General features: G+C 41.5%; 2 protein-coding genes across 2 annotated transcripts; both read right to left on the bottom strand.

Moving 5' to 3' along the window:
• Positions 1 to 22355: 22355 nt before the first annotated feature.
• Positions 22356 to 31554, bottom strand: SCML1 (Scm polycomb group protein like 1; the record flags this gene model as incomplete). The annotated part of the gene is made up of 7 exons (XM_079765969.1): positions 22356 to 22555; positions 23878 to 24029; positions 25316 to 25826; positions 26228 to 26332; positions 29310 to 29381; positions 29861 to 29938; positions 31525 to 31554. 7 exons carry the CDS (start codon positions 31552 to 31554, stop codon positions 22421 to 22423), a joined length of 1083 nt encoding a protein of 360 aa, XP_079622095.1. The 3' UTR covers positions 22356 to 22420.
• A 6252-nt stretch (positions 31555 to 37806) lies between these two features.
• Positions 37807 to 202349, bottom strand: NHS (NHS actin remodeling regulator; the record flags this gene model as incomplete). Its single annotated transcript, XM_079765653.1, has 10 exons — positions 37807 to 39745; positions 45262 to 45388; positions 45672 to 48650; positions 51665 to 51796; positions 54412 to 54604; positions 56593 to 56655; positions 81316 to 81449; positions 87086 to 87238; positions 201644 to 201791; positions 201978 to 202349. 10 exons carry the CDS (start codon positions 202347 to 202349, stop codon positions 39136 to 39138), a joined length of 4911 nt encoding a protein of 1636 aa, XP_079621779.1. The 3' UTR covers positions 37807 to 39135.
• Positions 202350 to 234321: the final 31972 nt, after the last annotated feature.

The following is a 234321-nucleotide window of genomic DNA, read 5'->3' as shown; positions in this document are numbered from 1 at the left end:
TCCCCACCCACCCCAGCTGACCCCATTCATGGGCCTTGCCATTTATCTCTGGGAGCTTCTGGGGAGAGGCTGTTGTGGTAGGGACCAGCTTTAGCATTGGGCTACTTGCCCATTGAGATCTGTGAAGGCTACACCCAGAGTATTGCATTGGGGTCAGGGTTGTGATACTGGGGCAGTGTCATCCTCTGCCTGCTCCCCTTCCCAGCCTTCACTGGAAATGAGTCCACTTGGCTACATGCAGGCCAGGGAATCAGGAGAAGGGCAAAGTCTTGCTGTGGCCAGAGTGAGCCTGGAGTTCCATGATGGTTCAATGCCTTACTTCTACTCCAGTCAGAAGTTTGCAACCTTTCACACAAACAAATAAGAACCAGCAGCCTGGAACCATGGTGCTTGGTCTGAGGCACATGATCCCCACAAGGCTCACAGAGTGGGCCACTGGCAAACTCTCAGGCCCCATCATTTTTTGACTTGAGACAGGCAGCTGTGGTGACCTTTATGTCCCCACCCCTCACAACTGTCTCCAGCTAACCCACTTACAGTCTTCTGCCATACAAGATTTCCATCAAGCTTTGTCTCATTACCTAATAATTTCCCATCTCTACACACACACACACACACACACACACACACACACACACACACACACACACACAATGTTTGGGCCAACTAACCTAAAGAACAGAGTTGTTTAAAAAAAGAGGATTAGTCCCCAGGGATGTTGATATTTGCTCAGACTTGTCAAGATGGCTTCAGCTGGCTTCAATTCAGAAATGATAAAAAATTGGAACAAGTTACAAAGATCCATATTTGGGGGTGCTGATCTTGCTGATAAAGTAAAAACTAATTGATTTAGAGGAAAAAGGAAATATTTAGAGAGGACACAGTTAATGTCCTAACCAAGGAAGTCCTTGACAGTGAGTTGAAAATTCTAAAGTGTGGTAAAAAATTTGTTTATATTTGAAGGCAAAACTCTCATACTTTAAGCATGAAAAAGTATGTTCTCAATGGTGAAAACTCCAAACAAAAGGAAGGAAGGAAGAAAGGAAGGAAGGAAGGAAGGAAGGAAGGAAGGAAGGAAGGAAGGAAGGAAGGAAAGAGAGAGAAAGGTAGCCAGCTACTGACAGAGCATGTCAATATAATAATGAATAATAAAAAATAACATAATTACTTTTAAAAAAATAAGAAAAGATTTAGAGTCCATTTTACAAGTGAGGAAGTTGAGGCTCAGAAGAGTTTTCTGCTTTCAGTTTTTAAGCATCAGCAACTCAAAAAGTATGTACTTTGTGATGATTCTTAAATATTGGGTTTGAAGCCCAATGAACCCACAGGAATTTGGATTCTTTGGGGGCAAAAACCAGTATAAATTAGTGAAGAGTCTGAACTACAGATATTTTTCAATTATTTTCAAGACCATCTCAGTTAACTGGAACGCCCAGAGCACTTGGCACAATGATAAAGGGAGATTTTGAGCTGAAGGGTGAGGATGCCAAGCCTCTAAAAGCCACACTCAAAAGCTGCTAAGCTGAAAACTTGAACAGCAGGGAAAAAAGCATTAGAGGTCATTCTGGCCAACTTTGCTCCTCATTAAATAAAAAAGGCAATTTTCCAGAGCAGCTCACTATCACCAGGTCAAATAACTGACCTCCCACATCAACAAAACAAAATAGGGAGTATTTGAGGTCCTTAGGGTGCCACTTTAATAAATTGGTATTTTATTTTAATTAACATATTGGTTGATTTTATAGCAAGTAGTATATATGAGTGCTTGAAATAACTAGTTCCAAAATATTGCAAACAATTCATCTGCAACTATTATTAAACCAGAGGATTTCTAAGTAAAGTGAGATCTTAACTATGCCCTGCTGAAATTATGAACAAGTTCAAGGTAAAGGAAATGAACCATTGAGGTTTACTATATATTCCCAACTTGTAGGTTATTTTCTACCCAACTATAATCTACATATACATTCAAATAAAAATATAGGCTCACTCTGCTGATAAAGATGATAAAAGATATTATTCTCCTTCCACTAAATATTTCTTAAATATAAGGTTTATTAGTTATTAGTAAGAATGTAATGAACCCTTTACATTGATAGCACCATGCTGTCAGTCCCAAATAGAATTAGAAAATTCGCTTTTACTTATAATTGCTTCAAATAAGGAACTCAAAGAGTTTCTTTTTCAATGCAGAAATTTTCATTAGCACAGATTTCAAGCCATATTAAGAAACACTGCAGTGAACAGACAAAATTCTTTGAAAGCAGGGACTGAATCTTAATTCTTTATCTCAAAGTTTCTACACCTCCACATTATTGACATTTGGGACTGAATGATTCTCTGTTGAAGGGTACTGTCCTATGCACTGTCAGATGTTTAGCAGCATCTCTGGCCAGTAACACCCTTACCCCTGCCTGATTGTGAACAAAAATATCTCCAGACCTTGCCAACAGTCCCCTGGAGGGCAAAATCACCTCTGGTTAAGAACCACTGCTTTATCTCTAGGATCTCTCTTATACTTGGCCCACAGCAGGAGCTCAAAATTCCTTGAAGAATGAATTTATCAAATAATCAGGGAGAGATCTGTAGCTGTGGGCTTCAGTGCCCCTGACATATTTTCTGGTTTAGTACCATGAGTCTGATATGAGCAGGAAAATATTATTTACAACCTCCATTCATTGATCCAAATGGCCATCACTCATCTAGCATGTAACAGGGATCTCTAGAAGCTTCTCCCTAGTAAACGGGGTTCAGCTGGTCAACACTTCACAGAAAGGGTGGATACTCAGCCAGTTCTGAAGGGATGCATGATTATTGTACCAACACCATGAAACTGGAAGAACCTATTATTCAAAACTCACCCTTTGATGACCATTTGTCAGTCTTATTTCTTAGGGTGGCATAACCCAGGAATTTACAAACATTGCCAGGAAGTTGGGTGTATTTTTCCCCCTCATGTTTTACCTAAATCCTCTTGCTGTAATCAAGTCCAGTTTTTTGCTTGTCCTTAATGGAAAAATAGGCCAAGTATCATCCTTTTAGTAGTTCCCTATTTTAAACACCAGATCTTTCCGCAGCCTCCTTCCCTAGGACTGAAGTCCCATCTCTTCTCATGCCCTCTGAGCTACTACTTTATAATCCTCTTGTCATCTTGGTTGATATTTCTCCAATTTCTCCATTTACTTTGTAGAGTCAAGAACCCCAGGTAGGTGATGATAATGTTCTAAAATTGATTGTGGTGATGGTTGTACAACTCTGTGAATATACTAAAAAACATTTGAATTGTACACTTTACATGGGTGAATTGTATATGTGAATTATATCTCAATAAAGCTGTTACCTTTGTAAAAATAATAAAAGAACCCCAGATAGAAATTGAGAACTGATTGTGGGTTCCAGCAAAGCCTGCTGGAACTAGTTACTTCCCATCTTTCATCAGTTATATATCTGTTAGTATATCCCCACTTCCCATTGTGTCCCACCATCTTTGATTAGTTCTATGCCTTTAATACTACTGCATCCTCACTTCCCTTTGGACACCACCTCTCTGACTTTGCCAGGTTTCTCTTTATGGTCCAAACTTTGCTTGGAATATAATGCCCAGTGTCTAATTTCTTAGAATCTGGAATTTATTCCTCTCAGTGGTTTGCCCTGAACAGGCCTTCCTAGGCCTTCAGTTTGGTCCTCACCATTTCTCTACTAGGGTTAAACTATATTTGGCCATAGGTAGGCCTCTTAATTCAAACAAAATCACATGAACAACCAGTGTATAAAAAAGTCGCAGAACAGCAACTGCTCTGGTCTGACTTCCCACTTGTCCTACAGGGCTTGTACCCATGGTTGTCCATAGTTAATGCACAATGGTGGCACCACACATGCCCTAGCAATGCAGCTTTTGCTGTTCCACTCAACACCTTCTCCATCAGGACTCTGATATCAGGGTGGCATGCCTTTTACTATTTCATCTTACATCTTATCCAGGTGTAGAAGAGGCATTCAGGACAAATATTATCTAATAACCTCTGAACTCAGAATTAGGTGAGCAGTTTCCCAAACATCATTCCCTCCTCCAGAATGAGAGCTGTGTCCCAGGGTAAAGAAACAGTCAGGGATCCAAGTACTATCCTCACTAAACACTCAGCTCCTGATTACAGGATGTCAGCAGGTATCAGTCCTCAAGGTGGCCACAATGGCAGTGGAGACTATTGAAATGCTCTGGGGAATTCAGTCTTCCTGGAAGCAAGTGTTAACAGTTTGTTGTTGTGGTTAAGAAATGATATTTTTAATGCAGCTTTATGATTTCAAGTATACTAATGGAAACCAGGTAATAAGGTAGGTCTTGTCTGGCAGAAATCCTTGGCTAAATGGTGGTAACAAAGGGAAAACCTGTAAAGAGGATATCAACTGTTTATAAGTGAATGGGTGCTCCAAAGGTACTTGAGACTGGATATTTTCTTTGTGTGGCTGGTGAATGTGACTTGGCAGGCAGTGGGAGAACCAAGGTAATTCTTTAAGCTCTAAGACCTTTTATTGCAATTGTTTTCAATGGGATGTTTTCAAAATGCATTAAGCATCTCAGCAGAGAAAACCTTTCCTTGAGTCTGTCATTACTATGGCATTAGTGGCTGCCCTGGGCTGGAATGACATGATGTCCTACAAGCCGTCAAGGGAAGTGGGGGCTGTTTGTCTCTAGCTGGTGTTGGCTCTCCTGTCCCCAGTGCCCACTCCACACTGGTGCTTCTCTTCTTTTTCATTAAAAAAATCTTCCAATTGTGTCCCTTCCCAGTTTCCATAACAGCAGGTCATGACTGGACAGCCATCGCTGGCCAACTCGCTCTCATCCAAAACCTAACCCAGAGCATTAAATGGCACCCACTCCCCTGGCAAGTGCCTCCTCACTAACCTGCAAGGCTCAGCTCCAGTGCCACCTCTGGAAAGATCCTCCACAGCTCATTTCCTCCACAGGCTTCTCTGTGTCCCATTGCAGGGGAGTGATGCTGCTAGGAAAGGCTTCTCCCATCTTATTGAGTGAGTCTCCAGAGCTTTGGCTGTAAGCTCCCTGAGACAGGCCCCTGCAGAAGTGATTGCTATGTCCTCAGCTTTTGGCCCACAGTGCAGAGTAACTGGGAAAGCGACAACAATTGCTTATTGAATTGAAGCACAGATTGTTTTCTTTATTTTCATACTAGTAGCCCGTTTGCACGAAGATTCGTGCAATAGACCTTCATTCACCTGGCTGCCTGCACCAGTTTTCTGCCAGCACCAGGGACCCAGGCCTTGGCTGTGGCCACCGCCTTCTGCCTTTTTCAGGGTCGGGGCTTGGCCCCGGGCGGTGGCCTTGGGCTCCCTCACCCAGCGTCCCTGCTACCGATCACAGGAGCCGACCCCCAGTGGTTTCCTGCGATCGGTGCAGGCTCCCCGCTGGTGCCCAAGGCCCGGAAAGCCTCGGCCCCTGGGACCCCCGGGAGCGGCGGGAGGGGCCGGACACGCCCCCAGCCTCCTGCCGGCCCAATCGTGGGCATAGCGGAGGTGCGGTCAATTTGCATGTTTCTCTATTATTATTTTCATATAGCACCTCTTGGCTATACTGGCCCCTGCCCTGGACTCAGCCACTGTCAGGCCCTTCTGCCTTGGATCTCTTCCGGATGCTCAAGGGTGATTTGTGTAAGAACCAGATGGACAGGACAATGTTTTTGTTTATTTCAACAATATTTATATTATTTTGTGTTGTTAATTCTCACCTGAGGATATATTTTTTTCATTGCTTGAAGGAAAGAGGGAGGAAGGGAGGGAGGAAGGGAGGGAGGAAGGGAGGGAGGGAGGGAGGGAGGGAGGGAGGGAGGGAGGGAGGGAGGAAGGGAGGAAAACAGTGATACAAAAGAGACACATCGACTGGTTGCCTCCTGCACGCACCCTGACTGGGGGGCAATGAGTGAACCCACAGCCCAGGCACATGCCCTTGACCTGGAATCAAATCTGAGACCCTTTGGTGCATGGGCTGATGCTCTAACCACTGAGCTCACAGACCAGGGCAGGACAGTGTTTTAGACATTTCACTTACAGCCCACCTGTCCTATTTATTTACTTCTTAGAACCTTTCTGTGTTGCTATCATGAAGGTCAAAATTCAGCAAAGCCCATTTGCAAATTTCTAAATTAATGAAGTTTTAATTAATGTTTTACGGCAGCTCCTTTCTTTCTTCCTCCCTATTTTTTTTTTTTTTGAAAACTCCCAGAAGTGCTACTTCTGTTTAATTTTACAAGTGACAATCCTTATCCAGGGAGCAATGGTTGCCTCTCAGGCTTTATCTTCCTGACCCCTTGGAGGTGAGGGGTGCTGTCCCCTCTCTCCCTCTTTAGCTCTCCTGGCTCATCTCTCTGCATTCTTGTCTCTCTCATCACCTCTTCCTTTTGTACCTCTGTCTCTTTCTCTCTCCATAGCAGACATTGCCTCAGGCCCACAGTTCTCATTCCATGTGCTCTACCACGGTGATCTCATCAGCTGTCCTAGTTGTTTCCAACATCTTTATTATGTTTATTCCTCTCTATCTCCAGCCCTGATTCTGTCCCCTTCCTCTTTCTCTTCAAACTCAAGGTCCAACCTGCCATCTTCACTGGGTGGTCCGGTTAGGTACTTCAGACTCATAATCCCTAAAACTGAACTCAGCATCACCGTTCCTTACCTCTGCCCTAGATCCAGCCATCTGGTACATTCTCTACTCCACCTTCTAGGTTTCCCAAGCAAGAAGTGTAGAACTGGCTTCTCTCTCACTTTCCCCTCCCATATCCCCTGTCTTGCTGACTTTGCCTCCTTGATATTCCTGAAATCCATCATTCCTGTCCTCCACACTTACTGTTCTTGACCCAACTCATATTATCCCCTGCCTAGACTTTTAAAATGACCTACAAACTGGGTAGGCACCATGCCTTTATTTTAACACCCTGTCCCCCCAAATCTGCATTTTATACTTGCACCAGAATAATTTTGATAAAAGCCAAGTCTTACCATGTCATTCGGCTGCATAAAAGATTTTGGTGTCAGCATATCCCATATGCTGCAAAGGCCTTCCAGGTCAGGCCTCTGAGATCAGGCCCCAGATCACCCTGTGACTGTAACCCTGTTTTACCCCCACATGTAAGCTCTAGGAATACAGAAGGTTCATAGTTTCCAACACAAGCCTTTGTAGTTCCACCCTTGAGTGCTCCTCCTCACCTTCTTACTCTGGGTAATCCTTTATGAATTAGCTCAAAACAACACCTGCTCCAAAAAGCTCTTCATGACTGTCCCAGCATAAGCTAAAAGCCATCTCCTGCCCTCCAATGATTGCGAATGGATATTTGTATTATCCAACATTCAACTGGAAGAATGTTTCTATTCACCCCACTCTACCATCAAGTCCTATAGGGCCATGGTCAAAGCCATTGTATTTCACATGCCTAGCACAGTGGTTGGCATTTACAGGGCCCTCAATAAATGTGTGTGGACTAAATTGAGCCCACCAGGAAAGTACAAGTATGCCCCTCTTAGCCAGACCAGTACAGCACATGGAAATCCAGACACACAAACAGAAAAACTGGAGTTTATAATTCATTTTGCAAAAACAGATATACTGATTGGTTCTTTTAAGTCATATGGTTCACTATACTTCAAAACAAGATGGATTCTTCAAAAGTGGTTTCTACATTCATATAAATACTAGTGGCCTGATGCACGAAATTCATGCACGGGGGTGTGTGTCCCTCAGCCCGGTCTGCACCCTCTCCAATCTGGGACCCCTTGGAGGATGTCTGACTGACGACTAAACCGGCAGTCGGACATCCCTCTCACAATCCAGGACTGCTGGCTCCTACCGCTCACCTGCCTGCCTGCCTGATTGCCCCTAACCACTCTGCCTGCCGGCCTGATTACCCCCAACTGTGCCCCCCTTGTGGCCTGATCACCCCTGAATGCCCCCTCTGCCGACCTGCTCAGCCCCAACTGCCTCCCCCCGCCCCTGCTGGCCTGCTTGCCCCCAACTACCCCCCCCGCCAGCCTTCTCACACCCAACTGCCCCCACTTGCTGGCCTTATCGCCCCCAACTGCCCCCCCCCATGCTGACCTGCTCGCCCACAACTGCCCCCTCTGCCGGCCTGCTTGCACCCAACTGCCGCCCCCTGCCAACCTGCTCTCCCCCAACTGCCCTCCCCTACTGCTTGATCACCCCCAACTGCCCCCCCCCATGCCGCCTGCTCGCCCACAACTGCCCCCCCCCTGCTGGCCTGCTTGCACCCAACTGCCGCCCCCTGCCAACCTGCTCTCCCCCAACTGCCCCCCCCGCCAGCCTGATCACTCCCAACTGCCCTCCCCTACTGCTTGATCACTCCCAACTGCCCCTCACACCGGCCTTCTCACCCCCAACTGCCCCCCCTTACCAGCCTTATTGCTGCCAATTGCCCCCCCTCTGCCAGCCTGCTCACCCTCAACTGCCCCCCCACTGGCTTGCTTGCCCCTAACTGCCCCTCCTGCCAGCCTGTTTGCCCCCAACTGCACCCCCTGCTAGCCTAATCACCCCCAACTTCTCCCCCCCCCCCCGCTGGCCTGATCACTTCCAACTGCCCTGCCTGTTGCCTGATTGCCCCCAACTGCCCCCCTGCCGGCCTTCTCACCGCCAACTGCCCTCCCCTCCTGGCCTGATAGCCCCTAACCGCCTCTGCCTCAGCCCCGCTACTATGGCTTTGTCCAGAAGGATGTCTGGAAGGTCTCCCGGTCTAATTAGCATATTACTCTTTTATTAGTATAGATTTGCCAGCTCTGGTGCTGCCAGGAATGGGAGGGGTGAGAGTGTGGTGACAACAGGCTAGGAAGACAGCACTAGGGACAGGTTGAACACAGGTAGGATTGTGCATGTATCCCTTTGATATGGCTTTCTATTCTTTTATGATATCCAGGACACACAGATTCACCCAGCCATTTCCATATGACCAACCAGGACTCTCTGGGGTACGATGTCTCAGGCTTTCTGAATGGGCAGAGCTGACTTATGTCTTTATAGGTCCTCACCACTCAAAAGATAATGGTTCACCTACTCTGCATAGCAAATCAAAATAGTGAAAATAGTCAACACTAAAAAATTCTAGTGAGCATTTGAGTTTTTCTATTATGATTACACTAATGACCGGGTGCACGAAATTCGTGCACATTAAAAAGGGATTAATTAGAGGAAATAATTTAATATTACTATTTGCCCTTTCTCTATAATAGAAATGTCAGAGGTGAAAGAAAATTAGTAAAATGTATATGAAAACCTTCCTCCTGTCAGAGTCTGGGGCACACCTCGGGACCCAGAGTCAAGTCCCTACCCACCCACATGCACCTCAAAATTGTGTGAGATCCAGACCCAGCCTGCCTCCATCCCCCATTGGGCTAGATCCAGACCTGACCAGTCCCACCCTTGTCAAACCCTGCCAGGCAGGGAGCGTAGCCTCAGGTCCCCTGGCCTGGCACCAGGTCCCCTGGGCCTGAGGTCCTCCAGCCCAAACCAGGGCAGGGGCTGTGCCTTGAATTCCTCCATCAAGCCCCCCTGGTGGGGGCATGTTCTGAGGTCCCCCGTCAAGCCCCACCAGGTGGGGGTGCACAGCCTCAGGTCCCCAGCCCAGCACCAGGAGGTGGGTGCAGCCTCAGGTCCCCCGTCAAGCCCTGCTGAGCAGGGGCACAGCCTGAGTTCCCCCGACCCAGCACTGGGGGTGCACCTTGAGGTCTCCCATCAAGCCCCGCTGGGTGGGGGGCACAGCCTGAGGTCCCCTGTCAAGCCCAGCCAGGCAGGGGGGCACAGCCTCAGGACCCCTGGCCTGGTGCTGGGGCAGGGGGTGTGGCCTGAGGTCCCCCATCAAGACCCGCTGGGTCGGGCGGTGTGGCTTGAAGTCTCCTGTTAAGCCCCACCTGGTGGGGGGCATGGCCTGAGGTCCCCCGGCCTGGCACTGGGGTAGAGGGAGCAGCCTGAAGTCCCCTAGCCCAGCACCAGGACGGGAAGCACACCTTGAGGTCCCCTGTCAAGCCCTGTTGGGTGAGGGTTGCAACCTAAGGTCCCCTGTCCAGCCCCACGGGGGCAGGGGAGGGCGTAACCTCAGGTCCCTGCTGATTGCTCCTTAAGGCTCCTTAAGGGAACTTGGCCTCAGCTGTGGGAGCAGCCATCTTAGTGATGGAGTGATGGTCAATTAGCATATTCCCTCTTTATTAGATAGGATACTTAGAACATAAAGCAAGCAATAGTCAAAATCTCATCAGTGGTATTCAAAGAAAATATTTTTGCATGTACTTCCTCAAAGTTTGTGGATTTATTTATAACTTACATGTGTGGATTATAAATACATAGATGATAAAATATGTGTAAAAATCAAAATTTTAAAAGAATGAAACAAATATAAAGAGGTTCAATATTTTCTTTTGGTGCCTCAATTCATCATCTTATATACCCCACTGGGTTATAATGAAACAAGGATATTCTAACTCTTTCAACCAATAGAATGAACCTTTAAATTCTCTTATAGATCCAGGTATCCTTCTGTCTTGAAGGGTGGAAAATACCTAATCACAACACATTTTTTTTTGTCAGAACTAGGAACAGAGTGTGTCACTGCACCTAAGTGGCTAGGGAACCTGGGTAGAAGTTAGGGAGTTGTTGGCTTTGGAGCTACAGAGTCTGGATCACTTCATACCTCCACTCCTGTCTAGCTGTGCAACTTTGGGCATCACTTAACCTCTTTTCCCCATTTCTTCATCTGTTAAATTGGAGTAATAAAGTATCTGAGTTAGCACATTTGAGGTAATAAGGATAGAGTGCTCAATAAATTAGTTTGCATTATGCTTTGTTTACAAATAGTAATAGAGAACAAGGCTAACAAAAATCATGGAAACTTATGATTTTTACAAAGCTTTTAATTTCACCTAGCATATTTTCATAGTCCATTTTGTTCCACAAAAGTGGGTTTCTAGCCAGGCACTTTCATGCCTTCCTCCAGACTACTGACTAATAGTTGCAGCAATGTAAATGTCATCTCATGTTCCTTTCTTTTGGCCTGAGAGAAGGGTTCATCACTTGCCCATCAGCAAGAAAATGGACTAGGTAGAAAAGGAGAAAGAGACAGACTGGGATTCAAAAGTCCTCAAAGGCAAGATTGGCCATGGACTCAAAGTGGTGCCTGTTCTTAAACTTCACTCTGCTTTGGATTACCCATCTATGGGACCATGACTTAGCTGCCTTTCTCATCAGGACTGATGACATAATGCACATGTCAGGGACACCATTTCCTTCCTTTCCTGCAGTGGGTAGGTTCCAAGGGTAGGTATGGGGCTCTCAGGGGGAACCAGAGACAGGCATAGCCAGAGGCCATTGCTCAGAAAATAGCCCATTGAAGGTCATGCCCCAGGGGCAACTCTGCAGTGACCTCATGTGGATGTACAGCACCAGAAGCCTGCAACTTGGTGAGCAGGGCAAGTGGGCTTTCCTCACAGATAAACATATAGACCTGAATTCCTTTCATCAAATCCATCTTTTAAATATCTGATGTCTGAGAGCAGATAAGCCTTTATTTGAATTAGAAATATAAATTCACTATTCCAGAAAGAGCAGCAGTTTCTTCTTTCAATGACAGAGCTTTCTTAAGTACCCTTCAAACATGATCTAGAATGTGAGCAACCTCTCAGGAACACTACTGCTAGATAAATCAGGGCAAACTGTATTTGAAATAAGTACAGAAAAAGGTTTGTGAGGTTAGCACAGGAAAGGAATCCTTTGTTCATCCTTCTTAAGAGCTGCTAACCTCTCCACCCTATACCCAATCCCCCTGAGCTGGGGGGACAGAGCCCTCTACTGGCAGCCACAGGGACAACCTCAGGGCATCCCCGCACATAATGGTCCTGACTCTGGTGTCTGACTGGAGACTTTGGTCTCTGTTGAAAGCTAGACTGTGAGCATTATACATCTTAGGAAAGATCAAGATTGAAAATCCCCAAGGACTCATGTTTTCAGAAAGGATCTTCCCTGCCCTTTAGTAACAGAAAACTGTGTTCCAGCAAAGTCTGCAAGAGAGGCTCAGGGCCCAGGTCTTTCCAGCTTCCCTCACAGGATAAGATACAAGCTGGGGGGACGCTACATACTGCAGTGCATGCTGCTGAAGCCACAACCTCAGTTTGGAGGGTTCAAGAAAAATTGAGCAGGAAAAGATTGGTTGGGTTCTTGGAGTTGAACAGAGGGAAAGACAGAAGGTTGGGTCCCCAAGTGATCTGGAGGAGGAGTGGCAAGCGGGCTGGGGAGCACAGACTCCAGCCGCTGACCCCGAGGGAGGGCAGGCAAGGGGCCCAGCTGTGTTACCACTAGCAGTGGTCACTCTTCTAGACGCCTGTTCTCCACCTGGGCTGCACCTGGAATCATCGGGGAAGCTGCAAGAACTCCTGGTACTCAGGATGGGCCCCCAAAGACTCCCATGTCACTGGACACTGGATGGGGGTGGGGGTTGGAGGGGGCACGGTGCTGATTTGAAAAGTTTCAGAGGATTCTCATGGGCATCAGACTGAGGTGCACTGCTCTATATGCCATGTGGGGTCGGTCACAGGATGGTCACACTTCATTCTTATATCACCTGAGCAGGTTCATGTTACTGAGCTGGTTTATGTGCAGCAGAAGTGAGCAGGCAGAGCCCAAGGTGCAGGCACAAAAAGCGTGTGAAGTGACTTTAATGCAACCTTTGGCACTGCCATTCACCACCCACCAGACACAGGATGGGCACAACCGTCTCACAGAACAACATGGACCCTTACTGCATGTTGCACACTCTAATGGTTCATGTTCAATTCCATTAAATGTACCGAAACCCAGGGGCTGGATTTCACAAGGCACTGCTAATCACCAGTGCCCAAATAAAATTCTGGGGCCTGCAGAACCCAGGAGTGAAGCCCTGCACTTGACTAACACCTGTGTTCTTGCTGCTCCCACACATCCAGAAACCACAATGAACTTTTTGGCTCAATGCCTTAGAATACTTCTCAGGAGAGGGGCCGAGAACGCAGGAGCAAGTTTGAGGAACACGTTTTCTTTTTAAGACAGGGAAAGCCCAGAAGAGGTAGCATCCTAGGAGTTGTTGAGACTGGATCCATGGGATCATTATCACCCAGAGAGATGTGCTTGCATGTATGTGTCTCTGTGAGTGTGTGTGTGTGTGTGTGTGTGTGTGTGTGTGTGTGTGTGTATGGGAGAAGAGAGAGAGAGAGAGAGAGAGAGAGAGAGAGAGAGAGACAGACAGACAGACAGACTGAGGGGAACATGAGGCTACGATGGTGGCCAGAACAGGAAGTAAATGAGTAAATAAAAGCAACCACCTCCCCATTGTTAGATGACTTAAATGAATAGGTGGCCTCAGAGAGGTACGTCTGACTCTGATGGTGGCTACTCTGTCTGCTGGGTCAAGTCTGGGCCTATGGAGTCAAGGGACCCAGGAGGGCAGATGGCCCAAGTCTGGGGACAGGTGGCAATGAGTGTGCCCCAGGCTGACACCTCCTCCCAACCTGTTGGGCGATGATGGCTGCCAGGTGCAGAACTGGGGACCTCTCCTAATTTACCTTCTTTGTAGTGGTGGCGTGAGTCCCATGTCGATTCCTGACTGTGGTCCCTGGCTGCTGGGAGCCTGGATTGAGTGGGGGGACCCGTCTCCACCCTATCACTGTTCACATCTGATGGAGTGTTCGCAGGGCACAAGACCTACCTCGCTGGACCAAGAACTTTCTGCTCCTGATCATGGGGCACAGGGGGTCTTCAGCCTGGAATCCAGGTTGCAGGTGGCCCAGGCTTCTGGTTGCTTCCCCGTGTTCGTACCCTGACATTTTAATATTGTGAAAGCAAATGAGAAAGACAGTCATCAATGGGCTCTGCCAGAGAGTTCATGTAACCCCCTGCAAAAAGTTGGGCTTCCTGGATCTCAGGCAATCTTTAAAATAGCTGCTTCTACCACTTGAAAGAGAAAGATGGTTGCACTAGACTTTACTGGCTTTAATTTATCCAACAACCTGGGCAACCCTCAGTGGGTCACCTACACTTCTGAGAACATCCCAGAAAAAGGTAAAATGAAATCTCTAGAGTCACCTCCAAGGGAAAAACTTGAATGGGAGGAGATGGAGGGCACTGTGCAGAAGGATAAGGGGTGCTATTTGCAGAGAGCTCTCATCCCCCCCACCACCACCCCCAGCAGCTGCCGGAATGATCTGTCCAGGATGAGGGTCTGCTGTGTGGACACTCCAACCTCATTTATAATTCTTTCATTGCTTCCCACAGCCTTTGAGGGCCCGTCCAAAGCTGACAAGCCCTTCCTGTTCCAGGCCTTGTTCTGCTCTCCAAGTTCATGAGTGCCCAACCCTCATCCCGTGTTTCAAGCACTCTCAATACTTTGTGGTTTCCCAAATGCCTCAAGGGCACACAGCCTGGCAGGGACTTGGAATGCAGGGAATCTCTTGTCCTCGAAGTGTGGCCACAAGTACTTCAGTGGTCAGTGGAGCATGGAGTAGTGCCAGGATGAAGGACTTGAACCTGAACCAAGGTGGACTTGAGGGAATGCTCATAGGCAGAGCCAAGATTCTCCTTAGAAATCTGGGATTAGCCCTAACACATGGATAAATAAAGGGTCACTCAAGATCCAAAGTCAGCTCTTAACACTGGCAGGACAAAGGTCAAATTAGGCCTGCAAGCATTTTATTTTTATTACTAGAGGCCAGTGCATGAAAATTTGTGCACTCAGGGGGCTGGTCCCCTCAGCCCAGCCTCCACCCTCTCACAGTCCGGGAGCCCTCAGGGGATGTCCAACTGATGGCTTAGGTGGGGAGCGGGCCTAAGCCACAGTCTGGCATCCCTTCAGGGAGGCGACCAGGTGGGCCAATCAGGGGACACTGCTGGTTGGGGAGCAGCCAACCCTTCCCCCACATCACCCCTCCACCACCATTGGTCGCCGCAGGGCCCCTCCCCCCCATCACCATCCCCTTCCTCTGCCCGCTGGCATGCACCTTGGCTGGCGTGGCACTGCCTGCTTGCCGGTTCCACCCCACCCCCCACTGGTTGTTCCACTGTTCAGTCATTTGCATATTATGCTTTTATTATATAGGATTATTATTATTTTGGATTATGTTGTCATATACTTAAGCCTACATTTTAAAATTTGAAGATTTTACATTGAAATCTGCATTTCTTTCCTGGCCAGGTAGCTCACTTTGTTAAAGCATCATCCCCAAATGCCAAAGTTGTGGGTTCGATCCCCAGTAAGGGCACATACAAGAAGCAACCAATAAATGCATAGATAAGTGGAATAACAAGTTGATGTTAATCTTTCTGTTCCTCTTTCTCTCAAAAATCAATCAATAAATTTATTTCTTAATCGACATTATTACTTACTTCTGAAAAAGGGAAGATCCATAACATATGATTCAAAATCTTACAGGGCAACATATGCAAGGATTATTACCTTCTTTAGGAGAAACAGATGGGCTTCAGCCAGATACAGCCCTCACCAGTCACCTGTGCACACCTGTGCACTACAATCAGCCAGATTCTCAGTTTAGCCAACAACTTGGCCCAACCCCAAAGCATGTCTGAAATCATTTTTGCTTAAAAATAATGTTTAAATCATTTTTGCTTGAAAATAATGATTGTGGTAGAATCAATGTGACATAGTCACCAAATCTTCCATCTCCTCTTCCTCTTCTTGGGATAACCACTCTACATAACTATTTTTTACTTAAGCAGAGCCATATGACTAGTTATACCAGTGGTCTGAGTATAAGTGCCACAGGTCACCTCTGGGCTGAGGCAACAAAATGAGTTTTGGAGGCCATGTATTACATGGGCAAGGCCACACAAAAGCAGCAGCAGCTATGGAGAATCAGATTTTACCTGCGAGAAAAGCAAAGGCTATGGTTTGTTTGTTATGCAGCATAGCATAGTTTATCCTGACCAATACAAGCACAATGACCAAAACCACATCCTAGTCAGGCAGTTTACTTATTACATAATCATAAAGCTTAAGTCCTTCACATAATTGTCATAAGTGTATACATTTAGCAGGTAATACAAATATTTTACAATGTCTGGAGTGGAACTCAGTGCTGATTGCCATCATTCCCCACAATGGCCTGAGCTTCTCTACAGTAGCCTGATAGAGGGAGGCTCATATGTCAATGATTAACTCAGGCATTTAAGGGAGGGATTCTATCAAGGTACTGTTTTCCAACCAGAGTCATTTCTTATGTACCTGCACTTTTTCTAACAGAAGCATTGCTGTTGATTTTGCCAGCACCCAAGTAACTTTGTAACATATTGATACCTAAATTAATAAGCAAGATGCAATATTAGAAACAAGTAACCCTCACTCAATGATTATTTCTAAACTAGAGGCCTGGTGCACGGATTTGTGCATATTGAAAGGAAATTAATTAGAAGGTAGCCAGTGGAGTGGGATTGGGCAAGACTGGCTGGACACACCCTGGAGCCAACCTCCTGTGGTCCCTCCCTGTCTGGCTGCACCTGGGGCAGCACCACAGCTCAAAGGGCATCTGTGAAGTGAGCAGGGTCTCTCTGACAGGTGGTACCTAGACCTGGTCTGCAGGGATCGGGCCAAAACTGGAAGTCTGACATACTCCAAGGGGTCCCGGAGTGCAAGAGGTACTCTGCGAAGTTGCTATTGTTTGGCAGCTCCTGTGTTGAGCATCTGTCCCCTGATGGTCAGTGTGCCTCATACCTACAGGCTGGTCATCCAGTTGGCCTGTCGGCTGGCCACTTAGCCATATATATATATATATATATATATATATATATATATATATATATATAGTGACTCACATGCTGATTATACATTACAAATATATTTCCATATAGACATGAGATCTATACTCCTATATAAGAAAAGCAAACAAAAACAAAATATTTTTAAATAATAAAAGGTAAACAAGAAAAAGAAGAAATAAACCTTCATGTATATTCAGAACTTCCCCGTAAAGATTATGCAGGAACGCCTATGCTTCCTGGGAGTTGGCCTCATTCAGTCATACACAAGCCCTTGAAAGACAAGTGAAAACAAGACCCAGGCACTCCATCAGAGAGAAGATCTAAAAATAACCACCAGAGCAGGTTGCACATGTCAAATATTTCATGAACCAAGAAGGAACTTCGCAAATTTTCCTTTTCAAGGAAGAGACTTCACTCCTTCAAAATTTCACTGGGACTTTGTGCACAGATTTTCACAGTTCAGCCTTGAGAGATCAGGACTTTAAACAAACAACAACAACAACAAAAAACACACACAAACAAACAAGAGATAACAAGCATTTCCTAAGGCAACAGACATATTTTGTGGTTGTTGTCAGTGGAGGGAGGGCACCAAGAGAATGGTTTGGCAGTGAGATTGAGAAAACAGAATAATAACCAGGCAGAACTTATTGTCTTTAATTAAAAACAGGACAGACAGACACAATTGCTTTAGTTACAAATTGCTGTATAACAACAAACATTTGTTATCTCACATTTTCTGTGGGTTGGGAACTTAGGGGTGACTTATCAGGTTTCCTCTCTCTCAAGGCCTTTTGTGAGGTTGCAGGCAAGCTGTCAGGTGGGGCTGTGATCTCAACTGAAGGCTCGATGGGTGGTGGAATGGAAATTCACTCCCCAGTTTACCACAAAGTTGTTGGCTGCCCTGAGACCTCACATATGAGACCTTTCCAGGGCTGCCATGTGATGTGGCAGCTGCCTTCCTGAGAGGGTGTCTAAGACAGAAGCCACAGTCTTTCCAATCTGATCTCAGAATTGACATCTCCTCACTTCTCCTGTATTCTGTTCATTAGAAGGTAGCAAGTCCATCCCAAACTCAGTAGAAGGGGCTTAAATACACATGGTGTGGGTACCAGGGAACAGGGATCATGGGGATGGTTTCATATATTTCTAATGGGGTTTGTGAGTTTATTGAGATGAGAGAAAGGCCTGAGTATAGAAAAGGCCTGAGTAAAGATGACTTGGCTGGTATGAAGTGTGGGCCAAGACATAGCAAGAAATTAGATTAGCCAGGTATGGGAGAATCATATAATCCTGAGGACCACAATTTTGAATATGTATTTAATCAACATAAAAATTTATTTTAGATTCATGGTGTATAATATCCTGGGGAAGATAGAAATTATTGACCATGAACACAGGTAACTGATGTTTATAAAATGATGTAGCAAGAGATGATGTCAAAAGGGATTGGCAAAATCAGCTGTGTGATAGAGAAGGAAGCAACATAACCTGATAACTGTGTGTCAAGGTGTAGTGTGTGTGTGTGTGTGTGTGTGTGTGTGTTGAGAGAGAGAGAGGCAGGGAGAGAGATTTGATACCTACTTTATGCTGCATGTTGAGATGTTAAAAGAGATTCCAGTAAATATCATCCCTCTTTCCCCTGTTGAGAAATAAAATGTTGAAAAATGTTGAGAAATAAAAGAATGAAGATAGAGGCTACAATAACATCTTCCTCTTACTAGAGCTAAGTTGGAAGACACAGCTCAGTGTGACAGGCCAATGAGTCTGCAGGTAGATTCCAGTGTTAATTGGACTCATCTACCTAGAAATACCACTCTTCCAGCAGTCTTTCTCCCAAGAGGAAAATGACAGAGCTGATAGAATAATAGCCAGTTATTCCTCCCAAAAATCACTGATTAGAAAACTCCCCCACTTCCCCAGAGAGAAAGTGAATGAAATGGGGACAGAGGCCAATAATAAGGAAAAAGTAATGACATGTCCTGGCCGTTTTGATCAGTGCTTAGAGCGTCAGCCCCTGTACTAAAGGGTCTTGGTTCCATTTCCAGTCAAGAGCACATACCTCAGTTGCAGATTCCTGGCCCCGATCAGAGAATGCGTAGGAGGCAACCAATTGATGTATCTTTCTCATATCAATGTTTCTCTCTCTCTCTCTTTCTCTGTCTGTCTATCTCTCTCTTCCTTCCCTCAATACTGATGGCTGTCATATTCCACAGAAAGTTGGCAGGGACTAAGTCTGCACAACTAGTGAACTGCTAGTAACTCCAGAATCTATGCTGACATTTATCTGAAGACTGAAACTCTTCCTTAATATCAAGTCACACAGCTGCCTTCCTGAGTTTCAGTATGATGGGGTGAGCTGTGAACAGGATGTGATAAGGGGAGCAGCATGGATCCAGGGGCGGGAAAAGCAGGAATAAAGTAACACACACCTTCATCTCTGGCCCTGTCCATCTGCTTCCTTAGCCAAATCTCCCTGACTTCTCACACCGCTAGAGGAATGGGTGATCCTCAACCCTGAGAGCTAAAGCAATGGGACCAGTTAGATGACAGAAACTGGCCTATGGGGTGCGTGTGTCTAAGCCCAGATCTCTTGGCTACATCTTTCTATCTCAGACCTCTTTGCAACATACCCGGAAAGACTCTGATGCTCTAGCACCCAGGAGATGCTCTAAAAAGAGAGAAAGTGGCCAGGGTGGCTCAGGAGGCACCTCTTGTGTGTGAGGAGTGTGGGCAAGCTTGAAATGAGTCTGCACTCACTGGGGAGAGGTGCTTTCAAGGTTCAATTCCATCAAGCTGCAGGACAAGAGGGCATCAGGAGGGAGTGGAAGAATACTGTCCACCACGCATTGTTTCCCTCCCCTAAAGCCCGTCATTCCCGATCAGCCTCAGAGGACTTAGGGATACAATCAAGTCCCAGCATCACACAGTAGAAACAGCCCCCAAAATGTAAATGCACTTCATTTCCTCAGCCAAGTGTGAGTACAATCCCTTCTGCTGCTTGAAAAAGCAGCGCTTTTCCTCCCAATTACATTCTTTCCAGTTGTGATGTTGAATTTTTAATTTCTAATATTACAGAAGGGCATGGCTTTTTCATGCTTACAGAGGCGGCCAGGTTTAAAAGTCTGGGAAATCCTTCTCTGAAACATGTCCTATAAGAAACTCCAACCATCAGAAATCACACAGATGAAAGCAAATGCTCGATGTGCCCAGAGGGCTTCAGAGCTCAAGCTGCTCAATTCTATTGGCTACAGAGTGTCCAAGATGGACTGGGAGGCAAAACTAGAGGAAATATTATTTTAAAAGCCTGGCAAGTTCACAGGAGGCTAACATAAATGCTATTCTCGGAACTAATAATTTACAAACCAGACAGTGAAGAACAAGTGGTTCTGAATCACCCAAGTCTCAGACAGCAAGTGGCTGCCCTATTCCAGTCTCTGGAGCACCACCCCTGGAGCCTATTATGACCATGTGGCCTCCAGTGAATTATAGAACAGGCTGCTGAGAAGCATCGACAGAAGTTTCTGGGTTCCCAGGCACCTAGCAGCAGCTCCTGGGGCGGTTGGGCTGAGTCAAGATACTGGAGACGAAACACCACAACCCTGAGCCTCTAAGGCCTTCCGATCGTGTAAGCTGGGAGAGCTAAAGACAGAGAGGCAGTGCAGCTTCTGTCCCCCACTGGTAAAGGAGCAGTCAGAATCACCAGCTAGATGAACTCAGGTAAGGCAATATCTGGGGGCACTGGCATTTTCTAGCATGCTGGCTTCATCAATAACATTCATTGCAAGTAACCAAAACTTTGAGCACAGATAAAGCTCACTGATTTAACTTCTGACTGTTCCCTGTTCTCATTTCAGGCCCCTGCAAGAGACCAGCCCTTTGCCCCTATGAATCTGTTCACCCATAGAATGAGGCCAAGTGTTAAACTCAAGTATTTGGACATATAAAACCACAAACTTACTAGAGTGCTTCTTTTTCAATATACTCAATTCATACATAAATGTAATGAGCTGAAAGCAAATCAAAACTAAGGCTCTGACATCAGTTTTTGCAGCTATTTAACTTTATTATATTTTAAAAGTGAGAACTGTTTTCTGAATAAAAATGTTAAATAAAAAAATAATAAAAGTGAGAACTGTAAAAACATAGTATTTGTATAAACACCCAAGGACTGTTCAACTGGACACAGCATCTTCACTCAAACAATTTGAGAGATTAAAAGTATAAATTAAAATCTTGTCCTATAACACAAAAGGAATAACAAAGATAAAACCACTGTTTAGATCACATATGCCCAATAAATCATTGAATTTGTTTATAAATGTAAAGGACACTTGGTTTTCTATAAAGGAAATGTACATGCTGGCCCCTGGCAAACGTTTATTGTACTTACAGCAAATGACTAATACAGTTAGCACCAATTCTTACAGCTTATAAATATTACAACAAATGTAATACAATATAAAAATGTAATAAATAACAAAATAATAATAACATAATAGCATGTCTTACTTGAAAGTTCTAATTTGTAAAATAAAGTCCAAAATGACAAATCCAACCTAGTGTACCTTACAAAGTTTAATGGTATAAATGGCTAAGAAAGCAAATGAACTAGATATACTACACAGGACAGAAAACTTTCCTTGGAAACCTTGAAGAGTGAGCTGAGAGGTACTTGTGATGGCAAATGAAGTGCATATTCATTATAGAAAACATCTCACTATATATAGAAGTGGAAAATGCCATTTTAAATTCAAAAAGATTCACTTGTGTGCACACTTCATATATAGAATAAAATATAAATATAAAACAGTATCCATATGAATATGCATTTTTAAAATTTGGACACAGGCAACTTCAGAGAGAAATGTGAGTTATAAATGGCTAGTTAAATATCTAAGATTAAGCAAAATATTTTAAAGTTTTAAAATAACAGTTAAATTTAATGGAGAAGAATAAAACAATACTTCACCCAAACTACCTTGTAGTATAAGAACTATTGCATAAAACAGTCATTCTATCTTATAATTTATCAAAAAACATGGTAAGAACACTTTATGAAATCCTGTAAGGGTACTTTTTTGTTTAAATATAAACAAATACAATATACAGAGAAATAGTAACAAAAGGGAAATAATTTACATGGCTATTCCCTTTCATATAGAACACGAACAGAACACTGCTATAACAGACACAAAATATTTGAGAAAGAGATGATATCTACAGGTGCATCTTTGAAGTCTCTTCTAAGAAGAACTTCTCATAGATTTTATTAGAGAACTTATCAATCCCTGATACTTCCTCTTTGGGATTTAGCTGTTTTGGCTCTATATAGAAACATTAACTGAAACCAAAGGTGTTTCTCATATGAAGAATATTTTTAACTATACAATAACAATAAAAAGAACCAACTATTAATTTGAATACACTAATAGTAATGTGTTAAACGATTTCTAAAGAAATAGAATGAACTGCAATATAGTTCTGCAATTCTGTATGTAACAAAATTTTAGAGGAACCTTCTACAACACAAAAATTTCTAAGGGCAATGGAATGATTTTACATCAATATGGTATTGGTCTTCCAGAATTAAATCTAATGTAAATCTACATAAACTTTGTTTCAAACTTTAATGCCTTTTTCTGTTTTAAGCTTTTCGATGTAGTGGCACAACTTCAGAGCTGTTCCTAGCTTAATTCCCATATACTTTATCATAACTTCACTCTGGAGCAGTAGCAGAGCTATCCCATCAATGTCCTACAGAAAAAAGGAAATCAGAATAACTAATAATGCTTTCATATTTTATCAGGAAAGTAATCCTATCTAATAAAGAGAGAATATGCAAATTGACCATCACACGGTCACAAAGATGGTGGCACCCATAGCCACAAGATGGCATCACCCAGTCCCCTCAGCCCCGCCAGAGTCCCCCAGTCCTTTCAGCCCCACTGGGTGGGAGGCAGCAGATGCATGGTGCAGCCGGACCTGCCCTCAGCCCCCCAGCTGCCCAGGGCCGGCCCGAGGTGTGGGCAAGCCTTGGATGTCAGCTGCCCAGCCACCTAGGGCCAGCCTGAGGCACAGGCAAGCCTCAGATGTCAGCTGCCCAGCCAACGCCCAAGGTGTAAGCAAGCCTCGGATGCCGGCTGCCCAGCTGCCCAGGGCAGGCCTGAGGTGCAGGCAAGCCTCCGATGGTGGCTGCCCAGCCACCCAAGGCCACCCGAGGCTCAGGTAACCAGGGCTGGCCAAGGCTTGTGCGGCCAACAGTGGCAACAGCAGAGGTGTGATGGGGGCATCACCTTTCCCTGATCGCTGAGTCGCCTCCCACCCCTGAGGGCTCCCAGACTGTGAGAGGGGGAAGGCTAGGCTGAGGGACCCCCTGCCCTCCAATGCATGAATTTTCATGCACCAGGCCTCTAGTTTCTTTATATAGAAGAATATGTAACATCAATTAGAGGGCAGCTCATTGCAGTTGTATATTCTCTGAACATGCATCTGCTTTATGAAAACTATTAAAGATATAATTTGTATAGCTGAAGCATCATTTGATCCCTTACAAATTTACTTCAAATTTTAAGAATAATTATATCTAACCCAATATCCTAAAAATGTCCTAAGTGTCAAACTACCTAATTTTAAATACTGTATGTTGAATAAAATACTGCATAGCTATGACAAAAAGAATAAAAGCTATGAAGGGCAGAAATAAATTTCAGATGATCATTAACATTTTAAGAAAGACTGGGAATATGAGTATGGCAGCATCAATGCAAACTGTAAATGGGCATCATAACAAGGAGGACACCCTTGTTTGGTGTTGTAGCTATCATTACAAAGGAGAAGATACCTGAGAGTGACCATGCTGAATCATCTTGAGAACTTAAAGACTTGTAATATTTTAGGTACTCAGGTATCCATTTAAAATACAGATCCAACTTCTACCACTTAAGGATCTAACTTTGAGCACAGTAACCTTTCTCACACATGCAGTTCCCTTACAATCCACACTAATCAGTATCAAATTGAAGAGCCTGCACAGAGGTCATTCAGAGGCAGGAAAACTGGATCAAAAGATACATTACGTGTTGCCTGAAGGTGTCAGCAATGGGGATGAATGTCTCACGATCTATATGCTGTAGAAACAGGATCACTTCCTCTACTGTCCAAGTTGCAGGGTCATCAGGGAAGTCTTGTTTTAGTGCATACGGGGCAGTTCCAACTGATGAAACTGCAGCTTCAATGGGGAGAAAAGGACAAATCATACTTGAGTTGATCATTACCCTGAAAGAAGAGATGTTAGGTAGGGAGTAATGGCCTTACTCCTGGAACCATCTGTTAGGTACCCTGGCAAGGACCCAAGACTCCAAGTACAAAATCCAGTGAAAGCTTAGATAAAGATGATGTGAGGATGGGTACCCATGAGCATCCCATCTGACTGCCTATGAACAATAACAGCAGCTTCCGAAGTTACTGTAAAGCTCCAAAACTCATAAAACAGACTGAGCAATCTGAGGTCTCTTTGGCCACAGGCAAATGTAGCAAAATATCTATTACTTGGGTTAAATAAGTTAATTTAAGCTAACCTATTATTATCTAAGTATTTCAATGAATTTATCTCTTATTGATCTATCTAGATTAGGTTTATTTTACTAGCTAAATACAATGGAAATCCCCCAAATTAAGCTTTATAATTTCTTAAAGTTATTCACTTTAATAAATGAATTTCAAAAACCCCATTATCTTTGAGAACCAAATTAGTTCTTTACTGAATCCCTCCTATATATTCACTATAGATATTTTAAGCATTATTTTACTCTTTAAATTCTGCCTCTCAAGGCTTATCTGAATTTTGAAGAAAGCAAGATGATTTCATTCTTAGCTAGGTCAGAAGTAACTTCAACACTATATTCAGTACTTCTTTTGAGTTTAACTACACTGCAATAGCTATTTTGATTGAAGGTTTATATGCTGAAAAATAACAAAGACATGAAACAACTGCAGTGCTCATACCTCAGTAAGTTTTAGCTGTGATGTTCACTAAGTCATGGTGAAATTTCTCTGTGTCTACACATATTCATTTTCTCAACCAGAACACTCAAATCTCTATAGTGTGTTGATAACAAAAGTGGGTTTTGTAATTCTCTAGGAAGATTTGTTTCTCTAACCAAAGACCATCAATACAATTTTGATCTTTCTTATGTGTGAATTAGCCAAAGATGTATCTTTTCTTTCCTATCATCCTGGCTCTGGCCATTTCAAGAGCATTCTGAATATTTACCCTGGAAAAAGGTAAAGAAAAACAAAAGATAAAAATACTCACAATGGGATCATTATGAGTATTAGTGAAGAGGCATATCAGTTGATTAGTGGTGTCTGATACATAAAAGACACTTAATAAATGTTAGTCATCTAAACCAGCCCTTAAATAGGAAATGAACAGCTTCCACTAGCTTGCACCAAGTATGTTGAGGAATATAGGCTAAATAGTGCTACTTGTAATATGTGTCTTTTCACACTCACGGGCGATGCAGGAAGATGAGAAGTTACGGCCCAGGCTATTCTTTTCCAGCAAAGTTGGGTAAGCCATCATCTCAGAGTTGTATGCCACACTGGATTTACCTTGCTCCAGCACAGCAGCAGGTACTGATGTGGAAGCTTGGGCAGCTGAGAAGACACAGGTGGAGCTGTGTCCTTGATTGTCAAAGGAGGCTATGAAAGGGGAGCGCTCCATTCGCTCATCGGAAATGTAATGTATTGAATCTTCCTGTGTGTAGGGAGGGAATGTTGGACTCTGGCTAAGGCGCATCTCTTGATCCTCGTTATCATGGATCAGGGAATCCTGTGATGGGTAATATGTTCCTACAATGTTGCTCTGAGAATCATTTCTGGGCCTTTTTACTGGTGTAGTTGGGCTATAACTTTCTGTATAAGAGAATGAAGCGGGAAGACTCATTTCCTTCTTCTTTTTCTGCAGTTTGACCTTTCTAGAAAGCAGGTAAGTATAATGTTTGTATGCATATCCAAGTGGCTTCTGAAATGACACAAACCCAGCATAATAAACCAATTGTGATTGAGCAAAAAGTAAATAAAACAAGTAGTAAAGACATTAATGTTTATTATCCATTCAACATTGCATTCTATTATTAAAAATAATGTTCTATTTGATCATATGAGTTTTATTCCTCTTCAACCCCACCTTTTAATTGCAGTTTGTACATTCTGGTTACAAACATAAAAATACCCATTGTTCATACATTTCTTAAACCTAAACTTCAGCATTCTTCATAGAAGTTCAGTCTTCTCCCAACTGTTGCTACAAGTATGGATCATCCTTGCAATCTCACAGACTTATTAGTTCTCTCTCATTTCTGACAGGCAATTTCAGCAACCATAAGTTTATTATGGTTGCGAAAATATTTTTATGACACTTACGCGATTTTGCCAGATTAATTTTGTACGAAAACGGTAAATTTTTGAAACCTTTCCATGAATGGTTTTAAACTTCTTATCCAGGTTTTGAATAGCATCTTGGATGATCTATAATAATACAATTTATTAGTAGGTTCTATGTTAAAAGAAAAGTTAACATATAAGAAAATACTATTAAGCCAAAGTTTGACTGCTACAATAAAAGAAAGTTCACAAGCCACCAGAAATGTCTTGCTTTCCAATTGATGCCTAGTTGTTGGTGACATAGTTCCCAGCTGGCTGACATAAGGAGTGCCAACCTCCTATGCAACTACTTCATGTCATATAGGCATTTTCAGAAGCATCAATTCTGAAGTAAATGTAGCACAATTCCTATAACCCATCACATTTACGATCTACTCATTTTACATCAAGGAAGGTACTATTTTAGGAAAGAAATGTTCAATTCTGCTGAAAAGTCAAAGACCCTCTTTCCATATGATGATGTGAACTAATAGGCAGTGAGCATTCTAGTCTGGAAAGAACAGTGAGCCAAATATATCAGATGTGACTTTTGCCTTCAAAGCATTTTTAAATCATGCAATCAACAATTAATGACATACAGTTAATGATCTGTGAATACACATCCCTATCTGCCAAGCAAGTATGTCACAAACAGAACCTGAGAAATTTTGAATACACAGAAATTTCATTCAGGCAAAAAGTACACTTTCATTCAGGCAAAAAATACACTTAAAAAGGCCAGAGCCATTTCCTCATTCACTCATTCCAATAAACATTTATTGAGGGCCTACCACCTGTCAGAACTACTTTGCTAGATGCTAGAAACATGGTCATTAAGAAAAAACAAACAAACAACTCCTGTCCTAAGGAACTTCCGTTTTAGCTGGAGAGAGAGAGAAAAGTAAAGAGATGCTTTCAACAGAGAAACTGAGTAGCAGCCTGGAGAAGAGGTTCTCAAAGTGTGGACCGTGGACTAGCAAGCATCAATACTCTCTTACTGGAAATACAAATTGCCCTACTCCACACCTAACAACTCAGAGTGGGGGCAGCAATGTGTGTTCGCACAAGCCCCCAGGTCACTCTGTTTCTGATCAAGTGTGAGACCCATTGATTGACCTATAGCACTAGGTAAGCAGTGCAGGCTCTAGGGGAAACAAGGTTGAATCTAAATATGAGTTCTGACACTTATTAGCTCTGTGACCTTGGTGAAGTTACTTCACTTCTCTGTGCTTCACTTTCCTCATGTATAGAATCGGGATAAAAATATCTCTGAGTTCTCTTGAAAAAATAAGGTTCTATGGTATTATGTTCATACTAACATAATAATGCTACCTGATGATTGGTCCAATGACGCTCAATCATCTATTCATATTAATATTACTATTATGATTATTATGGCACAGGCAAGAACAGGAGGCTAAGTGTACACAGAAGAGCAAGACCTAACCCATGTTGGTAGAGATGCATAGAAGGGCATACAGAGCAGAAAGAATAGTGTATTAAAAAATACCCAGAGAGAAAACAGGAAGTCAGATGTTTAGATAGTGAACATAACTGACATTCAAAGAGCTGGGTTATTACAGGAAGGAGAAAGGAAGGATGATAGCAAAAGAGGGATAGAAGGCTAAACAAAGTCATTTTGTAAACTGTGGGAGAAGATGCTGAGTGATAGACAGAGGCTGAAGATACAAGAGAGAGAGGGATGGCCCACTAAGGCAGGAGTCTGAACACAGGGAAAGAGGGTCAGAGGAAACCAGCAGAGGTGTTAGCCTTATAGAGGAAGACACCAGAAGAGGAATGGATCCCAGCAAAGTTTGTTGGTTGTGGGGAGAGGAATTAGAACTTGGAAGGGATTTCTGCTCCATGCCCTCCATTTTCTCCATTAAACAAGAGGCAAATATTGGGGTGCCTGGAGCTTTGGGGGGATGGAAGAAGGAGCTGACTAGAGAGCTGCTGAAGTATCACTAGGCAGTGGACAGGGCTGGGGGTTTTACTGAAGAGGATGCTGGGAAAGGATAAAAAAGAAAAGCTGGAAGTGCTGCACCATGTGGTCTAGACTGGGAAGGGAAGGAGTTGAAGAAAGGAGAGAGCTGGCCCACTAGGCGAAATAGAGTGGATCCCTATGGCCCATTCCAGGCCTGTGACTGTGACCTGAGCATCTCTTGTCCTGGATGCTACATCCCACCACATCCTGCACAATTGCTCAGAAGGCCCTGGCAGAGCACTGTCCACCTAGGTCAATGGTTGGCAAACTCATTAGTCAACAGAGCCAAATATCAACAGTACAACGATTGAAATTTCTTTTGAGAGCCAAATTTTTTAAACTTAAACTTCTTCTAATGCTGCATGTGGCTCACGAGCTGCAGTTTGCTGACCACTGACCTAGGTCATCATGGATACTTATGTAAGGAATGCCAGGGATAGCTCTGCTCAAAATCAAAACCTATGTCCCCTATAAGCATTCCACTTCTGTTCTCAATAATAAAAATAACACTCACATAAATATTCTTTACTTTTCAAAGTATGTTAACTCATTTTATTAAAGACACTTGGTATGTTAAGAAACATTTATTTTTTATAAATGTATATTACCTCTAGGGTATACAGCTCACAAAATCCTTGATAATTACATATATTTATCAATCTCTAAAAACATGCTAATTTTTACAAAATCCCCTCAAAACTATGTAAGATATACTCTTGTAAAATAAGTAGGCTGCCGTTTAGTTTGCATTGAAATGCATTTAGACATATTTTAAACTTTATCCAAATCAGCCCATTTCCTTAGAAAGAGCATGTTGGAGAAATTAAATATTGAATAATCTAGAATCTAGATGAGACATAACTACATTTGATCAATTAAGGGCTTTTTTGAAAAAGCTATAAAATCTACATATTGGTATTTCAAAATTTTCACCTACAGATGCTATTTGAACTAGAAATTGTTAAAAATGATAACAATGGGATGATAGTCACAATTTAATACAGTAAAATTTCAACTAATTATATACTTTATACGAGATAAAGAAAACTTCAGCTTAATACTTTAAAAAACTACATTTGACAGACAGAACTCGTGTACCTTGCAACGATTCAGGATATCCACAATTGTTTTTTGTTGCTCTTCATAGGATGTGTTAGACTGAACACCTTGCTGCTAAGATTTTAAATGTTAAGTATTAATTATTTATTTCTGTAAGAGCCAAACTGAATATAAAAGATAAAAAACACTTTATTTAATTAAATTGTTTTTACTTTTCACCAACTATTTAGAATTTCAGAAGTCTTAATATAAAGCAGAATTGAAATAAAAGAAAAACACACATTAATATAATAGAAATGATTACTACTAATTAAGAGAGGGAATAAGGAAATAATTTATTATATCAGAAGGACCTACATTTAGAGTTTTCTACTGAAAATCAGTATTGCTATCAATTTCCTACTATATAAGAAAAAGAAGGAAGTAAAATTGTTAAATGCTCATTGTCTAATGACAGGAGGCAGACAAATTTAGGAGTGAGTAGTATTTTCTTAAGTGTGGTTTGGAGGTTGTCTGCAGTATATGAAAAATTTAAATATTTGTCTTTAAAATGGTTGTGTTATATTTGGCAAACGGCAATTATTACTTACATTGGCATATCCAGCCTTTGATTGATATGCATAAAGAATGCCATTATCATCATCACAAGTAGTTATTCGAGTTTTTACCTAAGGAAGATTTATTAATAAATTAAAAGTAAACATGAAAGATGGAAATGATAGTCACATTTGAGGGCTTCAATTCCATTTTCAAGAAAAATTGAGGGCTTCAATTCCATTTTCAAGAAACTCCAAAATCCTATCTGTGGTATTAAAGGACCTTTGACCATTGTAAGTAAATGTTATGACTACAAGAAAATATGTACTTGCAAAACTGTTTTCTCATTAACCCAACTACACTTAAGACATTATTTCTATCAAGCTCAGCCTCTTGTGTACCTCAGGGTAGAAAGACTAGTCTTCTAGTAATTTGGCACCAGAACTACTATAACAGCAAATATTTCTAACCACAAAGAACCATGTTACATGGCTTTTGATTTTTAAACCATCCAACAGTGCCACTCTGTGGACAAAATAGTAAACACTTAAGTACCTATTTCTTTTTAAAAAACTTTTTATTAAATCCTTATTTTCCTGATTAAAAATGATTTGTTTTATTCGACAGCACATAAGTTAATTATTGCTAGTAAAACATCTTCAATTCTAGGTATTTCTACATAATTTTTAGCAAGGTTTTTTTCTTTCCAGAAGCACTTTTTAATTTAATTATTGTTTCAATTACAGTTTATATTTAATATCACTTTGTATTAGTTTCAAGTATACAGTATAGTGATTAGACAATCACATACTTTAGAAAGTATTCAGCCTGATATTTGTAATACCCACCTGACACTACACATAGTTATTGTAATATTGACTGTATTTCCTATGACTAGTTAGTAAGTACCAATTTGTACTTCTGAATCTCTTCACCTTTTTCTTGATAAATTAATATCTAAAGCACCTTAAAATGTTTTTGGAATTTTTAAAATAAATAGATAACCATTAAATTTCATTTAATAACTTTATTCTAAGAATGAACTATAGGAATAATTTTAAAATAAGCATACTTTAAAGCTATGCATGCCTGTTTCAAAAGATATAACCAAAATAATATGGAATTATTATAGATTAGTACGTATAAAAACATAGCATCTTACCCTGTATTGTGCCTTATGCTTTCCCAAGTGCTTTCACATAATTATGTCAGAAAAAAAATGGAGTCTTTGTAGGCAGTTAACATTATCTCCAAAGATAAAAAGTGTTAGGACTGATATAAGTTAAAAAATTGCCTCTCCCACTTAGGTGGCAGTAATAGCTACACCCTTATGTAATTAATGTGTTTTCTGTTAAGCCAAATTATATATAGCTTAAAATATATTTTTATTCAACTTCAGGGATCAAGAAACATACAACGTGACAGAATGTACAAGACCATAAACATTCTAAAAAACCATTTGGCAGATTCTCATAAAGTTATAATTACATCAACCATATGACCAAGCAATTCAATTCCTGAGCATTTACCCAAAAGAAATGTTAGTATCTGTTCACAAAAAAACTTGTACATGAATGTTCACAGCAGCTTTTAGATCACTATCAAGAACTAAATAAACACTTATGATCTCTGCTTGAAATTAAATTCAATTTAGAAAAGAAATAGAGCACAATGAAAAGAACAAGGACACATTTTTTTTTCAATTTGAAATACAAACCACATCAACTTCACTGGAGCAGCTAGACATCGTTGTGGAATAGGAGCAACTTCACTTCTCTGAGTTGAGCCTAATTATTTTTAAACTTGCTGGAGGGTTTATTTGTGAAACTGCTTGGTCACCTAGGACTGATAAGCCTTCTACTCCTGAAAAACAATGCATAAAAATGTTACTTTACATACTACGTTAATAAACTTAGTATGAATATGTTCTCACAAGCCAACTCAAATTGGAGTCCTGGTTGATTTTCAGAGTTTTCTTGTTCATGATTTAGAATAAACCTTTAAAGCTTGAAGGACTATATTGCCCATGCATAGGAATAAGAATCAAGATCAAACACAATTCCAAATTGTAAAGTGAATGCTTCACAATTTATAGGTTACAGATTAAATGCTGGAAACAAGGCAACATGATTCCTAAGATTCCTTACTGCTTTTGTAAAGAAACTCCAGCAGGCTTTAAATATGAGTCAAGAGTCTGTTCCAGCTTGGGTCTCCACCAGGGTGTGGGCTGGGCAGACCACCTGAGATAGCACCTTCTCATCTGACAGGTGAAAACTGGCTGAGATTATCTCTAAGGTCACTTCAGCTCTAAGATTATGATTGCTTCCATAGTTAAATTTCATATTAAACCTAAATAAATGTATATAAAATATCAGCTAAAGATCTTTCAGAATTATGTAGGCTTGGTTCTGGTTCTGGGTCATTTAACTCTGCAAATAGGAAAAAACATGGAGTGTAATGCAATCATATTATATCTTGTAATAAGGATTCGAACCCTGGCTGGCATCATGGCACTAGAAGGGGGACATACATGAGAGTGCTAATTCTATTTATCCACCCAGAGCCAGACCAGTAATAACAGAATGAAGGAAGAATTAAGTGTCAAGTTAGATAAATGTAGGCTAATACTGTGTGAAATGTGCAGTTATAAAATATATCCAATTTCAGCTGTAACTTCAACCAAATTTTATTATTTTATACTATGTGTAATTTTCCTGATAAGAGTAATAACAAGCTATGAACAACTAAACTGCGATGTTTTGGACAAAGAAAGATTACATAGCAACGAAAAGAAATTAACTATTGCTATGCACAAGGACAAATCTCACAACCATAACATTGAGTAAAGGCCAGAAAATAGTACCAACTTCATGGAGTTATGATTATTAAATGCTTGGAACAATGACTAGCATAGCAAAGGCACCCGCTATTGGCTACTATTATTTTATTATTTGGGTATTCACAGCATCCTCCCAACTATTCATCATGAAGCACATGTGCAACATGCAACAAATCCTCAGGGTCATAACATATAAATCTGATTTACTTTGCATCTGGACACTGCAGATATAGCAACCATTTCTTAATTTCGTAAAGAAATTTGAAGTACTAGAGCACAGGAAAAATAACTGGGCTTTAAGAAATACTGAAACCCAAGACCAAATTGCAAATTTTGCTATTTTGCTTTTGGCAGGTATTTAATCTCTCTGTCTTAATTTCTTAACCTGAAAAGTTGGAATAATATCTACTCCACAGGGCTGTGAAGACCAAATGACACAGTTAAACAATCAACATCATGTCTGGTCCATAGCAGGTACAGCATAAACTTCGTTTTCCTTTTACTTCTTCCCACAAGGTAAATAAAGTTTGCACAAGATTTTCTTAGAGCTCAACCATGATTAGATTTTGCAAAATCAGTTAATATAATCCATTAAATTCAAAATCCTGCAAAATGAGTTTACTTAAAAAATGAAGCTCATCCATATTTTACAATAGAAAAAAAATCTAAATTCTTGACAACGTAAGACCAAAAAGCCACCCAGTTTTTATGACGTTTTTTAGACATTAGAGACATTTCAAAGGCATTTTTCAAAAGTCACTTGAAGATTCTGCTCCCAAGGTACAAGGCATTCACTTGCCATCAACTTTTCACAATGGTGAGGGATGAAAGTGGCCTTTCACTGGAAAACAAAAAGGAATACATAGCAAAACAGGGCAGATTACAACAGCCAGGCCACTCCAAAAACTTTTTAAAACAAAACTATGTCACCCTGGCAGGCATTGCTCAGTGGTTGAAGGTCGACCTGCGCAACAGAGAGTCCAGGTTTTGATTCCCAGTCAAGGGCATGTACTACCCCACCAGGGGTGGGGTGAGTGCAGGATGCAACCAGTGGATGTGTCTCTGTCACACCAATGTTTCTCTTTCTCAAAAAAAGGAAAAAAATATCCTAGGGCAAGGATTTAAAAAACACACACAAACTGTGTCAATACACTGAACAATCACGATTTATAAATATGAAACCAGTTTAAAACTCTAGTCTGAATTCCAGGAGAGCTAGGTAGGGAAGGAGGGAAACGATCCCCAACAAACGAAGTACTCAAAAGACCTTTCTTTCTCCTCATTTACGTATTTACAATAAAAGAGCGAGGCTGCACTATCTTTGATCAAACACAGCTACCATCAAAGCTTCAAAAACACTGTCTTGATATGCCAAGGAAGAAAAAGAATGAAAAAAAAAAAGATAAACTCGTCCTCGAAGGTCAGCACCAAATATTCAAAAAGTGGCCAAATCGCAAAAGCTCACATGCCCCGGCATTCCGGGAAGGCAATGGGAACCAGTGGGAAGCAGCCCGAATTAACCAGACACACTCCACATTAGCACTGCTGAAATTAAAATGTATACTTGTTCTTCCAGAAAAGCAAATTCTTCCTCTTCCCTCACACAAATCCTCCCACTTCACACCTGACCCCTCTCCGGAGTTCCTCGGGCATTAAAATCACTCAACTGCTTTCTCGCCCACACCCAAGACAAGAAAATTCAAGGAGAGGGTAAATATCGCTGGATAAACCTTTTCTGGTGACAAATTCTGTAACACCAGCCTCCGGAAGACACAGGAACCGACTAGCTGTGGCCCGTCCCTCGTGGCTTCAATGGCGAAGACCCTTTGGAGCCACTCGAAGTCGTGTAGAAGCAGAGCAGGGCCACGTGACATCCAGCAACGGTCAAGGCGAAAGCCAGACGTTAGAGAGCAGGACGTTGCTAGAGAGACCTCCCAGGAAAAGGCCTTTACTGCCCACTGCGCAGTGGCTGGTGGGATTGGAATCCTGCACTGACCGCAGGTGTGAACCTCTATTGCTGAGAGAAGCTTCTGGAGCTGTGCAGGAGATGCTCGCGCATGCGCACGGGATGGATTGTGGGGGCAGCTCTCGGGGATGTGGCACTTAGGCCCGTGTCCTCCCCACTGTCACTGATTGGTTCTTTAAAGCTTTCTTTGAAACATAATTCCTCTCCGACCCCTCCTTGTAAGAGGTCCACGTTGACGGGATCCTAAGTGTGCTCATTAGTATTGGAATTTGAGGGGGAGAGAGACGGGGCCTTAGCGATCAATCTTAGTAATTGTGGTTTGGTACAAGTACTGACCCTGGAGCCAGATTTTCTGGGTTGGAACCTCAGCCCCAACATTAGTTACTCTATGGCTTTGGGCAAGTCAGTCAACGCTCTATGCTTTAGTTTCCCTATCTATAAAATGGGCACAATGTGGGGAGAACATGAGTTGGAGTAAGCAAAGCACTTAGAACACTATCTGGTACATGAATTTGCTATGTAATAAAGGTTACATGACATTATTTAGTGGCATATTGTCTTATATATATCGAGGCTGCCCATCTTGGGAAGGAGTAACAGTGTGGAACAGTCTGAGTACTTATTAGAAGTAAAGCCAGAAATTTTTTCCTAACTCAGAGAGGGGCTACAGAAAAGTATATCCAACATTGGAAATGTGTTATTTCTCCTCTCAAATACAAAGCAAGATTAGAGCTCATTGTAGAGACGGTATTTATTATTATTATTATTATTATTATTATTATTATTTTGCTCATATTTTTGCCATAGTAGTCTCCCCTCCTTATGTCCAGTTCTCTATAAAATGCTTGTGTTTGTGAAACCCCAAGAACGCAATTATATAACAACTATAAAGCCAATGCTCGAAAACACGCAGCTCCGCCCACCTGCACGCACCTCACAGCGCTCACAGCCCTGCCCAACTGCACTGGTCTTTGGTGGTTAAGGCATTAGGGCCACAGGCCTTTTATAATATAGAAGAAGAGAAAAACCGGTTTAATTGCAGTCACGTTTATTTGCAGTTTCAATACACACTTTCTAGGTAATCAAACTTTCCTGGTACATTTTTTTAAAGGGGTTCACAATGAAACTGTCACCATTTTTACTAAAAATAAATACAAGACTTAAAGTGTTGCACAGCTCTAAAATATACAAAGGCTTGAATGTAAACGTTGAAAACATCTTACAAAAGAAACAATTTTTTGCAACAATTTAAAAAGTTCATATTTACAAATATTACAAAAATACAAAATGGATGCAAGTCCATAAACCATTGTCTTTTCGGCCAGCATGAATTGGTTCTAGTACCAAAATAGTGACACATCATAGTTTTAAATCTTTGTCATGATCTAGTTTTCTAAATCAGCCACCACTGCAGCAACTGTACTCACTCACTGACCTTTGGCAAGAGCAAACAGTGTGTTTTATTTGCTATAACTAGTCCATGTCCTCTACTTAGCCAAAACATTAAAAAAAAATCAAAAAGTAAGGAAAAAATTTCCCCCACACAACATAGACATGTTGTATAAACATAAAAGCACAAAAAATTAGCATCAGTGCAAACAACAGAAGAAAACCTGGGAGTGATGTTTTTTTGAAATACCTAATGTGTGTACCCTGCTTCAAGATGGCAGTGATGTTGAAGACAGCCTCTAAATCTTGGTCTTATATACTATGTAATAAAGCCATGTAGAATATTCCAGATTACTAAGGAATTCATTGCTTCCCCCCCCCAAGTTTGTTACTCAATAGTATTTTCCACAGTAAATTTAAAATCCATCTTTATTTGGGTTTTTTAAAATCTATGAAATATAAAATAGAGAACCTCTACTATAGATTTTTAGAGTAAACAAAATAAGTAAAACTATATTATAAGGGTTAGTTCTATGATCGTTACATATAGAAGGTATCTTATTGCCTCACAATTCAAGTCAATATGTATTTTAAGATATACATGGTACCATTACTTAAATTAATGTCAATAATAAAAAGGTGACATTTATTAAAGCCAATTCATGTTTTCTATTCAAGATTTAGAATCACTTTTAAAGCCCACAGACCTTTCTTTACACTTAAAAACCCCCTAACTACACAAAGCCATACTGCAAACGAACTGCTTTTATGAAAATTACAAAAGATAGCCTATTGTGACTGGAAATGACTGTTTCTTACCACATTTGTCTAAAAACTTTATTTTTTAAAATTTTGCCAAGTGTACTTTTCAAAGCATGAGAAAAAGATATTCATGTTCCCATGTGGTGTCAAACCATGTTGGTTTTCTTAAGTCATGGGTTCCAATGAGAAATGATGGTACATTTTTTTCAAACCGCAAACATATTTCTTTTAATAAAAAGTATAACATTTCATAAATGTTCAAATGTACCCTTTACCAGGTAGCTTATCTATCCCAGCCCAAGAGCGTGCGTGTGCACGCACGTGAACATGCACACACACAAACACACACATTCTCCCTCCTCTACCCCACCACCCCCTGTACCCATTTTACATACAAGGATGACAAGAAATTAAGGAACACAATTTGATAGGTGAAAACAAATAGTAGAAGCCAGACTTGTTCTTTTTTTCCAAACAAACAAACAAACAGAAAAACCCAACAGCAATCAGATTCTCTAATTCTCAATCTGTAACATCTTAGAGAGTATTTATTTTTAAATACAGCATCTTCTTAGACCAGGTTTCTCCCTTCATATTGCATGAATGAAATCAAAACCACACCCTCTTTTTCACACATCCTACTTTCCCAAATACCACTTGCATAAGCTTAAAGCCAGCCGCATATCAATTTCTTGGTAACTCTGGTATGTTCTATTATTCTAATTGCATTCTATTCTTTTATAGGCCATATCCCTCCTTAGTTCTCTCCACTTGCTTGCTACCTTTTCCCATTCAAAACATATTCTAAATACATAACTACTTATATTTCTGACATTTCAAACATTAACATCAGTTCTTGTTAAAATCAGAGGTGTAAAAACTATTTGCAGATTTCAACTTGTAACTACATTTTTTTTTCAATTTTAAGACAAGAAAATTCAAGTAATTTCAAGTAATTCAGCTTGTTTCCCTGCCTTCATTTTATCAGAGCACTTGCTCTGACATTTCCTTTCCCACCCACCACCCCTCCCCCTTTGCCATCAAGCAGATATAGTAAAATCAGACAAAAACTCAGGTGTATGTAGCATTGTGAACCAGAGCTGTCCCCCATTCCCAGCTTAACAGTGAATATAAATAATGCATATACACATACCTATTTCCCAACTACATTGTTCACAGTGTCATTTCTGTTAATTTTTAGGTAGCACAAATCTCATCAGCACAGAGAAGATTCACTGAAAACTCATTGCAGGTATTTCTGATAAATCAACAACTCTGTAGCATGCTTATGTTTTATTTTTGTTAAAGAACCTGGAGCTAATTTCTAGACTGTTTAAGGAGTTTTAAAATTATAGTCATTAGATTATGACTTTTTATGTCTCCGGGAGCCTAATATAAAACATAACCTAAAATTAACTAGTTTTCCCTGCTCATTCTCTTTAAAGCAATTCATTGAAACATTAAAGTTTAAAGGACACTGTAAAATGCTGTTGTTCAGGGCTTTGTATTGAGAATGATGATTTCTCTCATTGATTAAAAAATCAAAAGCATGCTTTTCATTCTGTCCAAATTACCATATGGCAAATCATAGCCACGTGATTATTACTATTAGCTTGTTTGGTGCTGCAATTTGTCACAAAAATAGTTAGGTCTGAATTCCTTATTTTAAATTAATCACATTTCAGTATATGACCTCAAGATTTCCTTTATTTCACCAGTTTAAAATTCATATATGAGGTTTATCACTCAGAAATCATATTGGTGGACATTTAAATATGGTAATTAATATGAAAATGGTATTCACAGAATACAATTATTACACTTTATCTGTTGTGTTCTATAAACAGTTGGTGTGCAGTAGATAATTGGCCACATGTCCACTCGTCATCGATAAATCTATTTACACATTTTTATCAAAAATATGGTATTTACATGTGTGTAGTTCTTTCTTCTAAATTTTACTTTAGTTCATTTTAATGTAAAAAAATACCAAACCTCCAGAGTAATTTCATCTTCTTAAGAATTATGACAGTGAGGATTTTCTTTTCTGAATAGGCAGCTCTGGGAAAAAATTTTTCTAGGTTTCATGAAAAGCAGACATTTTAAAATTCTATGTTATCAAAAGGAATGGCATTGGGTAAATCAAACTAAGCTAAAGAAAAATATGAAAGACAGTGCAGCTACTTAAAACATGGAAAATAATCAAGAAAGACCAAACCACCTTCTGTTTCCCCAGCAAATATTTAGGAATTCATTGGTAGTAAGTGATGGTACCCCATGACATGCTGACTTTTCCCTAGCCTTCTGTTCTGTTCCCCCATCCTCATAGACTAAGGGTTTTGGCCTTTGATAGCTAGCCTGACACAGGCCACCTATGTTGAGCTCTGGGAGGATCGGTCGTCATGCGGGCTCCCATCAGAATTTTCTGTCTCCCCCTCAGAGATGGCTTGCATGGGCGCATTGTACAGCCTGCAGCGGACACTGTAGCGGCTGCTGCTGGCCACAGGAGGGGCCCGAGAACGTCCAACCCTTGCTGATGCTGAGGTGGCAAAGTTCTTCGAGGCAAACCCTTCTGCATTAACTCGTGGGGAGCATGGAGAGAGTGGGGACAATGCTTCGGCCCCAAGTGCCCCCTGATGGGCTTCATGGGTGCTTTGGGGAGATTCAGCTGTGAGCTCCCCAGGAGGTTTAGGCAGGATGGGACTCTTCAGAATCTCAGTAGCAGACATGCGATAACTGGAATCCGAACGACTGCCTTTCTTGAGGAGTAACAGCTTAAACTCTTCATTGGACGTGTTGGACTTTTTAGCATTTCGGTAGATAAGGCCAGGAGACCTCTGGCTGTTGGGGGTGGTCACATTGCTGTTGGGTGAAGTGACGGAACCAGTGCTGCTACTGCTACTGCTGCCAAGGGAAGCTCTTGATTTGCTTCGAACAGACATGTCCCCAGAATCTTTTCTTCCAAGTACTTTCCTTTTAGACCTTTTAAGAAAAGGAAGAATCTCAGTCCAGTTACATTTTTATGAAATGGAAAGCGTTAAGTCATGTTCACACATCTCCTTAAAGAGCATTTTGGTGCACGCTATCTGATCAGATACTACTTATTAGGGCTGTGGAGATGAGGCGTAGAATACAGTCCTTACCCTTGTAGCACTTACAGCTGGAGGGAAATTATCTGATAACCATTGGACACAAATTAGATTTTGGAAATGACCATTTCAAATAATGACTAATGCGGAGGCTAGAGGTTCCAGAGGAGGACTTATTGGGATGTTTTAGTATAAGAAAATACTGCTGTCTGACTCCTGGTTAGAATGTAGACAGTGAAGAAGTGTAGCTTTCTTTTATTAAATCTCTCTCTCCAATATGGATAAAATGCTTTGATGTTTGATATTCCAATGAATACTAGAAGAGCAAAGTAGATGGAACTGTGGATGAGACAGGATTAGCTATAGGTTGCTGTTTTACAGGCTTGGGTGATGGATATGTGTGTCTGTGTGTGTGTGTGTGTGGGGGGGAGGTCTTGTGTGAATTATACTATTTGATCTGCTTTTTAAATTAAAAAAATTCTTATATGACTTTTTAAATAAGTTAATCCATTTTGGGCTGCAAATAACATTATCCATAACTGCTTGGGACCATCAACAATGTATTAATCAGTAAACCAACTTTCTATAAGTAGCTGAAAACTTAGACCACATTTGGATATCTTAAAGCTTTGTACACTGTAAGTTATCAAGAAAACAAAACCATTCTTAAGAAGATACAAATAAATGGGTGCATATTCCGTGCTAATAGATAGGAAGAATTAACTTATTTAAAATGTCCTCACCCAGCCAGCATGGTTCAGTGGTTGAGTGTCAACCTATCAACCAGGATGTCATGGTTCCATTCCCAGTCAGGACACATGTCCAGGTTGCAGTTTCAATCCCCATGTGGGGAGTGCAGGAGACAGCCAATAAATGATTCTCTCTCATCATTGATGTTTCTTTCTCTCTCTCCCTCTCCCGTCCTCTCTGAAATCAATAAAATATTTTTTAAATGTCCTTACCCTGGCCAGTGTTTCTAAGTGGTTAGAGCATTGGCCCCGTGCACAGAAGGGTTGCCAGTTTGATTCCCGGTTATGGGCAAGTATGTGGGTTGCAGGTTCCATTGCAAGCCCAGGTCAGGGTGCGTGTGGGAGGCAACTAATTGATCTCTCTCTCTCTCTCTCTCTCTCTCCCTCCCTCTCTTTCTCTTTCTCTCTCTCTCCTCTTCCTCCACACTCTCTGAAAAAAAAATCAATGGGAAAAATATCCTCAGGTGAGGATTAACAACAACAAAAGTTGTCCATACTACCCAAAGCAATCTATAGGTTCAATGCAATCCGTATCAAAATACCAGTGGCATTTTTCACAGAACTAGAACAAATAATCCAAAATTTTATATGGAATCACAAAAGACCCCCAAATAGAAACAGCAGTCGTGAAAAAGAAGAACTAAGTTGGAGGTATCACACTATCTAATAGCAAGCTATTCTACAACTCTATAGTAATCAAAACAGCATGGTACTGGCATAAACAGAAACAGAACAATGGAACATAATAGAGAGCCCAGAAACAAACCCACACCTAAATGGTCAATTAATCTATGACAGAGGAGATAAGACCAAACAATGGGGTAAAGGCAGTCTTTTCAATAAACGGTGTTGGGAAAACTGGACAGATACATGCAAAAAATGAAACTAGACTACTTTTTTACACCATCCTATCTTATAAAAGAGTAATATGCAAATTCACCATCACTCCGCTACACCACAAACCATGCCCACAAAGCCATGCCCACAAGCCAATCAGAGCGAGTATGCAAATTAACCCAACCAAGATGGCTACTGCCACGGAGAAAGCAAGAGGGAGGCTTGGGTTTCCCAGGCGATGGAGGAAGCCAAGCTTTCCACACACCCTGGCCGGCCTAGGCCTCCACTCAAGGCTACAAAGTTTCAATTATAGAAGATACATAAATCCCCTGCTGCCATGGAGTGAGCAGGAGGCTTGGCTCCGCTCCAGGCTACAAAGTTTCAATTGTAGAAGATAAATAAACCCCAGATACCAGGGCCTCCACTTGGGTCGCCAGGGGGTGTGGCCGGCCTGCAAACCACCACAGGCCCCTCACCCAGGCCTCCTCATGCCCCAAGGGAACCCCACCCTGATCTGGGACACCCTTCAGGGCAAACCAGCCGGTCCCCACCCATGCACCAGGCCTCCATCCTATCTAATAAAAGAGTAATATGCAGACTGACCATCACTCCAAACACAATATGGCTTCCCCCATGTGGACACAAGATGGCCACCACAAGATGGCCAGCAGGGGAGGGCAGTTGGGAGGGACCAGGCCTGCAAGGGAGGGCAGTTGGGGGTGATCAAGCCTGCAGGGGAGGGCAGTTAGGGGTGACCAGGCCGGTAGAGGAGGGAAGTTGGAGGCAAACAGGCTGGCAGGGGAGCAGTTAGACATCAATCAGGCTGGCAGGGGAGTGGTGAGGGGGGATCAGGCTGGTAGGCAGAAGCGGTTAGGGGAAATCAGGAAGGCAGGCAGGCAAACAGTTGGGAGCCAGCAGTCCTGGATTGTGAGAGGGATGTCTGACTTCCCGTTTAGGCTCGATCCTGGTGGGATTGTACCTAAACGGGCAGTCGGACATCCCTCGAGGGGTCCCAGATTGGAGAGGGTGCAGGCTGGGCTGAGGGACACCCCCCCTCCGTTCACGAATTTTGTGCACCGGGCCTCTAGTATACAAGAATAAACTCAAAATGGATTAAAGACTTAAAATATGAGACCCCCAAACCATTAAAACTCCTAAAAGAAAACATAAACAGCAAACTCCCTGACATTGCTCTTCAAAGGAAACCATCAACAAAACAGACACCCTACCGAATGGGAGAAGATATTCACCAATGATATATCTGATAAGGGGTTAATATGCAAAATTTACAAAGAACTCATACAACTTAATACCAAAACAATAAACAACCCAATTTAAAAAAAATGGGCAGAGGACTTGAATATACATTCATCCAAGGAGGACATAAAGATGGCCAATAGACTTATGAAAAGATGCTCAACGTCACTAATCATCAGAGAAATGCAAATTAAAACCACAATGAGATATTGCCTCATACGTGTCAGAATGACCACCATCAATAAATCAATAAACAAGTGTTGGTGAGGATGCAGAAAAAAGGGAACCCTCATGCACTGCAAATTGGAATTGTGGGATTCGTGCAGCCACTATGGAAAACAGTGTGGAGGTTCCTCAGAGAATTAAAAATAGAACTACCTTATGACCCAGCAATTCCACTTCTGGGTATTTATCTGAAGAAATCCAAAGCATGAATTTGACAAGATATACATATCCCTATGTTCATTGCAATGTTATTGACAATAGCCAAGATATGGAACTAACCCAAATGCCCATCAATAGACAAGTGTATAAAAAAGCTATGGTACATATATACAATAGAAAATTACTCAGCCATAAAAAAGAATGAAACATTATCAGTTGCGACAACATGGATAGACCTATAGGATATTATTCTAAGTGATATTAGTCAGACACAGAAAGACAAATGCCATATGAATTCACTTATATGTGGAATCTAAAGAACAAAATAAATGAACAAACAAAACAGAAACAGACACAGATACAGAAAACAAACTGATTATTTCAATATGTAAGGGAGATTGGGGAGGTGAGTGAAAAAGGTGAAATGATTAAGAAGTACAGACTCACAGTTAGAAAATAGTCATGGGAATGTAAATTATAAATACTGTAATAACTCTGTATGGTGCTAGGTGGCTACTAGACTTATCAGAGGATCACTTCATAAGTTACGTAAATGTCTAACCACTATGCTGCACTCCTGAAACTAATATAATATTGAATGTTAACTGTAATTGAAAAAAAAATAGCCTGGCTGTTGTGGCTCTGTGGTTGAGCGTCAACCTATGAACCAGGAGATCAAGATTTGATTCCCGGTCAGGGCACATGCCTGGGTTTCAGGCTTGATCCCCAGTGAGGGGTGTGCAGGAGACAGCCAATCAATGATTCTCTTTCATCATTGATGCTTATATCTCTCTCTCCCTTCCTCTCTGAAATAAATAAAAATATATTTTAAAAGAAAGAAAAAAATATAAAATACACAAGTTAGAATATAATATGCATTTATTATACATGGGAAAAATATAAAGGAATAGACTCCAAATTTAATGGCAGTTATCGTAGAATGACTGGATTTCTATTTTCTGTGTTAAATATTTCAAGTTTGAATTGTGTTGCATTTGCAAGAAGAACAATAAAAGATTCAAAAAATACTTTCCCTTAAAAAAACCCACAAAATTGTTCTGGTCACTGTGCTGCACATGCATACATACATATATACATACGTACTAAACAAATGCAAATCTAGATTTAAAAACTTAGTAAGTCTACCAAACCTAGATACCCATCATTATATTATTTATCTTGATTAGTAAACCAGTGTACATTCAATGAATCTTCAGCATGACTCAGCTCATTGATAAGTATTCTAAAAATCCATAGGGTAGAGAAAATGTCAGCTTTGCAATTAGAGACCAGCCTTATTTGGGTTCACTGAAACCTTTGTGGTTATCTTGTGTATGCCAGTGTCCAGTTATGAAAGGAGTAGGCACACTATGATTGGGTAGCTCAGTCTGATATCGGTTCAGTTTCCAAGGGTTAGTTCCTGTTCTGTTCTTCAGTCACAAGTTGTAAGTATTCTTGCCTATGGGCACTGACCACAAGGATGCAGGGGAAGGATGAGAGAATGTGAAAGGGCAGCATGGACACAACACTGTCCTAAAAAGCAGCCTAGAGGACATCCCCTGTTCAGGGGATATGGAGCATTAATTTTAGAGAAGGCCAGTGTTATTAAAGAAATTTAAGTTTTAGGAAGAGAGGGAAAAGGGGGGCAGTGGTTAGTTGTTCTGAGCTATGATATGGGTAGGTTTTAATACACTGTCGTCTCAAATTTGGGGCTCTGTTTAGTGAATCAACTTACATTTATTTGTTTATATAGGATTACAGCTTTGAGCATGTTTTTTAGAAAAGATATTACTTAAAACCAGAGATTGCACTAGAGTTTGAGCTTTCACTCTAAGTTACTTAACCACAAATAGTTTTCAAATAAAAACTTGTTCCAGAATGTCTTTCCTAGGGGAAAAACAAAACAAAAAAAAAAACAAAAAAAAACAAAAAACACACATTTCCACAGCAGTTCTTATTGAAGTCTCTCATTTGAGGTCAGTCTAACTATATATAAAGACTCATATTTCCCAACTTAAATACAAGTCTATCAATTTGATTTGGGAAAATATTTCTTTGCTGTATTTTGTGGGTTTTTTTTTGTTGTTGTTGTTAAATGTTCTACAACTACACAAGGCTTTCCCATTATTTGCATTTGATGAGAAGCACCATAAGAAGCAAAACCTTTCATATTTTGTCTCACCTGTGAATGACTGCAAATAAATCCTCAGTTGTTCGAGGTTTGTTTGGAGATACAAACACACCTTCCACTTCAGTCTGAGAGTCTTCACTAAGTGGTGAAATCATGGAGTCATCATTTGGTGACGATTCTTAAATGAAGAACAAAAGCATCTTTAGGAGGAAGTTACCGCATACTGCTGTGCTTCACTGACTCAAGGAACAAATAACCTTACTGACATTTTAAAAATGAGAGCTATATCTGTCACTCCTTAATCCATCAATAGTAAAAGATTTTATCTCAATTGTCTTAATTAGGGAAAAGAAATAATGGAGGGATCCCAACACACAGGGCTGTACCACATTATGGGGAATGTAAGAAAGAAAAAAATTCAGAAAGTACCATGAGACCCCTTTTCAAAGGGACAAACTGACCTTTCAATGAAACCTCATCCATACTTCCTTGGGTCTCCTCTGCTCCGCTGTTATCAGAGGCACTTTTGGCTGAAATACCTGAAGCAATATTTTCCTGCTCTGAACATTTTTCAGGGCATGAATTTACAGTTGATAGCTCTGCTTCATAGCTGATATTCCCAGGCACTTTGTCATGGTAGCGGCTCATCCCAAGTTGATGCTTAAGTTGATTGCTTATGTCTGTAGCTCTAGTTGGTGAATTTGATTGAGATGTGAGCACATCCATGGACTCAGGATATACAACTTCCTCCTGCTCTACAGAGGATGCCTTCAGGACCTGTGCAAGGATTCCATCTGGACCAGCTCCATATTGTAGTATTTTACCATCCAAGTCATTTGAGCAGGCAGCAGAGACCCTTTGAAATCCTTCTTTGGGAAAGTCACAGTTTTTACTTGGTGTGTTTTCTGGAATAGGCTCACTCTCCATATGTATTTGGTCTTTTGTGGCACTTGAATCTAGAAGATTGCTACCAGCTGAGGTTACTTTTTCTGGATCACAATTATTCTTTACATCAAAAGCACGTTTTTTTCCTAACTGTAGTTTATCTGATCCCATCTCAACTGCAGAGGAGTCTAAAAAGGACAATATGGTGTCTTCAGTGGAGTATTGACGTGATATTGATTTCTTAGCTATATGTGGTCTAATCTTACCTGGAGATAGGGCAGCCATTGTGAGAGTGCTTTGCTCTAAGTAGGGGTGTTCCATATTATTGCCTTCTTTTTGCTTAATTTCTTCAGACTTACTGATGGACCTAAGGTTAACAGATCTCAGGACTGTTGGTGTAATTGCAAGGGACGGTGGAGGATTCGACCTCAGTGTTTCCTCTACTGTGTTCTGCTTATTATGACTAAAAACATGCAATGGGTTACGGTGGTGAAATGGTTTATTCAAGACATGAAGAGCACTTAGGTCAAGATGGGTAGGAGGTATAATTGGAAGTTCAAGGTCTTTACTTAGTGATAGAGCTCCATCTTTTAAAGAAGGTTGCTGTAGTGAGGATTTCCTTTCTGGGACTTTCGGTTTTCTTTTGCTACCTCCAGGAGACAATGGACCAGAAAAGAAAGCTGTAGGGAAAGAGGATGTTGGTGTTTCAGACTGGCTTGAGTAGCCACTTGATGGAGATGCCAAGCCAGCCAGCTTTTCTGGTGAAGCCAGTTTAAACTCATTGTCAACAGAAGGAAGAGATGGAGTGGTGGCTCTTGATTCTGACTGGGATGTTTGGGATTCAGAGCTCTCTGGAGATTTAATGCATTCAATAACTGTGGTACCCGTAGCAGTGCTTGAATTAGATAAAGATCTGTAGGGATCATTTGTTTTCAAGTCATTTAGAAGCCAGAGGTCTGCATAGTGAGTTGATTCAGCACCTTCATCTTTGAATGGTGGAATATCTGAAGTGTCTAACTGAGGTTCTTTACTAACATGTTCATCCTGGTTAATCCAGGAAGGTTCCTGCTTGGTGGAAATATTGGTATTTTCCATTTGAGAAGGCGTGTTGGAGAAATCAAGAGGCAACTTCATTTCCCTGGAACTGTGAGGCAGGAGCTGGCCACTGCTAATCTTTGGTTCTTTCTTCTCAGAAATGTCTGCATTTCCATCAGATTTCCTCAATGATGAGCTCCTTTTAGGTGGGGTTGGCTTTGCCTTTGGTTTCCTGAAGGAGATACTTGGTCTCTCCTGCCTCCTGTGATCTAAGTAGTCCTGCCAGGCACAGTCTGGAAGAGTAGGAGGACCTCCAATGCCCTGGCTATTCTCTGGGCTCAGGGCTGCATAGTGGCAGACATAATTCTTACTACCTTTGAGACCACAGTCAAAGTGCATGGAGGTGTAGTACCCCTCTGTGTCCACTGAAAAGTGAGAGCTAGTGTCAGCTTTGTCTGATGGAGACTTTTCCAGAAAGCTGTCATATGTGGCCATGCTTGTGAAGCTTGGACAGCCCAAGCTATCTGCCTTGGGGCGCTCAGGACTAAAATCATGGTGGCAGGAGGCATCATGATGGTGGTGCAGGTAATTCCACTCACTGTCACTTGTGTTGCTATTATTGGGGTCATCCAGGAGATCTGCCACAGTGGAGGTAAAGGAGTTAGCCCGATGGCCTCTCACTTTATCCAAGTGGTCATTGTACTGCTCTGTCACGAAGACACTGGTATCCTCATTAGCATGAGGAGCCGTGTTTAGTGACAACTCTGAATCACAGTGTGAAGAGCCAGTGAGGGGAGGAGAAGCTGCAGGAGGGATTGTCTCTGAAGTCTGTGAGGGGCATGTAGAGCTGCTCCCACTCCAGTTGCCACTGGATGACTGGTGGTCGTCTTTCTGGTCCATGTGGCTGCTGAGGAGGACACCAGCCGTGGAGATGCAGTGGATGGGGCTCCCAAAGGTGTCTGAGTTGGAGGAGATGTCACAACTTCCAGAGTCAGCAGCCATTCGGGACAGACGTGACCTCCCTCTCTCACTTAACTTGTGCTGGGGGCTGTGAAGATGTTGAGAACAGGCCAGATCCAAAGCAGGCTGGTGTTCCTGGGCACTTGGGCTGCTGGGGGCCTCGCTGCAATCATTAGGGATTCTTTCTTGGTCACCCACAAAAGGCTCTTCCTCTTCATATGCGGAGGGTTTAAGACCAACTTTGGGATCACCATCTCCGCCTCTATTGCCCTCTCGGGGAAGGCTCCGAGATCTTGTGCGGCTACTCACTGCAGTTGTAAACATGGCATCACCTTTGTCTGCCAACGCAGAAATGTTGCCAGCTGAATGTGAAAGGGAAGCTGCAATACTTTGACCCCTTTGAGCTCTGATTCTCCTTCTGGATGGAGCAGCAATCAAAATATCCTCAGTTTGGCACTCGGAGTCCCTGGTTCCAGACCTCCTATTGACAGTGTTGGAAGGGTCTGGATTTGTGTGCACAATCACATTTCTTTCTCTGGCCACGGGCGATTCATCCGAATCTAGGGCACATGGAAAGTTAGTGAGATATTTTATACAACAGCATACTAAAAGACATTCTGAGAGACACCCACAAATGTGGGTGCTGGCATGTGCATTTTGGAGCTTTTTCCTTCAGAAAAAAAATCATCATAAAAAATTAGGAGGCCTGGTCATACGTATGGATCAGTTGGTTGGAGCATCATCCCATGCACTGAAAGATTGCTGGTTCAATTGCCGCTCAGGGCACTTACTTAAATTGTAGGTTCAATTCCCAGTGAGGGGGAGTATGGGAGGCAACCATTGATATTTCTCTCCTACATGAATTTTTTTTTCTTACTCCCTCCCCCTCTCTCTAAAATCAGTAAAACATATCCTTGGGTGAGGATTAAAATAAAAATAGAAAGTTAAAATGCTTTGGGGACTCTCCTTCTGTCTCTGCCAAAGGAAGGGTCTATATCTTTAGATATAGATGTAGATGATTAGATAGATATAGATTATAGATATAGATATAGATATAGATATAGATATAGTATAGATATAGTATAGATATATACATACTATATAATGTATATAGTATATATTTTTCTAAGGTAAGATATACTTTTAGATCTTTTGTTAATTCTCTTTCTTCAATATCAAATTACTTTGTCCCAATAAGTGACTACTGTTTTTTCAAACTGAAGTCCATTTTATCTTCTTGGGCACTATTCATTTTTTTATTTTGTAATATAAACATAATGAAATAAAAATAATAGAATTCACTATAAGAAATAAAAGACTTATTTACAAAAGATGATATAATAAGCCTCTATAATAAAAGCCTAATATGCTAAGTGTCCAACCGTTTGTTCGACCAGTTGCTATGATGTGCACTGACCACCAGGAGGCAGATGCTCCAATGGTATGGTAGCTTGCTGCTGGGATCTGGCCAATTGGGACTGGGAGAGATGGGCTGGACATGCCCTGGAGCCCTCCTGTGGTCCCTCCCAGGCCCTGATCGTGTACCGGTGGGGTCCCTTGGTCTGGCCTGTGCCCTCTCGCAATCTGGAACCCCTCAGGGGATGTCCGCAGGCCAGGCCGCGGGACTCCACCGGTGCATGAATCTGTGCACCAGGCCTCTAATAATAAACATATAAAAAAAATCCTAAACACATAGAACAGAAAACAATTGGAAAAATGTCATCATTATTCAATATTTAATTGAGTATCCTTGAAATTTACCTTTTTAATTATCCTATCTAATAAAAGAGAAACATGCAAATTGACCATATCTCTGCTATGCCCACAAGCCACACCCACCAGCCAATCAGGAGCGAGTATGCAAATCACCCCAACCAAAATGGTGGTTAATTTGCATATCCAGGCATAGAGCGAAGACTGAAGACAGTGTAGAAGGAAGCCAAGCACTGCAGAAGGGTGTGAAGCTGTGGAGAAGCAAGCATGCGGGGTGGCAGAGATGGCAGGAAAGCAGGCAGGGCAGCGGAGAAGAGAGGGAAGCAGGCGGGGTGGCAGAGAAGGGAGGGAAGCAGGGGGGCAGCGGAGAAGGGAGGGAAGCAGGCGGGGCTGCAGAGATGGGAAGGAAGCAGGCGGGGTGGCGGAGACTGCCGCAGGAAGCCCTATTCTTGCAGGAATCTTCCTGCAACGGGCCTCTAGTTAATGTCCTAAAAGTATCTCTTCAAATAAAGGTATATTTTTAAAATGAATCTTCATTGAACCTTGTTACTTTATTTATAACTAGAGGTCTGGTGCATGAAATTCGTGCACGGGGGGGTGTCCCTCAGCCTAGCCTGTACCCTCTCCAATCTGGGACCCCTCTCACAATCCAGGACTGCTGGCTCCCAACTGCTCGCCTGCCTGCCTTCTTGATTGCCCATAACCGCTTCTGCCTGCCAGCCTGATCACCCCCTAACCACTCCCCTCCCAGCCTGATTGATGTCTAACTGCTCCCCTGCCAGCCTGATTGCCCCTAACTGCTCTCCCCTGCAGGCCTGGTCACCCCTAACTGCCCTCCCCTGCAGGCCTGGTCCCTCCCAACTGCCCACCCCTGTGGGCCTGGTCCCCCCAACTTCTCTCCCCTGCAGGCCTGGGTCCCTCCCAACTGCCCTTCCCTGCCGGCCTGGTCACCCCTAACTGTCCTCCCTTGCTGGCCATCTTGTGGTGGCCATCTTGTGTCCACATGGGGGCAGCCATCTTGTGTGTTGGAATGATGGTCAATTTGCATATTACTCTTTTATTAGAAAAGATAGAGGCCTGGTGCATGGGTGGAGGCCGGCTGGTTTGCCCTGGGTCAGGGTGGGGGTTCCCTTGGGGCATGGGGTGGCCTGTGTGAGGGGCCTGTGGTGGTTTGCAGGCCAGCCACGCCCCCCGGCAACCCAAGCAGAGGCCTTGGTATCTGGGATTTATTTATCTTTATAATTGAAACTTTGTAGCCTTGAGTGGAGGCCAGGGCCAGCCAAGAAGCTTGACTTCCTCCATCGCCAGGGAAACCCCAGCCTCCTGCTTGCTCCGTGGCCGCAGCTATCTTGGTTGGGTTAATTCGCATACTCGCTCCTGATTGGCTTGTGGGCGTAGCAGAGGTACGGTCAATTTGCATGTTTCTCTTTTATTAGTGTAGATTTCTACCTTAATAAAGATTTAAAAAGTAGCAAAACTTACTGAAATATAATTTCAACCATAAGACCTGCATGTATATGCCTAAATCTATAAGGTCAAACCTTCTCAGTCAAAAACAGAGACTTAAAATGCCATACCACCTGGCTTGCTGAGCAAAGGACAAATATACCGTACTTTCCGGCATATAAGACGACTGGGCATATAAGATTTTCCTGGGTTAAAAAGTTGTTTTATACGCCGGAAAATACGGTATATTGAAGAAAATCTTATACGCCCAGTCGTCTTATACACCGGAAAGTACGGTATATCTTTTCAAAACCTCTACAAGTTACAGGGTTGACTTTTTCAAAGGAAGCTGGTTAAAAGTTAGGTGGTTTCTGCACCCAACAGAATATTAACCATTAATAGTTTTATACCACACCTATTTCTTGTTGGACTCTTCTGGGGATACCAGAGATGGTTTTCCTCCTCCTCAGTTTTCGTCTCCGCTGTAGTACAGATTGTGAATGAACAAGAGAGCAGCGTATACTAGCTTCTCTGTCAAAACCAACTCCTGCAACCCACAAATAAATCTCATTAGCCTTTTGAAATTGCAAACACATTTTCATTTGCTTGAAACACAGTGATATTTATTGAAGTAAAAGAAGAATTTGAATTAAGCTGTAAACAAATATAAGGGAGCCCTTATTCAGCTCTTATTTTAATTATGCTGCAGTACATTAAGCTTTACTTCTGAATGCAGCTCTCCACAACAGCTTGAACTGTCAAAATTAACAATAAAAGAAGGAAAATAAAAAGCAAGAGGAGATAAAAATAACATCAAAGAATAACCCTCACATAGAAATGATGCCTTAAGAACTTAAACCTTTAGCTACTACTATTTACTGGTCTCTTTCTGGGCTCTCTGAAGCTGATATCTATACATAGTAGATCCAGAGCCAAGATGTTAACCCAAGTTATTTCAGCTAATATATCCTGACCCATCTCTTCATTAAATGCATCTTTGATTTTTCCCCTGTACCTACTATTCCCACCCCCAAAATACACACATGCTGGGAGGAAACAACAGCCTAAAGATTTGTTTTTTAAATCATCATGTACCAGTATATCAACATATGTGTAACTCCATCTATTGAAAAAAATCCGCATTATTAACTGGTACACCTAGTAACTGTCTACTTCTACTGACTAAAATGGACACCCTTTGGTTTAGCATCAGTGTCTTATCACTATATAATAAAAATACAAGGCAGTCCCCAGTTCTGATCAACTGTAAATAAATCTGGACTTCCCAATCTTTACACAATGTGTCTGTTTGCTTTAGTAAATACAGGGGGCAGACCATGATACCTATTAGTTTCTCTCTCCATAACTACATTATTGACACAGTATATGCATTCCTATGCAATCTAGAACACTGAGGAAGGAGTTAAATGCACCATGGATTTTTCAGAGTGAGCTTTGCCTCAGGAAGCCATGATAACAAAAGTGCTTTGGAATCTGATTGTCTCATAATTTATCCTAATTATTGAATATGGGGAAGGATGGCATGTTAAAACTTCTGGAGCTATATAATGAAGCAGCTTGAGTTTTGCTTAGCATCACAGTGACAACAGTTTCTAGAACTCACTTTGAAAAATCTGTATGAGATATCACATGATTAATAATTACAATATTATTGGAGAATTTGTACTAATGGAATTTTTATTTCTTAATTCCAAACAAAAATTCAAATCCTTTATTCTAATCATAATAATTATAGAACACATAGCACACAGACACTTTTTCTTATATAGGCATAATCAACAACTTGCTCATTAAAGCTCTTGGAATCAACAGATAATCTAGGCTTTAGTCTGAGCATAAAGATCTTTCCCTTTCCTGAATCACAAGACCCATAATCAAAGAACTAAATTTGAAAACAAGATTTTACTTACAGTGCTATGAAGAAAGCAGGTGCTGCTAATAATCAGATGTCCCCAGAACTGAAAGTTAGTTTATGAGGATGCCAAAGTGATCCATTTGACAGCTGAACTCCCCTAATCCATCTCATTTAGATCATGGGGATCAGATAAGGTACACGTTCTGAGAATAATTTCTTCTATAAGTTGAATAGGTCATGAAGAAAATGAACCACCAGCTCACAGCCAGCTGACCAACTAGAACTCCTTTTTTTCCAAGAAGGAAATAACTATGCCAGATACAAGGTTATCATTTGATCCCCACTTTATGTGAGAGAAATTTGAGTGGGGTTAATAATAGCTATGACCAAATTGCATTTCACATAACATGCAATCTGTAGTCATTTGGTATAAGGATGAAAAATCAGTCATAATATGGCCATTTTGAAATTTTCAATATATAAATAAGTTAAAATATAACTATTAGAGAAGCGTCAAGAAAGCCCAATAAACAGATCATTTAATTTCCATCTTTGAAAGTTAGAATATTTTATAACATTATTTTACTTACAAAGATTACCAGATCCAATTCTGGAATTCACAATTGCTGCCAATAAACTTTTCCAGAAAAGCCTGGACAGGCTTGCGTTCAACCTAGACTAATATTCACACTCTCAATACACAGGAGGAGGAAAGCAGAGTGCACAGAAGACAGGCTTTCTGGCTTTAGAGTAGAATTCAGCTTTCATCTATGAATCCATATATTTTTAGGTCAAAAAATCTCTAAAATCGCTTTAGAATTCTAAACAATCTTTAAACAAGCCTAGTTTCATCCAAGGAAGCATGCAAACAGATTTTATACTTGGTCTACAGGATCATTACTTGCAGTTTTAGGAACCCAGGGTTTGCTGGTTTTTTGTTTTTTTTTCTTGCTGTGCCATGCATCATTATCATATGATTAATCACTGCTGCTTTCTCCATTATTTCAGTCAGCTATGGCCAAAGAGCTATTTGGTGAATTTTTGTTTCCAAAAAGAAACTGTCCATCATTTACATAACAAGTGGCCCAGTGAAACATATGCAAATTGATGTTCAAAGCCTGACAAAAGCATATTGAACATCTTCTGAGTTGTATTCTGATAAAAAGGTATTACTTGGTCACAAAGCAGTATTCTTAATTAGTACCCCCAGCAGCACAGGTTTTGAACATATTTTCTACACAGAATATTCTGACCCAACTGCCCCTAAGAAAAGAACAGAACAATACCAGTGACATTGATGGGAATAATGCAAGAAGAAATCACTTGAGCATCTTGTTTCATCTTCTCCTCTGGCGTTGGGAGAGGTAGTGCTTTGCTCCAGTTGGTCTGCTTGTCCAGTGTGGAGGGGATATTGTGTACTGGGTTTTTCGGCCTCTGTCCTAACATGGCATCTGTATCTTCATCCTCCGGGGGATGGGACTGCAAATGTAGTACATTGTGACTCAACCATCAACGTTTATATATAACACACATATAAGGAATTTCACAGTTTAGTTAAGAAAGATTTGGTCAGAAATAAGCTTTTAGGTCTAAGGAAGAATTCCTATAAATAGTAAACACAACTAATTGACAGTTATAATTTTAATAATAAAGTGACACAAGAGGAAAAAAGTAAGTTAAATAAACATGCTTTTCAGGTCAAATGGAATTTGACCAGAAATCCCCAAACTTCAATCTAAAGAATAATGTCTCTAATGCAGTAAGAGGTAGATCCACTTTCTCGATATCTATCTTGCCATAAATTCCTATTGAAAGTCTTGAGAGCTCTAGATGCCTAGGGTCAAAGGGAGGAGATGATTTGGATGCCTATTAAACATTTTTGAAAATGTGCCAGAAAACCTGGAATCAGGAGACATTCCAGAACACATCATCTGAAGGACAAACCAACCTAATCTGAGAGACCGGATTAAAACACAAGGAGTTATTTTACTCCAGGACTATGAAGTTTGTGAATAACCTTTAAAAAATACTATATGCACATGGAAAAGCAAAAGTGAAGAATCTCCCCCCAGACTATAGTGAAAAATATAAATGGTGTTGGGGGAATTTAAATGAATTTCTTTTTCAAATCTGGAAGAGTAAAACAGTCCTTATTTATTATCTTTCAGCTTTATAGTGCTAAGCTTTTCTTCCAGCTGTGTAGTTAGAGGCCTTGACTTACATAGGAATTTTAAAAATTCTCCATTCAAAGCTTTTTAGATATTAATATTGTCTGACTTTGGTTTCAGGTTTGGGTTCCTAGCCCAGATTATTAAAAAGGCTCCATCCCAATTTTGATTTCAGATTATTAAAAGACTTAGTTTCCACTACTGAACTTCATTTTATTTCTTTTCATAATTTGGAGGAAGGCAGGTTTTGTAGAAAAAAATAATTTTTCCTTTTGTTCCAGTTTGATTTTAATAATATTCTATCCTAAAGTCAGGACCATTAAAATTTTTTCTCATCTTCATATTTGGACGCATTATGCCCTGTTGACTCAGAGGATTTCACATATTGCCAAATGAACTGTTCTTAAGTCCCCTTAAAGAGAAGATTCTAGAGCCAGTTGTTTAAATTAACCCCCAACATTTGCTTACCTTGTCATAGGTATCTTCAATGCCCCCTAATACACTCAACAGGATATGATCCCCCCTTTGAGAAAAATTTGTTTGCCATGAATGTTTTAGTAAAAACATTGCAACCTTCTTTCTCTCTTCAGCTTTTGTGCAGACTCCCAGGAAAGCGAATAGCTCAAATAAAGTTGGAGCACAAAAGACTGTTTCCTAGGTAACTTCCAAAAAGAAAAAAAAAAGTTTGGTGCATGCAAAAAGAGAGACAGAGAGAGCACAAGAGCTGGAGAGAAACCCCCATGACCAATGGCCACATTTTGTAGGTGAATCCTTCCTTGAATAACAATGGGCTAGGAAACAAAGAAAGAATAGTGACCTGACTACAGGCTCTGACCAGCAGACAAAAGCACTTTTCATTTAATGGTAACAGGGACAATTAACTGCTAGAGAATCCTTTTGTCCTGTTGTCTTTTTTATTTTATTTGAGATGAACCTTTACAATTTTGATAAATATAAGACGAACCTTTATAGTTTTGATAAATATAAGGCAAGTGGAATTTCTTTCCTCCGAACTACAAAGTCCAGGAGTAGTGTTAGGTGATGCTCTTGTTGAACAGAGCCTTATTTGCAACTTAGGGGTGTGTATGTGTAGGGGGAAGTAAATGGGAAGAAAAGCCAATGAATGGCATGGCTGTCTAAATTATATTTTAATTCAAGTTAGGAAAATACCCATTCTTTAAATTGATTTAAAATAATATCTGTGTTAATTAGAAACAACAGTTTGCCATAAAGAGAAAAAAGTGAAAGTGTCTGGAGAGAGTGAAGTAGGGTGCAATGGAATGTTTTCAGAACCAGTACCTTTCTACTCCATGGGGTCATGTGGCAACACTCAGTGGGGGAGGGCGAACGGGTGCTGTTAAACTATGAACATGAAATGCAAAAAAAGAAAAAAATTAAAACATGCACACAACACATTGTATACCCTGGTTAAGACAAATCTATGATATTAATGAATGAATGTAATGGGATGACATTTTCCTTTCTTCCTTTTTCCTTCCTTCCTTCCTTCCTTCCTTCCTTCCTTCCTTCCTTCCTTCCTTCCTTCCTTCCTTCCTTCCTTCATCTTTATTTTATGAGAAGTAGCATAAATAGTGGTTAAGAGCACAGACTCTGGAGCTAGACCGAGTTCAAATCCTGGCTCTACCACTTATTTGCTATGTAACTGGGACAATTACTCAACTCTTCTAAGGTCAGTTTCCTCATCTGTAGGGTATAAAAATAATAGATTCTACCCTCCAGGGCTGTTTTGAGGATTAAATGAGTAAATATCATAATAGACTTAGGAAAGTCCTGGCACATAATAAGCTCTATATGTTAGCATCAGCTACTACTATCACTATTATTATTATTATTATCCTTACTTTGTAGCTGTAAAGATCTGTGAAATTGTTTTTGCAAATTGTAACTTTCTATCTTTCAGATACCAATCCCATTTGCTAATTGGGAAAAGAATGAATTATTTTCTTTCCTCGGAGTGAGTTTATTTTCCTATGAACTACTTGGAAGAAAATTTCCTGTATAAAAAGCCCTCCTCTGGGCTGTTCAGAAATTGTCTCTTCCTCATATTCATTGACTGTATTTGATGACAGGGCCAATTTTATGGGCATGTGACCTGTGCAGTCACACAGGACCCCGCACTGAGAAGGACTTCACACTTGTCACTGTCTTGAAATTGTTAGTTTTTGAGTAAGGGGCCTGCATTTTCATTTTGCACTGGGACCCACAAATTATGTAGCCGGTCGTCTTTGGAGACTAATCTGGTAACCAGAATCCACTTTTCAGTATCTACTAAGACGTTAGAACTCTTTTAAAATTCTAAACCATGTCAGCATTGGATTCAATTAGGCTTCTATTACAGCATCTTCCATGTAGCATGGCTTTAATGTAACATGAATTATCCCTGGTGTGTCTTTTTTCATTTATTAAGTTAAAAATTCCTAGAGGTAGAAGCTATATTTCATTTTCCTTTTAGTCTTTCATGATGCCAACAAAATGCCTCCTCATTGTAAGAGCTCTAACAAACTATTTGTAAACTTGAATGATACCAGCTCTGTGCTTTTTAACAGTGATGGGAAACCAAAATAAAGTAAGGGTCATGCCGAAACCGGTTTGGCTCAGTGGATAGAGCGTCGGTCTGCAGACTCAAGGGTCCCAGGTTCGATTCCGGTCAAGGGCATGTACCTTGGTTGCGGGCACATCCCCAGTGGGGAGTGTGCAAGAGGCAGCTGATCGATGTTTCTAACTCTCTATCCCTCTCTCTTCCTCTCTGTAAAAAATCAATAAAAATATATATATATATATATATATATATATATATATATATATATATATATATATAAAGTAAGGGTCATACTCAAGATCTCAGGAGGAAGCAGGTGCCACAGATTCCAAGAGAACTTACCATCTTAGTGCAAATAGGTGAAAAGAAACAGAGGAAACCACAAGCAACTCTTGGTTCCATTGGTGGCATGGTACTGACATATGCTGGTTCTAGTTATTCTTAAGCCATTGGCATGTATGCATTGTTGTTCATTAATTTTTAAGCATAACAAATTTCATCTCCTCAGGCATAGTTAACTGTGATCTATATATTATTTAAGACAAATGATTTTGTAGGGTCTATGGCTTCCCCACTGAAAGTGATCATTTTGATAGATATGGCATATGTGGCCTGAGTTCAGACACTTAACCTGGCTCTCTCATAAGAAGCTGTCACAGATAGTGATGTGCAGGTCTCAAGTAAGACACTGGGGTATACAAAATAGAGAGAAAACTCATGGAAGGAAGAAAAAAGGAGCCTGACACCAAAACCTACATGGTAAAGGAATTTGTTTCCAAAAAACCCAAAGGCTTTGGTGTCTCATGAAAGAATTTCAAAAAGTCAAACAGCAGGAAACTGCAAAGCAGAAAACATATTAATGATATTAATATATTAACTTTGGTAACTTGTCTTAAATCTCCGAAGTCACTTATCCTGTTGAATTTTTTTTTTCAGGAGTGAGAGATGAGGAATGATTTTTTATCTGTTTGAGAAACCCCCAATCCCATTAAACAAGCATGAGGTAACACCTGGAAATGACTAAGGATAGTAAGTCCAGAGAGAGACTGCTCAGACTATTCAGTTTGGGTCATCAATATTAAGTCAAGGTCTCCGTGGGTTACACCCCACAGAATATTCCTTTTCAACTAATCATTCTCTTGATAGTGACTCCAACCTCCAGCTTGTGAGGGATGAAATTAGGTACTCTTGAGCTTGTCTGTGAAAGGATTATGTTCTTTGGTTCTACCACCTAGACACAAGCACTTGAATCCCTGCAGATGGTCAGTTGATTCAAAGTATTTTGATTTATAATATTCAAATAGGCTATGGTTTTATTTCTGCCATGAATTAGTAACTGCCTTAGTATAGTGTTTTAAAGCATCATCTTTCCTAGGTGTTTGGTCAAAGGAGGTAAAATTGTTCTGATTAGAATTTTATGTGATGAATGCAATAATCAGTTCATAGAATTTTTTTCTAAATTATCTATGAAATAAAACTGCCAAATAACTGATACCTCAGGGCATCTCTGCATGGCTCAGTATGCCACTCCTTAATGGGTGCAGATGGATCAGGTTAGGAAAAGCTGCATGCTGATCATACTTGTATGCACTAAATTATTTTTAAAGGCTCCTTTTAAATGAATCTTATTGCTTATTCTGGGTAAGACTTTTAAGGGCAGGAACCATTTCTTGTTCATAACTGTATTTCTACTGCCTCCATAGTGCTCAGTAAATATTTGTTGTACTGCTAGCACCCCCATGTTCCTGGCATACACAAGCAAAACAATACTCTCTAAAGGAATAATATCAAATTGTGTCCACATATGATTGTTCAGCACAGCATTGTCAAAGTGAAAGATAATAAGGTTAAGGAGGAGACAAGACAGCATGAGCAAGAAACATACCAAACAACAGATTATAGAAGCAGACCCATAGGGACTCCTGCTTTTGGAATTACTACTCCATGCAGGAGTAGCAGTGAACTACCTTGACTTCCCCAGAATAAGTGTGTGGAAAGATTGTTAGACCATTCATTCATTCATTCATTCAAGAGCATTTCTTTGATGAGGGTAAAAATCAGCCCCAGTGGAACAAATAAATTAAAAATAATATCTCCCTCATGAACAATTTCAAAAGTACAGAAAAAAATAATATCTCCCTCATGAACAATTTCAAAAGTACAGAAAAAAAGTCTAAATAATTATGCAATGAGCATGCATATACTAATTATGCAGTGAGTCTAAATAATTAAATTCACTGCATAATTATTTGGACTTTTTTTCTGTACTTTTGAAATTGCTCATAATGAGATGTTGGAGAAAAAAATTTCTCCTTCCTTTTCCAGGCTCCCATTCTGACCTTCCTAACACTGATTATGAGAGGCCTCAGACTAAGTTGCACCATTTTAGAATCAGCCACTACCAGTTATGCCCATCTTGTCCCTGACAAAAGATGCTTCTTTGATGCTTCCATCCTATTCTTGTCCCTGCTGGCCTATCAGTTATACTCTCAAATCCTTTCCCTAGCTTCTCATAAATCTGTTTCAACAAAAGCTAGTTATAGTTATGGTGGGTGTTCAAAACAAGAAATAATAGACATTATACTCAAAAGCAGTCAAAGGCATTTCTTTGGTGAATAACAACATTTTCTAAACCCCAATATTTTAGTGTTGTGTATAAGAAAAGTTCATTTCTTCACTTTTGTGGCTATTTCTTCAAAGATCTCAAGATTTTCCCAGTCCTTTCTCTTACTGCCAAAAGAAAAAACCATCCCTCCACATTTTACTTTATTTTTGGTTTTATTTTATATACTGATGGGGTTTATTTTGTTTCAGAACTTTCCAAAAGACATCTGTTAAAATGTTGTGGGTATTCCAGCAGGAAATGTTTTGAAAAATTGGCTTTGGCTTGTGATCTAACTGATACCACATGGCACTTATAGCAGTTGACTTTCAGAACTGATTTATTACTATCATGCTGTTTTAAACATGAAAATTATTTACTAGAGAATGGATATTGTGCAAGAAAGCCCACTGCATGGGAGAACATATTTGCCAATGTTATCTCCGATGAGGGTTTAATCTCCAAATTTTACAGGGAACTTATACAACTTAACAAAAGGAAGATAAACAATCCAATAAAAAAATGGGAAAAGGACATATATAGACACTTTTCGAAAGAGGACATAGAAAAGGCAAAGAGATATATGAAAACATGCTCAAAGTCACTAATCATCTGAGAAATGCAAATCAAAACAATAATGAGGTACCATCTCACACCTGTCAGAATGGCTATCATCAACAAATCAACAAAGGACAAGTGCTGGCAAGGATGTGAAGAAAAAGAAATCCTCGTGCACTGCTGGTGGGAATGCAGATTGGTGCAGCCACTGTGTAAAATATTATGGAGTTTCCTCAAAAAATTGAACTCCCATTTGACCCAGTGATCACACTTCTAGGAATATATCCAAAGAAATCAGAAACACCAATCAGAAAGGATATATGCACCCCTATGTTCACAGCAGCATAATTTACAATAGCTAAGATTTGGAAACAGTCTAAGTGCCTGTCAGCAGATGAGTGGATTAAAAAACTGTGGTACATCTATACAGTGCTGTAAAAAAGAAGGAACTCTTTGCAACAGCATGGATGGACCTGGAAAACATCATGCTAAGCGAAATAAGCCAGTCGGAGAAAGATAAATATCACATGATCTCACTATTTGTGGAATATTATGACCAACAAAACTGATGAACAAAAATAGAGCCAGGGGAGAAAAATAGTATTTTAGAATATAATAGAAGTAATCCTGTTATTTGCAGATTTTAAATATTTCCTACAACTTTTGTGATATCATACTATGTTAGTACAGTTTTGGTAATGTTATTGTACTTAAAATCCTTTTTTTCTTGGAATATTAATGCTTATTGCATGTAATATTATATTTCAGATCATTTATCTTGAATAATTGGTATTTACTGCATGTAACATTATTATATTTAAAATCATTTTTCTTGAAAAAAAGTTCCCATTTAAAAAAAAAGAGAGAATGGATGTTGTGGTACATTTGAATCCTCTCTAATAAAATGGTAATATGCAAATTAACCATCACTCTGCTACATAAGCCACGCCCACCAGCCAATCAGGGCGAGTGTGCAAATCAACCATCCAAGATGGCTACAGCCACAGAGAGCAAGGTTTCCTAGGTAACAGAGGAAGCCAAGTTTTCCATATCTGTTGCAGGCCTAAGCCTCCACTCAAGCTACAAAGTTTCAATAATAGAAGGTAAACAAATTCAAACAAATGGCGGCAGAATGGAGCTTGAGAGAGCAGGCCAGGGTTGCCAGCGGCAACAGGGGAAGAAAAGCTTTCCACACACCCTGGCCGGGCTCACCCGCTTAAGGCTAGAAAGTTTTAATTGTAGAAGGTGAATTAACTGCCACAGAAATGGCTGCCACCCCGGAGGGAACAGCAGGCTTGGCTCCGCTCCAGGCTACAAAGTTTCAATTGTAGAAGGAAAATAAATTCCAGATACCAGGGCCTCCTCTTGGGTCGCCAGGGTGAGTGGCTGGCCTGCAAACCACCACAGGCCCCTCGCTCAGGCCGCCCCACACCCCAAGGGAACCCCCACCTGATCCAGGACACCCTTCAGGGAAAACCAGCTGGCCCCCACCCATGTACCAGGCCTCTATCCTATCCAATAAAAGAGTAATATGCAGATTGATCATCACTGCAACACACAATATAGCTGCCCCCATGTAGTCAAAGATCCTGTCCCCATGTGGACACAAGATGGCCACCACAAGATGGCCAACAGGAGAGGGCAGTTGGGAGGCACCCGGCCTGCAAGGGAGGGCAGTTATGAGGGACCAGGCCTGCAAGGGAGGGCAGTTGAGAGGGACCAGGCTTGCAAGGGAGGGCAGTTGGAGGTGATCAACCCTGCAGGAGAGGGCAGTTAGGGGTGACCAGGCTGGCAGAGGAGGGAAGTTGGGGGCAAACAGGCTGGCAGGGGGGCAGTTAAGCAACAACCAGGCTGGCAGCGGAGTGGTTAGAGGGTGATCAGGCTGGCAGGCAGAAGCGGTTAGGGGCAATCAGGAAGGCAGGCAGGCAAGCAGTTGGGAGCCAGCAGTCCTGGATTGTGAAAGGGATGTCCAACTGCCCATTTAGGCCCGATCCTGGGCAGTTGGACATCCCTCCAGGAGTCCCAGATTGGAGAGGTTACAGGCTGGGCTGAGGGACAACCCCTGCCGTGCACGAATTTCGTGCACCGGGCTTCTAGTACAAGTATAAAACATTAGTTTGAAGATGACCAATGCAAGGCACACTGGGTTCCTGGTGAGGTGATTTAGGATCTTATTCTCATTCTATCCTGCGACTTGTTTGTCCATAGACCAAGTCCCCATATTTCTGCACATATTATGACCCATATGTGAGACGGAAGGTCCTTGTTTGACTCATAGTTTCTTCCCTGGAGTGTTTGTATGAGTTGTACATAAATATGAAGTACTTTGATCTTTCTGTAGGCTTAAAGGAGTCTGGCAATACCTTCTTCACTTATCACTGTTGCTGTTGCAATTGCACAGCACTTTTATTCCCTTGAAACTTCCCAAAGTCTCCTACTAGCTGGCACTGTACTCTTATCTTCCAAACATGCTTTATAATATTTTTAACTCATATTGTGATTCTCCCCTTCCTTTCTCCTCAACTCTAACATTACCAAAGTGAGCAACTTGCAGGGGGAGGGGGGGCGGACTTTGAGGTAAATAAAAGTTCATGGCATATCCTATGCTTTCTATGTCCCAAGTCTTTCTTCCATTTCCTGGTTTATGCTTTGACAGTCAGGGCCTTCATGCTTATCCAAAGAGCCCGAATTTAGCAATTCCCAAGTGCTCAAACCCTTCACACTGCATTCCCAGCCAGCTTAGAAAGCTAGAAAGAAGCCCATAGATGCACTCACATTAACGTGCTGAGAATTACAAGTGATAAACCCAAATGAATAAATCTCTGAAGTTGAATTCTAGACAATGGTTGTAGGCTAGGAGGGAGCTATTTGGGAATAGATGTGTACTGGGTTCTTCTTATAACCACATTATACATTAACTAGAGGCCTAGTGCACAAAATTCGTGCACGAGGTGGGGGGTTGACCCTTAGCCCAGCCTGCACCCTCTCCAAATTGAGACCCCCCCGAGGGATGTCTGACTAACCGTTTAGGCCCGATCCCACCGGGATTTGGCCTAAACGGGCAGTCGGACATCCCTCTCACAGTCCAGGACTGCTGGCTCCCAACTGCTCGCCTGCCTGCCTTCCTGATTGCCCCTAACCACTTCTGCCTGCCAGCCTGATCACCCCCTAACCACTCTCCTGCCAGCCTGATTGATGCCTAACTGCTCCCCTGCCAGCCCGATTGTCCCTAACTGCCCTCCCCTGCAGGCCTGGTCACCCCTAACTGCCCTCCATTGCAGACCTGGTCCCCCCCCAACTGCTCTCTCCTGCAGGCCTGGGTACCTCCCAACTGCCCTTCCCTGCAGGCCTGGTCACCCCCAATTTCCTTCATCTGCTGGCCTGGTCACCCCTAACTGCCCTCCCCTATAGGCTTGATCACCCCCAACTGCCCTCCCTTGCAGGCCTGATCCCTCCCAACTGCCCTCCTCTGCTGGCCATCTTGTGGTGGCCATCTTGTGTCCACATGGGGGCAGGATTTTTGACCACATGGGGGCAGCCATCTTGCATGTTGGAGTGATGGTCAATCGGCATATTATTCTTTTATTAGATAAGATAGAGGCCTGGTGCATGGGTGAGGGCCAGCTGGTTTGCCCTGAAGGGTGTCCTGGATCAGGGTGGGGGTTCCCTTGGGGCGTGGGGCAGCCTGGGCGAGGGGCCTGTGGTGGTTTGCAGGCCGGCCATGCCCCCTGGAGACCCAAGCAGAGGCCCTTTTATATGGGATTTATTTATCTGCTACAATTGAAACTTTGTAGCCTGGAGCGGAGCCAAGCTTTCTGCTCGCTCAATGGTGGCAGCCATTTCTGTTGGGATTTATGTATCTTCTATAATTGAAACATTGTCGCCTTAAACGGAGGCCTGGGCCAGCCAGGGTGTGCGGGTGTGCAGAAAGCTTGGCTTCCTCCATCACTGGGGAAACCCAAGCCTCCCTTCTGATCTCTGTGGCCGTAGCCATCTTGGTTGGGTTTATTTGCATATTCACTCCAGATTGGCTGGTGGGAGTGGTTGGTGAGTGTAGCGGAGGTATGGTCAATTTGCATATTACTCTTTTATTAGATAGGATGTCAATTTAAAACATGAAAATGCATAACTAATCAGACTGGTGAAAATGACCTTATTATTGATAAGTCTGCTTTTCCAAAGCACACCTTTATTTCTCTTCCCTAACAGATATTGCTACCATAAATTCCTCAAATCTCCAGGGAAGTACTTTGAAAACAAAACAAAACAAACAAACACACACACACACACACACACAAAAAAAATAACAACCAACAATAACACACATACAAAATACAGCCATAGTAGGGGATTTTAACACCCATTGACATCAATAGATAGATTTTCCAGACAGAAAACCAACAAGGAAACAGCAGCCTTAAATGACACAGATCACATAGATTGAATTGATACCTTCAGAGCATTTCACCTCAAAGCAGCAGAATATACATTCTTTTCAAGTGTACATGTAACATATTTGGGATAGACCACATATTTGGACACAGAATGAGTCTCAATACATTTAGGAAGACTGAAATCACATCAAGCATCTTCTCTGACCATAATAGTATGAAACTAGAAATTAATAACAAGAAATAAATGAAAAACTCACAAAGACATGGACACTAAATAACATGTTACTAAACTATGAATGGGTTAACAATGATATCAAGGAAGAAATAAAAAGATACCTTGAAACAAATGAAAATAAGAACATAACAACCAAAAAAAAAATCTATGGGAAACAACCAAAGCAGTACTAAGAGGGAAATTCATAGCATTGTACACCTATCTCAAGAAACAAACAAACAAAAATCTCAAATAAACAATCTGACATTACCCTTAAAGGAACTAGAAAAAGAACAACAACAAAAAACCCAAAGTGAGTAGAACAAAGGAAATAATAAAACTAAGAGCAGAAATAAAATAAAGGCTAAAAAAAAGGAAAAAAATAAAATAAAATTGAGTCTAAAAAACAATGGAAAAGATCAATGAAACCAAGAGCCAAATAAAACAAACACAAAAGAGTAAGCTCTCCTTCATTTTATTTTTTTAAATATTTTTATTGATTTCAGAAAGGAAGGGAGAGAGAGAAACATCAATGATGACTGAGAATCATCGATCAGCTGCTTTCTGCATGCCCCATACTGGGGATTGAGCCCACAACCCAGGCATGTGCCTTTGACCAGAATCGAACCCAGGACCCTTCAGTCCACAGGCCGATGCACTATCCACTGAGCCAAACCAACTAGGGCAGCGCTCCTTCATTATAGAATCTTTCTATAATAGATGATAGATGTTTTGAGTATAAGATCAACCCCCTAGTGAGCAGACCTTGAAGGGCAATGGCATTGGTGCAGTTTTCATTCAAAGGGAGGCTTTCTGAAATACAGTGTGTTAACTGCAAAGAATATTTCTTTCCTTTTGATCTCAGCTGGAACTGAACAAAAATTATTAGGGTGGTGGAATGCAAAATGATTTTATGTATTTTAAAGTCCAGGAATACTTTGTTTAATAGGCTTCTATTAATGAAGCAACTTAAATGTGCAGAGCATAACAAAACTGTATTTTGAAGCATGTATGGAAAGTAGTTCCTGCATGAATGGAAAAGAGTGCTCCAAGGAGGCTAGAACACTTCCTGCTGCCACTCAGTTGTTTATTCACAGGAATTGCTCTGGACTGTCAAGAACACAAAACAAGGTCCACTGGACCATGATCACTGTGATGTTGATGCCAGCAAGTAGCTTATTCATCCCCTGTGGCCAGCTTTGCTAATTAGTGGGGTCACTACCAAGGGCTACTTAGTGTCAATCCTCAAAGGTTGCTAGCACCAAATAGAATCCACAAATGGGGAAAAGGCAGGCCAGGCTTTGAAGTGCAGGGAAGGGAAGGAGACTTTGAACTGCTACAAACAGCACAAATACACTCACCCAAATCGTAGGAGCTGGCAGCATGAGTCCCAGAACATCCCAGAGATTCAGGGAGAGTTCCTCCCTCACCCTCTGTTTTGCCCTCAGCTAGGGGATCCAAGGGTGTGTGGAAACTGAAGAGATGTTGCACATTTAGTCTCACTCTAAGTGACACTTTTCCTTCACAACTCAGGTCAGATGTGGCAAAAGCCCAGTGGGGTCATACTTGACCTTATCACATCAAATAATAAAAAAAGATAATATCTTCTCATACACAAGCCATGCACATTCTGTTTTAACTTTTACCCTGTTTCCTTTTTCCCCCCTGTTTGGAATCAACACTTTTTGAGTATGGCTCTGTGAATGTTATGGAATAGACTCATGTAATCCTACTACAATCAGGATTCAGAACATTGCCATTACCCACACTATCCCTTTATAGTCAAAGTCTCCTCCCATTCCTAGCCCCTGGGACCCACTAATCTCTTCTCCATCACTACAGTTTTGTCTTTTTGAAAGTGTCATATAAACGGAATCATACCTTTTGAGACTGGCTTCTTTCATTCAGCATAATGCCTTTCAGATCCATCCTAGTTGTTGTGTGTATCAGTAATTTGTTCTTTTTTACTGTGAGTAGTATTTCATTGCCTGCTTATAATTTGAACAATGAATTACTAGTAAATGTCTCAGGCATGCAGGAGAATGTCAACCTGAGAATATTCTGTAATAATGTGTACAGAGAAGTAATTTTATTGGCTGTTCCACAGCCAGGCTAATGTTTCAAAAAGAAAGAATTCCAAAACTAAAATCTACAACAAAAATTTTTCTTTATTTCTCAGAATATTTCATATAAACCAGACTCATTGTCTAATACTTTAGGTAACTATTGTGCTGGCTATTAAGATGCCTGACAGCTCTAAATCTGTTCTTGCATATTCTACATTTTTATGCTGGAACTCTGCAAACATCATTTCTTCCTCGCCAGCTACATTCTGTTAGCTTCTTCCCTAGGAGTGTCAGCTGTTTTCTGTAGTTACTATCTTTGTGTCACCTCAGTTTTCCATTTATCATGTCAATATTATAATAACTCCTTTTAGAATTATTTCTGTTAAAATAACTAGTGTGGTTTCTATTTTCCTGACTGGACCCTGATTGATAAAATATGTGCTATCAGGCTTTCACCCCTGGTTAGCTTGTATCAGAGGCATCTAAAGTACTTGTTCCTTCTGGTTTCTTAGACCAATAAGGAAAATATAAAGCAGTGTGATGTTCTGTAAGGTGTCAAGACAATAATGATCTTTGCAGCTTATGATAGAGAGCAGGAGTGCTGACATAGTCTCAAAAGCAAAGTGTTTCTGGTGACCCTTGAAAATGGTTTTAGAGGGGAAAAGTATTTGCTGGGTTCAATAGCTATATCATTGCACATGCTAGGTGCTGTGCTGATTTGCTCCAAAAATACCACATTGAAACAGCAGCTACAATGTAAGTCACATGTTATTTACAGCCAGTCTCCAAGATCCATCTACCTTCTGCAAAGACTAGACAGGTAAGTTAAATGGACAGTGTGACAGACATCACCATGCCTGCAATCTTATGTTTTAAACTAATGTCACATTCTTCTCTCCCTACTATACTAAGAAAAAGCCTCTAGAAATTGAGGAAATTACCCCTATACATGCATGGCCTGGTATTTTCATAAAGCAAGGCTCTTTCTGATCATGTTACTTCTGTGCCCTTCAATAATTTCCTATGCCCATGGAATAAATTCAAGTTTTTTAGTCTGGCATTCAAAACCCTTCAAGATCTGGTCTATTAAAGCATTGCAGCCAAAACAAAGTATCTGAATTCATGTATAAGCACTGTACTTTCTCCTGCCTCTGTGTGATTTCTCTCTTGGTTTCCTCAGCCTTTAATCCTTTTCTTCCCAGCATTCACATCAAAAGTCTACCCCATCCTTCAAGGCCTTCCCAAATGCTACCTTTACCATGAAGTTTGATCCTAAAATACAACCCCATTCTAACACCACACACCTTATAGTCAGTACCATATAATTTCCTTAGATGACAGAGATTATGTCTCACTCATTTTTATATTCCTTTAGTACTTATTGATAGTAGCTGCCCAATTGTTGTTGGTCTTTTGTTTTGTTTTTCAAAACAAAGAAATAAATAAGAGGCCACAATGGGATAGGGGGCATTCCAAATGGAGATACTGTTTTAAGAGTGCAGGATAGTTTTTTGGAATATATTCCTAGAAGTGGAATCACTGGGTCAAATGGGAGCTCCATTTTTAGTTTTTTGAGGAAACTCCATACTGTTCTCCACAGTGGCTGCACTAGTCTGCATTCCCACCAGCAGTGCACCAGGGTTCCTTTTTCTCCGCAACCTCACCAGCACTTGTCATTTGCTGATTTGTTGATGATAGCCATTCCGACAGGTGTGAGATAGTACCGCATTGTTGTTTTGTTTTGCATCTCTCGGATGATTAGTGCCTTTGAGCATGTTTTCATATGTCTCTTGGCCTTATGTATGTCCACTTTTGAAAAGTATCTATTTGGGTCAGTTGCCTATTTTTTATTGGGTTGTTTAACTTCCTTTTATTAAGTTGTATGAGTTCCCAAGAAACTAGAAACACGAATCAGAAAGGATATATGCACTCCTATGTTCATAGCAGCACAATTCACCATAGCTAAGATTTGGAAACAGCCTAAGTTCCCATCAGCAGATGAGTGGATTAAAAAACTGTGGTACATCCACACAATGGAATACTACGCTGCAGTAAAAAAGAAGGAGTTCTTACCATTTGCAACGACATGGATGGAGCTGGAGAGCATTATGCTAAGTGAAATAAGCCAGGCAGAGAATGATAAATATCACATGATCTCATTCATTTATGGAATATAATGAACAACATAAACCGATGAACAAAAACAGATCCAGAGACAGAGAAACATTGATCAGAACGTCAAACCTCAGGGAAGGTAGGAGAGGGTGGGGGTAAGGGGAGAGATCAACCAAAGGACTTGTATGCATGCATATAAGCACAACCAATGGACACAGACAACAGGGGGGTAAGGACACGAATGGGGGGGGGTTGGGGTGTAATAGGGGAATAAGGACAAATATGTAATACCATAATCAATAAAGAATTTTTTTAAAAAAGGAGTGCAGGATATTTTCTAGATGAGTACATATAGTTTGGTTTGACTGAGGTCTAATGTCTGTGCAAAGTATTTGCGGGAAATCCATCAGGAAAGATAAGTTAGGACCAGATTGTACAGAGGCAAGAGAGTAGGCCTAAGTATTTGAACATTTCTTTAGCAGAATGAAGCAATTGAAGGCATAGGATTACAGAAGAATTTGTATGTCAAAGGTTCTCCTACCAAGAATTTTTGTTAACTGGTTTAAGGGAGAAAATTAGATGTGACAAAAGGAAACACCTAAGCTTAAGCAAGAGAGACTGGATGGACACAACCATTTTAAGACAGATCATAAATCAACAGAATACTTCTGAGAGAGGTTGCAAAACCATAAAGATAGTTTATAAAAGCAAAACAAGACCTGTCTAGGACAGTGTGGTGTGTATAATTATTTTTTAGTAAAGGAAAGGCTTCGTCAGTATTTCTCAGTCACAGTTCTTATAAACCAATAGAATATCAAACATCTCTAAATGTGGACCCATGGAGAAAGGGGAAGGGAGGAGCTGAGTAAGACTAAGATAGAGCTGGTGATGGGAGAGAGAGTGAGGCAGTGAGGTCTTTATCTTAGGGTAGGTTAAATACTATCAAAATACCCTTTCTGCCAGCTCTTGTCTTTAATCCTCTTTTCTGACTCAGAAGTCCATTCTCACTCTTTTGATTCTTCTGTATACTAGTTCAGTTTTTCTAAGAAGCTGCTTTCTCTTAAGACCATTTTTTTCTTCTATATATAAAGTGGAAAAGTAAACATAGTCATTGTTTATAGCTCTGGAATATGACCAAGAAGGTCTGGGTCTTAGTTTGGATGATTTCCTCCATTGACTTACCAAGAAGGTTGTTGGAATGTCCCTTGTCCTCTAAATGCACCTCCTTGGTAAGAAGAAAAGTATGATTTGACAGACTTTTCTTTTAAAATCCATAGATGCTACAGTGGTATGTTAGAAAACCATTATCGGGATATAAAATAACAAGGAATCCCTAATATTCTTTCCCAGCTAATTTTATCAAGTCAGACAAGGAATATAATTGTGGACACAATACATTGTAATGAGTTAACTGTCAATCCTGATGATAAGGATTTAGGCCTCGGTGTTCCTCTGTAACCTGATCAACTGTTGGGATAGGGCTCAATCTTATGTAAAACATCTTCCTCTTATACCACTAGACATTCTACCCCTCGATCACTTATAAGGCTTGGAGAGGGACACTTGGTGAGACTGATAGAGTCTCTTAACACAAATGAGGAAAGATGACATTGTGCCTATACATCTAGCAGAGACTTCGATTTCAAGAGCCCTCATGAACCTGACTGCAGGCTCAATACAGCAATAAATGTTTCGGCTCAGAGTGTTGTAATCTATTGGAAATGCCTGCATTAGGCTTGCACAGGAGAATAGCAGGTGAATGTCCCAAGTATTTGCAGATTCAGGCCTGGACCAGGAACCTGACTGATGAAAACAGATGAGCTAAACATTCCATTCAGGAAGGGATGAAGGTGAACTGCTATGACAAACTGACTCCACACTCTGAAATGGGAATCTATGCCATGATGATGTTACTAGGGACCATGTAAACTTCTAATCATCTTATATTCTCTGTGGTCTTCTAAATTTTGCTATTTAAAGTAATGATCAACTAAGCGTTTCCTGATTGAACTTATACTTTATTGAAGCCAAATATCTATCATAGGTATTATGGTATAAGCCTCAATCCAGGAACTGTGAAATATTCATACCTAAATGTGTGTGTGTATATTTTGAATAATGGTATACTTTTAGAGAAGTTGCAAAAATAGTAGAGTCCCTATATACTCCTTATTTAGCTTGTCCTAATGTTACCATCTTACACAACCATAGTACATTTATTGAAACCAGGAAATGAACATTGATGTTATTAACTAATCTATTAACTTTATTTGGGGTTTTCTAGGTTTCCCACTCATGTCCTTTTCTTAGTGCCAGATTCAATCCAGAATCCCACATTGCCTTTAGGTGTCCAATCTCCTTAGTCTCCTTCAATTTGATATTGTCCCTCAATCTTTGCCTTTCATGTCCTTGACACTTTTGAAGAGTACTGACCCATTATTTTCCAGAATGTCCCTCAGTTTGGGGTTGTCTAATGTTTTCTTATGATCAGATTGAGGTTACACGTTTTTGGCAAGAATCCCACATAAGTGTCATATCAATTCATCATATTATGAGGTATATATATAGGCATGCCCTACTACTGGTGATGTTAACTTTGATGGTGTCTGCCAAGTTTTTGCAGCAGCTCCCAAGTTACTATTTTCTCTCTAAAATCAAGTTATCTTGTGGGGAGAAACTTTGAGACTTATGCAAATATCCTGTTTCTTAAAGTAATTTCACCCAACTAATTTTAGCATTCATTGATGATTACTGCCTGGAAAAATTGTTACTGTCATATTTGAGTAATGCTGATTTTTAAAATTTCCATCAATACTTCTATATTTCTTCATTAGATCTCTTCTGTAAGGAAGAGCTACTCCATCCCCATGTATTTATTTACATATCCCAATTTACTTAATACCAGTATACATTCACATATATTTATTTTATTTTCTGTGTTATAATCTATTACTATTATTTTATTGCACAAAGTGTCCCAGGTTTGGCCATTGGGATCCCTCCATGTTGGCTCTTATGTCCTTTTGACATACCCCTATTATTTTCTGAGCACTTGCTGCTTTCTGGCATCTCAAGAGAGTCTAGGATTATCTTATATTTTCCTTTTCACCATATAAACAATTTCTCCAAGGAACCTGGTTTCTTTTATTAGAGAACTAGAGGCCCGGTGCACAAAATTCGTGCATGGGGGTGTGTGTCCCTCAGCCCAGCCTGCACCCTCTCCAATCTGGGATCCCTTGAGGGATGTCTGACTGCCCGTTTAGGCCCAATCCAGGTAGGATCAGGCCTAAATGAGCAGTCGGACATCCCTCTCACAATCCAGGACTGCTGGCTCCCAACTGTTCGCCTGCCTGCCTTCCTGATTGCCCCTAACCGCTTCTGCCTGCCAGCCTGATCACCCCCTAACCACTCCCCTGCCAGCCTGATTGATGCCTAACTACTCCCCTGCCAGCCTGTTTGATCCTAACTGCCCTCCCCTGCAGGCCTGGTCAACCCTAACTGTCCTCCCGTGCAGGCCTGGTCCCCCCCAACTGCTTTCCTCTGCAGGCCTGGGTCCCCCCCAACTGCCCTCCCCTGCAGACCCGGTCGCCCCTAACTTCCCTCCTCTGCCGGCCTGGTCACCCCTAACTGCCCTCCCCTGCAGGCTTGATTGCCCCCAACTGCCCTCCCCTGCTGGCCATCTTGTGGTAGCCATCTTGTGTCCACATGGGGGCAGCCATCTTTGTCCACATGGGGGCAGCCATCTTGTGTTGGAGTGATGGTCAATTTGCATATTATTCTTTTATTAGATAGGATAGAGGCCTGGTGCATGTGTGGGGGCTGGTTGGTTTGCCCTGAACGGTGTCCTGGGTCAGGGTGGGGGTTCCCTTGGGGCGTGGGGCAGCCTGGGCGAGGGGCCTGTGGTGGTTTTCAGGCTGGCCATGCCCCCCGGAGACCCAAGTGGAGGCCCTGGTATCTGGTATTTATTTATATTCTATAATTAAAACTTTGTAGCCTTGAGTGGAGCCAAGCCTCCTGCTCGCGCAGTGGCTGCAGCCATTTTTGTTGGGATTTATTTATCTTCTATAATTGAAACTTTGTAGCCTTGAGCAGAGGTCTGGGCCGGCCAGGGCAGGCGGGAAGCTTGGCTTCCTCCATTGCCAGGGAAACCCAAGCCTCCTGCTCACTCTGTGGCCGCAGCCATGTTAGTTGGGTTAATTTGCATACCCACTCCTGATTGGCTGGTGGGCGTGGCTTGTGGGTGTAGTGGAGGTACAGTCAATTTGCATATTACTCTTTTATTAGATAGGATAGTATTTAGAAACAAAATCTGGGTACTAGATGTCCTCAGTGTTGCCAGAGTGTCACCATCAGAATGGCTGCTTAGATAATATGCTTGGGGACTTTATCATGGCTGTTTGAACAGGAAAGCTAGGCACCTTAAAAGCCTCCTACATTTCCACCTCTGCAACATGGTTTATGCCTCAGTGTTGCATGTCCTTGGGTGTTTTTTACTTCACATGTCTGAGTAGAAAAGATTAGAATTATGGAGGTACTTAACTTATCTTTCCCAAGAGATTTAAAGATTGTGGCCCTAGCTGGTTTGGCTCAATGGATAGAGCATGAGCATGAGGACTGAAGGGTCCCAGGTTCAATTCAGGTCAAGGGCACATGCCCGGGTTGTAGGCTCGATCCCCAGTAGGGGGCGTGCAGGAGGCAGCTAATCAATGATTCTCTCATCATTGATGTTTCTATCTCTCCCTCCCTCTCCCTTCCTCTCTGAAATAAATAAAAATATATCTTTAAAAAAAGAAAAAAGATTGTGTTCAGTATCCTGAAGGTTTTGACAAATGATTATGCTGGAAGCCATGGTCACCTCCCAATAGAGGACCAAAGCATTAGTTGTCTGGTTACATTGGTTTCCTACCTTCCTGTGTAGACCACTGCTAATCTCTTAGAAACACAGAATCTAGAGGTGTTGGCACAACCTGAGGTGGCACTACAGACCTTTCAGTGAGCCAGAGCACCTTCTTTACCAAAGTCAGCTTAGTTTAGACCTCACTGAATTAGGCTGTTACCATTCTAATGTCTGTCTAAGTCTATTCATTCATATATCTGCCTGTGACTGACATTCTCTGACTCATTCCTTGCTTGCTGACTTACTTGCTTGGGAAGAAAGATGTGTGCACACTTCTTCATGAAGGGAATGGCTACAGAACACCACTGCAAAGGAAAAGAAAGGAGTGGGGAACAGAAAAGTACCCAGGTGGGATGGTCCAAGTATAAATGAATGAGGAATTCTGTATGAAGTATTATTCTGGCTTTGAGATCAAGTGATGTAATATAGGAATTGTATAAAAGGGAAATTATTTGATACTTACTTATTTGGATTACTCAGAGGCTCTTTGACTTGAATATTTAAAGTTCCTTAAGTTGTGGCTGTTTCCTCTTTTGGAGTTATGTCTTGCTGTTTTAGTTAAAATTATATTCATCAACCCATCAATAAATATTTGTGTTAAAACACAACAAAAATATTATTTCCTAAGTTACTTAGGTTAGCTAATTTCTTCCCTACCACATTCATTGCTGTAATTATAAAGGCTTTAAAAATATTTTAATGTCTGGAGTTCTAGTTGCCCTTTGTAGATTTACTTTTTCAGTGTTTTTCTTGGCTATTCTTTATGTTTGTTTTGCCATAAAACCTTTTGTATCAGTGGGTCTAACTCCATTTTTAAAAAAAGCTTTTTGGTAAATTTATGGGGATTGTGTTAAATTTATAAATTAACTTAGAGAGAACTGACTTGCTTATAATGCTGAATCATTAATCATTCTATCCAAGAACAGAGGACATCCTCCCATTTGAGAAAATATAATTTTGTGTCTTTTAAGAATGCTTTAAAGGTTTTGTTTTTTTACAGATAGGTTTTATACATTTCTGGTAAATTAATTCCTAAGTATTTAATCTTCTTTGTTATTGCTGTAAATGGAGTTTTCTCTACCACTAGGTCTTTTAATTGTCTATCATTTGTATAAATGAAGGGTATTGCTTTTTGTGTTTATAGCCTATTAACTTGCTGAATTCTTTTGTTTGAGTCAGTTTTATCATTGATTCTCTAGGATTTTTCTGATATAGTATCATATCATCTGCAACTAGATATAGGTTTACCTCTTCTTTACCAATTCTTATGTAATTGATTTATTTTGTCTAGTTGCATTGATTAACATAATGCTAATTAGTAGCAGAGATAGTGAGCATCCTTGCCTTGTTCCAGATTTTAGTGAAAATGCCTGTTTCCCCATTAAGTAAGAAATGGGAAAGTTCTACTTCATTTTCTTTTTTAAATTAAATCTTTGTTGTTGAAAGCATTACATACTGTATGTCCCCTTTTTACCCCCATGGGCCCCTTCTGGCCTGCCCCTGACCCTCACCCCAGGCCTTCACCACCTATTGTCTGCCACGGTTTATGCATTATGCATACAAGTTTTTTGGTTGATTTCCAATCCATTCACCCACCCTCACTCTGAAATTCCACAGTCTGTTCTGTGCTTCTGTGTATCTGGATCTATTTTGTTCATTAGATTCCACATATGAATGAGATCATGTGACACTTGTCTTTCTCTGACTGGCTTATTTCACTTAGCATAATACTGTCCAGGTCTCTCCATGCTGTCTCAAAGGGCAAGATATCCTTCTTTTTACTGCTGCATAGTATTCCATGGTATAAATGTACCACGCTTTTTTAATGCTCTGAAATAATTTATAGAGCATTGGGATTATCTGGACTTTGAAGTACTCCTCTGGGAATCCATCTGAGCCTGAAATCACCTCCTTTGCCATCCTTGATGAGGGAGGACTACAAGATGGGCTTTAATTAGAAGGCACCCCTTTAATTTTCAACTGAGAGAAGGTTTTAAGCTAAATTGGATGGTCAGTTTCCTGTGAATTCCTCTTGGAGAACTTTTGATAGAAATCAAATGTCAAGAAACTAAGTTCCCCCTCTTTCCATTTATAGGAGCTATGAGGCTACTTTAGAGCCATCACCAAATGTCACTAGACAAATGACACTGTGTCCCTTGAAAAATTTAAATAACCCAAGGCACCCTTATGATTTTACTATAGTGCCCTGGAGTACCTCATCATACAGTTAGGGAACTACGGTATATGGTGTATAGCCTTTCAACCTTTTTCCTCTGCATGTGTGCATACATACTCACATATATAGTCATAGATATTTTTGAGTTCATACTATACACTGTTGAAAAATCCCTGATGATAAAACATATTTCATGTCATTATAGTCTTCCATAATACATTTTTGTATTGTATATTTACCTATGCATATATCAGAATTAATTAAAGTAAGTCTCTACTGGTGAACTTTTAGGATATTTGTAATTATTTTCCTTATTGTAGACAGTATTTTGATGAACACCCTAGTGATTAAATGTTTGCATCACTCTTGTTATTGCCTTGGGATAAATTCCTAGACATAGAATTGCTGGATCAAAAGATATGAATCTATAATAGTGTTGATAAGTATTAGGAAATTGCCCTGTAGAAAGATGAGACAACTTTTACTTCCTCCAGTCTTATATATGAGTATACATTATAGGCTTTTCATTTTATGGCAAGAGTTTTATTGTGATTATGAATATAGATTCAGATATTCATGTATTTTAGGCACTGTGCTGATACTTTCACACCCATACACACAATTTAAACATACTTACATAATATTGTATTAAGCCTTCTTAACAACCTGGTAAAACTGGAGTTATTATCCCCATTTTGCAGATAAAGAAACTTGGACTCAGAAAGATATAATAAAATCTTCCAAATCACATAATCAAAAAGTTGTAGAGCTAGGATTTAAACCTAGTTAGACCTACAATATTATTACCATACTAGAAGCCCGGTGCACGAAATTCGTGCACGGCAGGGGATTGTCCCTCAGCCCAGCCTGTACCCTCTCCAATCTGGGACTGCTGGAGGGATGTCCGACTGCCCGTTTAGGCCTGATCCCACCAGGATCAGGCCTAAACGGGCAGTCGGACATCCCTCTCACAATCCAGGACTGCTGGCTCCCAACTGCTTGCCTGCCTGCCTTCCTGATTGCCCCTAACTGCTTCTGCCTGCCAGCCTGATCACCCCCTAACCACTCTGCTGCCAGCCTGGTTGATGCTTAACTACTCCCTTGCCAGCCTGTTTGCCCCCAACTTCCCTCCTCTGCCAGCCTGGTCACCCCTAACTGCCCTCTCCTGCAGGGTTGATCACCTCCAACTGCTCTCCATTGCAAGCCTGGTCCCTCTCAACTGCCCTCCCTTGCAGGCCTGGTCCCTCTCAACTGCCCTCCCTTGCAGGCCTGGTCCCTCTCAACTGCCCTCCCTTGCAGGCCGGGTGCCTCCCAACTGCCCTCTCCTGCTGGCCATCTTGTGGTGGCCATCTTGTGTCCACATGGGGGCAGCTATATTGTGTGTTGCAGTGATGATCAATCTGTATATTACTCTTTTATGAGATAGGATAGAGGCCTGGTACACAGGTGGGGGCCAGCTGGTTTGCCCTGAAGGGGGTCACAGATAAGGGTGGGGGTTCCCTTGGGGTGTGGGGCGGCCTGAGCGAGGGGCCTGTGGTGGTTTGCAGGCCGGCCACGCCCCCTGGCAACCCAAGGGGAGGCCCTGGTATTTGGAATTTATTTTCCTTCTACAATTGAAACTTTGTAGCCTGGAGCGGAGCCAAGCCTGGGGCTCCGGCAGCCATTTCTGTGGCAGTTAATTCACCTTCTACAGTTGAAACTTTGTAGCCTTAAGCGGGTGAGCCCGGCCAGGGTGTGCGGAAAGCTTTGCTTCCCCTGTTGCCGCCGGCAACCGTGGCCTGCTCTCTCAAGCTCCATTCTGCCGCCATTTGTTTGAATTTGTTTACCTTCTATAATTGAAACTTTGTAGCTTGAGTGGAGGCTTAGGCCTGCAACTGCTATGGAAAGCTTGGCTTCCTCTGTTACCTGGGAAACCTTGCTCATTGTGGCTGTAGCCATCTTGGATTGGGGTTAATTTGCATACTCGCCCTGATTGGCTGGTGGGCGTGGCTTGGCTGGTGGGCGTGGCTTATGTAGCAGAGTGATGGTTAATTTGCATATTACCATTTTATTAGAGAGGATCAGTGATACGTCAGAGACTTGATTGGCTAATAAAACAATGATGATGTCTACTACATATTGAGTGCTTATTATGTATCAGGTACTGTTGATATGTATAAACACATTCATGTTCCAAACTTATGAGGTATTATTTACATTATCCCTGAGACACTGAAATGATTCACTTGTCCAGGGTCACACAGCTAGTAAATGGTAGAGCTGGTATTCAAGTCCAGGGCAGAGATGTGGAATATTGTGTATCATAATCTCATTATGAATGCTTTTTTTAAAGGAGGAAAAATGGCTAACCTAAAGTCTTATAGTTGAAAGGAGAGTTGCTGTCTAAGAAAAGGTCTATCAAGCAATTTGTTATCTAAGAAAATGTGTATCTAGCAACTTGGCTGCAAATTTCTTGTCCTTATACCTGCAGCTTTTTTTATTACAGTAATATACAGTCCTATAAGACAATTGCATAGAACCATGTTCTATTCTGAGTCAGCTCCAAGTATGAGGGATATAACATGAATGGAAAAATCTTCCAATGATCCTGGTAACTCAAACTCAATTGAACAAATGAAACACTTTAAATTTCCCCAACTTACTTAAATACTAAGTATTATAATTTGAGATGGGTAAATTTTCTGGAGTTTACATAAGTATGATCTACAGGCTTATTGATATGTGTTGGGTAAATACCCTCATTGCTATTCATTATTTTAAGCCTTTTCCTGTAGTCTTACTTTGGTATTTAGACATTATTAAAAATTATGCAGAATATGACTAAGGGTAATATTTTTAGGTCATTTCTATAAATGCTCAACATTCCTCTCTCCCCTCCCCCCCCAGAAAATCAACTTAATGAGCCACAAAACATATATAATGAATGGGGAAAATATTTTTAGCATTTTATGCAGAAAATGCCTCATTAAAAGCAAATACTTCAGCAAGCAGAGCTGAGCTTAATATGAGCTTTTGTTGAGTAGGGGCTTTTATGACAAATCACTAGCATGTGTAACTGCTCTATAAAAAGACCTAGAGAACGCTAAGAGGCTCTTACCTTCTTTTCTTACTCCTGGGCTGCATTGCAGCAATGGAGTGAGGGTGACATGACACTCAGTAGACATTCAATGAGTCTGAAGGACATGAAGCTTATTGTCCAGCCACAAGTAGGAAATATGTCTATGAACTGTCCAATATCACTCTGTTTTATCTGGACATGTCATATCATGCAGACTCATTCAGATGTAGTCTGTTTTTCTGGGTGTTTGGCATCATCTGACCCAAATAATTTGCATCTATTTTGCATATTGAAAAAGCCATAAGTGTGCAGGGTTTATAGTCATACACATAAATTTAATTCAAATAAAAATCTCACTGTGTAACCACACTCTTGTAACTTCTTTAGACTTTGGGCCCTAAACTAAAATGACAAGAGAGCCGGGGTCCAGCCATTCGGGCAGGCAGAATGGGCTGATTTGGTCACAGAAACCATAACCCCTCATGGCAATGATGCCCTATTCAGAGACACAAAGTTGTCCCTACTGAGGCCCCAGAAGGCACATCTGGGCCGATGGTTTGTGCAGTGGTGCTGATAGTCTGCAGGAGAATGCAGATGTTCTGAGCTGTGCTCAGCTTCATCTGTGATCTATACTTGGGGGTTGGGCTAAGTTACAGCCACAGCCACTGAGGCAAGGCTGAACTCACCATTGGTGAGTTCATCACCATTGGTGATGACATCACTCTGGTAATTGGCTACTCTGAATAACTAGCCTCCTTTATAGAATGGGGAAGCATGAAATGATGAAATGAACTGTGCACAAATGAAAAGTTAACACATCATTTAAGTTCTCTCCCAGCTCATCCCATTGAGTCAGCCAAACTCTCACTTGACTAGGAATAACAGTGGTGGTTATAGTAGTTAATGTTTATTGAGGTCTTACTCTGTGCCAGGCACTGTGCTAAGTTATTTTCATGCCTTGTCTCATTTAACCCTCAAACACTATAATCTAGGTATATTTAATATCCTCATGTTACAGACAAGGGAACTGAAGGCAATGAAGGTAAGTAACCTGCCCTAAATCTTTCAGTTTATGTGCAGAAGAAGGACTTGAAGTAAAATTTCCCTCTGATTTTTAGATTCCTTAACTGTTACTGCTTCACTGCATTATATAACCAGGTAACTGAAAAAATATATATCTGTATCCATCCCCACTCTATGCAAAAAAAAAGAGGCATTATTTTCAGGAATGAAAAGGGGGGAAATTAAGTTGTTTTCAAATGCACATGATTCACTCTCTCAGGCAGCCCAGTCTCCTTCGCTAGGAGGGAAACTAATTCCTAAAACCTACTCCTGCTTCCTGATGAGCAAGGACAGGGCTGCCAGCTGGCCACAAAGCTCACCGTTAAGAAGTGACGTTCCTTAACTTCGCGCCTCCTCTGGCTGTGAGCTGGGGGGTAGGCTGGCAGTGGAGGAGCAGCTACAGAAAGGGGCACAGCAGCTCTCTGCTCCCGGCGATCATTCCGGCTCCGATGTTCTAGGGGCAGAAAAAGCAGTAATTCATAAACATAACTTGGCATTTTCAATGTCTCTTGTCTTGATGGGAGATTGAGCAAAGGGCTGGAGAAAGGTGAGTTGCTAAGTTAGCTCATTTGTATACCAAATACGATTTTCAGAATGGTTCCAAACTAAACTTTCACTTCATAATAATATGAAGTTATAAACTTACATTTCAATGGATCCACTCATAATCTTCATACAAGATGGCTCAATCTTGAGTTTGGAAAAAGCAGCATATTTCTAAATGTGCCTCATTTCAAAACAACATGAGTAAAAAATACCCAGAACAATGGTGGAAGATGTGGTGGCACAGACATGCCAGAGCCACCCAGGGAGTGCAGGGATAAATGCTCACAGCCATCCCAAAGGTGCTGGACCAGCTTATATAGGCTCAGGGGTGCTGAGTGCTGCATGTTCAGGAATTTTACAAGCTAGTTTTTAAACTGTTGGTAGCTTGAAATAGGTCATAGTGTGAGAATTTACATCACAGACATTGGTGAGAACTATGTATCAGGGCTTGTGTTGTTGTTGTTATTTACTTTATTACTTTTGTTTGTTTAGAGAGCCTGTGACCAGCACACAATTTCAGTCATCTGAGCCCTGTCACCCATAACACTCAGAGGGCTTTGAAACCCTGGGCTCCTAGGGAAAGTAAAGAACTCTCAATGACAACAGTTGTCTGATTTCGGAATAAAGCTACCACTGGGAAAAGCGAAGAAATTTCCCTATGTGGGATGAAGTGGTGCTGACTTCATAGCAAGAATCATTGAGACGCTAAGAGAACCATTTAGCTTCTTGGGTGTTTAAAAAAGCCCCAAAGCATGCCCAGCCCAACACCCTGGCCGCACCAAATGCCATTCCACCTGCCAAAAACTAGCCTATACTCGTGCCCAGGACCTGAAATCTCATGACTACATCATGACGAAGACACAAATTGGTACAGCATATTTCTTAATCATCCCTTCTATTATTTAAAATCACCATTCTCAGCACATCAATAATTATAACTATGATGCCCAATATTTACTGAGCAATTGCCCTATGTCAAAGACACTTTGCTAAAGCTCTTATATGCATCTAAACAGTAGGTACTGACACACTCCTCTTCTGCAGATGCCTAAACAGGCTCAGGGAGGCTAAGTCACTGCTGAGCAACAATGGTACACACTTGGCCCAAGGACTCTGCTCTTTACCACTATTTGACCTATAGGCACTGTAAGGCCCTAACATACTTTCTCACTCATCAGAGCAAGACTGCTTAGGTTTGATAGTATTAGATTATAATTATATTTTATCACATTCTAATTCTTTGAATATTGATAATAGAATATAGAATATTTGACAGCTCATAAGACACAACTCATTTTTTTTACCCATGTTAGGAAACAGAACTAACTACACTGATCCTCTCAGGTGACATCAGAAGTAAGCCCTTTCTCCAAAGGCCTGATAATGCCCAGTGCCCATTTCATCTCTATCACTGTATTAATAGAAATCAAGATATCATTATATGCCTGCCTCTATCTCTAGGGGAAAGCAGAGACTACATTTTATTTAGGTTGAGATGTAGTGTGGTCGAAATAAATGTTTGTTGAGTGACTGAAAGGAAGAATGAATTAATGCTTTGGTCAAAGTCTAGTCGTTTAGTATTAGAGTGTACTCCATATCCCTATCTTTTTCACCAATTGGTAGGACCTTCTCTAAGTTCTGTTGCCTGTTTCCACCAGCTTCGTTAATGCCAGCCCCATTTCCTCTTTTCTGTAGTCAGTGTGCTACACTAAATGTACCCCTGCACTCTCAAGCTTTCAGATTTCTTCCCATGTCTGATTCGGCTATCTGTGGGTTTCTCTGCCAAAATACCGACTTTGTTTATGGCAGGAAAACATGGTAGAATTCCTCATCTTCCTTTTCTTGGGATTCTTTAGTCAAATGTTGACTCCAGTTAGCAAACAGAAAAAGTATTCATCACCATGTAGGTAGTCTTTGCTAAACTGCCTTCACAGCCAATGTTTATCAGGAAACAGAACTAACTACATTTTTTAGATAAATGTCTTCTTTGTTAAAGTGCCTACCTCTAATACCACCCTCATTTTTCTCTACAAGAAAATAGTGGGCTTTTTACTAAATAAGCAGTGCAAGGAAAAGCTTTGGCAGTCTTAAATTCATAACGAAGAATAGAATACAGGTGTCAATGGTTAGGAAAAGGTGGAAGGAAGGGAGGAGTCCAGAGGGAGACATCAACTCAGTTTCCTATTCAATTGCTTCCCTCCTACACTTTCTTAAATAGATCTCTTTCATTTACCCTAGGCAGGAAATAAGCAGGCTAGATTAATTGCTCCCTGATAATGCTCTTCTCTGGTGGTGGGGTGGGGAGAACATTTGTCTACTAGAGCCTTTTGTTATTATTATTCATAAGTCATTTTTTATTCAATTTTTCCAGATTCAACCAGATAACTTTAAGCTGTTCATAGCTATCACATTTCACTGTGTTGTCAGGTTAGATCTAGTAATCTCTCCCTATCTTACAAACATAAACAATGGCATCACTTAAAGCCATTATTGTCTCTGAGTATAAAGAATTGCTAAGAAATGGAGGAAAAAGAGGAATCAGATTCTAAATCATTTGAAATCCATTAAGGTGCTACTTCTTCCGGGCAGCCTTCCCTGAAGCTCCATGGCATAATTATTGCTTTTTCTCTGAGCCTCATATCACAGTGTTGAAATTACCTGGTTACTTATCTTCCTCACTAGATCAGGAATTCTTTGTGGGCAGGGACAATAACATTATTGCAGTCTGAATCAGAGGTTTATCACAATGTTGGACCATCAATAGATATTGTTGAAAGGTTTGCTATTGAACAGATCTTGAATGCAGCCAATTTATAGGTTCTGATCTCAATACCCCAGCTCCCTCCTTATAGCTTCAGTATCCTCTCCCGCTGGTGAAAGCCAGGATATTTCAGCTGTCCAAATAGATAACCTACAGGAAAACTCACTGCAGCATTTGCTTAGCAAGGCCATTGTCTGATAGGTCAGAATTAGTCACGGCCACCAGATGGCAGAAGTACTATTCTGTTGATCGCACTGCTAAGCCGCTGTGTTTCTTGGACAAGGTTAAAAAAAAAAAAAGTCACTTTCTAATTTTAATTCTACACTGCATGTTTTTAATTCTATGATGCCTATAATTCCTGTTTATGGCTCTCTGCAGTGCTATTAAAATCACCACACCCAAGATTTGCTATCGAGACAACCACAAAGCCAGCCAGTCTGTGGAGGCAAGATGCAGCTCCAGGGTCTTCCTTCCAAACCCCACGAGCCCCCACATCCCTCTCTCAGCCCTTAGGAGGAAGTTCACAGAAAACTGATATTGGCACTTGCTGTTTCTCAGTTATGCCATTAAGCCCAAACATGACAACACAGTGAAATATGATACCTATGAACAGCTTAAAGTTATCTGGTTGAATCTGGAAAAATTGAATAAAAAATGACTTATGAATAATAATAATAAAAGGATAAAAATAATTATGGCTAAAGGGCTAACGTTACTCAAGCTCTCTAATGATGGAATCAAAGAAAGTATTTAGTGAGAATGATCACATTTCCCTGTCATCATTCTGTGCCCTCAATGCTCAACCAGTTTTCTGCAGAATTTCATTCAGTTGCACAAACATTCATTTGAGGACCTATTATATGTCACATTCATGCTAAATGCTTGGAATAAAAAAAATTTAATAAGATAGCCTTGCCCTTGAGTTGCTCATGGATTAATGGTGGAAGATAGGTCTATAGGTTTTTAGTTATAATATAAGCTTATAAGTGACATGATGCACAGGATATTATGGGAAGGGTTTCTAATCCAAGCTGCAAAGGAATGGCGAGAGTGTTAGGGAAGATGTCCAGAAGGTGGCTTGCACTAAAAATTTGGTAAATAATGCCTTTTAAGCCATGTATAATATCAAAGGAATAATAAAAATGCCAGAGATACTTCTTTCTAGAGGATACTGATAATCATTCTTCATTGTAAGCATCATAGTGTCCATTACTAATAACCAAGGGGAATTTTGAGAAACAATTGTGTTAGGGATATCAGTAGGTTAACTCTTTTATTAAAGGGGAAAATGACTAGGAATTGGAGAAAAGGGAGAAGTCATACATATGTGGAAAAAATAAGCTGAAACCAACATTTGCCAATTTATTTCCCCATATTGATAGTGACTTTAAAATATTTTACTTGAATAGTAATACTTTTGCAAGATACAGTTTCTTAAAGAAGCATAAAGAATTTGGAACAAAGACATTGAATGTACAGGCACTATCTTCTCCATAGCAAAAATCTAAAGGCCATAAAAGCTGACATGCCAACTCCTGATACCCAAGTTAGGGGACTCTAAGAGAATGATGCCAGTTTGTAATCTCCTTGTCCTAATTAGAATGGTTTTAAGACACTGAAAAGTAACCAGTGTAAGAAAGGGCTGTATCTTCTACCTTGACTGCTATGTGCCTAACTCCAGCTTTCTCAGGACTGTGAGAGAAACCAAAATAGAAATATTTAGTTATTTCCCTAGAACAGTGGTCGGCAAACTCATTAGTCAACAGAGCCAAATGTCAACAGTACAACGATTGAAATTTCTTTTGAGAGCCAAATTTTTTAAACTTAAACTTCTAACGCCACTTCTTCAAAATAGACTCGCCCAGGCCGTGGTATTTTGTGGAAGAGCCACACTCAAGGGGCCAAAGAGCTGCATGTGGCTCATTAGCCGCAGTTTGCCAACCACGGCCCTAGAACACGGTATATAGTTAAGAGGGAAAGAGCTCTGGCTGGAGGTCTGGAGGCCCAGGTCTGGTCCTGGCACTATACCTAACCTGCTATATGTGACCCTGAGCAAGTTTCCTGACATCTCTAGGCCTCCACGTGCTCCACTGTAGAATGGACCAGATCACTGGTTCTCAACAGGAACAGAAGAGCTCTATGGGAGAGGTCTGGTTGTTTGATGACTGGACAGGAGCCAAGGATGACAGCCATCCTACAATGTACAGGATAGTTCCAAACAATGAAATAAGTCACAAATATCCCTCCAGAACTTCTTGTAAAGGGAAAGTCTATATCCTATTTCTGAATCAAACCTAAATCCCTTTTAGTTATAATCCAAGGGTGTTTTTTGGCTCATGTTTCATGTACTCTGAATGCACCAGTTTTTATGGTGTGTCCTCTTACCCTTCAACCCCTTCATTTCCTGATATTTTTTATTTCAGAATGACTTGTGATTGTTTTTACTTAATTCAAAGCTACCTTGATAGGCGCAAACACTGCTTCATTATGTGTTCTAGTGTAGTCATGCCCAGGCATTTGCATATTGCAAGTATTATTATCACAATAAATATTTTTCCTTTTAAATTCTGTTTATTATCATATTTAGACCATAATGCTACTTTTAATTATGTGTATAGGTAGTTTATATTATCTATGACTTCATTTCAGGTTAGAAAAGGGAGTGTTTCAAAGTACTTGCTATAACAAAAGGAAGTGTTGTGAGTAATGGGAGAGAGAACAACTGAATGGGACATTCTCTGAGTTCTCTCCTTGAAAAGCCCTCCAAGCCTGGGATTAATCACCTCTGCGCAGGGCTTGCAGGCTCTGCCGGGCATGGCGGTGCAGTTCCTCCACGCAGGGTGGCCTCGTGGCCGGGAGGAAGATGTTTCTCTGCTGGTGCCACGGTGCACGGTAGTACACGCTCAGCTTACTCTCAATGTCCAGGTTGGAGACGGCTGCAAGACAAAAAGGAAAATGAGGCATTATATGTCAGTAGCTTTAAACTGTGCATTTGGCAGACAATGGGGTGGGGAGAGGGCAGGGGCGGAGTCCAGGTAGAGTGGAAGTCCCGATTCTGCATTCACATTGGGAACTCACTCAAGACTGAAGAAAGGTTTGAAGTTTACAATACAGAGAGGAACAACCTTTGCCCCCATCCAAGGGATGGGAAACCCCTGAACACCAACCAGCTAACTTTCTATCCACACCTTCACTTTGTACTGTGATCAACCTGGACAAGGCCCTGGCCAGCCATGCTTAGGGGTGGGGGTGGGGGGTCCTGCCTTCCAAGAAAGCAGAGAAAAGACTCAGGGATGAGTCCAAAAGGTTGCCCCATCTCCAGTCTTCTGGCTGCAGGGCTGCAGAACTATATATAGTTCTACACACCTGCCCCTGATGCCCACCTGAATTTCCCCTTGCTTGCCTTGCTTTCTGTCTCCTGTGATCCTTGGCCCCCGAACCTCACTATTTAACCTTATCCTGCCTTTGATCTGCCAACCTCATTGCCTGTCATGTTTCAAAGCATTACTCAAGTCTCCCTAGTTTCGCCCAGGGTCTCCGCGAACACAAGCATTAAATATCCCATTACATGGGTATGGGTGTTAAGAGAGGGAAACCACAGACAGTGCTGGTAAGGAGAGGAGCACAGTCCTTGCAACTCATCTAAGAGATCAGGGATGGAGGCCTCCTTCACCAGAGCACAGCAATTAACCCATTATGTCTTCTTCATGTACACACTGAGTCTAGGATGGCAATCACACATGACTTGAAGGCAAATTCTTATGGAAGAAGCTGCTCCTAAGAGGGAGGATTCTGAAGAGGAAATTCTTGCACAAAGGAACTCCTGAACACCTGGGCAGCCTGCCAGTCTCAAGAATGGTGAGCACTATCCCAGTCTGCCTTACCCTCCAGACATACTTTCCAGACTAGACCCCTGTCCTGGGCTCATCAGCTCCTCCCAGTCTCATTGTGTCTTTCCGCTTCTTTTCCTTTTTTTCCTGGTATGTGATTTGGGGGCATTCTGCCCAAATGCGTATTCCTGTGCCCCAAATGGATTTTTGGTTTTTCTCTGATCCTTTTCTTTTTGAGGTTAAGTCTACCATTTCACTTTGTCTGAGAAGCCATACCTAGAACAAGATACTCTACAGATAGAACAGAAAAGTAAATGAAAAAGAAGGAAGAACACTTTTGTAGAAAGGGAATAGAAAGAAAACTGGGGGAAATGCAGCCTTTTGATAATGTATCTTCCTCCAACTACTGTATTTATGGCAATTATTTTTGGGTTTTGCTTTTGTGTTCTAATGCAGTCATCAGTAGTGTGTTTTTCTAGAATAATGCATCATACCCACAAAGAGTACCAATAGAAACAAAGACCTATTTCCAAAGATGCTAAAGAAACACCACATTGACAGGTTCAAAGGGCAATGCCATGCCCCCGAAACAGTGCTGGGGAAATGTTCTCTATAACTGTGCCATTCAATGTGGTACATTGGCTACTAAGTACTTTAAAATTTTTAATTAAAAAAATTAAATTAATTTAAATAGCCATAGGTGGCTATTGTATTAGCCAACCATAATAATAAATAGTCAGTTATATTCTCTCACCTTCAGCTACAGAACAGATTACTCCCTTTGACCTAGATTTATCTTTTCTTTGTGTTTAATCTCCAAGAATTCAAGCCCAAGGGTTAGAGATCCCAGGATTATCTTCCTGGGTAGGAGATAGTATTTTAGGAAAACGTTTTATGGAGCCAAGAATAAAAACAGCAATTTTTTTTCCTTGAGCTACTCTAAAACTTCAATCTTTTCCTTGGAAACTATAAGTGTTTGGGGAACCAGTCAAGAGTAACTAGGTCCTGGGGATAAGAAAATCTAGGAGGAATTGCTGAGGGAGAAGTTAGCCTCTTCAGGCCTCAGATGAGGTATGGGAGGCCTTGGGATAGAAAGAGTGGGCCATATGTGGATCAGATCTTCCCTTTTCTCAAGTGTAAAGTAAAGGAGAGTGCTAAAAACAGAGGCTTTATTTAGCCATCATCAGAGGGACACTCAGATTCAGTGACCAGGATTGACTAAAAAGTTAGCTTCTCTCTGGATGTAGAGGTCAACTCCCACCCAACAGAGGTGGTTGTGAATTAATGTGTTAGTTGCGGCTGGGAGAAGGGACAGAACAGAAAGCTTGCCTGAGGGAAAGACAAGGCAAGAAGTTCAGTGGGCAGTCCCCAAAATAGAGGGTTTTCCAAGTACTTCCTCTCCCAGATCCATTCCTTTAGGAAAGGAGGAATCAGGATTCAGAGCTGGGCCCACGTGACTTGGGAGTAGACCAGAAAACTCTTACAGCCCCTCATTCTCTCAGAACTGGGTCAAGTGGCTGTGGCTCCTCAATCTTTGTGTGGTAAGAGCTGAGCTCCTGCTATTTATCTCAATATTGATTTAAAGAGAAGACTCATCAGAAGTAATTGTCAAAAACACAGAATCCTGGGCTCCAGCCTAGACTTCCTAAACCAGTTTCCAACAGAGAGGCCTAGTAATCTGTGTATTTGAAAAGTGCCCCTGGATTATTTTTTATCAACAGGCAGTTTGAGAAACACAAAATGTTATCTTATGATTCCTTGGGATCTTTTGGGAGTGAAGTGAGATGGGCCACATGGGGGAAAGAAAGAAACTGTTGAAAATGGAAACATCCATCCATTCATGGAATGTTTTCTAAATAGCTATTATATCCCAGGCACAGTACTAGGTGCTGGGATATAGCACAGAACAAAACTTGGAGTGCACATTCTCTGGTTCTGTGTGAAAATGGTTTAGGTATGATTCTACCTGGAAGCAACAGGCTGGAAGATGTCACCTCTGGCAGATTCCTCCTGTTTCAGTATTATACAATTCTCTGGGGATTGCTTAAGCCCACTAGATTCTAAAGGCCATAAACACCAAAAAGATTATAGTCCCCTCCACCTCCACCTTTTTGCAGTAGGGAATCTCAAATTAAAGGATAAATTATCATACTGTAAAATAAATGTAATGAAGTTCACAATATTCTCTTTTCTTATTAAATATCAGGTTATTTGAAAAAAGCAGTTTTTCTGTGACCCTGCTTTTTTGATGCCCTAAACACATTCTTACTGTGCCTACTGGGCAGGCCAGCTCTGAGTTTCTGGGCTGCTAAACTGCCTGCTGCTCAGGACTGTGGATTTGCAGATGCAAAGATTTAATATGTGAGTTCCAGAGTGGACACAAGCCAAGTCATAGTTCCTGGGAAGAACCAGCTCTCACAATACAGCCTTCAGGGCTAGGAATCCTCACCTCTTTCCTGGTATTTATCTTTATCTGTTGAGAAGCAATAACGGATTTCTGCCATGCATTAACGGGTGAGCATTTCACTCATCAGTGGCTACAATAATGTTTATCTCTTAGGGAAGGGAAGGAAAACTCTGTAATCACTTTGCTTTCAGTTTTGTCCTTTGGCTATAGAGCATTAACTAGTATTATGTGTCCACCAGAGGCAAACAGACAGACACTAATAATAGAACTCTTCCAGGGAAAACTATCTCATTTTCCTTCTTTAAAATATCTATTCCTTTTCCTACATAACAGTCCAGCAAAAGTTGAATCCAATCATTCATAAGCTCACTGTATCACTGCCATTGCAAGCCTGTTGCATATCTTCAGGTTCACCCTGTCCCCTTTTCTCCCTGTTTAACAATTTCACCACAGCTAAGCCATGCAATATAGCTGGCTTAGTATTATCAGTAATGTTTGTTCTCATAAATATGATACAAAGAGAACCAAGAAGATTTCTCCTCTGCTTATTTGGATACATCCAAGGATCCCTCTGTGGTAGGCAGAATCCTAGGATAGCCACCAAGATTCCTTCCCTCTCGTGTACATATACTGTATAGTCCCCTCCTCTTGAGTTTAGGTAGAACCAGTGAATTATGTTGCATTACCTGGCAAAAGGGATTTTAAGATCCCTACTCAGTTTACTTCCAATTAATCAAAAGGGATATAAGTATCCTGAATGTATCTGGCCTAATCAGGTGAGCCCTTAAAATAGGGGTGGGAAACATTTTTTTTTTCTGCCAAGGGCCATTTGGACATTTATAACATCATTCCCTTAATATAATTCACTGAACATAAATTTATGTTGCCATGAAAAAAGCTTCTAGATTTATTGAATTTCGAGTCCCATCTGCAGTTGCCTTGGCAGGACCAGACCAAATGATTTTGTGGCCTTATACAGCCCATGAGCCTGACGTTTCCTGCCCATGCCTTAAAAAGAGACAACAAGCAGAAGAGACACTCTCCTGCTGGCCTTGAAGAACAAACTTCCACAATGTAGAGAAGGCCACATGGCAAGTAATGGTCGGTCACCTCTGAGAGCTAAGAGTCTCAGTCCTTTAACCTCAATGAACTGAATTATGGCAACAACCAATGAACTTGGAAGAGACCCTCAGGCCTCAGATGAGAAATCAGCCCAAGCCAAAACCTTGATTGCAGATCACTGGGATCCAGAGCGGAAGACCCAGTTAACCTGTGCCCAGAATACTGACCCACAGAAATTGCGAGATCATAAATGGGTGTTGTTTTAAGCTGCTAAATATGTGGTAATTTGGTATGTGACAATAGAAAACTAAGACACCTTCCCACTATTTTATCTATTTTCCTATAGCCAGTCACTTGCCTTACCTAGTTGTCCTTCTGTCCTCCCTTTGTTACTGCCCTCCAAGAAAGGGACAGATAATGGTATGGGTTACAATATGAAATAGGGCTATGTGTCTTTTGTATCTCTTACAGCAGGAAAAAAGTTTATGTGTAAGTATCATTTCTCCTGTCTAAGACTATAGGCTCTTGCAAAGAGCTCCAGCCATATGCTAAGCTCTAAGCCAAGTCCATTATATTCAAGACATTGTCACATAATGCAAGGATTAAAATATTGCTCCCATTTTACAAATAAGGAAACAGAAACTCAGAAAAAGTAAGTAAATTTCCAAAGTCACACACCTGGCAAGTGGAAGATCTGGGATTAAAAACTATCTCTGGCTTCCAAGCAAGTAGCTTTCTAAAACCAATCTATATATATAAAAGCCCAGCGACTGTTATGGCAGAACAACCAGAACGACCAGTCGCTATGATGCACACTGACCACCAGGGGGTAGACGCTCAAGGCAGGAGCTTCCCCCTGATGGTCAGTGCACTCCCACAGTGGGAGCACCGCTCAGCCAGAAGCCAGGCTCACAGCTGGTGAGCGCAGCATCAGTGGCAGGAGCCTCTCCAGCCTCTGTGGCAGTGCTAAGGAGCTGCGAGCCAAGCAGTAAGGAGCGAGCAGGCAGGCGGTTAGGAGTGAACAAGCAGGCGGTAAAGAGCGAGCAGGCAGGTGGTTAGGAGAGATGGGTACTGGATTGTGATAGGGTGCTGGTCAGGCTGAGGGACACCCCCCCCTTGCACGAATTTTGTGCATTGGGCCTCTAGTATTGAAATAAGTTTGCCTAAGATAAGGCTGATTGGGGAGTGGGGTGGAGTGGGATGTCTGCCATATAAAAGTATTTAGTGCTTCTCAAAATCAAAAGAAAAGATTCAGAACTGGTACTTTTTGTGTCACCCATAGTATTAGGTGTAACCAAGAACTCAGTGAATCTTTCAAAAAGTGCCCAGCAGACTTGTCATATCATAGAAACACAAACAGCACCACAAACACCAAACTGCTAAAAGAGAATGACATTGTAGGAAATGTCTACAGAGAAGTGAAGTCTTTATAGACTGGACTTAATTCATTTCCCCTGTCGAGCTCTGGGGATAATGGAATTGTCTAGACCTTGATTCACAGTGATGTATTGAAAGCATGGGTCACTGGGTTCATCTGAAATGAGCTGACGTGGAAGTTGAGGAAAACTAATGGCTGCCACTCTCTTAGAAAGGCCAGATCCTTTTTTAAGGGCAGGAGGAGACTTGAGTTTAGGAACTGTTAGGAAGGGGTAAAATTCAGGGGCAGATATAATCTTGCCCCAAGCCTCTCAAGACCCCAGTCTCTCCCTGCCCTGCTAGGTTTGGTACTTGTTTAACATTGCCTTTCCTGGCTTCATGAGCCTCTCACTCCCTTAAACCTTTATTAGCCCTGGGAGAAGTACAAAATTGTTTATTTTGGCCTCTCTTCCCAGAAAGCTTCTCTACCTCAAGTCTCCACCCCTGCCACTGGCTCTCTACCCATGCTACATTGTCTTCCTTCTCCCAGCCTCTCAGGACTTTAAAAGGGGGAAGTTGACAGCTGAAATCAAAGTTTGAATGATACCTATGGTGAAAATTTCAGAAAAAAGGGCGCAAAGTTACTCAGAAATGGAATTTCTACCCCTTCAAGAAAGAGAAGATATTTTTATTTTTTATTGATTTTTAGAGAGAGGAAGGGAGAGAGAAACACTGATGTGAGAGAGAAAGATGTTCTTCTGCCTCCTGCATGCACTCCAACCAGGGATCGAACCTGCAACCTGGGTATGGATCCTGACCAAGATAGAACCCACCACCCTTTGGTGTACAGGATGACGCTCCAATCAACTGAGACACCTGCCAGGGCAGGAGGGAAGATATATTTTAGAATGTTCTTGGAGTTTTTACAGGATTAACTACCCACATACACCTTGCTAACCTTCTTGCCCTTCAACCTATCACACCCACCCCCCACATCACACAACACTCTTGCCAGGAACACACTCCTCCACAAACCATCCACTCTGATGCTCTGTGACAGAAAGCAGCAGGGAGTGTGTTAGCACATTAACATATTAATGAGCATCTGAAATAGTCAGTGTTACAGATATGTCACAGGTTTGTTCCCTGGATCCCTGCTATGCATAAGATAATCCTCAGAAGTTACCAGCTTGGTAAGCAAAATGAAAATCTAGTTAGGGTCTCTGTTGCTGCTGTATGAGTTCTCAGATTTGTTAGGGAACTAGGGAGGGAATTTCACCAAGTGAAACCATTTATTCCCGCCTCTCTTCCTTTGTTGGCAACCAGCCCCTTGCTCACTCTGCTTGGCAGTGTGGAGGAGAAAAGGCTTTGCTGTGGGAAGTCATCCATTGTCAAAAACTACCATGAAAATGCAACAAGGAACTCGGAAGGCTGATGAACCTTGAGCTTTAGCAAGGGCTAAAGCTATGCACCAATTGTTCTGTCGAGATAGTGGTGGCTTGAAGCAATTTCCTGACCTAATAGTCTCAAAGTAAATCTTTACTAATATTTACTGACCTTTGAGATAGTCTGTCTGCTACCAGATTGCCGTGCCTAACTGAGGGCAAGATGTGTATCTAAAATTGAATAAAAGCTAACTGGTCCAGGGCTTCAGGGAGCTTCTTCTCTAGAGGTAAGTTTCCACCTGGCTCATCCATGATTCCTAAATTCATATTTCTTGTCTAGTGTTTTCATTTGTGCATCGACCCCTTCTTCAGATCATGAACCTTAGCCATGCTGTATGCGGCTTCACAATCTGCCACCTGTGGAGCAGCCCAATGCCATAGCCAGGTTCCCAGTCTGTCCCTACTGCTGGATTTCCTAGTCTATAGAACCATAATACTGACTTGTCCACCACTATTGATATAGCATCCAATGTGGACCCCTCAGTATCAGAAAAATCTAAGCTTCCTGACAAGTTTCAGTGTCCTGAAGTTACCATAGGCAGCTGTCAGTCCTTACTGGCAACTTTAGGGGGTGGGCTGCAGTTGGGCTGTGCAGAGGACTCCAGCACACCAGGATCCAGAGGTGTCCTGTGGACTCCAACTGGCTCCCTCAGATGTGCGGGATGTGCAGGCACTGTGTCCAGCATGGGAGGAGGGGTGGCACCAGCAACTCCAGGCTTCCTGATGGGGGTCCTGCAGCCTCCCTCTCTGTGACTGTAGACCAGCAGGGAGCCTCAGGGAGACTCTCCTACTGGCCAAGATGGTGCAAGGGGCGGTTCTTACACCGAGCATGCCAAAAGCTAGAAGATGATTGGACAGTGCCCAAGCCCACTAAAAGCTAGAAAGATGATTGGATGGGAAAAAACCCTCCTCTTGCTATCTCTATAAGGACAGCAGCAGCTTTGAGCAGGAAGGGGAGATGGTCTTTGAGACAGGAGTCCACCATTCTCCTAGGTGGTGGCACCTGAATAATACCTCTTTCTTTTTGCACCAGCACCTATCTCACAAGTTTGGCTTTCCTTACAGCAGGCAGCCAAACCTGCATTTTTTGGTTACACTGAAACATGACAGCACCCAGAGAATGAAACATGTCCGTATATTTATTTATTTTTCCCATAGAAATATTTATCCATCTTCTAAAACAAAATACCAGGAGTACTGCTTAATTATTACTGTTACTGTTGTTTTATTGTCCAACATTCTGTGGAAAGACCACTAGAAACCTGGGTTATACTTGCTGTTCTTTGCCCTTGTGCTTGTTACCAAACATTTCCAGTATTCCAGTCCCCATCTTTATAAATGAGGATTTGGACCTTCTGTTCTCTGAGTCCTGAGTCCTGTTGTGTTCTGTTTATGATTCTTATTTCTACTAGTCACCAAAATTAAGTGAGGTTACATCATCCATTCTGAAAGACTTTGTATTCAAGCTATGGCAGGATGCAGTTGGGGAATGACCCTGAGCTCTGGGATGGAAAGCTGGGGATTCATCACAGCAGCAGTGGATCTAGAATGAGTTAATGAACTCTTTGGGCCTCTGTACCCTCCTCTGTAAAGTTGGAATCGTGGAACCTTTATAGAACAGTTCTGAGGATCCAATGAAATGATCAAGTCCTTGCCATGTTACTGCTTACTAAATGTTAGTTCCCTTTCTTGGACTGGAAACAAAAGAAGACCAAGAGGCCAGGATTGGGGTCCAAGTTCAAAAGAGGAAAGTCTGGAGCTCTCCAAGTTTCTTTTTCTTTTTTCTTTATTTTACTGTCTTCTTGATAAGTGATATATAAACAAAGATGAGGCCACTAGAGATCACTCTGGTGGTGGTGGTAGGGGGGCGCGTGTCTGACAATCTGAAAACTGAAAAGAAGGCTGCCCACTACCAGAGAGCCTGTGACTTCTCTGACAGTTTGGATATCCTCAGTCTCTGATGTTGTTGACTTGGGCAGCATTCAGTGTAATGACTTGGAGATCCTAATTCTCTGAGTCACTGTCAGAGCTGCAGAACTATAAACTCCTTGGAAGCAGTTTATAATTTACTTGTTTATCTTCAGGCCATTCTGCTGCCATGTTATACACCATGCACTTCATCCAGAATGTAAGCAAGTAGCCATCTGTCACAGTTCATCTATTGTTTTAAGAAAATTCCTTTTAAGCAGCTAGCAGAGTCATTGAATTCTACCACTGGAAGGTACCCCAGAAATTATAGAGTTGTGTGCTTTTTTTAGTGGATTGTTAAATCCATTCAGCAGGTAATGACTAGTATTTTTAAAATAATTAAATAGAAGAAAATAGAAAAATAGCAAAGTGCACTACATGAAGTAAGTGTTGTTTTATGAAGTTATTGTTTCTGTTACATGTGTGTACATGTGTATATGTATGTGTGTATATGCAGGGTTGAAATATAAAATGTGTTTCTTGTTCTGATAGCAGTCAGCACATTGAAAACTACTGTTTAGGCCACTATTCTCATGTATTGATGAGGAAATTGAAGTTCAAAGATTTGACCCAAGATTATAGAGCTGATATTTGGCAGAGGCAGAAATAAAACTCAGGTCTCCTGACCCTGGGTCTATGCACTTCCCTTGGCAACTTCTTCCTCCCATGCCAATAGTCAGCTTGGCTGCTGCGCCCTTCATCTCTCTCAGTAATGATTTGCTACCTATTACATCTATCAGTTTGTCCTCCCACCGAAAAAAATCCCACACTTTCTCACCTGTTCTCTAAGGAACCAGCCATTTTTATTTTAGGATTCCAGAAGCATGTCATCCCAGGGAGTAAAGAACAATTTATCTAGGGATGCTGATGTCACCACCAATTAGCAGACCTCATATTGAGTAGCACTAGTTTAAAAAATGAGAGATCAAGGCTATAAGATAGGTATTTGATTGAACAGTCATAAATTAGTGCTAGTCAGCTGGTTTGTTCTACAAAAACTACATTGATAACTCAATCTAATAATTAGATCAACCATGAAGTTAACTTTACCAGAGGGGCCATAATGATAGTGATAAAGTGCTTGCTTTCTAGCAACTTGGACTGAAAATGACCAGCCCATCATCAAATCCTAACACATTTGTTCCAATTTTCAAGGTGTTCATGCCTAAGTTTAAATCAGAGTGGGAGGAATAGGAGCTTGGCTCAACCTTTGCTTTATTAGCCCCACGCCCCTTAAAGAGACACTGGCAGTTTTAAAAGTTTGCAAGTTAAAGTATAAAAAAAGAATACTGAGCAGAAATAAGGAATTTGATCTTTTAGGAGAGCTAAATGGATAGTTAAGAAATACTTCCAAGATTAAGAAAAGGTTGAATGTCACAAATGTTTTCATTATTTGCAAAGAACCAGATGAGGTTGGTTACAGGGATAACCATGAGTATCATCCTTTAGTACTCTTAGTTCTTTGGAAGAAGGAAATAGAGAGGAAAGATGACACACTGCCCACAAAGATTAATATGCTTTTAAGTCCCTTCCATCCTGCTCAAACTACAGATGTGATGTCATGAACATGGTCACCTTTGACATTCAAGGGAAGAAAGTGGAGCTGAAGTGGGAAAGGCAGTTTAGAAAAAGCAAGTGAAATCACCTTTTTATTCAGGAGACACTGCACATACCCACTGGGTGTAAGAGGAAAGGGTTCTACTTTCAATATGGTGCACAGAACCTCTCTGGTCCTCCTGGATAGATGTCTTTGTCTTAGTTAAATTGTGAAGCAGTAAGGTAATTAGCACGTGACACCCAATTATATATACTAATAAATATTTTCTCTTAGGTAGAGGTTAGTATTTTAAAATTTACTTACATATTATCAGCAACAATGAAAAATTTAAAAATAGTTACAAAAGATCCCACATACCACCTCCACTGCACTTACTTAGAATTATTACTTGCTAATTAGTATTTTCATAGGTGGAAGAGAAGTGATGCCCTTTATTGGGACAACAAAGAAACTATAAATACATGAGCCTGCAAGCCAAAAGGAATTCTTTTCTGAGGATCTTTCCACAACAAAACCTAGACATTTATTATGAGTTCTGTGCTCTCTTATAAAAGATACAGCATAAGCTATATGAGTGGGGGATACTTAACACACAATACACTGAATCTGGAGTCAGAAAAGATGTGTTATCTTCTGACTCAATTAGCCTGAGTCTAGCTGAGTCTGCAGTGATACCTAGGGAGGTCCTCTTTCCATGGTCAATGCCTCAGTGCCTCTATATGCCTATGGAAGACAGGCTCAGAGAATGAAAATAATAGTTTGGGTTTTCCTAAGACAGGCATTGAGACAACGGTTCAGGTAGGTACAAGTAGTTTATTTGGGAGGTAATGCTAGAAAGCTACCAATAAGAGGTCCGAGGAAGTAAAAAGGGGAATGGAAGGAAACCAATAAAGGGTGTGTTTAAGAGCATGCTATCATGGTGGGTAAATGGGGCTGGATTGCACCAGAAGCCAGTGTAGAACACACACCTTAGAAGCAAGAAAGTTGGGATATTTATCTACCACTTCCTGTCAGTCATTGGCTGAGGGCTACCTAGGCACCAGAGCAATATTTTCCTGGTAGTTCTAAAAAATAAGCTCCTGGCCAGAGAAAGCCCTCGGGAAAAGAATGCAAGTTCTGGGAGATGTAAGTCCAGCTTCCATGCACCGAAGTGATAAGGATGAGGGAATATGTGCAGGGAACCAATAGTCTTAGGGGTTTTAGGAATGTACCCTTCACAGCACACAAGCATGTGCATTTCAAATTTGGGATATCTTGATTGTGCAGATGGCTAATTTTAAAAGTTTAATGCCAAAGTGGCTTAAAATGACTTTGTTGTCAAAATATCCCAGTGTGGTAGTGATGAACCCTGGTCAGCTAGCTCTGGATCCTGGTTGGAATACTAGCTGAGAAGGTCATGGCCTGGAGGACTGGCTGAGGGGAGGCTGCCTTTACAGGAACATGGTACAGGCACCCTGGCTATTCCCAGGGTCCTGACTCCTGTGTGGCATTTAACAGGTCACTGGACCTCCACTGCCCCATTTAGGTGGATCTAGTTTATAAATAATCAAAATCCATCTACAGTTTCTACATTTTTAATTTACACTTTATTTGAGAAAAACCTAAATGCCTTTTTGCCCTTCATGCTCATATGCCCCATGTGTTGCAATATTTAGAAAACTAGAAGTTCCTTCCATTCCCTCCTTGTCTCTTGGGAACTCAGCCACTGGCCTTTAGAGAAGCTGGACTGGGTTTGTTGAGTAACATCACAGAAAAGTCCATGTGGTGATAGAGATTTTGATCTCCAGAAGACTTGAAAACTCAAGCTTGGAGGTCTTGGCATTTATCCAGAGATAAAACACATATGTTGGCACCTGCAGGGAAAAGGGAAATGAACAAGCCATTTTTTAATCCAGAGCCTATGATGGAAACTCCATAAGTAATGGCAGAATCTACTGAAGGCTATGGGCCCTGAGAAGTTATGAGAAGCCTCTCTGGGGGAATCTCTCTACCAAGACTTTGACTGAATGAACCACACACAGGGATCAGACCACTTCAGATGTGAATGAGCCCAAATACCAAAACACTAGGTTGAAACATATGAAATTGATATTTTTGTAGGTCAAAATAGTTGGTTATTGTGGATTTCATATGGTTCAACCTTATAGCTCTTAAATAAGCAAGTGATGATCCAAAAACTCAATAATCTTTCAAAATGGATAAATGATACCCTATTTTCCTCTCCCAACTTCAAGACATATCTGTCAAGTTTCTCTTTTCAGTTTGATTTGCTAAGGAGGCAGGCACAGGCAAGAGGAGAAGAGGGGGGGGAAAGATATGTATACAGGCAACTAGTCTAGAGGGTCTCATTAGAGAACAAGGGCCTCAGGCCCCAGTGCTGGCCAACATGGTTCAGGGGCTTACCAACAGATCTCTGAGTATACTGGAGTCCCTGTCTAATTATACTTGGGTCTGGGAAATAGAATATGTCATCTCTCATTAAGTTCAAGTTACTATGCAGATGTACTTTAAAGAGAAAGAGACGTCATCAGTGCCCTGATGGGTTTATAACCTAGTAGCCAAATAAGACAGATTAGAATTATCCCAGGTGGGATCAAGTGTGCACCCTGAGAGAATCTCTGTGCCAAAGATTCAAGAGAAATGCTCTCTGCTTCAGCAAGGAGTACAAGGAAGAGGTAACCTTGAAGTAGTGGTAATGGGATGGGAGTGAAAGATAGAATTAGCAGGGAGGTTGGAAAATGCTAGAAGAGAGCCATATGAAATTTTCATTTTGAGGTAAGAAAGATTTGAATACTTGTAATTTTCTACAAGGCAACCCAATATGAAGGTTGAAAAGTCTCAGTGTGGGTCCCAGAAGGACCATTGCAGATAGATCAGAAGTTGTGTGAAGCAGAGGTAGGCAGGTTAGAGGCTACCAAGGAGAAATACAATACCACTTAGCATGTGCATGAACCAGGCACTGGGTTAGGCTCTTGATAGAGGTAATCTCATTTGGGTCCCACAATAAACCAAGGAAGCACATTTGATTATCTTCAATTTACTGAATAGGCACAGAGAGGTTAAGAAACTTGCCCAATTGCTCAAAGATTATAAATGCTAGAGCTAAGACTTGAAGTGAGTACATCTGATCTCAAAGCCTTTCACCACTTTCTGCTTTGCTACCCCACTTTCTAACTTACATAAGAGCAGATGTCCATTTGGGAAGACATGGTCATTCTGGAAAGGAAGGCTGAAATCTTTCACTGGAGAGCCCTGGTGGAGGAACCTGCTACATAATGGAGAATGTCTTAGTTGCCCCTCAAAGCAGAGCTCAAGACAAGTTGTTTGAGAATAGAGACGGGCTTTCTTGTGTATCTTTTGCATCCTTTAGCGAAGCAACAGTCTGAGACCACTGACCTATATGTTATAGAAGTTCAAGTAAGTGGGTTGAATGGATGTGGCTAAACTATATAAATGGTTCAAGCTATGCATCTTGTGGCCATTTCTATCTCTTTTTTAGTCTATTTCCTGTCTTCTCCTGATCTCTTTTTTTCTCCCAGATAAATTCTACTCAATACTCAGTTTAAACTGTACCTCTTCCATAAAGTCCTTCAAGATCCCCAGGGCCCAATAGTTTAATTCATTCATTAAGCAATGAGTGATTAAGGACCTCCCACATGCCTGGCACTGTGCTAGGCACTGGAATATAGTACAATGGTGGACATGACAGACACAATCCTTGCCCTGTGGAACTTATATCCAGGTAGGAACAAGGCCAGGAAACAACCTGATTCATAAGGAAGAATATAATCAGGTAGGAATAAACACTCTGGGGGATGGACATGAGAGAGAGCAAGGCTAGTGGGAGGCATGGCATGGAGTAAATGACAGTGGAGATCTAATGACCAGGAAGGCATGAGATTCTCAACTAGGCCTCAAAGGAAGAGAGAGAGGGTCCCTATCCATATGGAGCTGACCTCTAATGGAATGACCTCTTCCTCAAGTTCAGTGTGGCATTCTGGCTTAGCTGGTTATTAAAGTGATTTCCTCTTCTTCCTATGCAGACAGCCGAATGACATTTGCCAGCCTCCCTTGCAGTTGGATATGGCCATGTATTTATGTTTAGTAGTAGAATGTGAGCAGAAGTGATATGCACCACTTCTAGCACAGCCCTCCCACACATTCTCCTCCATGTTCTTTTCATTATTATTATTATTATTATTCTTGGCCAAGAACTCTAAGCCTTTATTTCATTTTTTAAATATTTTTTATTGTTTAAAATATTATATATATTAGTACATATATCTCCTTTTTTCCCCATTGACCTTCCTCCAGCCTCCCCTACCTCCTGTCACATACCCTTATCCCACCCCTCCGCCAGTGTCTTGTGTGCATTGGTGTGCTTATATGCATGCATACAAGTCCTTTGGTTGATCTATTTCTCCTTCATGTTCTTGATACCTTAGGAGGAATATTCTGAAGACAGTAGATTCATGAGATAGAAGGAACTTAGATCATTGAACTTCAGCTAGGAGAAAAGCTACCCACCAATGAAGAAAATCCCATTTGGACATTATGCAAGTTAGGAATAAACCTGATTGTTATTTAGTCACTTAGATATTGGACGTTATTTGCTGTAGCAGCTCACATTACACTGACTCACTAAAGTTACTGTATCATTGCCATGGCTACTCATTTGGTCCCTTCTGGGCCTCTGACATGGTTCCTAATGTATTACTGTTTACCTCTGTACTTTCAGTACTTTTCCTTCCTGTGGGTCCCATCCCCTCAACTCAGATGGCCACACTGCAATCAGAGGGTTGCTCTTCTTAGGAGAGTGCTTTGAAATGTTATCTGTTCACCAAAGTGGGATTATACTTTCATTGCTATATCCTGTCAATGGATGCTTTTATGGCCCTTGAAGTTATTTGTATTTTTAGGTAGGGGAATGTTTAATGCTTCATCTTTTTTCTTTTAGTTTGTTTTAAAGACATGTTTTCTAGTCTACCACAAATAGAATCCTTATGTCAATCCTTCCCAAAATTATGATCATTTCTGAATTGGTGGGGATAGGGTCAATATGACAGTACTATCCATACATTGCTGTAGTTGCTTATTTCCCTGTCAGGCTGTATGCTTTTCAGGACAAAGAGTATTTCTTTTGTATATATCAGCATCAAGCACAGAATCAGGTACACAGTAGGTACTCAGTAAACGTTTGTTGAATTAATGAATAAGGTTATTTAATGTTGTTAAATATGCTGGCATGCTTTGGAAATAATCTGCAAACGATTTTGTTCTTCAGAAAACATCTCTAAAGCCAGCCCCTCAATTTACAGTCAGCATTAACAAAAGCTTTCCCTTGAAAACCAGATGCATGGAAATCAGGCTGAATTACAAGTCGCTTCAGGGCATCCACAGAAATGAGGATTGTGTGGAGGGCACACTAAATAGGGCTCTGCTTTCCTGCTGCTCTAAGTGCTGGCTTTTCCTCCTCCTTTGCTCTTTCTTTCAAAACTAACTCCAAATTATCTCTAGAAGTCTACAAGCAGAGTCATTCTGCCTTGACACATACCTCTGTAAGTCATCTACTCAGTGGAAGCTGCAAGCACCCAGTTAGCCAAAACACTGTGTTCAATTTCTTTTCAGGGCCAATCCTCAGGCAGTGCATGGGTGCTAGGGAGTGACTGCAGCTAGCCTATGCTGAGATGCCTTCTCAGTGCCCTCAGACCAAATTGGCCAACCCCACACGGTTATTACCTTCACAGTGTCCTTCTGCTCCATATATCAACTTTCCTTGAGGGTCACAGTGCAGAGCTTCAACAATCAGAGACACCAAAGCCAGAACAATTTGGCAAAAGAGCAAGATCAGGAAAGGAATGGTCTCAACCTGGGAATGACTTTCAGCCAATGTGTTCTCTCTCTCTCTCTCTCTCTCTCTCTCTCTCTCTCTCTTTACTTTCTTTTAAAGGCTGTCTAAACAATAGTTTTGGTGAGCACATTTATTTGCCTTTATCCACCCAGGTAAAGGTTTGCCCTTCCTAGAATAAAATCCACCTGGGACAAGTGATACACAAAGGTGGCTAGATTCCCATCTCTCTAGCCATTGTGTTAGCTTACCACTGTGCCCTCCAAGGTCTTTTTTAAATTTTGGGTACTGGCTGAAGCCCATTGCAGGAATACCAGTTTCCTCTGTGATAGGGCTTTCGGCAAATCCACAGAGAGCAAGATCGGCTAGGGCTATCTAAGCAAACTGCCTTTTCAGGGGTAACAAACTAGAAATTCTCTCCTTCTGGGGTGAATTCAAGCCAGGGTCTGAACTCTGGGACTACCGGGGCCTTTTTTGTAACAAGTATGGATTTAGGGCTTTGGAGTGGGATAGATTCCAAAAAAGTGCATCTCAAGAATTAAGAAAATCCCTGTTGAATATTCAATTGGTAGTGAAAACTCAGATTGTTAGACTTTTCCTTTGCCTGCTACTACCCTAGACTGAACTTTCTCAATCACTGTCTTTCTCCACTTCCTTTTTTCTGTTCCCTAAACACTCCTTTCCCTGTAGTCCTTGGTGAGAGCCTGGCCTTCTAACAGACCATGACTAGCCTGCCTTTTTTAGATATATTACATTTTCCAGCCTGTAAAGAAACTCCTGTTATTGGTAGTTTTCTACATTTGGTATATGGGGCAAAAGTAATAGCTCTCATGACCATGACAAGAATGAAATCCTTGAGTATCCAGAAAAATCAGACTAAGAAACTGGACTGACTAGTCATGCTCTGTTCTTCATTCTTTGTCCATTAAAAAACAAAAACAAACAGTGACACTGCTCATTCAATAAATATTAATCAGGCACCTTCCATGGTCCTCCATTGTATAATGTTAACCTTTGTTCCTTCAACTTATTCTGCCCTGCTTCTCCCATACCTTCATCTGCTGAGGGTAATAGTGATATCAACATGTTTCTATCTTTCTCTGAATATTCATTATTCAACAAATAATTACTGAGCATCTACTGAATTCTATCCTGCCTGAGGCACTGAGACACATATGAGATCTCTGTCCTCCTGGAGCTTGCTGGCTAGTAGGGGAGACAGATGACAAATAAGCATACAGAAATGTCAGGTGATATAAGTTCTGTGAGAAAGTAAGCAAGTGGATAAAGGGGATAAAGAGTGGTAGGGGCACTATTTTAGAGAGGATGGTATAGCAGATAAGCTTAGTTCCTTGACAGCATCCCCTTAGAATTCACCTACACATTCCAAAGGGAAGTCCCCATTAATCTCTGACACTATGCCCAGGAGTGATTTTTTGTTGTTGTTGCCGGCAATGGGAGAAGGCTTGGCCCACAAGCAGGGCAAGCAAGAAGTATTAGTGAATCCATACCCCTGAGAGCAGCCCTCACCAATGACAGATACTTTCTTCTGAGGGCACCAGAAGTGTGGTCTTCACCTCTTCCAGAGTTCCTCAGCAGGACTGAGCTCCAACCGACTGCATGGTGACTACTTGATAGCACATGTTTATTAGATACATTCCCTTCTCTATCTCTCCTCCTATACCCCTGCAAGTGATACTGGACTTACCACTCATATAAACCACTTGTACTCCAATCCTTGTTTCAAGGTCTACTTCTGGGGAAACCTAAACTAAGATAGGTAGTTAGGGAAAGCTTCTCTGCCAAGGTGACATTTAAGCAGATATTTGGTCCCATGAAGGGGGCAGCTAAGTGAAACTGTGCAGTAAAAATATTCCAAGTAGAGAGAACGAAAAAAAACAACCCAAAGGCTCCTGGGTGGGATCATGTTTGAGTATTTGAGGAACAACAAAGCCAGAGTATAGGAACAGAATGGGTAAGGGAAAGGGTGTTAGAATATATCATTTTTACTTTCCTCATTTTATAGATACAATATTTCCTTTAATCCTTTCTTTCACTATTTCTTCCAGTTGGTTCACTTCTCATTTCTCTGATGGCTCATTTTCTGAGTTCTACCATTTATTTGCATTTTTTAATTTCACTCTTTAAATGTGTCTACCACTGATTGGTGCAGGGGTTCTGTGAGACTGTGCACAGTCCTGCTTAGGAAGGCAGCCTCAGGGGAAAAGCAGCAGGCTCTCTTTAGTAGCACCCCACCCCCAAATTTTTAAGAGATAGGAGACTTTTCATTTTCTCATTTCTATCATCATCTTCATCAATGACACCTCCTGAGAGCCCATTATGTGCCAAACTTTGTGCCATTGGCTTAGCCTTCATCATCTCTGACCCTCATACCAGCTCTAAAAACTAAACAGTAACTACAGCCCAGCCCAGGAAGGCAACTTTCCTCCTTTTTAACCCTCCTGTGGCAGATGAAGCCCTCTGACTCACCCCCAGCAGTGACTGCTGAGGCCACAGTGCCTTCACCATGCATTCTGGGCCCTGCCGAGGTAGCTACTTTGATCCAGAATGGGAGATTCCAGATCACAAAGGACGTGGAGTTCTCTTTAGGCAGCTGGCGTGAGCATAGTGCAGATGCCTCATGGAGCAGGACTGCTTTGCTGCCTCCTGAGAGGTTCATCATCAAAACTTCCAGCTCTGACCCATATCGTACCTTTCTCCATTTGTGCTTTTGGCTAGAGCTACTGGGTAACTGACGGCGAAGTCTATTAGTGATTTGTTCTGCTCGCAGTTCCTTCTGGAGGAGTTGGCATCTAAAAATTAGTTTAGCTGTAAGTGAGCTCTGAGGTGATAACTATTAAGGCCTAAAAGGCAGACCAGGGAGACTCAGTTCTATTGGCAGAACTGGTCTATGGTCTGTGTGGGTGGTCTTCAGTAAGTCCCTTAGTGTCTCTGGGGCTTAGGTTTTTCTCAGGCAGTCAGTAATAACAAATAGTTATTAGGATTCACTTTTACTCATTTCTAAATGTTCTTCTTAGTGTTTACCCAATGTCCATGTGCATATCTACATTTTCCCTCTTCCTCTGCAGTTAGATTAGGGCCAAATGACAGAGTATTGGCTACTAGCCAGTGGAATGTGGGCAGAAGTAATGTATACCACTTTGATGTTTGGTCCTTATAAAATCTCCCAAGATATTTGCTTCTCTTTTCCTCTACTGCTTGGTGACTATGTGTTCTAGACTCACATCACACTTTATGTGAGGAAGAAATAGAACTTTTATTGTATTAAGGCACTAAGCTCCGTTGATTTGTCATCATAGCATAGCATAGCCTATACTGACTAATACAGTTTTTCTTTATTCTGCCTATTCATTCATTTATTCATTCATACTTTTAGGTGTCATTCATTCACTTGGTATTAATTGGCTACTACATGGCTATATACTAGTACTTTAGCAGAAATAAACCTTGAATTTTCCCCTGGAGGTGCTGGATGTCTAGGCGACGAGGCAGATATGGGAGCAGAGGCAATAAAAATAAAGTGTGACAAGTGTGTACCAGGTGCATAATATTATGTTGTGTGCAGAGAAATAAATATTCAAAGGCCTTTACCTTGAGAAAGCTTCAAGCACTAGACTCTTCCTAGTTTTATTCTTTATCAGACTACTTTCGTCTAGGTAATGCTCACCCCTGCATACTGCACCCATTCTAAAAGAATCACATTTAACACTACTCTCTCCTTTCTACTAGCACGGCGCTTCAAATCAATTTTTCTGAAGTATCATTTCTACAGGTCATGCTCCTGTTTGAAAGTCATCTAGGGGTTTTTCATTGCCTACAAAAGGTTCAAGCTCTTCATTTGGCATTGATCTAGTTGTGAGCTGTTTTTCACACATTATTTTCCACTTCTCCTTCACCTACAGTTTCCCCCACAACCAGATTGGCATAACCTATGTCCAAAAATGTACACCATTGGAGATCCCACTCCCATGTCTTTTCTCACACCATTCTTTCCCTAGCACTCCCCTTCTTGTCTGCTTAAGTCCATTCTCTTCAGTATTAATACATTCAACAATTTAGATAAAACGAACAATTCATTGGGGGGGGGGGAAACCTAGCAAGGGACACAGAAGAAATAGAAAATATGAATTTTCCCATATCTCTTAAAGAAATAAAATTTTTAATCAAAACCCTTTCCACAAAGAAAATTCCAGGCCCAGGTAGCTTTACTAGCAAATACCATAAAACGTTTTAGGAAGAAATAATAACAATTTACATAAATTCTTTCATAAAAGTAAAGGAGAGAACATTTGCCAGCTCATTGTAGGAAGCCTGTATAACTTTAATACCAAAATTTGATGAAAGACACCTCTGAAAAATCTCTAGCTAACATCGTATTTAATGGTGAAACATTAACTGCTTTCCCCTAAGATTGGAAAGAAAGCAAAACATCTACTCTCACCAGTATAATAAGATATAAGTATAAGAAAGGAAGTAGTAAATACTATCATTATCAGACAATATGATTGTGTAGGTTAAAAACCCTATGAAATCTACAAAAACTGCTAAAAAGAGTGAGTTTAGAAAAGTCACTAGATATAAGGTAAATATATAAAAACAATTGTATTTAATTATTCATATATTAACGTACTAGTAGAAAAATTGGAAAATGAAATAAGAAATAATACCATTTACAATGTCATAAAAATATCAAATACATAGGAATGAATCTAACAAAAGAAGTGAGAGTCACTAAAAACCGCAAAACATTGCTAAAATAAATTAAAGGCCTATATGATCCAAAGCTATAATATATGCAAGGATTGGAAGACAAAACACTGCTAAAGATATCCATTCTTCCAAAATTAATCTATAAATTAAAATCAGTGGCCAATAAAAATCGCAGCATTTTTTAAAGAAAGTGATAAGCTGTTTCTAAAATGTATATGAAAATGCATAGGTGCTAAAATAGCTAAAACAATCTTGAAAGAGAAGAACAAATTTGGAGGATTTATACTGCCTTATTTCAAGACTTACTATAAATCTGTGGAGGTTAAGACAGTGTGGTTTTGGCACAAGAGGACATATAGATCAATGAATCAGAACAAAGTGTCCAGAAATACTCACACACTTACAATTGATTTTTTGAAAAAGGCATTAAATCAATTCAACTCAGGAAAAGAAAAACTTTTTTGCTTATTTATTTGTTTGTTTGTTTCCCAAATGGTTCTGAAACAACTGAATACTACATATGGGAGGAAAGTAAGTTTTGACCCCTACCTCATTCCTTACCCCCACATAAGAAGTAATTACTGAAGGGTCATAGACCTAAATATAAAAGTTAGAACAATAAAGGCTCTAGAAGAAAATGCATGTAAATTTTTTCATGAACTTTAGGGAATCAGATTTCTCTGGCAAGGCTCAAAAGGGACTAACCAAAAAATAAAATAGTGATGAATGGACTTGGTTAAAATTTAAAATGTTCTGTTTATCAAAAAAAGCATCATTAAAAATAAATTGGCAAGGCACAGACTGGGAATAAATACTTGCAATTCATATATCTGATAAAGAATTTTCATTCAGAGTATATAAACTGCTCCTACAAAACAATAATAAAAAGAACCCAGTTAAAAATAAGGAAAAGACTTAACTAGACATTTCACAAGAGAAGCTATATGAATGTCTGATAAGCACATGACAAGGTATTCAACATTATTTGTCATCAGAGAAGTTCAAATTAAAACCACAATGAGATACCATTTTATAGCCACTGGAATGACTGCTGTTGTACCAGAGTTTGGGGAAATGCAGAGCACCAAGAACTGTAAAACATTGCTGGTGGGAGTGTAAAATGGTACAACAGTTTTGGAAGAATCTCTGCCAGTTTCTTATGAAACTAAACATACACTTACCCTATGACTATTTCACTCCTTGATATTTACCCAAGAGAAATGAAAACATAAATCCACAAAAAGACTTGTACAAAAATATTCGTAGCAGCTTTATTCATAATAACCTCAAACTGGAACCAGCCTAACTAAAAGGATAAACAAACTGTGGTATATTCTTACAATGGATTAGTGTTCTGCAATAAAAAGGAATGAACTACTGATACATATAATAGCATAGGTAAATTTCAAAAAATATTTTGCTGAATGAAAGAAGCCAGACATTTACTTAAAATCATACTGTATGATTCAATTTATCTGAAGCTCTTGAACAGACAAATCTAATCTATGTGATAGAAATCAGAACAATGGCTGCCAAAGGGGGTAGGAGATTGGAAATGGGTACTAAAAATGTTGGGGTGATGGAAAAGTACCATACAGGAATACCTCATTTTATTGTACTCCACTATATTGCACTTCACAGATATTTCAGTTTTTACAAATTAAAGGTAAGGCCCTGCACCAGCAAAAAGATTATGACTCATTAAAGGCTCATTGATGGTTAGCATTTTCAGCAATAAAGTATTTTTAAATTAAGGTATGCATTATTTTAAAGACATAATGCTATTGCACACTTAATAGACTGCAGTATAGTATAAACATAACATATATATACATACACTGGGAAATAAAAAAAAATTGTGTCACTTGCTTTATTGAGGTGGTCTGGAACAGAACCCACAATATCTCTGAGGTATGTCTATGTGTTTATTATTTCAAGAGGAGTTAACAAAAGTATATGTAAGAGCTCAATGAACTAAACACTTAAAACCTGTATAGAATTTAATTGTATTAATTGTAAGTGTTATTTCAATAAAAAACATTATCCCTTCTTGCTCCCCCCAAAAAACATGCCAGGTGCTATTGTATTGTATTGTTACACATATTTATTATTTTCATATGTGGTTTTTCATTTTAAACTTTCTTAGATCCCTTACCAGGACCTGCACAATACTTGAGACAGCATATTTGGTGAATGAATGAATGAGTAATAATCTGCCAGTATAAAAGGTAAAAGAAAGGTAAAGAAAAAAATGAGAATATGATATCACACACATTTCCACTGTTTCTATTTTCCTAGAAGTCAACACCATTGCAAACATAGGTCCTTATGTCCCAACACAAAACAACAATCCAATATCTAAGAAATCTTGCTTTTATTTACAATAAAAGAGGAGGCAAGGAAGTAAGAGAAAGCTTTTGTCTCCTATATCTTTAGGTAAAACCACATAATTATTACTCTATTTCTTAACTCTAGTGAGATAGACATCTGATGAATCACCTTTTCATTCTTGAAACCCTGCTTATATCTTTCATCACTTTTATCCTCCTAGAATAATAGCAGAGAAACAGTACTTGATTGGTCTGCATTATCAGACGCTATTGGAAAGGTCTAGATAAGAGTGCTGAACCACCTATTAGTATTCTGCATGCAAACCCTTCTCTATAACCCAGAGTCATCCGTATCCTGGCAACCTTCAAAATTTCATTCTCATTGAATTGCTAGATCTTTATCAAAATATAATTATAGCCTTAATTTGAAAGATAAATTTTGATTGCCAGTGCCATACCCAAAGGAAGAAATAATCAGGTGGGAGAGCACTTAGGTTCAATTGTTAACCATATAATCAATGTCATGAATCACCCATCCCCTAAAAGAATAACTTTGGGGGAAGTTGTGCAGGGTAGAGCAAAGAAGGCAAAAAAAAAAAAATCATTGAGGCATCAGACTTACTTATGACTCTGTTACATAATATTTGCTCATTTTCTCATATTATTGCTTAAGTATTTGTCATCTCTTCCCAACTGAAAGAGTTTAAGGAAGTTCCATGTTGTGCATCCTGCTTCTAATGTGTGCTACAGTGGCCCAAGCTGTAATATGAAGTAATCTGGTGTACAAGCCCTCTATCTTGGGTCAGGTTCTCTGGAAGTAGACTTTGAGGCAGACATTGGTGTGTGGGAAGCTTAGTAGGAAATGCTCATCTCCTATGGAGGAATTAAGCATGACTGGGCAGAGAGAAAAGTTGGGCTGTGATACAGTCACAACAATGGCTTGGCCACTCCCATGGGGGATTTCTGGAGCTGGGAAGGCCCTGCAGAATCCTAATTTGAGGCAAGGTGACAGGTCATTAGATTTGTGCTGACCTGGGAAGGGGTATGACCTTAGGCAAGGTAGCTCTCTTCAGCCAAAGACAATTCCCAAAGAAGGACTTGGCTGTGAGCTGTCAGCCACCAGTGCCCTGATCTGACAAATGAGTACTTAGGGAATGAGTGCTTCAGTCATGATGAGGAAGGGGAATGTGGGTGGTACATCAAAGTAGCCACTGTACCTCCATTGGCTGTAGTGATTCAAAGGCTTGAGGAAGATGTTCTGAAATGGAACCCTGACAATTGAACTTACTAACCTATTTCTGCAGGAGAGCTGCTCTACCTTCTGAGGCAGTCAGGGGCTTCTGTTCTGTTCTGCATGCTAAGTCACCTCAGAATGTGTGACTTGCTAAGAAAGCATAGATGGAGATCTACTTGATATGCTCCCGACTTTTCAGAAATTATTCTTAGTTTATGTTTGAGGGTGAGTACTGATACCTTTTTTAAAAAATTAATATCTTTGAGATACAGTATAAGAGAAGCAAGAAAGCAGACGTCACACGCTTCAGTTCTCTTTCCTTTGGGGCAGTCACATCTACAGCATTGATACTTTCAGGGGCATAAATGATCTGTTAGTTAGTCTGTGGATGGAGGAAGAACCAAGCATATATAACAGCCTCTCTCCATTGGAGTAAAAATAATGGACTTTATTTGACCTACATTTTAATGTACAGTTAACTTCTGAGGCCTTTGGGAATCCTCAGATTTGTAAATACAGAAGCTTCTGACTTTACCACTGTGGCAGTCTGTTTCCAGGCCTCCTAGTATTCACACCCTTGGTTTATTCCCTGCCCTGGAGTTTGGCCTGGATGTGTGACTTGCCTCATTCTGTTGGTAAAACAAGTCAGAGGCCCGGTCTTGAGAAATCCTGGAAGTTTCTGCCTTTGTGCTCTTGGGAACACTACCGAGGTAGGTAAGAAGTTCAGTTACCCTACTGAGCAGACTATGTGGAGGGACCTCATGAACAGGCTGCTTGGAAAGGGAGAAGTGCTGACACTATAAGTGAAAGAAGCACGCCCAGCCCAGAGTCCCAAGTGAGCCTCACTCCCAGGTGACATACCAACTGACTAACCACCAGCAAGATTAGCGGACCTGCCCAGTGAGCCTATCCCAGACTGCAGAATTTTAAATCAATAGATTGATTGCTGTTTGTGTCAGTAAGTTTTGGGGTGGTTTCTTATGTAACAATAGATAGACAAAACAACCCAAACTAGCAAGTTACTCAAGGGTCAAGTGACTGTGCTTGTCTTGCCCCACCCCCAACAAATCAACTACCTTTTAACCTTGCACAGAAGAGTCCTTCATTGGATGCCTGATTTTCACTAAATAACACACATTTTTATTATTTTACAATAGTTGCTGCCTACCCAGTGATAAGCAGAGCAAATTTTTAAAAAAGAGAAACAAAAAAAGCCTTACTGGGATGTCAGAACTGGAGGTTGGGATTGGGCTCCTTTCCTAGGCTAAGTAGCTCAATTCTGTGTAGCAATTTCATATGCTTGGGGCTCAAATTCATGCCTCAGCAGATTTACAAATGACTCCCTATCAGACCTTCAAGGTCAATCACTAGGAGAGGAAATTCAGAATATTATTAAATCCTCAGTATCAGGGTCTGCATCAATTGGACAAACCAGAGAGGGCTGGACACAGAGTCCACCAGATCAGAGATGTAGTGTAGTAAAATAATCCAGGGCTGAATTCTGGAGCCAGATTGCCTGGGATCAAATCCCAGATCTGTCACTTGTTAGCTGTCAAACCTTGGGCAAGTTACTTACCTTCACTGTGCCTCAGCATCCTCATCTACAAAGTAAGGATAATAATAGTCCCTGCCTCCTATGGTTATTGTGAGAATTGAATGAGTTCATACATGTATAGGGCATAGACCAATGCCTGGCTATTCTGAGCCTGAGTATAAGTAAAACTTGGAAAAAAACTCACATGGATTTTAAATAATATGAATAGCTGTTTTTAGTGATTATACAAGATTAAAGGCTATCCAGTGACTGTATATCAGCTTTCCGAAAGTATATTCTATACAACTGTTTTCATAAGAGAATAGTGAACAGAACATGGTAGAAGGAACACTGAACTAAAAAAAAAAAAAAAAAAAAAGGAGATCTAGGTTCTAATACCAGACCCGCCATAAACTAGCTGTGTCATATTGGGCAAGTGATCTATAACATGGGGATAATGACAATGACCTTGCCTAAAGAAGCTAGACCAGATGGTTCTTCTAGGACCGTGGTCGGCAAACTGCGGTTCACGAGCCACATGCGGCTCTTTGGCCCCTTGAGTGTGGCTCTTCCACAAAATACCTTGGCCTGGGCGAGTCTATTTTGAATAAGTGGCATTAGAAGACGTTTATATTTGGCTCTGTTGACTAATGAGTTTGCCGACCACTGTTCTAGGAGCCTTTTTATGTTTCAATACTTCTCTCCAAATCCCTGTTCAGACAGGAAAGGGCAGATGGAGTTACCACCATTTTTAAGATGGAGATTTATATTTGGCCACATGACTTGTCCAGAGCCAAATCCAAATCCCAAAGTGGAGCTAAAAAGAGGGTCTTCAATAACAGAGAGCTTATTGCCATGGTACAGACTACATTTCCCAGCCTCCCTTGCAGTTAGATGTAGCCAAGGGTTGAGTTTTGGCTAATGGAATGTGGGTGGGGATAAGGCATGCTACTTCTAATCCTCTATGCTCTCTCTTTCCCTTTCTGCTGGCTAGATGCAGAGGAACCCAGGAGGGACTCTGAGGCCTGAGGGGATGGATGGTAGAACCACAATAGGGCATGAGACTGAAGTCCTTGTCACGTCATCACAAGCCACACGTTGATTAGACTTCATGTGATAAGAAATAAACTGCATTCTGTTAAACTGCTGAGATTCGAGGCTTATTTGTTACATTATTTAGTTTCTTTTGGACAATACACTCAGTGTAAGTCTCTAGTTAATTGCTGATTCAGGTTCTGAGCTTCAAGAGGAAGCAGGCCTTTTCTACTTAAGAGCAAGGGATCACTGACGTCTTATTTGCTACAGGCAGAGCCAAATCAATGACATCTTTATAAATCTGAATCCCTGCTCAGGGTCTTCCCATCTACTTTCCTAAGTGGGCCAAAGAGTTAGCCACTGTTGCACTGGGCTTTTTTGCTACATTGAATCATCAGTAATCTTTTTTAAAAAATATATATTTTTATTGATTTCAGAGAGAAAGGGAACGCAGAGAGAGAGAAAGAAACATCAATGATGGCAGAGAATCACTGATCGGCTGCCTCCTGCATGCCCTCCACTGGGGACCGAGCCCGCAACCCGGACATGTGCCCTTGACCAGAATCGAACCCGGGACTCTTCAGTCCGCAGGCTGACGCTCTATCCATTGAGCCAAACCAGCGAGGGCCATCAGTAATCTTAATGATCAGTAATCCCCAAACACAAAGATTGGGGACATTTTAAAGATAAGCCAGCAACTATTCTCAAGTCTCTACTGGAAGACTAGGGGAATGATGGATTCTTCAGAGGTGCTGTTTCTTGGTATCTTCCTTCCCCCAAATCAAGCTATCTATCTTAATATTTGCTTGGTGATTATATTTATGACTTACAGTAAATAAATGTAACATTTAAAAATCAAAGTTCACTTTGAAAGGGATGGAAGAATCACCTGGTAAGTTCCATCTTGAATAGAGAACTGAAGCTAAGGATTCACACCTTCCCTCATAAATTCCCATGTTCTTTAGTCTGTTTCCTTCACTGTAGAAAAATTAGGCATTTGCAATTTCAGCAGTTACTAAAACATTTTTGCAAAAAAAAAAAAATTCCATAGTTCAACCAAATCAAGAACTTTTTGTTTTGGCTTTGCCACCTTCGCCACCAAGAAAAAAGGTGAACATAAGGGAAATAAAGGTGTTGGAAAATAAATAACAGGAGAAGCCCAGCAGGTTCTCAGAGGGATTCAGGACCCACAGGAAAAACCTGAGCATCTACTGCAATCACTGAAAAATCTCCATTCCACGTGGTACCTTCCCCATCAGCTAGGGGCTTCCCCCTTCAGGCAGACTGGATACCACTTGCTTATCAGGAAGAGGTTCCTCACCCAACCGTCCAGGGGTTTCCATTTAGAAAGGAAAGAGTAGCACCCTAGCTACTATCTGCACCCAGGAAGACAGCATGACTTAAGTGCCACCCTAGACCCTTTGGTCTCTCTGTATTCTGGGCCAAACTCCTTTGGAGGGAGGGGCCTGCTGGCCCCTGAAGCACAGAGGAGGAATCCCCATATATGGCTGGGTGGAACTCAGAGGGAATATAAAGCTACAGATGTCCATGGCTGGGGGCAGGGAAGGGGTCCCTGTTGGGGATCCCATCCCCCAATGTTGCAGCCCAGTTGTTTGGGCCTCACTATGAATGGATGAGCTACTGCCCTTCTCACACAGAGGAGCACCTCAGCATCCCCGCGCTGCCCTGAGACTGAACTATTCTGAAGGATGTGTGGACCTGGTCTCAGATTGTGGGGTGGGGGTGGGGGGCAAATTTGGCTCACACTGACACAGCTGGGTAAGGAGACCCCATCCTTGTAATAGTAGGGTCAAGCTAAGCTGCATCTCCAGCCGCAGGGCTATTTTTAGATGCTGTTATCTTTGCCTTGCTCACAAGCAGCTGTGAAAAACAAACTGGTGACCAGGAGGCACAAAACTGCAAAATAAAAATCTCATAAAACAAGAGCTCCCAAACTCAAGAGGAAACCATAGTATGGCTAAAATACTGTGCACCATCATGGTGGGGCCTGCTTAACCTTTTCCGGAGGGGGTGCCAGGTGGGGTTTCACTCTTTTACTGCCCACACATTCCTGGCATGGCATGTCCTGGGCAAGTCCAGCTTTGGTCCACCGGCCAAGGCAGAGTTAGTCAGCCAGGCAGGCCCACTTACACCCACAGATGGTGACCCAGGTGGACAGATGTGCCAAGGGAACAGGCTGGATGGGGTTAACACTGCCACAAAAGGAAAAGCTCCGGCTCTCTTGTCTCTCTTCAGTCTCATCCTAACAGTCCACTTGCCTTACAGCATCACAGACAGCTCCATGACAGCGAAAACCCTGCACAGGCAAAATGTCACCTAACACCAAGCGCCAGGGCAAGGAAACAGGATGGGACACCAGGCAAGATCCCTGACTTCTCCCCAGCCCTCAGAGCTCCCAAAAGGCTGAGCTTCAGGACTCACTTCCAATCGCAGCGCCCTCAAGTCCCCGTGTCCTCTGCAGAAAGCCCACCACTAGACACTGCAGCCCCGGCAGCCCCCTCCTAGCAGCTGGTAAGGGCCTGGGCAGCTAAATGGAAAAGTACCGCCCCGCCCCAGAATCCGGGATGGGGGTTGGGGAGGAGGCGGCAAACTTCAAAGCTGCAGCTGCAATATGCGTTTTTATAAAAAGACCCCTGAAAGCCAGAGCTGCTCCCCTCACCCCTTGAAGCTATGCTCAGTCCACCTTGACCACCCACTCACCCTCATTCAGCTCTGTCAAGGGTACCAGGCTCTAAGACCTCAGCCTGAGGGATTTCCTCTCAAGCTAGCACGCTCTGGGGCTGCGGCTCTTGCCTCCTTAGTCTCCCAAGTTCACCCACCTCCCAGAGGTGTGAAAAATTAGTTTAAATTGATGTCACCTGCCCACACCCCCTCCCCCCAAGCTGGTCCCATCTCACACACACCCGCGTGGCCTGGGCTGTGAGTCGCAGAGCATCCCGGGGGGTTGCGGTGGGGCGCCGCGCCGAGGCTAGCCTCTCCCGGCGCTCGCTCAGGCTCAGGCTCAGGCTCGGCCCTGGGAAGCCCGCCCGCGCCTCGTTCCCCCGGTGCAGAAATCCTACCGCCCGTGCGCCCTGGGCGCGCCGCGGGGCCCCGTGCTGGCTCCCCGGGAATGCGGCCGTCAGGTGAGGTAGGCATGCGGGCCGGCTCCGTAGCAAAGCAGCAGCTGGCTGGGGCGCTGGGCTTGGGATCTGCTTCTTCTCCCTCTCCCCGCAAAGGAGAGGCCTCTCAGGGGCTTTCCAGCGCTTTGTTGCGTTAGGACTGCATTCCCCCTTTCTTTTCCCTTTTATCTTAGTTTCTTCTTCACAAGCAAAAAGAGAGATTCAGGAGTCCATGCCCAGCTCCAGCCTAACTCGGTCCACAGGCTGAGAGAGAATTATGAATGGATGCTGCCTTCTGATGAGGAAGTCGACTGGGGAGGTCTCTGCGCACGGCGCGCTCCATCAAAGCTGGGGCATTGGCCCCTCCACTGCTTCAATGCTGCAGGCTGAGACACCTAATTGACCACTGGGAAATCAGGTGCTGGGAGACCTGGGCGGGACGTAGCCCCAGGGCCACGCTGGGATCCAGCGCCTTGCTGGTGTAGACAGCTTCGATTTACAGCCCAGTGAATGGAGGGGACTGCGGCAGCCAAACCTGCCGGGCAGCCAGCACGGTTGCACCGATGCTCTGCAGACAGCCGCCTGGCTCCGCGAACATCTCCCGGCTCTACCGGGCTAAAGGAAACCTGCTAAAAATAATCCGTCCCCTGCCGCCAGCCGCAGTGAGCTGCAGGACTCAGCCCCTAGCCCCAAACTCGGTGGCGCGCGCGGGAGCCGGACACAGCGCGGGCCCTGGGCTCTTAGACAAGCCGTGGGCTGCAGAGGATCCCGGATCCGGATTTCTGGTACCTGTGCGTTTCCTTCTCGGGTAGCGCGACTGTTGGTGCTGCGCGTTACCCATGCCCAGAGTGGTGGCGGGCTGGGCACATCACCAACAGGCTGGACCCACCGCGGCTGCTCAGCACCGCACCCCCGTGGCTCCCTTCTCACCTCCCTTTTCTCGGGTCTCTAGCCAACAGCAGAGGAATCAGAGACACAGACCATGCCAACTCCTCCAGCCCAGGCAAGAGGGAGGACAGAGACTGGCGTGGGGAATGTGTCCGTGTGTAACAGGAACAGAGCGACCATAAAATTGTAACATTGCGTCCCTTCCCCCTATTCATCCCAGGACCTGAAACCTCCCACCCTACACACAACTCACCCTGCCCTGGCTTAAAACACTGCAAAGACAATGCCTTCCCTGCGATGTAGTCATCTCCAGAGAAGGGTGATTTACTAAACCAGCTCTGAGGTTGAACCAGGGGTAAAAACCATGGCAGTGTGTGCCCATGCCTTATGCAGGCAGGTTCTATATATAACAGACACATGTAGAAGACAGAAAACCATATAGGGCCATTTAAAACACACCACTTATGGGATAAATCCTAATACATAACAAGGAGGAAAGTCAGTGAATGAAATTAGCAAAAGATGCTTTGTGGGACACAGTTTTTGGTAATTTGTATTGATGCCTTGGAAACCCATTTAGGGAAAATTTGGCTATTTTTTGACCAGGCCACCTATTTTCAAAAAGTGAGGTCTATGCCCTGGGCAGATTTGCATGAGCGGGCAGTACTGTGTCCATGGGCCTCATGACTCCTCCATAATTCACAAATTATGGTGAAACACTGGACTCACCAAGGTCACAGGAAATCACAGGGTTTGCACAAGCACTGGTAAAGAACACTTCCTAACTGACATTACTATGAATTATTATTGTGGTCACATGAAATATCACACTGAACTCAAGTTGGCTGCTCTCCTCTGACTCCACCCAGGCCACCCTCCTGGGAGGGCTGCCAGCCACTAGTGAAGATGGAGAATCTGGCTGGAGTCCCCCTGGAAGACAGAGTATGGCTAGGACAGAAAGGATAGGGCAGGAGGGGTAGCATGATCACTCCTCCAGTGAGGATAAGAATAGATATATAAATCCCCAAATTTCACGGGGTCTAAGGTAAAAGAGGCCACCAGAGAGAAAGAGTGATGAGTCACAGAAGCAAGAGACCAGGAGGGAAGGAGGACTCCATCTCAGAAACCAGGACACAAAAGGGTTTCGATAAGGCAGCATGATCAAGAATTCCAAATGTCAGAGAGGTTAGTGGAAGTAGTTCTGCCTACCAAGGGCAGACCTGGGCCCCTTGTGCTTCAGGAAGGCCTGATGGAGTGGACATTGGTGAGAAGTGTAGAATGGGTGTTAAGGCCAGTTGGAGCTTCTAAAAATGAAGGGGAGACTTTCCCTTAGCTTTGTTCATCCAAGGACCATGAGCACAGCAACATCTAGGAGCTTGTTTGAGGTGTATATGCTCAGGCCCCAACCAGACAGGCTGAATCAGACTCAGGGTGAAGCCTGACCATCTCTTTGTTAACAAGCTCCCAGACTGACTTCACTTGGGGCACTGGAAGCACTACCATGTGTGGACTCAAAGACCTCAGGCCTTGAAATGAAAATTTATTTTCGGGTGAGCAAAATGGCTGCTCTCTACAGCAATCCCTGGCAAGATCATGGGAAGCTAGTGGCCAAGTCACTAATCACACAACTCAATGAGATGAACTGTGTTGCTCTGGGTTTTCAGGGCTGCTTTATCAGGGGAGAGCTTTGGCAAGGAGACCTGCAGAACTCCATAAAGCAATTAAAATGGCCATGTCTTCCCCATTTGCATTGATTTTTATAATAATAAAGTTGCTGTTAACAGTGATGATGAAAATAATGACGTAACTAGATAGTTTACATTTGAATCAGGTTTTAGCAATCCCATGGTATAGAGCAGTGGTTGGCAAACTGCAGCTCGAGAGCCGCGGTTTGCCGCTCTGTTGACTAACGAGTTTGCTGACCACTGGGATAGGGGCTTAATCACAAGGAACAACAACAGCCTGTAATTATTGGAATCGAGAGTCTAGTCAACAGAGTGGCAAACCACGGCTCGCGAGCCGCATGTGGCTCGCGAGCCACAGTTTGCCGACCACTGGTATAGAGGAAGAAAACCTGGGCTTTGGTCCTAGAAAGACCTGAGTTTGAATCCTAGGTCCTCCATCTTTTAGCAGCATGATCTTGGAAAAATGATTTAACTTCTCTGAACCTTGGTTTCCTCATTTGTAAAATGCAAACAGGAATGCATAATTTATGGGATTGTTAGGAAGAATAAATAAAATAATACATATAAAGCACCATGATGGTACTTGGCATACAATAAAAGCCCAGTGAAGGCAGTATCTTCCTATGTTTGAGGTCTTCACACATATACTCATATTGTAGTTTTTCTGGGGTCCCTATCCCCTGTACAGCGGTTTGAGTACCTGACACTTTCTATAGCTTGATGAGTCAAACAAAAGCACTTACTGAGCATCTCTTATATGCATCTCTTCATTTCTCCTTCAACCAGTCTCCATTGCAGTTCTGTCCAGCCATGAAACTGAGTGCTAGCCAATAGAATGTGAGCAAAGGAATGTGCCTCCAGGCCTGGCCCATAAAAACTCCTACACAATTCTACACACTCCCTTCTCTGCCCTGCTGGCTGAACATAGAAGCTCCATGGAGGGTGGGGCATTGGAACCCCAAGATGGAAGGAATCTGGGTACCCAAATGACTGTATGCTGATCTGCACTAGACTGAAATGTACATGAGAAATAAGCCTCTGGGATGTTGGGGGTTTTATTACCAGAATTAGCCTACCTTGAACAATTCACTTTCCTGTCTCTCTAATCAGATGATACAAAACACAATTTAATGCTTTGCTGATTAACTTAGGGTCTTTATTAAGAAGGCTTATTATTGGTCTCTATGGTAACACATTTCAAAGACTCCTCTTTTAAATTTCCAAGCTCTTTTCTTGATATTTAGTTCTCCACTGTCATTCCTCTCTCACCCTCCTTCTAACTCTTCCCCATAGTATACAGTAGGCTGAGGAAAACAGACACCATGGCTGGGTAATATCTGTCCATTAAAAAAGTTGCTAATGGTCTGAGCAAAATGCTAAGCCATAAAGTGCATGGGCTTGTTGACAACTATCTGTGGCTTTGGGAAGCTCTTTTTACTTACTTTCAGGCTTAGAGCTATGTTCAGATTGCTGAAGTTACTGAGAACTCAGCATCTCTGAAAAGAGTTGGGCATTTTGGTATTATCTAGCTTACAAATTTTCAAAGCTTTAATTCTTCAACTAGTCATCTTGGGAGAATCCATATATATAAAACCCTAATACACAAATAGACCAAATGGCGGAACAACCGAACAACCAAACAACAAGTGCTATGACATGCACTGACCACCAGGGGGCGTGTGCAGAACATGGCGGGCATTGGCCATGGGGGATGGTGGAGCAGGTGAGCGGGGCGCCAGACCAAGGCGGGGTGCCAGTCATTGTCATGCGGGCAAGCCTCTGGTGGTTACAGAAAATTCTTTGCATTCCGCAGTCCCACCCGGTGCTTGTACCTGCTGCTAGCACCAGCCCCGCTCACACCCACTGCCGGCACCCAGCACCAGTCCTGATTGCTCAGTGCCTTCAGCGGGTGCAAGCAACAACTGCTGGCCCCAGTCACCTCTGAGGGCTTCTTCACCTCCTCCTGTTCCTGAGGGGTGATTGGGGCAACAGCCACCACTTGCACCCCCTGCTGGCAGTGGCCTCAATCGCTCTGCACCATCAGCTGGTATGAGCGGAGCTGGCACAGTCAGTGTGTGGGAGCGGTGGTGGCGGGATCAGGGCTGCTGGCAGACAGGGGACCAGGGGCTGCGGCGGGAGGGGCCAGGTGGGGGCGCGGAGGGTAGAACATGACCTGCCCCTGTGCCCACCATAGCCTTGCGGCCCACAGTTCCTTTCAAGATGCACGAATTAATGCATTGGGCCCCTAGTCCATAATAAAGTTCTGGTTCTGTCCCTTGACATTCATGGGCTACTAAACTTTTGAAATACTGTCACTGCCTGATTTTCTATCAAAGATTATACTAGTTATATGCTCATCATATGTTTTAAACTCACCTTTTCTGCTTAATTATTTTGTTGATACCAACAGATCTAGTTGACCCCTATCTTATAGATGGAAGAACTGATGCAAAAATGCTAAATAGTTTTATTCCTGTTACAGAGATGGTATATTAACTTTACTATATCTCAAGGATACTTACTGAGAAAACCCAACTGTGTTTTAGACCTGGTCTTTGAATTATTCTGAGAGGTGGAGATGTGGTCCTTTCTAGCATGAGGTGGAAAGCATGAGAGGAGTTGGTGGGGTGGATCAAGGGGAGAGAGACTGGAGGAGGTTGACAAAGTCCAAATACCATGACAGTCTGATTTTACTTGTTTATTGAAAAAAACAAGATGATCATATTTAAATTATCCTCTTGGTCTATCCTATATAATAAAGAGCTAATATGCTAATTAGATTGGACAGTGGAACGACTTTCCAGAACCACCTTCCAGAACTACCAGTGGGTGGGGGGCAGGGCCCTGAGGCAGCCAGGGCCACGAGGGCTGAGCCCCTTGCACAGATTTTGTGCATCGGGCCTCTAGTTCATCTATAAGACAAGAAGGGTGGAGATATGTACGGTTTCTTCTAGGTTTCTGATTCTGTAAATCTATTGCTCTTTGAATGTAGAACCATAAACACCTTCTGAAATGATTTCTTATCATCAGTACTTACTTCTTCTTTCCATTTCTGCTCATCATCCAAAACTAATCACTCTACACATGAACTTCAGTATCTGCAAGGGCAATATGTTCTGTGATCTGCCCCAGACTGACCTTGCTGGTGACCTTGGGGATTCCAATTCCAGCTTTTCTCTACCCCATAAACACCTTCCTTATGTTTATCTAGGATGGCTTCCCTGCTTTCGTCTCTTTGGCTTCAATAATAAAAACTCAGTTTCGCCTCCAAAGTATATTTCTGTGGAGCAAGTTGGATATCCCCTCCATAGCTATGAATGTGGCTGAGTAAAATATCTCCTCTATCCTAGCAGCAGCACATTACTGTTGCTGCTGCCCCACCACTGCTTATAAGAGACCTCATGACTTCCAGAAGAAATCACTGCTATAAAATGGCTCACTCGTTCATAAGTAACTATGTGTTTATTTATATATATTTTTATAGCATAACAAATGTAAATTAATTTCAGGGCTCAACTACCCAAGCTAGTATCTCTATGGCTGCCTGTATAAAATTTCTCTCTCAAAATTCTCTAAACCATCTGGCATAAACTACTGTATTGTGACCTGTTAAAATAAGTAACAGCTGTGATAATCCCTCTCTATTTATGGCAAGCTATAAAGCTTTGCATATACTGGCAATGCATATAAAATAATAAATAAAACCATTATCATTCTGTGCTGTCTTGGTGGGAATTATGATGATTTAGCCAAAATGAAGCCCTATGGAATGCATCAAAGAAGCAGAGGTTTTGCCCAATCTGGCCCCCTCTGACCCCAAAGACCAACCTCACTATTTAGAGCCCTGGGATATGTTTGAAAACCTTAACTGGTAAATGTATCCTTTCTGAGAGAACACCTTTCCCATACATTGCTGCTCAACTTCTATTATTTCAAAGCTCTCTTTTCTGATGATGTGTTTTCAAAATTCCCAAGTATACCCAGACCATAAAGAAAAACCAGCTATACACAACTAAAAATGTGAAATAATTTGTCACACCAAAACTAAGATTTGTCTTGGAATTTTTAACTGTAAGCTTATGTTTGAGAACACTGCCAAGATCCCCAGTTGAAAATTTCTATATCAAAGTCATCTCTCAAAGATATTCAATGCATAGACAAAGAAAAGCTGGTATCTGGCAGAAAAAGGGACTGGGCAGCTTTGATTCTGAGTAGAAGAGATTTACTAGGCCCACTGTATATGAATTTCAAAAAATTAAGGGGATGGGGAAGGAAGCTATAATGAAATGGCTCTTTACTATGTGTTGGGCATTACACCATAATTTCATTTAATCCTCACAACAGCACTGTGCGTTAAGTATTCTTATTCTTCCTGGTTTATGGTTGAGAAAACAGATGGTTAGAAAGGCTGAGTAACTTGCTAAAGGCCGCCCAGCTAACAAGTTGGGAGATAGAGTTTGAACTCAGGTCAGTCTGATTCTAAGATTCATGGTCTTCCACCTCACCACACTACCTTTTGGACAGCTGTTCACAATCTTGTTCTAATATAACCCACATCCATTTTAATTTATATATTAAATTTTTGCAAACAAGGGTGATTTGTCATTGTGGTAGATTTCAAAAATAGCTATAGTACTTTTCAGCTCTTCCCATCAAGACTGTGACTTGATTTGGCCAATAGAATGTGGTAGAAGTAGCAATGTGCATGTTCTGAGCCTGTACCTCAAGCAGCCTTGCACCTTCTACTTTTGCTGACCTTGGTACCTACTCATGTTTAATGCCACTTTCCAAACAAGGCTGGGATAGCCTTTTGGATAATGAGACACATGTGACCCCGTTGCCCATCTCAATCTGACCCATAGCCTGCTGACCACCAGATGTGTGAATGAGGACACCCTAGGTTTTCTATCCCCAGCTGAATGATTACAGAAACATAAGCCCTGCAGAGCACAACCGAGCTAGCCCAGATGAGAAGAACTACCCACTAAATTTTACGCCACTAAATACTGGGGTGATTCATACACAGAAAAGGCTGAACTGATCAAGTTCTTTAAAATAAATTTCTAGCCATATATCAAAAAAGACACTAATGGTTGAGAATTGTTAGTTTAAACATAGATATCATAAACTAAAGCCTTCTTAAAAATAAAACCTTTTCAATGGCTCAAAATATTGTGATAGTTGAAAGTATTCTCATCATCTCAATTATGCCCCATGAACGTACTAGTTCAGAGAGGCTTCATATACATAGCCTTCAGTCCCAGAAGACCATCTCCCTTCCTCCAATCCTGGGCTTCTCAGGCTGATGTTGGGTCACGTGGTTTAGGGAAGGAATCACCAAGGTAAGTGGCCCAGAACCACCCTCAAGAGACAATCAGGGGATGGAAGGAAGAGAAGAGATGATGTGTTTAAGACTACAAATGCCAACACATAACCCTAGAAACCCCTCAAGGAAATAGAGGAGTAATGCCATGGAACAGGAACTGCAATGTGCTAGAATGTGGTGTCAGTTTTATAATATTCAACAACAATGGTCATGGCTGTCTTCTTAAGAAGATAGAGCATCCAAGACACAGGTGAGAAGATGAAAAGAAATGGACACCTTCTCCTTCCCACACACTTAGGAAACTTATAGATGAAGAAAGGGAGAAAATAGTTACAAACTAAATTAGAGCCAAATGAACTATCTAAGAAAGGAAAAATTGATCATTATAACTAAACTAGAGGGCCGGTTCATGAAATTTGTGCACTGGGTGGGTGTCCCTCAGCCCAGCCTGCCCCCTCTCACAGTCTGGGAGCCCTCAGGGGATGTCCTACTGATGGCTTAGGCCCGCTCCCCATGCGGCTCAGAGCACGCCCCCCTGGGCAGGTATGTGGGTCCACTGGGGGCCTTGGTCCCAGGGCAGGTGGCACAGCATGCCTGCCCGTGAACCCCTGGTGGGAGTGGCCTCAGAGCTGGCTGCCCCCAGCCCTGGTGTGTGGTGTGTCCACTGGGGCTGGGGATGTGCTCTGAGCTGGTCGTGATGTCCTGGCTTAATTTGCATATTTCTCTCATTATATAGGATATCTCCAGCAGTAGTTCTCAACCTTGGATGTACATTGTTGCAATTTTAACATAGTGAAATCAGCTCCTGCAGTCTTAATCACAACATTGCTAACTTTATTTAATAGGAAAAAATGTTCCGCATTTGGAGTTCCCACCAATTTTGACAAAAGCCATTTCTTTGGAAGAAAATACTGTTGAGTAAACATAGTAGCAGATTCTTTGGCTATCTTAGCATGTGGATGCTTGGGCTCCCCCCCCCCCTTTTCTTATTTTGTTAGTAAATCTTGGAACCTTTGAACTTTGAATAATTTATTTTTCTTTCTCTCAGTGCCCTCTAGTTATACAAACACACACAAAAAATAATTATAGAGACAGTATTTACATCTATATAGGTATGGCCTTTTCATTTGGTATTTATAGTGGTAAGTGAATGAATTAATTTAGTTCATTTTACTTCTTGGGGAAAAGTATATGTAATGAAATGGGTTCCCTTTTAGTTGACTCTGGCAAGGTTTTATAAGGAGCATATAAAGGAGAAGGAGAGCGAAAGAAACCTTCTTTGTAGTTCTGAGAAAATATGTTGGTCAAATCCTAAGCAATTTTTCTACATTTGTGGTTAAACACATACTAATTACATTCCAGAAAAGGGGATGTTTTACTGAGAAACTTTATAAGTTAAAGAAAATCCTTCTCTATACCATTGTTAGCCCTTATTTCCAATTCAGGCTCTGAACTTGTTTCCCAACAGCTTTCCAAGTCTAAGAATGTGACCAGGATACTGGATTTAGGCTCTAAGCTGGGACCTCCATCAGTTGTTTTCCAGGTAGAATCAAAAATGAAATTTTCAGATCAGAGTCAACATAAAAATACTATTGAGTGCCAATTGGGAAGAGAGTGTTGTTTTTTTTTTAAATTAGTCTTTATTGTTCAGGTTATTATAATTGTTCCTCTTTTTACTCCCCATATCTCCCCTCCACCCGGTTCCTACCCCACCCCATGCCCTTACCCCCCCCATTGTCCTCGTCCATAGGTTTTCGATTTTTGTCCAGTCTTATCCCGCACCCCCCACACCCCCTTCCCCCTGAGAATTGTCATTCCACTCCCTTTCTATGCCCCTGATTCTATTATATTCACCAGTTAATTCTGTTCATGATATTTTTTATTTACTCGATTTTTAGATTCACTTGTTGATAGATATGTATTTGTTGTCACTTTGTTGTTCATAATTTTTATCTTTACCTTTTTCTTCTTCTTCATCTTCTTAAAGAATACCCTTCAGCATTTCATATAATACTGGTTTGGCGGTGATGAACTCCTTTAGCTTGTTCTTATTTGTGAATCTCTATATCTGACCTTCAATTCTAAATGGTAGCTTTGCTGGGTAGAGTAATCTTGGTTGTAGGTTCTTGCTGTTCATCACTTTGAATATTTCTTGCCACTCCCTTCTGGACTGCATAGTTTCTGTTGAGAAATCAGCTGACAGTCGTATGGGTACTCCCTTGTAGGTAACTAACTGTTTTTCTCTTGCTGCTTTTAATATTCTCTCTTTGTCTTTTGCCCTTGGTATTTTAGTTATGATGTGTCTTGGTGTGGTCCTCTTTGCATTCCTTTTGTTTGGGGTTCTCTGTGCTTCCTGGGCTTGTAAGTCTATTTCTTTCACCAGGTAGGGGAAGTTTTCTGTCATTATTTTTTCAAATAGATTTTCAATATTTTGCTCTCTCTCTTCTTCTGGCACCCCCATAATTTGGATGTTGGTACGCTTGAAGTTGTCCCAGAGGCTCCTTACACTATCTTCATATTTTTTGATTCTTTTTGCTTTTTGCTTTTCTAGTTGGGTGGTTTTTGCTTCTTTGTATTTCAAATCTTTGACTTGATTCTTTGGATCCTCTAGTCTGCTGTTGGATCTCTGTATATTATTCTTTATTTCAGTCAGTGTATGCTTAATTTCTAATTGGTCCTTTTTCATATCCTTGAGTGTCTCACTAAATTTCTTGGAGGTTTCTAGAAGATTCTTGAGTAACCTTATAACCGTGGTTTTGAACTCTATATTCAGTAGTTTGCTTTCCTCCATTTCTTTCATTTGTGACATGTTTCTTTTTCTCCACATTTTGGCTGCTTCCCTATGTTGATAGAGTGGCTTTGTGTGCTACGTGTCCTATAGGGCCCAGTGGCTCAGCCTCCCCAGTCACCTGAGGTGGATGCTCTTGGTGCACCCCTTTGTGGGCTGTGTGCACAGTCTTGTTGTAGTTAAGCCTTGATTGCTGTTGCTATCACTGGGCGGAATTGACTTCCAGACCAATTGGCTGTGAGGACCAGTTGTGTCTACAATGAGAGAACTGCTGTGCTGGAAACACCCTATGGGGCAGGACTTGCTTCAGTGGGGCTTTGGTGCTCACTGAGTCTGCCCCCTGAGTGTTTCTCTTATGGATCTGAAGAGTTGTAATCTGGTATGGTCTGACTTTGACTACTGAGTGCACTGGCTCTTGGATCTCCAAGGAGATGCAAAGTCAACCCCTGCCTGAGGAGCTACAGAGAGATCTGCAGATTCCTCCTCTTTGTTTGGGGTTTGGAGGTGCCCAGATGAGGCACAGCTGTGAAGCAATGCAGGCTGCTGATGAGCCTTAGGCCTTCTTTTCGAAGCTCTGGGGTACTTTGACCCAGCTGCAGTTTGTTAGGTTAGGTAGCAAAAGGCCAGGCCATTCTTATGCAAACGCCTCTGTGCACAGCTAGGGTGGGGTTGTAAATTGGGTGGGGCGTGGTCTCAGGGAATCACAGCATGGTGCAAACAGCAATGGTTTCCCATTGGCCTTGGCCCGGATAGGTCCCTGGGTCTTTGTGTCCTGTGGCCCATTGCAGGAACAATGAATGCTGTGACCACCTCTGAGAGAAAGCCACCCTCATGTTCTGGCCCAATGCCAGACAGTCCAGTTTCTCCCCGTATGAGTCTGGGTCCCCAGAGTCTCACCCTGTACTGGAATTCAGAGCAGCTGGGAGTTTGCATCTCCCTCCTGATTGAAAAAGACCACAGCATACCCAGTTGCCAGCCCGTTTCTGTGCGCATCTCTGTACCTTTGCTCTTCTGCATCTCTGCACCTCCTACCAGTCTAAATGTGCTTTTCTCTTTCCTTCTTGTTGTAGAACTTCCACTCAGCAAGCCTTCCCGTGGTTCTGGATGACATCCATGTTTTCTTTTAGTTGTAGTTTTGATGTGGTTGTGCAAGACAGCAATTTCAGGTGTTTACCTATGCCGCCATCTTGGTTCCTCTTCTCAGAGAGATGGCTTTTTGTTTAAGGACTAGAGGCCCAGTGCACGAATTCATGCATTGGTGGGGTCCCTGGGGATGGCCTTCAGAGATTGGGCCCCAGCTCATGCCCCCAGCCTTGCAGCCACGCAGCCCCGCCTGGCACCCCGCCTTAGCCAGGTGCTGCCCCCTCACCTGCTCCACCATCCCACCTGTGGGGTGATCAATCAGACCAGATCCCCCACCCAACTCCCTCAGCACTTGGGAGCCAGGCAGCAGCCCCTCCCCCTGCCGCCGCTGGTCACCATCTGTGGGGCGATCGGTGGGGCGATCAGGACCCTGCTCAAACCGCCTTGGGATGGCGCCGCCCGCTCACCTGCTCCACCATCCTGCCGCAGTCCCACTCTCATTGGGGCCCTATGGGGCAACAGCACCTCCACTGCCACCCACTGCCAGTGCTGCTTTGCCAATGCCTGCCATGTTCCACACTTCCCCCTGGTGGTCGGTGCATGTCATAGCAAGTGGTCAAATTCCCAGTCTCCTGGTTGAACTCCCGGTCAAAGGACGACCAAAGGGGACAATTTTCATATTAGGCTTTTATTATACAGGATAGGGTCAAATTGAATAACAGAAAGAGAAATGACTAGATGGTGAGAATCAATGATCCCTATGATGTACTATATTAGAGAAGCCAGGTAGAGAAGTCTGCCCTTCTTGCCAGAAGTCCTTTATCTATGTTTTACCACATGGAGAAGAATTAAGGCATAGTTTGCCCTGTTCTTGAAGGGTTTTGGTTTCAAGTAATTCATTTCAAAAAGAATAAAGGGGAAGCAGTGGGAAGTTTACAAAGAATAATTTTGTAATAAGTTTTAAAAGTTACTTTGCACCTAGGGGAGCTCTTTTACTCATAAATATTTCTTAATCAATTTGATTTTAAAATTTGATTTTTTTTTAAATGGAGAGATAACAGATGGCTCAGGTGTTCATTTGTCTCAGAGAGGGAACAGTTTTAGAATCATAGAGATGCAAATACCAGTAGCATTTATAAGAATGAATTTTTCTGGCTTCCTGGGAAAGGTAGCCTGATGATGGTGCCCATAGAACCCTGAGAGATATGAGGGAAGGACCAATATGAGGTTCTCCTGCCCACTCCAGTGATTCTGGGATGTTACTCCATGTCTGTGGCTTTAGTCTTCCTTCCCCCTACCTCAGGTTGTGGGCAGTAACCCATATTAAACTGAAGCTGTAAGATGTGGGAGTTTGATAAAGTCTGTCTCCAGCCTCACAATATTCCTAAATTCATTTGTAAGTTTTTCTTTTTAATTCAAAGCCAGATTTTCCCATGGAAAAAAGTTACAAATGGCATTTAGAATTCCAGGTTTGTCCATTAAGGTTTAATTCCTCCACAATATTGCCAGGGAAATATGCATTTGCAATGCACAAGAGTGGTAGCAAATAAACGTTAATATAACTCAAGAAAATGGTTTTAAAAATTAATCTTAAATGCCAGTTCCGAATGAAATATAAGAAAAAGTAGAGAAAGAGTAGTGGGCTGATAAAGACATTGGAATCTACAACTAGAGGATTAATAACACTGGTTCTTTATTATGCCCAAGATTACTGGAAAAATTCACTCATTTCTCCAAAAATAGTATTTTTAGTGTCTTAATTCCACTAGGAAATATTATAGTAGACTTAGTCCCTAGTCCCTAGCCCCTAGAATCACAGACTAGAAAGACACTGTACATGGTTTTTGGAGGGACTTATGCCTACTCCCGAAATACACTGTGTTGTGCCTGAGGGTTCAGGAAGCCACAGGATAGACATGGACCACTAATTGTACTCAATAATTGTTGAAGGATATTATTTTATGTTAAATAATGTATAGAATAGTGTTAATTTTATAGGAATGTTATGATTAAAAAGAAATCTTAAGATCTATGGAAGGCTGTTGGGGACCATACCCAACTCTACGCCTCTCTGTCTCTACCATTTGGCTCAGATCCCCTTAGGGGTACTAATCCATCCTCTGCTCTTAGAAGAACCACTGAAATATAGGCATGCACAACATATAGGCTATGGAAAGGGAGATGGCTAAATCATCCTGGGCCATTTCAGGAAAGATTTCTCAAGGAAGGTGATACGTAAGCCAAAGTTTCCAAACTGACTAGGAGTTGGCCAGAGGAAACAGATCATAAAAGATTGTAGAAAGAAAACAGTATACATAGGTCTGGAGGTGTGTGAGAGAGCTTGGTGGGATGAACAAATGTAAGCAATTTTGCATGACTGAAACTACCAGCTAGTGCAGGGAATTTCAGAGACATGTGAATTATCATCTCAGAGGGCACAGAAGGATGTTGAGTCCAAGAATTCTCTATTGTAGCCAACAGGTGGTGCTGTTGGCCCAGGGAAGCTTGGTGACTATCCAGAGCACCTGGCTTTGGGAAATTTTGGAAAGCAGATGGTGGCATGAGGATGGCCAAGTATAGAAGGGAGACATTTAAAAATTGGTTTTTGTAACTCCAGGAAAAGCTATAATCATATCTGCTACTTGTTACTTTGCTCTGAAACTTTGAATAAGATGAAGCATAATCCCTGCAAACACCTTCACCAGGATGTGAAGTTAAGAAATTAGAGGACAAAATATCCTCTTTGTCACCACTGAAAAACACTCTCTCTTCACTCTGAACTGCCAACACATTCAAGCAAAGGTGTGGGAAATTCTGCATTGTAACTTAACCTTCCACAACCCCCAGCACTTGTTAACCATCACCTTTTATGATCCCAGAAGACATTTATAACCCTTCCCTAGGAAATGAATATTTGAACAATATGTCATTGATAAACAATGCTGGGTAATAAATATATCAGTCACAGGCAGTCAAGTTAATTAGCAAAAAGTAAAATCATTATAGGAATTGAAAGAGAAAGTAAAAGGCCTTGCCTACCCCTCTCAAGCCAAAGGACACTATTGATTCTCTCCCTTGTCTCTCTTCTTAGCTCACAGTGTTATGTTTTGGTGGGAGCCATCTCTGTGGATTGGATTTTGTTCCTTCAAATCAAAACTTAGTTTCCTTCTACTTTGGGTGACCAAACCTGAGATTGAAGCATAGGCCATAGCAAATCTTTTAAACCTGTATACCCTAAAAATGCCACCCACATGTTTAGTTTGGGGTCATTATTTTCAAACCCTTGCAAGCGAAATAACCTGGTGGTAAAAAGCCCAGGTTTGGAAATCAGACAGAATTGGATCCAAGTCCTGACTCTCCAACATTCAAGCTGTAATCTTAGGCAAGTTACATAAATACTCTAAAGCCTGATTTTCTTCGTCTACTGAACGAGCATAATAATTGTGCAGTATCAACTATGACAGAGAAATTAGCTAGTCCTGCTGAGCACATAATAAGGGGTCATTAAATGACGTTCAATGTTAACATCCTGGTTTTTCCCTAAACACAGGGCCCAAATCTCCTCATCTCCAATGCCAATGGACAAGCCCTTCTCAAACACATTATATTGATTATGTATGATGCAAAAGTACTTAGCTTTCTATTTTAACTCTCGAAGTTTAGAAGAAATAAGTTTCATTACTTCTTTTTAAAAAATATATAATTTAACAATGAATTTTTATTGCTAATCTTTCTATAATTCTATTCTGCAACAGCATGTTTTTTTAAATTCTTTATTGTTTAAAGTATTACATAAGTCTCCTTCCCTCGGCCCGCCCCCCCCACCGTTAACCTCTCCCTGTTTCTTTCCAGAACCTCCTTTCCTTTGTGACCTGAATGAAACCAATGGAGGATAAACAGGTTGGAAGAAAAAACATACCCTGAGTGAATATTTTTTGAAGTTGCTAAAATAAGATGTTGAAAACAAAGACCCAAGAGAAATGCTAACATAAGCTACTGGTTTTATATTTACACCTTCACTCAAATAGCCACCCACTACTGAAATTATAAACAAGTGTATAAAATGTTTACTGGGAAATGGAGTAAGGTTAAAAATATCTTTTGATACTTGGCTGAGTCTGCTTTCCTTTGCCAGAGGTGAACTGATATTAACCAACCAAAGTATGCCAAGACATGAGAGATGAGGGTCAGCCTCAGAAAAAGTAGAGTAAGATTAGAGGGACAGGGGTTTTAATTACCTGTGACTGATAGTACCATTTCCCCATGAAAGACCCTGATGATTTTGCTCACACACTTCCAACACCAAATCCTGATGCTACTGCTGCTGCTGATGATAATGTGTGATGATGTTGGCAATGCCAGTGATAATGATAATAACAACAGTAAATATTCAGCTTTATCATGTGCCAGGAACTGTGCTATACACTTTATTTTCATCACATCACAACAAGCTTATGAGATTTTGCAGAAGAAACAGCAGCTTAGAGAGGTTTAACCCCAGAATATTTCTCCTGGCTAACAAATTCCTACCAGTCCATCAAAGTCTAGCTCAAATTTCACCTCCTTGAGTAACTTTCCCTTTCCCTCTTCACCCCTTCATCCCCCATTCACTCTTTCTTTGATCATTTTGAAGCCTGTGGTGTGTGTGTTTTTTTTTGTTTGTTTGTTTTTGTTTTTGTTTTTTTAGTAGACACACTTGGAGACATAGCCATACACCAGTTTGGTTTGGTTTCTTTCACGGAGTACTAGCTGTGTCTCTGGATGTGGCTTCAATACCTTAAAAGTTTTGCCCCAAATATAGGGCAGGATGTAGGGATATTCTGTATGTACAGAATCTTATCCAGGCCTAGACATCTATTAAATTGTGCTGAATTGGATTTTTGCCTTTTACCAAGTTTTACATTTCATAGTTATTTTCTGCTGGATACTTTAGACCAAGGGCTGAGAAATGTCACTGTCCTACAGAGCTCCATCCACAAGAATGTTGTGGAACAAGAAAGGAATTCATTTTTTTATCATCCAACTCAAAAGTTTCCCTTCTTACATAAATCAAAGGTATATCTTATCTCCCAGTTATTTCTTCTGAGTCCATCAGTGGCTAGGCCTGTCACCCTCCTGTAGAAGGAGAGTAGACAAAGAGAATCAGAATGCAATTTGGTGGCAAAGAACATTTTTTCCCGGCAGAAAATGGAGTGACTTTTAGCTTATCTGCTGTCACCTTGTTAATGTGATCATTGTTCTTCAAAATAAAATCTCCTCTTTTTACCCATGATGTCTTTGGTGTAAAAAAACAACAACAAGTAAATGACAAGAGGAGAGGGGCAGAAGGGGAAAAATAAAAGGCCAATTAATCAAGAGAAGCCACAAATCAACTTCTTTCCAAGGAAAAGCACTCGGTATACTAGTACAATTATCTTAATTTTCTCAGGCGGCCATTTTCCTTGCTTTCCAAGGTAGGCATGGAAAGTACTAGAAACCCATGGCACCTGTCATTACTCCTGGTATTCAGAGCAGGAACTGAAGGTCTGTGTTGGTTGGAATGGGTAATTTATCACTCATTTAAGCTAAGGGCTCTGTGGTTGTTGATGTGTGCCCCTGGCCTGTTCTCAAGCACATTGTTATTTGCAAATTAATCATCCAACTCCAACTTGCTGGTGAAGGTTTCCAGGGTTAAAAATTTAGATGGAAGAGGGATCCTAGTTGTTAATAGCCAAATGCAATCTATGGCAAGTATAACACAAAAACAAGGCAGTTGGCGAAGAGTGAGTTATTCTATTTTGAAGAATAATAAAAATTTCCTCTTTGCTTCATTGTAGGGTAGGGCAAGAAAGGAATAAAGAAAACATTCCTGGGAGGCCTCAGTTATTCAAAGTTGAGGAAACATTTGTATTTTTACCTTTATTGGAGTTTGACATTTGGCATGGGTGGGCTTCAGAGAAGACTAGAAGATTCTTCCTTGAATACAATCAAGTAACTTGCACCTGAATTTACATACAGAGGGATTGTGCAGGATAGAGCGAATGTGGACAGCAGATTATAATTGCTGATAACTTCCTGCAGTCTTACCCTTTCCTAATCGTACCATCTCCTCTACCTCCCCACCCCAGACTGAGAGAAGGCAAGAATAAACCCAAAGCAAATAGGCTTTAATTTTCTGCAAAATTTTGGCTATATAAGATATTTCCCTTGGTTTTAGAGACCAGGTACTTTTTTTTTACTTCAGTTTTGAAAATCATCAGAGTGAGCTCATTATATTGTGTTCTAAAAAATAAGACAAAACCAAAAAATCCCCATAAACAATAACACAACTAAAACTTGATACACCTTAACCTATATACCCTAACAGAGTTGGTTCAAAAATCACCTCCTCCATGGGTCCCAGTTGACTAGCTGAGCCACCCCATGAGGGAGAGTTGGCTCCTCCTTCCTGTGTATGGGCTCTGAGGTATCTAGCTTTCGGGTGCTTATGGGTCAGTATCCTCCTGACTCAGAACTCAGTGACAGAACTGTATTTTTGTCATGTTTGATACACAAAGCCCAGCACCAAGATGCGACTCCAAAAAGTTTAGCTCCCCCAATGCTCAGTTCCCTACAGAATGAGAAGCAACTCAGTTGGGCAGCCAAGAAAGGGGCCAGGTCTGGGACAGAGCAGCTCAAATATTCTGTTCCATAAGAGACAGAGACTAAGAAACTTTGGAGGAATTTCTCAATGGCAAGATTTTGTGTGTTGTGCCGAGTTTTTCCTGGCTCACTTCAGCATGCTCAATCCAGTGTAACATTTGGCTGCATGCCTTCCCCTAGGCACAATGTTGGTATTTTCATGTCCCATCTGCCAGTGCCTCTGGAGGACATTAGTATAAGTGGGTTGATCCAGAAAGGACACCCACTGTCCTGGCCTTCTGCCTAAACCATGCAAATGGAGAGCAGCTTCACAGCCACAAAGCCTTTGCCTATGCCAAAGGCGTATTATTTTAAATATGATTATCAGCCATAGCTACTATAGATTGAGCAGCTACTAGGTACGCTATGCTAAGTCCTGTGCCAGCATTCTTTCATTTTTTTCTAATTTAAAGACTACACAGGGAAGATATTATCATCTTCATTTGAGAAATTAAGAAGTTGCAATCCTGGAACTTTCCCCAAGTCATACAACTGATAAGTGGTAGAGTAAGAATTCAAACCCATATCTGACAGATACCAAAGTCCATTTTCTTTATACCATGCTGCCTCTTTAAAACCTACCTAGAGGATGAAACTTATAATAAACCGACATATAAAACCAATGCAAATTACCAAGGCTAAATTTAACTCTGAGTTAAATTTATAGTTCTCACTTATCTTACTTACTTATTTATTTAAGAAAGAGAGAAAGGAGAGAGAGAGAGAGAGAGAGAGAGAGAGAGAGAGAGAGAGAGAGAGAGAGACATTGATTTGAGAAACATCATTCAGCTGCCTCCTGCACCTCTGCTACCAGGATCAAGCCTGCAACCCAGGCATGTGCCCCGACCTGGAATTGAACTGGCACCTTTTGGTGCATGGGAGGACATTCAACCAACTGATTGACACCTGCCAGGGTCTCATATTTATTTTTTAAACTAAGCATTCAAATTAAGAAATAGAAAAAAGTTAAAATATCAAGTAAATGAATATAAAATCAGATAAGTTAAAAATGGAAAACACTAATAAAATGGACAGAACAGATGTTGCCATAAGATGATGGCAGCCTATACTTTGCTCTTCCTGAATATGGAGTTCCCAGGAATGAACTAAGGAACCTGAGCTGACATTCATACTAATATGAATTTTTTCTTTCTAGGAAATATGAATATCCAGAGATCTGGACATAAATAATGGCAGTAGCTGTTGGGTCCCCTGGCCCCTGACTATGGGCTGGCGTAAGGGTCTGTCTGGGCCCTGAGAGCTTGCCCGATCAGCTTAAGTGATTCTCACTCCTGCCCAAGCCACCAAGACATCCTTATAGGCTGGATGCAACAAGGGCCTGAAGCTTGAGTCCCATGTTCCATTTTTCCTGGAGACCACACTATCCCTTTGATGTCTGTCTACTCAGCTATAGTCTATTAGCTTTAAGATCTAACATTGTCAGCACACGTGGCTGTGCCTGTCCCCTGGTTGGGGAGATTGAGCAGGGGTTTAGGAGGAAAGAAAGCACAGTTTTATTTTCCCCTGAATTATTCCAATGCTTATAAGGCAATAATATAAAAACAATTGTTCAATGGCTTTAAATCTTATAAATAAACTCCCTTTTAGACTCCAGTTTGAAAGATGGTGAAGATCAGAGTAACTACATTGTTTATGTAGTAAACACACACCCCAAACTATAACATTTTACAATAAAATCTGGTATAATAAAATTTGTGTTGAGGCAAAAAGCAATCATTTTCTCCTCAGCTTTTATTGTGCTGAATGCAATATCTGCCAACTCTTATTTGGAGGCATCTTTGATTAAGGGCCTGGTATCTCCACTTATGTGCTGTCCAGAGTTGGCATGGGGTGCCATGACCTTCTGGAACTAATGCCAGAAGATGGCCAAACTCATAAAGTTCCAGCAGCTCCAACAAGTTTGAGCCCTCTGTCTGTAGCCCTGCAAGCTTCCCTGTCTTCTTGAAATTCTTGCCAGCCACCCCCATGCCTTGGATCTCCACTCTCTGAGGTAAACTGAGTCAAGCTATTCTAATAGCCTTCTCTCCATTTTTCTCCTTGAGCTTAGAATGGAAACTTCTGGAAGGCACCTGGAGAGAACTCATTTCCTTGGTCTCCATCCCATTACTTAGTCCTTCTGGCCTTATGAATACTTCCTGGCTGTTGGACACTCTCCCCTGAATCCATTGAAACTTATGAAAATATGTGGACTTACATCCTTAATTGTCTCACTCAGTTCCTTGAGGAAGTTGGGGTTAGAGTGGGAGTGGAATTCTTACTTACCGAAGTCAGTGATTTTCAATCCTGGATGCACATTTGAATCCACCCTGGGAGCCTTTTATAAAATGCACTGATGCCTGGGTTCATCCCCAGAGATTCTGAGTTAATTAGTCTGAAATGTGGCCTGCACATCAAATAATGCTTATTCATCATAAGTATATATGATACTAGGAATTTGGATTTGAACAGCTTCACCCCCAAATTCAGAAACCGTAATGCCCTGTTTGAAGAAACTGACAGAGATTCAGGGGTACCCACCAGAAGCTGCCTGGTCCACAAGCATGATTCATTCCCTTCCTAAAGGATTTTAGATAACAAAGCAGGCACAAATCAGTGCCTCCCCATCACCACACCTGGAAAAGCAACTCAGAGGGTGTGTGCTGAGATGGCAGGGCAGAATACTTTCATGCAGCAGGGCTGCACACAACCATATTGGGAGTGGTTAGGCTAACACGTGGCTCTTGGAGCGTGGCCATGCCATGCATCAGTCTCCACAGACACGATGGAGGCAAATGTACAATAAGGTGGTTTAACTGGGGCAAAGAGAGAAGCGATTTCAACACTCACACTGCTCAACCCTGCATGCTCCTCATGACTAGGGGAGGAGGGAAGAGTCCATAGAAAAAAATATAAGAAAGGCACTGTCTCTGACATTTAGGAGTCTGAGTTAAAATGGAAGGACTACGCTAGTGCAGGACAAATACCACAAAGAGTTCAATACTTTTCAAACAGCATTCCATTGTGTGGCCAACATTCCCTGATAAAGGAATATCATGAAGTAAGGTTTAAAGGACTAAAGAAGTCAAGACAGACTACCAAATGGTTTGAGACTACTTAAGATGGAACAGAAACAAAATATTGGGAAACTTGGGTCTAGGCACTTCCAATTCAGGGCTGTTTTGAGGCATAGAGAGATAAAGAAATCTCTCTGTGTACTCTCAGGGTAAGGGTAGAATATTGAAGAGTTCCAAGAAGACAGGAGTGGGTGGGGCGGGGGGGGGGGGGGCGGGCGCGAGAGAAGAAAGAGACAAGCCGGCGGGACATAGTGCAATTGGAGGCAGGATGCATGCAGGCCTGAGCCTACTGCGACCTCTTCGCAGCAGCCCTGGGGAATCCTACCCTGGAAACCTCTTGGAAGACATCCAAATGTCAGAGTGGAAGAAGATGAGGGAGAAAGTCTTGTCCTCTGTGTCTTAAGTAGTCCAACACTTCAGAAGGAGCAAAGCTGCAAACATGGCCAGCCCGTATAAAGAACCCAAAGTCCTTAAAGCTTAGTAGCCACTGACCCCAATTGTCAAGGTCAACCCTGAGGGTCAGGCAGAGTCTCCTTTGTCCATGTCTGTGTTCCTGTGCAAGGGTTCACATTTTTTCAAAAAACATACTCAGTACCTCCAGAATAGGAAGCAACTGCAGCTCATGTCCCTCTCCATTATGCCTGGCTTACCCCCCCCAACTCCCCTCCCCCTCTGTTTTGCCAGGAAATGCTGCAAACCCCAAATACCTGCATTCTTGGGCATGCAGCAGGCGAGAGGCATGCTTGGATTCCAGCTCTGCTTCTTAAGGACAGGCCTTTTCTTTTATCCAAAGCCCTCTTTGGAGTCCCAGAGAGCTGAAAGCTGATCTGCTTAAGTCAGCAGGCAGAGCGAGGGGGGGCGGGAGGGTGAGAGAGGGCAACCTTCAGCAAGGATGGTGGCAGATTTTCACACAACATCTGTTCTGCCTCTGGGACTCCCCCATGGAGGGGGAGATGGTTTCACCCAAGTGCTGGGCCAGTGGCTAATCCCTCTGGGGTTCACTTGAATGGCAAATCAGGACTCTGGGGCAGCTCCGGACACACCCTGTCTCCAGAGGAGGCGCTTAGTACTTTACTTTTCCAGCCCTAGAGGAGTTTAGAATGCAGTTACAGCCTTACTGCTCCAAGTGCAATAGGCCAGGGGTCAGCCATCACCTGGGACCTTGTTAGAAATGCAGACACTCAGGCCCCACCAGCTTAAGAAGCACTGCCAAGTGCCACGTGGCTATGGAAATCATTAGCATGATGCCAGAGTAGGCAACTGGACAAATATTAAAACCCAGGGAGCCACAGCAGCCCAGCCCCTATGTCAATTGTCCAGTAATAAGAAGGAATACATCCCATTCCATCACCCATGGCTATCCCACATTGCCACACATTCTTCTCACCAGGCTGGGGCTGGTTCACTTGGCTATGTAATTTTAGGTAGGTGTGAGGGTGAGCTGTTCAACGGGTCTGCATATATTTGCACACACACTGAAAGGATGCAAGGGGATACAGCTGGAGTTTTTCTTTGCAGGCTAAAGATCAATTTCTGATAATTATCTACCCTCAACACACATACCACCTGTATCAACATGTCAGATTCTGGCGATGCCAATAACAACAGTAATAGTGCATGGCAAGAATCTTTAAGCCCTTTCACAAACATCAGCTATCCTGAAGCCTACCTAGATCATCTTCTTGGCAAGAAATGGAGAATTTAGGGACTTCTACAGCTTTGCTCTAATAGCCTTTATGTCATCAAGGCATATGCCATCATGGCATATGCTTCACTTCCCACCTGAACCCAGCAACTGAATCCATATGCAAAAGCTGGATGGGTAGAGAGAAAGAAGGAAGATAAAGTAATGGAAAGTTGGAAAAGAGTTTTTGTTTTGTTGTCTAGAGAAAACATTAAAATAGCTAATAGTGTGGTAGATGGATTTGCTTTCTTCTGAGAGTTGCCAGGTATCTACAGATGGCATCAGTTTCCTGCATTGGATGTTTCTACTCCTTAATCATGTGGAGCAAGACCCAGAGTATGTGACTTCATTTCTGAAGAATAACTGAATGGTGCTGAGTTTCTGGGATGCATTAAGCTAGCCCAAATCAACAGAAAGTCTGGCTAGAACCTTGGGGAAGTGACCCAGACAGAATATTCAGCCTTCCAAGCATCTGTTAATGGCATCATTGGATGGCATGGCCATTGCCTAAATACTGTAAATTGCAGTGCTCCTGCCTAACATTTCCCTCTCAGTAGCAGAGGGTCAGGGCCCTGCATGAGGGAGGAAATCAAAGGGGTGGAGAGAAGGTAGAGGGAAAGCCAGCCAGGGATGAAGATAGGGGAGAGAGAAAGCAAAGAGGGTGGCCCAGAGCTTTACTGGGATTTGTGTGGCCTCTTACAAGCAATCATGGTGGGCTTTTGAGTAGAAAACCAAGCTAAAACTCTTCTTCAGATCCCTAGTTTTGCCTCAAATAATCACTCATAAAAAGGCTCTCATGAATGGGAGGAAATTATGCCATTGTTTTATTTTCTATGGGAAGTTGTAAGAGTTTTTAAAAGGTTAATCTCCTTCTCAGTCCTGTTTTTTCCCTTCCAGTGACCCCAAGCTGAAAAGGAAAAATATTTGCACTTGGTGTTTAAAAACCATAGTGAATTAGCTTTTGTTGTTCATGGCAAAGTCACTATTTAGCTGCCCAGAATCAAACCAGATGTCAGGGAAGAAAGAAGACCCCAAGTCCTGTGAACTTTCCTTTCACCTTTGCAGAAGAGCCAAAGGGAAGGCCGGGATGAGAAAACAAAATGGAGGGAGTTTGATGATAAACAAACCTGACATGAGATTTTGATGCAACTGCTGGCTAGCTCTTTGTAGGGTGCTGTCTATGGGAAGCTCTGGGACCCTAGATGCACAATACCTCTTGACTTCCTGAGTTTCTTCTGTGGATACTAGACCAACAGCACTAATCCCATAGAAGACAAAAACCAAGGTGGAAAAAAAAAGCACACACCAAGGTGAGCAATGGAGAAGAATGCAAAAGAGAATTAAAAGACAGAAAAGGAAAAACAAAAAAGTTCAGCAGGACTTACTGGCACACTAAATCTATCAAAGAAGGCAAAAAAGCGGGGGAAGGAGAAAGAAACCCTAAAAGAAACAGAGTATATTTTCTTTCTGCAGACTTCTGGGAGAGTATGAGGAGTAGATTCTTATTCAGTCTTGTTTTCCTTTTAGCACACCATCCACCACAACTCTCGTAGGTTAAATTAGGAAGAAAAAAAAGTTCCCACGGGCCTAGTCTATTTCTCACTGTTTTCTAAATCTACAGTATGAGAAAGCAGGAAGTCCTTTCCACAGTGAGATGCTTTTTTATCCACTCAACCAACATGTACTAAGCCCCTGTTCTGGTAAAATATTGGGTGATATCAGAAGGCTTTGGGTACTATTCCTGCCCAGGAGAAGTTTACAGCCTATGGGGGAAGATAGGCATGTTTACAACAACAACAATAATAGTGATAGGTACCAGTTTTCAAAGTACAATGATGTGAAAAAAATTAATGATGTGCCAGTGACTGTGCTTTCTACACAGAATCTTATTTAGTCTTTACGATAATGCTATGCAATAAGTTTCGTTATTCTCTGTTTATAGATGAGGAAACTGAGGCCAAGACAGTTTGAGGAACTTGACTAAGATCACACAGCTATCAAGCTAGCAGTAGTTGGCCTGGCTGGGTAGCTCAATTGGTTAGAGCAAGCATGTCAAACTCAAAGGCTAACATGGGCCAGATAAACAAGGTTTAAGTTTATGTGGGCTGCAAAAAAAAAAAAATACAAAAGCTTCAATTTTCATAGAAATGTAGGTTTATTTCTATAGAGACATGCTGAATACAAAGGGCTGAAATAAATGAGTAATCGTTACTTAGTATTTGTTGTTGGCCACATGTGGCCCATGGGCCACAAATTTGACATGCTTGGGTTAGAGCGTCATCCTGATATGCCAAGGTTTCAGGTTCAATCCCCAGTCAGGGCACATACAAGAAGCAACCAATGAATGCATAAATAAGTAGAATGACAAATATCTCTCTCTCTCTCTCTCTCTCTCTCTCTCTCTCTCTCATCAATAAATTTTAAAAAAATTAAAGCTAGCAGGACACCAACAGCATCCACTACCAACTCCAACCTGCTAGGCTGAAGTGGAGTCAGCCTCAGTATTTTTGAAGCTTTGTTCTCCACTGAAGTTTTAATGTCTGCACTCCTTTGCTGACTTAATCTGAGTTTACCTTTTACAGAAGGGTCTTGGAGAAGAGTTTAACCTGTAGGAAGGCTTTCAGAATCCTATATGGTCCTTTCAGTGACCGGGGCCACTAAGCTAGCACACCTGGTTACCAATGCATCTGCTGGGGTTATCATTTGCAAGCTAAATTGTGTCATGAGTTGGCCCAAAGTCAGAGTCCCAGAACCCTTCTCATGAGTTTCATCCATATTCACTCATATGCTCCAAATAAGTGACTCAGGGCATCTTGCAGTCCATACCCTGTTTTTCTCCCTTGACAAATCAAGATGCAGGCCACTGAACTTCCTTTGGCCCATTCTCAGTGACTCCTAAATAGGTCAAATCACTTTGGAGACTGGCCAAAAGATAATTTTGTATTCACCACTGACCTGTTTTAGTCCTCTGGCATTTCAGGAAAAAATTGAGTGAACACCTTTTCTCCTTGTTTGTCTAAGTCCCTATCTCCTGGAGCAAAATTTGCAGCCCAGGCCACTGATTTATTCAGAGATACTGATAATTGCCAGTGGATTGCTACCCAAGCTTACTTGCAGTCCACATGCTGGATTCCTGTACATATATGTACATGTATGGAAAATTAAAGGCCTAGTAGGCCCAAGCTTGGGATTGGCTTGCCCCATAGCTGTTCCAGCCCCGCCAGGCTTAATGCCAGGGTCTATTGAAGCACTCCTTACCACATGGTCAAGAAATGGGGAGCATCAATGATAAAGTACACCCCAGATCCCCATCTGTCAGCTGCTTTACATCAGGAGATGAGCCAAGTACAATTTATATAGTATTCCATCCCCCCATGGATCCCACAGTTGCTCACTTTCTGTTCTCATGAAGGAAGTGCCACCATTTTGGTTTCTTATATTGGAGCAGAGACCCAGGGAAGGAAACGAAAAAGGGAGCAAGATGTAAAAAGTGCTGAGTAAAAGGAACAATATGCTTTACTTTTGTGGTTCATTCAAATCCAAGAGGAAGCACAATACTTCCAATTAGTCAAAGTCTGGAGCTAGAAAAATAAAAGACGCAGGCCTGGCTCAACTGTCTCCCCAGTAGTTGCTCTGTGGCAATGCCTTTATTTAATTGTAAGATGTCAATCCCCTTCTCCATCTCACCCCCAATTTCATTGTTTGTTTTGTGTTGAGTCATTTAATTGTTGTTTTTTCTTTTCCCTTCATATACTGAGAAGTATTTATAGATGACTCTGCTTGGCAATCTGGCCCTGCCATAAGAACAGAAGTTGTGATACTGAATAGGGTTCTCCTCACTCTTCCTACTAAATCTGAAACCATCATGTAATGGAAGTTTCTCATGGTAATCCTATCTAATAAAAGAGTAATATGCAAATTGACCATCACTCCAACACACAAGATGGCTGCCCCCATGTGGACACAAGATGGCCGCCACAAGATGGCCAGCAGGGGAGGGCAGTTGGGAGGGATCAGGCCAGCAGGGGAGGGCAGTTGGGGGTGATCAAGCCAGCAGGGGAGGGCAGTTAGGGGTGACCAGGCCGGCAGAGGAGGGAAGTTGGGGGCAACTGGGCCTGCGGGGAAGGGCAGTTGGGGGGGCACCAGGCCTGCAGGGGAGGACAGTTAGGGGTGACCAGGCCTGCAGGGGAGGGCAGTTAGGGGCAATCAGGCTGGCAGGGGAGCAGTTAGGCATCAATCAGGCTGGCAGGGGAGTGGTTAGGGGGTGATCAGGCTGACAGGCAGAAGCGGTTAGGGGCAATCAGGAAGGCAGGCAGGCGAGCAGTTGGGAGCCAGCAGTCCTGGATTGTGAGAGGGCAGTTGGACATCCCTCGAGGGGTCCCAGATTGGAGAGGGTGCAGTCTGGGCTGAGGGACACAACCCCCCATGCACGAATTTCATGCACTGGGCCTCTAGTAATATAATAACTAGAAAATTAATATTCTATTAATTTAGAAGAGGTTTATTAAGGACCTACTATGTGTTTTAAATGTTCTTTATGTGCTATTGCAGTTAATTCTCACAATTCCGTGAGGTAGATAGTAGTATTGCATCCATTTTACAGATCAAGATACTAATGTGCATAGAGGTTAAATAACTTGCCTAAGGCATTGGAGGTGGTAAATGGTACAGCCTGGGCTCCTAACCACTATGTTAGATTACCCCCAAAATATAGATGGGGTAACTCATTATCATGTCTCAAGAAGCACAGACTCAACATCTTTCATCACTCATATCCCAATCCCAAGTCAATAATAAGGCAAGACCAGGATTGAAATCCTAGCTACCCACATAAAATGTCTGTCATTTACTTTGCTGTTTCAGGAGGAACATTCATGTGTGTGTGTGTGTGTGTGTGTGTGTGTGTGTGTGTGTGTGTGTATGAGAGAGGAGGGGGCAGGCTGTTTCCATGGGTATGTGCATGCATATGCATGAATGAGTAACTGCATACACTCTTTTATGCAATGCTCTTCCTTGATTCTGGATAAGGAATTCCCATCTATATATATAAAAGCCTAAGCAACCGTTTGACCATTCAACTGTTTGACTGGTAGCTATGATGTACACAGACCACCAGGGGGCAGATGCTCAATGCACAGGCATGGAAATATGGAACAGACTGATTAATCTCAGAGGGAAGGGGGAAGGGGGGAGGGCGGGAAGAGATTAACCAAAGATCTTATGTGCGTACTAGAGGCCCAGTGCACAGATTCATGCACCAGTGGGGTCCCTTGGCCTAGCCTGCAGGGATCGGGCCGAAACTAGAAGTCCAACATCCCCCGAGGAGTCCAGGATTGCGAGAGGGTGCAGGCCAGGATGAGGGACCCCACTGGTGCATGAATCCATGCACTGGGCCTCTAGTTCATAATAAAATTAAAAACAAGATCCTAACCTCTCCACCTTGCATGACTCCCCACTGCTATTTCCACAAACTAAGATTGAAAAGGCACTAACACACCCTTCTGGCAAGGTTGAGAACCCTTACCCTGGGCCTGAGCTGCCCCTCAGTATCAGAACCTTCTACTTGGCAGGTACTCCAGTTTTGGCAAGAACAATTACCAAGTACTGGATCACCACAGGGAGTCCAAAGATAAATTCATAAAAATACAGATGTTTTGGAAGAAGGAACCAGAGTTTGTTGAGCCTCAAGTAGTGTCCCCAAGTTCCAAAGCAGAGGCTTCTTGCCCTTCTAGATGGCACTCTCTCTTTCTCCAACCCCCTTGCCTTACTGATACAAAATACCTTATTTTGATCCAATTACCAAAGTGAAAATGCCTGATAATGGTTAAGTGTTAGCCTTTCCCAAGGTATTTCTATTTTAATGGCAATTTGAGGCCTACTGCTGAAAGGATAAACCTGGAATGGTGGAACTAGAGGTATCAGTCAGCAGGTGGAAGACAATTTGGGCATGGGAGATGATAAAACATTGGGTTTTCTATAGTTCTAGAACTAGCTAACACTTCATTAATGATTTCTTGAGGATCTTAGTAAAACTATATTGTACCCAGAAGATGGAAAGAACATTAAAATGGTCTTAAGAACAAGACCATTCAGGGACAGAGAGACAGCAATACATAATCTCCAAGGTCCCTAATAGTCCCAATACTTTGATTCAACTTTTTCAAAGATAGTGATTGCCTTTGTGGAAGAAGAAGAACCCTATGTGCAATCCTGGGAGCTTATAACATTCTAGACCTTGACTTACTTGGTCATTCATTTCTTAGTAATTTATTGATCTGTATGATTAGAGCACTTTTCTGTATGTATGTTAAACATCACTCAAGGTTAAAAAATCAAATATTAATTATTGTTTTTAAATCTGCTCCACTAGGCACAGGAGAGGATAAAATATAATTTTCAGACATTGCTTATTGTTTCTGGTAAATAATAGTAGATTTAATTTGGGATAGGCAATTTGGGGTCAGTTGTTTGGCTTGAATAGCATGATGGCTTGTTTTTAATTTACTTTGAATGCCTTTATTTACTTAGAATGCACACAGCATGTCAGTCCCCACCACTCCTTATTATACTATACTGGTTCTGTCCCACATTTAAGTTATATGCCTGACCCTGATGGGACTTGAGTTTGAGGACTATAATCTAAGTGATGACTCTAAAGGTGACTTGAGCTAGTGTGCAATAGAGACCCAGCTCAATGCATTGATAGTGATGGCCAAGAGTGTAGCTAGAGAGGGGCAGGGATAGGGTGAGGAAGAAGTTCATGGAGGGTGGGAATGAGCCAGTTTGCGTGCTGTGTTCCCAAGGGCCCTCTGAGAGGAAAGGTTAGCAGACAGACTGACGGGCCAGGATTTATGATGAGGGCACCACTGTCTAGGGAATATTAATGTGACCTTATGAGAAGGCCTGTGAGACAACTCTCCAGTTAAGAAGTCACTTTTTGCCATTCCTGTTACTTCCAAAACCTGAATTTCCTGCCAGTCAGGACTCATACCTGCATCCAGTCATTCACATGGGTCTCTGGGTGGATACTATAAAGACCTTTCAGAAGACCCAGCAACCTAGCCCCCACCTTAATCAGGAGTAAGCTACACCTCCTAGCTACACCTCAGTTCCATTATCCCTGCCCTTCCTTACCCAGGCATATGCACAAGAAAGGTGGGGAAAAAGCCTAGGCTCATAGTCCAGCCTGACTCCACTAACCACAAGGAATGGTGGGAAATGTGATCTGGTAGTATGCCTAGGAAAAAGAGGAGAACATGGACACTGGTGAGAAGTATCTGTCTCTGCCTCACGTTAACGCCCATCTTCCTGCATGGAGAGCCAACAACACTCGGCATGGGGCATAAAAGAGGCCACTGAGATGTCCTTATCTGCCCTGGCATCGAAACTCACATGGAGCTCTCCAATGTGCCTTGCCTCTACCTCTGATGCTCCAGTTTCCTGGACTTCTCACACTTGCTTGAATCCATAACCCAAAGTGTGAGGTCAGCTGGACTACAATACTATCATGTCCTACATCTGCCAGAATCTTTGTTTTGGGTCCTGCTACCTATGCCACCACTGCTACTGAGTGGAATCACAGCCCATCTCTTGTTATAGTTTGTTCACCTGGTGAACAAGCTGGAGACTATGAACTTAGGCCTACCCCTGAGCAGAGATGGAAGTGTCCAACCCTGAAGTAAGATGACAGCTGCCTGAGATTTTAAAATATGATTTTGTTTGGAGGTCCTGACTCCTGCCTTTGTTGGAGGAGGTAACTTTGCTTCAGGATCACCACAGACAGTTGGTAGCCTGTCTTCATAATAGACAGACCTATTTCCTCTCTTAAGCCACTCAGAAATGTTTGTCTAAACACTCATTCATAAGCACATGTTGCCATCTCAGGAGCCCTCAATTGGGGATGGATAATTGTGCACTGGAACCTGCTTGCCAATGGCTTCAAAACCAAACTACACTCTCTCCTTGTGTCTCTAAGACTTTGACATTTCTCCTTCCCTCAATATATAAAATTTGGGAAGCAAGAGGAGGGGTTGCATTAGGCCTGTGGAATAGGACCTCCTAACACCTACACTGGACTCGTAGGAATTCAGATGTGCTCTGTCACATGGTCAAAGTTTGAAATAGAAACAAAGCAGGAGGTTTGTGTATGTTTTTAATTAAAGCTGAACAGCTGCAGCCCACCCAGCCTCCACAGGGCCTTGCACAAAAGAACAAAAGCTACTTGGGGTGGTGAACACACAATACAGAAGATGTATTATAGAATTGTACACCTGCAACCTACATAATTTTATTAAGCAATGTCTCCCTAATAAATTCAATGAAAAAGTAAGTAAATAAATAAATTAATAAATAACAACAGCCAAAAAAAAAAAAAAAAGAACAAAAGCTATTCTCTCTCAGGTATTGATGGCTATCATACCAGCTCCTTCTGCCAATTTTGGAAGAGTGCACTCACTTCACCCTGATGGCTGAGACAACTTAGATTCAGAAAACATTAAAACTCAAAGTGCTCTTCAGTCCAATCCCTTCATTTTTTAGATGAGGAAAAGGAGTCCTGGACCACACAACTAAAGAATGGCAGAGCTTGCACATACATCCAGACTTGCATACAGACTCCAGCAGCACCCTCCTCATCAGTAATGTTCAGGGCATAAGCCATCACTTGGGGCCTCATTTCATAGAGCTGCAAAGAAAAAAATAAAGGAAGTAGCAAGATGATGTGACAGGAAGGGGGAGATCTCTGAGGATAAAAGCCAATGGGTAAGAAGCAGAATGGAGACTATGAGAAGTCAAGATTGGGGAAGACCAGTTTGGAGAGGCAGAAATTACTCTTCAGCATCTTAAAAAGGAGATGGGTAAGGAAGCAAAAAAAAAAAGTCACATAAAATCAAGTGGTTGAGGTTCAGAAATCTGATCTGACCTGTGTTTTCTTGTATCTTTCCTATGTGTTCTAACATCTGATTGCCTACTCAAAATGCCCTCTTCTTTTCTCTTGGCCTAGTCACATATTCACCTGTCTCCTGCACATCCCCTATTTGCAATGCCATGTCCACCTCAGATTCACCATTCTGGACCATTTTAGCCTCCTATGCATACCTGCTCCTCCTCAAGGTTTCCTGTCTCAGAGGAGGGTACTCCCACCGCTGCCACCACTGCCCAAGCCAGAAACCCAGGAATGCCTTGAATTACACCCTCTGTCTCAATCTCCATGTCCAGTCCATTTCCAGGTGCCATAACTTCTACCTTCCAAGAAGCTCCAAAACTGGCTGCTTCCTTTGACCACTTCAAACCCTCCTTCTAATCAGACCTTCATTTGGTGCTTGGGTTGGGGCAGTTTTTCCACAGGGCAGCCAGTGTTCTTCCTAAAACATACATCAGCTCATTTCTCTCCTCTGCTTACAATCTTTCTCATGGCTCCCATTGCTCACAGGCTAAAATCCTGACTCTGAACACAGTAAATGAGGCTCTTCATAAACCACCCTTTGCCTCCTTCTCTGAACAGGCTACTCTCTCACCTCAGAGCCAGATAAAACCTTACGATGTCCCTTTGCCTGGAATGTTCTCTTTCTGGATTTCTATGTAGCTGGTTTCTTTTTGTCATGCAGGCTTCAGCTTGCACGTAATGAAATTACCTGTTCCCTAGAGGCCTTCCTAACCACTAATGAGATCTTCCTGACCTGGCTTTTTTTTTTAAATCACATTGACCTGTTTGAATTTTTTTCACAGAATGTTATCTCCATCTGACATTTTCTCATGTCTGTTGATCGGTTCCCCACTTGACTGGAACCTCCTCGAGAGCTGGGTCATTTTTTGTCTTGTGTACCATTTATCCCAGAATCTAGAACCAGGTTCTGCTCTGGAATCAGCTCAATAAATGTTTGGCAAATGAATCCATGAAAGAGTAAAACATCAAGATCTGTTCTGTTCATAAACAAAGTGATCTGGCGCTAACTGCTACCTATATATTTGTTCTTGAATGTTTTTACTAATGGACTTGGGACATTAATTAATTGAGCTCCAGCTCTTCAAAAACTCATGGTGGCTAATAAAATAAAACCTGAAAATGGAAACTGTTCTTGTTTCTAATACTGATTTGTATTTTGACTCTTGACAAAGCTAAAGTCAGTTTACTTCCTTAAGTTTCCTATTTCTAATCAGGGAATTAAAAGCATTCCAGCCTGTCTCACTTGCTCATGAATGATCCTAAGGATATTGCTCATGCCTGATAAACAAAATCACATTGTCATTCATTCCCTTAATCATTCAGTCAACAACATGTATGTGCGAGGCAATGGGCAGAATGCTGGGGATAAAATAGTGAGCCACGTTGAAATGGCCTCTGCCCTCTAAGACATATGGTCTAGAGGGGAAGCTTTCTGATGAAGAGCTAGACATTACTAGGCAGTGAAGTAAGAAGTCTGATGAAGACACATGGATGGTGATAAGACATAGGGTATTAGGCATTAGAAGTGAGCAACCCAGACATGGCTGTAGGTTAGAGAAGTTCTCTCAGTGAAAAAATGAAGCTAAATACTGAAGTTCTTGGTAATTTATATGGATTTCTGCACCCTCTCCTCCCTCCTCTGGAGAAGCCACTTACTGAAATATCAGTTTTCACAACATGAAACTCTCCATGGTTGCATCTGCCCCAGATAAAAGGCTGACTCAAACAAGAATATCATAGTAACCATGTGGCTTAATTGGACATGGTGATCAGAGAGCCACATGGCTCACTGGTTACACATTTTCACAACCTACTGTTAAACTCCAGCAATGTGTTCTGCATGTTCCATGACCCCTTGCAATTTGTAGAATGTATATAAGGAGAGTATTGGTTTTCTGCTACATTTATACAAATATTAGTTAGGGTAGGCTAACTGGTGTAACAATCCCCAAATCTCACTGGCTTTATACAAGAAAGTTTAATTTCTTGCTGATGTCATACCCAAGGCAATTCAGCTGAGATGCTCTGCTCCATGCAGTTGTTCAGGGAACTAAATTCATACTATATTGTAGTCCAATCATCTCCCAGAGGCCCAGGGTCCTCCACCCAATTTTCTGCACCTATCTAACAAGCAAAGGAAGAGAGAGCGTGTGGAAGACTAGAAGGAAAGATTTCAAGGCCAGAGCTGAAAGAGGATTCCATTACTTCTGTTCACATCTAATTGGTCAGAACTCAGTCACAGGGTTCCACCTGACCATAAGGAATGCTGGGAAATGTAGTCTGTATACCTGGGAAGAAAAGAAAATGGGATTGGGTAAACACTTAGTATTGCCTCTGCCACAAGGGCACTAAACAGTGAGATATAATACAGAATGGGTCAATGTAGTGGAAATAAATTGGTGAAATTATGTAAACTCAACAAATCATGAGCTAAATCTTAAATAACTGACTCTATTTTTCAATTGATGAGTTAATCCTGCTTGAAATTTAGTCAGCATTTTCTCTTCCCGGTAACAGTCAGAAACAGTTATTAATTGATGAAAACAATTTCTCCATCTAATGTACAGGATGTAACTCTGAAAATGTTCAAGTATATAAAATTAGTAGAAGAAATTAATGCTTGGCCATATTCTCAAGAGTATACCTGACTCTATATCTAATCATTTACTCAAGGGATATTTATTAAATATGTCAAGTCAAATTTAATTCTGCACATTACATGTCTATATTCCAAAGTGAACACATAGAAAGCCATAATTTTTCTTGCCCTTTGAAAAAACCCCAGTATGAATAAACACACTTAAGTATGCAGAGCTCTCTAAAGATATTTATTTGTACTTAGAGAAATAAAAGTTTACAGAGGCCTTGCAATTTTCTGATGAAAGTTGCTCTCTAAGCACAAAGCAATATTTGATTTGTCTGAGCAAAACGATGGAGCAAGGTGAAAGACTGGAGATGTTGGGAAGAAGCCAAGAATTAATGATGTGGATTTGGCTGTAACTGTGCCCAAGAATTTTTCATATTGGCGGCATTGTGCTAACTTCAAAAGTAATAGTTATTAAATATACTGAGTACTTATATATCATTGACTCCTAAACAAAGCCAAAAAACAGATAGTTCCAAGGTCAAGAAATGTGTCAGCACCACACTGTTACAGATCACAAATCCAGACCACCCTCAGTATGGTTATTTGGATATGTAATGAAATAATTGACAAAAGACATTCTGAGGGCCGTGACTCAAATATGTCAGCAGATCTGAATGTCTAAAGTTCATGGAGCTTGGTAGCAAAAAGGCCTGCACACATTTTTCACATTAGGGAACAGATGGAAGCTGTAATTCCCGCTATAGCTGAAGGATGCCTTGCACCCAACAGCAGCAGATAATAAGCTCATTTAGGGAGAAATTTGCCATTTTCATCCAAGAGCTCAGTGAACTTCTGCTGAACCACTCATCCAACTGTGGACAGCACGCTTCCTGGAGGGCAGGAAGAGAGACTGCACCTGTTTCAAAACCCTTAAGGGTCTAGAGTCATTTCAGTTTCCCCTTAGGCCTCAAATCTTACATCAGAGCCAGCGACAGGGCCATGCATCACCCTCGCAGAATTCTGGGGAAATCAATTCCTAACCTTGGTTTCCTATTATAAATAAGTAATGCTGAATGCTTTTATGGTTTTGCATGAGGTACAGGTGGTTAGATACTAGGTTAGGTGACACACCTCATTTTTATTTGTTCCAAAATATGTTTTCTCTAAATTCTCAAGCTTTAAATTAGTCTCCGAGGTGTCATTCAATGGGAAACCTGAAGGAAGGGGGGAAATATATTCAACTATTTTGGATTTGGAAAATATGCTGTTGGCTGAAAAATACATTTTCCACATATTTGATCACTCAACAGTAGTTAAGCACCGAAACTTCAAATATGTTCTAATCTGATAAAAGTTGTGATCATATAAAATTGTTTTTTTTTATATTCCAGTGCTGTAGATGATAAAACATGCCACCAACACATGCAGTTGACACATGTGTTGTAAGACGCTAGTGTAGACATTGACTGCAGAAGGAAGCACAGATCAGCATGGTTGTGACAGGGCAGCTACTGTGCAGACACAGACCCCAATCCACAATCCAGCCTGGCCAACAAGCCTGAGAATTGCATGGGTTGTTTCATCCCTGGATTTTCAACTGCTTCCTCAGTAGCATCCTACTATCTTTCATGGCAGTCCCAGGAAGTCACCAGCAGACTCCATTTCACGAAGGACTTCGTGGCAATGCTTGCTAATCGGAGTTCTCTAATAACTCTCCCCATCACACTTAGTTATTTTTTTTAAAATTAAGTTGTAGGAGCAGAGGAATGAGCTAAATGATACTTAGTAATCTTTGTATCCTAGGGCTGCAAGTTCCAGAATGGTAGATACTAGCCACATGTGGCTATTGAGCATCTATAATAATAAAAGCATAATATTCAAATAGACCGAACTACCGAACATCTGAACGACCGTCTGGACGACCGTCTGGACAACCACACTATGACACGCCCTGGCACCAAGCCAGCCAAGGCAGGTACGATTCCATTGGTGAGGGGGCCTCACCATTGCCCCACAATTGATCACTCCACAAAGGGAGGCCCAGGCCATCCTCTGCCAGGTGATTAATGGGGGAGCTCCACAATCCATCGCCCCAAAGAGGGAGGCCCAGGCCACCTGCCAGCGACACTGTGGTGGGTGTGTGGGGTTGGCCAGTGATAGCCCTGCAGAGGGAGGCCCAAGCCAGCCAAGTGAATGCACCCCACGCCTGTCGCTGGCAGAGGGAGGTGACCAGTGCGGGGGGGGGGGGGGGGGGCGGAGGGGGGAGGGCAGTGCCGCACAGATGGCAAGCAGCGTCAGCAGTGGGGGCGGGGCCAGCTGCTGGCAGCTGGGACAGTGGTTGGCAAACCGCAGCTCATGAGCCACATGAGGCTCTTTGGCCCCTTGAGTGTGGCTCTTCCACAAAATACCACGGCCTGGGCGAGTCTATTTTGAAGAAGTGGCGTTAGAAGAAGTTTAAGTTTAAAAAATTTGGCTCTCAAAAAAAATTTCAATTGTTGTACTGTTGATATTTGGCTCTGTTGACTAATGTGTTTGCCAACCACTGAGCTGGGGGAAGAAAAGCCCCAGAAAGGCCCTGATTGCCCGCCAGGCCTAGGGACCCTACCTGAGGGGTCCTGGATTGTGAGAGGGCACAGGCCTGGCTAAGAGACGCCCTCCCCCCAATGCCCCCACCCCCGTACCAGGACTCTAGTTTGAAATAAAACTGGAAGTACTGAGAAATGGAATTTTAAAACTTTATTTTATTTTAATTAGTTAAGTTTAAATTTAAAAGCTGCTGTTAAATTTAATTATTGGAAAAGTTTTAAATACATTTGGAAGAACTTAGATATGTGACTCTACCTTTTCAACTGTAAATTTTGTGAAATCTAGACACAGATCAAATATTTCTGAAGAAAATTTAGCATTTGAATTTAGATGTGCTATAAGTATACAATGAACACCTGATTTTGAAAACTTAGTACAAAAAATATGAAACAATAATTTTAAAGTATTGGTTACATTCTGAAATGGTAATAGTTTGGATACATCAGGCTAAAATACAGTGTTCAAATTAATATCACTTTTTATTACTTATTAAATTTGAGTACAGCATATCTTGAAGATATTATAGGTTTAATTCCAGATAACTACAATACAGCAAATATTGTAATAAAGCGAATTACACAAAATTTTGTTTCCCAGTGCATATGAATATTATGCTTACACTATATTGTAGTCTATTAAGTATGCAATAGCATTGTGTCTAAAAAAACAATGTACATAACTTAATCAAAAAGTCTTTATTGCTACAAAATTCTAACCATTATCTGTGCCTGTGAGAAAAGTGGCGACAATCGCCTTGATTGATGTAAGGTTGCCACAAAACTTCCAGTTGTAAAAACTGCAATAAAGTGAAGTTCAATAAAACCAGGTATGCCTGTACATTTGTGGCTAACACTGTATTTCTATGGGACAGTGCTACTAGAGTAAAAAGAGCCTCACACAGACAGGTATCATCTACCTGCTTCCCAAGTTCTTGCCACAGATGCATATACATAGAGTTCCCCCTCCAATGTATAAAATAACAAATGGCAACTCAACACCTAGTACCAAGATCTTAGAAGAGGTGGCATCACCCAGCCACTGAGGATTGTGTCAAAAGTGACAGTGTCATTGTCTTGACTTGTCATTTGAATAACTGTGGACAAATGAATCCCTTTTTCTGTCCTACAGCAGTAGATGCTAACCTCTCTTTACCTCCAACAAATGGATACCATTCACTCAGTTCAATTATTGAGCTCTCCTTAGTGTCAGGCCAATTGCTAGGTGTCATAGCAGGGCCCAGAGACAAATGAGATATCACTCCTGGGCTCAAAGGGTTTGCTGTCTAGCACATACTTAACTAGTTTCCTAGTTAGTTAATTATTTCAGACTGAAATAAATGCTGAAATGGAGTTCACAATAAAGGGCTCCAGAAGTATAGTGTAAAGAGTGATGACTTCTGCCTTTGGTGGTAAGGGTAAGGTTTCCATGCATTGACATGTAAGATAAACCATGATAGATAAGGAGTATTTTATCAGTGGAGAAGGGGGAGGAAGCATTGCAGATGATGGAAACAGCCTGTGGCAAGAAAAGGATGTAGGTATGTGCCTGGTGTTTCAGGAATGGTAAAGGAGGCAAAAGAAGGGAAGTCCCGACAGATGAAGTTGGAAAAGTTCGAAGAGACCAGATGATGAAGAACCAGGAATGCCAGATGAATCAGTTGGAACCAGTGTGGTTTTAGAAGACAGGAGTGACAGGCTCATGGAGACCATGACAAAATGTCAAAAGCCTGCCCTGAGATGAGGGAAGACAAATGCCAAAGAGGGGGCATATGAAAAAGGAGTTGTAGAGGAATGAATATTAGGCTATGGGGCCAATAAGAGAAGAGAAGATCGAGCTAATGGTTTTGTCCTTAAGCACAATTAGAGAACACAGGAGGAAGAGTGGATTTGATATGATATGGTGTATTTAAAAAAAATAGCACTGCAAATTCTTTGGAAGAAAGCCTGGATTACCATAAGACCCTGATAACAGACCCACAGGCCCATAGACCCCTTGTATGCCTAATGCTGTACTTGGCTGTTACTAAAAACCTTTATCACACAAAGATGGGAAATTACCAAGGGGGGAAAATCTTCATTTTGGGATTTCCTGAGTTCATTTTCAAACATGAGATAACATGAGTGTAGATTGTTGACACTTAATACATAAAACATTGGAAATGAAACAAACACATATTAAGCATGGGTTCTGGAGTCCTAACAATACACCTATAATCAGTTAAAAGTCAAAGTTGTATGCTTAGAAAATGTAACCTGCTGTGATGAAAGGATTTTGTAATTTTTGAGGGGTCAAAATTATCAGAAGGTTTGCTTGTACAAGTGGAACAGACACCAATCTCTCCAACACCCCCTCCCCCACAGCAACAAGAGCTCAGGTTTCAAAAGCAAACTTTTTGCCTAGCCCTCAGGCTGAGGTTCTGTGGTTTCAGATTGGTTTTGGCTTCAAGAAAAGGCAAGTCTTTCCTTCTGCTCTCTGAACTAATTCCAGCATTTAAGGCTGAGCCTTGTGGCCCCTTGTCTGCTGACCATGTGGGGAGCTTCAAAGTCTTTTAGATGTGATTATTTGTTCTGTCAACAGCTCTGTGCCTCTGAAAAGGGAGGGCCACTACTTACAGCTATCACTCATCTGCTCTCTCTCCATATCATTTCTTAACAATGCAAACCTTCTTCTGGAGAATGCTCAGCATTTTCACACCACCTCCCCACCTCAATTGATACAAAGTGATACCAGGCACCTCTTTTAATCTCACAAGAATAAACCAAACACTATATTTCTGATCCCATTCCCAAAAAGAAGTGTATATTGAGTAAAATGGAAGGTTTACTAGCAGATTAACCATAAACCCATTAATTCATTCCATTTCCCAGGAGCTGATGGATCTGAAGCTTCTTTATATTTTATCCATTATTTTTAGTTGTCTTCAATAGACTCATTGGTCAGAATGATCCAGTCAACCATTATCCAAAGTGCAAGTCCTTAGAGCTTAACTGCACTCTTCAGTATTCATCCGGGTGCCACAGTCAATTGACATTTCTTTAAAAGTCCATCTCAAGAGGAACCAAGTGAAGTGAATGTACTGTGAAGGGGAAGGGTTGTTCTCTTATAGGAAATTATGAAAAAAGAAGTAGAGGTGTGCTGAAAACATAAAACTGGGTTGAAGTCATACACCAGGGATTGTGTTTTCCCTATTGCTGCCATTAGATGTTCCTTCATAAACTCAGTTTCTCAAGCTCTAAAAAGAGGGCCCAAAATGCTGCTTTCATCACAGGCAAAGTCAGAAGGAAAAAGCTCTTGTTCAAAACATTATGACAGTCAGAACAAGTAGAAGGTCTAAAGGAAATGAAGCCAGGCTCCACAAATAAACCAAATTTGGAGGAGTTATTACTTTTAGTAAAAATAGCCATTCAGATCTTGAACCTGGAACTTAGAAGCACTGGAATACCACAGTAAAAATGGATGGTGAGACCACCCCCACCCCCAACACACACACACACACACACACACACACACACACACACACACACACTTCCCTCTTAGCACGAGTACTTTTTTGTGCAATCATTATTGCATCATTACTATGAAATGTGTGGAAGAGTGGTTACTTTTGAAAAATAATCAATCTATACAGCTTACCTATTATGCACAGGCAGCTGAGAGTATATAATCTAGTTTGGGAGATAAGACATGCACATAGGGGGAAAAATGATTGGAAGGCTGTGTTTGAGGGTAACCAAGGGAGTGGTACAGACAGTTAAAGCTATAATTGAAGGAGAGATCATTTCCAGCTGTGGGAGCCAGGGCTGGCCTGGAGAAAAGAGCAGAATTTGGATGGGTAGAGAAGAGGAGGAAGGTACATAAAGCATGGGAAGCAATGGCCCAGGAATGGGAAGATTCTAAGTATTTCCAGGGTACAATGGAGAATAGCACAGTAATCTGGGCATAAAGTAATATGGATCTATTTTCTCATCTGTAAAATAGGGCTAATAATGATCTTCCTCATTTGATTGCTGTGAGGATTAAATGTGTTAATGTGTAGAAAGTGTTTTGCATGCAGTCTTGCACAGAAAGAACACCCAACAAATTTCTGGGCAGTAGGGCAGTGGCAACTAAAAGGAGAAAAGAAGACTGGGAAAGATGTTTCCAAGGGACCCATCAGGATCCCATTGTACTTGGAGAAGAAAACAGTGAACACCAAAGGTGGGTCTGAAATTCGGGGTCTGGGAAGTAGGAACATGGAGGGATGACTGGCAGAACCTGGGAGAAGGGGTAGGAGAGAACATGCTTCAAAGTTGTGGTGTTTAACGTGCCAGAAGGCAGTGTTTGTGTATTTCAACAAGATGAACAATCATGTTTTCACAATAATAAAAAGCACCTAAAAATTCATGGGGAATTTTAAAAAAAGTAAGTGAAGGAAAGGAGGGCATTTATAATTTTTATATATTTATTGTTGGGAAGATGATATTATAGCATTAAATAAAAATTTGAAAAATTAAAAAAAATCATGGGGAAATACACAAAGTAAATTTGGTGTCTGAAATCATCTGAGTCCAATTCCTGCTATTTGTTCCAGTTAGGCGATGCTGGGTCCTTTGGAAAAACTGTGCTGTCTGTTTGAAAATTTGCATATTAAAATGCCAGGCAGAAACAATCCTAGAAGAAACTGTTGTTGAATCTCATTGACCAACCATGCATGTATGCTTTCCCAAAAGTTAGATTCTAGTTTACTTCAAATGCACAGTATCTAAACAGCAACTGAGATTTACATTTGCTTTCCTGACAGTTCTCTAACTGGCTGTGTCTGAGAACACACAAATCTAGCAAGGTCCACAGTGTGGATGGCTGGATAGTCTGGATTTAAAGACCCTGACTTTCACTCCCAATAAGACACACTCTGCATATTTAGAAGGGAACAAAGAGAGGACTCTCTGCTGGTAAAAACAATAGCTCCTAACTTAACCACCTGATAAAGGCTCTCTCAACTCTTCTTCTAAGAATTTGGCTCTAGTTTGCATAAAATATGGGAAGTTTGAGAGTTTTGCCCTACAATCTTCCCTAAATTCCCAATGAATGGGAATTTAAAATTGCTAAGCCAATTTTATTGTGAAAAATCCAGGCAAGTTTCCATTAGGTAAAAAGAAAAACTTTTAAATATGTGTTTTTCCTGTTGACAGTTCTTCTTCTGTATTAGAAACAAACAGGACATCAAGTACTTTGTTTTAGCAATGGGAGGGCTAAAAGCTGGAGGCTATCTAAAATCAGTTTGCCCACTGATTCTAGGTCCTTATGAGCCTCACTGCAGGCATAGACTTGGGCCTGAATGCAAGAGAGGTGCCTCTAGAACAAGGGAAAGGAAAACGGAGGGTGGGAAGGAATCTAATGAATCGTGTGAGTTCTCCCTGCCTTCTATTGTGTCCCTCATATAAATGGAAGTCTGGAATTAGTTCTTAAATCTGACAATGTGCCTAATGACAGGATATAGTTTGAGATCAAATAACCAACCAAAACAAGGGGTCTGTTTCACCTCAGCCACTCAGCATTTTGCTTTTATCTCCCCTATTTGTTTCATGATAACTTTCAAAGGAGTTGACTGATGCTGATCAAATGTGGGGCATGGCTAAAGGGTTTCAAGATACATCTTAAGCTCAATTTGTGGTTCCGCCAGCCATCCTGAAACAAAACAGTAGCCCGTAAAAGTTTCTAAACGGGCATATCTGCTGTAATCTTTAGCAGACTTCACCGAAGTTCATACATGAGTAGTGGTTACAGATCTATGTGATTACACAGAGTGAAGTTTGCAGATCACAGACCCAGGAAGGTATCTAAATTCACTGCATACAATGACTTCTCACAGCCTGGCCAGAGGCAAGTGTTATCTCTGCCCAGACAAGGGGGAATAAAAGCCTTAATAAAGAGGGACAAAGTTACATTACTTTGGCTATATCCTGTGAATGATTCATGAGAGCAACAGTTCAATAGATGTAGAATCCAACCCAGTAAAACAAGTAAAGCTCCAGTAGCTAAATTTCTGTAGTTGAAACAGGCTCTTCAAGAAGCAATACAGCCACAAATTGACAAATTTGTATGTCAGAGGAGAAATTGTTCAGTCTAACATATTGGAATGAAGTCTCAATCATGGTGGCTCCAAAAGATGGCTTGGAGCAGTGGTTCTCAACCTTTCTAATGCCGCGACCCTTTAATACAGTTCATGTTGTGGTGACACCCAGCCATAAAATTATTTTCCTTGCTGCTTCATAACTGTAATTTTGCTACTGTTATGAATCATAATGTAAATATCTGTGTTTTCCGATGGTCTTAGGTGACTCTGCTAGCAGTCGAGAACCCACAGGTTGAGAACCGCTGTTGTAGAGCCTAAGACCATCGGAAAACACAGATATTGACATTACGATTCATAACAGTAGCAAAATTACAGTTATGAAGTAGCAAGGAAAATAATTTTATGTTTGGGGGTCACCACAACATGAGGAACTGTATTAAAGGGTCGCAGCATTAGAAAGGTTAAGAACCACTGGCTTGGAGGAATGTTAAACTCTCCAAATCTCCATCAGACTCCTACCAAAACCCAGCGAAATGAAAAATAATAATTCTGCTTCTATAAACCCATTTAAGTATCCTTTTGAATGAGAACAAATATGTAGCTATACATTTTCATTAGTCGTCGTACTTGTTTTGTTTCACTCTGTGATCAGTCCTTGGCAGTGGATGACATCACTCATGTAGGAAGTAAAGAATTGTGTTTTGATAGTATTCCTGTAATAATTTATTTTATTTTTGTTCTTTCTCCTTGTCCTATTTTTATAGACATACAATATGCAATTCTGTTAAAAGCAATGAACTTCCTATGCAATATAGCATCCAGAGAAGCCCACTTCCAGCCAGGCTTTAAGTCCTTCTTAGGTAGAAACTCGGCAGCCACCATGGGACCTGGATTATTTGATTGTATAATGAATAAGGAAAGTCAATAGAATATAACAGATCATTAACAACTCAAAAAGAACTGATAGAGAGAAGTTGTTATGCCCAAAAGGGCTGGAATAACATGTTGATAGATTTCCAACTATGTTCTGGAGAAAGTACCTCAAAAGTCTCCTGTCCAGAGCTGAGCATCCCATTTTCACCCAAGGCTGCTACAACTTAGCTAAGAATATCCACTTCCACCAGGTCCACTGAGCTGGAATCCTCAGAATCATCCTCATCTCATCCCTGTCTTCCAAATCCAATAACCAATTGCTGTTGATCCTATCTTGTTATGGCTCTCAACTCCATCCATTCCTTTCTTTCCATTGCCTCAGCTACTGCCAGAGGTCAATGGTCCCCATTAATTTTCATGTTAACTGTTGCCTCCTCACTGGTTTTCCGGACACTGGTCTATTTCTCCCCTCTGGTCACATGGCTCTAGAAGGCATCTTTCTTCAAATCAAACCCCACCATCAATCACAATGCTAAAATAAATTTTACTGACTTTCTGTTGCTTACAGAATTAAATCTACTTTCTGGCATGGCATGCATTCAAAGCACTTCCGAATATAACACCAGCATAGAGTCCCCACTTAATCTATTGTACCACCTCCCCAACAACAACCACCCAAACTCTATGCTCCAAACACTTTGTACCTGTAATTCTGCTTTCTGATATTTTATCCCTTTTAGCTTCCCACTTACTGCATGGTCTGCCTAAAGGGCCCTATGTCCTGGTGAACTTCTACTCATCTTTCAAGAGCCAGATCAAATATCACTTTCTTCAAACTTCCCTGATACCCCCATGTCAAAGCAATGATTTCCTCCTCTGGCCTCCCACAGCTTTTTATAAACACTTGCATTTTAGCATTGGCTCAAGCTTTTCCATAAGGTAATTGCTTGTTTGGATATCTGTCTCTCTCACAGTCTAACTCAATTTGGTGTTAAATAAATCAATGATGGGGTGACTCACTGAAATAATTTCATTTCCTGGAGCCTTGGCACAGCCCAGAAACTCAGTGATGATATTCATAATACTTAATAACTGCATGGCATGGGCAATGACTAATCCAATAGATTCCTGGCTGGGCTGGTGCATCCCAACTGAACCTTGGCCATAGCCCAACGGTCAGGGTTTCAGCGAAGGGTGCTCCATATCTGATTCAGTCTTTAAAAACTGCTCAGGTTTCAAGCTGATTAGGTCAGTTAGGGCCCAAGACTTTGGGTACTGTTTGTTAAATCCTTTAGGATCCAAGAAATTTCCCTGAGTGTAGACAGCAGAGTTTTTTAAAGTTACTATCATAATTATTTTTAGAAAGTCTGGAGCCAAGAAGGTGAACAGTAGCTAATTGTGAGATTATTCTGTAGTGACAAGAGCTTCAACACACACACACACACACACACGCACACACACACACACACACACTTACATTTTAAAAAAAGTCTTTTCATTGTCTCTGCAGTCACAGTATAACTGCACAAAGCAGGCTTTCATTTGTGTCTCCCTCTCTCTGGGAAGCCAGTCCAGAGAGTAAAAGATATCTTAATGTTCTCTTTCAAGGCTGCTGAGATGTAGAAACAAAGATTGGTAGGATGCTACAATATCAGCCTTTCTTTTACTCCCCTCCTGCCCTTTCTCTTACATTCTACTTGCCTTAAAAAAAAACATGATTTTTAAGCAGCTTGTGTTTTACTTAGCTACCTGGAAACGTGTTCAAAGTAAGCACAGTGGGAAGAAATTCAACTCTGAAGAGAAAGACTGAATGATTATGGGGGCTTGCAGCCCATGTTCATGGATTTAAGTTTAATCCAACAGTGAACATTTGAAAGCTATAGCTATGGTCACCTTTTTGTAGTGAAATTTAAGAACTTAGAATAACCTAGACCAAGTTAGGAAAAGAGGTCTTAACGCCATGTTCAGGGTAGGAAAGTTATAGACTGGGCAGTCCACTACAGAAGACATTAGCTACATGTGGCTATTTATAGTTAAATTTTAATTAATTAAATACAATTTAAAATTCAGTTCCTTAGTCACACTAACCACACTTCAAGTGCTCAATAGCCACATATTACTAGGAGCTACCCTATTGAATAGCAGAAAGTTATATTGGATGGTGTTATCAGTGATTTGACTTTGTTTGATGGATGGTGGTGTGGCAAGGTCATGCTAGAAAACAGAAAATTCCTTATGGGGGAGTAACAGAAAATCCTGGAACATTTCTCATTCCCCCTGTTTCCCTGATTTTCTATGTATTTTTCTATCCCCTATTCTCCTCTTTGTAGTCTTTGTGGATGAGAGAATGTGATCATGACATACACCAAGATGGAATCTCTTTAAGGGCAGGCGGTTGGGGCCCTTTGGTTCACTGTACCCTTCACAGCAACCACACTGTTTAAGAATAGGTGCTTAATAGTAATTGCTAGATGGATGAGTGATTCCAATGTGGTGGGGTGTCTCCACTTCCCTCTATGAAGCAGGAAACTAAAACATCTTCCACTTCCTGTTTAGTCATTGAGAACCTGCTATATGTATCTATCAAGCAAGGATCACTAGGGACACTCTTAAACAGCCTCAACCCTCAACTCCCTAAGGCTGGACAAAATCCTGCCTTCATTATGACACTCAGAGGGAAAGCTTTCCACAAGGGTTAAAAAACTTGACTCTCTGGGTCTACCACTTACCAGTATGAGCTGTGTGGCCCTGGGGGAAGTCATTTAACATGTTTTGTGCCTCAGTTGCCTCATATTTAAAATGGGGATAATAAATAATAGTCCCTACCTAATAGGGTGGTTGTTTAGATGTTAATAAATGTAAAGCACTTGGAGCAATTCTACGCTTATAAGTGCTCAATAAATGTTAGTATTGAACTCCTACTGTCAAGCCCATCCTGCTAACTGAGGAGTCTCAGTATGAACTGTTACCAATGAGTACACAAAAAGCAGCAGAGCTGACTATACTGAATAAAATGAAATTCTGAAAAACTGTTCCAGTCATCTGAAGCATGTATGTTAGCAGGCTTCTAGGAGTGTGAGTTATTTGAGAGATTTAAAAGCAGAATGAACCACTCCATAAACAGGAAACATAAAACTTATAAAAACTGAGAGTGGAAATCCTTTTCAGCCTTTCCAACTAATCACTTTTGTTCAAGGAAAATAAATCAACAGGGTCGTTTTTAATGGAAATGGATTCTGAATATCTTCCGAGGACAGAGAAATGAATTACTGCAAACTGAGATGTGAAGGGCTAGACCAGCATGGGTTCTGAAACTTGACAGTTAGAAAACATATCACATCAGCCCCATCAAGTTCAGAGAGCATGCCCACCTTCACGTGACTCTAAGGGTTACCAGGGGCTTTTGTTGGTTCAAAAAACATTCTGACTCCCAAAACTACCATAGGCCACCATTGGTGTGAGTCTATTCAGAAGAAAACTGGTTAGAAACCACCACTGGACAGCAGGCCAGCTTCAGGCATTCCCCCTCTGTGGTGGTCCTTACAGGACTCCACGTGCTGTCCAGAGGCTCATCTCTGGCCCCCCAACGGCAACTCAGGTGCAAACAGACAAGAGGCACATCAAATAATACAGGATCCATCTTGGTTTAGAAGTTGCCTGGAGCTAGTATCTCTTATAAGCAACTATAGTTTCCAGGGGCATCAGAAGGGACATGCCAGTACCAAGAGTCCCACATTCAGGGAAGCCCAAAGCTATAGTGTCCTACCAGGTATTCGGATTCATTTACAATCCTGATGCACTAGAAGCAATCTACCAATCAGGTCACTTTTACTATAAGCAATATTGTCTGGTAACACAGGTGACATTCAATCTCCACCAGGTTTCCAGGGCAACAGAGCTAGAAAACTAACACAAGAACAGATTTCCACAAAGAAGGGGAAAGAGTTAAGTTAGTCTTTTACCCATTGTGATGAACTTTTCTTTTGAAATATATTTTTATTGATTTCAGAGGAAGGGAGAGGGAGAGAGAGATAGAAACATCGATGATGAGAGAGAATTACCGATTTGCTGCCTCCTGCACACCTTACACTGGGGATTGAGCTTGTAATCTGGGCATGTGCCCTGGCCAGGAATCGAACCATGACTTTCTGGTTCTTAGGTCGATGCTCAACCACTGAGCCACACTGACTGGGCAGTGATGAACTTTTCCATAGAAGGGGACTTGCCAGTCCCTGCTAACAATGCAGGGACAAGATGGAATGCAGAAAAACTGGACCCCAAGCCAGGCCTAAGGGCAAAGGATGACCAACGGATATCCTAAGAGAGATGGGGTTTCCTTGACAATGAATGATTAGGATTGGGATTAGGGCTAGTCCTGTGAGGGAAACACCATGAGACAAAGGTCTTTAGGACTTCCATACTATAGGACCCGAGATGGCTGACCCATGGTACGAAAGTATCATGATTCACACCCCAGAGAAAACATTATGAACCTCAAAAAAAGAAGAGGAAATCAAAGTTACCCCAGCTACTCACTGACCTGCAGTTAAGGGACTTAACTAAGTTCCCTGACTTACCATTTGCTTGAAGTATGCACTTCCTTAACCTGTGGCACAGCACCTTATCATTTTGTTCCATGTAAGCAAGCTGCTTTCTCTCTCACTCAAGAAAGCAAATCAAAATGAGATGAAAATGAACTATAGCCTGAAATCCACACTAATTTTTATATTTAAAAGTAAATTTTTCCCAAATGCCTGTCATTAATAACAAAGTACTTGAGACTTACAACTTGAGCTTACAATGGACACACTGATGTGTTAGGACTTGTGTCTGAGAACCAATGCCCCATTATATCAGCATAGGAGCATAGAGAATATCCCCTGTGTTGCCTTCAAAGCTCACCTCAAAATAGAACCAAATATGCTTTCATCTTTCTCAAGTCAAACTGGGGGACATCAGGCACCTCCTGCCCCAACATGCATGGCTCTTGAGTATTTTATTGGGGTCAAGCTACAGTTCTGAGATACCCAAGATGAACCCGTTCCGGCATTTCTTTACCTGAGTTGGTCATTTATCTACTGTAAAGGATCCCACATCTTTAGGATGCATTTCATATTATCATATGACCTTAGGCAAAGAATAACCAGGATCAGTTGGTACTTGGCTTAACTCAAGCTTAGAGAAAGCATACATTTCTTCAAGCTTGAGGAGAAAGCATTTATTTACCCAACAATCAATTATCAAACACTTATTTGAAATGCTGGTGAGGGTGGCTTCTAAGAGTCATCATGGAGTTTCTGGCTTCAAGGAATGCATGACCTTATTTATTCAAATACCTGATGATTCCCTTTCCCCCACTTCTACCTCCCTTTCTTCCACTGAGAAGTCACAGAAATTCTTTATTGCTACAGGCATAGCTTGCCTACTCTGGAAAGGGTCACTCTTATATAAAGTTGATTTTTAAAATAGCATTTCCTAAAATGTGTTTCTTGGAACCCAAGACAGATGCATTATTAGAGTTCTATAGTCAAATGAATTTGGGAACTACTTCATATTTACTGTCTTTTAGAGAGTCACATTGTACTTCAGGATATTAAAGGCTCTGATAGGTTCTGCAATAAACACTTTTCAAAAAACTCATCCAATTTTCTCATACCTTCTTGACCACAGATATGTGGATGTGTGACCTAATAATGGCCTACCAATATCCTGAGGAACCCACAGATACACTTAACTAAAACAATGTACCCATCACATGTCTTTCACTTGATATAAATATCCCATATTTGGAGATATATTTATGAACATATATTTGTATATACATAAAATGTGTTATCTTACATTTGTAGACTATTGTTAACTTGACCAATATCTTTTAACTCGATTATTAAAATAATATTAACAATACTAGAGGCCCAGCGCACATGAAATCATGCACAAGTAGCTTGCTTCTGCTTGCCTCAGCTGGCCGCCCCGCCCATCACCACTCATAGCTCTCCATTGCTAGTAGCTCATGCCCCACCCGCCCGCCACAAGAGCTGCCGCTTGTTTGGATGTGATGGCATTACGGCGTGATGGCCACGGGCCTTTTATATAAGAGATTTCATTATCAGGTCACAAATATTGTCTAAGTGACATTCTTAAGGTCCTGGAGTAGGATGCTGTGGGGTAGAGATAATAGGTGATTGAAGAGGCAAATTCATGGCCCTCAAGGAGTCTACAGTTTTCTCTGAGATGTGATTGAAATCAAGCCATTTTTTTTCCTCTTGGGTCATGGGTCCCAGGGGTTTGAGAAAAGAAATTTCTACTATCTTATTAAAATGTGTCCCTCTCACTCTCACTCTAGTTTTGGGTGCCAATCAGAGTTAGAACTAAAGAAGCTTAATGACTTGGCCATGAAAGAAGTAACATTAGGATGGTGTTGAGCCATGGTGTGAAGTCACAGAAATATCTTTTAGCATTTATAAATATATTTTATTATGTTCTTTGTTTGAGCCATTAATAATGGGAATTTGAATGACTGAATAAATGTCTAACTGTATAGTAGGTTTGGCAGACATTCATGAGAAGCTATGGACTCTGGAAAGAGAAAAAAAAGAAAGCAAATTCCTTTTGTTCTATTTTCTGAGCTCTGAAATATCTTGGAGAGAAGTTTGAAATGGTTACAAGTATCAATTCAGTGTCCCCAAATGAAGCCAGCATGTTTTGTCTGAGACTATTCTGGCACTTTGCCAACATATTTCTTGTATCCTGCTCTTCAGAAAGAAAGAAAATATTTTATCTTGATTTAAACCCCCAAGTCTGCAATCACTGTTGCTAAATTCCTCAGAAAAGAAATGTAAGTATATGTGCAAATGTATGTAAGAATGGAAATTAAAAGTTTAATCAGTTTGTCATGTTAACAGTAGCTGGGTTGTTGCCAAATAGCCTTATGTTCTAAACCCCACCACCACCACCAAAACACAGAAGAGACCACACTTAAAGAAATGTAAAGAGTTTTCTGTTTGAACTTTTTTATTTCCTTAAACACTATTCGCAGAGAAAGGTAAAAGCTGACATGCTTAGCAAGCAGCAGGGAACTTATAGCATCCATGCTAGGCCACTCCATATCACTTTCATGCAAGCCCATAGATACCTCACCAGGACATCTCTAATCTATAGCAAATACACTACCTTTCTCTAATAATGTCTCACCACACAGAGTCTACTTTGTTAAAGTGTACTGGGCCATCTCCAGTTGAGCAATTTGCCTTTTCTTCCACAGAGGCCTACCTGAACCCAGTTTCTAATGAATGACAGGAGGCATCTTTAGTTACCACCCAGTGGAAGAAAGCTGTGCTCTTCATCCCTTCTCTCTCTTACCAATTCTCAGTATTTAGATTGCTTTCCTGGGAAGACTCTAAAATGATTTCGAGATTACCCCTTAGTGCATCAAGGAACACCTTATGAATCACATAGGTTTCATTCTCTAGGTGTGTGTGTGATCAGTTACTTAGGAATCCTAGCTTTCATTATTCAGAAGGGGGAATTGTGTTTGCTCTCCTAGCCAATAGCTATTAACTCCCCAGGGGACTTGGTTTCTGGTCCTGCTTCCTACCTGTCTTGCAGGGGTACCTCACATTTGCAATTTAACTTCCAATTTATATGAGAACCAATGGAAAGCAACTCTCAAATTTAAATAACAGCAGTTGGATATTTGATTTGTGTTTTTAAATAAGCTTTGTTACTTTAAACAGTGACTTAACGCCTCGGAGTTTAAATCTCCTTTTATGTTAAAGAAGCTGATCTCTCTCACAGTGCTAAAAAGAGTTTTTGGCTTGTTGCTCTTTTCCCAGAATATGAGGGTGAGGTCAGTTGAAGCACCAGTTAACAGCAAACTCTTTAAAAAAGCAAGAACTTGTGATCCTCCCAGGCTGAAATATTTCTGTGTTATCATTTGCAGACTATGCTCCTTAAACCACTTAAAAATCTGAGATTGCTAGTGTGCAAATTCAATGAGTTTTTAAGCAAGATTTACTAAGACACTATAGAAACATCTTTTAAAGTTCTAGACATAATGTTCTCCTTCCTCATCCAATAATTATGTAATTTTAGGACAACTGCTCTTTTCCATCATCAAATCCATTTATCTTAATTTAAGATGTATAAGCTACCCATTGTAAACAATTCTGCCATGCTTGGGATCTTTTAGTATTTTCCTTCTCTGTTTATTCTTTATTTTGATAGGGAACTAAAGTTCGTTTTCTGGCCTGTAATTGTCAATATTGTGCTTTTCACCTGCCCCCCACCCCATGAAAGACAAATGCTCTGGAGAGTCATGTCTCCACTTAACAACCTTCCCACTTCTCCATGATTTTTCAAAACCTAATTGGCAAGAGACAGGGGGCCTATTGCTCTACTTCACCAAGCTATTCATCCATCAGATCTGTTGAGTCTACAAGTTTGGGTTTTCCAAGGAGCTTGAAAAATTCTATACCCTTCCTCTCTTCCTAGGCCTGCCACCACCTCCCAAGGTTTTACCACCTCTTAATTAGTTACAACACTAGATCCCACAATGGTATCCCAGGTGTTTCCACAAGAATTTATCATTGACCTACTTTCTCTCTAGTTTCTTCACACTTCCCTGTATCCTCAAATCAGACTGACAAATTGCTTGTTTTAGAGTCCCTCTATTTGTTTCTCGAGGTTTGATCTTGGCATTTATTATTTGATGACTGGTACTTTACCTTGGGGTCCATCATGCCAGATAATATACCTGTCTAGAACACAAGGTATCAAGATTAAAGAGACACTTTTGGCCTCCATCCCCAAAGGTTTTGATTCTTATTTTTTTATTATAATAAAAAACTTGTAAGCTCCTACTCATACTCTCGGGTGTTTTTTTTCTCTCTCTCTCTCTCCCTCTTTTATCCCCTACCTCCTTTCCTTCCTTTCTCCTCCCCTCTCCATTCACTCATTTCACTCTTTCTAAATTCCACCTCTCCATGAATAGAGTCTGACAATACCAGACAGCTGAGATCTACTGGAAAATACTAAAAATAATTGCCTTTTGTTATTAAAGTCAGGATTGGGGTTGCTGCTCCCTCCCAGGAATTTGTAGTTTCCTGCAGGGATTCAGAGGTCTGTACCCCAGTGCTTTTTTTAAGAACACGAGGGCTATTTCAATAAACATGCCACTAAATTGATGGTGTTGTCTTAAATTAATGTGTATTGTCTCTTGTCCCATTTAGCTCTGACCGCTGCTTTCCTGGAATTTGCCATTGGAATATTTTACACACTGATCTTTTCCTGCTGTGCTCCACACCCTCTTTGACATTCAAGTTCCTTTTGAGATTCCAAGGGGATCAAGAGCCCTAACTCGCTCTTTGTCTCAGCTTCCTTACCCACTAGGGACCAGCTGCATCATTTATGTTTTCTAGTGCAATCTCTTTTAGTCAAGGTCTTGGGAAACCTAATTCAAGAGTCATTCTCCTTAGGACTCTGGTATAAACAGACTGTCGTTTTGCCGAGGAGCCTTTATTTTATGAAAGTACAACATTAACTAAACAAGTGTCTTAGTACTAGGTGCCCAGTTCAGAAAATGAGATGCCCCTGGATTTAAAATATTACAAGCATTATTTACTGGGCTTGATTTTCTATGTCTAGAACACAGGTTATCAGGATTTAAGAGACACTCTTGGCCTCCATCCCCAGAGGTTTGGATTCTTAGTGTGGCATGGGGCCCGAGAGCTGGCATTTTAACAGGAGCCCAGTGTGCTTCTTTTTTTAAAAAAAAATTTTTATTGATTTTTTACAGAGTGGAAGAGAGAGGGATAGAGAGTTAGAAACATCAGTGAGAGAGAAACATTGATCAGCTGCCTCTTGCACACCCCCTACTGGGGATGTGCCCACAACCAAGGTACATGCCCTTGACCGGAATCGAACCTGGGACCCTTCAGTCTGCAGGCCGACGTTCCATCCACTGAGCTAAACCAGTTAGGGCCCAGTGTGCTTCTTTGGGCCACATTTGGAGAATCCCTGATCAAGGACGATGATTGTAGAGGTTTATACCAGGCACCTACTCCCTGCATCATCTGGTGGTTTTGACTTTAACAAGCAACGGATTGCATTAGAGCAATGATTTTCAACTTATATGCTGTGTGAGAGGCACACTGGCATGCCACAACAATTTTTAAATATGCAATACCTGACTATTTAGTAAGTGGCATTGACCTCTTTTCCCTTAAAGTGTCAAATAAAAAAGTGACAAGCCAACACAACAATAGCCATCCAATGTGAATGAATCAAAATTATACCTATTTTTTTGTCAGATTGGTAAAAAATATAGTATATTTTTTTGTGTGCTGCAGAATTTTAGTAATTAGTTTATATGTGCCACAAGATGAAAAACGTCGAAAATTGCTGGTTTAGAGTCATCAACCAACCCCTGGTCCATTTGAATAATCTAACTGAAACAATCACCTAATAGCCCTCAATTTGACAAAGGGAGAAAAAATTAACACTGTTATTCATTTCTCAGGTGTGTTTGCTGTTTAACGTGAATGGTAAGGTATCAATATCGGTTCATTCATTTCAACAAATGTATCACGATAATATAAGGTATTCATTATAGGGGAAACTGGGTGTGGGGTATATGGGAGCTCTCCATACTATCTTCACAATTTTTCTAAGTCTAAAAATCTTCCAAAAAATAGGCTATATTTCTGTCCATGAGTTCACCAAAAGATGTGTACATAGCAACACTATTCATATTATCCCAAACTGGATAGTAGCAAAACATCCATCAATAATAAAATGTATTAATCAATTGTGATATGTTCAAAAATTGAAATACTACACAGAAATTAAGAACAAATAAATTTGAACTATATTCAACAATAAAGGTGATACAGAGGAAAATAAATCATACACAAAAGAAAGCATACTGTATGATTCTATTTGTGTATAATTCAAAAAACAGCTCAAACTAATCCATGCTGATAAAAGTTAGGATAAGGGTTATGCTTGGGGTCAGAGTAGAGGTGAAGTGGCTCCTCTGGGACTGGTGGTACTCTGTTTGGGTTAGGAATTGGGTACTTGGGTGTGTTTACTGGAAACTCATTGAGTTTTTGTATTTTTCTGTATGTATGTTATACCATTTTACAAAAGCAACCCATGTTTTCTTTGAGGGGAAGAACATATAAAAAGTCAGCTTAGTAGAGTTACATACACAAACTCTGAAACTGGATGGCCTTGGTTCAAATTCCAGGTATACCACGTATAAGCTGCATGAGTGTGGGTAAATCAGTAAGTCTTTCTTACCTCTACATCCTCATCTGTTAAGTAGGAATAATAATGGCACCTATATCATGGGATTGTTGTGAGTATCAAGTAAGTTATTATCTGTACAACACTTAGAATAGCGTAAGGCCCAGAGGAAGTACCATATAAGTGTTTGCTAACTAAAATTTTTCTTGGGGGAGGGGGAGAGATGCACTTAAAAAAGCCTTTTAACGATCACCACTCTAAAGGAGATTTAAAAAAGAGTTAAGGAAATAAAGTAGTTGAACTTATTTCCTAAGCAGAGTTCTTGATTATGAGGGAAAATAATGTCTTGGCACTGGGCCATTTAATTCTGTTCTTCTTGACTGGGAATCTGGACTTCCAACAGGCTCCTGGGCACTGGTCCAGAGGCTTGACAACAAGCCACATTTGGGACTGCCAGAAACTGCCACAAAAAAAAGTCCACCCCAGAGAGCCTGTGGGAATTGCTGGGGCGGGAGAGCACGATCCAGTTAGGAACTACACCAGGCCCTGCGCCAGGCTGAAGGCCCCTGATGCTACCTGCTGGGTAGGGCAGGCCCTACACCCTTGCCAGACTTGCCCTTCCATCACAGGTCTCCTCCAAAAAGAGCTGACTGGGACAGGGCTGCATTCGCAAATAGGAAAAGAAATAAAGAGAGAAATCAGCCTGTGCACATTTCAGCACCTACTCTCAGTCAAGTTTGTTCTTCCCTGAACATTCCTAGTGAATGAGGAGCTCGAGGAGCCTCTCCTTTGACAGCCCACCTCCAGAGTCTGCCACAATCAGGTGCTCACAGTGGGGCTCCACCTGCTCTTCCTCTCCCAGTTACTTTCTGACACAGCTGGGTCCTCAATCAAAGCACATTTCCCTCTCATCTAATCCTTTGCTTTAGTAAGTTGAACTCACTCTCTAAAGCCTGTGCCTGAACAAAATAAACCCAAATGAGGACAATTTTTATCTCTTATTATGAGTGTAAGTGAATCTACTCTAACTTGGTACCTCTCCTGGAGTATCCCACTAGGTTTTAACTAGTTTCTTTGCCTGCTATCTTTTTTGCTCTTTCTCCAGCTCTCTTCCAAATGAGTATACTCCCTACACCTCCCCGCCCCCCGCTTTTTTTAGACAAATGGTCTCAAGTTCTTGAAGCCATATGTGGCAGACTGGCTAGTTTAACACAAAACCATTTGCCTTTACATCTTTAGCACACAGACACCCCAGCCTCCCCTGCATGTTTGTGGGTTCATATGACAGTTCTGGTCAGAATATGGGTGGCCCCACAAAACTTCCCATGCTATCCTTCATGCTTTTTTTTTGCCTCTTCTGCTAGCTGGATATAGTAGATCAGGAGGCAGAGGACTAGTAGGTCCCAGGGGACAGTGAAGCCAAAAATGGAAGGAGTTTGGGTCTTGGAATGTCTGCATGAACACAGCCCCCTTGGAATGTGACATGAGCAAGAAATAAACCTTGATTAATTAGTACAACAGTTAGCATACCCTGACTAATACACCAAGTTCCAGACTCCTGAATTCTTTCTACAAGTCTGGACACTCCAGTCCTCTCTCAGTGGTTCCCTGTGTGGACATCATTGACCTTTCTGTGTAGTAGGCCATACGGCATCAAAATCATATGTCCTTATTCTCAACCTCTAATTTTGGTTCATGTTTCAACTTTTCAACTGATTTCCTGCCTATTGATCAAAATGTACTTGTTGAAAGTGAACTACAATTTTTATTTTTTTAAAAATAATTTTATTGACTTCAGTGAGGAAGGGAGAGGGAAAGAGAGATAGAAACAAAAACGATAAGAGAGAATCATTGATCAGCTGCCTCCTGCACATCCCACATTGGGGATCGATCGAGCCTGCAACCCAGGCATGTGCCCTGACCGGGAATCGAACCATGACCTCCTGGTTCATAGATCAATGCTCAACCACTGAGCCATGCCAGCCAGACAGTGAACTGCAATTTTTAGAAATGGTGCCCATAATTTCCTTAACTGAGTCTTCAGGCCATATGCTATGCGTGTCCATGTGTGCATGTTTGGAATATTTGAACTAATCCCATTGGGTACAGTGTAGACATATACAAGCAAAGAGATTGGAAGCTGCCATGTCCCTCCAAGCTGGACAAGTTATCCCAAGCCATCCTTCCCATTCTAAGGCGGAACAATTACAAGTGCATTACAAAGAACAAGCTATCCAGAATCTTGGCTTTGTCTATTCCCTGACTTGCATCCATAATGACAAGAAACAGGCAGTTTTGTGATAAACAGAGACTGACACAGACCTATAGACTGAGAAACTGAGTTGATTTATTATATTTGACTGTGTGAGATTTGGGGCTGCCAGATTTCAATATATAGTGGTAAGTACAATAAATCTTCAGTATTTTGGGGACTTGGGGAGGAGGGTAGTAGGTGAGTAAATTATGTGTAATTCAAGCTCACCTCAGGGCTCTGAACATCCTTTAGTCAGTTTTAACTTGGCGGGAAATTGTAGCTCTCAGAGCTACATAAAATTCAATTTTCCATTATTAAAGAACTAACACAAGTAACTGTTTGACTCATGTTAGCATTTACTCTTTGGAATAGATGATGAGTAAATATTTACCCACTGGCATAGCTGTTGAGTAATTGCCCATTAAGAAAGTTAAATGTTAATCACTTTTTTTCTAGGGATTGAATGATTTCAACACAATCTTATGACTAATCCTTAAGGTCTAAAGGCAATTTAAAAAGCCTACATTCTTGGTTTCTTTCAATCTTGGCCATAAAGGAAAGGCACACTCTTAGGAATGTCTCAAATTAGACATAAAACCAGTTTTCACTCCCTTAGCACTCAAAGCCAACTTGATTGCTTTTTAATTATTCTTCACCCAACAAAACATTGACAGGTTAAGTATTAACATGATTGGAGAGGGGAGTATTGGACAGGCATTTAGCAGGAATATGAGGAATATCAAAACTAAGAGGAAAAATAAAACATGGGCATAGAAGATGAAATCTAGATGTCATGACATTGGCTGTCCTACATCAAAGAGAATTGTGAATGATAAATACCATTAAAGTAAAAATCCTAAGCTACACTTCACCAAGAACATTAAATTTAGATTGACTCAGAGGGGGTATCCCAGCAGCATATGGCCAGCAAAGAGTGAGTGGGGAAAGTCTCTAGACTGGAAGGCTCATAGGAAGAATCCTTGCTTGGTACCCCCTTTCCTCTAGGATCAAAGAATGAACTTCTAGGTGGACTATCTCCATCCAAGTCAGTCTTCATTCCCTTGAGAAGTGGCCAAAACACCTGCAGAAATTCTCTGTACACTCCATGCCAGCAGGAAAATATTCAGGAGCTTGGTGGGTATATTGGATGCTGTTAATGCTTAACCCAGATCCCTTAACTGGGCTGGAATTCCCTTCCCCAGCTGCTATGAGTGTTGGCTGTTAAGGGCAGCTCACAGTTCATCCTTTCTCTGGAGAATTGCCTTTGGTCAATGGGAGATACCTAGCCCAGAAGGTGATGTCCCCTTCCCAAGAGGCAGTCCATAACTAATGACTGATTGATACAGTGATACAAAAGGCTAGCACTTGCTTTAAGGTGAGATAAACTCTGTGGTGCAATATCTGCTCATATGAGAAGAGGCTGAAGCCAATGTCTAGCTAAGACCATAAACATGCTGAGATCTATTCCCCTTGACCTATTTTGCTTCCCTTACTCCCCTTCTCCTGAGAGCACTCCATCAGTGAAACAGGCACACAATCAATGTCTCAGTTTCTGCTCCTATTCTGTTTTCTTTCTGAACCTGAACAAAGGACAGACATTTGGTATCTCTTCACTGTCTCCAGTTTGCCTGAGAATTTGTTGGCAGAGGTTGCCCATGTGGACAAGTGTGGTAGCTTGATCCCAAGAAGAATGGAGGTGGAGTAACCCACCTCACTCCTTCCAATCAGTGACTGAGTTACATTTGGAGGAGAAGCCTGAGAGTATAAGATTGCCTGGTACCTTTTTCCAGCCTCCAATGATCATGCCCTCCCCTCATCAGCCACTCACCATCCAATGCATAACCAAATGAAGACTCCCCTTCTTCCCCTGGATTTTCTTTAACCAGTCACTATCTGCCTCTGAGAAACGTATTTGAGTTAGTGACTTTCTTCCTCCCTTCGATACTGGTATGAATATTGTTGTTTTTGACTATAAGTATGCTTGCATTGCATGATGTATAGGAAAGGAGCATGGACTTATATGGTTTGTGAACTTGAACAAGTTCTTCAACTATTCTGAGCATGTATTTCTGCATCTGTAAAATGGCATTAATAAAGCCTCCCTCAAAGAGTGTTGTGAGGATTAAATAATATAAAAACTAGGTGTTCACTGATACCCTACCTAGTACACAATAGAAACCAAGTGGTAGACTATCTGGTATACAGTATGTTCTCCTTACTGGGAATGTTGTAAAAAGATACACAAGATATAACAAAACTGAAAAATAAAATTATATTCTTAACACAGAGAGATACATCGGTATTCTGCCTCAACTCAGTTTCCACATCCAGTCATCCATCCATCCACCCACCCATCCATCTATAAAAAAAACCTTAGTCTTCTTTGTGAGCCATGCACTGGAGATATAGAAGTAAATTAGATACAGATTCCATGTAAGAAGCTCACAGATGATTGCTGATGAAAGCTGCATGCCTCTTCCCCTGGGAATCCAGGAACATCTGGATAGAAGAAGAAGCAGGAGACTTGGGGATCAGTTCCACACTGAGAAGTCATTTATTTTAGAAGTCCTTCCTGTGTGGATTCTTACACTCCCATCCAATGAAATAACCAGGTATCCCTTGGCATTTGATGGGAAATTCTCTCCATTTAGTTGTTATTGCAGCCTGGGAGAGGTTACCAAATCATTAAATTCCAAGAAATTGTAACTGCTCATTTTGACCTCCCTGTGTGACCTGAGAGCTCCTGCTTACCTTAGGACAAAGTGAATGGCTGCTCCCAAACCAGTTCTCTCCCAGTGAACCCACTGCAATCCATTGGGATTCTTAATCCACTTAGAATATTAATTTAAATAGCAGGAATCACTTTGATAAGTGCCTACTAAGGCCATGTATTTTTAGGTGCTTGACATATTAATTTCAAATGGTCCCAACAACTCTGGAAGGTGGGTGCTGTTTCCTCATTTTATAGCTGAGGAAACTTAAGATCAATGACTTGCCCAGGGTTACAAATGGAGTAAGATAATTGACTTGAATCCATGTCCTACTTCAAAGACTGTGCTCATTATAACCTTTGTGTTATGGTCTTTTAATAATTATGTCTTGTCTTGGCCGACAGCGGTTGCCCTCTCCAATAAGAATTGTTTGAGTTGTCTTGTACCCATGGTGTGGGGATGTGGGTTTATGATATCTAAATCCAGCCTACCACCAGGAATGCTCAGGACCTACTCAAGAAGGCAAATAATCCTTTCCACTAATATTTACAGGGTAAAATAAGATTGGTGTTAGAGTAATAAATTTGACAGTAAAATAGTAGTCAAGTTTTCAGGCAAATTTAAATTGGCTAGTTGAAACAAGCGAATATTCTAGAAAAATTAATTGTACTGGACAAAAAGGTGTTCCTAAAGTGTTAACTAAAATTTTTATTGGTAGTTCATCTCATGATAAAATTGTGCACCATGTAATGAACCTAAAACAGTAATATTATAGTGCAAAAAATTAAAATTTAAAAGCCATCAAGACTACATTATAAAATTTTCAAAAGCCTCCTAACATTTAAATCAAAAAAAGGGGAGGGGGATAGTAGAAGAATATTATGTAAGGAAAAATATCCTGTAAGTAAATTACATCTAGAAAATTAATACTTTAGAAAATTAATTGTAAGGCTAAAAGTAAGACACCCATGAAAAACACAAGGTGTCAAAACAAGCCAGAGGAAAATCATTTGTGCAAAAAATGAAATAGGATCCCAAGTCAAATTTATAGAAAATATTCCTTTATTAACTTTTGGTCGAGAATATGTTTGTATATTTTCAGAAAACAACTCCGAGACCATGTGGATTCTAGCAACAGAGAGGAATCGACAGGACTACTCCAGCCATGAAGACAGAAGAGAAGCAGTCCAGAGATGGAAGACGCTGACGTCGCCTTGCCATACTAGACAGTTAGCAGCTGTGCGTCACTGCAGGTTGCCCAGGACCAAACCAGAGAGAGTCGGACCTGCATTACCACCATTTGTCCACCATCCAGAACTGAAATGTCAGTGCTGACATGTACACATAAGGAACTGTTGGACATTGAAATCGGGTCTCAAAAGAACTGTTGGCCCAGAAAGAAACTCACTACAGACTGATTCATTTGCCTGTCAGTATAACCATTATTGCTTGTCTCATTTTCGGTTCTTATAAGTGTATTTCTAATAGCACATGATCTCATTCATCTAGGGGAAATAATGAACAACATAGACTGATGAACAAGAACAGACCCAGAAACAAGGAGGCATAGTTCAGACTGTCGGGCCTCAGAGGGAGGTTGGGGAGGGTGAGAGTAAAGGGGAGAGATCAACCAAAGGACTTGTGTGCATGCATATGAGCCTAACCAGTGGTTATGGACAACAGGGGGGTGGGGGCATGCATGGGGAGGGGTGTGGGATGGGAATGGGGGGATGAGGACAAATATGTAATACCTTAATCAATAATAAATAAATAAATAATTATGTCTTGTATTATGTATGTTGTTTATCTCTGCCACTTATTTGTTGAATGATCTTGGTCAAAATGTTCCAGTATGATTATATTTGGGGTGTGGGTAGTTTAGGGTCTTATGGAGAATTTCTAACTTACCCCAGAATATGATAGAACTTTACAATGAAACTCCCACATACACCTCACACATGCGCAATACCCATCTAAGGCCCATCTGCCCCATTCACATCCCCATCCACTATCCACTTCCACCCTCCCATATTGGCAATGCCAAAAATTAAACCTTACAGGTCTGGCTCCAAGACCCCTCATCGTACTGGTCCCTTCTTTTTTCCTAGCACTGGGCTTCCCAAGGCCCCTTAAATGATCATTCTTATGTATATTTCTCTTCTAAAAAATAAAAAAAAATTGTTATCAAAATGAACAAATTTGATGGAATAGTCAGATTGACTGTAGAGATCATTTTAAGGTATATCCTTAGACTTCCAAAGCCCACCAAAGTTCCAAGGTGCCATCACAAAGCTACCTGGGCGATTATTGAGATGATGTTAGAGAGAAACAGAATCCAAAGCACTTTTGCTTCAGAAAAAAATAAGTATATAACCCAATACCTGACCTGACAATTGGAGGATAAAGTTGTTCCTTTTCCTCCTCTTAATTCCTTTTCCTTCTCTCAATGGAACATTCTATAACACCCAGGGGTAAGTTTCTACTAATCTTCAGGCCTCTCTAAAAGCCAGTGCCTATACAAACATTAAGTATAAAACAATATCCTATAAACAAAGTTCTGAATCTCAGGACCTAAATGATTCAAACATTGTTTTCATTCATGGCCTACAAAGAAAATAACGTGAATTATGCCAATGGTTCCAACACTTTTAGAAAGTTTTATATTAGAATACAAAAGGCATAGAAGATCACCTTTGAGGAATTTATGATATGGTTTACTGTGTGGAATTTGCCCAAAGGAAATGATAGAGATTCACAGAAATATAGTGATACATAAATGTATGACTGCACAAAGTTACACACACACACACACACACACACACACACACACACACACACACACACAACTGGCTGTTCACCCTATTTCAGATTCACAGAGTCATAGTGTGATTCAAACACAGATAAACACAAGTCTACCCAGAGACAATGAGAGTCCGGAGCCTTAGCTTTGGTTTTAAGCCAACCAATCCAGAAAAAGGCAACCTGAGGGAAATGTTGGAGTTTGCTGGACAAAAGTCTTAAGACTGGAATATGTTACATATCTGGATCAGCCAGTAATGAGTAATTTCTTTAATTGGAGCTGTCTCTCTGTTTCTAAGTCTCCTTCCAGCTCTAACATTCTATGGTCCTATGAAGACCCACTTAAAAAACAACCCACAAGGGCAATTTCATACAGTATGGATTTGTGAAGCAAGCAACATAATCAGGGCTCACACATTAGTTGGCACACCTCACCCAATTTAATCAATAAGTTATCACACACAAGAATGTGAGGAGGATCCAAGATGGCGGCATAGATAAACATCTGGACTGCTGCCGCCCACAACAATTTCCAAAACTACAACTAAAAGACAGAACGTCTATCACCCAGAACCACGGGACAGCTGGCTGAGCGGAACCTCTACAACTAGACCGAAAGATATGGGAGCAATCAGGGTGCAAAAGCTGAAAAACTGAGGTACAGGGGAGTGCGCATGCGATACGAACTGGCGGCAGAGCCTAGCTGGAGGCAGGCATTGCTTTCTTCAATCTGAAGAGAGACAAGCCCTCAATCTCTCTGAAATCCAGTTTCTGGGGAGAGACTGGGCTGTCTGCCAGCAGGTCGGAGAGTGAAGGTGGCAGCTCACTGCCAGCCATTGCTGTTGGCCACGCCCTAGCCTAGTGACGCCCTGAGACTCCGCCCCGCACAATCTACAAACACACCCAAGCTCCTAGCAGTGGCTTTTGCATATGAATGGCCTTCTCTATTGCAGTTTAAACTAGTAAACTTGCAACCCGGTACAGACAGCTCCAAGGCCTCCAAACTCCAAGCAGGGAGGAGAGGACGGCAGTTCTCGCTATAGCTCCTGCAGGGTAGCCTCAGACAGCAGCTGAACTAGCCAATGCACCTAGTGGTCAGTGTGAGACACCAGATTTCAACTCCTCACATCCATAAGTGACACATTCGAGAGGCGGACTCAGTGAGCACCAAAGCCCCACTCAAACAAGCCCTGTACCACAAGCGTGTCTCCAGCGCAGCAGCGCTTCCATTATAGACACAGCAGGTCCTCACAGCCAATTGGCCTGGAGGTCAATTCCTCCCAGTGTACCAACAGCAATCAAGGCTTTTAACTTCACCAAGACTTTCCACTCAGCCCACAAAGGGGTATACCAAGAGCGACCACCTAGTGTGATTGGGGAAGCTGAGCTACCGGCCCCTATAGGTCACTGACCACACAAAGCCACTCAATCAACACAGGGAGGCAGCCAAAATGCAGAAACACCGAAGTATGTCACAAATAGGAGAGATGGAGGAAAGTAAACTACTGGATGACACAGTGTTCAGAACCACATTTATAAGGTTACTCAAGAATCTTCCCAAAACCACTGAGAAACTTGAAGAGACCTTCAAGGACCTTAATGAGAATACCAAAAAAATGGAAAAGGACCAGTCAGAAATTATGCATACACTGTCTGAAATAAAGAATATACAGAAACTCAACTGTAGACCACCGTACCCGAAGAGTCAAACCAAAGATCTGGAATATGAGGAAGCAAAAAACACCCAACCAGAGAGGCGGAAAGAAAGAAGAATCCAAAAGTGTGAGCATAGCGTAAGGAGCCTCTGGGATGACTTTAAGCGTACCAACATCTGAATTTTTGGGGTGCCAGAAGAAGAGAGAGAGCACGATACTGAAAACCTATTTGAAGAAATAATGACAGAAAACTTCCCCCACCTGGTGAATGAAATAGACTTACAAGTCCAGGAAGTGCACAGAACCCCATACAAGAGGAATCCAAAGAGGACCACACCAAGACACATCATAATTAAAATGCCAAGGGCAAACGACAAAGAGAGAATCTTGAAAGCAGCAAGAGAAAAACAGTTAGTTACCTACAAAGGAGTACTCATACGACTGTCAGCTGATTTCTCAACAGAAACTATGCAGGCCAGACGGGAGTGGCAAGAAATATGCAAAGTGATGAATAGCAAGAACCTACAACCAAGATTACTCTACCCAGCAAAGCTATCATTCAGAATTGAAGGTCAGATGAAGAGCTTCACAGACAAGAAAAAGCTAAAGGAGTTCATCACCACCAAACCAGGATTACATGAAATGCTGAAGGGTATTCTTTAAGAAAAGGAAGAAGAAAAAAAAAGGTAAAGGTAAAAATTATGAACAACAAAAAGACATCAAATACATACCTACCAACAAGTGAATCTAAAAATCAAGTGAATAAAAAATCTGAAGAACAGAATGGACTGGTGAATCCAATAGAATCAGGGACACAGAAAGGGAGGGGATGGACAATTATCAGGGGGAAGGGGGTCTGAGGGGTGCAGGAAGAGATTGGACAAAAATCTTACACCTATGGATGAAGACAGTGGCGGGGGGTAAGGGCATGGGGGGGAATCAGGTGGAGGGGAGCTATGGGGGGAAGGGGAAAGAGGAACACCTGTAATAATCTGAACAATAAAGATTTATTTTTTAAAAAGAAGTACAAATTGGTAGTTACAGATGAGGATGTAAAGTACAGCATAGGGAATATAGTCAATAATATTGTAACAACTATGTAAGGTCAGATGGGTACTAGATTTATCAGGTGATCACTTAGTAAGTTATATAAATGTCTAACCAGTATGCTGTACACTTAAAATTAATGTAATATTGAATGTCAACTGTAATTTTAAAATTTTTTATAAAGAAAAATAACAGTAAAAAAATAATAAAATAAGTTATCACAAAACCAAGTGACTTTGACATAGGCATGAGGCAGAGAAGTATCTATTCTATTTGGCAGATATGAAGTATTCCTTCTTCATAGGAAATACTATGGGAATAGTGAAGACAGACGTTTCCCTACCCATTGTAAGGACTTGACACAATCTGCAAGTATACAGTAGTTTCTGAACATCCTGGTTTGGCAAGTCAACTTTGGGTTTCCTTCTGGGAGTGTAAAACTTATTGTGTTAACACCTCTTGGCCACCAGAGAGCTCCATGCATCAGCCAGAGGCACCTACTGGCTCAATAAGCACAAATTTTTTTTAAAAAAATGCAGGTTGCCCTTCAGTCCCTGCAGCCTGGAGCACAGGTTCTATTAGAAATTTTATACCAGCAAAATTCACTCATCTGCCCCATCAACAGTAACTCTGGCCTTGTCACCCTGCTTTTAGGATGTGGGACTTGGTGTATTCAAGACAGAAGATAAACAGGGGTACCAGGTTCCCATATTGGTCAAATGATTTCCCAGCTGTGGAATAGAAAAACCTGAGCCCTCAAACTTACTTGTTTTATTGGTGGTTATCCACACTAATGGCTACATGTAATACAGTATTCAAGAACCTTTTTTTATATGTTTTATTTGGTGGTAATTTTCTTTTTCTGCTCATAAAAATAATACATGCTAATCATGGAAAAGTTTGGAAAATACAAACTAGTATAATGAAGAAAATGGCAACAATCCATCATTCCACATCCAGAGAAAATCACTGATAAATTTGGACATATTTCCTTCCAATCTCCTTTTTGGGGGGCTAGGGGAAGAATGTGTGGATATTCTTATATAGTTGGAGTCAATATATTCTGATTTGGGGGATAATTTTTCTAACCTGATATTTTCTCTTAATTTTGTAACTGTTTTTCCATGTCATTCCATGTGCAATGCAAAGACAATTTGGAGAATTCAGAGCAGCATAGAAGAAAATAAAAGCCCCAAGTTTTTGTAGTACCCAGAGATAATAATTTTCACATTTTCATGTTTTACCTTCCATCCAGTTTTCTAAGCATGATATTGATTTACTTATACAAAACTTGAACCATGTTATATAGTTGTCTTATAGATTGACTTTTTACAGGGACATTATATCATGGTCATTTCCCTCATATCATCAAATATCTTTCAAAAACTTAATTATTAACATCTAGGTAACATTAAAATATCTGAATGAAGCTTAGTTCATTTAATGAATTATCTATTGTTGACCATTTGTGCTGATGCCAATACTTTTTATTTCAAATAACACCAGGATGAACAACTTTATACTAATTATACCCTATGCTCATATCATTCATTATCCACTTAGCATAAATGTTTACATTTTAAAATTCGTTGCCCATTTCTTCACATCAACAGTAAAGAATTTTTAAAAGAAAAAATAAATAAATAAAAGGAAAAATATTTGCCTATTTGATACACACAGTTATTTCTTGCTGAATATTTAAAACTTTGTGTATTGGGCATTTTTATTTCTTCATTTGTGAATTGTTTGAGAACCTAATAAGTATCCAGCACTGTACTATATGTTTAAAAACAATTACAACTAAGGCTTCCAAAGAATCTTGAAAGATAAATACCACAATCTCCATTTTACAGATGAGGAAGCTGAGGCATAGAGATCTTAAGTATATTCTCAAGGTCACACAGCAAGTAAGTGACAAAGTTTGGCTTCAAATTCATATCCATGATCCCTAATTTCATGCTCTGCCTATGATACTACATTGACTCTGACATATTTTTAAATGTATTTTTATAGAGGAGATAAGATTAAAGAACTACTTTGCTATCCATATAAGAAATGTGAGACTGCCTATTAATATTTACTTAAACCTTTGAAAGTAGATAGGGAGTGAATGAGAGAACCTTGGAGACCTTTTCACAACCACAGAATCAAACTGCCTCATTTTTATAGACCTTAACGAGTTAAATGACTTGCTAGATATGGCAGTTCTACCAAAAGATGGGAGAAAGAGAGCAAGAAAATACAACTAGCACAAGAATCCGACAAGCTCTTTCATGTCTCTATGTCTTTGCACAATGGGTTTCCTGTTTGGATTTCTCTTCTCCCTCTACCTGGTGACTCAGCTAAAATGTCAGATCCTCTACAAAACCTCCTATCACTTTTCAAGGCAGAATTAAATGTCTTTGAATTCTGTATGCATCTGTACTTGTTGTAAAATGAACACTTTTTATATTATGTGGCAGAGATGTCTAATTGCCCAACAATTTTTTAATCCCTTCCATAGGGATCATAGGGACTGAATTGAGGATGGAAAGTGTTTGGGCAGCCAAACTGTATTTCCAGGCACATCCCTACCCCACCCCTTGCATCTAGGTGTGGCCATGTGACTTTTTTTGGTAGTCACCAAAAGTGGACATGATCTTCTACCATCCCTCCTTGCTTACTGCTTGTGAACTCTGTCATTTGAGAATATGATACTTGGAGCAAGACAATCATATTGCAACCATGAGGGCAACAAGCCTAAGGACAAAAAGCCAATATAACGAGGATGGCAAAGCAAAAGAATAGGAAAAGCCTGGTGTAAAAGATATTGCTAAGCTACTGAACTGGCCCTAGAGTTTACCTTCAGACATTATCTTTTGTAAGATAATTAAATATCTTTATCACTTAAGCCATATTAATTGGGTATTCTGGTCCTTGCAGTCAAAAGTATACTATAGCTCTTTTTGATTACTTGCCTTTGTCTTTCACTAGACTATTAACTTTCAAGGGCATCCTTTGTATTTAATTCATGTCTGTGTCCTTGTTCCTCAGGCCTACACACAGTCCTAGAAGAGCTCAATAAATATTCCCTGAATCAAATTCACCAACAATGTTCAATTTTGGTAAAAGATAGAGCTATGACCAATAATTTTTGATTACCACTGACCAGTTCCTATAAGAACCTATTTACTTAAAACCAATCTCTCCCAACAATGCCTCCATGAAGCTTTCTGCCATTCACACAGTCTAGTACAGAATTTGTTAAGCAAGGGTTCATTTACTGCTTGTTAATTAGTCAGGTACTGATTGCACCACATGACTTATTTTTACATTATTTTCACAATTGCACAATTAGCATTTTAAAAGGTTTTCTAGGAGGCTGGCCCATGTAAGTTTATCTTGAAAAATGTCACACAAGGAAAAGAATAATTAACAAATCAGTTTCCAAGCAGACTTAGTGGACCATTGGCTTCAGCCAGAAAGGCAATGCACGGAAGACTCGCTTTTAGTATGTGGCTAAAGAACTAATTTTTGCTGGTCTTAAACCTTGAGGTTCTAGCCCCCACCCCGAAGCAGCAGACCTGGTGAAGAAGGGAGGGAACACATTGTGCTCAGAGGGGTTACATGATTTTTATACTGCTCGGTTCAACTAACTGAGGCAGCTAACTGACTCCAACTAATTGGATGTTACCAGTTTGGTAATTTGTTTTTGGAAGAAGCTAAAGAATTACCTGAGAGGCATTTCATCTTTGTTATTACATGAAGAAATGTGGATTCTCTAATATAGATTTGTAGTTGCTGCATAAATTAATTAATCAATAAGTTAATATATGTCAATGCATTTGTATATTGCCATAGAAAGTCCAACTTACTATATCAACTCTGACTTGGGTATTAGAAAATCAAATTTTAAGGCCCCCTCCCCTCATAATTCAATAATAAACAGTATAACTCTAGGCAAGTCACTTAGGAAATTAAGATAAAAATCTTGATATTATTTCCTACCCTGTCAACTTCAGAGAGCTTAGAAAAGAGACTGTGTAGATCCTATAGCATAGCAAAGAGATTTACTTCAGAACTACTCTGCCATCTTGGCCATTGAACAGTGGTATCCATGCTTCTCACTGATGTTTCAGCCAGTTGGTTTATGGCATCACAGCCCAGCTGTGCCTAAGTCCCAAGTCCTGGTATAAAGGCAAGGTTGATTAGAGGGGTGGGCTGAGAGAGTCATGGATTCAAGTACTACCAGGAGTCAAGCGACATTAGGGGTACTCTCAGATATCAAGGGTTGAGTTTGCTCATAGAAGTGACCAGGGGGTCTTGTGGCGAAAATTGGGAACTTGATCTCTACCCACAAGCAACTGACAAGGTATCCTGCCACCCTGTCAACTCTATGTGGGTTCAGCCACATTTTCTCTCAAGCATCTATCTTATTACAGTATTATTAAATGCTCTTGTGGTGGCTTAAATGTTATTATTTTCCTTAATAAGTGTTCAAGCCACTTTTACACATATGCTTTGGTTCTCTTTGGTTCTAAGTCCCATGAGAGCAGCAGTTTGTCTTCTAATTCACTTGTAGCTGTGCTCAGTTTGCACACTCAGAGCTCTACACACGGTGAAGAAAGCCTACGGCATAGAATGGACAGATATGCCTAACATTCACCCAACAATGTGACCATGTAACCTACTATTACATCTCTGATTCCCCTCAAAATAGCTATGTAGGGTAGAAATAACCTCATTTTCTTAAGTAGATAAGATACCTTGGGCACAGAGAGGTTAAGTAGCTTGTTCTAGGCCACACATGGCAGAACCAGGATAAGGAGACAAGTTCTCTGACTCCTTCACTGGACTTTTTAAATCACCTGATAACAAATACCGTTGGTTTTTAAGAGAGACAAAAAAAGCATCTCCAGTCTGGTCTTGCCTTTTTGTCAATGGCTTAGAGGTTCTTCTCATTTCTTCTTTCTGCATACATACAAACAAACAGATATACTTTTATGGTTTTCATAGTGCAATAGTAAAAATAAATAAAATAGCTTCCCCCCCACACTTCATTTAAAAAAGAAAATTAAAACCCCAATTAATTTTTCTATCAGCTCATCTAGTATGAGACTGTGATTCCCTCTTCTTTCTATTTAAGTCAGTCTGCACTAGTCTTTGGGCCATAAATCCCCCACCGTATTACCAGGAAGTAGAACCTCCTCTGGGTGATAGCACCCATATTAAGTCACTAGGATCTTGAAAGGGAAGGAATATACTTTATCTGTCAGGCCCCTCCTTAGAGCAAAAGGTACATTCCAATTCCCCCCACCTTCTACTCAAGAAATTTTAGTGTTTTTTAGAAGCCATGAAGAAATCAAACCATGCAGGATCCCACTAGAGAAAACCAAATAGAGGGCCAAGCTTCTTCACTTACATAGGCCCTATCCTGAGTGAAAATGCTGCTTATTGAGACATCACCATAACCTTAAAGATCTATGAATCTAGAAAACATTCAAAGGTTTAAAACATACACTGATTTATAGAAATGGTGCATATTGCTGACAACCACAGCTAAAATTGGTATAGCCAGAATATACATCAGACATTATACTAAATCTTCACAACAACCTTGTGAGATAAGTACTAATATTGTCCCCATTTTATAGATGAAGAAACTAAAGCATGGAGAAGTTAAGTGTCCTGATCAAGAACACACAGCTGAGCAATAAATAATGTTTAACTTCGGGGAATAGCTGGATAGGGGCTACTTTTCCACTTTTTAAAAATTGCATACATTGTGCTTTATCATTATTATTTTTTACACAAGCATATAACTGTTATATGTTTTTAATTTAAAATATGTAGCCAAACTGTAAAGTGAGCCTAATTCAGATTAAATGAAAAAAATAGTAAGTTCTTATATTAGTGACAAATATAAAATATAATTTAAAAAAGCAGTTTTCCATCTTTAAATGTTGAAGCCAGGTAAACCAAATACCATGCAGGAAGGTATCCTAGGGCAGTTGCCTGTTTATTGGTGAAGACGTATTTGAAAGTAAGGACCCTAAGTGACTGGGAAGCTTAAAATGCTGAATTTTCAGAAGCACTTTAAGCATTTTCTCAGTACTCTCAGCGTTACTCTTTTCCTGGTTCTTGATAAATCAATACCTCCAATTCTACACTAGTAGCCTCCAGTCTAATAAGGTTTGTTCACATTACAAGATCAGAGCAGCTGAATAAAATTCATGAATTATTTCCAAACTCAATGTTTGCCTTTGGTGCCACCTCCTTTTGCAAAACAGAGCTTTGTGTGGCAGCCACTTTATGTACACCAAAGACCAGTGAGAGGCCCACAAAGGCATCTCTCAAGAGAAAAGGAGGAAATGACACCCAGATCCTCTGCCCAAGAGGAGAAGCAGCCACATGGAGCAGCCCGTGAGCTGCCTACCCCACACTGCACACTTATTTCCTCCCTCCCTGGAGGAGGGTAGCCTCTCCTTTGTCCTCCCTCCTCAAAGCCTGGCTGGGGTGAAAGTCGAAACCCAGAGGAAGTGCAACAGTTTCAGGATGCAATTACTCAGGAAGGACAGACTTCCTTTGAGTCCCTGATTTTCAAATCAGAGCATCTAGAAAACTCGACTGCCCCACCTTTCCTTACTGCCCATCATCCCCTCAAAAGGAAAGCTTCTTGTCTTCTTACACAGACACAGAACAGCCTGTCTCAGCGACTGACTTATCCATTTTGATCAGGGCCTACTCTGTGCCAACTTCTAACTCTCTCAGAAAACAAAGAGAGAGAAAGAAGAATCAGGGACACCTGGTGGTTGCCATATCCACCTGCATAATTGGATCAATAACTTCCATTTGGAAATGGCCTTAATATACTTTTACCTGAATATTGTTCTGAAAAGTCAGTGAGAGTCAACTTACAACTCACTAAATAGCAGAGAATCCAAGTCAAATCCAACAAAGGAAACTATACAGGGAAATCCTACAATAATTTGTGGCCACCTCTGGCCTGAACACGAAGAGGGGCAGGCTGGGGCAGTGCAAAGATGAACTTTCCCTCATTTCTTTTTGGAGTCCCATATGTGCTGGAAGTTCCTCCTCCAACTGCCAGTTCAACTCTAGGCCCACAAAATGCATTTGTGTAATTCCTTTGCCGGAAATAATTTGTCTGGGTGGCCATGCCTGGCAGACATTGCTGTGCTGAATGAGTTTGGCTCAAAATTAACTGTCCCAGATCATTCCATTGAACACATGATGCCTCATTTAGGGAGAAGGGGAAAGGGAGTGATTTGTGTAAACACCTGGAAGTCAGGCAGCTCTTTACATCCTCAACTGCTCCATCAATTACCTGCTGAATAAATGGATGAATGGATTTGGAGGCATTTACATGTTCAACAATAAATTTGTGATATCTTTTCCACAGCATTCCTGATATTCACCACCACTGACATAATTTACTGTCTACCTCTCTTCCCTAGAATATAAGCTCTATGCAGTGATGGACCTTATCTAATTAGCAACCTGCCATATCTTCTCCAAAACATAGAATCATGTAGTATGTACCCAATTAATATTTCTTAAATATTACTCATGGCTAAATTAGCTGTGGAATATCATTGGAGAACAGTTCTCTGCATGGCATGAATAAACAGCCTAGGTTCAATTTCAAAGGCTATAAAATGTTCAGATGTTATCTAGAGCAATTAAACCCTGATCTATGATAGGAAGACTAGTGACTCAATTAATAGTTTGGCATGTGGTCCTAGTGGGAGTCAAGGCATGGTCTTGATGCCAAGATGATCCTGACCAAGTTACCTTAGGCTCACAACTATAGCCCTTCTTAACCTGGCAGCTATCACTAGTGTACATATATGTGAATGGGTGTGTGTGTCTGCCTGTGGGCACACACTTTTATGACGGGTTTATTTGTAGAAGAGGAAACTTAGGTATGCAGAGACTGACTTTACCTAAGCCATGCAGTGAAAAAATTGCAGAAGCAGGATTCACCTTTGAACCCTTAACTACCACTGTATTCATTTAGCAACACCATCTAGACAGTGGAAAAACAGACAGTGTACCCAGGAGGTTTCTCTGTGCAGAGTCCGATTGTGTCCTGGCAGGCTCAGGGAGAATGCCATCTTTTTCTATGTCTGGGTGGTGCTAGCACAAAAAGGTCTCTCTCTTCCTCTCAAAGCCACCAGAAAAGCAATTCTTATCAACCCCCACCCCCCCCCCACTATTGGACATCCAATCTCACTTTTAGGCTAGCATAGAGTCAAGAGGGAATATTGCTATACAACCATGTTTTGGTTTTTTTTTAATTCAATCCTCTGTGGTATTCCAGCCTTTCTTGTAAAAGAACTACATCAATTCTTAGTCATCCCTCCTAAGTAACAGGGCACAAAAAAGCCACAGAATTTTCTAAAATCTCCTTTTGGCCAGCATTTCAACTTCACTTCATATCAAATCTTCTTCCCAGAAACACCCAAGCAGCAAAATAAATAGCTGATTTTTTATTTCTTCATCACATTTCCCCCATGGTGGGTCTAAAAAATGGGTATTAGCCAAAAGAACAGGCAATGGAAGAGAAAAAGGGAAGCATGTAAGGGAAGTGAATGAAAACAAGGCCTAAATATCAACCCCTGAAAACCCAACCAAATTATTGACATGTGCTGGCCTGACTGGCCCAGCTCAGCAGTCCCATGAAGAAAGAGAGTGGGGGAGGGGGCCCTTGGCAACTTTCAGCAGAGCAAACACAACTTCCTCTCTCTGTAATTCTGGAACCCCCTTTTTTTCTATTTTGGGAGGGAGATTAACGTCACTAAATAATAGAAGACCTACATTCTTGAAAATTTAATGACTGTCCTACATCAAGCAGCTGTCAAATTTATTTGCTTGTTTTCCTAACAAAGTGTTTCATCCCAAACGTTCACAAGAAATCTTGCCTTCATCAGTCTCAAGTCACCAAGAGAGGGGAAGGTGAGAGGCAACCCAAGAAAGCAGGAAATCCCAATTGCCTAATTAACCCATTAATTCCGAAAACCAGATCACCCTGTCTTTCCCCGAAGCAATTCCACAGAAATCACAAAGGAGAGGATAAACCAGACAATCTCTCATTTTTTAAAAATTATTAGTCAATTCCAACAAAATTCAAATGTGTGTCTTTGACTTGTACTCCTTCCTTCAGTTCGCTTCATGGCCAGAACACCCTCCAAGGTGGCCTTGTTTGCTTCTCTCCCCACCTCCAGTCTCTCTTCACATCTCTGGGTTGCCTTTCTATGTCAGCCTTTTGGTGTAAGTGCCTATTCCTTCCCCCAACACCGGCTTTCCACTTTCCTTCCCAATCATTGACTTTGCCCAATTCTCTTTGCATGCTTTCACTCCTCTCTGGGGAATAATATTGTCTGAATAATAACACTGGATATTAAAATTTCCCCTGCTCTCTATCTCCCTGGTAACCTCATCTAAAGTTTCACCTTTAAGACCATTCCTTTGTTCCAGTATTGTCTGCATGGTCCCAGTAGGCAAGAGAAGGTGAAACTCGTATTTCTCCACTGTGCATGTGAGCCACCCCATGCCCTTGAAACTAATGATTAAGCTTCATTTTTAATTACAGGAAAATTTAAATAGGCATGCTCTCCAATTTCCTCCCTGCCCTTTCTGCCCCAGTGGTCGTGGCTCTGGCAAAGTTGGTCATTAAAGTTCAACTGGACTTCAAACAGGGAGGTAGATCCTGACATGCATGCATCATTCATTGAACATTTACTTCTGTTAGCCAGGCTCCAGATATGAGTAACAAATTTAATGTGGGCAAACAATTTCAACTGGAGAGAAGACAGACATTTGTTTCCTGTCCTTAGTGACTATTAATAGCATTAGCTTCTCCTTGGAGACTGATTTGGAAAATGAGGAGGGAGAGGGAGGTTATCTGGTGGGGGCAGCCCATTATAGAATCAAGCTCTACCACCTTCCCCCTGCAGGAGGCAGAAAAGCTACTGACAACCAGAGTTAAAAGTGCAACCAGCCCCTCCCCCCACCTCCCACTGCTGATGCCCCTTGCTTAGTTTGATTTCTTTAGTCTATAGTATTTGTCACTTTCTAACATACATATATTTTAATAGTATATATTCTTTACATTTATTGTTTATGGTGTATCTCCTCCCACTAGAATGCCATCACCATGAGGTGCAGGGATCTGTCTGCTTTGCTCAGTAATATAATGCCAGCACCCAGAATAGTATGTGGTACACAGTAACTGCTGAATAAATATTTGTTTAATGAATTAAGAAAATTAGCAGCCAAATAAATGTTAGCTTCGAGAACTTAAAAGAGAATCGTACAATTTATAGCATAAAAATTGTTCCAATAAATGGAATCCTAGTATAGCTATATATTATATTATTTTCCCATCTTTTATTCCAGCACTAAGACAGAGTGGGGAGGAGGAGTAGGATAGGAAATACAACTGTGTAAATACTTTTAGGATCTTGTCCTGTTTTGGTTCCAAAAAGCAGGCCCTGAAGGGGTAATTTGGGTGCAAGGGGTGATTTTAGAAAGCACAGCAAGAGTATGCTTGTGGGGGAGGGGAGGATGAGACAGGGAAGGGAAGGAAGCCAATGTAAGTCGCTGAGAGCCATCAGAGCTGGATCTTGCTGGGGACCCTCTGAGAGAGTGTAGAAGACATTCAGGATTGTCCCATGAGAGATCAAGGAGGGGTGTGGGGTATTCTTCCTCCAAATCATCCACTTCTTGGTTGAGATTGTGGGGTATGTTGGGGTAGTGGGGTGTGTTGGGGAGGTTGTGGAGTACACTCCTACAGTCCAGAGAAAGTCCTCAGAAGGAGAGAGAGGTTGTAGGTGTGTAGCAGATTGTTTGCCTAGCTACAGGTGACCTCAGGGTGGGCCTAGGGGATAGGGGCGGAGCACCCACAAGGTCTGTGACAGTTCTCCACTCTGTTTCCTTCTGAACCCGATATACCTACATGAAGAGGGGTAATTGGTTTCGCTCTTTCTTAGTTGTCACATCAGTCTGTCTCTCATTAGCCTGGTTGTCTGATATTTAGATTTTTTTCTCTCCTCATCAATGAAAGTAATTGAAGTATCTTCTTTGGGGGAAAACAGCGAGAGGGAGACAAGTGAATTCTATGGTGCTTGAAAAAGGAGAAACAGCTTCCAAATCAAAATAGCACCAAGACAAAAAAAAGGAAAAATGCTTGCAGAAAGTTCCACTTTTTCTCATTCATTGTTAACTCTCTAAAATAAAGCACTCTATAAATATGAAGCACTGGGATGTTTGCAGAATATCAACCTACTCAAATTTAAAACATGACACACATTCCTGAGAAGCTAACTGTAAATTGTGTCATGTACTGCGAATTATTTTTTTACTTGTAAAATGCAAGATTTCCTGGCCAAGACAATCGGATCAGGGGAAATGTTTCTTGCCTAGAAATGGCAATAAAGGTTTAAAAGGAATTTGAATTTCACCAGGCTTACAGCTCTGAATTTGATTTCCTCCAATTGAACTTTTGGCTGAGATACTTTACTGAATGAATTATTTGATTTGTGACTAGCATACACCTTCTTATCCACTGGCAATCACGGACACACACACACGTTCTCCACATATTCTCTCTCTCTCTCTCTCTCTCTCTCTCTCTCTCTCTCTCTCTCACACACACACACACACACACACACACACACACACACACACACACAGTGGGGGTGAGATGGAAACGTTATGTCTGGGCTCCAATAATGTTCTTAAAACACCATCTCCAACATTGTCAAAAATGGAAACAGTATAGTGAGAAAATAGCTAACACCTATTGAACACTTACCATGTGCCAGGCAAGTTGTAAGTAGGTTTTTCTTTTTTGGCAGAGATACAATTTACTCATGAAATATATTGGACAGACAGAGCTAAGAACTGGCTATACTACCAGTTTTGATTATTCCATAACACCAATTGATTTTCTGTTGTATGTCAGAAAGCATTTCAGCCTGACTTCTAGTTGCTAACATCTGTTACTAAATATGAAACTATATTATATTTACCCTCTGAGCATTTCAACCTGTAGGAACTCATTTAATCCACATATCCTATGCAATGAGTTACTCTTCTAGTCCCAAGTTACAGAGGAGGAAACTAAGACACAGAGAAGTTAAATAACGTGCCCAAGGTCATTCAACCTATAAGTGGCAGAGCCAGAATTTGAACCCAACCTATGCTCTTAACTATCAACCAATAGAATGCTGGGATGTAGCCTTGATGAGGTATGTAACCTTTCTGGGCCTATGTGTGTGGGAGCATTCTTCATAGTTATTGGGTATATACACTTCTCTGATTATTTCCAACAACTGGAAAATGACAAAAATCTTTAACATGGGATATTAAATGTTGGCAAAATTAAAAAGCATCATTAATCATAGTATCATTCAATAGAGCTGTTATAACCTCAACTTTGTATTCCTTCAACAGCATTTATGAAGTGCATATTGTATATTTAGCAGACATATTATGTCATTTCTAGGCTAAAAATGGTATCTCATTCATTTTTAAAAATCTTTTGTGAATAGCACAATAGCACTTAATTTGTGCTCTAACAAGTTTGTTAAATGAATGAAGAGCTGAAAGTTATATCAGGACATGTATATTACATTAAATTGCAGAACTGTAATACTGCAAGAGTCTTAGAAATACTTGCATTTAACCCTCCACTCCCACCCCTTTTTAGAGATGATGACATGGAAAGAGTTTAATGTTGTAGAGAAGCTGGAGGAAGAGAGAGAAGCTAGGATAAGGAAAATGTAGATAGGTTTCTAACTCCACCTGAGTGAATTCCTGCATTTCTACATTATGGTATTTGAAGCCAACTTTCAGCATGTCAGCTAATAAACCAGGAACACCTTCCAATGTCAAATGTGAGTGATTTCTGAGGTGTTGGCAATTTGGGGGCGACTTTGTATTATATGAAAAATTGAGGTTAGAATTATATTTAATTCACTTTAGACCAAATTTTGAAATTTGGGTAACCAACAGCATATAGATGTTTTAATCTAAGCCTGTTTAAGATATTCATCATATTTCATTGCCTGATTTAGTCACATAATGTAAGAGGTATTTAATCTAATCAAAATGAAGAAGATTCAACTTAAAATTTAAATAGTGGAGTGTCAGTAACCTTAGGAACATGAAGCATGGAGGTTCCAGATTGCTGGCATCTCCAGAGGTCATCTTCATTTCTTTGTGTATCTATCACAACCTTTTCTCAAGTTAGGTCCATGAGAAATTTAATGGATCCATCATAATAATCTAGGCTCTTATCATTCATGAGTTCTGATTATGATTCACAAAAACTTATAAAACTACTTACTGAGACACTGGAAACACTGATGGACCTTGGGAATTTGAGGTTTATGGCTAAGGGAAGAAACACAGGCAAATGCTCAACAGCTATAAGGAATATTCATGTCAGTTTCATTTGTTCTTCCCACTGGCATGGTAATTAGGATAAGGATGAAAGCCAGAGAAGAATGTCGGGTCCAAAACCCCAATCTTGGGCAACTAAGGTCTACCAGATAACCTCTCTTTCTTTCCTTGTTTGTTCTCCTATCTGTAAGCTGGGAGGAGAATGAATATAGTATTTGTTTTCTTTGAAGATTTCCTTCTGATGATAGATTCTGGGAATGCATCAAGGCTGGATAAGTGCCCATCCCTCAACCTTAAGATGATGTAAATTGAACAGACCTGGATGGGGTCCATCAAGTCGCCTTTCCCCATCATTGCTCCTTGTGAAAGGGAAAATAATCGTGTGTTTATCCTCACTGCTGACAGTGTGCAGATGTGTTTTCTTAATGGCGCTTTTGACACGTTTATTTATCCTCTTTGGCACTTGGAGCCTCTGCTTTTCACATCTTTTCCAGCTGTACAGGGCAAGTCTGTTGGTAACCTTTTATTTGTTCAAACTGATTCTCTTACCCTGGATTGTTTGTTTTGTTTTTTAGGTAATTTAAACCGCACAAGTAGCCCTTGGGAGAAGGGTTATTCAATCAAGGGAAAGTTGTTTAGAACACCACCCATGCGATCTTCCCATAGTTCACCCTTTGGCCAAGACAAAGGTGGGGGGAAAAGAAAAAATGAGATTTGCCTTATACCAACCTTTCTGAGAAAAATCCAAGGAATGTCTGAAAGGTGAAAAAAGACCAAAATCTATCCACCTCCTTATCTTTGTCAGAGAATGTCTCTAGTAATATAAATGAGAAATTAACTTCCAATGGTGAAAAGTTAAGTTCTTAAATGCACACTTAATTAGCATATTGGTTCACATTCTGTAATATTAAATTATTTGAGGGTGAATATATACATGATTGACTATGCTATGGGACTTGGATTCAACTATTTCAGGTGGCTGAGAATAGCAAGGGAGCAGCATTTAGGTATTCTATAAGTGCTATTTAGGGAATAGAATTTCCCGGATATTCTGAACAATAAGAGAACTACTGAACATCTAATATCCTTCTACCTTTCATTCTGTATCTTTCCAGAAGGCCAAGAAAACCAATTGTAACAGACACCATCTTTTCTTTGTGTGCAAAATGGATCTGTGTCTTCTTTGCATTGAAATTTTAATGAGGTCACAACTCTCTGGAATGAGACAGGCCCGTGCTCAGATCTGTAGCACAAGATGGCAGACAATAGTATACAAATAAAACTTGCAGCCAGGGAAGTAAGGCAACGTGATCCCAAGCCATAGCCTGTCATGTCTCCAAATATCACATTCCATACATTCCAGATACACCAGCCATTCATGTATCAACCACTATTTATTGCACACCTACCATGAGCCTGTGTGAAGTGCTGGGGATACAATAGCAAACAATATGGACATGACTGTTGCTTTTAAAGAGCTTCTAGTTTGGTGGGGGGAAGTAGAGAGAAAGCAAGGACATAAAACAAATGAAAATACTTCTCAGTTGTGAGATCAATGAAGGATAAAAAAAGGGTGTTGAGATATAGAAAATGGGGATAGAGAGGGTACTGAAGTATGAGCAGAACTTTGAAGGATGGAGGATGGAGATAAGAGCAGAGGGAAGTGCATGTATGAATGCTCTGACATAAGAAAGAGCTTGCATGTTTTTAAAAACTGGTGACAGGTCGGTGTGGCATGGGAATACTGGGCCTGTTTTAATCTAAGCCTTTTTAAGATATCATATTCCATTGCCTGATTTAGTCACATAATGTAAAAGGTATTTAACCTAATCAAAATGAAGAAGATTCAACTTAAAATTTAAATAGTGGAGTGTCAGTAACCTTAGGAATATGAAGCATGGAGGTTCCAGATTGCTGGCCTCTCCAGAGGTCATCTTCATTTCCAATGAAGGGGGAATATGAAACCGGAGAAATTGACAGAGTTTGCCAGGTCATACATGTGTGGATTTCATTCTAAGTGCAGTGAAAGAGAATGAAGAGTTCTTAGAGGGACATATCATTGTGTGGCCCATGAGTTAAAGGATTATTTTGATGGTTGTGTGAAGAATGGACTATAGCAATTAATAGTGGATATAGGAAGTCCAGAGAGGATGTGATTGCTGTGGACCAGACAAGAGGAGATGGTGACCTGGTCTTGGGCAGTGGTTCTAGAGATGGAACAAAGGAGGATATTAGTGAATTCTCTTCTGCCCTTGTTGTCACTGTCTCTTCTCATGTCGGGTGGGTGCCATATGTTAAAAAAGATCCTCATGTCTAGGTCCTAAGAACTGGGGCTATTCTGTGCCTTAGTTCCCCATCTGTTAAAAGATAATGAAATAGTGCCTACCTCACAGGGTTGTTTGAAGATTTGCTTAGAAAAGTGCCCATCTCGTAGTGATAAAAAGTTGGCAATTATTATTGTGGCTCAGATAATAGTAATTAATATTTCCTGATCACTTACTATGTGCCACATGCTTGATATATAACACCTCACTTAAGTTTTTATTCTAATAAATAGTGATAATACATATAGTAAAACATCTGGGCTCTTCATTGCACAAGTACAACATTTCATCCAGCTTCCATGGAGGGTGAAGGCTTTCTCTGGGACTGCTTTCTAGATGGACAGCTTGCCCAGATGACAATCTCAGATTGGATGGGTTGAGAAATGGACAGTTCTCTCTGATAAGTCCAGCAACAAGTCAATGGTTTTCATGTAAGTTGACCAAAATGCTAGGAAGGTAGGATCCCGTCTCCTTGACCTTTGTAACTACATGACAGTGCAATAGAGATGCATGGAAATGCTTAATTTATTTACTATCTTGGAGGGGAAATTATCTGAGGCTTATGCTGGTACATCTTCAATATATTTTAGAGTTAGATAGTAAGACTGGGGAAAGGGGTACTTACAACTATATCTGGAAAGACAAGAAGGGGAAATTAAGGAAAGAAAAGTATTTTATTAAAAATAGCTTTATTCAACAAAGGCCACATCATCTTGAAGGGGAGAGCTGCTGTGACCGGGAGCCCAGCCTCAGGTCCACCCAGGGTGTCCTCAGACCAGACACCACCCGGGACCCTACAGCCATACCAGCCAGGGACCTGCTGCCTTGGCTGTGAACCCATGAACACCGAGACTCCATCCCTTCTGGCTGTGGGCTCCTAAAAAGTTTTTCCGGGGGGAGACAAAATGGCGACCGAATAGGCAGACTTGTCCCGTGCCTTCTCATGGAGAAGATAGAGGAAACAACTAAATCGAATAACATCCACCTGGAATTGGTGAATTAAACACAGCTGGTGAGACAATCTGTGGCCAGAAAGGACAGAGGATGCCTAGAGAACAGTAGGATCGGGGATTTGGGCTGGATAGAGAGACTCCTGACTACTGGGATGAGAGTATCAGAAGGAAACTGCCCTGCACTAAGTCCGCATCCCTTGGAGACACGCATAACACTCGACTGTGGAAGGGGGTCTACAGGGCTGCTGACAGCCAGGGAATCTATATCTTAGTCCACAGCCATAGGAGGCTGCACACAGAAAAAAAGCCTGAAGACCCTCACTGGCTGTGCAGTGCTGGGGAAGAGAAACGCGCAGCGGAGCAGTTGCTCTGCCTTTATATTTTCCTTGCTTTTACTCGCTAAACCCAGTACATAATTACAAACACTCACTGATGCCGCAATGCAGGTGGAGGTGCAGTTTTGTGGAGCCTGGGGAGGAGCAAGGGAGAGGCGACCAAGAATCCAGCACTGGGACATTCCAGTCCCTCTAACCCTAAATAGCCATTTTTATCCTGAAAAGCCAGCCCCCCCACCCCCACCCCGCCCCAGCAGCACCTGCAGGGAATTTAAATACCCCCAGGGAGTCCTCGGGGACTGGGATGAGGGGCCGTTTGTTCCCGGAAACTAATACACAACACCCTCAAGTAGTGCCCATGTCAGAAATAGACGCTTGTGTAAATACAACTGAAACCTGGCAGACAAACAAAGTGGGCAGATTGGTCTCACCTGCCTAAAACAAAGGCTGTAGAGACAGACACAGAGGAGTGGTGGATCGCTGGGAACTTCAACACAGTGCTGACTACCTAACAGAAAACAGAGAAGTGGAAGACAGAACAGTAGAAGGGGTCTTAAACCAGCCCCCATGGGACATTAAAACCCAGCTGAAGTGAATGACAATTCACTACTTCACTTTTTAATTTTTTATCTTCTACTTAAGAAATTTTTTTCTTTTTTCTTTATTTTATTTTATTACTAGAGACCCAGTGCATGATTGAATCATGCACGTCTAGGGTCCCCTACATGCTTTCGCTTTTCACGGTGGAGCTGGGTGCCTGTCTGCTGGTGCGCCAAGCCTTTCAGAAGCCTCCGGCTAGCTTCTGAAAGGCCTGGTGCCAGAGCAGACAGTCACCCAGCTCCCCCACTTTTGATGGTCCGCGGCGGCTGAGGGGGGCTACCCTGCTGTTGAGAGGTGCAGCTGGCCGGCAGGGACGTACAGCCCTGCCCCGTCTCCTCTGGTACATCTGCCACCGGCTGTTTCTGGTTGAGCTTCCGGATCATTAAACCACAGAGAGCTTCCAGAGGTGACGTCACAGCAGCACCCCCAGGACCACCTCGGCGTGCGGCGACGGCGGGCGTGGCCCCCTGGCGGGTGGGAGCGGGTCTGTTAAGGCCAAGCTTTCTCTGACCAGGGGGCTCCGCGGCCTCCCAGCTGGTGTGAGGACAGCGGCATGTTCCGCAGGCCCGTCCCTGTGCCAGCAGCCAGCAGCCACCGGAGTCCGGGACGTTCCGGGCCCGGTACCTGAGCAGTCGGTGTGTGAATTAACGCACCCGGTTCTCACCCGCCTGTCCCGGGGACGTTGGGTTTCTGTTCCGGCTCCTGTGGGCGCTGCCTGGAGCATCCGTGTTCCGGCTCCCGTGGGCACTGCCTGGAGCATCTGTGTTCCGGCTCCCGTGGGCGCTGCCTGGAGCATCCGTGTTCCGGCTCCCGTGGGCGCTGCCTGGAGCATCTGTGTTCCGACTCCCGTGGGCGCTGCCTGGAGCATCCGTGTTCCGGCTCCCGTGGGCGCTGCCTGGAGCGGCCTTGTGCACGCTTTGGTGACGCACGTTTGCAGTTCTGTTCCGAGGGTTGACTTCCTGGCTCTTGGGGCGACTAACTTTGTGGACCGGCCGACGCTGGCTCAGCGGGTCTGTTAAGGCCATGCTTCCTCTGACCAGGGGGCTCCGCGGCCTCCCAGCTGGTGTGAGGACAGCGGCATGTTCTGCAGGCCCGTCCCTGTGCCAGCAGCCAGCACCCTGCCATTGAGAGGCACCGCTGGGTGTCCGCGGCAGGCCCCCTCAGCGGCCGTGGATCTGGCCGTTGAGAGGCACAGGGGGCGGGAGTCCCGCCCCCTGCGCCTCTCAACAGCAGGGTAGCCCCCGTCAGTGGCAGCAGATCCGTGCCTCTCAATGGCGGGATAGGCCACCCCGAGTCCCGCCCCCAGCCTCCCGCCACCCAATCGTGGGCGTAGCGGAGTGATGGTAATTTACATGGTACTCTATTATTAGATAGGATTATTACTAGAGGTCCAGTGGAGTCCCTTGGCCAGGCCTGCAGGGATCGGGCTGAAACTGGCTCTCTAACATCCCCCAAGGGGTCCTGAATTGCTAGAGGGTGCAGGCCAGGCTGAGGGACCCCACCAGTGCACCATCGGGGATGGGGAGGGACTACTGGAGGACTCCAGGGTGTGTCCAGCCCATCTCACCCAGTCCCTATCAGCCGGACCCCAGCCACAAGGTAACCTACCAGTCAGAGTGTCTCCCCCCTGGTGGTCAGTGCAAGTCATAGCGACTGGTCGAACAGTCAAATGAATGGTCGGACACTTAGCATATTAGGCTTTTATTATATAGGCTTTTTTAAAAACCTTTTCTTTGGATTAGTGTTCTTCATTCTATTTTTCATTTTATTATTTTTTATCATTATTTTACTTTATCTTATTTTTTTGCCAATGTTTTCTTCCTCAATTATCCCTTTATCATCCTGTTTCTCTTCTTCTGTTCCTGCTTTAGTTTCTCTCCTTTCTTTTTACCCCTTATTAAAAATTGATCTTCTTTATCTGCTTTATTGACACATTACTATTATAGTAGTATCTCTTGGCTTACTCATATATCTAATTTCTTCTCCCCTTCTCCAAGTCCATGACACTTCTCTTTTTCTTTGCTAGCCAATTTTTTTATGCTTTTGTTTTTCCTCTCCTCTCTTGTTCTCTTCTTCTCCCAATTGCTTAATCAGTTTCACTCACTAAACTCAAGGCTATTTGCTCTCTACTCTATTCTCCTTTTCCAAAAATAGATGACTATGTAGATACATAGATAGATAGATAGATAGATAGATAGATAGATAGATAGATAGACAGATAAAAGAAAGGGGAATTTTTTGTCTTTTTATTTTATTGATTATTTTGTTTTTTACTTTTCTCCTTATCCACTCATTCTCTTTCTACCTCCCCTATACTGAACCATGGACATTCCCCATTCATTCAATTCCTTTACCTTACTTTCTGGAAATAAACTGGTTAGTTTGTTTTGTGGAGTTTTCTCCCCATATATGTATACTTTCCCCCTTCTTTTTACTTCTTTTTCTTTTCTCTCTTACCTTTATTCCTTTTCTCAATATCATCTTTGCTCTCTTTTCTCTGGTGGTCACTTTTATTGGGGTTATTGGTGTCATGAATACATTCATGTTTTATGTCGTCTGTGTTGTGTCTTGTTGAGTTGTATTTTGTGCCTTTTGGTCAACGTGGTAGAGAGTGAGCCACATAACCAGACACCTTGAGAGGAGTAAAAATGGGGAGACAAAGAAGTAGCCCCGATTTGAAAGAAAAGGAGGAATCACCAGAAAAGGTACTTGTTTGTTGCCATTTTTATTCCTTATGCCTGTGTTCTTCTTCCCTTCCTATTTCTTCTTTTTACAGCAGTCCCTTTAGCATTTGTTGCATTGATAGCTTGGTGGTAATAAACTCCCTTAGCCCTTTTTTGTCTGTGAAACTCCTGATTTTACCTTCTATTTTGAATGATAGCCTTGCTGGGTATAGTATTCTTGGATTCAGTCCCTTGCTTTGTTTGACTTTGTATATTTCATTCCATTCCCTTCTGGCCTGATGTGTTTCTGTTGAGAAATCAGTTGATATCTGATATCTTTCTGTCTCACTCTGGCAGCCTTTAAGATTCTTACTTTGTCATTGGTGTTTGCCAATTTAATTATGATGTGTCTTGGTGTCAGTCTTTTTGGGTTCATCTTGTTTGGGACTCTGTGTGCTTCTTGAACTTGTGTGAGTTTTTTTCTTTCCAATATCAGGGAAGTTTTCTGTCATTATTTGGTCAAATAGGTTTTCTATTCCTTGCCCAGTTTCCTCTCCTTCTGGGACCCTTATTATGCAGATGTTGTTTCATTTCATGTTGTCCCAAAGCTCCCTAGGCTCTCCTCCTGCTTTTTAAGTTTTTTTTCCAGTTGCTGCTCTGTTTAGGTGTTTTTCCTACCTTGTCTTCTAGCTCGCTGATGTGGTCCTCAGCTTCTTCTAGTCTACTGTTAATACTTTCCCTTGTATTATTTATTGCAGCTATGTCATTCTTCATTCCCTCCTGGTTCTTCTTCATTTCCTCTTGATTATTGCACATGTTGAATTTGTCTTCCATCATTTTCAGTGTCCTTATGACCATTGCTCTGAATTCTTTCTTTGACAAATTGCTTACCTCCATTTCATTTACTTCCTTTTCTGGTGATTCTTCCTTTTCTTTCAAATCGAGGCTGCTTAAACGTAAATGGATTAAATGCTCCAATCAAAAGACATAAGGTAACTGAATGGATGATAAGAAAACATGACCCATATATCTGCTGTCTACAAGAGACCCACCTCCAAACAAAGGACTCACACAGACTGATTGTGAAGGGATGGAAAAACATTTTTCAGGCAAATGGAAATGAATAAAAAGCTGGGGTAGCAATACTTATATCTGACAAAATAAACCTCAAAGTAAAGGCCATAACAAGAGATAAGGAAGGCCACTTCAAATACTAAAGGGAGCAGTTCAACAAGAAGATATAACTCTGATAAACATATATGCACCCAATACAGGAGCAACAAATACATTAAAAAATGCTTCTTGGGGATATCAAGGGAGAGATCAACAGCAATATAGTCATAGTAGGGTATTTTAATACCCCATTGACACCACTGGATAAATCCTCAAAACAAAAAAAAAACAATCCTAAATGACTCACTAGATCAGATGGACTTAGTTGACATCTTCAGAACATTTCACCCCAAAGCTCCAGAATATACATTCTTCTCAAGTGCACATGGGAAATTTTCAAAGATAGACCACATATTGGGACACAGGCAAAGTCTCTTCAAATTCAAGAAGATAGAAATCATATCAAGCATCTTCTCAGATCAAAATGGCATAATATTAGAAATCAACTACAATAAAAACAATGAAAATAAAAAAAACACTTGGAGGCTAAATAGCATGCTATTAAACAATGATTGGGTTACCAAAGAGATCAAAGAAGAAATAAAAAGCATCCTAGTAACAAACAACAGTGAAAACACAACAATCCATAATCCACAGTGAAAGCAGTCTTGAGAGGGAAGCTTATAATAGCTCTACAGGCCTTCTTCAAAAAACAAGAAAAAATGGTAATAAATTATCTAACCCTACAGCTTAAAGAATTAGAAAGAGAGCAACATGAAAAACCCAGAGTAAGCAGAAGGAAGGAAATAATAACGATCAGAATAGAAATAAATGACATAGAGACCAAAAAAAAAAAAAAAATACAAAAGATCAATAAAACCAAGAGCTGGTTCTTTGAAAAGATAAACAAGATTGATGAACCTCCAGCCAGGCTCACCAAGAAGTAAAGAGAGAAGACCCAAATAAACAAAATCAGAAATGAAAGAGGTGAAGTAACAACAGACCCCATAGAAATATAAAGGTTTGTAAAATAGTACTACGAACAACTCTATTCCAACAAACTGGACAACCTAGATGAAATGGACATATTCTTAGAAAAATACAAGCTTCCAAAACTCAATCATGAAGAATCAAAAAACCTGAATGCGCTGATAACTACCGATGAAATTGAAGCAGTAATAAAAATAATCTTCCATCAAACAAAAGCCCTAGTTGGAACGGCTTTACAGGGGAGTTATACCAAACATTTAAAGAAGAACTAAAATCTATCCTCTTCAGACTATTCCAAAAATGTCAAAAGGAAGGCACACTTCCAAGCTCATTCTATGAAGCCAGCATTACACTAATTCCAAAAGCAGATAAAAACACAACAAAAAAAGAGAACTATAGGCCAATATCTCTGATGAACATAGATGCTAAAATCCTCAACAAAATTCTAGCAAATTGGATCCAGCATTACATTAGAAAGATCATACACCATGACCAAGTGGGATTTATTCAGGGGATGGTACAATATTCACAAATCAATAAATGTGATACATCACATAAACAAACTGAGAGACAAAAATCACATCATCATACCAATTGAGGCAGAAAAAGCATTTGACAAAATCCAACACCCTTTCTTGAAAAAAACTCTCAGCAAAATGGGAATAGAGAGATCATACCTCAACATAATAAAAGCCTTATATGACAAACCTACAGCCAACATCATACTCAATGGTAAAAATTTAAACCATTTCCCCTAAAAACAGGAACAAGGCAGGGATGCCCACTTTCACCACTCCTGTTCAACATAATACTGGAAGTGCTACCCATCGCTATCAGACAAGAAGAAGAAATAAAAGGCATCCAAATTGGAAAAGAAGTAAAACTGTCATTATTCACAGATGACATGATATTGTACATAGAAAACCCTAAAGACTCCATAAAAAAACTATTCAACTTAATAAATGAATTCGGCAATGTAGCAGGTTACAAAATTAACACCCAGAAATCTATGGCTTTTTTATACACCAACTAGAGGCCCAGTGCACAGATTCGTGCACTGGTGGGGTCCCTCGGCCTGGCCTGCACCCACTCGCAATCTGGCTCCCCTCAGGGGATGTCAGACTACTGATTTTGGCACAATCCCCACAGACCAGGCTGAGGAACCCCACAGGTGTACCAGGCCTCTAGTATGCATATAAGATCTTTGGTTAATTTCTTCTTATCCTCACCCTCCCCTCTTCCCTCTGGGATTCATCAATCTGTTCCATATTTCTATGCCTGTGTGTTGAGCATCTGCCGCCTGGTGGTCAGTGCATGTCATAGCTACCGGTCAAACGGTTGAACTTTTTGAAAGAGGACATATATAAGGCCAAGAGATATATGAAAACATGCTCAAATTCACTAATCATCTAAGAAATGAATCAAAACTACAATGAGGTACCATCTCACACCTGTCAGAATGGCTATCAACAAATCAACAAATGACAAGTGCGGGCGAGGATGTGGAGAAAAAGGAACCCTCTTGCACTACTGGTGGGAATGCAGACTGGTGCAACCACTGTGGAAAACAGTATGGAGTATCCTCAAAAAATTAAAAATGGAACTCCCATTTGACCCAGTAATCTCACTTCTAGGAATATATCCCAAGAAATCAGAAACACGAATCAGAAAGGACATATGCATCCCTATGTTCATAGAAGCACAATTTACAATAGCTAAGATTTGGAAGCAGTGTAAGTGCCCATCAGCAGATGAGTGGATTAAAAAACTGTGGTACATCTACACACTGGAATACTACACTGCTATAAAAGAAGCAATTCTTACCATTTGCAACAGCATGGATGGGCCTGGAGAGCATTATGCTAAGCCAAATAAGCCAGTCAGAGAAAGATAAATAGCACATGATCTCAATCATATGTGAGATATAATTAAAAACACATACTGATGAACAAAAATAGATCCAGAGACAAAGAAACACTGAACAGACTATCCAACCTCAGAGAGGAAGCAGGGGAGGGGTGTGGTAAGAGATCAACCAAAGGACTTGTATGCCTACATATTAACATAACCAATGGACACAGACTGTGGGGGCTTGTCCTGGGGGGTGGTAATGGCCATGGGGGTCAACTGGGGGAAAGGAGACATATGTAATACTTTAAACAATATTAAAAATTAGCTTTATTCACATTTTGAAATAACCATTTGAATACTACTCTGCCTTCTTTTAAGCTATTCTCTTTTACTCCTCACTATTTCTTCTCTCTCCCTTCTTTATCCTCCCTCCTTCTCCCTCTTCTTTCATCTTCCCCATTCTCATTCCCTCTCTCTCTCCCTTTCTCTTTCTTCTATCTCTTGTTCTCTCTCTCTCTCTCTCTCTCTCTCTCTCTCTCTCTCTCTCTCACACACACACACACACACACACAACATGCACATGCACACACATATAAACACATACAACTAGAAACAATTTATTGTCTTCACTGGCTATTCACTCCCTGGGACTCAGGGGAATGGCGACATGGAGGAGGTGGCAGCCAGGGAACCCATCCATTTCCTCTTAGACAAAGGGCAGGGGTGACTTTGCTTGCTTATTTATTTTTTCCTTCAAAGCTATAGATCATTCTTGAGTAGATTAGACAGCAAATAACCCCAGTGCAGTCTGCCAGGGATGCAGCCTGTTTTTCTGTGTAGGGGACTGAGCTGAAGGGGAAAGAAACCAACTGTCTTTCTCATTTAGGTCACCACAGAAAATTAAGAGAGCGGGTGGCAGGGGGATAAGCATGGCTACTCCTAACCAGAGTGACTGCAGATTAATTCCAGTGCAGCTTCACCCTTTACCCAAAGCTTCAAACAGAGTTGCCACATTCTCATTCTTTCAAGCACCCAGCACATAGCTGGTTACTGAGAAATGCTGAGAATCAGACCACTCATGGCCTGCGCATTGGGACATTTCTTTCATGGCTTCTGTAATTATTTTTAAAGTAAATGAATTAACTATAAGCCTCACCCCAGAGGCCAAATCTTCAGTTCAGTGTTAAGTAGAATCAAGATGAGGACTATTATTAGCTTCATATCAGAAAAGGCTATTTTGCTTTCACATAAGAACTTGGCTTGAAAGGCAGATGGACAGTAATAATAATGTAACTCTGAGAGGTATATCTGGTGCCCGCTCAGTGCCCAGGTGGGCCTGGGAGCCCCTCAATAAGTCATAGGGCCAAGCACGGTGGGCATAAACCTGCTCTCAATGCCAGAAAGCCAGCCCAAAGTCATGGATGCTCAGTGTATCCCATTGAGCCCGAGAAGGAATCCTCAATGCTTCCTCTCCCATAATCACAAGCTGTGACAGATCAGATAATCAGGTGTGTCAAGTAGCTTTTGAAATGAATAAAACCCTGGAATTAAAAAAAAATGCTAATCCTGTCTGAATCTCAGTGTCCTCACTCATCAAGCAGAACAGGAGAAAGAAGGTAATGAATTTTAAGCTCTTCTCCAGCTCTCACCTTCTATAATGCATGCATGCATGCATTCATTCATTCATCAACAAATTTATTGAGGAAAAACCAGGAACAAAACCCTGTCTATGTGCTGGGGATGCCCTAAGCCAGTGGTTCTCAACCTTTCTAATGCTGCGACCCTTTAATACAGTTCCTCATGTTGTGGTGACCCCCAACCATAAAATTATTTTCGTTGCTACTTCATAACTGTAATCTTGCTAGTGTTAATGAATCATAATGTAAATATCTGTGTTTAGGCAACCCTGGTAGTGGTTCGTGACCCACAGGTTGAGAACCGCTGCTGCAGAGCCTAAGACCATCGGAAAACACAGATATTTACATTATGATTCATAACAGTAGCAAAATTACAGTTATGAAGTAGTAACAAAAATAATTTTATGGTTGGGGGTCACCACAACATGAGGAACTGTATTAAAGGGTCGCGGCATTAGAAAGGTTGAGAACCACTGCAAAAAGAAAGAGAATTTCTCTCATGTAGGTAATGTCCAGTAGGGGCTGGTACATACCAACATTAAATAATTCACAGATCATTTTTATCATGAGTGCTAACTATGGCATTCCTTAGATAATAAAGAAAGGGCTTCCTAAGGCATCTGCTATAGATAAAAATAGATATCCAATGAAAGCATTAAGACAAAAAGTCAATTAATGCCCACCATTTATGAGGAAATTCTTGGTTTGAAATACCTTCTTTCAAACTATGACAGTGGGAAATGGAGGCTTGCTTTAAATATTTTCATCACATACCCATTCCTAGGGGATAGATCATGGTTAAACTGAGCATGGTTAAACTGGGTGTTTATGTGTGACATTGGTATGTAGTATATATGCAGGAACATAATATGAGGCATTCAGTACATACAGATGTTAGGTAGGTAATCATTCTGTAGAGAAGACGCTTAGCCTTGTAGCTTTTACTCTTAAATTGATAATCCCTTTTTATAGCTTCCAAATATAGAAATCATCAATTTTCCTGAAGAATGTGATTTAATGCTGCCTACTGGGATGCTGGTGTGAGGGCCTGAGACATTGTGCTAGTGAGTGATGCCAGCCAATCAGCCAGCAGTCCAGGGTAGCATGGCTTTGCTGTTCTCTATTAGAAGTTACACTCTAATAATATTGTTAAAACCCATAAAACTGACAATAGCTGTGTATCAGTTATCTACTGCTGTATAACAAGCTACCCCAAAACTTAGTGGCTTCAAGCAATGATTTATTATTTCTTATAATTATATGGATCCACTGAATAGTTCTGCTGGTTTCACCTAGTCTCACTTATTTGACTGGATTTAGCTGGAGGGTCTGTGGACTAGAAAGTCCAAGATGGCTCTATTTACATGTCTTGTTGGTGACATTGGCGATTAGTGGGTGCCTTGGGTCTCCTCCACATGGCCACTCATCCTCAAGTAAGCTACATCAGCTTTCTTACATGGCAGTCTCAAGACAGTGGCCAAGAGGCCAAGGTGGAAGCTGCAAAACCTCTTAAATGTCTAGACTCTGGAACTGAACAACACCACTTCCTCCACATTCTGTTGCTCTAAGCAAGTCACAAGTTCAGCCCAGAATCAACAGGGTGGAGAACAGACTCCACCCCTTAATGGGAATCACTGCAAAGCATTTGTGGCCATATTTAATTGACCACAGGGTGAAAGGGAAATTTTGAGGGGAATTTTGCAATGTGGTTAGCTTGTGGTTTGAAGCTCTGCACGGAAAACATTGGATTCGCCTTAGAAAATGTGACTAAGAAGAATCACAAGCCTAAACAAACATTTCCACATTCAAGAATTCAGGAGTTTCAAAAGGTGTTCAGGACATATCTCTTAAAGTCTGTGTGTTTAGGTTGAACCATGAAGACTGCTGATATTTGACCATTTGGGCCACACACAAAAAAAGGCAATTTCATATGCTCTAACTTAACACATGCTGAAAAAAATCCATCTGATTTAGAACTGTTAGAGAATGGAGTGCCCGGGTAAGACAAATATATTTGAAAATTTCCAATTCTCTTATGCATACCACACATGGAATCATTCCATTTAAATATTTGTACGTAATTCTGAAGACATATAAGAGCCATCATTTGAAACTCCCAAATTGAACAGAGCATGGCAAGTTGGATTCTAGGATACACTAAGGCCTCTATCTAGGCCAGTCATTCTGAATCAGGGGTGATTTTGTCCCTCAGGGTATATTAGCAATGTTGGGAGATATTAATGTAGCAACTTGGGGGAGGTGATACTGGCATCTAGTGGTTAGAGGCCAAGGATGCTACTAAACATCCATTCCCAAGACAGCCCACCACAGCAGAGAATTAATTTGACTCTAAATGTCACAGGTATCAAAGTTAAAAACCCTAGTTTAGGTGAATAAAAGGTCAATTCCCATGCCCAAGACACTATTTTCTCATCTTTAACAGGAAACAACACAATTACTTTGTAGGGTTCTGTCTACTTCTAAAATTCTATGCATTACATATCTGCAATATCAGTATACTTCTTTGAGTTTTCTGATTATTTAAATTTTGCATCAATAGAATATGTAGGTGTGTATGTATATCTAAATGGTCAGGTAGTACCAGTAAACATAACTAGATTAGCATTAGGATCAAACACAGTAAGAAGACATTGAATTCAGAAGAACACAAACTGTTGGAAAACACACATCTATGCCAAACTGTAGAATAAGCACACCACTGCTCAGAAAATGTGACTCATACCTAGAAACCACCATCACCATCTACCCCTCCTTGTGTACCTTTCTTTATCTGCCCCTACCCCTAATCACACACTTGCCACCCACAGAAATCACACATGGCCCTTCCATCTTGGCTTTCCCTTCAACCCCTCATCATCAACCAATCCCAGAGAACGACAAAAATTTTCTTGCATGACTGAATTTAGAGAAATTCAGTGGTTAAGATATAAAGTTCAAAAAAAGCCAACAACAACAAAAAACATTCCAAATATGAACAGAATTGCAGTGACATTAAACCTTTTCCTCTTCAATGCCTTTCATCTTTTTCAGCCCCTGGTGCTCTACCCACCAGTGTCAAGTCAATTAATTGAAAAGTCATTAGAAAGGCCCTATGCTGTGAAGGCCCCACCTCTTCAGCTCCAGATATGGATATTTAGAAAAAAAAGAGAAGGGCCCAATGGCCTCCACATTATTCATGCTTCTCCTACCTCCACTCCTTTCTTTTCTCAGCTGAAGCTGGTCTCAGGGGATATCTGTGAGCTGGATGAAATCTGCTCAGCCCATCAAACATTTATAGAGTGCCCACTATGTGCCAGGCATTGAAATTGAACCTGAGCGAGGTCCCATCCTAAAACATCTTGCCCTTATTTCTCTATATGACAGCTGTGGCAGATGGACTTAACTAGTTTAACCATAAGGGTTAAATTTGTAAGATAAGACCCTTTCTCTCTGTTTTTTCTGCATTACAGATGTTTGGCCTGTGGTCTCATATATGAAACCCCTAGCCATTTCTCCTGTAAAATGCATGCCACAGTCACAAAGCCAACCTATTGAGGGGCCACATGGGCACAAATCATGGCACAGAAGTAACTGAAGGAGCCTGTGTTGTTATTGGGGAGCCACTATCTGGAGTACAATGCATTGTTTTGCCAGTGCCGCATTTCAACATTTCCTAACCGAGGTTCTAGAGAAAAGGTTTCAACTGTTGGTTCACAGTGCAGGCAGACTTTTAGGGGGTTCAGGCAAGTATACCCCAAATGTGCAGGAACTTAGGATTCTACTGAATGGTATTAAAATCTGGAATTTCATACCTGCTTATTTTTAAATTTAGGTATAATTTACATACAGTAAAATGCATAGATTTGAAATGTTCAATATGATTAATTTTGACAGATGTATATACCATAGAACCTACAGCATTATCCTCTGGTTTTGAAAAAGCTCTCTTTCTTTAAAACTTTTTTGTTTATTATTCCAAATATTTTACTATATTTTATGAATGGGCAGAAATATTGATAAAGACCATTTCTTCAAGACAGTCCCCCTCCCTAGTAATCTATATACATGCTTTTCAAAGTGACTCTGCAGTTACCATCAGTGCCTTGCAGACATCCCTCAGACCTCTCACCTGGGTGCAATGCAGGTGAATTCCAAAGGCCACTTTCATATCGCTGTGCCTAGCTTTTCTCCCCCATATCTGAGGAAGGCCACTATATCTGCAGGCTTGGCCAGAAGTGCTGGGGAATTAGCAAAACCCAGAAGCATTTCAATAAATGATTCTTGGGAATTGGAGTGTAAATACCACAGCTCCCTCACTCCTGAGGTGGAAACACTCTGAGTCTTCATTGTCTCCCAGAGTCCCACCTGGAATTCAGCTCCAGTTGCTCACAGTGATAATTCACTTAATAACCCTTTCATGGCTTCATTTCTTCCCGATCTCCCTTCTCTAACCAGTGTTATTGGTGTTTTCATCACCTATCAAACTACATGCACATCAGCCTTCGTCTCAGGGTTTGCTTCTCAAGAAGCCAAACTAAGATGGTCATCAACAATCCATTTATAAAGTCTACCTTTTCAGGGCAGTAGAACAGTTTTTTTCTACATTATTCACACATACACACATACTAAGGGAAAGGCTAAGAGCATATATCAGGAAAGATGAAAACCAGAAACTTCGGACCCTAGTTCATCTGGACTAAGATTCTGTTCCTGACCGACACACATTTAGATCCCTCATATCATCCTCCAACATTAGATAAATGTACCCCTAATTCCCTAATTTTTCCTCTCACAACCCCTTAAGAACTTTTCAATATTTACTTGCCATTTTGGAGAGGTTAACATCATGTTTTCTGTTTTAGGCAAGGGGTCTCTTTTCTGACTGCTTCAGTGCATTTTATTTCTGATTAAAACTGCACCACTGAGAGTGGGTCATTTCTTTATTTTCCACAAGTTGGCACCATGCAGTAGGCAGCTCTCCAAGCTCTAATCCAGCCCTACCAAGCCAAGCCATGCTCTTGGAAAGAAGGATATACATGCGCATGCACATTTGCATGTGTGTAGACCTGAAAGTGACTACCCACTGGCTCTTGCTGGTTATGCAGGAAAGAGAGCTTCTCTTTGCTCTCCCTCCTGCCAAGGCCCTACAAGGCAGGCTTTTCATTTCAATTCACTCTTGATAATTATGTGAACCCTCTTCTGAATCCCAGACAGTGGAGTAGGATAGAAATAGCACCTCTGCACCCTTCCCAAGTGGGTAATCTGGCAAAAATAAGAGGAGAGGTCCATGTGGATTGGGATTAAAGAAACAGCAAAAGAAAAGTTTGTATTTCTGCCTGTTACAACACCACAGATACTGTTTCTCACTACTACACAGCCATGACATCTATTCAGGGAAGGAATATGGAGTCAAAGGGAAATTTGAGGGAACCTTGTGTAATCCCCTCTCTTTGAGTGTGGGCTGGACCTATATAGTGAGTGGCTTCTAATGAATACAATACAACAAAAATGATGAGGTATCACTTCTATAAGTAGTGTATAAAAGACTGTCACTCATCTCGGTGTCTCTCAAAACCCTCACTCTGATAAATCTGGCTGCCCATATTGTAAGCTGCCCTATGGAGTGCGTCATATGTCAATAAACTGAGGGTGGCTTTTGAAAAACAGTCAGTGAGGAACCAAGGCCCTTGGTCCAACAGTCCATGAGAATCCAAATCCTGCCTACAGATAGATAGATAGATAGATAGATAGATAGATAGATAGATAGATAGATAGAGATATCCCTTAACAAAATGTAGTTTTGTATATGTTTACCTCTATATAAACTGTATCATATTCCAACATTTGATTACATCACAATTTATCCCTTCTCCAGACAATGAGCATATGTGTGTGTGGCTGGGGAGGGGTGTACGCACGTGCACCCGTGTGCCCATTTATTTGGGTAAACCGTATGAAAGTGCCAATATTTGGCCATTTTTATCTACAAAAATAGCCCTTTCATGTGATTCAACCTAATAAAGTTTCATTCATGTAAACTATGGCCCTTTATTTACAATAATAATGCTACTGATGCTAATCATTATCTCAACTTATTCCTGGACTGGGCATTAAAGTCAGACAGCTATGTGGCTTTCAGAAAATTACTTCTCTCCATTTTCTTCAGCTATAAAATAGAGATAATGATAGTACCTACTTTATGGAGCTAAGTGAGGATTTAATACGATGGTGTACATATAGCCAGGTATGCAGTAAAGACTCAATAAAAATTAGCTGTTACTGTGGTTGATTCTTTAATCATTTTTTGTGATTGGTTTAAACCTGACATTGACCCTTTTTGACACTGAGGGACTATAGAGAAATTCTTTTGAGTAGACATTTGCATGGGCTGTTTGGACTTCACTTTGCATGGGGGTGTCTTACTCCAGACTCCCATCACTGCCTTCCCTATATTGATCTTCACACTTTGGTCAGAAATCCCAAGAGGATAATCTCTCTCTCCTCAGATAAGACTTCTAAATCAGCCTACAAAGTGGACCTAAAAAGTTCAAACTTCTAGAAACAACCTTTCCTGCAGTCCAAATGTTTCTGTCACTCAGTCCAAACCTAGGAATTATTTCAAAAGAACTAAAAGAAAAGAAAATCCAGACTTGATTCTCCTTCATAGTTTAAATCAAAACCCCTTTAAGTGCAGTCTGTGACTAAAGGCCAGGTTCAACAGAATGTGTATTTTATCCAAACCCATCTGCTCTTCTCTCTTGCCAGCAACACATTTTTAAAAATCTAATCTCTGTTTTCTTTACATGAATCTAGACCAAATGTGATTTCTCTCCTGCATGTGAAAATAAATTATTTCAAATGTAATTTTCTCCTCCAGTTTGTTCCTGCTCCTCTGGGTGTAACTCCAGATACAAGCTTTGCCTGCTACTGCAGCTCCAGCAGGAACTCGCAAATCCCCAGTGTTCCTCTGGGGGGTGGGGTGGAGTGGAAGATGGAGTATCATGGAGGACAGCCAGGCTAACCCCTTAGCACCTAAGATTCCTGCTTCACACTCCAAGATGGTATTTTAACTTCCCCTTCAAACGAGGATTGGGCAAGTGGAAATTAAGAGTTAGTCTCAAAAGGAAAAGAGATCACATTGAGCTCTTGTTATCCAGACATATGCAATCTGTGCTAAGGAGCAGCTCCTGATGGTAATAGCATTTGGCATCTCTTTTGGACAACGGCTGCTCAAAGTGTGGTCCCCAAACCAGCAGCAGCAACATCACTTGGGAGCTTGTCAGAAATGTCAACTCTCGAGGCCACCTCAGAGTCACTGAATCTGAATCTCTGAGGGTGGGGCCTAGCAATCTGGGTACTGTCAAGCTTTCCAGGTGATTTTATGCATGCTTCAATGTGAGAAGCCTTGCTTAGGTAGGCAATCAGCCACACACAATGGAGACCTATGTCTTGGAACTCAAATCTGTCACTATAGTCTAGTGAAGGGACAGATGAACTACTGAATATGAAACAAATCCAAACCAAGGTTTGAAATATAATAATCCACTGTCAGCCCTCACTGAAACACCCTCACACAGCACCCTGTAACACCAACACAATGAACTTCCTTAGAGGAAGGGTCTTCTGATTAAAAGAGATTAATGGTCATCACAGTTATAAACTTGGCCACTGACCTTTATACAGATCTTTCCCTTATAGTAATGCAAATAGAAACAGGAATCTTCCTGTTTGAAGTGGGCTTCAAACTCTTGAGAAGTAAATATAATGAAAAATCAGACAGCCCTAGGCGGTGTGGCTCAGTTGGTTGAGCATCGTCCCATGCACTGAGAGATCACCAGTTCAATTCCTGGTCAGGGCATATGCCTGGGTTTCAGCCTCGATCCCAGTAGGGGGCATGCAGTAGGCAGCCGACCAATGATTCTCTCCCATCAATATTTCTATCTCTCTCCCCCCGTCTCTTTCTAAAATCAATAAAAAAAATATCTTTTAAAAAGAAAAATCAGATAGCCATTTATTTTACTGCATCCCAGTCAGTAGGCAATGGCTCCTACTAGAACAGTCCTATTGGCCTAACCATGCTGTCATTTTTAGTTCTGCACAATAGAGAGCTTCCACAGTCCAGGGGTGAGACTCGTCAGGTGTTGCCCTTGTTTGCCTTTGTTGTGGCATGTGGGACCTAACATATTATCTTCCATTCACCTTGTCATTCCTGCCCATCGTCTTACACTACATCCCTCTGCAGCTATGGCCTGTGTCTGAAAATATGAAACATTTAAACTGTCTCTGTATAGTGTCCTGAGAAAAGGTATTGTAGAAACTCAATAACAGAAGCTTGGACTGAAGAAGTGCACCCTGATATCCTTTAGCTGCCCTTCTAGACAGCAGAAGGGTCTGAAGCACCCAAGCAAATTCTACAGGAAGGCTCCTGGGTCTACCATTTCCCTGAATCCAAAACATACCTCATACAATAGCAAAACAGTTAAGAAGGAGACAAAATTCAGATACACTGGGCTGCAGTGAGCTGACAAGACCTTGGGGAAAGCACTATTGCTCCTTAGCTTTTTGTGAGAGGTCCACAAATTTCTCATGAGCCAGGAGGCTCATGATAAGAATGGCCAAACTAAAGGACCAAACCAAAGTTCTTAAGGAAGTCACCCCAACTGCTCTTGGATTTCTTGCCCCCTCCTCTAGGTAGCATACTGACGTTCTAGTTCATTGCACTGTTACTTGCCAAGTGGCTACCAGTCACTGGGTTGCAGTAGCCTGGCCCTGTCTTCTCTTTCCCACTCCAGTAGGCCCATGGCACATATTTCTTAATGAAGTGTAAGGCCTGAGAAATCAGTTGTGCCCTAGTATCCCCAAACAGGGGTTTCCAGGAAGGCACATGGGCTGCCAGGGGCATGAAGAAGGAGGCTGGGAGGCAGAAGGGGGAGGACTCAGAGGAGGTTCAAGGTCAGAAAACGTTGTTGTTTTTTTCCACTAATAAATCAAATCACTCCAGCTCATTCCTGTTGCTCTTGGCTGGCAGGACTAAAAAATAACTCTGAATCACCAATGCTACTCATGACAAGTGCTTCCTGTGTGGGATTTGGGCATTTCTCTTCTGTTTTCTTGGCAGAAGGAAGAAAGCTACATGAAGGGATGGAAGAAAGGCGGAAAGAGTTAAGCTACTGTTACCAGATTTTTAATCCAAAGCCCATTCACTCTGGCTGTTGATGTATTATTAAGTCCAATAATGATACCTCCAAACCACCTGGATGAAAAACCCACAGGGTTCTTAACCATTTCCTTGCCAAATCTCCAGATCTCCCACCAGGAGTACAGGGCTCTGCCATGTTCCTATTCTGATGAGTCCTGACTCACACCTTGTTCAACCCTACATCCCAAAGGAAAGACCTCCTATCTTTCCTGACCTCTACAAGGAAGCTTTCTAGGCTTCCTGCCTTCTAGTAAAGACAGAGGGAGAATGTCTGATGACTGGAGAGCTGATAGGGTAGTTTGCCCAGGACTGGGGAGTTTCCTATGATGTGGGACTATCAGTGCTAAAATTGGGACATTCCTGAGCAAATTGCAATGAGTTGATCATCCCAGAGCTGAAAGCTGAGAGAACTTTGGTGGATGCCAGGGAGACAGTCCTGTGTTCTCAGGCTATGTTCTAGAAACAGCACTTCTCAAACACTAATGTGCATATGAATCATCTGCTAACATGCAGATTCTGATCCTATAGGTCTAGTCTGGAGCATGAGATTCTGTATTTCTAACAGGCTCCCAGATGATAATGATGTCATCATCAGTGGTCTATACTCACTATTTCATGGAGGCCACAAATCATATCAGAGCATCTTCAGCCTTCTGATTTCTCTTCCATGCTTCAGCTCAGGAGGACAAAAACGTCCTATTGGGTTGGCATGGCCAATATAGAACAGGACACTGCTGGCCACAGGTCTGACTAAAGGAATCCCAGCTAGCAAGTTAAAAATACTGGTGTATTTGGCACTGTTAGCCCAGACTTCCCTCTCCAACTCCTCTCCCTTGTTGCCTTTCATTTCAAAGCCCTGAAATTTAAAATACGTTTTCCCCAATCTAGAGCTAAGGATATCCCTGTGACACAGTTCTGGTTAATGAATCGTGAGCAGAAATCTTCTGGGAAATATAGATGGAAGACTGGGAAAGTTTACCTTTAATGACAAAAAGGGAACAGATGTGACTGATGTCCTCTCCCTACCTTCTTTAGGGGCTTAATCACAAGGAACAACAACAGCCTGTAATTATTGGAATCGAGAGTAGATGTGAAGCTTCAAGCTGTTGCAACCATCTTGCAATCATGAGGAATTTGTGAGACACGAAAACCAGCATTGTTGATCCACTGAACCAGTGGTCAGCAAACCGCGGCTCACGAGCCGCAGTTTGCCACTCTGTTGACTAATGAGTTTGCCGACCACTGCACTGAACCAATCTCTGCAGCTACCTACCTCTAGATCTTGGCTATGTGAAAAAACTAAAACACCGTTTTGTTTAATACCCCTGTCCCAAGAGTTCAGCTTTTCTATTCCCTGCAGTGCAATGCATTCCAAACTGATACAACTAGTATCCCTAAGTCAAATACTATTCCCAGCAGATAGTCCGGGTGGTTGTATACAGTCGTGTACACTCTGTAATCCATGAGGCATAATTCACAATGCCTTTGGAGTTGTGCAGTACACAATCTGCGTTACCATACAAGGTAACCATGGAGGAAGTGTGGTGCATGGTGTTTAGAGCCAGTCCTTGGTAGAAAACCAATCCCACTACTTATTTCCCTAATCAGCCCTGAAACAGTTATGTAATCACTCTGAGCCTCAGTTTCCTCTCTTAAAGAGAAATAATAATGCCTCCTTGGGAGGATGCTTATAAAAATGAAATATATATGTAAAAAGCTTGGCATGTAGCAGATACTCTATAAATAGCAGATATTATTACCAAAAATATCATACGATCTGTGCTGGTGTCTGTTTGGAACACCCTGCATTGAATGACTGCAGTGATTGTAAGTGTCTCCTCCTCCCACAGCTGCAGTGTGTCAGGCTCAGGCTACTATCTGAGACTTCTGTGGAGGGGTGAAAGGAGGGCAGAGGATAGGGGTGCAGGGAAGTAAGGCTGGGTATAGGGAAGAGAAAGATGTTTGTGCATCGGGGAGGCACATTGGGAAGCTGCTCTACTCCATTTGATCACCGATACTTGTGTGTCTGCTGTGTCCTGCCATTTATGGGATCAGCAGTTTATCAGTGGATCCCCTGAACCCCACCATTGTGAAGCTATGAATTCAGGAAATGTCCTGGGTTCACTGCCTCATCACCAGATCAAGGAGTTCTAGTAGATGTCATGGAAACAGGCCATCCTCTTTGTCCCAAGAGCTGTGTCCACAGGAGGGTGAGGGAACCACACAGCTTTGGCCATTTTGGAGTCCAACAGTCAACATCAAGACTGCTAGGAAAGAGGACAGTCTTCCAGGCACACCATCCAGTTCAGTTCAGTTATCAAAGCTAAGAGTTTGGCTTCTGCAGTTCAGTGAAAGCACCAGAATTTGAATGACAACAAGTGACATCCCAAAAAGCATTCTCTGGTGTGGGTCCATTCATTCTTTCTATGAATATTTACTGAGCTTCTATGTGTGCCAAGAACTGTAATAGACCTTGTAGGAACAGTATTCAATAAGACAAACAGAAATCTTGGCCCTCACATAGCTTACATCCTAGTGGGGGGGGGGCAGGTAATAAACAAAATACGGACATGAAATATATAGTTTGTTAGGTGCTAATAAGTGCTATGGAGAAAAATTAAGCGAGGAAGGGGGATTTTGAAGGAGATGAAAGAGGGAGAGGTATTTAGATATCTGATGTTTCAGGTAGAGGATCAGCAAAAGTGAAAGTCCTAAGACTTGGTGTGTTCTGGGAGAAGCCAGGAAGCCAGTATAGCTGGAATAAGGACAGAGTGAGGGGAGAATGGGGAGAGAAATAGATGCTGGGGTAGACCACATAGAACCTTGTGGGCCACCCCAAAGTGAGGGCATTGGCTTTTACCCTGAGTGAGATGGGTGACCTTTGGATGGCTTTGAGCAGAGGAAGGTCTCTTCTAGCAGTTGTATGCAGAATGGACTAGAGCCTGATTGTGGGGCCAGATTATGGTGGCTTGAGTGACCTCTCCCTGCTAGGTCTCAGATATTCAGGGTGTTGGGGTGGGGCTGGGGCAAAGAGAAGAACCCTGGGGGCATCCAATCAGACCACCTTTGTCCCTCCAGGTTTGAGCCTCCTGGCTCAACCCTTGGTCAGCAGATAAGCTACAGACATGAGTGTTTAATGGCCACTCCATGGCTAAATGACAACAAAATCCAGGTGCCCTGGGCCACATCCTGCCTTTGTCTGCACATTGCTACATTATGGTGCCACAGCAAGCTAATCCAAGCATCTGCCAGCCTGATCTTTAACCAGAACCTTGACAAGCACCCAAACAATGAAAAATTCATTTTCCCAGGACATGAACCTGAGAGGCAATACCAAGTCCAAGAAAGGTTTAAACTGTTTAGAAAGGAAGGGTTAAGTGTGAGGTCCTGAACAAGTGCAGAATGCCATGTTAGGTGAACTGGTGAATTCCTTTTTTGCCTTAAAGAACCAACTATTTGGTGTGTGTGTGTGTGTGTGTGTGTGTGTGTGTGTGTGTGTACACATGCACATGCAAGATGGTGAGAGAGCTGGAGAAAATAGTTGTGTCTTTCGGCATTTGGGGGGTCTCAAGAAATCACCTCTTTACCTATTTCTTTACATTTATTTTTACCACTTTAAGAAAAATTATAGACCTATTGGTACCAGGATAAATGTCCTGCATTTGAACTTTGCCAAGTTCAAATTCAATTTTTCTTCCAAATCTTTCATGTTCTTTTACAGACACCCCTTCCTGACTCAAGGGGCCTTGATCAAGTCTCTTTCTCCAGACTGATATGTGGCTCCATTGAAATACGTTTGTTCCTTTGCTAGTGTTTAGGAGCTTTGAAAATTCTCTCCCAGCCTTCTTCCTACACACACACACACACACACACACACACACACACACACACAAAACCCCAACTATTTTTCCTGGTGCTGACATCAGCTATGCCTTCACCTCTGAGAAAATTATGTGGAGTTGCTTCTTGGACAATCAGTGGTACCCATTTCTGTAAGGGACTATGGCAGCAGCTACCCCCTGACCCCCCTTGCTTCTGCCAAACAGGATCAAGCTGTTCTGTTGTACATGTTCTCACACTCACCACTGTGAAGAGCTGGCTGTAATGCCATTGATGGAAGCTGACACTCTTGTCAGCTGAAGACCTCTAAACATAAACAAGAGTAAAGCCCTGAACTGATCAGGAGAGGCAGCCGACAGCCTGTCTGTCTTTCTTTTCCACCCAGTGGGATGAGACCTACATGTTTGCTGACAATGAGTGCTTGGGACAATGAGATCTGGGAACAATGGGTGATCAGAACCATCATAGGACTTAAAGGAATAACTCAGCCTCTAGGAAATTAGAGACAGGGCTCTCTCACTTGCATGTTTTCCAAAAGAGTCTGTTATTCACAGCCACTAACATAACCAACCCTGGATACCAGCAAACACTAATGGTAATCAGGTACTGAAGTGGATTGCTTTTCTGATGCTAATGTACAGCCTGGCCTTTTTTTTTTTTTTTAATGAGGGACTCATCATTTAAAAAGAACAGGTCTCCTCCTACTCCCCAACTCCCCCAGTTTATTCCACTTCATCACTGCTTCTCTGTTATTATCATGAAGGTTTGTTTCCCCAAAATGTGTCCATATAGATGGGAAACTTAATTTTATTAACAGCCATGTGTCATCTCTGTTCTTCAACTAATGGGACAAGTGTGATGTACAATAATGTACTTCAGCATTCATTATGTAGAGCAGTGTGGGGGTATCTTGACTCAACTTTCATTGACCTTAAAAGGGGGAAAGAAAGTTTTTCATAGGGCCTGTTGTTGGTCCTCTCCCATTTCCCTCTTTCCACAGCCTAGTTTTTATTTGGAAATTCTCACGTTCCCTAGGCATTTGCATATACATTGTACAAGTGTGCAATGTGTGTACACGTTTGTGGTATTGTGACCATGTAACATGGCCATGTGTACATGTGTGGATGTATGTGAGCATGCACACATGGGGCCCATGAATGTGTGGTGTTTATGTATGTATGTGCATGTGGTACATGTCCATGTGTACACATGTGTCTCTAGCTTTTAGCAGAGTCTCAAAGATCTCTTTCATGTTTTCTCCTGTCTTCTCCATGTCAAGAAGTCATATGTTTCTACTACATTATTGCCCCCACCCCCACCCCAGCCTTTGTCCTAGGAGATCTGCAGATCTAACAAATAGATGGATCTCAGGAAATACTTGTTGAATGACTCTGAGTAGTCTGTTACACGGTAGTAAGGTGAGACCTATCAGCACCCCTGCAGAGAAATAAAATCTGACTCATCAAATCTGGTCCTCCTTCAGATCTTTTGGTTCTCAATGGCCCCACCATTCCTCGCAGCTCTTCATCCTTGACACCATCACGTCTGGCCACCCTCTCACTTGCCCCCACATATAAACAAGCTGCCAAAATGTCTCTGGAACCTATTACTTCCTATGGAAACTGCAAAATGGCCCTTGGGTCATCCCCAACCATGCTGACTCTGGCTTGGCCTTGCAACTTGCTTTGGTCCAAGAGACAATAGGAAACCTGACTCAGAGACATGCAGAAGCACTTGGGCTTCCAGGCTTGCCTTCTCTTGCTGCTGGGGACCCTTTCAACACTACGGGGGCAATTGCAGGATAGTCTCCTAGAGGATAAGAGACCACATGGAAAGGGGACCCATCTAATGCATCTGTCCAGGCTGAGATCCTAGCCCTTAGAGGGAGGTCATTCTAGACTTTTCAGCCCTGACCAGGTCAGCCCAGACTAGATTTCCTCAATCAATGTGTAGGATCATGGGAAAGAATAAGCATGTGTGCCTGTAAGTCACTAAGTTACCTCCACTTGATTTGCCCTCTAATCGGCAAGGCTGCATACTTGGAGAACAAATATGGGCAGCAGAACAATCGAGGATCTCTATGCCAGGCAAGGACATGCTAAATGCCACTGTTACAACAAATGCTAACAGATACACCTTTGTTACTTCCCCAGAGCCACCACCTCTAATACTTGACCTCATTGTTTTCTGACACATAAAAAGTCTACAGAAAACATTAAATTACATTTGATTATGTAATTTAGAAGTTGCCTTTTATTGAGACAAGTCAAATTATATGAAATCAGGGCCATCGTAGAAATGCTAAGTTAAACAGGTCAACTTAATGACTGCCTAGAAATAATGCAATACTTGGCACAGAGTAAGCTCTCAGTAAATATTGGCTGGATCCTGAGCTGATCTAATCTGACTCTCCATTCTAAAGATGAGAAAACAGAGGCCTAAGGAGGTTATATGTCTTCCATCAGTCTTAAAACTGATGGCAGGCCTCCTCTGCAACATGACACTCATTATAATAAAAAAGGGAGTGTCTGGGTAACTTGTGACTTTCCTGAATCAGACGGGTGGGGATGAGCCTCATCAGTACACACAATCCACTGACTCAAATCCATGGAGTCTGTCTTGTTCTTTGTCATTGGCACACAGTAGGTGCTCAATTGATGTCAAATGAGGACATGCATGTGGTAAACTTGCCACACTAAAGGAAAAATCTGCAGTTCCTACCTGAACGGCCCTTTCCCCTCATACAGAATCATAGAAAATGTATCACCTTCCCAATGTGTTGGAAAAAGTTTAGCACTGAGTACTCTGTATCAAATGCTTAAATGATGAAAATGAAAGGAATAGACTCCTCTTTGAGCCCCAGGGAGGAAAGCAGAGGCCTCCAAGAAGCCAAGGTGCATTGACTGCCCACATTTATTTTATACTTCTTTCATTTCGTTCAGTCAAGGTCAATCTCCACTTGATTTGCCCCCTAATCGGCAAGGCCGCTTGCTGGGAGAACAAATCTGGGCAGCAGAACAATGATCTCCATGCCAGACAAGGACATGCTAAATGCCACTTTCTCCTCCTCTCTTTTCTGCAAGAAGAACTAAACTCCTTTCCACACAATCCTCCAGTGGAGGCAGCCAAGAAGAACAAAGGTCTCTGCTCTCAAGCCCAAATATCTTTTGGTGCTTCTCAATTCCTTTTCTAATTTATACTGTATGTGTGCATACCTGTGTATGTGTGTACACATGCATGACTATGCTGTGTGTGCACATGTGTGGTGCGAGATCCTTGTGGGCAAGAACTGCCTTATATAGTTCTATACCTAATACCAAGCACATGCCTGGCATTCAAAAATATGTGTTCTGTGAACCAATGAATGAATGGATTGTACTCGGAGGTTTCTCTGAGTGACCCTTTTGAGATTCCACTGTGGTTACACCATGTAACCAAACCATAAATTGTGTGAGCTTGAAACAAAAGCCCCTGTACTAGTCATTAAATTATTGTCTCTCAGTTACAAATCTACCCTTCTACTAGTATACACTGCTCTGTGATTCTGGGGCTGTGACTCCACATACTTTCTTCCTGCTTTCCCAGATGTTCCCTCCTGGGTTCTACCAGTAAGGATAGCTAGAGAGAAACTGGTAGGATGTAGGAAGAAGGGATTTGTGCCTCTCTTTGCTTCCAATTCACATGAGCATCCCCTTAGTTATAGCCCTTCATTTGAGCAGTGGCCACTGGTTCCAGAATCTAGTTGTTTTGTAGTGGCGGGGGCAGGGGGAGGAGAAAGAACTGGCAATCCCAAAACTAGCCTTGTTATGCCCCCCTCTGAGACACCAACATAAGCCAGGCAGCATTTCAACGTATCACCTCCAAACTTCTAAGTTTTTATAACCTTAACTTCTTCCCTTTGTTCCCCCAGTCCTGGGGTGGCCACTGCTTCTGGCAGTTCCCATCTTTATTTTACTTTTTGCCTTTTCAGCTTTCTATTCCTATTTAACCAATGACTTCTGTCAAAATAATTGGTATCATTGTTCTTCTCCTAACTGAATCCTGACTTATATGGGAACTGGGGTGTTTCTAGGGGCAACAGTGCCTTGTGTACTCCCCCAAAAGATTAGAAGTCAGGCACAGTGAACTCTACTTAGTCTAGAGTAGGATCTTCCAAATTTGGCTAGACCAAGAAGACACAAAGACACAAGACAAAACTACCTCATGTCTGCAGCAAACAGGACACAAATAGCATCTATGGGTCTGACACAGCAGATACTCCAAAAATATTCATTGAACAAAAGAATGTGCCTGTGGCTGACGCTGCTATGTGCTCCACTGGACCTTCTCAAAATACAACTGTACTGTATTCCCCAGCCTCCTTCACAGTTAGGGTGGCCATGTGGAAAGTTCAGATATGATACTAATCATTTCCAGTCCTGGCCCACAGACATCTCCCAGGGGTGAAACTCCCTTGTAGACTTGTAAGATTTAGAAGACTAAAGGAAGCCTGTGAGGCAGGACCACAGGTGAAGGGACCTGATCTCAGGATAACCAGGTGGAGGATCTCCTGCCAAATGTGGAAATAGAAAATGATGAAATAGAACTGTTAGCTGAACACACAATGACAGCCTATTGAGATTTGAGGGCTGCTTGTTGTAGCAATTAGCATACCCTAACCAGTAAAGAAGTCAAGGGCATGAGTTTGTCTCTAGCTCTGGCCATCCAACTCTGCATCAGGCTTTGGGGCATGAAGGTGGCTAAACAGGAATTTGGTTCATCAGCAGATCTCATTTCAACAACTGGAGGAACAGCTCAAAGGGCATAGCCTCCTGACAGCAGGGCCCTGCCCAGCAGGAAAGCACATGATTACAAGGAGTCCTTCCATCCAGATAATGGAGTCAGTCACTTTTTGGGGTCTCATGTAGATAAATCTACAGAATGATTAACCAAATTGACTGGCTCTTGCAGAGTTTGCATCTCTGGGATTCTTCACAGGACAATTGAAGAACATCTCCCTGGGATGACTTTATACATAAACTAGGAAGAAAGAGACTGAGCTCAGTGATTTTTCTTTTAATTAATAAGTAAAGTATTTTTGTAAAAGTAATATATGGTCATTGGGAAAATAAAATTAGAAAATACTTCTTTCATTTCATTCAGTCAAGGTCAATCTCCACTTGATTTGCCCCCTAATCGGCAAGGGAAAATAAAATTAGAAAATACTTCTTCAAAATTGACAGAATAGAAGGAAAAAAGTGCATAGTTGGTCCACTATACCATCCAGACAAATCATTGTCAAAATGATGATATATTTCCTTCCAGAGTTTGTGCCTAGCTTATTATATCTTTTACATGGTTGTGATCAAGCCCCCCCCCCCATCATATTTAAAAACTGAGTTCAAAGTGTCACATTTTAATCCTATCTCTGCTGCTTCCTAGCCTTACAACCTTGGCCAAGTTATCTCACGTCTTTTTGTCACAATTTCTTCATCTGTAAAATGGGGACAATGATTCAAATCTCATTAAACTTGGAATAAGAATTAAATAATGTTATGCATGAAAGCACATAGCACAGTGTCTTCCTGACTGAAATAAAGTGTTAGCTATTGTTGTAGGTTATGTACAGGATTTTCATCTTTATTGAAAGAAAATAGTAGCTAGGTTTTCTAATTTTAAAAAGTGTTATTTCCTCATTGTAGGCAATTAAGAAAATGTGGAAAGAAACAACAAAAAAGAAACCATAATTTTGGAATACCTTACAGCTCCATCTCTCTTGCATTTTTGTCCTCAGTAAGACCCAAATTCAGGGACTCCTAGAATCCAGGAACGCACGGAGAAGAGAACAAAATCCTGAACTCTGAGTGAAGGCACCAACAAATGAAGATGTGAGGGAAAATTGACAGGACACCAAGGGCAATGTAGCCCCTTATTTTGATAGCAGTGGTATTTGATTTTCATGTCTCATAACTATAAAAGAAAAAAAATCAAGAACTGCCTAGAGAGTATTTCTAAAGCACTCTTATTTTCCTCTCTGCATGATCTCTGTGCAAGAGAAGCAGACAATGATCACATTTCTCTCCACCAGCTCCAGCTGCATCCCTGGGGGAGGAGAACCCACATTTCTCAGTGACGGGAATATGCTCTGACTTCTAAGCAGCATTCAGGTTCAGCAGTGGGATCAGCCTTCAAGCCCTAAGCATTTCTTAGTTATGTAAGCTTTGCTAGGCATTGGCTCTGGCTTCCTGTCTTGCCAATGCTTAGGACAATGTTAAGCATTAATAATTCTGCAGTCAAATGGAATAGGAGTTGCAGTCAGGTAAAAATCACATGATTCTATGTGGAGCTTGTGGCATGAACTAAGATGAAATGCATTGTGTCCCACCTACAAACACTTTGGAATATCTGTTTCAGATAAGGATAATGCTGTCCTGTGGTTTATACCAATGCTATTCAAAGTGTGGTCTGGGGACCAGCATCACCAGGGACCTTGTTAGAAATGAGGATCTATGGAATAAGAATATCTGAGCGTAGGGCACAGAAATTTCCATTTTTACCAACTCTCCTGATGATTCGATACAAACTAAAGTTTGAGAAGCACTGGTTTATTCCATCTTCCTTAGAGAATCAAACACTCGTGAGAATATTATTAATAGCAACATATAAGTAATAATAACACCTAGCATTAAATAAATACTTGCTATGTACTAGAAATTGCATTATTACTCATTATTACCTTTACTCTTCATAATGATCCCACCACACACTAGATAGCATTATTATGCCCATTTCACAGATAAGGAAACTGAGGAGTAGAATAATCATGTATCTTGTCCAAGTTCACCCAGGCTGAAATGATGGATCCTGAGCTTGAACCAGGGCTGATTGATGCAAAAGCACTACATGTCTCAACTTCTCTCCCACTCCCCTGGATTTAAGACTTCTCCTAGGAAAAGATCCCTGGGGTATCATCTTCTTTTAGCAGCTGTACTTTCTCTGGATTCAGGCATCTGAATAATAGCTACCTATTAAGGCTAACCCAGGAAGCCACAACTGCTTGGAGACAGGAAGCGATAAGGAAATGGCCAGCCTCCTCCAGTGTATTTGGCATTAGTTTTAATGACAACCTGGAAGGTTCAAGCATCCTCAGGCTGTCACTGCAGTGGAATTGCCTGGCACAGCCATGGTGGCATGCTTGGCACAGTCCCTGTTCCTGCTGGCATGAGCCAGTGCCAGGAAGGAACAGGCACTAGTGCCAGGCAGTGATGCCAAGCCTCCCCGGCGGCCTGCTTTGCTGCAGCAGGTCAGGCAAGTGGCAGAAATGTAAAAACTGATTCTCGCAACTGGGGAGCAGGCGTGGAAGTACACAGAACCCTGGCAGGCTCTCCACAGGCTGCTTCCAAAGGCTGTGACTGCCTTGCACAATGATTCTGGCAAGGGGCTTGGATGGAGATCAATTCACAGCAGGCGCAGCTCTGTAATAGATGTCAAGTGACTAGTGGGCAATGACTGACCACACCAAGAAGATTATGCTCTCTTCACCACACTTCTTGCAAAGGTTTATGGTTGTTTTCCAATGTTTCCTCTTCTTGTCCATTCACACTGAAACTGAGATTATAAACTACTAGACAGAGTTTTTGACTCTTGGTATGTCACTCGCTTAGGTCATGCTCTACAAAAAGCAGACCCTGAAAGAATCCTGAAAGAGGATTCATGTGCACATGATTTATCAAAGAGATGTTCCCAGGAGAAACAGGTAAGGAGTGGATGAAGCAAGACCGAGAAGGGGAAGAGCTAAGCAAAGGTGTGGTCTCAGGCAAAGCTCCCCTGAGGTGGCAGGGAACTCTGGAGTATAAGTTACACCTCAGAGTTATCTCAGCTTGTGGCAGTGGAGCTGGGCTCTTATACCTATCAGTCTTGGCTAAGAGGGGTGTGTGTGTGTGTGTGTGTGTGTGTGTGTGTGTGTGTGTGTGTGTGTGCAGATATGCACATGAGCGTAAACTCAGGCACTTTGTCTCTGCCAGCCTGTGGGCAACGTAGGCCCAATAGCCCAAGCAAGGACAGTTAGAAGATGAACCACAGGTACTCACCATTGAAAGATATCAAAGTTGGAGTGTTGGGACCCTAACACAATCCCAGGGGGTCTGGACAGAATACCCACATTCTTTACAACATATACCATTCCTCACATTTTATTAACATGTGATAAATGTTACTTGTGAATTAAAATCATTATTATCAATGTTTATTGGCATCTTGGACCATGCACACTACACTGAGTAATGGGCCACCACATTACTAAGCTTTTCATCTTCACAATGACCCTACAAGGAAGATGGAAGACAAATACCAATTAAGTCCTCCTCCAGAGGGAAAGTTGGAGAGATTTGTCCATGAAAGCATTCTATACATTTTGAAGGGAAGCCTTGTGCAGTCAGCTACCTGATGTGTTACAGAACTATTCTCACCTTCACACCTCACTCTGAAGCCAGACTGTTGGATTTGAATCCCAACTCTGCCACTTAACTCCAGGCAAGTCACTTAACCTCTCTGTGCCTCGATTTCCTCATCTGTGAAATGGGGATAATAGCAGTTACTACCTCCTAACATTGTGGAAAGGATGACATAAAGTGACCCATTAAAGCCAAGGAGCTAGCAGACAGTGAACATTCACTCAGTGCAAGTTTTAACAGTTTTGAGGATGTCATTATTCACAGCCTTTTGGGAAATGCTTGGTTTTATGCTTTAATCGGAGTGCAGAGAAAAAGCTCTCAAGTGTGTTCTACTCAGTATCCCAAAGGGTCCCAGAGGGATTGAGCTCCTGTTACCCACTGGGAGCTGCTAATGGCTGTATTGCTTTCCCTCCCTTCCTCATCTTACCTCCCCAGTTCCTGATCACTGCTTCATGGGATCACCTCCTAAATACCAGGCTTGTAGCCCATTCCTCATCTCATGTCTGCTCTTAGAGGAAGCCAATCAAAGACTGACAGAGTCCAGAAAAGGCACTTCACTTTTATAGATCTCATTTCCTTTAATGCACTTTAAAATGAAGGTGTCAGACTTGGATTTACCATGAGGCCACTTTCTGCTTGATCATCCTATGAGTGAGTGATCCACAAATGAGGAGATGGCACAAACTTTCTGAAAATTTGAGCTGTAGGAGAAGTTCATGGGCCTGATCCTTCCCACCCGGCCTTTCTTTTCTCTCTAGGAAATGGACAAAACACCACAAGCCCTGGGGATGCTTTGTCTTGCACAAGATGGGGGCAGAGCACCTCCTCAGCCAGGACACTCAGGAAGCCCTTCTGCCGGGTGGCTGGCTCTGCAGTCCTCCCTTCCTGTAGATATGCTGGGAACAGCTTCCCCTTTGTTTGTCCCTCTGATCCCATCTGCTCAGCAACTGCCCAAATTCAATTCAGGCGTCGTGTGCTTCCAGCTTCCAGTTGAGCATTGTCTCTTAGGAATCACTCCAATCCCCCCAGACAAAGGCCTTCAAATCTGAATAAGCCCTCTGACATCAGCCTGGCAGGATGCTGAGCAGGACAGTCCCCATGCCCGCCTCTTTGAAACCCTTTGGTGACCTTTCTCTAACTCCCCTTCACAATGCACTCCCCTGTCACCACCAAGCCAGACGCCACATTTCCTGGTGGGTTTAGCCACTATGCTGAGCCAACAGGACACCTCTGTTTTTTGTGACTTGAAGCCTTCCTTTTCTGAAGTTCAGTGTTGTCCTTTTATTGAAATAAACCTATATAAGATCTGATTTATGACAAGTTGACCTCATCATCAAGTTAGCAATAGGCAGAACTCTGTGGTTACCTCTGCTTTGGATGAACTAGGAAGCACATTTTCCATAAATTTTTCAGCTACATAATTTAGTTCTAACTCACTTTACTTTCTCTTCCTTATGCAGAGAGATTGTCTTCTTCTAGAGGTAGATTTGTTCCAGTTTAAAATTGTAATCAAGGATATTTTATCATTCGCTATACTTGGAATCCAATTTAAAGATCAACCTCCCATCTCCCTGTGGTACTCTCTATAGAGTTCAGCTGGTGGGTTTTTCTAATGCCAGAAACCCAATAGAACAAGCAAATATCTACCAAAAACTTGTCCTCAAGGTTAATGTCATATTCCTACCTGAAAGATAGGAGCCAAATGGCCCATTTTCTTCCTTTTTGGGAGTTGATCCTTGTCTTGCTTGAACATGATAAGTCATTGCTTTGCTTCCTATCTGGCAAGTCTTTGATGCTATTTCAGTAAGTTTTATGACTCATATCTCAATTTACCTCCACAATTTGATCAGTTTATTGAAAAATCAAGGTAAGAATTGCCCTAAACTTTCCTTCCTGGGAAAATTAAGCTCACCTCACACCAAAGAAGCATGGTCACATAGTCTTCCAATGCATTTTTAGAATGGAAAAAAAAATCTTTGCAAAGAAAAGTTTTCAAAGTTTCATGTAGTGAACAAGAACAACTTGTTGATTAGTCAATTCAGTACACATTTATGGAAAGTTTCTTACATGTCAGACAGTGTCCAGATGTATGACATCATAAAACCAATATTCCCCACTCAGGAATATAGTTTTAGATTTTCTTCAAGAAAAAGAAGCAATTTATTGGGTTCCTCAAACTCTTTTGTAAGAAACAAAGAGGAAAATGGTGGTGGCCTCAAATCACTCCAGTGGTAGAATAGTAAATGGCTCAGGTATAAATTCCAAGTCTGACTCCACTTATGACAAAGCAAACTCTCTTCTCTCTTCTTCTACACCATAGGGGGTTGTCTCTGACAAGGTAGAGATAACCAGAAGCATTGTTACCCAGGGATGAGCCTATTTTAAGAGTCAATGCTTTCAGAGCATATATATATCTGCAGGTAATCTTTTAAAGTTCCTCTCTGAGTACAAAGGCAAGGAAATTCTGTCAAATGAATGAAGGGGAGAATGGCTCAAGGAATTTAATGAAACAAAGACTGGGTTAAATGTTCCCTTCCTCACCATTTTAAGAAGAAGGCATATCAGTAGCTACTTCTAACATCATAGAATCTACTCAAGAGTTATCATTGAATGGCCCCCCAAAACTGAAATATGCCATAGTGGATATCACTCCATGTTTGAGGTTATTGATTGACAAACTAATCATAGAATGTCAAAACTAACAAGGACTTCAGTGATGATCTGGTAGCATATCTCAATCGAAAATGGCACTGACTCCTACAGTGTGTTGGGGTGTTGTTGCTTTTGTTTGTTTGTTTTGTTTTTTTGTTTTTTTGTTTTTACCATGACTAGGAAAGGGCCCCTTCCTGGTTTTTGTAGGCATGGCCAGAAATGCTAGATGACTTGGAATACCTAGTTCATCCCACACAATAAGTCACTGTCTCACCCAAACTGCATATCGTATCCCCAAAAGAGCCTATGACACTCGTTTTATAGAAAAGGTGAGATACCAATAAATAAAATTAATTGTCCAAGGCCAGAAACAATGGTAGGGCTGGGGTTGTTAACCCAAGTTTTATATTATACTTCAGTAAATTAGATCATTACTTTTTTAAAGGGACATTCTGAAATGTTACCTTTTAATGCATTCCCCCTAAAGTCAAACCTGAGACAAAGATTCGACTGTAAGTACAGATTGTCCTGACTTATGATGGTTTGACTTAAGATATTTTTACTTTATAATGGTGTGAAAGTGATATGCATTTGGTATAAACCATACTTTGAATTTTGAT

Source organism: Cnephaeus nilssonii (genome assembly GCF_951640355.1).
Source record: "Cnephaeus nilssonii genome assembly, chromosome: X".
Taxonomy (NCBI): Eukaryota; Metazoa; Chordata; class Mammalia; order Chiroptera; family Vespertilionidae; genus Cnephaeus; species Cnephaeus nilssonii.
Note: the sequence above shows the minus strand (reverse complement) of the source record. Positions and strands in the feature narration are given on the sequence as shown.